General features: G+C 46.2%; 2 protein-coding genes and 1 long non-coding RNA gene across 8 annotated transcripts; 2 read left to right on the top strand and 1 right to left on the bottom strand.

The window, feature by feature from the left end:
- Positions 1–16,923: 16,923 nt before the first annotated feature.
- On the top strand, positions 16,924–70,471 carry BMAL1 (basic helix-loop-helix ARNT like 1). 2 transcript variants are annotated; one of them, XM_073658253.1, is made up of 19 exons: positions 16,924–17,079; positions 48,280–48,404; positions 48,653–48,797; positions 52,486–52,506; positions 54,268–54,312; positions 54,849–54,884; positions 55,202–55,359; positions 55,589–55,668; positions 58,756–58,848; positions 59,579–59,696; positions 60,752–60,901; positions 62,294–62,540; positions 62,697–62,803; positions 63,389–63,539; positions 64,533–64,621; positions 64,838–64,946; positions 66,037–66,130; positions 66,432–66,534; positions 69,889–70,471. In XM_073658253.1, the coding sequence occupies exons 3-19, from the start codon at positions 48,661–48,663 to the stop codon at positions 70,047–70,049; spliced, it is 1,899 nt and encodes a 632-aa protein (XP_073514354.1). In that variant the 5' UTR covers positions 16,924–17,079; positions 48,280–48,404; positions 48,653–48,660; the 3' UTR covers positions 70,050–70,471. The 2 variants fall into 2 exon arrangements, with proteins under 2 accessions (XP_073514354.1, XP_073514355.1); XM_073658254.1 differs by lacking the exon at positions 48,280–48,404 and having other exon boundaries at positions 16,969–17,079.
- Positions 70,472–78,513: 8,042 nt separating this feature from the next.
- On the bottom strand, positions 78,514–102,487 carry BTBD10 (BTB domain containing 10). 4 transcript variants are annotated; one of them, XM_073658250.1, is made up of 9 exons: positions 102,331–102,487; positions 96,548–96,694; positions 90,110–90,306; positions 86,024–86,309; positions 83,925–84,027; positions 81,462–81,582; positions 80,998–81,195; positions 80,273–80,383; positions 78,514–79,657 (listed from the first exon to the last, which is right to left on the bottom strand). In XM_073658250.1, the coding sequence occupies exons 2-9, from the start codon at positions 96,646–96,648 to the stop codon at positions 79,347–79,349; spliced, it is 1,428 nt and encodes a 475-aa protein (XP_073514351.1). In that variant the 5' UTR covers positions 96,649–96,694; positions 102,331–102,487; the 3' UTR covers positions 78,514–79,346. The 4 variants fall into 4 exon arrangements, with proteins under 4 accessions (XP_073514351.1, XP_073514352.1, XP_073514353.1 ...); XM_073658251.1 differs by having other exon boundaries at positions 102,326–102,468; XM_073658252.1 differs by lacking the exon at positions 96,548–96,694 and having other exon boundaries at positions 102,331–102,471.
- Positions 97,853–274,885, top strand: LOC141173816 (uncharacterized). 2 transcript variants are annotated; one of them, XR_012252679.1, is made up of 5 exons: positions 97,853–97,939; positions 205,848–205,943; positions 230,363–230,416; positions 233,367–233,468; positions 274,776–274,885. It is a non-coding gene; the product is annotated as an uncharacterized lncRNA (long non-coding RNA). The 2 variants fall into 2 exon arrangements; XR_012252680.1 differs by lacking the exon at positions 233,367–233,468 and having other exon boundaries at positions 274,776–274,881.
- Positions 274,886–288,358: the final 13,473 nt, after the last annotated feature.

The raw sequence follows: 288,358 nt of genomic DNA, 5'->3' as shown, positions 1-288,358 counted from the left end.
AGAGACGCCGTCCCTCTCACCACTGCGCTCCCCGCCCGGCGTCCACCAGCGCTCCTCTTCCTGCTGCTGCCGGCTCGCGCAGCTTCCCGGGCACTGTGCTTAGGGTGCGCGCTCCCTCCCTCTTAAAGGGGCCGCGCGCGCCGTCCTAAGGAGTCCCCGGCCAATTGCCGGAGGTCCTCCCATATATAAGGCACCTCCTCCAAAATGGAGGTGCCCGAGCAATAGTTGTTGCACAGTGTACTTACCTCTGCTTCAGCCCTCAGGTCCCGCTGCTAGCCTGACTACTAGTCCTGCCCGCCAGCCTGACTACCAGTCCAGTCCGCCAGCCTGACTACTCACCAGCCCGACAGTCTGTCTTCCGTTCAGTCCGCCAGTCTGCCTATGGGCTTTGCCCGCCTGCTTACCTGGAAGCACCTGCCCGCTACCTACCGTGCCTACCTGGAGGCTCCTGCTTGTTACCTGCCGTGCCTACCTGGAGGCTCCTGCTTGTTACCTGCCGTGCCTACCTGTAGGCTCCTGCTTGCTACCTGCCGTGCCTACCTCCTGCTGTCACTTGCTGTGACCACCTGTCAGCCTACCTGGAGGCTCCTGCCCGTCACTTGCCGTGACCACCTGACAGCCTACCTAGAGGCTCCTGCCTGTCACCTGCCGTGACCACCTGTCAGCCTACCGGGAGGCTCCTGCCTGTCACTTGCCGTGACCACCTGACAGCCTACCTAGAGGCTCCTGCCTGTCACCGGCCGTGACCACCTGACAGCCTACCTAGAGGCTCCCGCCTGTCGCCTGCCGTGTCTGCCAGTCCATCCACCCGGATCACTCGTCAGCCTGCCTGCTGTGCCCATCTGCTATACCCGTCAGTCCCTGCCGTCTGTACCGTGGGAGTCACCTGCTCCCTTACAAGGTCGTCCCCAGAGTAGCACCTGGTCCCTTTGCTTGGACCCTTCCTGGTCACGGAGTCGATTGAGCCGCCTAGGTCGCTCCGAGTTGATACCTAGTTACGCCCCTCTGGGTCTCTCCTTGCACCGCAGCACAGAGGTTCCACCACCCGGATCCGTAACAGTTTGCTCGGGCCATGGAACCCGGTGGCCCCCAAGCTCCTTCGCTCTCTGACCTGTACCAGGAGGTTTCTCGTCAGAGATCCCAACAGGAAACCATCCTGAACTTCCTGCGGAATGTCAATTCCCGCCTGGACACGCTGTCTATCCCACCTGTGTCCGCCCCGAGTTGTGCGACTCCCGCTCCGGCAGCGCCGCTGCCCACCAATACCACGGCATCCAACCCAGGTCCCCGGCTTTCTGCACCTCCTCGTTTTGGAGGTGACCCCATCTCATGTCGGGGCTTTCTGAACCAGTGCACGCTGCACTTTGAACTTTTGGCACATCAGTTTCCCTCCGACCGGGCCAAGGTGGCGTTCATCATGTCTCACCTCACTGGAGAAGCACTGGCATGGCTACGTCTCCGCCAAGGGAGTCTCACCGTGGGCCAATATGCCATACGGTTCCATACCCTCGCTTCTGAGCTTGCCTGGGACAACGAGGCTCTGGTGTCCATCTTCTGGGAGGGTCTTTCCGGTCGGATTAAGGACGAGTTAGCCGGTCGGGACATTCCTACCACCCTGGATGACCTGGTGTCACTAGCTACCCGGATTGACATCCGTTTCCAAGAACGTACCAAGGAGGTTGCCCGGGAGAGAAGATTTCCTCGTCTTGCTCCTGTTTTTCAGAAACTGGCTTCACAACCAGCAATTCCCCGGGCACACTTGCCCGAACCAATGCAGATTGACCAGACCAAGATGGTCAAGTCTCGCCTAGAAACTCGCCGAACCGAGGGAGGCTGTTTCTACTGTGGCAGTAAGGAGCACTTCATCCGTTCCTGCCCGGTGAAGCCGGGAAACTCCAGTGTCTAGGTCCGCTCGGAGAGGTCGTCCTAGGCAAAAGTAAATCCTCTCCATCCCTGACTTTGTCTGTCTCTATCTCTTGGGAGAGAACCGCTACTTTGAAATTGCACATCTGGATTCCGGAGCTGCTGGGAACCTCATTTCCCAGTCCCTGGTAGAGAGATATCAGATTCCCACCAAACCCTTGGCTGAACCATTGGCAGTCGCCTCCGTGGATGGAAGACTCCTTCCGGTGACCATCCTGCTCGTCACAGAACCTATTACCCTGCAGGTGGGAATGCTGCACTCTGAGAGGATCTCTTTCCATGTGCTTTCCGGACTCTCTCATTCCCTATTGCTAGGTCTACCCTGGCTTCAGAGACATGAACCCGTGCTGAATTGGCTATCCGGTGATGTACTCCATTGGGGGCAGGATTGCCATAAGACCTGCCTGGTCCCGGTCCGCCCGGTTCGTCCTCCACCCACCCCCGGCTAATCTACCCAGTTTACCAGCACCTTAATGGTCCTATGCAGATGTCTTCGACAAAACGGAAGCAGAGACACTGCCACCTCATAGGCCATATGATTGCCCGATCAACCTGGTACCCGGTGCCACTCCACCCCGTGGGCGTATTTACCCGTTGTCGTCAGCCGAAACCCGGGCCATGTCGGAGTACATTGAGGAGAATCTGGCTAGGGGATTCATCCGGAAATCTACCTCCCCGGCTGGAGCCGGATTCTTCTTCGTCAAGAAGAAGGATGGTTCACTACGCCCCTGTATTGACTATAGAGGATTCAACCAAATCACGGTCAAAAACAAATACCCCCTGCCGTTCATTTCCGAGTTGTTTGACCGCCTTAAGGGCGCTAGGATCTTTTCCAAGCTGGATCTACGTGGGGCGTATAACCTGGTCCGGATCCGTCAAGGAGACGAGTGGAAGACGGCATTCAATACCCGGGACGGTCACTATGAATCTATGAATACCGTGTGATGCCCTTCGGTCTCTGCAATGCTCCCGCCGTCTTCCAAGAATTAGTCAATGACATCTTCTGTGACCTTCTATATTCCTGCGTGGTGGTGTACCTGGACGACATCTTGGTCTTCTCTCCGGACCTTCCCACACACCGGAGGGATGTTCGTCAGGTCCTGCTTAGGCTTAGGCAGAATCACCTCTATGCCAAATTTGAGAAGTGCCTCTTCGAGCAGACCTCCCTTCCGTTCCTGGGCTATATTATCTCCCAGACAGGTCTACAAATGGACCCCGAGAAGCTCTCTGCTGTCTTAAAGTGGCCCCGTCTGGAGGGGTTGAAGGCGATTCAGCGATTCCTGGGCTTCGCCAACTACTACCGTCTCTTCATCCCGCACTTCTCTTCCCGGACTGCTCCCATCTCTGCGCTCACCCGTAAGGGAGCAAATCCCAAGGAATGGCCGCCCGAAGCCGAGGAGGCCTTCCTTTCCTTAAAGCAAGCCTTCTCCTTTGCCCCAGTGCTGCACCGTCCAGACTGCAACAAACAGTTCTTCCTGGAGGTTGATGCTTCCTCCTCCGGAGCCGGAGCGGTGCTCACCCAAAAATCTTTATCCAGGAGAATGGTAACCCGCGGCTTCTACTCCAGACTCTTCTCCTTGTCTGAGCGCAACTACTCCATAGGAGACCGAGAACTACTAGCCATCAAATTGGCGCTGGAGGAGTGGCGTTACCTGCTTGAAGGGGCTCTATACCGGGTGATCATCTATACTGATCACAAAAACCTAGCTTATCTCCAGAATGCCCAAAGACTCAATCCGCGTCAAGTCCGGTGGTCTTTGTTCTTCTCTCGCTTCGACTTTATCCTACATTACCACCCGGCGGACAAGAACGTTAAAGCTGATGCCTTGTCCCGATCCTTCCTGTCCTCCGATCAAGAGGAGGACCCTATGCACATCATTGACCCCTCCAAAGTGATGAGTATGGCCCCCTTGGCTCTGACTCGTCTCCCACCCGGTAAGACGTTTGTAGCGGTTCCAGATCGGGAGAAGATTCTTCACTGGGGTCATTCATCTAAACTAGCCGGCCATGCCAGTCAGAAGAAGACTTTCCTGCTCATTGCCCGGCATTACTGGTGGCCTACCCTGCGCAAGGATGTGGTAGACTTCGTCTCGGCCTGTTCGTCCTGTGCCCGCAACAAAGTTCCCAGACATCTTCCAGCCGGTCACCTCCTGCCTCTTCCCGTACCTGCTGCCCCGTGGCAGTACATTGCTATGGACTTTATTACAGATCTCCCTGTTTCTGCCGGTTGTACAGTCATTTGGGTGGTCGCCGACGGCTTTTCTAAAATGGCCCACTTCATCCCTCTGCCTGGTCTCCCGTCTGCATCAGAGCTGGCTAAGGACTTCATCCTTCACATCTTCCGTCTCCATGGCCTACCCCTCCACATTGTGTCAGATCAAGGGGTTCAGTTCACCTCACGCTTCTGGAGAGCTACGTGTAAGCTGTTAGATGTCACCCTGGATTTCTCCTCCGCTTACCATCCACAGTCCAATGGCCAAGTGGAGCGTATCAACCAGATCCTTACCAGCTACCTCCGGCACTTTGTTAACGCTCACCATACCGATTGGGTGGAGCTCCTACCATGGGCCGAGTTCTCCTACAACAACCATGAGAGCGAATCTACTTCCAAGTCCCCTTTCTTTGTAGTCTACGGTGTACATCCCCGGATTCCGTTTCCCGTCTCCACTTCTGTGGACAACCCTGCCGCGGAGTCTCTGGTCAGCGAATTTTCCACCATTTGGGAAAATACTAGGTCCGCACTTCTTCAGTCCTCCGAGAGGGTGAAGAAACATGCTGACAAGAGACGTCTGGATCCGCCTCAATTCCGTCCGGGAGACAAGGTTTGGCTCTCCTCCAAACATGTTCGGCTCAAAATACTCTCCTATAAGTTGGGTCCTCGGTTCATCGGTCCATTTGAAGTCCTCAAACAAATCAACCCAGTGGCCTACAAGTTAAAACTCACGACCACCTTGAGGATTCCCAACTCCTTCCACGTATCTCTCCTCAAACCAGTTGTGTTTAATTATTTTTCCAACAATCCAGGTACTCCCCTTGCTCCGGTTTCCGCTGAAGACGTTTTTGAGGTAGAGAACATTCTGGCCACTAAGAAGGTAAGAGGAAAAAACTTTTTTTCTGGTGGATTGGAAGTGGTTTGGCCCAGAGGAGAGAACTTGGGAACCCAGGGAGAGCATTCTTGTCCCGCTTCTCCTTAAAAAAAAAATTTCTGGCCTAAAAAAGAGGGGGCGTAAAGGGGGGGGGGTACTGTAGCATCGGCGTCTCTGCCTCCTGCAAGGCAGAGACGCCGTCCCTCTCACCACTGCGCTCCCCGCCAGGCGTCCTCCAGCGCTCCTCTTCCTGCTGCTGCCGGCACGGTCAGCTTCCCGGGCACTGTGCTTAGGGCACACGTGCGCTCCCTCCCTCTTAAAGGGGCCTCGCGCGCCGTCCTAAGGAGTCCCCGGCCAATTGCCGGAGGTCCTCCCATATATAAGGCACCTCCTCCAAAGTGGAGGTGCCCGAGCAATAGTTGTTGCACAGTGTACTTACCTCTGCTTCAGCCCTCAGGTCCCGTTGCTAGCCTGACTACTAATCCTGCCCGCCAGCCTGGCTTCCAGTCCAGTCCGCCAGCCTGACTACTCTCCAGCCCGACAGTCTGTCTTCCGTTCAGTCCGCCAGTCTGTCTATGGGCTTTGCCCACCTGCTTACCTGGAAGCACCTGCCCGCTACCTACCGTGCCTACCTGGAGGCTCCTGCTTGTTACCTGCTGTGCCTACCTGGAGGCTCCTGCTTGTTACCTGCCGTGCCTACCTGGAGGCTCCTGCTTGCTACCTGCCATGCCTACCTGGAGGCTCCTGCTGTCACTTGCTGTGACCACCTGTCAGCCTCCCTGGAGGCTCCTGCCCGTCACTTGCCGTGACCACCTGACAGCCTACCTAGAGGCTCCTGCCTGTCACCTGCCGTGACCACCTGTCAGCCTACCGGGAGGCTCCTGCCCATCACTTGCCGTGACCACCTGACAGCCTACCTAGAGGCTCCTGCCTGTCACCGGCCGTGACCACCTGACAGCCTACCTAGAGGCTCCCGCCTGTCACCTGCCGTGTCTGCCAGTCCATCCACCCGGATCACTCGTCAGCCTGCCTGCTGTGCCCATCTGCTATACCGGTGAGTCCCTGCCGTCTGTACCGTGGGAGTCACCTGCTCCCTTACAAGGTCGTCGCCAGAGTAGCACCTGGTCCCTCTGCTCGGACCCTCCCTGGTCACGGAGTCGATTGAGCCACCATACGACCTAGGTCGCTCCGAGTTGATACCTAGTTACGCCCCTCTGGGTCCCTCTTTGCACCGCAGCACAGAGGTTCCACCACCCGGATCCGTAACACCATCCCTGGCCACATTCACTTGTCCACGTGTTTGTGGTTAGGCTGTCCTTCCCACTAAATGCACTGGGGAGGTCACAGGTAATGTTTTGGTATGCGCACTTGTGTATAAGGCGCACCGGGACAAATAGGGGCGGCTGGGGACCGTTTATGGACACCCGGCCGCGGGGCGGCTGGGGACCGAGTATGGACACCTGGCTGCCCCCTGGCGGCTGGGGACCAAGCGTGGACACCCGGCCGCCGGGCGGCTGGGGACAGAGTATGGATACCAGGCCGCCGACGCAGCCATGACGTGGTGGCCAGATTCCGCCTCCACATGCCTAAAAGGCCCAATTTCAAGTGCAAGCAAGCAAGCAGTATGGTATTGCAGCCTGCGGGTGGGTGGGTGGCAGGCTGCATACTTGCGCTTGCATTGCAAGGAATGGGGGAGGTACAATTGAACACTGCCCTGGGACAAGGACTTGCACGGGGATAGTTGCAAGTCTGCATCTTCTGATGCGGCAAGGATCACTTCTGATGGGCACACTTTTAGGCAGTGACCTGGGTGTCAGAGATGCGTCCAGGGGTCTTCCCCATGCTGTTCCCATGTCTTTTCAGCACTGTATGCATGTGTCACACAGCACATGGCCAGATAAGGTTGTAAAATGTTAAAATGACATTTCCCGGTGAATGCATTTGTCACGGTTGAAAGCAATACAAAAGTGCAAAAACGCATAAAAAATGCTACTTGTGAACATGACCCAAGGTGTGGAGGAGTATTTTTGTTTTTGGTTATTTATTTTACCTTATACCCAAGTGTTTACCCTGGAAAGGATGTTCCTTAGCATATTTCACAGGAAAATCGTTTCAGTTTCGTTTTTGAACGTTTTATTGTGAGCCCGTAAAAGTGGCTTAATACCTCTGACCACGTTGTTGACAGCAGTGACCTGGGGGTCAGAAATGCTTCCTAGGGCGATCCCCATGCTGTCCCCATGTCATTTGAGCACTGTCACTATCGTTTTGGGCACTTTTTAGGCTTTCTACAGACAGCCGGGGGTGCCACCGCAAAAATGCTCGAGTCTCCCATAGACTAACATTGTGCTCGTTGCTCGGGTCGAGCACCCGAGTATCACGGCGAGCTCGGCCCGAGCTTCGAGCACCCGAGCATTTTAGTGCTCGCTCAAAACTAATCTTAATGAAAACCAAAAACATCCAAATGACCCTGTCATTAAGATTTAAAAAGAGAAAACACAGTAGTTTGACAATAAATGGCTTCACCCAACCAATAACCATGAGTGGAGAAAAAGTTTTTTTTTGTTATCATTGATATTCTCTGAAACAAGGCAAAGAAAGGAAAAATTCTGCCGGGGTATGTGAACTTTTGAGAACAACTGTAACCCCCTCAGCCCCATGGACATCAAAACACCATATGGGCAGCAAGGATTCAGGTACCTCCAGTGACTGTTTACATCTGATGGTGCACTTCTGTTGCCTCTGCTTTATCAGGACCTACGGATAGACATTTCTGCTTTACCCAGCAGTTATTTTAATAATTTATACGGACTTGATTATTTTACCAGTGTTCCGAACTTGGACTTAACTTGCCATCTATTGTTTCTTATGTGAATTGCTCTGCAAACATTATTTTTTGCATATATTTTATAAATGTAATTATTAAATATTACTTATGACTAAACTAATATGCAAAGTCACCTTATTCGCATAGAGCAAGTTGTACCTTACTTCATACTGTGCATAGTGTCCACCCAGCAATCAAAAGACTCCTTTCTCAGGATTTTCAATTAGAATTATTTTTGGTTTCTATCCCAATATATATTACTGGAAACATTGTTCTTTTATACAGTGGTAATTGCAAGTGCGGTAGTGATACACAATTATTTAGCTATTTATTTCTAACGATCAGCGCACAAATCTCTTGAGGACTAAGAGGAGAAGTGTTTATACCTTATAGACTGTTATAACCTGACATCTCAAAGTGTTGGCAGTCCTTCTTGTCTTGAGCAAAGCAGATTTGAGCCTTTTTTTCAGAGTGAATGATAAATTCAGGAAGTAAGAGGAAGAAGTGGCTCATAAGTGAAGAAAGAAGCAGATTTCTTTGATAAGATGTATTAGTTACTTATATTTGCCTGTACTATTGATTTATGCAGTTTATTCAGTTTCTATTCAAAGTCCTGTATTTATTTAGCTGCTTTGGGCATTGTATGCGTTAATTGGATCTGGTATGTGTTCTGTATTTATTTTGGGATGTACTAAATGGGGTAATATGTGCTATTAGTGATTAAAATTCCTTATGTTGGGGGATGTTCCAAATAAACAGAGGGGCATAAATCCCAAAAATGTTTTCTGTTCCTTTCTTTGGATTGTCCCTGATGCTCCTTCTCATACTTGGCACCTCTGACTATATATTCGACCCATAGATCAGACAATGCACAGGTCAGACGTAAAAGTGGTGTGCCAAACGTTCCGATTCTGCTCCTCTTTCTTTTCCAATTAATGTACTTTTTACGAAAATGTGCCCTAGTATTTTATAACTATATGATTTATACAGCTGTTGTTTTCTGAGAAACTACCGTAAGACTGTGGATGTGTCTTGTGGTGGTTTAATATTTCTCACTGGTCCAGACAAGCAGACAATAATTTATGTTTTACCTTTCTAATAAGCATACAAATATATAATTTTTTTTATTATTCCGTTGTTTAGTTATGCTTGGGTTCTTTAGCTCTGGAGAGAACACAGATTAGATGGTATAAATAAAGCAAATGCTTTCATATCTACATTCCTCAACATTGAAATTGTAACATCAAGAAGGAAAAGTTGCAGACTGGTGAAAATTACAGGATGGAGACATGTTAGTGATCTACAAATGATGAAAAAATGGAAACAAATTTTTTAGAACATCTTGATTTATTCAGTCTGGAGTATGAGCCACGTGCAGAAATCCTGGCACTTTCAGCCTCTGCCGATATCACTGAGGTTATTAATGGTCGTCTGAGGAAGGTTCTACCAATGAATGCACTTGGGCAAATCATCAAGATCCTCTGCTGGCAGCTCCTGTGTAATCACTGACCAATGGCATGTCTATTATGCTCGATGGGAGACAAGTCTGGAGATGCGGCAAATATCAGCACGTCTACGAAGGGCTGCCACCAGGCATTTCAAGGCCCCATACTGACAAAATTTTTGGGCCCCCTTGAGACTTCACCCAGGCTCCACTCCAGCTTCGCCTCCATCCCTTGAACCTTCCACAGTCCTACCGCCCGCTCTTGGAAAAGCTCTACTTTCTGCACCACGTCTTCACCAATCATACATTAACAGTTACAATCGAAAACCAGATCACATACATAGCCAGCAGCTTTTGTTTTGGCCAAAAGATTTTTTAAGCCCCCACCACAAAAAGGAGACTCTTCTGGCTGGGCTCTACTCTACTCTAACCTATTAAACATTTCTTATAATACCTAATATTCTTTTTAGGTATATTTAAATTTAAGGGAATGTATCACATACATTTTTTAAAATGACTAATAATAACACATACAAGGGACAAATACCGTCACACCGTGACCAGATCACATATTACCACCACATAGTGACCGAATAATATCACATATAAGGGACAAATACCGCCACAACATGACCAGACCACATATTACCACCACGTAATGACTGAATAATACCACATACAAGGGACAAATACTGCCACACCGTGACCAGATCACAAATTACGACCTTATAGTGACTGAATAATACCACATACAAGGGACAAATACTACCATTCCGTGACCAGATCATATATTACCACTGAATACTACAATACCGATCATTAATAAAAAAAACAGAATACCAATATTACCATAAGTGCCATTATGCACAGGAGCTCTATACAGTGTACATATAACACACTAACTCACCGGTGACGTCTCTAGTTGAAGTCCTTCATCTTTGCTTTTCTTCTTCAGCCAGCGCAGACCGACATCACTTCTTCCAGCCAGGATTTATCTCTGCATAAAATAACACAGTTATGTAGAGCAGCTTACAAGGCACATTCCCCAACTTCTACACTGCACCAGATGAAGAAACAAAAGTGACATAGTGTCGCCCTGCACAGTAACAGGACCCGTCTCAATGAAAACAGTATGCTCAAAAATAAAATACATCACAGCAGTAATAATATCCTTTAATTAGCCCCTACAGTAATAATGTCCTACATCCTGCCCCCATGTCTCCATCCTGCCCCCATTGTCTCTATCCTGCCCCCAATATCTCCATCCCGCCCCCATTGTCTCCATCCTGCCCCATTGTCTCCATTGCGCCCCCATTGCCTCCATCCCGTCCCCATAGGCTCCATCCCGCCCCCACTGTCTCTATTCCGCCCCCACTGTCTCTATTCCGCCCCCACTGTCTCCATCCTGTCCCCATTGTCTCCATCCTGCCCCCTGTCTCTCCATCCTCCTCTCATGTTTCCATTCTGCCTCCAATGTCTCCCATTCTGCCTCCATATTGCCATTCTGCCCCCATGTCTCCATTCTGCCCCCAATGTCTCCATGCTGCCCCTATTCTGCATGGAATGTCTCCATTCTTCCTCCAGTGTCTCCATCCTGCCCCCATGTCTGTATTCCGCCTCCAATGTCTCCATCCTGCCCCCAATGTCTTCATCCTGCCCCCATGTCTCCATTTTGCCCCATGTTCCCATTCTGCCCTCCATGATTCCAGTCTGCCCCAATGTCTCCCATTCTGCCTCCATGTTTCCATTCCGCCCCCAATGTCTCCCATTCTGCCTCCATGTTTCCCATTCTGCCCCATGTTTCTATTCTGCCCCCAATGTCTCACATTCTGCCCCCAATGTCTCCATTCTGCCTCCAATGTATACATTCTGCTCCCAATGTCTCCAGTCTGCCCCATGTTTCTATTCTGCCTCCAATATCTCCCATTCTGCCCCCAATGTATCCCATTCTGCCCCCAATGTCTCCATTCTTCCCCCAATGTCTCCATTCTGCCCCATGTTTCCATTCTGCCCCATGTCTCTCGATCCTGCCCCCATGTCTCCATTCTGCCCTCCATGATTCCAGTCTGCCCCCAATATCTCCCATTCTGCCTCCATGTTGCAATCTGCCCCCAATGTCTCCATTCTGCCCTCCATGATTCCAGTCTGCCCCAATGTCTCCCATTCTGCCTCCATGTTTCCATTCTGCCCCCAATATCTCCCATTCTGCCTCCATGTTGCAATCTGCCCCCAATGTCTCCATTCTGCCCCCATGTTTCTATTCTGTCCCCAATGTCTCCCATTCTGCCCCCAATGTCTCCCATTCTGCCTGCAATGTCTTCATTTGGCCCCCAATGTCTCCATTCTGCCCCATTTTTCCATTCTGCCCCCATGTCTCTCGATCCTGTCCCCATGTTTTCATTCTGCCTTCATGTTTCCATTCTGCCCCCATGTTTCCATTCTGTCTTCATGTTTCCATTCTGCCCCCATGTTTCCATTCTGTCCCCATGTCTCCATTCTGCCCCCATGTTTCCATTTTGCCCCAAATGTCTCCCATTTTGCCTCCATGTTTCCCATTCTGCCCCCATGTTTCCATATTTAAGACCTCTTTAGATTGAAACGCGTAGGTTTCGCTACTTGCTGGTGTGTACTGCTGCTATTTTTAACTTGATACAATAAAGGTTTGTTTTTTTTATTCACTGGATTCTTCTACTATTATATTTATCTTCAGCCAAGTTTCAGGCTCTCCCTGCGGACATCCAGACTGCATCGCAAATCACAGAACTGGTGAGCTGACCTCTCCCCTCCCCCTGTTTTCCATGTTTCCATTCTGCCCCAATGTTTCCATTCTGCCCCCATGTTTCCATTCACCCCCAATGTCTCTCATTCTGCCCCAATATCTCCCATTCTGCCCCCAATATCTCATACTCTGCCCCCAATATCTCACATTCTGTCCCATGTTTCCATTCTGCCCCATGTTTCCATTCTACCCCCAATGTCTCACATTCTGCCCCCATGTTTCCATTCTGCCCTCAATGTCTCACATTCTGCCCCCATGTTTCCATTCTGCCCCCATTTTTCCATTCTGCCCCCCAATGTCTCACAATCTGCCCCCATGTTTCCATTTTGCCCCGATGTCTCCCATTCTGCCCACATGTCTCGACATCCTGCCCCTACGGTGCAGCTTTAAAAAAAAAGTTCCTTCTTACGTTGCAGCGCTCCAGCGGCGCCCAGCTCTCCCATCACCAGAAGCACGATCGCTGGCAGGTGAAAGTAGCAATAGCAGTAATGCTATTCAAATTAAATAGATTTCATGTACGCAAACTTAGCGTTGCAGTCTGCTGCTTTGTTTGTTATTATTGCCTATTTGGCCATTTTCTTTACAGCAAAATCACAGCTGTAAAATAGGTGGGGGGACAGCAAGTTTTGGTCAGGCACCTTGTGTAAGAATTGCTGTCATGCGACACATGTCGCTTTGTAGACCAAAAAGATCTGTACAACTTGTGCGTGATTTGCTATCACATGACTATTTTGAAGCTTTGATTTTGCTATAAAAAATGGCCAGATAGCAGATAAGTTGCACACAAGTCACATGCAACTTGCATTGAAGTATATGACAAGTGTGTTGCATGCGACTTGCAAAGAGCAACTGAAAATCAAACACTAGGAAATCATTAGATGGAATGTAGTGTTACATGAATGAAAATCAAAGGAACAACACGATTCAGAGTTCTAAGAAAAGATTCTCCATAATTTTATTTTATAGTGAATTTTTTTTACTAAAACACAGATGTCAGGAGTCGGAGAGATAACAGAATCTCCAGGAGATTTTTGTTCTTGCTGGTGACATGAGAACGTTTTTACAAACTACAGAACATCTGACAATATTATTATATAAGGAATTGCAATGAAAGCAAATATCTAATAAATATTCCATGAAATGATTGCTCTTACAATGAGGTGTATAGTAAATCCTGGCAGTTCAGGTTTGTAATTAAAAGAAAAAAAGGGGGTTGGTACCGTGTTAGCCAGCTGAAAAAAAATTGCACTCAGTGGGAAAAACAAGATAATCTTATGATACCTTTTAATGGCTAACAAAAATAAAATAAATGATATTACAAGGCAAGCTTTTGAGACATCTTAGGTCTCTTCCTCAGGTGTGGTATAAGAAAATATATGAAGAAACACATATATGCACACAAAAAAAAAGGAGAGAAAAAAAATAAGCAGAGGCATGCTATATTATGTCATGCCTCTGCTTTTTTTATATGTGTGTTTCTTCATATATTTTGTTATCTTAGGTATTTTCCTCATGCATGGTATGTCTCGAAAGCTTGCTTTGTAACATCATTTATTTTATTTTTGTTAGCCATTAAAAAGGTATCATAACTACAAGATTATCTTGTTTTTCCCACTGAGAGCAAGGTTTGTAAATGGCATGTTTGTAGTTTCCTAAATGTGCCACATGGTGGCACATCTGAGTCATTAAATTCAGACTGTATGAGAAGACATTTCACAGGGTGCAGGGTATATAGATGTATATACAGTATATGAGTCATGCCAAAAGGCAGCCTTGTGCATGGCATCAGCTTTAGAAATAGCTTTCAATAAAGAATGCCTTAATCGCGGAGTAGATGTGTCATCATGCACTTAAGGGTTGGAATAAAGATATTTAGCATGAAAACTTGGTGCTGTCTTCCTGTAGGAATAGGTTGTTATCTCCTTCCGGTAGGAAAGGTTTACAATGATGTTCACCCATCATACCCTCTATGGCTCCTGCTATGACCTTGTATTACATGGATGGCCCTAAAATAAAAGGTGGCTATCTGTGGGAACAGGGCTGGGTCCCAACAACACACGAGTTTGGGCAAGTGCCAGGACCTACAGTGCCCAGATAGCCCACTCTGCCCAGGTTTCGATTTGCAACATCCACCGTACATGAAACCTAACCTGCTCCATACAGGAAAGATGCTGATCGTGTTATACAGCCAACAGCAGAGTTTAACATGACAGCAGCATTTAAGAGGATGGAAATGGGACATCTTTGACGCCCATCATAACATGATTGCGGGATGCTGATGGCATTATCATGGCAGTTGGGGTCCTACTGAAGGTTGCGTGTCTGCCATGTTTGTACACCTATGACACCCAGTCTTTGGATGAACTTTATAGAAGGACGGTAATTTTACTATACACTGCACTATTATAAGCATATACAATATGTGAAAAATGTAAATATATATATATATATATATATATTTAATTTTTTTTATGTATTTATATATTTTTTTTACTTTTTTATATGCTTAGAAATACATATATAAATTGTCACGTACACAATTCTCATCGCTACGTGAGGTGCGATTAAAATGGTCAATTTATTTCCTCTAACTCAATCTTGCACTCAACCTCCTTAATAGGCTGCAAAATGAGCATAAATTATACACAGTCCCCACACCCTGGCTACACAACACGCTGCTACCACTCAAACACACGGGGTGATGAGTCCCCGAACTATATACTACTGTCCCACACTCTCTGAAAGGCTTTGGATTCTTTAGAGCATATAAGGACCAAACTTATTAAAGTTATAAGCTTTATTATAAAAAAGCACAGTGGTTACAAGAAAAGGTATAAAAAGATAAAAAATAAAGCGACACTCAAAATAAGCAAAACAGTTCTGAAATAAAAATGGAGAAAGAACAGAAATGCCTAAAATTTCCTTCTAAAGTTATTCTTCTGTTTCCTTGAGGGAAGGAGAAATGGTAATGGATCACACTTAGCTCGGCTGAGCCGAACATGCAAGCACCTTCCGTTGAGTTCCCCATATTTTATATACCTGGTCCTGGGCTCAAGTTTCCAGGACGGCCTAGCTTTTATTATTGAAATTGCAGGTCTGTAGCTGGACTGTAGGCTAATTAGGGACGAGCACTTTGCATATTAAATACCATGTTTATTCCAACAACCCCTTCTCTATAGTAAATAGATGTCCAGCCTGGACATAAGGGACCATCTGCACAAGCTTTGAAGCTCTGTAGTCTCATCGATATTCCCTTTGGCTCTGAGTTCCTGTAATAAGAACACATTGTGTCAGTCAGTGCGAAAAATTGGGAAAACTTTGAAAGTGTCCCCAAGTGCAGTTGCAAAAACCATCAAGCGCTACAAAGAAACTGGCTCACATGAGGACCGCCCCAGGAAAGGAAGACCAAGAGTCACCTCTGCTTCTGAGGATAAGTTTATCCGAGTCATCAGCCTCAGAAATCGCAGGTTAACAGCAGCTCAGATTAGAGACCAGTTCAATGCCACACAGAGTTCTAGCAACAGACACATCTCTACAACAACTGTTAAGAGGAGACTTTGTGCAGCAGGCCTTCATGGTAAAATAGCTGCTAGGAAAACACTGCTAAGGACAGGCAACAAGCAGAAGAGACTTGTTTGGGCTAAAGAACACAAGGAATGGACATTAGACCAGTGGAAATCTGAAAGGCATACTGAACCAGCATGGCTACCACAGCATCTTGCAGCAGCATGCTATTCCATCCGGTTTGCGTTTAGTTGAACCATCATTTATTTTTCAACAGGACAATGACCCCAAACACACCTCCAGGCTGTGTAAGGGCTATTTGACCAAGAAGGAGAATGATGGGGTGCTACGCCAGATGACCTGGCCTCCACAGTCACCAGACCTGAACCCAATTGAGATGGTTTGGGGTGAGCTGGACCGCAGCGTGAAGGCAAAAGGGCCAACAAGTGCTAAGCATCTCTGGGAACTCCTTCAAGATTGTTGGAAGACCATTTCCGGTGACTACCTCTTGAAGCTCATCAAGAGAATGCCAAGAGTGTGCAAAGCAGTCATCAAAGCAAAAGGTGGCTACTTTGAAGAACCTAGAATATAAGACATGTTTTCAGTTGTTTCACACTTTTTTGTTAAGTATATAATTCCACATGTGTTAATTCATAGTTTTGATGTCTTCAGTGTGAATGTACAATTTTCATAGTCATGAAAATACAGAAAAATCTTTTAATGAAAAGGTGTGTCCAAACTTTTGGTCTGTACTGTATATGATGAATATATATATATATATATATATATATATATATATATATGATCTATATTATAATATTCACTCCATATGGTGAATGCAGCATTGCTGTTTTTTTATTTCTTATTAATTTTCATCCCAAAATGAAAGAGAAAAAAATCAATGAGTTGAATTAACCCCAATAAAAACGACATAAAAAGTTCTGATACAACTCATATTGACTGGAAACTAAGAAAAAATATAGGTCTTGGAAAACGAGGAATAAAAATTGAACGGTAACAAGAGGGCATTGAGACTCCATATAAACTGCCCCAGAGTAATAGCGGGAGGTATGTGGAGAAACCTCACTAATGGACATTGCATGGCAGACTGGTTACTAATCAGAGCCAGTACAATGCCACTGTCGCTCTGTGAGACCTCCCTGCAGTCTGAACACACCGAAAATACAATAAACAGCTGCCACAACTAACATGGCGACAAAGTCTTGCCACCAGCAATATGGCCACCTCGACTCTCCACATTTTCCCACCCACTATTCAGAGCTGGCTTCTGATTGGACGACGCGTCCAGTGGCGCAGGAGGGAGAAACGTCTCTCATGCGAGGGCGACCATTGGCCGGCTGGTGACAGGGATTGGTCTGATTGGTTGGCATGGACACCCGGGGAGCCGGTGAACGTCATTGGTTGAAAAGTAGGTTAGTGGTGCGACATTTAGTGAGGGCAGAAAGTAGGTCACGGACGCGGCTGTTTGTGTGAGGAGCTCGGTGCGTGCGGCTGACGGGTGAGTGACGGCCACTGTTCCTGGCTCTGTACCGGCCCGGGCCAGCTCTCCTGGCTACCAGAGGGGGAGGGGCCTGGTCCTAGAGTGCAAGCTCTTGGGGACAGAGGGTCTCCCCTGCTTTACAGCAGCTTTCTTCTCACGTGCACTTGTGTCATGCTGATTCCTGGGCTCCGGTGTTATTAATCCACACAGAGTCCTGGCTGGAGCAAATTCTATCTGCAAGTTTGATGTCCATGGGCCCCTGGGGGCCCCCATTGTGCCTGACAGCTGTTTGTGCAGGGTTTTATTATCTGTGGCCCCTCAGGGAGGGTAGAGGGGGAGAAATCTGCAATAATTAGAACCTATTACTGAGTAACTGTTTATTATAGAAATGATCAGCGGCTCCTGAGCCTCAACTGTTACATGTTCGCACCCTGGTGATGGCGACTGGCGCGATTACTGGCAATGCCGGTGTTCAGCTTTGTCTCTTTATTGTTTATCAGATCTATTGCAGGAAACGCTCCGGATTCTGTCAGATTTGGTTACATATTTAGCCTTTGGAGCTTTTTTGTTGTCGCCGCTGATCACTTTCCTATTGCGCCAGTTTTGGCCCAAATCAATTATTTATTACTGAAGATACATTTATATTGTGTGTTTGTTTTTTTTTTTGTTCGTTCCTCTGTAGCGCGCAATCCGGTTTATCTTCTGCTGTCTTATCTTTTATTTATTATAATCGCTTTTTGTGAAATCATTTTATTCTAACCTTTGCTTCGGCAGCACCTGATTAATGTTTGCAGCCATTACTTTTTGTTCAGCTCAATTATGAGATTTTTGCAGCCAGTTTAAATGCTTTTTGGGGGGGGGAAGCTGCCAGTGGCGGAACTTTAAAGCCCCATTGTGATATTACTAACAGAGCCAACAATTATCACGGGTCTTTAATAGTATTGGTCTTCTCCACCTTAGGCCACATTCACACGTTCAGTAGTTTACATCCGCATTTATTTGTAAGCCACAACCAAGAGTGGGTCAAAAATGCAGAAGTAGTGATGTGTTTCTGTTATACTTTTTCTGATTGTTCCACTCCTGATTTTTAGCTTACAAATACCGATGTAAAATACTGAATGTGGCCTTATGCTCCAGGGCTTGGGTGGAACTGAAACCCCTGCACTTATTGTAGTTGTGCATAAACCATAAGGGCCTGTGCACACTTCCAGATTTGCCTCTTTTTTTTTTTTTTGCTCAGATTTGTTACAAAACCTGAAGGGTTTCCTGATGCCAGCAAAGTGAATGATAATCCTGACGTCTCATACACATGTTGCTTCTTTTCGATTTACAGACTTGCAGCCGATAAGCATGTCATCTCTTTCAGCATTTTTGCTGCAGATTTCACTCATACTAACAAGTGGGGAAAAATCTGCACAAGAAACACATGTAAGAAAAACACAACAAAAACGTGTCTATTTTACACTGCATTTTTTCCGGCTATGAGATGCAGAAATTTCTGCACCAAATACTTAAAGGGAATCTGTCACCCCCTGGCACTTATCTGACCTCTAATATGGGCATACAGGTGATAGAAATGTAAATCTATTCATACCTGTATGCCTCATATTAGAGGTCTTGTTGCTGTGAAATGTCTTTTTATTCCTACAAGTTTCTGATGTGTTCCTGTCCCGGGGCTTGCAAGAAATCCCACCTCCTTTGTGAATTATAATGTTCTTGTATAACTTATAAAAGTTTGAGATCTTTCCTGAGGGTTTGTTACAATGTATCAGTCTAGGTTTCCTCTATCAGCATTGTTCATGATAGGAGAGTTCTGTGCTGTGGGTGGACTAAGTGCAAAGAAGATAAACTGGCTATATTTAATTGATACCTTAGCTGTTTGAGCAGGACTAGGTCCCAGTTTTGGCCTTTCATAATGCCTTTATTCTCTGCATGCAAGCAGAGGTAATGAAAACTGTACTTTAATTGACATGATGGATGTTTGAAAGCTGCAGAACGTTTCATTATGAAACAGATAAAGTTAATGCACAAGTTTATTTTATAATTTCTTTTTTTTATATAAAGATCGTAGTTCTTTTGCATGATTCAAAACTCCCATGTTCTCTGCTTTCCTTCACCCAGATAAATGATGACATGATACTTCTAGCTGCCTACAGTCACCACTAGAAGGTGCTTACTGCATACAGTTATTGAATGCAGTGGCTACAGGCAACTGTACTGTGATTTGAGCCCCCTAAATCATCACTTTTGCATTAAGCTATAAAGATACCCCTTTTAAATTGTCAGTTTCAGCATTGCATAGAATATTGATGTCTAATATACTGTGCACTATATGCTTATTACGGTTGAGTAGTCTTGGGTGGCATAACCTGAATTAGTGCCAGCCTTCAAACACTCTCATCTAGCCCATGGCTATTTAAACTGAAATTGGTCCACTGTACATTGTATGTAATGCTTGAAATAGTTTATTCATGGTGTTTCGTTATAAAGCTATATTGCAATGGAGGGGGGAGTAGGGGGTCTCGAGTTATTTGGCAGGTTGCATGGAGGTCTGAGTATTGTATATTAAGAAGCTCCGTTTTGTTTTTTTTTATCTTAGAGAGGACCAATCACCAGGTCAAATGTGGCCAGTTTTGCCCTTATTTTATTCTCGTTTATTCCCATAACATATAGCTATATTATATATATTTTTTAAGAAATTTACCATATTGTTCTAGATATAAAGACTTTGTTAATTTAGTACTAATTTTTATTGTCTTAACAAAGGTGGTATGGTGCACAGGATCCTCAGGGGAGTGTTTTTAGGTTGTTCTGCATCATTAGCCTGTGAGCAACGCCCCCTTGTAAAGACCACAAATATTGGCTCCAGATAGAAAGGCTGATGTCACTAGAACCGTATGCGGGATTACGAAAAAAAAAAGGCAAATGCTGACCACTTTTGACTTGGTGACAGGTCCTCTTTTAAATACTATATTCCTCAGGTGTAACATAAGAAATGACAGATACTTGCCTTTCACACTGGTGTCATTCCAACCATATTGGTGCCATGTCCCCTGGAGCTCACGTGACATTGTTATGCCACATCAGCTGCTTTGTGCACTCTTCCCTCGGGCATCCAAGCGAAGAGTGAGAACTGCAGCTCATTAATGGCCGCTGATTGTCTGCAGCGCCCATGTGGCATAACAATGTCACGTGAGACTCCGATGTGTGGAGATGAGTTTCTGTTGTATTTTTCTTTTATCATGGGGACTAAAATTTATAAGAGGTTGTCTGAACAGTGGACAACTCCTTAAATTTCTATAACTCTTAATCATTGTTGTCTATCTCTTAAACCATATCTGTTAAATACTGATCCCACATGTGCGATGTTGAGTTGTTTTTACATTTCCACAAAATCTTTGATGTTGTTTTTTTATTACTTGTCTTTTACTGCCTAAATTTGGTAGATTAGCTAGAAGTAGGAGATGTAGTAGAGATTGTGACTGTAGGACCAGATTACATGATTGTTTGTGGACTGTAACCATGAAACACATAGGTCTGACAGTGAGCTTTCAACCAAACCTAAGTCTATTTTCAAAGTTGCCTTTTTTTCATTTATAGCTGAAATGATTAAAATATCAATATTTTTTTTTTAAAATGGTTTAGTAAAAAATGGAAAACGAGGTGTGGAAATCTGTGGCTTTTGATCTTGTTTACTGACTTCTTTCCGAACCCATTTGTCATGCTAGGTATGGGAAGAACCCAGCGTACAATGAATGGCAAAGGGAGAAAGCCCAGCAACTACGGAAAGGGGGAGTGGAGACCCATAAGCAGATCTGACAACACTCAGGGGAGTCAATCGTCCCTAAATAGGTTCCGGACCTATCGCCGAGCAGGATACCTTAGCCCTGGCTGTCCCTAGAGCTAGGCCCTAGGTAGGGAGGGGGAGGGGAGATCACTAGTTGGCCCCACTGCAACTAAAGACAAACCAGGGAAACAGACAAGGGGATACACATAGCCTTGAGAAGACACCAGAGAGATCACAACTACAATCCACAAAGGAACTCCAAGGAGAATCTAGCCGACTGCTAGAATTCCAGACATGAACAGAGGAATTAGCGCTATCCCCAGCAACTCTCTGGAGAAACTGAGTGTATTTAAAGATCCAGCAAGGGTGTGTCAATTAGCAGAAGGCGGAGATCACCGCTGGGTCCTAGAGAGGGAGGGATGATGAAAGGATCAAGAAGGTGTCTACAAGGCCAAGCGCAGTGACCTTCTACAGCCGGATCCAGAATGACTGTTTGTGAAACCTGAGACACCCGTGACACTATTATAATATGTGCAGTTCAGCTCTCACATGGTAACATATACATATAAATAGTACAGAACAAATACCCATCCTGTACAGTATATGATAATAAACAGTATCTTTGACTTTTTTTTTTTCCCAATTTGCTCAAAAATGGTTCCAAATCTTCATAGTGTAGGAACTGTTTTTAAGACTGGTGCAGCAAAATACAGAACTGTAGAGCACATTGGGTACTATTTCTCACAAGTTTACTGCTTTCTATCTATCTAATATTTTTTATGCTTCTATCCTTTTGTGTGCTTTATAATTAAAGAAAGTGCTGTATTTAAATTGGCACCACAATAGTTGGGTTGAAAGGTAGAACACCGCTCACTTCTTGGCACCTTCATCGGGTGCAGTGGCATTCACTGGCTTGTAAATACAACTTTGGCTCGCTTCACATTTGCGTTGTAATTTTTGCTATAAACAGTAAATTCGTCACGATGCACTCCAATAGCGCGTGATGGACCTCATCCTATTCTCGCGTTCAAATATAATATATTCTGACGCAAATGTGAGCATCGCATCAAGCAGGGGCCAGCATATCATTGGTGCAACCACAGGGGCCCCAGATGTGAGGGGCCCATTTTTACCTCCAAAGCAACTGGAGTTGTGCATTATGATTATCTCTTGGGCTGCAAAGGGCCCATATATTGTTCATGCACAGGGGCCCTTTTCTAAGTATTATATACTTAAAAGTTTTTCAACTTTTGTAATGTTCTTTCTTACATTTCCTTAACTTTTCAGTATTTCTGCCTGATTGAAACGTTCATTGTTTGCATGTAGGGGGCCGAAAACCTATTTTCACCTGTCACTAATGTAAGGGCGCTTTACACTTTAGCAGAACTAACAAGTCATGCAATTCTCATAATGAATCGCGAGAATATGGTTCAATTTACTGACAGCTAGCAGAGATCTTGAAATTGAAGAATTGAGTTGCAGAATAGATAAATAAATGTTACATTGCTTTGGGGTCCCAATGGTAGGATCCTGATTGATCACTTGTAGGAAGTTGAAAGATCCTTCTCAGCCGTGTGTCAGCAATTCGGTGGTTTCCTTAAGAAATGGCAGCTGAGCGTGCACGCTACCACTCCACCGAAACCCTGTGGGATCAGCCGAGCTATGCACTCTGTAATCTCTTAGCATTTGTATACAGTGACTGAAAAATAACAGAAATTCCTCTTCAATACGGGGTATATTGGGAATAGTAGTTTCACAACAGCAGCGAGTTGGTCGACTACTGGCACAGGTTAACGTTTTTTCCTCCAGTATTTTCATCTGATCAGCCTTGAGATCTGTGTGCCGCCTCTTACGTATTGCCAGTGTCTCTCCTTCTCTCTCTCTCTCTGAAACATTTAGGTCAGTAGGTTAATGTGAGACCGTGGGCGAGGCGCTGTCATCCGCCTTACGTAAAAGTCTCCTTCTTCACATTCTGTGCTCAGAGGCGATGCAGAGGGTGAATTGATATTTCGTGTGCACTCGCCTATCTCTGAATTAAGAGGGCGACTGCACAATCTGACTGCGGTCTCAGTTGCTGTTTAATTCGGTGCATGAACCCGCATAGTTATTAACGAGAAGGTGACTCACCGCAGCTTTATTTTTTTTCCCTCACCCTTTTTTTGGGCTTATAAAAGGCTTCTGTGAGTAGGAGACATTTGTCGTCGATGTCACACTTGAAACAATATCACAATGAAGGATAAGTGAAGGAAAAAAAAAAAATCTGATCTACTTCAACCCACTCCCTGTTTGTGTCATTGCTCGTACTGGAAACAATGCGTCTCTATTATACGGAGTATGTGGGTTTTATTCTTAAATCTTTCTCTTTTGTAGATGTCGTTAAGTGGTGGCGGCGTAGCTGCATCAATTATAATTTACATAGAGATAAATATAGTTACAGGAATGATTACCTTTGTATTAAAGAGTGATGCAATCGGTAAAAGAGGTCATCTGGTTTTATGTAATTAAAGGTTAAAAGGGTTTTCCCCTTTCTACACGCGATTGACATGCTGGTGTGTAAAATTGTAGAACGAGTTGGTACCCGCCCTCCCCGGTGTGGTGCCACTTCTCTGCCACTGTATCGGTGGTTGTTTACCGGCTGCAGCTATGACTGCACAGAAGTAAAGCAAATCCCGGAGCTCATTGTTGTCGGCATCAGCAGAACCGCTGATCCCAGTGATTGGTCACAGCGCTTATTGATGTGACGTCACCGCTGGAGATGCAGGACACGGGGAGGATGAATACCGTATGTTTCTATTAACTTTCACACTGGTACATCAATGGCGAGCAGAATGCTGCGTTATGTAAAGTTCTGCGACTTTTAAGTAATTGATTTATATCAGAAATTTGGTGATTCAACTGATTGAAATCTCGCAAACCTTGCGCAACTCCTAGTTAAAAAAAAAACAAAACGTAACTTTTTGGATTCTTACTCCTGCTCCAATTAACTTTTTGAAAAGATGAAAAGTTTTCAGGGAAAGGACACGGTCGAGTGCGGCCGACAAAATTCATCATGATGTACACACAAGTGCCAAAAATTACAATAGAAATGTACTCCAGCCCCTCACTGGAGTACAGAAGCTGAAAAATGCTCTGTTTATTAAGAGGCAAGCCTTTTAATGAATTTGGTGTATTTTTCCCTTGTTCACCCTTCCTCAAGACTGGAGTGCTAAATGCAAGTCTTGATGGATTGGGGCCTTTTTGTAATTTCTTGTAATTTTTTCTAAATTTCTTGGTGGGGGGGGGGGGGGATAAAAAAAAAAAAAAACTTTCATTTGACTCCAGAGGCAGAAAACCTGTAGAGACCTAATACTTTATTGCTGCTGAGTTTGCTACAGTTGTATCATGTCAAAGCAATCCTTTTGTGAACAAAGTACATCAGATGCGTAGTGAAAATTTCACACACAGCAATTTTTATTTTTTTTCACGCCAAAGTCAGAAATAAAACCATTAGGAACCGGAAGGAGAAGTATAAGACTATGTTCACATGTTGCCTTTTTGCTGCTTTTCTTTTTTCCTGCAGGCAAAACTTGCTCTTGGCAGTAAAGAAGCTGCTCACAAAAAGCAGGTTTTGCTGCATTATTTGCTGCATTTTTATGGTCTCTTGTGCATGCTGATAAACTTTAGTACCCCCCCCCCCACCCCACAACAACAAAAAAAAAAACATTATGCAACTTCCTAAAATTTACACCAAAAACGCAGCAAAACCTGATACCTGCATTTTTGCACTTTCTTTGGGTGAAAGAAGTGACCTGCTGCAGTTGGCAAAAAACGCTGCAGTGTTCCAGATCAGTCATGAAAAAAAAAAGTGTGTGCATGAGATTTCTGAAATCTCATCTTTTGCTGGTACTGTAAAGAAGACAGATATTTGAAGAAAGATATTTGAAACGTACGTCGGGGCGATAGACGGGCTTTAGCGTTAATACACAGATTCAGGTAATTTCATTTAGTATTACCCTGTTTGCGCGACCTAGTCATTGTGATGCTCAGTTCTCTACAATTGTTGTCTATGCTTTGATGCTTATGGGCTCTTCTTGCACTTTTTGCATAATACTTAATAATACACTTTCTGTAAGCGACAATTGCTTTACAAAGATAGATATTTTTAGTGGCACTACTATATTTAACTTCACTTGTATTTTCCTTTGAAATAAGCCATATAGTCGCACTTGTGAGCAGCACATTGCAAATCAGCAAGTCTATAGCTGCAGCAACAGTGGTTGTATATTCATAAGCCCGCTCTCATGTGTGAAGCACTGTGATTTGTTTTATCATGTTTTTTAATATAGTCTTAATAAAATATTGACTTTTTAAGGTTTAAATACTCGTTTGATGTCTTTTCTTGAGGGACTTGTGTCCCATTTGAGAAGAGTAGATGTGTTCATGTGAATTGAGTTAAATAACCAATAATAATCCTCAGGATTCCAAGTGTGGAACTTTGTTGTTGGTACTGTAAAATGCAGCTTAAAATTTGCATGCAAAAATGCAGCGTGTGAACATATCCTAAGGCTGGGTTCAAACCAGATCTGTTCCACCTGTTTATGACTTTGTCGGACCTGAATCCCACTTTTAGGTGTCCCCAACTGAGCCATTTATTTCAAATTGCAATAGATGAAGAATACGGTGGTTCAGAGTCCGCGCTGCTGAAGGTCCAAAAGTATGATCGCACACAAAGATGAAGCGCAAATGTGATTTATTTAGTCAACACGTTTCAAGGTATTCAAACCTCGTCATCAAGAGGATGAAAAGGTTTGAAAACCTTAGAACGCGTTGACTGAATAAATCACATTATGTTTCACCTTTGTGTGCGATCATACTTTTGGACCTTCAGCAGTGCGGACTCTGAAGTACCGTGTTTCTCATCTATTGCATCTTATGTCATTGGTGGTTCTGCAGCAGCTTTTATATACTTCTAGAGGGGTTGTGACTGTCACAACCCTATCAGGTGAGCGTACCTTTAATATTCTATACTGCTTGGTTACCAGATAAGACCCTATTTTGTGCTTTTTTTTATTTATTTTTGTCTTGTTATTCTATCTGATTTATTTCAAATTGCTACCCAAGGTAAAAAAAAAAAATTGTGCTTTTTAGTAAATTTAAATTATTGCAGTGGACAACCCCTTTGACCCAGTTTCAGTGCATTTAAACTGTCCTTTAGGACATGTCTAAGTGATACTTCACCTATAAATAATTTTTCCTGGTAGTCTAAGTATACACAATTTTTGTTACAAACTTGATTGGATGTCTGTTATCCTTTGTCATGGATGCCTGCATAAAAATATCCATGAAAAGATCTGTCAACCGCAGCCAATCTGTTTGATTTATGGCTCCCAGGCTGCAACCTCTTCCCTATGCTTTGGCTTCCAGTATTTACTATTAAATCAGCTCTTCCTTCTCCTCCTGCTCCTGTTCCCTGTCCTCATGTTTGTCTAATAGTGTTGCAAGTAAATGCAAATATGTAGGCATTTTAGAGCAAGCAGAGATTCGGATACTAAAGCAGCAATTTTCTGAATGCAGATAGACTAATGCAGTAATGACATCTCTTCCTATTTAAACCCTTATCGTATTAAACCGCATTAAAATGTATGGTAAAGGCCCCATACACATTAGACTGATATCTGTGAGCTTGGCTAATAGTCTGTGTTTGGAGGGCTTCCTGACTCTTCCCCCAAACATATGGTGTCGCAGGAGGTAAGGATCTGGCATATGATTTCGGACTGCCGATCCTTTTTGGTCTTTGCTAGATAAGTCACTGCCATGGGAGTTTTGGCAGTGACTCTCTCATAAGGATCACAGAACTGCTCAGCAGAGCAATCGCTCGTGTATGGGGGAATCGGAAGAGAAAAGATGTTAACTTAAACAATGGTTCTTTCTGCACTTATATATTGTATATGATGCCCCAAAGGCCGTATCCAACCCAAATTATTTCAGGTCTGGTGCCACTCTGTGATCAACAGCATTCCCTAATTAGTTTCTTCTGCTAGCCCATCAGACTGCATTATCATAGTGGACTTTATTTGGTTTGACTTTAACTACTTTTTATTGGAGTCCACCTTTTGTTTTTTCTTTGTTGCAAGATTTAGTTTTGGAATTATTCAATGCCCATACTATGTTAAAGGAGTTCTTGAGTACTTAAAAATCAAGTTGTAGCAGAAAAAACAGTGAAGGAGAGGTTTTGGGGGTTTTGCTTGATTTCACGATAATCTTTCCGTCTAGATGGGCTGAGGAACAAGCGAAACACTTGTTTGTCGGGTGAAGTGATCTTTTGCGCTGCACAAAAGATCATCGTCCTCCGAGCGCTTTATGCTGTGTAAACAGAACTTGCGCTGCCGAGAACAATATTAGCCAATGTGCACTGATCGATGTATTTCAGATCATTCAATGTGCATGTGAGAAGAGGCGATCAAACAACCACCGATTAGAAAATAACTGATCGCCCGTCTAAAAATGAATAAAGATTGCAAAATGATAGTGCAATTTTCTCTTCTATAAAGTTAATATGTAAAAATCATTTTTTTTCATGTCAAAGGTGTCCATAGCCAAAGTCTAACATGATGTCCATTAGTCTGGTGGTAAAGTCTTATGACTATGGAAACTTGGCTAAATTACTGTAGGTGCACCCGTATTTGTGTACATGGGCGGTTTGCTTGGCCATGCATCCTAAACCCCTGAGGCTTTTTTATGTCGGTGAAACTTTTTCTTGCTTGGCTACTAAAGTTAACAAAAAAAAAAAAAATTGTCTCCTGTAGTAGTCTAACTGGTTCTATAAATTTTCTTCTTACAAGATAAGTCACTGTGGTCTGACATTTGGCATTTAAGAAATTCTCCAAGCAAAATTATATGGAGCACAATGCTAAAGAGGGCAAAGTATGGCAGAGGGAATCGGTGAAAACCGGAGACTCCCTGAGCCATACTCTGCCATCTTTGACTCTGCAATGTGCAGAACTCATGGTTTGACTACAAGCACACTATCACATGACCTTATTTTTGGTCCGAGTGCTGTCTGTGGGGGAAAAAAAACCTCCAGCAGTTGGACAAAAAAAACTGAAAAAATCAGTTTGTGCACTTGTTTCCTTCATATTTCGGATGAGACTCTCCTATTCAAGTATTTGGTTGCACAAAAAACATCAGATCCTGTGCGGATCAATAATATAGCATTAGCACCCGATTTTTACAAAGACATTACCATTATTGATTTTGTAAATTTTCTTCACTGCTGCTATAAAATGCTTGCAGTATAGATGACAATACATATAAAAATTGTCTTGTTTTTTTATACACTTTTGTGTACTTGGTTTATCTGTGTTTTTCCTTTTTAAATGTTTTTTTTTTCTTTTCATAAAACCACTTTTTTATTAAACAATTGGGCTTTGCTCATCCTTCCCTGGTTCCAGAGCGAAGTCTCCCCCGCTGCTTCCAGTGTGCGTAAGACTACGTTCCCATGTTGAGCTTTTGGTGAGGCTTTTGATGTCGCAGATTTTCTGCACCCATTAAGTAAAATGGGTTACTTTTTTTTTTTTCAACAATATGCAGTTTAAAAAAAAAAAACACCAAAAACTGATCGTCAGAACTTTAGTCTTATTGTCTGCAGCGTTGACGTCATGGCGTTAAAAGGCTCTGGCTCTGAGCAGCTTGTGCCATGAACGATAGCAGAGCCGCTGAGCTCGCTGGCTGCAGGGCTGTTGAAATGACGTCAACGCTGCCGACTATCACAGAAATCCGGAGCAGCTGTGGAGACTCATCACTGGACCTGGGGAGGGTAAGTAAAGAAATTGTGTTTTTCAAAACAAACTGTATCAGAGGGACTGGGATTTTCCTTTATTATAAAATAATTTCTAAAGCTAGTTAAACCAAAGAGTGCATTACCGAGTTCTTTGACCCAGGGATAAGTTGGGATCTCAATTCTAAGTACTCAGACACAATGTTCTCTTCTGAGAGGGGATAACTAAACTTGGTAAATCCCATTAGGCACAATACATTTGCATTCTCTACATTTAATGATAGTCAGTACTGGGAATTTGTGCAGCAATTACACTGAGGGATTTCGAGTGATACAAATATTGCTATATTAGCAGCTCTGCTTCCTGATAAGTTACAGTTTTAATAAGAAATATCCTTTTTCTTTCTAGCAGATGTGACTCTCACAGACTGTATCTGAATCCTGTTTTTTCGGGAGGCTTTTTCATGGATAAATCCAGGGCTTAGGCTGGCTATAATGGCATCCGGTGATTCTCTGGAAAAACACTTGTGTACCAAAATTAATATTACTGTATTTAGTAGTTACCTGGCAACGAGCAGCAATAGCGTATCATGAATAGTGATTAAATGTTCCATCTCCTGACAGTCTGGAATTGATTACCCAGACGTAAACCTGGAGCTGTTGGAATAGGCAATTTAATTTTTTTCAGAGCATTGCAGACCATTTTTGCTCTGAAACCAGGGGACTGTATGGAGATTAGTCACTCTGCCAGCACCATTGTAACTATAAGCTGCTGAGTAATAAGCCCCCATACACGTTAGATGGCAGTTAGCCGACATCTATCTTTTACGACTCTCTTGTACCCAAGAACGCTCTCGTGTTCTTAAATATGGAGCAGTCAACAACCTCCACTCTGTACCTCTTTCTGCCAATGTCCAATTGGAGAATAGGGTATATACTTGGTGTGACCCTCTTGGGAGCAAAAGATAATTGCACCTGTTGTATGTATCAGTAAATGTTGGTGACCGCCAGATCTACACAAGGCTAAAAAGATCTGAATATGTCACCTATGAATTGCCAGAGGACCTAGTCATTTTAAATTATTTCATTAGATTTGGGAGCGGCTCTTGGTTTCCTGCTCTTTTATCTAACTGCATACAGACATAGAGATGCAGATTTTCAGTTTGGGCAAGATAATGGAAAGTGCAGCACATGCTGGGAAGTGAGATAAAGATAGTTCCCACACCTATAGTGCTGGATAAATACACAATAGTGCATGGCAAGTTGCGGTCCAGGAGATGTGGGATAGTTCTTTGCCATATCAGAGGGGTATGTGCTCCAAAAGTAGACGTAACTTGTGGAGGATAAAGAAATATAAGCCTGTTCTATAGAATTTTTTGTGTGTGAATAGGTGCACTGGATCAAACTGTTAAGTGATAATGAACTGCATAATTGTGAAAGTAATTTTTTTTCCTTTTTTGTGCCTATATGCTAATGTTTTCAGGATTCTGTCACTGACCAAGTGATGCTGCCCTCTGAGCTTTTTCTGTTTTCCCATGACATCCCGTCTGCCCCAGCTCACGTTCTGATCATAATAGCAGGCATCGCTGGACATAAATGCTGATACTTGGCGTAGATGACTGACCAGTATGCCGGCCCTATACAGTGTGGAAATTATGGGAAACTAGATGGTGGCCCGATTCTAACGCATCGGGTATTCTAGAATACGTATGCGGCCGACGGGGCGCAATCAGCAGAGCGGTATTTAAATTTGGTGCCAAAATCGCTGATTGGTCGCGGCCGGCAACTGCGACCAATCAGCAAAGCGTTGTTTAAATTTGGCGGCAATATCGGTGATTGGTCGCAGGCGGCCGCGACCAATCAGCGAACCGTGTTAGTGAGGACTGGAGAGCATGTTTAAATTTGGCGCCAAAATCGCTGATTGGTCACGGCCGCCAATAATGCTGATTAGTCGCAGAGCGGTGTTTTAAATTTGGCACTAAAATCGCTGATTGGTCGCGACTGAAGGCCACGACCAATCAGCAGAGCGGGGTTTAAATTTGGCGCCAATACTGCTGATTGGTCGCGGCCGGTGGCTACGGCCAATCAGCGACCGGTGTTACTGAGAACGGGGAGTGGCGTTGATGTGCGGGTACTTTCGGTGTGAGTAGCCAGGAGATGAACGGCTAGCGCCGGTCATCTCCCGGCTGCATCGCCGCTGACTTCCATGCGGCTACCGTCGGGAGATCAGCGGCTAGTGCCGCTGATCTCCCGACGGTGGCCTGCGTGTTTAAAATCCGGCGCCAATCCGCGGACGTGCTGCAGCAGTCGCTGATTGATCGTGGTCGGCTGGGCGCAACCAATCACAGAGGCGGGTTTTAAATTTCGCAGCAACATTGGTGATTGGTCGCGGCCGCGACCAATCAGCGAACCGTGTTACTGAGTACTGGAGAGTGAGTTTAAATTTGGCGCCTAAACCGCTGATTGGTCGCGGGCGGCGCCCGCGACTAATCAGCAGAGCGGCCTTTAAATTTGCCGCCCATATAGCTGATTGGTCGCAGCCGTCAGCCGCGACCAATCAGCGACCCGTGTTACTGAGAACGGGGAGTGGCGTTGATGTGCGGGTACTTTCGGTGTGAGCAGACGGGAGATGAACGGCTAGCGCCGGTCATCTCCCGGCTACATCGCTGCTGACTTCCATGCGGCTACCGTCGGGAGATCAGCGGTGTTTAAATTTGGCGCCAAAATCGCTGATTGGTCGCGGCCGCGACCAATCAGCGTCTTATTAGTGAGGACCGGGGAGCGGCGCTGCCTGTGCGGGTACTTCCGCTGCGAGCAGCTGTTAGATGAGCGGCTGCTCGCAGCAGAAGCATCCCGACCGGCGGCGCTGCTCCCCGGTCCTCCGTTCACACTTGCCATCGGGAGATCAGCGGGCCAAGCCGCTGATCTCCCGACGTTAGCCGCATGGAGGTCAGCGTCGCCGCCGGTCGGGGTAGTTCTGCTGCTAGCGCCGCTCATCTCCCGGCTTCATTGCCGCTGACCTCCCTACGGCAGATGAGCCGCTAACGGCCACCATCTTTTTTTCTGAAATCCCATGTCGCTGATTGGCCGCTCCCGGACCAATGAGCGACGCGGGATTTCCTAGACAGACACCGGATAAGATATATATAGATATAGATATAGATATATATTATAGATGAAGACCAAAAACTGCTGCTGACCAGAAGTGCTCCATGAAATTAAATAGACGTGTGGAAGGGAACTTGCAATTTTCTTTAAGAGGACCCAAAATTGAAAGAAAAAATTATTAAAAGGGGCTTTATTTGATAAGAATGTGGCCAGATCTTTTTTAATAATGTGCAGAAGTAGTGGAAAACCCCTTTAAAGCCAAAAAAAAACTTTGACAACTTTTTCTAGTTATGTAAATGGATACATGATATAGATGGGAAGTGTGTGGCTCTAGGTGACTTTCCATCCAAAGGCACAGAACGGTGTATCCTTTTTATCCTGCTTTTGGAAAATAATGTTGACACCTACTCTACATGTAATAGTGTGAAAGTTAGGCTATGTGCCCACGTTGCGGAAATGAAGCTGAAAATTTCTGCTTCATTTCCGCATGTCCTCTCCCGGAAAAACGCATGCGGAATTCCGCACGCGTTTATTGCGCGCTTATCGCGCGTTTACCACATGCGGAATTGCCTTGCGTTTTTAATGAATTGCACAAGGCAATTCCGCTTGCGGAAACGCAAAATTAATGAACATGCTGCGGATTTTTGAACGCAGCATAAACGCTGCGGAAAAATCCGCAGCGTGGGCATAGAACTTGCGGAATCCCCTTGGGGACCATGGGGAGCGGATTACCTAGCGTTTAACAAGCGTTTACGCTGCGGAAATTCTGCAGCGTAAACGCTTGAAAAACGCTACGTGGGCACGCAGCCTCAGAGTTTATATATACTGCTTCAATGGAAAGCTGAATGAAGGTCTACATGTACATCAAATAGGAGTCTGTTAGTTGATGCTCAGGATTTGTTGCCTTCCTAGAGGGTTTTGTATATTGGTGGCAGAGAAATTCCCTAGACTAGTGGTTTCTAGTTGCCTGCTCATTATTTAGGAGAACTTTGTAATATGTTTGTCTGTACATGTCCCTGCTTAATTGTAAAGTGCTGCAGAATATGCTGGCGCTATATAAATAAAATGTATTTATTATAGGAGTAATGCGATGAGGCTTTGGAGCTGCTCTTTGTACATTTGATGTTCACTTCTTGCTCTGCAGAACTGTCGTTTTCTTGCAGCGCATAGTTCAGACTGCAGATGATGACTCACGGAGGACAATGTGCAGCAAACGTCAGAATGATTATTATAATCAGCGTTTGGCTCGACAACGATCTAGCACTGGTTCTGCCAATTAGCTGCTGTGATGATTGTTAGCCATTGAATGCATGGCAGGGAAAACTGAGCAGCAGGCCCAACTTCCTCAACGTTTTTTTGTTTTTTGTTTTTTTTCTTGTAACAAAGGGTAAGGAAAATCTTGTCTTATCTGAAATGCAGTGCAAAAAGCTACTAAATTGGAGAATTTTATTTTATTTTGCATCGGGTAGGGATACCACAAAGTGTGCAGTTTTGGAAAAGTCTTTAATACTGTATTATTCTAAAACTAGTGGGAAAATATATTGAGATGTGACCCTTTAATTAAAAATCAGTTTTGTGTATGCAGCTCCAATGCAGACCTACCTGTCTCTATGGTTACAGACTGCAAATAATGTGTGGTCTCTGATGCATTGGAGTAATGGGGGGGGGGAATGTTGTGTTCCCTTTAAAATTTAAGTATAGGTGAGGCTTCTCATTACCGTTTAGATGCAGTGATCACTACTTGGCACTGAAATGAATCAATTTTTCTTGTGGTGCTTAATCTCTCGGTAATTGCTGCGTGGTATCAACGCAAGTCCTTTCTCTCTGAGAAGTTTCACAGGCATTATCGTGTATCTGACCATTGTGCAATATCTAAACTCTGAGCCAAACCTGTACACAGATGCTTTGTTTTCATTGTTTGTCAGAATAGAATTTGTTTACCTTTCGTGGCTCCTTTCCCATGTTGGGCTCTGTTCACATCTCCTTTTGGGGAAGTGTTGGTTCAGCAGTTCTTCTCTGAAGATAAAGCAATAGATACTGTGCTGCTTTTTTATTTTATCTTTTTTTTTTTGATGCCATTAACCTAATAATGGGCCAAATTAGGGTTAAACATACCACCTTAATGCAGCTGCCACATAGGAATCCAAGAGTTAAGAGCCCCCTTCTACCTGAGTCCTTAAAGGTTGCTGATGATGAGCTAATGGACTGCAAAAGGCCCTTGTGCTGTTCTTACACAGGGTCCTCTTCTGTTTGTGAATATCCTTGTGCCAAACATATTTGGGCAAAAGCTTGGCAAATGGCCTTGAATTCTGTTGCTTGAATGTAAGGATCAATGTTGCTGCAGCCTTTTGCTTGCAAATAGTTTTTTCAATGTTGGTGCACAAATGTAGAAGCTTCACTTTGCAGGAATAAACTGAAGGTTTCTTGGTCCCTTTAGGCTATGTTCACACTAGGCATTTTTCAACTTTTTTTTTTTTTCCGCCGCAGTAAAGTTTCTGCCTCCAAAAAGCAGATTTTCTTGTTTTTTTTTTCACTGCTCTATGCATGCTGATAAAGTTCAGTGACAAAAAAAATTACCTATTCAACTTCATCAGGTTTTGGCACAAAAAAACACAGCAAAACCTGATTCCTGCATTTTTTTCAGTGTTTTTGTCACTGCCCGTTACTTTCAGTTGGTGAAAAGCGCTGCAAAACTGCTGAAAAAACGGTGAAAGTGACATGCTCTATTATGCAAAAAAAAAAAATGCAAAGCACAAAATACTGATGTCACGAAAACCAAGTTAGTTGTGCATGAGATTACTGAAATATCATAGACTTTGCTGGTACTGTAAAATGCAGCTGAAAATTTGTATCAAAGCCTAGTGTGAACAGAACTGGCCAATTTCACACGTTCGGATATTTCCGATACTGGAGATATCCGCGTCACACGTGTGGCAACCGTGTGCCCCATCATGATCACACAGACAGTGCCTGGGAATCAGCGCTACAGTTAGGCTATGTGCCCATGATGCAGAAATGCTGCATATTTTTTCCTCTTCTCCCTGGCAGGAAAAAACGCATGCGGATTTTACATGCGTTTTTCCCGCCAGGTAGAAGCGTTTCTCACATGCGATTTCCACATGCGGGTTATCAAGCGCTTTTCCAAGCGATTTTAGCATCACTTGGAAAAGTGCTTGACAACTTGGTCACACTATATAAATACATGCAACCGGCATGGATTTATATAGTGTGACCAAGTAATCATTAAAAAAAAGAATAAGAATGGTAAAAAATAAAGATTATACTTGCCTTCCGATGGCCCCCGGTCTCCTCAGCGATGCGTCCGGTGTGTTGTATCGGTCGCGGTGGTGTGAAGGACCTGCGATGACGTCATTGAGTCATGTGACAGGTCACGCGACCGCCGACGTCAACCTGTCACATGACTAAATGACGTCATGGCAGGTCCTCACACCACCGCAAGCCGTACAAGAGACCGGACGCATCGCTGAGGAGGCCGGGGGCCATCAGAAGGGGAGTATAATCTTTTATTTTCAATTCTTCTTTTTTAACAGGTTCTACGGTACCCAGGTCTGGAGGAGAGTCTCCTCTTCTCCTGACCTGGGTACCATCCGCACATAGAATCGCTTAATATCTGTGTGTGCAAATGTGCTGACACGGATATTAAGTTTTTCAATGCAAGTCAATGGCAGCAATTATGCTGCGTGTCTGCAAAATTAATGGACATGCTGCGTATTTTTCCGCAATGATAATCCGCAGCGGAAATTTCCGCAGCATGTGCAGAGCACATGCGGATTGTCATTGGGGACCATGGGGCGCGGATTATTATTGGGGACCATTGGCCACGTATTACCAAGCATTTTCGCTGTGGAAATTCCACAGCAAAAAACGCTTTAAAAACGCAGAGTGGGCACGCAGCCTTAGTGCTGTTCCCGGGTGCTGAACGCTGCCCTCCTCATGGTTCCCTACCGGCGCTGCGATCAGCACCAGCAGAGACCGTGATGAGGGTAGTAGTGTCTGCTCCCGCAGTGTCCACCTGTGTAAAAATAAGAATAAAATAATAAAATCCATATAGTCACATCTCCTAGGTGTCCCCAACTGTAATCCACGGGACCGCTGAAGCTGGGGAGAATGAGCGGCTCGAGCTGTGTCCTGTCACTCACAGAGCGCAGCTCCGGAGCGACTCATTCGCCCCGGCTTCAGCGGTCGCATGGATTACCGCAGTGGACACCTAGGAGAGGTGGGTATAAGGATTTTATTTTATTTTTACAGAGGTGGGTACACCGCGGTAGCAGACACTACAGCCATCATCATAGTCCCTGCTGGTGCTGATCGCAGCGCCGGCAGGGAACCATGATGAGGGCAGTGTTCAGCACCTGGCACTTGGGAACAACGCTAACTGTAGAGCTGATTCCAAGGCGCGGGTACGTGACATACTGATGACACACAGATTTCATCTGTGTGTGTTCAGTGTGAGACAGTTTTGCGGACCGTGGATCCGCAAAAAAACGGACATGTCAGCGTGTGGAGCACACGGTCCGTGGAAACACACTTACTTGTGTTCAGACCCATAGATTTCAATAGATCTGCGTGTGTCAGTGTCTCCGGTACGTGTGGAAGCTGTCACCACTCGACCCGGAAACAAGGACGTGTGAAAGAGGTCTAAGGCTATCAAGAATGAGCTTTAGTAAACGGGAAATTTGCTGCCGAGAACAATGATATTCTATTAACGCAGAGCGATCATGTTGGTGATTATTCTGTGCGCATGAGTGCGTTCAGCCTATCTATGCTATTAACCGACCATCGATCAACTTTATGTAGCCGATTGGCGGCGATTTAATGCCCGGTGGTCACAGTGTAGATGTAATTAATGACTTGGTGACTCATGACAGTCCCAGTAATTGGATAGAATAGTCTTATGCAATCGGATATTGTGGTGAAAAAACAACTTTAAACTTTGACAAATCAAAAAGTGTGTTTTTGGGTCTTTTTTTTTTTTTTTTTTTTTTTTTTAAGACCTGCCAGAATTGTCAATTTGTGGGGTTCCAGGTGCTGATAATCCTTCTCCAACCCACTGACAAGGACAAACGGCAGGCAGCTGCATTTGGGTCTTTCACACTCATGACCCAGAAGTTTCAGAGAATTTTTAGCATGTCCCTCTTCTTACTGAGGGATTAGGAGCAGAGAAGGTGTTTGGCTGCCGCAGGGTATTCTATATTTTATTATCATGGGCAAGTGCAGTGCTCCTATTTTCAGCAGACCCTTCAAAATTGGATGTAGCAGCAGCAGTGCACATGCTCGACCCCCTCCCCGCAATTTAGTCAGTGTCATGGAAATTGAGGAGTCGGAGGTTTGGCTTACAGACTCCACAGCCCTGCCCCCCCCTCCCCAGTAATTTGGTTGTTCTTACTGGAATACCCCATTAATGCTGCCCTTGGTCTTCCTTATCTTGATCACTGGGTTTTGCATTTTTAGAACTTCACATAGCTAATTGTGAGATTCGAATCATCCGCTGGTGTCCCTGCTATACTAGGTTACTTTAGCTATGCTGCCCATGTAATCTGGTAATTGACACTTGTGCTGTCTGTGGTGTAACCTCACCTGTCCTTGATACCTTTTACACCTGTCTTTCATGTACAGAACTAGAAGTTTCAAATATTGCTGTAATTCACACCCCTCTTGTTGAATATGCGCTTCTCTAGACTGTATTAAAGGGATATTTAAAGGTCCAGTAAGCCCAAAAGAAGGGTTGTAAGTGGAGCTTAGTCTGTGTGGCTGTTCACAAGTCTGCAGACTGAATGGTCCACCCCCTTTTAAAAAAAAAAAAAAAAAAAAAGAACAGATCAAAACCAGACAAGTCCTATTTTGTTTTTTTTATGGAAATCTATGGGTCCATGAAAATCACAGACAGCACACAGATGCAATTAGTGTGTCGTCCGTTTTTAATCTTATTGCATTTTATTAACTCTTGTGAGAAAATCAATGATCTAAACTGACACATTGAATATCTGATCCAAAAACCAGTAACATCACTGTCGAAATGAGGCGTCATGCATATGGGTGTGAATGAGTCTAGTAGTGTTCAGCTCATGGAAGGTTTCTGCTCCAATCGGTCATTGCTTTTTTTTTTTTTTTCCTTTTGTTCTTATATTGGTAACATTCATTTTTTAAATTTCCTGGTTGTTTTTTATTTTTTCATAGAAAAAAGTTGCCCTAGTTAAAACATGCTGCGTTTTGAAGGAAACGCCATAGAAGCAAAAAAAAAAGGCCCCCCTGATCCTAATGTAGAAGGAATCTGTTCCAATCATACCCATCCATTTTATTTTTTATTTAAAAGGTGGCAAAAATGTCAGTGATTGATACTATTTATAATAGATCGAGCTGTAATAAAACACTTTGTCTTTCCAGAAATGATTAAAGATTTAGTCGTGATAACATTAAAGGTTACTTCTCCTCTATCCTGGGTGCTGCATTGATTCTGGATTTGCTGGTGGTCACTAGATGGAGGCGTTATGTGGGTGCTGGTGGAGGGGGCTGTTGTATAACGTGAGGACAGAGGCTGCTTCCTGTGTATCTAGGTCCTGATTGTGCCCGGTGTCTTAGCTGAGTCAGTTGACCTACTTTTTGCTGTGACCTTGATTCGCTCAGATAGGTGTTAGTGTGCACATGATTGCCTTAATCATGCAGTTAGGCCAGTCATGTGACCAGCAGCAGCAAAAGGCGCAGGTTCACAATCTGTACACCCTACTGCTCCCCTGGTCTTTACCCTCTGATGCCTTTTGCAGTTTTGGCATTGCATAAATATCTTATTTATTGCTCTGTCATCAGCCACTTCAGCCTTGAAGCGAAGCAAACTCTCTACTTTGTATTGTGCCAAGGCTACAAACCTTCTTAAAGAGTGCCTATTTCCATGATGGATTCCTTTTTAGAAGTAAATGCATTAGTAGAAGTACTCATGAACTGCTTTTTGAAATAATTTTCCATTTGATAAGGTATGAATTAGCCAGTGCTCCCAACTCCCTCAATTTCCCCTTGGAAATCATATTGCAAGTCCCTCTTTTGATGTACCATAATTGCAATTAATCGGGGTGTGGAGCTCCTAAATCCATTACTGCTTTTGGAAATGCAGGATGATTATACCAGAATACATTGTTGCCAATTTTCTGAATTTTCGTTGGCCACTTTTTGGTTCGACAGCACAAGAACCTTTTTTCTTTTTTACCCCCTTAGAAGACCTTTTTTCCTGATGACCATATTGGGAAAAGTGTTTGTTGTGTTTTTTTTTTTTTTCCCCCATCTTATCCTGTAACTAAATGAAAGAACATGTAAAAAGATAATCGGGAAACTTTGCGAACAATTTTTTTTTTTTTTCTTTAATGGTTAAATTGTATCCTTTTGGGTACAAGTACCAAAACAATTCCCTTTTTTCCGACTAGAATAAAGAGCCCGAAGTCGTATCAAATTCATTTACAAATGTAGGTGATGGTAGCCCTCATTCACATGTCTGTTTTTGGTGCTCATTATTTTATTTATTTATTTGTAGCTTGAGAATCTTTCATCAGCTTTTCTTTTTTTTTCCTCCTTCACCCTCTTTTGTTTATGCACTGATAGGATGTAAAATGGAAAGGCCCAAAGGAGTATTCCAGTCTTTGGTTGGACGCTTTCACGATTGTCCGAACAAGGGACTTGTGTCCCCCATTTTTCCCTGGCTGCACAACTGCAACCATGAGGAGTTTATTACTGTGGCCATTCGCCCTCCACACTATTCAGTATCTACTTGCCGCTGTCTTGCGTCTTAATTTGGAAGCCTGGAATACCCCTCAAATGCATAACTGTGGATGTGATCATTCCAAAAATAATGGTCCTATAGTGTCCTTAAGGGTTCGCTCACACTGGCATATAAATCGGACTAGTGCAAACCGATAAAAAAAATCAGATTGCGCTCGGACCAATGTTATTCAATGAGTCAGTGCAGATCTGCATGTTTTTTCTCCGTTGTATTCTGCATGAAAAAAAATAATTAATCACAGCATGCTGCTATTTCACTCTGAAATTGAACAGTGCGGGAAAAAAAAGAAAAAAATCACATGCCATACGGACCAACAGTATAACATCCACAGGTTACAGTGCTCAGGTCTGATTATTATTAATATATATATATATATTTTTTTTAGCTAAATAATTGTCTTTTAGTTACAAGATGTTTCCCCCCCCCCCCCTTTTTTTTTTCATTACGCAATATTTTACTAATTTGTGCAGCTAAGTCTGTCCTGTACACACAATCCCGTCATGTCTCCTCATACTGACGGCCAAGTAATTTGCTTACGATCGCATCTTATGACTCAGACCTCATTTTCCCTCTATGTGACATTTAGCATTTACAGATTTTTTTTTTCTCTTTATGTGCAGCTTTTTGAGAAATGAGAAGACTAATGTAAAACAGACATCATCTACATCCCTGTGCCAACACTGTAACCAGGCCAACAGGAGAAAGAAATGGCCTTGTGTTTACTGAGCGGAGGGAGTATAAAAATTGGGGGTTGAGAAATCTTACCTATTTCTGCTAGGTGCAGGAGGTATGGAGCTGTGCAGGATACAGAGCTATTGGTGTGAATTTGGTCATATCCAGCCTCTTTAGGTCATACTGTTAAAGGGTTATTCACAGAATAACATTATTTTTCATGAAGCAGAGTAAATGCATACTTGTTCCTTCCTATACAGACTAATACCGGCGCGCGAATTTTGGAGCGTTTTTCACTTTTTTCATAACATATCAACAATAAGAACATGGAAGAGTCCAGGAGCCATTTGGTGAGCTGCATATCCTGCTACATGTTGACAGACTTGCCAGTGGAAAAGCCAAACTTCACATGTCAGAAATGCAAGCTTGTGTCCCTGTTGGAGGAAAAGTTGCGAAATCTAGAAGAGAGGTTAACTACCTTGAAAATCATTAAGGAAGGTGAAGAGTTCTTAGACAGAGCAGAATTATCTCTTCATGATACAGAAGGAGAAGAAATTTGAACTGCACCTGACGAAACAGAGGAATGGAAGCATGTGACCCAGAGAAGCAGGAGGATCGAGAGGCAGTCAGCACCCATACTGCTCAGGAACCAGTACCAGGCTCTCACGCAGGAGAACCACGAAGAAATACAGCAAGATAAGACTTTACCCACAATGAATAACCTTGTAAGCCCTCAGAATCCTCCTGGATGGAGAAAGAAAAAACGGAGAGTGGTGGTCATGGGGGATTCCCTGTTGAGAGGAACAGAGGCCGCTATCTGCAGACCAGACATAACCTCAAGAGAAATGTGCTGTTTTCCCGGTGCAAAAAATTAAAGATGTGTCTGACAGGATATCAAGACTCTTCAGACCTACAGATCACTACCCATTCCTGCTAATACATGTGGGGACAAATGACACCACAAGAGAGGACCTGGAAACCATCTGCAGTGACTTTGAAGACTTAGGCAAGAAAGTGAAAGAATTGGGAGCGCAGGTGGTCTTCTCATCCATCCTCCCAGTGGATGGCCATGGAACAATGAGGTGGAATAAGATTCTACAGGTGAACAACTGGCTACGTCGATGGTGCCGTCAACAAGAATTTGGATTTCTGGATCACGGAATGAATTACCTATACGATGGACTACTTGCTAGAGATGGGGTGCACCTTACGAAGACTGGAAAACATGTATTTGGAAGTCTTCTTGCTACACTCATCAGAAGAGCTTTAAACTAGAACAATGTGGGAAGGGAAGCAAAAGGCCAGAAAAAGCCATACAGCTGACAAATACTATTGAGATCTCTGCTACTGGAAGTGGAAAGTAAGAACAAAGACAAAAAAATTTAAATAATAAAAATCACAAACTAAAATGTTTTTATACAAATGCACAAAGCATGGGCTACAAACAATGAGAATTGGAACTACTAACGCAGGAAAAGAAATATGATGTCATTGGAATCATTGAAACTTGGTGGGACGATACACATGATTGGAATAAAAGGCTAAAAGGATACAACTTATTTGCAAGAAACAGACTTGATAAACGAGGAGGAGGTGTCGCATTGTATGTTAGAAAAGCGAATATCTGCACAGAGATTGAAGCTTCAGAGACTGGGAGTTCTGTGGAAACTGTTTGGGTAAGAATACAAGGAGAGAACAACGGAAAGGACACCATTGTAGGCATTTACTACAGGCCACCTGGGCAAGCTGAAGATATGGATGAACTCTTTATGTATCAAATGACCAAGTTCTCCAAAAAATATGACTTGGTGGTCATGGGAGATTTCAACTATCCAGACATTTGTTGGGAATCTCTCTCAAGTAAAACTAACAGGTCAAGCAAATTCTTATCCTCTCTTGCTGACAACTTTATCTTCCAAAAGGTAGGAGAGAAAACAAGGGGATCTAATCCTTATAAACAGGGAGGAAATGGTTGAGGAGGTAAAAGTGGCAGCGATCATGCTATTATAGAATTTTGGATAACTAGAGGAGGAAGACATGTGAAGACTCAAACTGCACGGTTAGATTTCAGAAAGGCTGATTTTAAGCGACTCAGAAAGAGAATAGGAGGGATCCAATGGCTGGATGTCCTTAAGGACAAAAATGTCCAGGAAGGATGGGAAATGTTTAAAAATGAGATTCTCAAAGCACAATCATTAACAATCCCGAAAAGTAGGAAGAATGGGAAGCATTTAAGGAAACCAGGATGGATGAACACAGAACTTAAACACATGCTAAAAAGAAATAAAGAAATGTTTATCAAATGGAAAGAGGGAGGCATATCTAAAGAAGATTATAATGCAGTCTGCTGAACCTGTAGGGCACGTACCAGGTTAGCTAAAGCTGACAATGAATTAAGGCTTGCAAGAGATGTCAAAAGCAATAAAAAAGGATTTTAGGGGTATGTAAAAAGTAAAAGAAAAGTCAAAGATGCTATAGGATTTTTACAGGATGAAAATGGTGAAATGGTAAGAGAATGATGAGAAGGCCGAACTTTTTAATTCCTATTTTGCATCTGATTTCTCTCAGAAAGAAAATGTTACATCAACTGATCTTCACTGTCCTATTAACCCATTACTTGCCAAATTAGCAATTTTCATTTTTTTTTTTTTACCTAATTGGACCTAATTAGAAAATCTTAGTTGCTAGAAGCAAAAAATTAGGCGTCCCAAAAAAAGGACATTGGTAGATAACTTGGATTCTTCTATTCCTTTAATAACCCATTATCTGTAAACAGAGAGATTGTGAGGGAATATTTAGCTAACATAAATGAGTTCAAGTCTTCAGGTCCAGATGAATTACACCCCAGAGTACTGAAGGAGATCGTAGAAGAAATTTTAGAACCACTCTCTATAATCTTTGAAAATTCTTGGAGAACAGGAGAAGTCCCAGAAGACTGGAGAAGAGCAAATGTTGTTCCTATCTTCAAAAAGGGGAAGAAGGTGGACCCAGGGAACTATAGGCCGGTGAGTCTGACTTCTATACCAGGAAAGATCTTTGAACAAATTATTAAACAACATGTATGTAAGTACCTGGATAAGAATGAAGTGATTAACCAGAGTCAGCATGGGTTTGTAACTAACAAGTCATGTCAGACTAACTTAATTTCCTTCTATGACAGAATCGCTGACTGGGTGGATCAGGGAAATGCTGTAGATATAGTATATCTTGACTTCAGCAAAGCATTTGACAAAGTATCTCACACCATCCTTATTGAAAAAATTACCAAGTATGGAATGGACAAGGCAACTGTTAGGTGGATTCAGAACTGGCTTAGTGATCGGACTCAAAGAGTGGTCGTAAATGGCTTCACATCCAGTCGGATGAATGTCTCAAGTGGGGTACCACAGGGCTCTGTCCTGGGACCTGTATTGTTCAACATCTTTATCAATGATTTAGATGAAGGAATTGAGGGTAAACTGATTACATTTGCTGATGACACAAAGCTAGGAGGGATAGCTAATACTAGAGAAGAGAGAGAGAGGATTCAAAAAGACCTAAATAAACTGGAGCAGTGGGCAGCAACCAACAGAATAGTTTTTAACAGGGAAAAATGCAAAGTATTATATCTGGGCAATAAAAATGAAAAAAGCGTATACAAAATGGGAGGAATAGAGCTAAGCAACAGTACATGTGAAAAAGTCTTGGGTATACTAATAGATCATAGACTGAACATGAGTCAACAGTGTGATGCAGCAGCAAAAAAGGCAAATACAATTCTGGGATGTATTAACAGAAGCATACAGTCTAGATCACGTGAAGTCATTATCGGACTTTACTCCTCTTTGGTCAGACCTCATCTGGAATACTGCGTCCAGTTTTGGGCACCGCATTTTTAAAAAGACATCGACAAACTGGAGCAAGTTCAGAGAAGAGCGACCAGAATGGTGACCGGTCTGCAAACCATGTCCTATGAGGAACGGTTACAAGATTTGGGAATGTTTTAGCTTGCAAAAAAGACGACTGAGAGGAGACTTAATAGCTGTCTACAAATATCTCAAGGGCTGTCACATTGTAGAAGGATCATCTTTATTCTCATTTGCACAAGGAAAGACTAGAAGCAATGGGATGAAACTGAATGGGAGGAGACAGATTAGATATTAGAAAAAACTTTTTGACAGTTAGGGTGATCAATGAGTGGAACAGGCTGCCACGAGAGGTGGTGAGTTGCCCTTCAATGGACGTCTTCAAACAGAGGCTGGACAGACATCTGTCTGAGATGATTTAGTGAATCCTGCTTTGAGCAGGGGGTTGGACCAGATTACCCAGGAGGTCCCCTCCAACTCTACCATTCTATGATTTAAAGACAAAGTTTCTTCTTGTATCTATTTATTTACTTTTTTCCAATCTCTATCTGCCCCTCTGTGCATCCACCATCATAGTAGAATGGTTTGTCCTACTCTTATCTGCTAAAATTACACTTCCCAGCAACACTTGCTCCTCCCCAGTGTTGCACGTCCCACCCTCCCTCTCCTCTGGGCTCTTGCTGGCAACCCTATTTCACTTGAGTTTTCATCAAGATAATATAAGTGTAGAGTCCACCTTATGCTTCTGTTCACTCTCTGCTTCAGTATAAAAGGATAATCAGCCGCACTCGTCAGTGCAATGTCTGTTTCTTTATTATTGCATTATACATAATAATCCACCACAGTGCAAAACATGGAATATTGGACGTAAATGATTTTATTTATTTTTTTTCCCCCCAACATTTCAACCCAAGCCTGGGTCTTTTTCAAGAGTCGCTATTTCATGCTTCACAAACTTATACGAAATGATGGTAGGGATGTACGGCGTCCCCAATCCGGCATTGGTGCCAGTGGAATCTCCTGCGGAGCACAGTCTCTGTGGTGGTTCACTCTCTGCTGTTCAGTGCCCTGCCCAACCCATTTTTGTTTTGTTTTGTTTGTTTTTCTACCATCTACATCAGCCCCTTTGTGGTTTTACATCATTTAAGTGGTTCTATCAGAAGTCAGCTCTTCTACCCTCCTCCACAATGGCAGTGTACAGTCATGGCCAAAAGTTTTGAGAATGACACCAAAATTATATTTTCACATGATCTGCTGGCCTCTGGTTTTTATTAGTGTTTGTCTGATGTTTATATCACATACAGAAATATAATTGCAATCATATTATGAGTACCAATAGGTTATATTGACAGTTAGAATGAGTTAATGCAGCAAGTCAATATTTGCAGTGTTGCCCCTTCTTCTTCAAGACCTCTGTAATTCTCCCTGGCATGCTCTCAATCAACTTTTGGACCAAATCCTGACTGATAGCAGTCCATTCTTGCATAATCAATGCCAGAATTTGTTGCTTTTTGTTTGTCCACCCGTCTCTTGATGATTGACCACAAGTTCTCAATGGGATTAAGATCTGGGGAGTTTCCAGGCCATGGACCCAAAATCTCTATGTTTTGTTCCATGAGCCATTTAGTTATTACCTTTGCTTTATGGCAAGGTGCTCCATCATGCTGGAAAAGGCATTGTTGGGCACCAAACTGCTCTTGGACGGTTGGGAGAAGTTGCTCTTGGAGGACATTCTGGTACCATTCTTTATTCATGGCTGTGTTTTTAGGCAAGACTGTGAGTGAGCCAATTCCCTTGGCTGAGAAGCAACCCCACACATGAATGGTTTCAGGATGCTTTACAGTTGGCATGAGACAAGACTGGTGGTAGCGCTCACCTCTTCTTCTCCGAATAAGCTGTTTTCCAGATGTCCCAAACAATCGAAAAGGGGATTCATCAGAGAAAATGACTTTGCCCCAGTCCTCAGCAGTCCACTCCCTGAACCTTTTGCAGAATATCAGTCGGTCCCTCATGTTTTTTCTGGAGAGAAGTGGCTTATTTGCTGCCCTCCTTGAAACCTGCCCTTGCTCAAAGAGTCTCCGCCTCACAGTGCGTGCAGAAGCACTCACACCAGCCTGCTGCCATTCCTGAGCATGCTCGGCACTGCTGGTAGTCCGATCCCGCAGCTGAAACAGTTTTAAGATACGGTCCTGGCGCTTGCTGGTCTTTCTTGGGCGCCCTGGAGCCTTTTTGACAACAATGGAAGCTAAATCCTTGAAGTTCTTGATGATGCGATAGATTGTTGACTGAGGTGCAATCTTTGTAACTGCGATACTCTTCCCTGTTAGGTCATTTTTGTGCAGTGCAATGATGGCTGCACGTGTTTCTTTAGAGATAACCATGGTTAACTCAAGAGAAACAATGATACCAAGAACCAGCCTCCTTTTAAAGTGTCCAGTGATGTCATTCTTACTTAATCATGACTGATTGATCGCCAGCCCTGTCCTCATCAACACCCACACCTGTGTTAATGGATCAATCACTAAAACGATGTTAGCGGCTCCTTTTAAGGCAGGACTGCAATCATGTTGAAATGTGTTTTGGGGGTTAAAGTTCATATTCTGGGCAAATATTGACTTTGCAAGTACAGTAAATGCTGTTAAGCTGATCACTCTTTGATATTCAGGAGTATATGCAAATTGCCATTACAAAAAATGAAGAAGTAAACTTTGGAAAAATTACTATTTGTCTCATTCTCAATACTTTTGGCCATGACTGTAGAGCTGTGTTGTTTTCCTGTTGCTGTCAGATTAGTGATGTGAAACTGCAAATTCTGCTCGGTTGATGCATATGGCAGAAGATAATCTTCTGCAATCTGCATCCATGATGCCTATGCATCACTGGTCTCTCGGTAGCAGGCAACAAACTGAGCTCAATCCTTGTACACACAGCCCCATCTTGCAGAAAATCTTTTTTTTTTTTTGACTCCTATAGACAGCCCCATCTTCCTTATATTACTCTTCTCAGCCCCCTTTATATACCGCTCCATCCTGCAGTAAATCTCACATTTTTGGCAGTCTATATACAGTCATTAGTATAGCGTGTCTCTCCTTTCTGTCACCTATATGAACAGCCCAATCCTGGAGTTGGTTATCAGCACACCGACACTGCTGCTTCCTGGTATGAGTTTGTGCAGGGTACTGAAGGAGGCTTCACCCCTTTCATTGATATCATCCCTCGGAATATAAGCTCCTTTCTAGACAGAGCACAGCTATGCTGGCAGAATTGACTGGGGATTGTAGAACTAGAAGATATTTGGGAGCCTGGAGGAGCCTCCTTGGGGTGCTGATGTGTGCCAAATGGGACAGGTTTAGAAACGGCTTATATTGACGAGAAATTAATAAGTGGGAGTACATTGTTATAAGGCTACATTGTGACATAGGATTTAAAGGCGTATTCCTAATTGGCTTCTGTGTTATCCAGCATCCTAAGTAACTGAAGGAAAAAAATAAATCTTGCAGTTTACAAGTCATCCAGGAGAAACAGAGTAGGGGGCAGAGTACACGTCCATCTGTGAATCTCAATAGAAAACAGTGTTACAAATGGCATATATTCTTTATAAATTCATTTTAGAGCTGTTATATTGTGATATTTTATGTATTGCTCTTAAAGTGTTTTTTTTTTTTTGTTTGTTTGTTTTTTCTTTTACTCCGTAAGTGTCCATTGTTGTCGCCTCTAATGTTCATAGTTAGACCCCCACCTATCAGACATGTATAGATGGAATACCCCCTGTATGAGCAATGAACAATAGATGAGACGCTTTCCCAACGATACAAAAAAAAGGAGGTTATTTTGGGGAGATATTTCACGATCTGCTTTTAAAGCTGACATATTTCTTTGCCTTCGATGTCTTGTTTTGATGTGACTAGAAAATCTTTCTGCGCCATGACTTACAAGTTTAGGTCAATGTGCTGCAAATATGTATCTAGGCTTGCATCCTGTTCACGTGATACTCAACACATGGCATTCCTAAAGCATCCCCTTCTTGTTCAGTGTCTGTACAGACTTTGCTTCGGTAATCTTATTTTTTTTTTTTCCAGAAAGGGATTTATTTGCACCAGGCACTGTAAAGTCTTATGCAATCGAGAAAACTGTACTCCCTGTATTATGGGGAAGGCAACAATATTTCAAGTAGAAACCCCAAAAACACTGTGAATGCACTTTCCATGGACATGCATAAGTGCGCCAGATTTATAACCTTTCCCCCACCCTCCCATTATTTCAGTGATTAACAGACGACAGGACCATGATCAGCAGGTGACCAACTTTCAAGTCTCCCCAAAATAAAAAAGAAAAATCTTCAATTTCTTACGGCTTCTCTTTCACCACAACAGTTTACTTTTTTTTTAGGTGAGTGTTTTTGTTTTTAATAGCCTTGTCTTGCATGGTGTCCCATCATTATGTAACCTGCTGTTTACATATCGTGTAACATGGAAGATGTCCTGAAATCGAGAGATAAAGAGGATAATATGTAATGCCATACCCCAACCTCTGACTGTTGTATAAGGGAAGCTGCGCTCCCTGCCCGCACGCCCTTCCCAGCTCCTGATTCTGCTTCTTTCTGCACATTTACGCTTTTGTGTGTCTCTCTCCTTCAGATGTTCCAATGGCTGACCAAAGAATGGATATCACTTCAACTATTGATTTCATCTCCTCGGGTCCGACTGACCTCATATCTAGCTCGCTCAGCACAGGCGGAATGGAGTGCAACCGAAAAAGGAAAGGCAGTCTGACAGATTATCAGTAAGTGGCGTCCTAGCGGGCGAGAGTTTACGGTTAGCTGCTGTATGGATTGTGCATAACATGGGGAAACATGGCATCAAGTACATGCTTTTAGCGATATATGCTAGACTTTTTTACCGCTGCATTACTAGGCAGGTTTGCTATACTTGAGCGACAGCATGCATGCTCTGTGGAGAGTCGGCTGTACGTGTCAGAAGTGATCTGCCATTGTCCTCTTATATTCAGTTGACTAAATGTGCATATAATATGGGACAGCTTGGAAAATGGTCCAATCCTAGCTTTTGTCAAGACCTATAAAAAAATCATGATGACCTCATGGATAGCTTCCATCAAAATCTATGGGATTCACCATTAAGTCTTAAGTCTGTCTTTGATCAGCTGATAAATAGAACTAGGTGGTAAATCGTATATAAATCGTGAAGTCCTAACACTTGGTAAATGGGAGAAAAAATATACATATATTTTTTGCAACTCTACCAAACCATAACTTTTTTTTTTTTTTTTTTTTTTTTAAACTTTTATACATTCTATTTCTTTGCACCTTTTTCACTATTTAAAATTCAGTAAGAATAACTAATTAAATATTAGATTGCTACAATGGTGGGGTTACCAAATATGTATTTTTCTTATTTTAACGGGGATATTCAGTATTTTTGTTTAAAAAATAATGCTTAGGCACACTATCAGGCAGGTAGTTGCTAACTACCTGTTTGTTGTGCTCGGAGCCGTTCTCTGCTGCAAAGGTTTTTTTTTTTGTTTGTTTTTTCTATTTATTTTAAAGGGAACCTGTCATGTCTTATCTGCTATATAAACTGCCCCCATAGCGTTGTTAGTGATGCAATGTGCATCACTAACAAACTTTTTTTTATTAAACTTAGTGGTAATATAATGAGGATATAACATTTTATGTACTTATACTCATAACCTGCTCGTTCATTTATATGGGTGTGATTCTCACATTCAGTCAGGGCTGGCACCGTTCACGTATTTGAATTTTGCTCCCGGTGAGCGCTGAAGTCAGTGTGGGGCGCTTGAGCAGTATGATACGACCGGCAGTAAAGCTTCCAGCGCTGGGAGCAGCACATGCGCTATGATGAGCGACTCCCTGCGCAGTGAGGCTGTGTACTTTCCAGCTTCACTGCGCATGCGCTATGATGAGCTGGTGCATGTGCAGCTGGAAGCTCTTTACTCTTTTTGTGCTGAAGACTTTTACATGCAGTTGTTGTTTTTTAGTTTTGTTTTTTGTTTTTTTGTTTTTTTTCTTCTGTTTTTAGCACTTTTCCATCCAGCCTTTTAATTTCTCTCTGCAGCAGGTTCTATAAGACCCTTGCACTCTTTATGTAACTACTGCACATATAAAGATTAAAGGTGTTATCTCAGTGAAGGTCACTATGAAGTTCTATAATCCCTTACTGGCCAGCTTGTCCAGGAAAAACTAATTACTAGTCCCGTTATATGCAGGCAGCAGGGAAAGGGAATGCAAGGGAATATTTTAATGTATATAGGATCTATATTGCAGATACTGTAGATACAGTCTAGTGGTAATTTGTGTGAAGGGACCTGATCACTTTTGCACTGTTGTCCCATGTCATCCAAGCTATTCGTCTATTTTGGTTACTGTATGAATGAGCCAGCTGCACGACCCTGTGCTGCACGACCCTGTGCTGCACGACCCTGTGCTGCACGACCCTGTGCTGCACGACCCTGTGCTGCACGACCCTGTGCTGCACGACCCTGTGCTGCACGACCCTGTGCTGCACGACCCTGTGCTGCACGACCCTGTGCGTGATGGGTCTTATTCCAGATCAGGAGCTCATCCGGCCAATATCCCGGTTATCTATGGTTGTACATGCTATTAAGTTGCATCTCATCCCAATTCTAATCATCCCCCCTCTAAATACTGGCTGTAGTTCTACGTTATCTCGGTGCATTTGTGTGTGTTGTTTTTTTTTCATCTTTAATGTAGCAGCTGACAAAAGTCGTGACAACTTTCTGATCGACAGAAAAAAAAAATTGTGTTCATTATGTTTTCCCTAGAAAGATACAGCTGATTGACAATTATGTCCCATTTTATGGACTGCGGCATATGAATTTTCATCAGTGTGTTTTTTCCTTTTTTTTGTTTTTTTATTATTCTTGTTTCCATAGCAGCTACAGTAAAAGGTGTGTATATGAACTATACATACAAAAAAAATGTGAATAGAGCCTTAGGAAGTACCGATTAAATGACTAGATTGGCCTTCAATTCTAATGTCCATGGGCGCCATGAAACTAATACACAAAATGGTTCCCAGGAGAATAAGATCCGTGGGAGAATGTAGACTTTACATTTCCTGCTAAAAGGAAATGGCTATTGTTTCCCCTGATCTAAGCCTTCATTTACACTTTCTGACTGCGGTTATTTTATAATAATCTTTTTATTTATATAGCATCAACATATTCTGCTGCGCTTTACAGTTCAGACAATTTACAGACTTTATGGGCACTGTCCCCATTGGGGCTGACAATCTACATTCCCTATCAGTATGTCTTTGGAGTGTTGTCATCATCATTCAGATCAACGATATACTAATGATACAACCTTTTTTACCCCTTACAAGTCTATTAACACCACCTGCAAAAGACATCAATCATTTGTGGTTTTGGCCAGTACAAAACTAATCCATGACTATAGTGCCCACCATTGCCTGCCTAAACTATTGCAACATTCTACTTCATGGTCTTCAATCGTACACCAATTGTACCTGCTGCCCAGTAAATTCACTTTTCCCCTTAAGAGTCCCCTATATACATCAGATGAAAATTGGCACAAACTGAAGTTTTCAGCAAGAGGAGCCGACCATCTGAGAGTCCTCCCGACTCTTCCTCCAAGAAGTGTCAGGGGAGAGACGGATCGAACCATTGAAATTTCAACGCCCGATCCTTTTTGTTTTCATTGGTGATTTTATTCGGTTTCTCCCCCGTGGAAAAAAAAAAAAAAAGAACATTAAGCTGAGCCGAGCACCCATATATTGACTCGGGAGAGATTGCTGATTGCACAGTGAACGTTTGTCCGACCGCTATCTACTGGGTATTGTCAGCTCCTACCTCTCCAATCTGCCAGTCTCTACTGGTTATGTATTGCTTAGAGAATTCAGTGCAATATATAAAAAAAAAATATTGCATGTAAATCTGTCCACATTCTGCCCGTCCATAAATCTTTAATCTGCCAATAGGTCTCCACTTTTAACCTCCAGTCCATAACCTGTCGTCTCCGTGCAGCTCTGACCTAATCTGCCAATAATCCCGCAGGTAATCTCAAGTCCTCCTGAGACCTTGTCTGCTCCTCACAACTTTTCCAAGATTTCTCCTGTGCTTCCCTTAAACTCTGGATCTCGCTACCTCCAAAACTATCTCTCAAGGTTGAAATCTCCTAAAAACACCCTGAAAATTTAGTTGTTTAGAAAAGTCAGCCACATACCCTTGTGGTCTTCTTGCCTCTTTCCTTGTGGACAGGGTCTTCTCTCCTTTTTTACCAGTTTGTGGGTTATCCAGGACTTGTTTTTATTTTGGGGCTAAGAACTTACCGGCAGGTAGTTGGAAGTTACATTCTTAATCCTAGGTTTACATTAGTGACCTGCTATTTTAAGATGTATGGTTGTATTCTCAAAATATCAAGTAATTAATTCAGTGTCTTCCTTTCTTTTAGGCTGGACAGCTTTTCTTTTGAGTAAGTATTTTGTTTAATTTTTCCTTTTTTTATTTTCTTTTTTTTATACTTGACCCTGAATGCATGCATTGCTATTCTATCTGTCATAGTTGACAGTACAGCACATTGACCAGTGGACCCAACATAAGTAAATAGCGTCTTTTGTGCACCAGTGATATGTGACTGACAGATCCTTCACAGCGTCTAGGCACAATGGTGGTGTGAACACAATTTGGGATATTTCAAGTTTTGGTGTGCTGATCCTTCTGTGCACCTAGAACATCATTGTATCGGCAGCATATCTCCTTTTTTGCACAGGACGATGTGCTGCAGAGAGCGATGACTTCTAAGCAAATTTAAAAAAAAATCCTCTTGCTCAACGAACGAGTGTTTTGCTCATTTGCCGGGCGATTACTGGCATGTTTTTAGAGCTTTCCTCATACCCAATTATCAGACTGTCCTAAATGGGCCTCTAGTCTGTTACGAAGATTCCTTTTTGATGATGAAAGGTTCTCTCCACCCAAAAAAAAACCTGGCGTGCCTGAATTTTGATGAGTAATCGAATGAAAATGACATATTGCTCTGTTTCTCCTGTGTTCTAATGGCTCTTCTGTAAAATAATTTTCAAAATGATGAGAGTTCTAGAATTAGAAAAACATGGCTAATTTCTTACAAAAATCGGCTGCACACCTGCGAATGGGTTCAATCTGGTATCGCAGATCTACACAATCTGGCTACACTTACAGGTGGCCGATATCCTGTGACTCTTCAATTTGATGCAGACTTTCACAATGGATTAATTTGCGATCTATAGGCGGCATTCCATGAAAAAAGCTACGCGTAACACAATCGTATGTTGCAGATTGCTGCAAAATCCACAGCAGAGAACTTGCACTTACAATGTAGGTTTATAAGTGAATAGGTCTTGAGCTGAGATGTGCTGCTGTGTGGTTTTTTTTTTTTTTTTTTTTTTTTTTTTTATATAAGAAAGCCCTTTTTTGTTCATCTGAGCACTGAAATAAATGAGCACAAGGAATATAGACTTTTAAAAAGAAATGTAAAAGTACCGTATTTTTCGGACTATAAGATTCACCTAGGTTTTAAAAGGAGGAAAATGGGGGGGGAAAAAAAAAAAATGTAAGCAAAAAATGTGGTCATGATGCCCTGTTATGGGGGAGGAGGTCTGCTGCTGACACTGGTATTGGGGTAATGTCCCCCAATTCTGTTAATATCCTCCATCCTGGTATGTATGGCCTCTCCTTCCTGGTATAATTGCCCACATCCCATTCTGGTATGCATGATACCCCTCTGAGCCCCCATCCTGGTATGAATAGCACCCTCTGATCCCCCATCACACTACCTACAAAAAAAATAAAATAAACAATCATACTCTCCTCCAGCGCTGTCCCGCGTCCCTGCCATGCGCCCTCACACAGTGTGAGACGCTGTGCTGGAATAGTCACTGCTCCACACGCCAGGACTCTTTGAGTTTTCTTGTGCAGTAATGGGCTGCCAAACCCAAAAATTAGGGACAGGCTCTATATATTATATTATATTTGGACTTGCATGCAAGCTCCAAATCCTTTCCTCTGTGTAAACCGGTTGAAACCCTTATGGTACAAGCTTCAGGCATTACAATGTATCTTCCATTTGTGCATTAGGTGTAGACTTCAGAGTGTGTGTCTTTCTTATTTTTAACACTAATCTTGTACAGGGTAAAGAGCAGGACATTGACCTATAGTTGCCGATTGGTCATTTTGCTTTTGTTTTTCCTTGTCCTAGTCATGGAGAAGGCATGGATACCGATAAGGATGATCCACACGGGATGTGAGTATAAGACTTTATTATATGAAATCATTGGAAGGCGGCTGATGCTTTTCACTGGTTTCCACTTCATGAAGGGGCTGTAAGCCTTTTATTTATTTATTTTTTTTCTTCCCCAGCACCTTACCCTTATCTGAAAAAGTTACTCTGTAGCACAAACTTTATTTTTCTTGTACATTGTGGCTGTAATATCAGCCGCTGAAATAAAAACATTGTGTACTTAGAAGAAGCGTATATACATATAGGCAAAAATGAAACACTAGCTCTGGGTTTTAATCTGCATGGCGTTTGGATATTCTTCATGGTTAAGTTTGTTTTCCATAAGTGATGCATGTGGCAATCGTGTACAAAATGTAATACTCAGTAAAATAGAGACATGTATTTTTTTTTTTTTTTTTTTTTTGCGCCCTTGTACCAAACTTTTTTGGTTTTGTTGATCAAGAATTCACAATTGGGTAATAAGATGAAAATGAACATACTGTATGTGTTATTTAAAGAGAACACTGTTCCTGCGTTCACCCTTCTTTTTTTTTTTTTAGGCTTGAATATGCAGAAGGTCGGATAAAAAATGCACGGTAAGGTGTTTTGTGTTTTTTTTTTTTTTTTTTTTTTTTTTTTTTTTTTTTTTTGTTTGTTTTGTTTTTTTAGAATTTCTCACAACCTAGCCATGCACATTGGATGAGTGTCAGCCGGATCTCCAGATTGTGCATGCAAGGGCAACCAGTTGTGTATTTTGGGTTGATGCAAGTGATCGGGCGTACTGATATCTTGCCTGATCCTTTGTATTCCTGGAAGATGAGCTGTGCCAGTTTGTTTAAAAAAATTTTAAAAAAATTCTGTCTTGAAGTCTGAAAACTTCTTGTCTAACAATCTATGTGTTTGTGATTTACAGAGAGGCTCACAGTCAGATCGAGAAGAGGCGCAGAGACAAAATGAACAGTTTCATCGATGAGTTGGCGTCTCTTGTGCCCACGTGTAATGCCATGTCTCGGAAGTTGGACAAGCTGACTGTGCTGAGAATGGCTGTACAGCATATGAAGACTCTGCGAGGTGAGGAGGCGACTTCAGGGGGTCACATTCTTTGTGGTTCAGTTTGACGCATTGCTCCCTGTTATCGGCCATTGTAGGGTGTGAGAGAGGCTGACTGTAATGTTTAACGATTGAATGAGTGCAGAATCTCCCTACCCTTCATCGTCTCATTTGTCGTATGTTATAAACTGTGAGATTTAGACTCAGTGGCCTTATTAACGGATCAGCTTATAATATTGTCCTTTTTCAGGTGCTACAAATCCATACACAGAAGCAAACTACAAACCCTCATTCCTATCGGACGATGAAGTGAAGCAATTGATTCTCAGGGTAAGTAATGAGTGCTGGCAGCTCATTTACTACAGTCACAATTCTGCTGGTTTCATTGCTAAACTTTCCCAGCATCTCCTGCTCTGGATTATAATACAGGATGTAACTCCTTATCAGTACTGTAACGTATGTACACAGTGACCGCACCAGCAGAATAGTGAGTGCAGCTCTGGAGTATAATACAGGATGTTACTCAGGATCAGTACAGGATATGTAATGTATGTACACAGTGACTGCATCAGCAGAATAGGGAGAGCAGCTCTGGAGTATAATACAGGATGTAACTCAGGATCAGTAATGTAATATATGTACACAGTGACTACCAGCAGAATAGTGAGTGCAGCTCTGGAGTATAATACAGGATGTTACTCAGAATCAGTACAGGATATGTAATGTATGTACACAGTGACTGCATCAGCAGAATAGTGAGAGCAGCTCTGGAGTATAATACAGGATGTAACTCAGGATCAGTACAGGATCAGTAATGTAATGTATGTACACAGTGACTGCATCAGCAGAATAGTGAGTGCAGCTCTGGAGTATAATACAGGATGTAACTCAGGATCAGTAATGTAATATATGTACACAGTGACTGTACCAGCAGAATAGTGAGTGCAGCTCTGGCGTATAATACAGGATGTTACTCAGAATCAGTACAGGATTTGTAATGTATGTACACAGTGACTGCATCAGCAGAATAGTGACAGCAGCTCTGGAGTATAGAATCCATTTAAAATATAAAACTTTTCCTGACACATTGGCTAAACCTGAAAAGAAAAATCCTAGCTGTAGACTGGGCAAAAGTGAAGTAATGTAGTTGCAAAATGTGACTCCACTTCAGTGAGCATAGAGCGCCTCACTGAAGGATTTCCCCATTGTGGTATAACCAGATACAAGACGTCAGCGCTCGCCGTCTCCTCTGCTACAGAATGAGCCTGAACATGTTGCCTTAGAGGACAAAAATGTCGCCCAGTAAAACATGTTGGCAGCGAGGTGTGGGTCTGTATGACGTCTTGCACTCCAGCACTGACGTCTCGCATCAGACGCAGGGGTAAAGGCCTCCACCTGTGTGATCTCAGGTCCCGGCCGCAGAGCTGGGACACAGAGGTTATTTGCTTTGTGCGTGGCATTTCCATCATGGAAAGGAAATGATATAACATTGGGCAGCTGGCAACAGTGAGTCACTGGGTGTAACCAGCGCTAACCTCAGCATTGGTGCACCCGTCTGCCTCATTGGTACAGACATCTACATGCATTTTATCTGAATTAAAGGTGATTTATGTCAAAAACGTCAATGAAACAGTTCAGCAAAACTCTTAACATAATGATACAAATTCTTTATTTTCAACATCTCTCCTTGCTGTCCATGAATACTAACATTCAGGTTTACACTTGGTGTTTTAATACACTGTAATGCTAGATGTAACCAGGCTATCACACCTTTCTTGGACAGAGATTTGTGTCACTGATGTGTTCAGGGGGTTTTCTGGTTTCAGAAATTCTCATTTTTAGCAAACACCTCTGACCTGGGAGGGCGAAAAAAGCGCAGAGTCTCAGCGGCAGCTTCCGGAATCTGTTGGTCTGCAGTGTTGATAGCGCTGCAGCCAATTAATGTGCTTGAGTTCTCTGTCCGAGTTGACGTCAGCGTTGCACCCTATAGCAGTCAAAAGTAGCAGCGTTAGAGACTCGGCACTGGACCTGGGGAGGGTGAATAAAGTTGTACCTGAGGTTCACTTGGACCTAATACAATTGTAACACACCCTCACATATGAGAAGTATGAAATTACCATTCGCTGACAGCAAGCTGAGATTTTGAGAAGGATTCAGAATTGAGAAGATCTACTGGAAAGATGCAGAACGTATCAATATATGATGAGGGCTTGAGCGAGAAAATCTGGCTGAGGCTATGTGCCCACGATGCTGAAATGCTGCATATTTTTTCCGCTTCTCCCTGGCTGGAAAAAACGCATGCGGATTTTACATGCCTTTTTCCTGCCAGGTAGAAGCGTTTGTCAAGCATTTCTGCATGCGGGTTATCAAGCGCTTTTCCAAGCGATTTTAGTATCACTTGGAAAGTGCTTGACAACTTGGTCACACTATATAAATCCATGCAACCGGCATGGATTTATATAGTGTGACCAAGTAATAGTTAAAATAAATAAATAATTAAATAAAGATTATACTTGCCTTCCGATGGCCCCCGGTATTTTCTCCGCACCGTCTGATCTGTTGCATCGGTCGCGGTGGTGTGAAGGACCTGCGATGACGTCATTTACTCATTTGACGGGTCACTCGACCGCCGACGTCAGCGGTCGCGTAACCTGTCACATGACTACATGACGTCATCGCAGGTCCTTCACACCACCGCAAGCCGTACAAGAGACCGGACGCGTCGCTGAGGAGGCCAGGGGACATCGGAAGGTAAGTATAATCTTTATTTATTTTTTTTTTTTTTTTTTACAGGTACCATGGTACCTGGGTCTGGAGGAGAGTCTCCTCTTCTCCAGACCCGGGTACCATCCGCACATTGAAACGCTTAATATCCGTGTGTGCAAATGTGCTGACACAGATATTAAGCGATTCAATGCAAGTCAATGGCGGCACTTACGCTGCGTGTCCGCAAAATTAATTATCATTGGGGACCATGGAGCACGTAGTACCAAGCATTTTTAAGCGTTTTCACTGTGGAAATTCCGCTGCAAAAATGCTTGAAAAACGCATAGTGGGCACGCAGCCTTAAACCGCTGCAATGCCCAGCCGGTCTTTTAAGTCCTGTAAACATTTGTCTGCAGCAGTCAAATCAATGGGCTCAGACCATGGATGTCAGTGACTGGCTGCAGCGATCACAGGGTGTCAACAGGGTCCTTTGCAGCAGCCAAGTGATTGGATGTTCTTATTTTATGCATCCACTTGACTCTCGTGAACCATTTTCTCGTAATCATGGAAATCCACTTTAAGTTTTATTTAAATTAAACCCTTTAAGTCGGCTCATCACACAGTGGGATGATGCCGTATGACCGAAGCATTGGTTGTATATGTTCAGTGGGTTTGATTGTGTGTATTAATACTTGTCATCCTCTCTCACAGGCAGCAGACGGATTCCTCTTTGTGGTGGGCTGCGACCGCGGGAAGATCCTGTTTGTATCAGAATCCGTCTTTAAAATCCTTAATTACAGTCAGGTAAGGGCAGATCATCGGCCTCTGTAACGTGTACCACCTCTGTCCACCCCTACTACAGACGTGCAGCTCTTCTCTTTACATTGCAATCTCCAGGCTTTCCATATCCATATGGTTGGGTTGGTTCCTGCCCATTACATGGGGTCTGAGATTGCGTTCTTGTTACTCGGAGTAAGGAAATCGGCTGTGCAGTAATCTGTAGACCACTTGGTTAGGAGATGTGCTCATGTGCAGCAACTCATTTCAAAGAAATTCCCTTCCAAAACCACTATAGGGATCACTCTTTACAATGGCTTGGTTGCCAATGGATCTCAAGTAAATTGCAGGTGCAAATGGAGAAAACCTTCACATGCAATTACTGCAGATTTTCCACAATGTTGCTTATGCTAATGCATTTTTGCAGTACTTTAAAGGGTTAGATCACATGGAAAAAAAAGCAAAAAAAATTAGTGGCCAAAGTGCCATAGATGGACATGTGCAGGCCAGTGTAAGGGCTCATGCCAAGTGTAGTCAGAAGGGAGCAGGGAATCCTGAAGAGGGAATGATGGCTGTTAATAGCCACGAAGCAGAAAGGCATAAAACATGAAAAAGTACACAGGCTTCTCTAGAGGTATTATTCTTGGGCATTTATGGCAAAAACAGTAACTGAGTTAGGGTAGTGGAGAAACCCTTTAATGTTGCCAGGAAGGAAGAGCTCTGTACAGTGACTGATGTGAATCTTTTCCATTTATAGAATGATCTGATTGGACAAAGCCTATTTGATTACCTTCATCCAAAAGACATCGCCAAAGTAAAGGAGCAGTTGTCATCCTCTGACACGGCCCCACGAGAGAGGCTCATCGATGCAAAGAGTAGGTTTCAGCTTGGTTGAAAACATGTATTTTCACTTTTTGGTTCCCAAATAGTGATGAGCGAGCGTGCTCAGAAATCGTGTTATCTGAGCATGCTCGGGTGTTATCCGGGTATCTTTGGTGTGCTCAAGTAATCTGTTCAAGTCCCTTCAGCTGTATGATTTGTAGCTGTTAGACAGCCACTACACATGCGGGGATTTCCAAACAAACAATACCTGCATCTGTGGCCGCTGTCTGATTGTTCAGAGTCTCTCGTGGCTTATTCCTCGAGCACGCCCAAGATACCTGGATAACACCCGAGCATGCTCTGATAACACGATTTACGAGCACGCTCGCTCATCACTATTCCCAAACTTTTGCATGCTCTTCATGGGAACCGAGGTGGATTAATCCATGATTGACAAGGGAAGAGTCTGCTGTTAAGGCCACAGTGGTGGTCTTTTATGGCATGGAGACCATTGGGCCTCCCAACCACCCCCCCAATCCCTGAAGACTAAGGGAGGATTCATCACTTGTAATTTTATTTTTTTTTTCCCGCTTTTCTTCTTTTTGCTTTGTGGTATTCGTTGGTGTTTTCTCACCAAATTTATTTTAATGAAACACACTGTTCATAAATTTTATGCAAAGTCAAATATGCTCCTTATTTTTGTTTTTAATCCGTTATGGGTCTTTTTGTGCTGGATGTCCCATGTTAATATTTAAAATGGTGTAAAAATTGCTTTCAAACTTCAGGCGTACATAAAATCACACCAGGAATGGACTGTTTGGTTTTTTTTTTTTGAACTTTTCCAAAGTCTTTAATGATGAATCAGGCAAAAACTTCTGTAAACCCTAACATAAAAAAACAGGTGCAAATTGGGCCATACGTCTTTTGCACACTCAGCTACAAAACTTTGTTTTTTGTGGCAGGCAAAACTTCCAAATTAACTAAAGACCTAACCCTCACACCCTAAAGGATCTGGCAATCCATGCATGTGATACTTACTATCTGTGCTATGTTTATTACTCCTGAATCAGCTCTCATATATACTTCTTATGTCTTTGATCTCATTTAGCCGGTCTACCGGTCAAGACTGACATTACCCCCGAACCATCGCGGCTGTGCTCTGGAGCAAGGCGCTCATTTTTCTGCAGGATGAAGTGTAACAGACCCTCTGTGAAAGTAGAAGATAAAGATTTCCCATCTAACTGCTCGAAGAAAAAAGGTGAGTGCCTCCGGGATGAGTAGGTAGCATGTACCACAATTGGCAACTTGACTCTTGTGATAATCATTAATTAATTAATTAATTTTTTTTTTTTTTTTTTTGAAGGGTGGGTGTTGGAATATAATGCTGTCCTCCTCACCTTGTTGGTCCAGCATGGCTGCTATGTAAACGAAAGCCGCCCTGTATTAATAGATTGTCAGTGAGCATGTGTGACTACCACTCCTATAGACAGTGATTGCAGCAGTGGTCGCACATGCTCAGTACTGCTCCCCGCTCCATTAACACCGGGGATTTTGCGGCCTCCATTCTCATGATAGATGGGAGTTCTTGTGGTTGGTCCCATCACACATTTATCATTTATTCTAAGTCCTCTATATTTGAGTTGACAATTTTGCCCTTTCAGAGACTTCAGACTAAAGGCCCCGTCACACACAACGAGATCGCTAGCGAGATCGCTGCTGAGTCACGGTTTTTGTGACGCAACAGCGACCTCACCAGCGATGTCGCCATGTGTGACACTTTGCAGCGATCAGGCCCCTGCTGTGAGGTCGCTGATCGCTGCAAAGTGTCCTGGACCATTTTTTGGTCGTTGCCCTCCCGCTGATCAGCACACATCGCTGTGTGTGACCAGCGAGAGCAGCGATCAGGCTGGTAACCATGATAAACAGCGGGTTACTAGGGGCACACGCGCACCTAGTAACCCGCTGTTTATCATGGTTACCACTCTGCTACCGTGACCGGTAACCTCCTGCCCACCGTAGCAGAGTGGTAACCATGATAAACAACGGGTTACTAGGTGCGCGTGTGCCCCTAGTAACCCGCTGTTTATCATGGTTACCAGCCTGCTCCTGCTTCAGCAGGCTGCTAACCAGGAGCAGGACATCGTGGAAAGATTCTTTCCACGATGTCGCTGCTCCCCTGATCGTTGGTGAGCCTGCCTGTTTGACAGCTCACCAGCGACCACATAGCGACGCAGCAACGATCCCTGACAGGTTGTATCGTTGTCTGGATCGTTGTAGCGTCGCTATGTGTGACGGGGCCATTAGTCTTGGGACACTGTCAGCAAGTTGGGAAATCTTTTAATTTCGTGAATATAATAGAAGAATGGTGCAATCCTTGGTCTGATGACTAAATCAGGCCAAAAAAAATGCACCATGTGGGGCTGGCTTTGAAAGAGGATATGCTTTTCTATTATATCTTATTAATCCTACAACAAGATCTATTATAAATATTCACCTCGTCTTTGGATATGGGGCTTCTGGCTAGTAGCAGTTGCCCATCCCCAATGCTGATTGCAGTAATAGATCAGATTTGCTCCCACCCCCCACCTCAGCCTTCAGGACCATTTTAGCCCCTGCATTGATTCTCACTAGGACTGTTTTTGGTTTGCAGGAGACCGGAAAAGTTTTTGCACTATTCATAGCACTGGATATTTAAAGAGCTGGCCACCAACAAAAATGGGCCTCGATGAGGACAACGAGCCTGACAACGAGGGCTGTAATCTTAGCTGCCTTGTTGCCATTGGACGCTTACACCCGCACATAGTACCGCAGCCTGCAAACGGCGAGATCCGAGTCAAATCCACGGAGTATGTCTCGCGGCACGCCATTGACGGCAAATTCGTTTTTGTAGACCAGAGGTAAGAATTACACTGGATAATTGTGGCGGAGGAGGAGTGTTAGCTCAAAACTTCTTTTTTTTTTTTTTTGCGGAACCTCGCAAAGCCAGAGAAGACACAAGATGTATAATAATTCTGCGGTTCAGCATTTTAATAACCGTTCTTTTTGCATTGCAGAGCCACCGCCATTTTAGGGTACCTACCACAAGAACTTTTAGGGACGTCGTGTTACGAGTATTTCCATCAAGACGACATTGGAAATCTTGCAGAGTGCCATAGACAAGGTAGGCCAGGGTTACAATACAGGATTAGGAAAACATGACTACATTTGCAGGTTTTTTGTTTTTTTTTTCTCCCCATAACTGTCAAACTTTTGCACAGGTCTGTATATACATATATGTATATATTTTATATTTTGTGTGCACACATGTATGTAATATGTGTGTGTACCTATAAAATACAGAATGCCTGGTTCCTCTTTTTGGGTTGAAAATGGAAAAAAACATTGTGAGGGTAAATTGTTAAAGGGGTCTTGTGACCTTTATGGTATTGATGACCTATCGATTAAATAGGAGCTGATCTGCAGTACCCGGCAATAGCCGTGGCTAGAGGTAATAACAACTGATCGTCGGTGGTGCAGATGTAAGACCCCCCACAGATATGATGCTGATCCTAAGGTTATCACTATATTAAGACCCAGGATTTTTTTTCTCATATTTGTAGTTTTATTTAGATGATTATTGTGCCCTCTAGTGGTGGAGACTGCAATTGTTACCAGACCCAGTCTCACAATGTGACGTCACTGGTGTATTTCTTTCTCACAGCAGAGATTCAGCAATTATTCACAATATTTTTTCCTTTCCTTCCAGTATTACAGAATAGAGAAAAAATTACAACAAATTGTTATAAGTTTAAAATCAAAGATGGCTCCTTCATCACCCTGAAGAGTCGTTGGTTCAGTTTCATGAACCCTTGGACCAAAGAAGTGGAATATATTGTTTCTACCAACACCGTTGTATCGTAAGTTATTCTAAACTCTGAGTCATACATCAGTTTTGAACCATGTCTTACCGTACAGAATAAATCTTATTTTGGTTGATTGGACTTTTTGCAGATGTGAAAATTAAATATTTAATTTAAATTTTGCTTTTTTTTTTTTTTTTTTTTTTTTTTTTTTTTTTATTCTTAATATTTTTGTATTGGGAAAAGGGAGGGGTTTAAAGTTCTATATTTTTTATGTAATCTTTTTAAAGACTCTCCATTTTTGTTTTTACTTTATAATTTGATCTCTTGACTATAATATTGAAATACATGAAATTATATTAAGAGTCTCCACTGAAGCCCAGCCACAGCTTGTGGATGGCTTCATAGGTGTACAACGATGGCAGCCGTGGGGGGGCCTTCAGTAGTTCCCTCACAAACCAAAATTTTATCGAAGAGACTGATAGGCCTCCTAACGGACTCCTGATCCAGATCACACCGCTTATATGCTGCTGTCAGATTGACACCAGCATATAAGTGGTTGACCACAGTCCACAACTGCTGTCTATGCCCTATGCATCCGCACCTGACACAGGATCTACCACCAAGTCCAAATGAGCTAAAAATTGTAATAGTTTCATGTCTTCCAAATAGACAGTTGTAAATAAGCCAAGTATATATGCTGAGAAATAAATTTCCTGTAGCTATAAGCATAGGGAATGAAGGAAGGGGAGGGGGGATAAAGTATTGCAAAAAAAAACAGCACCCACAAAAATATGCTGCTTTTCTATTACTCAAAAAGAAAAAAAAGTGGAGTATAGGCCTCAACAAATTCCCCTCACTTTCTTTATACATCTGCTCCAACGTCTGTGACTTGTTACCTGGGAGTTTTTTTTTTTATAAATAAACCTAATGGATTCCTTGTTATTATGTAACATTATGGGGAGATGAACAGATGGGAGCTGGTTACTGTGTGGAGCTCGGCTATGATGCATGTATGTGAGTTTATGAACGGTGTTTGTTTTCTTGCAGAGCAAACATCTTAGAGAGTGGAGACTCGGCCTTTTCACATTTGGCATCCTCTCCGCCCAGCATGGACAGCGTCCTGCAGTCTGGAGAAGGTCAGTCTAGAACACGTCTCTTCTGGCCCCTATAAATATCTTCTCCTCCCCATCTAAGATTTCTGGTCAGTGACCTAAAATGACATCAATCTGGTGCAAATCGAACCCTGCGCTATTCAAACAGTACTGTGGCAAAATCCACATTTTATTCCTGGTAGGTGGCCAAAAAAATGGTTGGAGTAATTTGTGAGGTTTATATCCTTTTTATATTATCAGGTGGTGCAAAGAGAACCCATCCAACAGTGCCTGGCATTCCTGGTGGGACCAGAGCTGGAGCCGGGAAGATTGGCAGAATGATTGCTGAAGAAATCATGGAGATTCACAGGTGAGTGGCCATTAGTGACAGAGTGTGTGTGTGTTTACATATTTTTACATCTTTGTCAATGTAATTAGTCCCCAGTATATATTATTCAACTAGTCTGACCGTATTTAGTTGTTCCTATTTTTCTGAAAATTATAGAATTTTTTTTTTTCCTTCTTTCTTCTCCTGGGATAGTCAGTGCACATGAAAACCTGATTAACAGTCCCCACCCTGAGAGTTGCATGCCTTCATGTTATTTTCAGGAGGAGGTCACCATACAATGCACCAAAACTGCCTGTATGATGAAATTGCATGGACATTACCACTGAAATTCTCCTCTACGGGGTTGGACAGAAATTACTATCATAGTCACTGATTATGACTGCACAGCTCCTGTCACGAAGTTATAATCCTATCTTGTTTAAGGGAACATAGCAGATATTCAGGAGAATGAACTGTGATCTTTATAATCACAGTGTTACATTAACAGGCAGAGAAGATACTGCCTCTCACTGCCCATATGATATATCATGGGATTTAAAGCAGAACCTAGAAGAATAAAAAACGGTAAAATCTGGAAAACAAGATGGAGGCTGAAGAGAAGCAAAGGGAACGCTAAACTGCAGGAAAGCAAATGCACCACATAGAAAGGAAGTACAGATTGTGATGCAGGGATGGGGAGAAAAAATGTGGACCACATAGACAAAGGGCTTATGCCTTCTCCATGTGTGTGTGTGTGTTAGAAACTTTGGCCCTGATTCATCGAACTTTTACGGCCACACAGTGGTGTAAAAACTCAGTTGGGGCAAAATTTTGTGACTTTTGGCATTGTCATGCCAGTTTTTCACAGCTCCAGAGATGTGCGAGACAGGCACGATGCCATATCTTGTCTAATTCATGATTAGACCTGGCATTCCTTATGCCAGAAACCTCATTCCAGTCTCAGCCTGGAGTAATATTTCTAGCATGGGGCACAATGCTCCAGATTAATGAAGTCGTGTGTGTGTGTGTAATAATAGTATTGAGCCACATACAATGTCTTGTATTGACCACTGTGCATGGCATATACCAAAGTTGTCTCATTTGGTGATAATTTTTTGTTTTTTTTGCACAGAATAAGAGGGTCTTCACCATCGAGCTGTGGGTCAAGTCCACTTAACATCACCAGCACTCCCCCTCCTGACGCATCATCCCCTGGGGGTAAAAAGGTAACTTTACCAGGTGGTCTGTGTGGCACTGGCGTGGTATACCTTTGTAGCTTTTCATATAGATTCTCACCAAAAAATGGCAGCATCTGCAACAAAGTAATTGGGGACTCCATGAAAAAATATTGCACTATTCATACCATAAAAAAAAATTGTGCCCCGATTCCACAACTCCTTACTTGCAGGCACCTTAGACTCATTTCCACTGAGCATTATGTTGTATGTGTATATATTATATTACAATAAATAAATATATTATATATCTCTATCTCTCTAAACATTTTATATATTTTTTCTTCTATAGATTATGAATGGTGGCACCATGGACCTGCCAATCTCTGGATTAGGCACAGGACAGCTGCAAGATAACTCTGGCTTCCCATACTCTGACAATTCCTCAATGCTCGGTAAGGGAGTGGGATGATATAGGGGGTGGGGGTGGGGGGGAATATATATTTTCTGCAGGAGAAGTTGTGTGGGAGTGTAACTTACCACAATATCCAGACTTTACTTCTCCTTCACACTGGCACCGATTTGGTCTGTGCCAAATTCTAGTTCATGCCAGGATCTACATTCTGACTTGAGGCCAGTGTTAGCGAAGTATATTAACTAGATAATGTTGATGGATGTCAACATTTTCTGACTGTACCAAGAAGTTAAAGGCTATATATTAACGCTTTTTTTTCCGATAATCGGACAATTACTCGACAAACGAGCAAAATGCTCATTCGTTTTAAATTATTTTTGAGCTGGCTTAAAATTTATCGTTCATGGCAGCGTATTGTCCATTGTAAACATGTGCTACTGAGAACAATGACAACCTCCTATGCGTATCTAATGTGCCCCTCCAATCAGCGGTTGTTTAAAGGGTGTCAGCACAAAGTGACTGTTCAAACCAAGCACCTGTGCCCTTTGTACCTTTTGAGAGGCCAAGCAGTTTGGTGCACTTTCCCACCTACTTGTTCCATCTTTTTTTTTTTTTTTTTTTTGATTGACAGCTCTAGCTGTACAGGAACCAGAGAAGGAAAACAAGCAGGTTTAAAGGTGCACTGAACTGTTTGGTCACGCCAAGGGTGCACTAAGCGCCTGTGCTTGGTTTGAACTGTCATTTTTTGCTGACAAAGGGAGAATAACAGCCAGAATTGTGTAGTGTAAATTCAACCTTGTGTACATGATTTTGTGGCTCCATGTGAAGCCGTTTTAATAACAGAGTAAAGCTGCACCAACAAGCGCAGGAGCAGAACCTATAATACTTATACATTAGTGCCATTAAGACATCCTCAACATATTAAAACGGTAGACGACCTCTTTAAAATAAAAAGTGAGAAGTATAAAGCCATGTGCACACAGAGGAGATGTGTTCAGCAGCAGGTAATGAATTAATGTTTCTATACAGTAATGGCCAGTGTAAAATCCTTGTGTTGGGCCATGTTCACATAACACTTACGGCGTCCATTTAACATCCTGGACTACAGTATTCAGTAAAACCATATTTCTCAACTACAGTTTTTAAAGGGGTTCTCCAGCACTGCTTACTTTCGCATCTGGAGGTGATCGGTGCTGATGTTGCACCGCAACACACGCTAGATCGGCAGGTAATGTGCACTTCTCAAACGTCATTTGAATAGGACAGAAACCTGATCTTGCGTGTGTTGTGGTTGGTATTTGTAGATGATCCGTTCACCTTCCAGATGTGGGAGTGAACTGTGCTAGACAATAAAATTTTAAGGGAATTTGTCATTGTTTTGCTATCCCATCTGAGTAGCATGATGTAGTGTTGTAGCAGTGTTCTTGATGTAGCAGTGTTCTTGATTCCAGTGATGTCACTTACTGGGTTACTTGGTTTAGTTTTGAGAAAATCCGTTTTCTCTGCTGTAGATCTAGCAGAGCTCTGAATGCGGTGCGGTGTATAACTCCGCCCCCACCACTAATAGGCAGAAAGCTGCCAATCAGTGTTGGCGGGGCAGGGTTGGACAACATGGCAACTGGTTTACTAGTCCTGTAGTGATTACTGTATTTTTCGGACTATAAGACACACTTTTTTCCTCAAATTTTGGAGGAAAATGGGGGGGGGGGTGCTTGTTGTAGTCCAAATGTTGGGGGGGGGGGGTGTATATAGATAGTGTGGAGGAGCGGGACACAGGAGGCAGCAGCCGCCCGCTGCAGCCTACACTGTCCCCGCTGCTAGCACTGAATATTCATGCTCCTTAATAGCAGCAGTGTAGCTGCGCTGCGGCTCCTGCTGCTGCCGGAATCTCCTGTGCCCGCTGTTAAAGGGTATGAATATTCAACCTCTCTCCATGCCCATGGGCGTGGGGAGGGGGTGAATATTCATGCCCTTTAATGAGCGGGCACACGCGATAGCCGGCAGCAGCAGGAGCCGCAGCGCGGCTCCGCTGTGTGCCGGCTATGAAGGAGAGTGAAGTCACTGGTCCCCGTGCACACAGTCCCGGCATGGGGAGCAGTGACTTCCGGCAGCTGATCTCTTCTTGTGAGCCGCGCATGGCAGTGACGTCATGCGCGGCTCACATGGAGAGATCAGTGCAGGCAGACCGGACGCAGCGCTGGAGGAGAGAAGAGAGGTGAGTAGGAGTGTTTATTTTTTTTATGTGCAGCATGATGGGGATTAGGGGGACCATGCATACTAGGATAGGGATTAGGGGGACCATACATACCAGGATGGGGATGAGGGGTGCCATGCATACCAGGATGGGGATGAGGGGTGCTATGCATACCAGGATAGGGGTGAGGGGTGCCATGCATACCAGGATGGGGATGGGGACAACGTATAAAAGGAAGGGGGGGGGGCATATATACCAGGATGAGGGATATTGTCAGAATTGGGGGACATTACCCCTATACCAGTGTCAGCAGAAGACCCCCCCCCCCCCTCCCCCTTAAGTGCATCATGACCACATTTTTTGCTTACATTTTTTTTTCCTCCTCTAAAACCTAGGTGCGTCTTATAGTCCGAAAAATACGGTATCTATTACCAATAAAAGTGATTTATCAAAACTACAGCAAGCAGCCCTGTAAAAGACACATTGCTGGAATCAGGGTCTCAATCTCTACAGTATGCTGCTCTCAGGTTAGGTGGCAAAAACCTTCTGCCCCATTTACTTTAAAAAAAAAAAAACAAATAGTTAATGATTGCCCTGCATGTCCAAGATCCTATCCCAATATGTAGTAGGTGTATTAATATTAGCAAATACCTCCAATTAGAAATGTAGTATAGTTCTCCTGATTCGCTATATTACTTACCCCAGGAGCAGGTATTGCAGTAGCTTAGTTGTTAACTGTCACTATTAGTGGTGGTCATAACTATGGATACCTAAGCTACTGCAATGCCCTGCACAATAGGGTAAAGCAACACAGTGAATCAGGAGAACCATACTAATTTCTAATTGAAGGTATTTGCTAATATTATTAATGCTCCTACTACATATTGGGATAGGATTTTGGAGATGGGAATACCACTTTTTCTCTTTCCGCCACCTCCCTGAAATTGTGAGTGCTTTAGCTATAACTTACAGCCATTTTACCCTGTAACTAACAAATGCCAAACCCAGCAGCAATTATGTGATAATACACAGGGCTGTGAATACAGTGAAGAAAAATGGTAAAAATACATGGTTTCTTCTGTTGTGGTGGCCTGGTTCTTTGACACCTAAGCCCCATCTCTTGCTCCTCATGGGAAGTTTACTGGATGTGGAAGATAAAGGTTTGGTCACATTTTCTTTACCTCTTTCTACTCTTTGCAGGTGAAAACTCCCAAATGGGGATCGATATGATAGAAACGGACCATGGATCGAGCAGTCCCTCCAATGACGAAGCCGCCATGGCAGTCATCATGAGTCTCCTGGAAGCAGATGCAGGTCTCGGGGGTCCAGTAGACTTCAGTGACTTACCCTGGCCATTGTGAATAGGACTAGATCTCCTCCACTCCCACAGCATCAAAGTGCATTTATGGGGGGATTCAAATACTGCAGCCCATGTCTGGCAGTAAGAGGTAAACCGGACCCCCAAGATCACTTGTATGTTATCAAGCCATATCAGCTCGCTGTCCACTGTGTTAGATCCCGCTCCAGTGATCCAGCTCGTGCTGTATAAGCTTCGCATTAATTGTATATTTTGAAAATTTATATATATATCTTTTTTTGTAAAATCATTGTCAGCAAATCACGTCATTTCAGATGTATGGTGTACACACTGCAGAGCTCCCCTGTATGGATATTTCTTATATTTACTTGTATAAAAGATGTTTTATTGTAAGAATCCTTTGCTATACATGGTACAGTGTAATAGTTAAATATTTTTTAAATAAATTGTTTAATTGTTCTATAACCGATGTCAACATTTGCTTCAGAGGATTTACAGGGAGAGGGGGGGGGGGGGGGTTTAATACTGATTGCAGGGGATCCTGGAATATACAGGTGCTTCTCACTAAATTTAGAATATCATCAAAAAGTTCACTTATTTCAGTTCTTCAATACAAAAAGTGAAACTCATATTATATAGAGTCATTACAAACAGTGATCTAATATATATTTCAAGTGTTTATTTCTGTTAATCATCAACATTAAGGCTTACAGCTGATAAAAAACACAAGTCATTATCTCAGTAAATTAGAATACTTTATAACAGCATGAAAAAATGTTTTTAAAATCCATATTGTTGGCCTACTGAGATGTATGCTCCTTCTGCATCAATGCGGCAATGTGGCATGGAGGCATGGAGGCGATCAGCCTGTGGCACTGCTGAGGAGTTATAGAAGCCCAAGTGGCTTTGATATTAGCCGTCAGATCGTCTGCATTGTTGGGTCCGGTGTCTCATCTTCCTCCTGACAAGGCCAGGCGAGTTTTCTGGCCAATCAAGCACAGTGATACTGTTGTGTAAACCAGGTATTGGTACTTTTGGCAGTGTGGACAGGGGCCAAGTCCTGCTGGAGAATGACATTTCCATCTCCAAAAAGCTTGTCAGTAGAGGGAAGCATGAAGTGCTCTAAAATCTCCTGGTAGACGGCTGCGCTGACTTTGGTCTTGATAAAACACAGTGGACCTACACCAGCAGATGACATGGCTCCCCAAACCATCACTGATTGTGTAAACTTCACACTAGACCTCAAGCATTTGGATTGTGGCCTCTCCACTCTTCCTCCAGACTCTGGGACCTTGTGGAATGTGTCAATGACTCCCTTCTGGACACCTGTCAAGTCAGCAGTCTTCCCCATGATTGTGGAACCTACTGAAACAGACGAAGGGACCTTTCTAAATGCTTAGGAAGCCTTTGCAGGGGTTTGTTAATTATTTTAATTTACTGAGATAATGGCTTTTGTGTTTTCATTGGCTGTAAGCCATAATCATTAACATTAACCGAAATAAACACTTGAAATGGATCACTCTGTAATGACTCTATATAATGAGTTTCACTTTTTGTATCGAACTAAAATAAATTTAACTTTTTGATGATCTTCTAATTTAGTGAGACGCACCTGTACCTCAGCACCACGCCATCCATATAGTTGTGGTTGTGCCTGGAACTACAGTTCAATCCTTTTCACTAGTTGCAGCAGTGTGTGATACTCACTCATGACATTTCTGCATCGTACTCATTAATTTTTAGGACTCGTACAAATCGACAGTCATGCCTACAGTGCCACCGCTTCACTTACAGGAGTGCACAATGGAGACTAAACATACACATGTAGATATGCCAAATGTAGAAGATAAACCCTCCCCCACCTCACTTTTTAAATATCAGAAAACGATTAAAGGGAAGTATACAAATATGAATTGGAGCTGAAGGTAACTGAATACTTACTGTAAACAATGTTTTGTTTTCACTCACCCCTATAATTTTTCATTTTTTACAATCCAGCCCCCCCCCCCAATCCCTAGTGAATTGATAATCTCCCCTCCTCCTCAGAACTGTTCCTCAACATACCATCCTGTGTCTCCAAACACAGCCACCTTATGCTCTCTCCTGCTCTGACCTAATAATACTTTCTCTGCTCTTACCCACTGCCAGCAATATCTCTCCAAATCCTGGTCCTCACCAGTCACTTCTACCTCTCATCTATGGTCTATCACAATTTTACACAACCTCGCTATCCTTATAAACCATGCGCCAAGTCCCCGCTTTCCCAAACCTACTAACAGGAGCTCTATGGAACGCTTGCTCCGTCTGCAACAATCTTTCCTACATCCATGATCTTTACAGTAGTAACAAACTTTCCTTCCTCTGCATCACTGAAAGCTAGCTCAACCCCTCCAACACAGCCTCTCCAGCTGCCCTTTCTTATGGCAGATTCAATCTCACATCCCCACCCCACCCCAGCAGCAAGCATGGCGTAGAAGTTTGTTTTCTCCTGTCAGATAACTGCTCCATTCACCCCAATTCCACTACCACCCTCCCTTCTTTTGAGGTGCACTGTGTGCATATCTACTGCCCCCCAGCCACCACCTGACTTCATTTCCTTTCCACTGACATCCCCACTATCATGGTTGATTTCAACATTCCCCATCGACACTTCCCTCTAAGCTTCTATCTCTCACTTCCTCCTTCGGCCTTGCTCAATGATCTGCCGCAGCCACTCAAAGATGGCCACACGCTGGACCTAATCTTCAATCATCTGTTCCCTATCTAACCTTTCCCTCTTTCTGATCGCAACTTACTTCCATTCTTTTCCCTCTCCTCAATCCCCACTCCACAAACCTGCACACCCTCACAGAAATCTTAAACACTTCAATCTACACTCACTCTGAATCCCTTCTCCCTCTTACAGACAAGTTCCTTTCACGATGCAGATGCTGCTTTATACAACACCACAATAGCTGCAGCTCTCAAATCAGTCGCCTTCTCAAACATACCAAAGCTCACACAATCAATAGGCAAGCCTGGCACACCAACCTAAAGAACTGTGAGGGGCCTCCAGGGTTGGTGAGCGGAGATGGAAAAGGTCCCACTCCAACAAACACTTCATCACATTCAAATAGTCCCTCACCACTTTCAAGTCCACACTCACTGCAGTAAAGCAGATACACTTAGCTCTCATATCCTCCCTGTCTTACAACCCTAATTCTAAATCAAACCAGCTGAAGACTTTTGCCCCATTCTTCAAGCAGAAATCGATAAAGATTTGGCCTACAACTCCCACAGCCCCTCCTCATTACTCAGCCCTCCTCCAAAACCAACTTCTCCATTTCAGATGATCAACTTTCCATTCTACTCTTTCACTTGTGCACTCGACCAAACCAATCCAGTCCTACCTCATCCCAAACCTCAGTCTTTACCCCAACCTCGCTAACAACTGGTGTCTTCCGCTCATGCTTTAAAATGCCTCAATCACACCCATTTTTAAAAAGCCTTCCCTTGACCCATCCTCTGTATCTAGCTATCGCCCCATATAATTTCTCCCCTATGCCTCAAAACTAATGGAACACATCCATCTTGAACTAACCTCCCACCTCTCCTTCCTCTTGGATAGCTTACAATCTGGCTTCTGACCATATCAGGGTCACTGACACTGCCCTGCCTAAATTCACCAATGCCCTTCTAACTGCCAAATCCAAGCAACACTGTCTTCCTCCTCCTGGACCTGCATGTGCTTTTGACCCAGTGGACCATTCCCTCTTACTACAGACTCCTCTCTTGGCATCACTCTCACACCTCCTCATATCGCCCTCGGTCGGTCGGTGTCCTGCAAGGCTCAGTCCTAGGACCCCTGCTCTTCTCCATTTACACCTTTGGCCTAGGACAGCTTAGTCCCATGACTTCCAGTATTACCTCTATACTGAAGACACACAGATCTACCTCTGGACCCGATATCGCCTCCTTACTAACCAGAATCCCACAATGTCTGACAGCTATTTCATCCTTCGTCTCTGCTAGATTTCTAAAACTTAACATGAACAAAACAGAAGTCATCTGTATCGCTGTAATTGAACCGACCCGAAGAATAAAGTAGTCTAATCACTTATACCGCACGAGGAACGGCGTAAAAAATAAACTCTAGGGTTAAGGTTGTGATGGGGTTGTTTTTTTTTTTCAAAAGTAAAAAAAAAAAAAAAAAACACGACATGGCGACTAGTGTTGAGCACAAGTGCTCGCTACTTGAGTTTGCATTGGGCACTCAGGAATGCGGAGTATCGCGGGTGCTCAAGTGACATGCTAGAGTCTCCGCCCCATAGGCTTCGTGGCCCAAAAAAACTTGCGGGGATTGCCTGCCATGCACGAGCGATCCCCGCATGTTTTTTTTTGGGTGTCTAATAACCATGAAATATGCAGGCGGGGACTAGAGCATGTCACGCGAGCACCCGTGATACATGGTGCATAACTGAGTACCCGATGCAAACTCAAGTAGCGAGCACTTGTGCTCAAGACTAATGACAACTTATTCAATATGATGACCTAATGTTATCAAATTCTGTGTAATACCCTCTGGATTCAAAATGTTCACTATACCCCTTGATAAAATCCTTGAGGGGTGGTTTCCAAAATGGGGTCACTTGTGTGTGTGTGTGGGGGGGGGGGTTCCACTGTTTAGGCACATCAGGGGCTCTCCAAACGCGACATAGCGTCGGCTCTCAATTCCAGCCAATTTTGCGTTCAAAGTCACACAGTGCTCCTTCCCTTCTGAACTCTGCCGTGCGCCCAAACACTATTTTCCCCACATATGGGGTACTCAGAAATGGCACAACAGTTTTTGGGGTCCATTTTCTCCTCTTACCCTTGTGAAAATAAAAATTGGGGCTAAAACATTTTTTGTGGAAAGAGTTTGATTTTTTTTTTTATTTTCACGGCTCCATGTTTATAAACTTCTGCAAAGCACTTGGGGGTTCAGGGTGCTCAACACACATCTAGATAAGTTCCCTGAGGAGCCTAGTTTCCAAAATGGTGTCACTTGTGGGGTTTAGGCACATCCGCTAAGTATTCAAGTAAATTTTTACATTCAAAAAGTCAAATGGCGCTCCTTCCCTTCCGAACCCTGCCGTACGCCCAAACGGTGGTTTTCCCCCACATATGGGGTATCTGCTTATTCAGGAGAAATTGCACAACAAACTGCATGGTGCAATTTCTTCTGTTACCCTTATGAAAATGTGAAAATGTTATTTTTAAGGTTCAATGTTCTAAACTCCTGTGAAGCACCTGGGGGTTCAAGGTGCTCACCGCACATCTAGATAAGTTCCCTGAGGGGTCTAGTTTCCAAAATGGTGTCACTTGTGGGGTTTTTCCACTGTTTAGGCACATCCGCTAAGTATTCAAGCAAATTTTACATTCAAAAGTCAAATGGCGCTCCTTCTCTTCCGAGCTCTGCCATGCGCCCAAACAGTGGTTTTCCCCCACATATGGGGTATCTGTGTGCTCAGGGGAAATTGCACAACAAATTTTGGGGTCCATTTTTTCCGGTTACCCCTGAGAAAATAAAATTGGGTCTAAACATGTGAAAAAAGTTAAATGTTAATTTTTTCCTTTCACGTTCAATTAATTGGTGTGAAGCACCTGAAGGGTTAATAAAGTTCTTGAATGTGGTTTTGAGCACCTTGAGGGGTGCACTTTTTAGAATGGTGTCACTTTTGGGTATTTTCTGTCATAAAGACCCCTCAAAGTGGCTTCAAATGTGATGTGGTCCCTAAAAAATGGTTTTGTAGGAAAAATGATAAATTGCTGGTCATCTCTTAACCCTTATAGCTCCCTACTAAAAAAAAAATTTGGTTCCAAAATTGTGCGGATATAAAGTAGACATTTGGAAAATGTTAACTATTGTGTGACATATCTCTGATTTAAGGACATAAAAATTAAAATTTTGAAAATTGCGAAACTTTCAAGATTTTCGCCAAATTTCTATTTTTTTTCACAAACGCAAGCGATATCGAAGAAATTTTACCACTATCATGAAGTAAAATATGTCACGAAAAAACAATCTCAGAATCAGGGGCATCCGTTGAAGCGTTCCAGAGTAATTACCTCAAAGTGACAGTGGTCAGAATTGTAAAAATTGGCCCGGTCATTAACGTGCAAACCACCCCGGGGATAAAGGGGCTAAAGTTTTACAATTAATTTTTTTTCACTTTGACAGTTTTTCACTTTGTCCTTTCATTTTTTTGCAGGCTGATAGCTTGCATAAGCATAGAGATGCAGCAGCAGCATCTCGTGTCTGCAGGGCTGACAGGCTGCATAGCAAAGTTAGGTCAATCGTGCGCAATGCACAATCTAACTTCTTGATGCCTGGTGACCCGAATGTCGTCATGACGACATCAGGACTCCATGCACACAGCGTGGGGTCTCAGATTCAAGGTAAGAGGTGCGCTTCTACCTCTGCCTGCCCCATAAATGCTGTGATTGACTTAGACTGCAGCATTTCAGGGGTTAATGTGCCGGTAGCGGTGTGGGACCGCTCCTGGCACATAGTACCCGGTGTCAGCTGTGAGAATCAGCTGACACCCGGCGGCAATCACCTTGTGTAATAGTACATCCCTGGTCTATAAGGCCCAGGGTACAGAGATGTACTATTACTGACAGTGTCAGAAAGGGGTTAAAATCAAGAATCTGCAAAAACCCTAGTTCATGCCCTCATCTCCCATCTCAACTACTGCAACCTCCTGCTCTGTGGCCTCCCTTCTAACACCCCTCCAATCTGTCCCCCCGCTGCTCCCCATTGCCCAGAGACTCCAGTTCAAAACCCTAACCATGGCATACAAAGCCATCCACAACCTGTCTCCTCCATACATCTGTGACCTAGTCTCCCGGTACATACCCGCACGCAACCTCCGATCCTCACAAGATCTTCTTCTCTACTCCCCTCTTATCTCTACCCTATCAGTCTCTCGCCTACCGTGGAAACCTTCAAAAGGAACCTGAAGACCAACCTCTTCCGACAAGCCTACAACCTACAGTAACAATCGTTCCACCATACGATGTATGACCAGCTCTACCCATCCCTTGTAGACTGTGAGCCCTCTTGGGCAGGGTCCTCTCATCCTGTTCCAGTTTGTCTATTATTGTACTTGTTTTTATGTATACCCCTTTTCACATGTAAAATGCCATGGAATAAATGGCATTAAAAATTATTAATCACCCATAAATAGCTGGTGATATGATCGCTCAAATGCAGTGGTGGTCGAGCATCCTCTGCTCCATCCGTTTGCAATTTCTGCCAGTGCCACAGCAGAGGATTGCACTGTTCTCAGGAGCCATGCTCCCCAGATAAAACCCCTATGATCCACTATTTCATTAGTCAAACCATTGCAGCTCATGACTGTGGAAAGCAGTTCACAGCACCACTAATACGAATGTAATCAAAGTGCCGCAATTCATTATTTGCTTCAATCACCATTTTGGATATTTAGATATAAAGGAAACTTGGCATTGTATCTTACAGTACTGAATACTTTTCATACACAGACTATTTTCTATGCCATAAATTCTATACATGGCAGACACTTGCCATGCATATTCTGCAACAATCTCCTGTTCAAGTGAATGAAGTGTTAAAATCCTCCCATTCACTTAACAATAGTATTTAAAAAAAAAAAAAAAAATACACTGATTTGCAAGTCTGGAAAAGCCAAAAAATGTCACCCTCTGCAGTGCACAGGGTGTAATCTGCAGCAATTGACAATTCAACCAAATATCTTCTGCTGCTAATCTGCATGCGCCATTTCATTGTTTTAAGGTGGGTTTGTGGGTTTTTTTTAAACTAAGAAATTAATGCACACTGACCACTCACTAGGGGGCAGCATTTCCAAAGAAGTCTCCTAGGGGAGGTGGGGGGGAGCACGCAGCAATGTCTCAAAAGTTTTATGACATTAATATACAGTCGCAAAAACTAAAGCTGCATTTACGCTGCACAATAATGGTGATTTTCATCCCATGGAAACAGGCAAAACGCTTGTTCAATCGGGTAAAATGATCTTTTGTGCAGAACAAGACCATCGTTCTTGGTGCATCGTCCTCTGTAATCAAGCAGACAAGTGATGAGCAAACAGACATTACCAATCTGCAATCTTATCGTGCCAATGGTTGGTAAATACCCGTTTCTTTGTGTGCATCATTTACACAGAGTTATCTTTACAAGGGACGATGCAGACAAGGATTATCCTTTGATGCACACACTATGAAGGAGCGTTTCTCATTCATGGAGTGATCGGGGGCCCATTTACCCATAGATTGTGAAGTGAGCGTTTAAGAACACTCGTGCACTATTCTTCCAGTGTAAATGCAGCCTGACTTGCCTTACAAGCTTTGTGACAATCTAATGTAATCACAGGTTATTTATAGGCATCAAACAATGCATCTACTATGGGATTAAAATGAGCTTTACACATCAGGATGACAGAGGCAGGGTTAAGCCCTCTCTGGCTTTAATAGACGACTACTCCACAGCATCCCAGAAAACATAAAATAATGACTTTATTTAAATGCAAAACATACAATCATTTATTGTAATAAACAATTCTATTGGTAAACCTGGCCCAGCAAAGATTGTGGTGTAAGGCATCGCTTGCTTCAAGCCGCACTGACCGACATCCCGGCTGCTCCGGACACTGCCGTTACATGATGATATACTGTGATCGAGGGGGACGATTTTCTCTAAATGAAACCCTCCAGTGCAGGAGGAGACGTCCCCCACTTGTGCTCAGAGAATATATTTAAAGGAGGGGGGGGGGGGGGGGGGGATTAATAAGCTCACTATATAGCCAAACAAACTTTTTCTATATAGATGCACTTTTCGTAAAGATAGTACTAATATACTATAAAATAACTTTACAAACACCATCTGAAACCATCCATAAAGTGCCACTACGAAAGACTGGGTGTATTTAATGGAGGGGGGACCCTGTGATAACTCCCAACTTCCACTGGATAGCAGAGAGAAGGGATCCTTACAATGTGAGGGGAAGAAGTGAAGAGACAGCCAACATCACAAGCCCATCAGAAACATAAGACAGCAGGAACCTCTGCTCGTTCCTTTGGTCTTTATAAAGAAAAGTACACTGCACAACCAAAACAGTTCATTGGTATAGTACACATCCCACATGTGGCAGTGACAACAGATCGCCGTTTAGGCCTCCTTTTTCTTTGTACTGATTGTAGAGGAAAAAGAAAAAAAAAAGAACTGGTGACTGGTGGGATTCACCCCCTGAAACGGCCGATTACACATTGCCTCTGCATGTCAAACACTTTGCACACTTTCCCAGCAGCTGTAGTGAAGCCTGTATTATAAGGTGGAGTTCTGCCCATCTGGTTCTGTGTCATTGTTGCCTGGGGTGGGGTGATTAGGTAAGATATCGAGCTCGTCTACTTGAGGCGTTGGGTGCATAACCACCAGTTGGTCCTGTGGGATGTCGGCAGCGGCTGCAGCCAGGTTTGTGATGGATTTGCTTTTTACACACTGGAAGTCCACATGTCGGCTTTTCCCCTCTTCCTTCTCCCAGGACATCCTGATGAAGGGCCGCTGCACGTAGTTGTAGATCACCTCTGGTCGCCCACCTGGCCTCTTCTTGACTTTCTCCTTGTATGTTGGGTAACCTAGGAGTGAGAAACAGAGGTAAGATGCTGCTTGTGCATCACCGATGGCACAAATGGACTTGGCATTTCTTAGAACTGATAATTGAGGGGGTGGGAAGCAAACTAAATACACCATAATGTTACTACTGGTCTGTAGGAATGTAAACATTTTATCACAATTTACACTGTCTCATCTGTTAAAAGGATTGAATGCTTGCTATGATCAGCTCTTTCAATATAACCAATGTGCAGCTTTGAAAGGATTTCTTACTCAGTTTATAGGGTTTGTTCCATCTTCAGGAGAACACTGCTTCATTGCCAAGGAGGGAGGGGGGGCGGTACTTCTCCTAAAGAGTGACAGTTCGCTCCAAACTGAGCGCTCTCCCGTGCCGCTAGCAGATGCAGACTTGCGTATAGCCTACAAGTTGTGCATGCTCTTTGCCTAGGTAATGGGTCACTCCGACTGCAAAGTGACTGGTAGCCTAGGCAAAGAGCTGAACACCATAGAATTAAAGATCCCTACATTCTTGAGCACAGGAAACTTAAGTAAAATTTTACTCGTTATGTTTATAACATGGGCTGTTAAAGTAGTTTTTCTTTAATCTTTGTTAGACAGGTAGTGGGGGAGGTGCTCACCTTCAATGCCAAGCCGGATCTTTTTAAGGCCTCTCTCCTTCAGTACGGACTTTGCTACATCTCTGTTTTCGATATATTTAAAGAACCTGTACAATTTCGTGCTGTAAATAACTGGAGAAAGGGAAAAAAAAATCATAACCCATTTTATGATTCTGAGTTACAGGAGAACTCCTCCTTATAAAATGCAGTGGGAAATCTAACCTAGTCATACATCAAAGACTGTCTGCCGGGAAGCTGCTACTTTATCTCATAAAAAAAAATAGGCTAGATACTTTTCCATTGCTTAGATATTTCTAAAATTTAGTTCACCTTGAGAGATCTTCTTTTAATTATACCAAGCAAGCACCTAAGAGCTCTGCCTTACATGGCTGGTTAATTGCCTGGGAAGAAATTAGCCGTAGCATTGTCAGATGCATGTATAGTGGATATGAAGACTACACATCCCAGGGTCCAACCTCTGTACAGACACTGAACAAGCAGGAGATGCTTTGAAAGGATAACCCTGCAACTTGCAAAAGTGTGGATGGGAATCAGTACCAAAGTTTAAAGTTTGTCGCTGTCATAAATGGAGTTATTATTGTACAAATCAAAGGCTGGGGGGCTCGGATCACTGCCTGCAACAACAGAGTTCCTCAAAAATTGTTAACATTTTATGCAGGTTTACACAAGAACTCTATAATTCTGGGACCTAAATCTGCTAGACTTCAAGAACAAAAACATCTTACTTTGCGAATATTCTTCTCCCATCTGTGGCGGGTACTCTTCATCCCAATCCACGACATCGTCATCAGTCAGCACCACTATATGACATTCTCGCTCTCCACTCTGAGCGCTGGCAACCATCAAGGGCAGGATCATCTCCTCCAAGTAAAACTCAAACTGTCTCCGGGCTCCATCGTTGGACAGTTCATGCATCAGCGCACCTGAAATATGCAAGCGACGGTAAGAAATTAATGCATAGACTATACTTCTGATAAACATCTGCTCTTCCAAGAAATAGTCAATAAGTAACAAAGGCACAGGAGGTCAGACAGAAATAAAAAGGCACAAGACGCAGAAAAGTGAATACCAAAAGGAGAAAGAAGCCACGGGGATGGTGACTGCATCATTTATCTGTGCTGCCACACAAGAGAAAGTGTGAAATGGAAAGAGCTGGACAGACGCAGAGAAGTTTCTACCAGATACTTACTGAGGTCTCTGCATTTGATAGTGCTATATTCAAATGAGATACATAGATAGTCACACGCTTCTCTTAGCTCAGGGATAGATATTCCATCTGGACAGCGAATTATCCCGGTCTTGTAGTAATCCTTATAAAACAAAAAAATTAATTACATAAAAAAAAATAAGGGGTGAGGGAAAAAAAAAGGTCTGAAAAAGTTTTATAGCTGCAGACACAACTTTATAGAACTCCTAAGATTCTCCCAGAATTCCATTCCCCAAATCATAAATGCTATGAATCTGTGGAGATGCTACTGACCAATCTATGCTCATACTCCATCCTAATAGAGATGTTTTGAAAACTGTGTTTCTAAGTTTTCATATCACGAACGTCTATCCATAATGTGATTTTCACATTTCCATTACTTTTCCTTGCAATTTCAATGTTGAAGGTAGAAAAGTGCTGTTCACACTTGAACTACGAGACTCCCTACAAACATTCTAAAATTAAATAAAAAATTATGGCAAAAATGATGCAATCGGCAGATTCTTCCCACCAAAAATACCGTAGTCCAATTAAAGTCAAGTCCGGATCTGTAAACTGATCTGTCCCAGAAGTCCTGACTCGCTTATAAGCAGAAGCCCGGACGCCGGCGTTAGCACAACCCATAAGTGGAAGGGGAAATCTTTGTCTCGCTTCTAAATATGTGCACAGGTCCCCATGTAACACTGTACTGCCTTGTCGCAGCAATTACTTGAATTTTACATAATGTGTAGATCTGTATGAAAACCTAAGAGCGCAGGAGACCCCAAGCAAGCAATACAAGTAAACAGTCTACATGCAGCGGGTCGCTAATTCCTGGCTAAGTCAAAGTGACAAGTGAGAACACAGACATTTAGCGGTAGATGACAATTGTATTTTGGTGGGAAAAGGAAAAAAAAAAAAACTAAAAGTGAAAAGTATGTGCCAAATCCCCACTGTACACAGTTAAAGGGCCAGAGCCAACTGTTTCCACTGATCCCATATTCCATAAACTTTTAAAAGTTTAACGTATCGGCCCCCTCCCCAATGTGAACACAATGCAGCTATGGAAAAGACCAGAATACAGACCACTTAATGCAGGGATGAAGCTGCCGCGGCCTGGTATTGATCATCATCTACACTGCAGCTGAGAAAGCGGCATCACAGGAGATGAGGAATCGACGTCTCGGTCTGGAATGTAAAGTCTTAAGTGCAGAGATGATATAAACAGCTGCTCCGCCACAGCGTTATAATCCACTCTCCAAAAATCTCATATGGGTTAAGTGCACCGCAACATACTTCAAGTAAGTAGAAGTACATGGTGCAGCCCAATAATAAACCCTAAAATAGACTTGTTATGTGAGGGACAGGAATAGCTGCAGGGTTTGTTATGAAGAATGAGGATTTCAGCGGAACGTCTCAGTGTAATCCACGTCAGCCACAAAATGCAACTGTCGGGGTCGGTTAGCAGGAATGGCTGCGTCCCATCAGAGATACTGATGAGGTCCTCGTATGGACCCTCTAAATTGTTGGACATGGCCATCAGATCTTTCCATTTTCGAATAGGGAAGTGACAAAATGTCGGACCATTCTGCACTTCTATTACATGGTGGGCCAATGGGTCGTGAGTCATCTGTCTGCTCCAATCTGTCACTAGAAATAAACATTCATACACCATCTATAATGGCTCTTCCCCTACTCTGCACCCCTCTATTAGCCACTTGTAGAAGGTCACTTGCCCCTACTCTGAGTCGCAGCATCAGCCACTTCCCTTACTCTACGCTCCTCTCTAACCCCAAAGTAATGGAAGCCCTAATAAATCCATCTGGTCACCCTTTCCACAGCGATTTCCCCACAAGTCAAAAAGCATTAAAAGGAAACCTGTCGCCACTACAGCAGATCTGATTTATTAAATACTTATACCTTTCCAATGTAATAGCAATTCTGAAGCATGTTTTCTTATACCTCTGCATTGTGCAGCCCCTCTGTTAAACCTCCTGGAAGTGGACGATTAAATGACAAGAAGGTACTTGCGTTGTGTCAGTGTACAACGGTTCAGCAAGGAAAATGTTAAATATCCCTATCCAGTTGTCCCTCTATATATATTTCTAGGAGGAATAAGCAAATACCCAGAAACATTATCTTATGGGAAATACAAGATTTCAGCAAAGCGGCCGTATCCGGAGAGAGGCGAGGTTCTCTCTAAAGAGAATAATTCATTGGTAACACAGCTTCTGGAATCTAAAGAACATTTCTCATATCGAGCAGAAATGAGCATAGAACGTTATAAAGAGAATATAAGACAGAAGAAATATGCACAGAGGAAAAAGGAAGATGCGAGACCACCACAAAGCATAAAGCATGAAGGAAAACTGCAGGACTGAGCAACGGACACATAGAAAAACCTCAGAGCAAAGAAGTCAGAGAGGAGAAAAGCAACAAATGTCAATAGGCAGCACAAATTCTCACCAAAATGGCCCGAAACACAGTGGAGCTGATTCCCTCTGCCACTTCAAACTCTCCTTTGTCATTAGGACGCGTGAAATTATGTTCTCTGCCAGATCCAAACATCCTGCACAACGAGATCGGCACGAGTGAGAAAGAGAAGACGGGTCACAGAGACAACTCTGCAAATGGCAGAGAATAAAAAAAAAATCTGCCACCACTTTATGTACACAGCTCCTGCGCAGACCCATGTGTAGCCTGACCCTGCAGTCATGAAACCCTTTCATCCCTCTATTACAAGTTGGAAGGGAGTAAGGGTCCTTTTACAGGGCTGATGAATTACCCTAAATAAACGCTGATATAGGAAGTAGATCATTGCTTGTTTCCTTCCATTCACAATGATGGTGATGGGCTTCCTACGACTGATTGGCCATTCGTTAGTTTATTGGCGCTACTTCCCGGACGAGCTGCCAACTAATGAGAATTTTTCTATCTGCATAAAAGATGCGATCGACAAGAGTTTTCTCATTTGATTACTGGGCAATAATGGGAAAGTTTGTCTGGGTGATCATTGCCCTGGCAAAAAGACCCTTGAGGCGCAGTCAGACGGCCATATAAATCCAACTGAGATCGCACCACAATGCACGGACTGGCCAGCGGCTCTCCCGGTACAAGAGTACCAGCTTCATGTATTTCTATGCAGCCATCACGTCGGGTCAAGAATGGCACCCGGCCAGTCCGATTTATATGACCGTTTTCAAGAGGTTGTGCAGTCTTATGATACTGGTGACCTATCCTATGGATGGGTCATCAACGTCAGATAGGTGGGAGTCCATCACGCCCACGAATCAAATGCTTTCATCTCCAGCCAGAATTAAGCTGAAAATATAGTACTGAATAGGAGCAGAGCTGCAGTTTTCAGCCTTGCCGTTTCAGGTCCGTTTGCAGTTTACATCCTGCTGGTGTCCAGAAAAACAGCCGATTGGTGGGAGTGCCGGACCCTCAGCAATCTAACACTAATGATTGGTCATTATCATCATAATGCTGGACAACCCCTTTAACAAATGCGCCCATAATGTTAATATGGAACCATAAGAGAGACAGGTCTAAGAGGGGAGCAAGAACATTTGCAAAGTTGTGTATTTTTCAATTGTTTTAGATGCTTCGATTGCAAAAAAAAAAAAAAAAAAAAAATATAAGAGGACAAAGCTGTTAAAAGGGGAATCTGTCCACAGGTTTTTGATACCCATCTGAGAGCAGCATGATATAGGGGCAGAGACCCCGATTCCAATGTGTCACTTACTTGCTGCAGTTTTGATAAAAATCTTTTTTCTCTGCTACAGATCTAGCAGTTCTCTGAATACTGAGCACTGTATAAGCCCGCCCACATCACTGATTGGCTGCTTGTTTACATTGCGTCAGTGGTGGGGCATGGCTGGACCAGGAGACACAAGATACCTAGTCATGTAGTGATAAAATTGCTGTGTTATCAGTTGGAGATTATCAAAATGACAGCAAGCAGCCCAGTAAGTGAAATATGGCTGGAATCAGAGTTTCAGCCCCTACATTATGCTGCTCTCAGATTAGGTGGCAAAAAACAAACAAAAAAAACCTGGTGACAGATTCCCTTAAAATGGCAGTTCAATAATATTCAGCAATCAGAACAATTCCTATTCGCTGCAGGACCAATCAACATATATATGCCCTCAAACTACAGCCTTCCAGCCTGTGAGGGGTGAATTCGAGAGACTACAGACTGATAAAACTGTTGCCTAAAGTCATCTAGATCGGGCTTTGAAATTACAACGGCCCAATTCTTCTCTCTCCCCAACATCATCCGTTAAGTCGAGGGTTCCCCCCCAATGCAAGGCAGATGGTCAGCCAGACTCCTCTGATTCATCTAATGTGAACAGGGGACTTAACAAAAGCTTTACATTAAGGAAATGGAAATAGGACAATAGCATTATAAATGGGCTCGAGACTAGACTTTTGCTCAATATTACAAGGACACAGCCAGCACAAAGACGACATAATGCCATTATCTGCCGCGAAAATCATAGACTGAGCCAAGAAGACTTAGCAACAGTCTCAGAGCGAGTGGACCATGAATGCAGAATACCAACCTGCCCAACATGGTGTTTGGCTGCGCTGTGAAAATGGCCGGGTCTACAACAAATCTGGTGTTGTCCACTATCAAAGTGACCCTCTCGGAGGTGCGGATGCTCCGCGCGCCTTCCTTTACATTCTCATATACATACACCATCTCTCCCGCTGTCTTACAGTTCCCTTCCGAACTCGACTGGCTACTGTTCCGGCTACTGAGCCCAACGCTACTACTGGAACCGTTGGGGGAGATTTTCTGAGGGCGGGGGCTGCTCGGCCGGGATGAACAGTATTCCTTCTCTCGATCTATAAAAGAAAATCAAGTCTTTCTTTAAGCATGTGGACGGCAGGCGAGACATTTTTCAGGTATAGACTTACACAGAGAGCCACAATTGTGTGTATGTAGAGAGTAATTGAGTTTCCAAGCACTTAAGACTTCCAGCAAGTAACCCTGCCAGTTACAGTAACGCAGCGACAGATAATGCTATGTATAATCCATTAAGGTGCCCACAATTAATTTATCCAAATGCACTGCACATTTGGGAAGTAAAATTCATGGACGTTAATGCTGTAAATCTGAAAAATAAAAATGTAAGTTTCTACTCTAAGTTTACTTCTGCACATGGGAAGCCATCAGAAAATTACCCCTTATAAAATGAAAAAAAAAAATATTTCTTTCTAGTTTAATGTTTTTTTTAAAGGATTGCAATATGGAATATATTTTTTATATAAATTTAATAAGTTCAGATGAAAGATTTAAGAAAAATATATATATTTTTATCATATTGCAATCTTAAAAAAATAAAATTCGTAATATACAGTATTTTTTTATAAAAAAATTGTACTCAAGATTTTTTATATCAGTCATTTTGCAGTTTTTACACTGACCACTGGGGCTCATACTTCCTGTCCTTTCAAGCAGCACTCAGCAGGCTCACTATCATCAGAAACAGGATTACAATGACTGATAACCTCTGCACACACTCATTAGAAGCTTCAATACAAAAGATAGAGGCAGAGTGTTCATTGCTGCTAATGTACATGTGCATTTACTTAAGCAACAAGACGTTAGGAGTCTAAAAAAGCCTAAGTGGCCAATGAGAAAACGGCGAGATTTCAAATTTTTAAGAGACTGATCAGGTAGAAAAAAAAAAAAAAGTGATTTTAACAAGAATCATCTTTAGGATGTGTTCACATATGTCAGGTCTGTTGTAGAAATCTCTGCAATTGACAACTCATTCATACAAGAGGGTTATTTCTGAAGCATGTGAAGGGATAGTTTACAACGCTATTCGGATGTATGGAACAGTCATAAATATCACATGCTGCTCCAGAAGAGGAAGAAGTCAGCCAATGGATGGGTGGAGACAGCAGACCTGGCCCACAGCCCACCAGGACTCGAGAGAGCTGCAGCGTTTACATGAGACACCAGACAGCATTCATGCGAGTTCAGATCCTCAGAAGTCTGTCTTCATAACGCACGAGGCTTTATTCTTTTGGCTTCCTTACTGCTGGCATTAACTGATTCAATTGTTATTGATTGCGGATATTATGTCATCTAGGATTTGATTACGGAGGGTCACCTCAGGACCTGGTGCAGAGATTTACTTACAGAGGATCCATAATCATCTAAATTTAAAGGCTCCTGAATGACGAAGGAATAATAAAGACTTAATAAATAAAATTGTGGTAAACAAATTAATTTTAAAACCTCAGAAGAACATCCGCCCCCACATGGCCTAATGTATCAGAGAATCCGTGCCAACTTTTAAGGCCCTCGTGACATTAAAGTCAGTCGTCTTATGTGTATGGAGGCCTCCAGAATAAGGATGAGGAGGCTAAGGATTGGGTGGTCTTATTGTAAATGCCTGAGCTTTTTATTTCTGCATTAGGCAAGTCTCCCCTCTCCCCATTAAAAATACATGAACGCTCTGCCGAGATCAGCGTTCACATGGGGAGGGAGAGTTGAAAGATATTTATTGGCTTTACGACTATTTGACCAACAACTATGTAAGCCATGCCTGTATCCCTAAATCATGGCTCCCCTTCAGTCTGTTCTTGGCTTTTTCCATCAGCCTCATGGAGTGGTTGTTTTCAGCAGACAACACACTTTTATTCTCTAAAAAAAAGCTGTAAGAATAAAAAATGCCAGAATTTAGCTTTTTAGTCAGCACAACGTCACTAAAAAAAGAAAACACAACAAAAGATCAAATCATAAATGATACCGATAAAAAATAGTCAGCTTGCCACGCAAAAAAAAAAAAAACAAGGTCATCGACTAAGATATGTTACACGTCTCAAGACAGTGACAAACCAAAATGTATTTTTAAACAAATTTCTGAATATTTTTTGGGGCCACAAAATGAAAAAAAAAAAAAAAAGTTCTGGCGCTTGGAGGATTAGATGAAGGCTGGACACCTTGAGATGAAGATAAATCATTCAATACAGTTGACTTACTTAAAAGGGAAGCCATTAAAAAATGGATTTATTTAAAATCTGATGTTTGCTTTTTGATTTTTTTTTAATAAATAAAAATATGTAGTACATACACAAATATGTATGCAAGATAAAAAAAACTTGGCATTCTCACACTGGCCGCTGGGGCTTTTTTAAACTTGTTTTTTTGAGGAAATCCACCGGTACATTAGCCACAATGGTCAGACTCCGACCCTATCTTTTGTAAAGGTTACTGTGAAGGGAGGGGGATAAGGTCTGCTGTGATATCGCCTATTAGAGTGATGGATTATGTGTCATCACCTGTGTATAGAGGTGTCGTTTGTGACTTGTAGGATTGCCGATTCCAATCGGTGGCGCTAGAGAGTTCAAGTCCTCTTTCTCTCTGAAGCAGCAATTTACATATAGAGATGTTAGACATTGGTATCCTGCCTCTGATGATAATGAACTTGCTGAAAACTCTTCCCGAAAGGACAGGAAGTACGAGTCTAAAAAGAGTCCCATAATATGAAAACACTGTTGATAGTTTGCCAAACAATTGGCCCCAGGTGCTGTTCAGTGAAATATAAACATGCTGTGCTTTACTTTCCCGCCCCAGGTCTAGCACTATATCTCTACCACTACCCCGATCTGTGTTTGGCTGCAGCACTGATGATGTGATGTCGGTGCTGCAGCTAATGACTGAGCTCAACAGCTGTTGCCATGACTACACCGCTACTGACAAACAACTAATACCTGGGCAACGGCGGAGACAGAGAGCTGGACCTGGGGCAGGTAAGTAAAGCACAGTTAGGGCTTCAGTGTTTCACACGGAACAGTTTACTGAAAATTCTTTTAAGTTATCTACAACGGAAGATTCTTGCAATGCGACAAACAGTTTTAAAACTATTTTTCTGTATATTGTGTAGCCACCGCGGACTGACGTTAACTTGTCCGACCACTTGTTGCCTCCTTAAAACAAAGATTTAAAATGAAATTTCCTTCATTTCCCTTTCTGGATTCAAAATTGTAAAAAAAAAAAAAAAAAAAAAAAAAATCTGCTTTACAATGCTGCCCATTGCGAAGATATGGAATCAAGTTTTCTTATTGTGGTGGTCGTTACTGCTGTCGATTTTTATTTATTTTTTTTAATTTTCCACCCCAAAAAAACTAAGGAGAATTCATGCAAAGTTTGTTGTTCCTAAATGAAAATAGATCCATGTAACTATTGCTCTGATAATTGTGTGATCCAGCCACATAATGATGCAGTTACCATGCACTATACTGGCAGGGGACAGGGGATCATTACAGCGCAGCATGCAGACGGTAACACACTTGCTCAATACATAATAGTAGAAAATTTGCCAAAATTGTTCCCCTTTTCCATTTGTATATGTAATTAGATCATAGGAGTGACTGAACGCAAAAATACCATCTGTGTGATTCTTGTAATCCAGGCTGAATACAGAGTATATAGCAAGCAATGATCAAAATCAGAGGACATGTACCAATAGCAGACGATGAGCTGTGTGTGCAATTTCAGAGTAACTCTTACGACAGGATGTGTGAGGGTTTGCAGGCAGAGAAATGAGCACATGTGATATTCTGCACTCCGACCCTAACAATGTGTGATCAATGGAGATAGTCTCCGAACCGTCATCTTGGAGACTTACCGCTTTGATGCTGCCGTGTAGGGGAGGTAACGTTTCGGATGCAGGGAGTCAGCTGGCTCTCTCCTCTTTCGTGGGACGAGTCTCGAGATCTGTCACTTGATCGACGTCTATCTCTTGATCGTTCATGACCCCCACTGGCACCATGGAGACTCATCTTTGTGTGGCCAGTGCCTGTTTTAGCTCCTCGAGAAGGAGTGCTGGAAAAAAAGAATGCGGGTTCATATAAAAATTAGAGTGAGGGAGACAAAACAAAAACTTTGTACAGACACAAAAACAACAAACCATACATAAAAAGAGAAAAGGCACATGCAAAAAGGATAGGAGAAGACTGGTGCAAAAACATCCAGAATCAGTTAACATGGAGATCCCCTGCAGGCAGGATAATCGGGGCACCCCTAAAAAGAAGCCCTCCCTGTAGGAGACGGGACAAATACACATGTATTAGGTCTGAAAAATATACAGGTGACAATGAAGACAGACAAGCGCTCTGCAAACAAGGGCAGCACATTGATGTGAGCAGGAACCTTTAAGACTAAAAGGAAGGAAAAGCTACAGCTTGTACATTTGGATGCAGTTTACAATATCTGGGATTTTTATTCTTTTATTTAGGGGGGGAGGCGGTGGGTGGACTATAAACTTAGATCTAGATATTTTCTGGCACAGATGCCAAGAAGGAGGCAGATGAAAGACAGCGACGTATGAGAGGAGGCCGGCCAGATGTCTGCTGCACGCTTTATGGAAAGCAGGATTAAAAGCAGAGCCTTGATGGGAAAGTAGACACAAAGGATTTTTAACAAACAGTTTATTACAGGACCGGTGAAAAGAAGGCAATTCCTCTACCCCCTGGGCAAAACCTCACACATACACAGAAATGGTCCTGTGAAGTGCATCCAAAAAAAATAAATAAAATATCCAATACCCTAGGAGACCTTCCTTTTACAAATTTACAAGTAAACATCCTTGGAATATTAACATCTTCTATACCGCTGGGTATATCTGATCTTATTTATGGGGCATTTAATCATCACTACGGAGTACGAACCCACCAAGAGCGCACTGCAAAGCTGGACCAAAGCCATTACCATTGGTACCGAGCGTCGGCTCGGTAAAAGTAAAGCCGAACAAAGGAGCGATCACTATCACATGCACACAAAGAAGTGCCTGAGATGAAAGACAAGACCTGCAACTCTCCTATAATTGCGTCGGATCCCCCAGGGAGACATACACACCTTGCACTTGGACCACTCATGCACAGGAAAACCTTGGGTACAAGAGCACAAAGGAATTGTGCAGCATCAAGTAATGACTGTCCAAAAGCCGGGTCAGCATCCTTGTACATTCCTTGCAAAGTTCAGCATATTGCAGCATTTAGTCCAGCGTCTGGGTGTCCTTTAGCCTTTCCTTACCCTCGTGCCTCAATGGCAGCTCTTTGGGAGATGCCACCTCCTCCCAGATATTAATACAAATCATTTTCACACAATCAGTGATTCAGACTGGCGTAGTGATCGGGGGCTGACGTCTCCAGCCGCACCACCCCATTAGTGCTGCTTTGTGAGAGCCGTTTTTACCAGCTGGCTGCTATTGGATGTCCCACGGTGACAGGCAGAATACAGGCAGGAGGGGGGGGGGGGGGGGGGGGGGAGACGTTTCTAAGCTATTTCGAGGCTAACAAGATTTTCTAATAGAACTCGTCAGATCTGATGCCGCGGCTGCTGCAAATTACTCGAAAGAATGACTTAAACCTCTGTCATTTAGGCAACAGCTATTTCATTGACAGAAGCAGCGGATTTCAGTGACAGAAAACCAGATGAATGAGCGCTCGCTGGAAAGACCCCTCAAAAGGAGGAGGAGGAAAAAAATGCTGCAATCTGACACATGAAATAAGCCAGAAAGCTGCAAACTATGGGGAGAGAAGGAAGATACAGGGTACAATGCTAGGTCTGTCACTAGATAACTGCAGTCTTTTTTTTTTTCAGGAAAAACACATCAATAATGTAGTATTGCCGGAATGAGAAAGTAAATTGAACATTATGGATGACAAAGCAGGAAGAAACATTGCGACTGCCTGCAAAAGTGTCAGCTATCACTGTAACAGACAGAAAGGTTAAAGGGAACATTCACATGTGATGGATGCACTGCAGATTATCCACCCGAAAAACGGGCAGCCAAAAAGGCTGGTGTCACAAGTCGGACATAGGTACCGTACATATGTGGTTGTTGCGCTCAGGTCAGGAGATGCCCGACCGGTCCGGACGGACGGGACATAGCCGTGAGCGATCCACGACCGGTCCGGACGGGACACAGCCGTGTGCCTCTTAAGGTAGAGGAAGCCAACAAGTAAAAAATAAATAAAATCTGGACAACTCCTTTAAATGTTTCTACCATTATAGGGTCTAGTGAACAACCCCTTTGAAATGTCAAATGAGTATATTTGGCACTGGCAAAACGTGTTATTTTGCCAATACTACGCTCGTCTGAATGAGGCCTTAAAGCTGTGCATTTTCACCTTTGCATTGCAGCACCAATTTAGGCTGCAGATCTTCTCCGCAGCATGCACAGCGCTGGTACAGTAAAACAGAATTTTTCCATCCAGAGGCTGCATTTCCAGTGGGAATATAAAATTTCCCATATAGCATATTACAAGACCCAGTTTTGTTTTGTTTTTTTATAATGGGTTAAATCAGCAGCGCTTTATTGAAATAACCAAAAACAAAGGCTACTAACCGCTTTCTAGACATTTACTAAAAAGGAAGAAAATAAAAAGAAGAACACCTGAGAATTGCACAGCTGACTCATGTCAAGTGCTTGATAGCTGATCCTGACCCAGGAGCCAAGTGTCAGCGATACGGCTCTTAACCTGGTATCAACTGCCAGTCATACGGTTCAGACCCCGATCCTAAGTTTCAGTAATTCAAGGCCATCCCTGAGGTCAGTGGTGCAAAATAGTATCTGTATCAGCAGCTGGGGAGCCAGGAGAACAGGTCACCGCTAGGGGAATAATGCTCAAAACCAGTAGTGGCCAACCAAAAACATTACTGGGGTCTGAAATACAGGCACTAATACACAACAGAGACCAAATTGGGGACATGCATAGATGCATCCAAATATGGGCCTCAATTATAGTCTGTCAGATGTCACAGTGCCCTTTTCCAGCAGTCCTTCTATTTTCAGTGTTTGGGTTAAGCCACCCAATAGGACATCATGTTTTACATATGTAGGTAAAGCTATAGCTATATGTCCCATAATAAATAGGATACCTTTATCGTGGAGATCTGATGTGTCAGTCATGAGAAATCTAGTATAGAAGCCATAAGCAAATCAGGCAGGAAATGAAGTTCCTTGGGGTCATGTCAAGTACTTTGTCCCACCCCCAAGGAACTGCACTTGTCCCATTTTGCATACAACTAAATTTTTCATGACTGGCACATCGGATCTCTACAATATAGGTATCATTTTTATTGGGGGGACAAGACCCTACACAGCCATGGCATTACTTGCATATGTAAAAAGTGTGCCATCAGGTTTGTGGAAGGCTATATGAGATAGTATGGCACCCAAATACAGACTAGACTTTGCTTTTTCAACACAATCCTGTTGGTGGTGGTGTTGAGATTAAATTTGCAATATGCAAATTAAAATGCATATTTATGAAAGTTTCACATTTTAGAAAAGAATATTTGCATCTAATTTCGCTCGTGTAGAATTCTACACGTACGTGCTATCACTGACAGCTCAAAGGCGTTTTTTTGCGCAACAGGAACTTTGAAATGCAAAACTAAAAGTGTTCGGTATAAATTATAGGCAATTCTTACTACAATACATATTTAATGCGAGTGCCCTGTTCACAGTAAGAGCTTGATGGGTGAAGCGTTGAGTCGAGTCAGAATCTGGTCACGGGGTAATTAAGAGAAACATAATAACATGACTGTGAAATATCAGACTTGGGACTAGAACGTGTGTCAAAAAGGAAAGATAGAGGTGCAACCTAAACAGTCTGCATTAGTTAGGGGCAAAACCCATCCAGAATGAAGACACAACACTGCAAAATAGAAATGTCAGTGCAGACGGTAACGGACTACCTATTCTGCCCTCGAGGACCGCTTTATACGCCCACTGTTGTGCTTGCTTACATAAAGCAGTCCGCAATTTGTAAAAAGGGAAGTGACAATGTTTTCTCTCAATTCCACAAACTGCCAACATAAATATGGATGGGAACAAAATCCGCCAGAATATGATGAATAGGCCGCCTGAAACTGAAGGATGAAGCTGCCCCATCATGATTTACCATTTAAAAAGGGACTCGTCTCAGAAATGGTTGTTAACTATGAGGCTTCTAGTTAAAGGCGAATTGAAGCCAGAATGAAAAGCGCCCTCCTGGGACACGGGACGATGAATGCCCCTCAGTATTTTCTCAGCATGACGAGCAGCCTGGTCCTTCCCTGGGCAGCTCTAGAATAGCAGTGACCATGACCAGCTTGTGGCTTATTAAAATGCCAATTGGTTTATAATGCTAATTATAGTCATTACCTGGGTGAAATGTTTTGCATTTTCCAATTCTTTGCAATTGACAATTTCCCGGCCATAATGTAGGGATCATTGGAAAAAATAGAGGCAAAAGCACAAACCCTTCTATCAGCTCTCCATCTCCTAGCACTGCCACCTCTGCCCCCTACATGGTTAATTCTCAAAGATGTTAGGAACAACCTCCCTGCTGAGTTCATTTACAAATGGTGAGCAAGTACCCAGAAAGATTGATGAAGGCAGAGGAAGGTCACACCTAAAATAGATTTGATATTGCCTTCTGTTTTGTTCATTTGCTTTGCATTTACTTAAATGGGTTGCCCTGTGTTCTGATAAAAGTCTGCAGTCACTATGACTGCAGACTTCTGAATCCTGACACCGTGCGGTCATGTCACCACGAATTCCACTTTCATACATGCGGTCACTGGCCAACTAGACGTGCTCTCAATTCACTTGTATTAAGAAAAGCCAGGCACGTCTAGTCTGATTGTGACCAGAAGTATGCGGCCTGCTTGAATCCTGACATCGTGCAGACCGTAAGCTGGCAGGATTCAGAAGTCTACAGTCACAGAGTAATGGTAGACTTTTCAGGAGACCAGGTAAACCCTTTAACTGATAAAAATAATCTATTAAAGGGAATCTGTCAACAGGTTTTTGCTACCCCCATCTGAGAGCCGCACTATGTAGGGGTAGAGATTCTGATACCAGCAATTTGTCACTTACTGAACTGCTTGCTGTCATTTTGATAAAACCACAGTTTTCTCTGCTGCAGATCTAGCAGTTCTCCGACTGCTGAGCCCTGTATAACCCCACCCACACCGCTGATTGTCAGCCTTCTGTGTACACGGGGAGAAAGCTGTCAGTGGTGGGGGGCATGGTTGGCAGTGAATCTCCTGCTGTTAAAATAGTGATGTTATCAAAAGTACAGCAAGCAGCCCAGTAAGTGACTCGCCGCTGGAATCAGGGTCTCTACCTCAAAATTATGATGCTCTCCGAGTAAAAATCTGGTGATACATTCTTTTTTAGACTTCTATTTTTGAAAGCATTCTTACTGTGCAACATTTTTTTAACACCTGTGCAAAGCCTTTGCACAGTAATAAATATACAATAGATTATATGTAATATATACACATTCTCCACATGGTAATACATGGTGCTAGTGATATTTGCATTACTTTATGTACTCCAATGGAGCCCATACACCTCAGATCTCTCCCATCTCCCCATGGGGTGAGCAGGGTAAGTCGCCCACAGACTCATTATCGAGCTGAAGAACAAAAGGATTGGGATTTTGTGTTCCTCCTCAATCTCATCTGACCAGTGGGGTGAGAACTGGATGATCCCATCAAAATTGTTGGGCTCAGCTGACTATTATGTATGGGGGCTTTAACACAGTTGGAAGAGTAACACTGGAGGGTAATTAGCCATCCCTGTACAACCAGTTACCAAATGGTCTAAAACAACCCTGTCGAATCCCAACACTGGGTTGACTTCTATCTTACCACTGTTTTTTTGCAGTGTCAGGAACATTAAAATTTTGTCCACAATTTAAAAAAAGCAAACCAAAAATTAAACCACTTTTTCCCCAATCCTGGACAGACCCACAGTCATAGGTTTATTTGCTACCTGGATCTGTTCTGACCTATGCCGGTGAATGTTGAATATACCAGTATTAGTTTTACAACACCTAAAATGCAAAAGCAATGTCTGTACCAAGTAGATAATTAACCTAAAGCCATGAGAAAGATTAAAAACCATGACGATTTGCAAAAGCAAGGAAATAAAGCAGAGATGAGGACAGAGTTCACAAATAACCAGTGACGGGGGGAATGATCATCATGAACCCACGCACCATGGACCTGGGAGGAAATGACGTGAACGGTGTACGTGACGAGCCATTGGCTTTTGAGTACCTACCTTGAGTGTTTGTACAGTTTACGTGGTCTATTACACAATTTCCGATCCCAGTTCTCTGGATCACTGGAGTTACTGTCATAAGGATGGGGACGTCCAGCCATGCCACTCCCAGCGTCCTCACACTACTCTTCCGCAAGCACACATGACCTATATAACACAGCAGTATTGATCATCACACAAGAGGCCAAGCAGAGAGAAAGCAATCCCACTTTCCGTAACCATCCTCCAAACCTCCCCCTTCCCTTATATACAAGGCATAAATCCTGCGTCCCCTCATCAGGACCAGCATTAGGCATAATACAATTGGGAGCAATTTACCAAGACTGTCAGGAACTAAAAGTAAGGACCATTTCACACATCCATGTTTAGTGGTGCTTGCAGGTCTCCTGACCTAAGGACAACAGCTTTGTATATTGGTTATGAGGCTATCAAGTTTAGATCAGGAGACCCCCGGCCAGTCCACGGATCACAGTCTGGGGACGCGCCAAAAAAGCAAGGATGTGAGAAATCAGCCTAAGGGGAGCCAAAGTTATTTAAGTCTACATTCCCACGATGAGCATTTGACGTGTCAGATTAACTGCAAATATTAGGTAAAATTAAGCTACCGTACTTGTATTTTCTTCATTCCATTTGAGTATTTTTTTACGTATATGTTTTTGTCTCTTATGATAAAAAAAAAAGTTGCTTTGTTTTTGATACTTCCAGATATTTGGCTTTGACAAAACAGTATTGTGGATTGCATGAGCTTTTACTGAGTTTCCACAACGAAAAACGCACTAAAAGACGCTATATTTTTGGCACAGAAGATATGCAGCATCAAAAATATTCACTGTGGGAACATAACCTAAGAGACAGACACACGTCTCTTAAGTTTGATGCATCTAATGCACCAGAAAATGAAATCCACCTTTTAGAAAAAAAAGTGGCATGGTTGAGGCAAAATAACAAAAACTTGCAAAAATAGCCAAACTTTGTCCTTTCTTCCACGCCAGAAAACTTGAGTAGAAGTATAACTTGCCCCTAATGTGTACATTTTTACTGTAGCGTTTTGGACTCCGTTATTTGCTCCCATTTTAAAATAGTTGCCCCACTGTGACTGACCCGCTATTGAAATTTTTCTTTACAGCACAAAATGAGACTTTTTTTTTATATTAATCTACTGAGGACATTGACTTCATCAAGTCCTGATGAAGGGAGGCAGAGCCTACCTCATTGCTCAGCCTTGTAAACATGTCTATTGTGTGTTCATATTTCACAATTCCGGGCTGATAACCCAGCAATCATTAACCCAACTTTTATATTGAAATAATTCAGGGCTAATTCCAGTCACACCCAAAAGGAGACAAATCCCACCATTGATAAAACAAGCAGCAGAGGTTCCGAATGTAGCAGGTATTTAGAATTCTGCCGATACATTGTAAACATCGTGTTATGAAAATGTAGCAGCGTATGAGCCAGTACTGGTAATAGGGTTATTTTTGGAACTTGCGTTTGCAGAACTTCTGCTAAAAAACTCCCCCTCTCTGAACCTCTTCAAAAAAAGCTCAAAAAGCTAGACCATCTTTCCCTATGAGCAGCCAGATCTAAGTGTGGGAGGATTAGGATATATTTTGATCACGCAAGCACAAGCCCCTCTTAAATTGACAAATACCAAAAAGATTTATTTCTGGCCTCAGTCGGGCTTGTAACTGTTTTATACCTTTTAGATTTTTTATTCCTCCCCTTCTTTCAAGGGCCATAAAGTTCTTATTTTTCACTCAACATCCAAATGAGGGCTTGTTTTATTTTTGTCTATTTTTTGCAGTACGAGTTGTAGCTTTGAATAACCCCATAATGGGAAAATGCAATTCCGCCATTTTCATTTCGTTCTTAAAGGGAACCGGACAGCTGATACATGCTGCTTTTGAATCGGGCAACGTGCATCAGCAGCATTCCCGCCATATAGGTTTAATGTTGCAGAATTTCAAGTAAAATATTGTTTAATAGCCTGCCGCCCTGGATTGACAGGTCTCTGCTTATACATGCACGCAGGGAGAGACCTGTCACTTCAGGGCAGTGGCCGGGGACCCGTCTGTCTGACTAGTCTCCAGCGCTGCACAGTCCGGTCCCAGTACAAGCAAGAACACAGCCTTAAAGGGTTATTCCTTACACTGAAAATGTAACACCTAGTCACAGGTCTGACCACTCGGACTGCTATGATCCCTTGAACAGGGCATGGAAATGTGCCTTCAGAATGGAGCAGAGTGTTTCATCCACCACTGTCCCCCTGTATATGAACACACATGCTGCATCTGTACAACCAAATGTCTATGGACCCTGGTGAGAAATCCCAAGCTTCCTCGGCCTCTGAACTATACTCCATCTATATAGGTCACAGCTTTATAAGCTTACACTGGTCTGTGCACCAGTCTGACCCTGTCTGAGACCCATCCTGACCAGATTAATGATCCAATCCTCCTAGAGCTCAGCCCAGCAAGTAATTCTGACGAGCCCCAGAGTAGCTAACCTTAAATCCAAGTACTAAACTGAAAAATGGGAAAGAAATAATGGGGTCCAGTTATGAAGCTAATAGGAAGGAGGGACACATAATTGGGATTTATTCACATGTACATGATTTCCACTGTGGATTGTTATGTACAGACTTGACACTGAGGTGGTTTCAAATTTTGCACAGATTTCAACTTCTGCACCAAAATGCACTGAAAATATGCTGCCTTCACACATGGCGTTTTTTCAATTCACGGCAAAAAATGCATCATTTTCCCTCTAATTTGCCAAAATTGCAACTAAAAAGTTGAGATATGGCCACAATGCATGAGCCATAAAACCAAAACCGCAGGTCAATTATCACTACAGATTTTTTTCTTTGCAGCACGTGGATCAGATTTGGTAATATCCCACTTACTTCCATTATGTAAACAGTTGTGCATGTTCTGTCCACAAGTCTAGGTTCTTCAAAGTAGCCACCTTTTTCTTTGATGACTGCTTTGCACACTCTTGGCATTCTCTTGATGAGCTTCAAGAGGTAGTCACCGGAAATGGTCTTCACTTCACAGGTGTGCCCTGTCAGGTTTAATAAGTGGGATTTCTTGCCTTATAAATGGGGTTGGGACCATCAGTTGTGTTGTGGAGAAATCAGGTGGATACACAGCTGATAGTCCTACTGAATAGACTGTTAGAATTTGTATTATGGCAAGAAAAAAGCAGCTAAGTAAAGAAAAACGAGTGGCCATCATTACTTTAAGAAATGAAGGTCAGTCAGTGCGAAAAACTGGGAAAACTTTGAAAGTGTCCCCAAGTGCAGTTGCAAAAACCATCAAGCGCTACAAAGAAACTGGCTCACATGAGGACCGCCCCTGGAAAGGAAGCCCAAGAGTCACCTCTGCTTCTGAGGATAAGTTTATCCAAGTCACCAGCCTCAGAAATCACAGGTTAACAGCAGCTCAGATTAGAGACTAGGTCAATGCCACACAGAGTTCTAGCAGCAGAAACATCTCTTCAACAACTGTTAAGAGGAGACTTTGTGCAGCAGGCCTTCATGGTAAAATAGCTGCTAGGAAACCACTGCTAAGGACAGGCAACAAGCAGAAGAGACTTGTTTGGGCTAAAGAACACAAGGAATGGACATTAGACCAGTGGAAATCTGTGCTTTGGTCTGATGAGTCCAAATTTGAGATCTTTGGTTCCAGCCAACGTGTCTTTGTGCGAAGCAGAAAAGGTGACCGGATAGACTCTACATGCATGGTTCCCACAGTGAAGCATGGAGGAGGTGTGATGGTGTGGGGGTGCTTTGCTGGCGACACTGTTGGGGATTTATTCAAAATTGAAGGCATACTGAACCAGCATGGCTACCACAGCATCTTGCAGCAGCATGCTATTCCATCTGGTTTGGGGACAATGACCCCAAACACACCTCCAGGCTGTGTAAGGGCTATTTGACCAAGAAGGAGAGTGATGGGGTGCTACGCCAGATGACCTGGCCTCCAGTGTCACCAGACCTGAACCCAATCGAGATGGTTTGGGGTGAGCTGGACCGCAGAGTGAAGGCAAAAGGGTCAACAAGAGCTAAGCATCTCTGGGAACTCCTTCAAGATTGTTGGAAGACCATTTCCGGTGACTACCTCTTGAAGCTCATCAAGAGAATGCCAAGAGTGTGCAAAGCAGTCATCAAAGCAAAAGGTGGCTACTTTGAAGAACCTAGAATATAAGACATATTTTCAGTTGTTTCACGTACGTACGTATGTATGTAGTGACCTTAAAAATGCTGGCTGCAGCCATATCACCGTAGCCTAAATGTTAAATCATTCTCTTTATGTCAGTTTGTTAAAATTACTGAAATAGTTTATGTCAGCATGCCATGCCAACAGCTCCAGCACAAGCATAGGCTCATTCAGCCGATCACCATCCTGTTGGACTCCCTCATGAACATGTATGTTGACATTCCAAATTTGCTGCCATAAGGGATAAGTAGCAGACAGGGCAGCTTATAACCAATGGAAACAAGTTTGAATATGAAGACTCATTTTTCCTCAACAGCATACAGCGAGGGTCTGCAACCTCACACATTAGATATCACTGGGATAGAATGGCTGTTCTCTAACATGTATGGCGTCCTCCAAGGCTATGGTGACATTACAATAGCCGGGAAATCCAATAAAAAATGAAGTTCCTTCAAAACTGTACAATGGAACTACAGGGCTGCACAATAAAGCAGATAAGGCAGATCAAATAGGACCAAAACAATCTGCAACAAAGTATCTGGCGCTTCCTGCTTTATTGTGTGCACCATCTGTCACTTCCTTATAAAGTCACAAGACTAGAAATCACGTTGTGCCGAGGCGCTCAGACCACAAAGCCCATTATGTCCACAAGATCTGAAATGAGACCTCAAACCACGGCCAGAGGACACAACAGTGGCACCAAAGAATATTTGTCATCGAACTGGGAGACAGAGCAACACTACTCTTGTCATGAGTAAGCCCCAAGCAGAGGAACAAGCTCGCAAAATGACCTGTGTGTGGCCCAGTCTGTAATGCGCGGTTGCCTGACCAGAGACCGGCCAATCCTTTCCTACCTACCGACATGCCCGGCGCCTCTTCTGACATCAAGTGTGACAACATCACCATGGTCCTACTAATCAGAAGAGGCGCCAGAGAAGGAGGTTCACAGGGCGCTGGTCAGGTGCCCACAGACTGCTAATGTGTCCACTGGTTCGGGATCCTGCAAGTCATTCGGAGCCACCCAAAGTTATATTCTCCCCCAAATTCTACATTTTCGGAGATATCCCAGCCTCCTGCTTCTCTGAAACACGGCTCCCATATAATTTACATAATTGTACGACGCAGAGCTACGCAGGGGGAAGGGCGCACACGCACGACGCAGAGCTACGCAGGGGGAAGGGCGCACACGCACGACGCAGAGCTACGCAGGGGGAAGGGCGCACACGCACGACGCAGAGCTACGCAGGGGAAGGGGCACACACACCCTGCATGTACTGCAATAAACACTCCCAAACTGTCGTTGCCCCTCACTCCTGTGTCACCTCACATAATTAAGTCCCGCAGTGACCTCACACCCCACATACAAAACCCGCACATTCGGTCACCCCGCAGCCACTGCACCCCTAATCCTGTCAGTGGTGCCCACTCGGCAATAATCACCCCCATATCCGGTCTCCCAACATCGCCGCCTCCCGCTCCAGTCAATCCTCATATATACACAGCTCCGCCCGGACACCGGGGGCTGACCGCCGGCTCCAGAGCACTGCCTGCTACCAACCTCACCTTCCGTCCGCCCTACACCGCCATCAGGGCCGCTCTCCCCGGACAATGCGATACGGACACCGTTGAGCAGCCTCCCTGCGTCAGCCCAAACACAGGATACCAAATCTCGCGACAAGAGGCTAAATGCCCGGCTTAGCCAGAAAATCCCGCGAGAACACCGGAGCTGCTGCATGAGACTGCGGTAAAGTCCCGCGAGAACCTTACGAGATTATAGTCTGTGGCCGTGTGGCATCCTAGGTGTGAGCGAGAGCGAGAACACACGTAGCATCTGTAGTCACTAACACCTATGTGTATGATAGAAAGGCTGGTTATTTTATTACATAAGGGGCAGTATTATAGTACTTATATTGTACATAGGAACAGTATTATAGTAGTTATCTTCTTGTACATAGGGGGCAGTATTATAGCAGTTATATTCTTGTACACAGGAGCAGTATTATAGTAGTTATATTCTTGTACATATGAGCAGTATTATAGTAGTTATATTCTTGTACATAGGGGGCAGTATTATAGTAGTTATCTTCTTGTACATAGGAGCAGTATTATAGTAGTTACATAGTTACATAGTTAGTAAAGCCGAATAAAGACTTGCGTCCATCAAGTACGACCTGTTAGTTCTGTAATTGCTAAAGTTGATCCAGAGGAGGGCAAAAACCCCAAATGATTTGACCAATCTTCACCTGAGGAAAAATTCCCTCCCGACTCTGAAACCAGCAGTCAGAATAAATCCCTGTATCAACCTACTATTTTATTCTATTTTTAAGTATATGCAGAAATCTGCCTGGTATCTAGAAATGCATCCAGTCCCCGCTTGAACTGGTTTAGTGAATCCGACATTACCGTCTCCTCACTCAGTGAATTCCATATTCTCACTGCTCTTACCGTAAAGAACCCCTTCCTATGCTGGTGCTGAAACCTTTTCTCTTCCAGTCTTAGTGAGTGCCCTCTTGTTACCGTAATATCCCTCCTTTTGAACAAATCCCGGGCAAGATCTCTATACTGTCCCCTAACATATTTGTACACATTTATTATGTTCCCCCTCAACCTTCTCTTTTCCAGGCTGAATAGTCCTAGTTTTGCCAACCTCTCTGGGTATTGCAGTCCCTCCATTCCCCTTATTAATTTTGTTGCCCTCCTTTGTACCTTTTCAAGCTCATTTATATCCTTTCTATATATTGGGGCCCATAACTGAGCACAGTATTCCAAGTGTGGTCTGACCAGTGCTTTGTACAGTGGAAGAACAATGTTCTCATCCTTTGCAGCTATACCTCTTCTGATACATCCCATTACCCTGTTTGCCCTTACAGCAGCCGCCTGACTTTGGGCACTCCAATTTAGTTTGCTATCAATCAAGATGCCCAAGTCCTTCTCCATCTCTGAATTCCCCAATGATTTCCCATTCAGTGAGTACTGGTGACTTCCATTTTTCCTTCCCATATGTATGACCTTACATTTCTCCTCCTTAAACCTCATTTGCCATTTAATGCTCCACCTACCCAGCTTATCCAAATCCCTCTGTAGGTCTGCACTGTCCTCTTTTGTATTAATTGTTTTACATAACTTTGTGTCATCTGCAAATATTGATATTTTACTATTTATCCCGTTGACTATGTCGTTAATAAAGATATTAAATAACATTGGGCCTAGTACAGACCCCTGTGGTACCCCACTAGTGACGCTTACCCAATCTGAGTATATTCCATTTATAACCACCCTCTGCCTTCTATCCTTTAGCCAGTTAGCTACCCACTTGCAGACATTTTCCCCCAGCCCCATCATTCTCATTTTGTATACCAACCTATTATGTGGCACGCTATCGAACGCTTTTGAGAAGTCGAGATACACGACATCCACTGGTTCCCCCTGATCTACTCGAGAGCTAACCTCCTCGTAGAAGTCAATCAGGTTTGTTTGGCAGGAGCGATTCCTCATGAATCCATGTTGGTTCGGGGTTAATAGATTATTAGCATCAAGATGCTCCATGATTGCCTCATTAATAAAGCCTTCAAAAATTTTGCCCACAAAAGTAGTTTGTGGGCAAATATATATATATTTTATATATATTAGTTATATAGTTATATACTTGTACATAGGAGCAGTATTATAGTAGTTACATTCTTGTACATAGGGGGCAGTATTATAGTAGTTACATTCTTGTACATAGGGGGCAGTATTATAGTAGTTATATTCTTGTACATAGGGGGCAGTATTATGGTAGTTATATTCTTGTACATAGGGGGCAGTATTATAGTAGTTATATTCTTGTACATAGGGGGCAGTATTATAGTAGTTATATTCTTGTACATAGGGGGCAGTATTATAGTAGTTATAGTCTTGTACATAGGGGGCAGTATTATAGTAGTTATATTCTTGTACATAGGGGGAAGTATTATAGTAGTTATATTCTTTTACATAGGGGAAGTATTATAGTAGTTATATTCTTGTACATAGGAGTAGTATTATAGTAATTATATTCTTGTACATAGGGGGCAGTATTATAGTAGTTATATTCTTGTACATAGGGGCAGTATTATAGTATTTATATTCTTGTACATAGGGGGAAGTATTATAGTAGTTATATTCTTGTACATAGGGGCAGTATTATAGTAGTTATATTCTTGTACATAGGAGTAGTATTATAGTAATTATATTCTTGTACATAGGGGGCAGTATTATAGTAGTTATATTCTTGTACATAGGGGCAGTATTATAGTAGTTATATTCTTGTACATAGGTGGCAGTATTATAGTAGTTATATTCTTGTACATAGGGGCAGTATTATAGTAGTTATATTCTTGTACATAGGAGTAGTATTATAGTAAATATATTCTTGTACATAGGAGCAGTATTATAGTAGTTATATTCTTGTACTTAGGGGGCAGTATTGTAGTAGTTATATTCTTGTACATAGGAGCAGTATTATAGTAGTTATATTCTTGTACATAGGGAAAAGTATTATAGTAGTTATAATCTTGCACATAAGGGGCAGTATTATAGTAGTCAGGGGCATACCATCCATAGCGGCAGCCCACGCAGCTGCTATGGGGCCCATGAGACAGGGGGGCCCGATGTGAAACAGCATCGGACCCCTCCATCCCGCATCACAATCTCAACAGTATCTGCATCGTCAGGATGCAGATACAGTTGAAAACAACCGGGCTCCGTCAGAACCTCCAGAGGATTCGGTGGCCCGGAGTCAGAAGGACCCACCTCTTCACCTCTGGCTGCACTATGTCCCGCGCAGACGATGGCAATGTCAGCTCTGTAAGTGCAGGTGATGAGGCTCCGCCCACCAGCTCCGGCCTCCAGCTCCAGTGGAGGGGATGCTTACAGCATGGCCCCTGCTCTCTCTGCATCCCCTGCTCAGTTCTCCCCCTCCTGCCTTCAGCCTTTCAGTTTGGAAGAAAGCTCTGCAGTCGGGCCCTGGGAGGTGGGAGGCTGCACCAGAGTGACATGCATCATGTGGAATCATCTGCAGAGAGGGTAAGTCCATGTGTAATGTGTGCGTGTATATATGTATATGCATATGTGTGTATATATATATATATATATATATATATATATACAGTACAGACCAAAAGTTTGGACACACCTTCTCATTTAAAGATTTTTCTGTATTTTCATGACAATACAAATTGTACATTCACACTGAAGGCATCAAAACTATGAATCAACACATGTGGAATTATATACTTAACAAAAAAGTGTGAAACAACTGAAAATATGTCTTATATTCTAGGTTCTTCAAAGTAGCCACCTTTTTCTTCGATGACTGCTTTGCACACTCTTGGCATTCTCTTGATGAGCTTCAAGAGGTAGTCACCGGAAATGGTCTTCACTTCACAGGTGTGCCCTGTCAGGTTTAATAAGTGGGATTTCTTGCCTTATAAATGGGGTTGGGACCGTCAGTTGTGTTGTGCAGAAGTCTGGTGGATACACAGCTGATAGTCCTACTGAATAGACTGTTAGAATTTGTATTATGGCAAGAAAAAAGCAGCTAAGTAAAGAAAAACGAGTGGCCATCATTACTTAAAGAAATGAAGGTCAGTCAGTCCGAAAAATTGGGAAAAGTTTGAAAGTGTCCCCAAGTGCAGTTGCAAAAACCATCAAGCGCTACAAAGAAACTGGCTCACATGAGGACCGCCTCAGGAAAGGAAGACCAAGAGTCACCTCTGCTTCTGAGGATAAGTTTATCCGAGTCACCAGCCTCAGAAATCGCAGGTTAACAGCAGCTCAGATTAGAGACCAGGTCAATGCCACACAGAGTTCTAGCAGCAGACACATCTCTACAACAACTGTTAAGAGGAGACTTTGTGCAGCAGGCCTTCATGGTAAAATAGCTGCTAGGAAACCACTGCTAAGGACAGGCAACAAGCAGAAGAGACTTGTTTGGGCTAAAGAACACAAGGAATGGACATTAGACCAGTGGAAATCTGTGCTTTGGTCTGATGAGTCCAAATTTGAGATCTTTGGTTCCAACCACCGTGTCTTTGTGCAAAGCAGAAAAGGTGAACGGATGGACTCTACATGCCTGGTTCCCACCGTGAAGCATGGAGGAGGAGGTGTGATGGTGTGGGGGTGCTTTGCTGGTGACACTGTTGGGGATTTATTCAAAATTGAAGGCGTACTGAACCAACATGGCTACCACAGCATCTTGCAGCGGCATGCTATTCCATCCGGTTTGCGTTTAGTTGGACCATCATTTATTTTTCAACAGGACAATGACCCCAAACACACCTCCAGGCTGTGTAAGGGCTATTTGACCAAGAAGGAGAGTGATGGGGGGCTACGCCAGATGACCTGGCCTCCACAGTCCCCAGACCTGAACCCAATCAAGATAGTTTGGGGTGAGCTGGACCACAGAGTGAAGGCAAAAGGGCCAACAAATGCTAAGCATCTCTGGGAACTCCTTCAAGATTGTTGGAAGACCATTTCCGGTGACTACCCCTTGAAGCTCATCAAGAGAATGCCAAGAGTGTGCAAAGCAGTCATCAAAGCAAAAGGTGGCTACTTTGAAGAACCTAGAATATAAGACATATTTTCAGTTGTTTCACACTTTTTTGTTAAGTATATAATTCCACATGTGTTAATTCATAGTTTTGATGCCTTCAGTGTGAATGTACAATTTTCATAGTCATGAAAATACAGAAAAATCTTTAAATGAGAAGGTGTGTCCAAACTTTTGGTCTGTACTGTATATATATATAATGTGTGTGTGTGCACATATGTATGTGTGTGCATATATGTGTACTAGCTATTGAACCCGTTCTACGCCCTGGTGGCGAGCATTTTTATTGGTATATGGTCTCCCATGCTGGTATGTGCTGCCCCCCTCCTGGTATTTGCGCTGCCCCCATCCTGTCTCCACCATCCTATCCTGGTATGCATGGCACCCCTCACCCCCAATCCTGGTATGCATGGCATCCCTCATCCCAAATCCTGGAATGCGTGGCACCCCTCATACCAAATCCTGGTATGTGTGGCACCCCTCATCCCTGATCCTGGTATGCGTGGCACCCCTCATCCCCAATCCTGGTATGCGTGGTACTTCTCATCCCTATCCCGGTATGCATGGCACCCCTCACCCCCAATCCTGGTATGCGTGGTACTCCTCACACCTATCCCCCGGTATGCGTGGCACCCCTCACCCCCAATCCCGGTATGCATGGCACCCCTCACCCCCAATCCCAGTATGCATGGCACCCCTCACCCCCAATCCCGGTATGCATGGCACCCCTCATTCCCAATCCCGGTATGCATGGCACCCCTCACCCCCAATCTCCGTATGCATGGCACCCTTCACCTCCAATCCCGGTATGCATGGCACCCCCCACCCCCAATCCCGGTATGCATGGCACCCCTCACCCCCAATCCCGGTATGCATGGCACCCCCCACCCCCAATCCCGGTATGCATGGCACTCCTCATCCCCAATCCCGGTATGCATGGCCCCCTCATCCCCAATCCCGGTATGCATGGCACCCCTTATCCTTATCCTCGTATGCATGGCACCGCTCATCCTTATCCTGGTATGCATGGCATCCCTCATCCTTATCCTGGTATGCATGGCACTCCTCAGCCCCAATCCCGGTATGCATGGCACCCCTCATCCTTATTCTGGTATGCATGGTACCCCTCATCCTGGTATGCATGGTGCCCCACATTCCTATCCTGGTATGTGTGGTAACCCTCATCCCTATTCTGGTATGCATGGCACCCCTCACCCCCCAATCCTGGTATGCATGGTTCCCTCACCCCCCATCCTGGTATGCATGGTACCCCTCATCCTGGTATGTATGGTCCCCTCACCCCCCAATCCTGGTATGTGTGATACCTCTCACCCCCCAATCCTGGTATGTATGGTCCCCTCACCCCCCAATCCTGGTATGCATGGTCCCCTCACCCCCCCAATCCTGGTATGTGGGTACCCCTCACCCCCCCAATCCTGGTATGCATGGTCCCCTCACGCCCCCAATCCTGATATGCATGGTCCCCTCACCCCACAATCCTGCTATATGTGGCACTCCTCATCCCTTTCACGCTGTACACACATACAAAAAAATAAACGCTCCTCCCGGTCAGGTAAGTATTTAACTATGGCGCGGTATGCGTTCAATGTCTACGTATACCGCGATCTCCGGCGCCATACACACTCCTCTTACCTATAACGGCTGGATGCGTGCTTCTGTCTGGAGCCAGACTGCACGTCACGCATGAGCAGTCTATAAAGGCTTCAGACAGAGACATGCATCCCCCGTTATATTATAGATGTATATGTGTGTGCATATATGCAGTGGTTTACCGCCAATGGCAGCAGGCCATGCCACTACTATGGACCCGTGAGCTGGGGGCGCCCGCAGGGGGCCCTCAGCGCAGCGGGCCCCTCCTTCGCCCGTTAGCACCCGCACTGCCCGGCCGCTCGCCCACGCAGAATGATGGGAATGGAAACTTCTTCTGACGCTTCCTCCTCCATCATCATTGCTCACGCTGATGGCCGGAGAGGGAGCCCATTGCGAGCAATGATGATGGAGGAGGGAGCGACAGAAGACGTTTCCACACCTGTCGTTCTTCCTCGACTTATGATGTCATTACAGGGCGCTCGCTGCTCTGAGATGTCCGGCGCTTCACACCGCACGCTGAAGGGACTGGAGCATCAGTTGGAACCAGGAGATGTGAGTATTGTATTTATTTTTTTAAATCAGTGACCGGTGGCCATAATACAGTATTAGGGGTGCATTATACTGTGTGCAGGACCATGGGGGGTGCATTATACTGTGTGCAGGACCATGGGGGGTACATTATACTGTGTGGAGGATCATGGGGATGCATTATACTGTATGCAGGACCATGGGGGGTGCATTATACTGTGTGGAGGACCATGGTGGTGCATTATACTGTATGGAGGACCATGGCGGTGCATTATGCTGTATGGAGGACCATGGGGTGCATTATACTTTGTGGAGGACCATGGGGTGCATTATACTGCGTAGAGGACCACGGGGGTACATTATGCTGTGTGGAGGATCATGGGGGTGCATTATGCTGCATGGAGGACCATGGGGGGTGCATTATACTCTATGGAGGACCATGGGGATGCATTATACTGTGTGGAGGACCATGGGGGTGCATTATGCTGTATGGAGGACCATGGGGGGTGCATTATACTGTATGGAGGACCATGGAAGTGCATTATACTGTGTGTAGAACCATGAGGGTGCATTATACTGTATGGAGGACCATGGGGGTGCATTGTACTGTATGGAGGACCATTGTGGGCGCATTATATTATGTGGAGGACCATGGGGGTGCATTATACTTGTATAGAGGACCATGGGGATGCATTATACTGCATAGAGGACCATGGGGGTGCATTATACTGCATGGAGGACCATGGGGGTGCATTATACTGTATGGAGGATCATGGTGGGCGCATTATATTGTGTAGAGGACCATGGGCGTGCATTATACTGTGTGGAGGACCATGGAAGTGCATTATACTGTGTGGAGGACTATGGGAGGTGCATTATACTGTGTGGAGGACCATGAGGGTGCATTATTATGTCTGGAGAACCATGGGGGTGCATTATACTGTGTTGAGGACCATGGGAGAGTGCATTATACTGTATGGAGGATCATGGTGGGTGCAATATACTATATGGAGGATCATGGTGAGCGCATTATATTGTGTGGAGGACCATGGGGGGTGCATTATTCTTGTATAGAGGACCATTGGGGTGTATATTATATTGCGTGGAGGACCATGCGTCGTGCATTATATTCTATGGAGGACCATGGCGAGTGCATTATTTTATATGGAAGGCTATGTGGGGCCATTATAATATGTGGGGGTCCATTATAGTGTATGCAAGCAATTATACCGTGTGAAGGTTCGTGTGGGGTCCATCATACTGTGTGGGGGCCATTATACTGTTTGGAGGGCTAGTGCAAGCCGTTATACACTGTGGAGAGGTTGGGGGCCATCATACTGTATGTAGGCCCATTATACTGCATGGAGGGCTGTGTGGGGGTCACAGTTGGGGGATCATACTGTGTTGGGGTCACCAAACTTTGCCTTGGGAGTTGAGGTGGGTGCAGTAGGATCATTATACTGTGCATGTGGAGGAATTCACCATGAGGGTATCATACTGTGTTTGGGGGGCACTTTTGTTTGCATAATACTTTATGGAGGCAATGATAAGACTTCAGCAGGAGGAAAATGACTATGTAAAGGCTGGAAAGTTGTGATATACTGTATACTGTTCTGTGACCCCAACAATTTTATTTTTTGGGGGGGGAGGGGGGTGGTCCAATTAGAACTTCTGCTATGGGGCCCCATGATTCCTATGTACGACCCTGATAGTAGTTATATTCTTATACACAGGAGAACTATTGTAGTAGTTATATTCTTGTACATAGAGGCAGTATTATAGTAGTTATATTCTTGTACACAGGAGTACTATTGTAGTAGTTATATTCTTGTACATAGAGGCAGTATTATAGTAGTTATATTCTTGTATGTAGGGGGCAGTATTATAGTAGTTATATTCTTTTATATAGGAGCAGTATTATAGTAGAGAAAAGGAAGGTACATACAGCACTGGGTCCTCATAAAAAATTCTTCTTTATTGCAAATCCATAAAAACTCCAGACATAGAGTAATCGCATATGCGTTTCAGTGCTGGATGTACCTTCCTTTTCTCTTCATTGTTCCTTGCTATACTACAAGACCGTCCGTGCAGAGGAGATCCTTGGTCCATGGGTGAGCTGAATACTAGGTTACCGCAAGGTTTCCTATGACTTTCACAGTATTATAGTAGTTATATTCTTGTACATAGGAGCAGTATTATAGTAGTTATATTCTTGTACATAGAAGCAGTATTGTAGTAGTTATATTCTTGTACACAGGAGCAGTATTATAGTAGTTATATTCTTGTACATAGAAGCAGTATTATAGTAGTTATATTCTTGTACATAGTAGGCAGTATTATAGTAGTTATATTCTTGTACATAGGAGCAGTATTATAGTAGTTATATTCTTGTACATAGGGGCAGTATTATAGCAGTTATATTCTTATACATAGGGGCAGTATTATAGTAGTTATATTCTTGTACATAGGAGCAGTATTATAGTAGTTATATTCTTGTACATAGGGGGCAGTATTATAGTAGTTATATTCTTGTACATAGAAGCAGTATTATAGTAGTTATATTCTTGTTCATAGGCGGCAATATTATAGTAGTTATATTCTTGTACATAGGGCCAGTATTATAGTAGCTATATTCTTGTACATAGGGGCAGCATTATAGTAGTTATATTCTTGTACATAGGAACAGTATTATAGTAGTTATATTCTTGTACATAGGAGCAGTATTATAGTAGTTATATTCTTGTACATAGGAGCAGTATTATAGTAGCTATATTCTTGTACACAGAGGGCAGTATTATAGTAGTTATATTCCTGTACATAGGAGCAGTATTATAGGAGTTATATTCTTGTATATAGGAGCAGTATTATAGTAGTTATATTCTTGTACATAGGGCCAGTATTATAGTAGTTATATTCTTGTACATAGGGGGCAGTATTATAGTAGTTATATTCTTGTACATAGGAGCAGTATTATAGTAGTTATATTCTTGTACATAGGCGCAGTATTATAGTAGTTATATTCTTGTACATAGGAGGTAGTATTATGGTAGTTATATTCTTGTACATAGGGGCAGTATTATAGTAGTTATTTTCTTGTACATAGCGGGAAGTATTATGCTAGTTATTATATTCTTGTACCTAGGGGGCAGTATTATAGTAGTTATATTCTTGTACATTGTAGACTGTGATCCCTCGCGGGCAGGGTCCTCTCTCCTGTACTAGTCAGTGACTTCTATTGTCTAAGATTATTATACTTGTTTTATCTATACCCCTTTTCACACGTAAATCGCCATGGAATAAATGGCGCTATAATAATAAATAATAATAATAGGGAGCAATATCATAGTAGTTACAGGTGCATGTCACTAAATTAGAATATCATCAAAAAGTTAATTTATTTCCGTTCTTCAATACAAAAAGTGAAACTCGTATATTATATAGAGTAATTACAAACAGGGTGATCTATTTCAAGCGTTTATTTCTGTTAATGTTGATGATTATGGCTTACATCCAATGAAAACACAAAAGTCATTATCTCAGTAAATTAGAATACTTTATAATACCAGCATGACAAATGTTTTTAAAATCCGTAATGTTGGCCTACTGAAATGTATGTTCAGTAAATGCCCTCAATACTTGGTCGGGGCTCCTTTGGCATCAATTACTGCATCAATGCGGCGTGGCATGTATATTCTTGCACATAGAGGCAGTATATAGTACACGTAAAATGTATCTCTCGTTGGAGGGGGATCCCCACCTCCATAGAACTTTATAAGCACCAAGTGTCATCTCCTATCTCAGTAATGTGAAAGTCTGTATTCACTGAAGACAAATGTAACCCGCGAATTGAGATTATTGAGAATGAAAATCCGAGAAAGAAGTAGATTTCTCTGATATATTATTTCACATGTTCTATTGATTTTTGAAGAAAAAAAAAAAGGTTATTCTATAAATATGCTTAATAAGGATCTTGTATTTTCCATGTTGGGGATTTATTTTTTTTCTGAACATGCACAATGGGGTTGAAATTACTGTGCACAACTTATTGCTTTATGTATTGCTAAACCCCTTTAAGATGTGAATAATGAAAAATGATCTACAGATGAATTATTAAATTTATAGTAACAATTGATGCTTCTTCTTTTGCCACTTTTGCCTTTTGATAACCAAAAACTGGCAAAAATGTGCTTAAACAAGTGCTGCCCCCTAATGGAGAAAGCTGTTCATTCTTTTTTTTTAACTACAGTTCCAATGGGAAACTGTTTTTTTACTTTTTTGGGGGGGAGGGGGTTTGTCTTTTAAGAAAGATATGGGGTCAATTCATCATTGCATTTTAGCCAGTTTTTCTTTGCATGAATAACTCTCAATTAGAACGCTTTTGACTTGCGACAAATTTATCACAGGATTTGAACCGTATTTAATGTCTTTTGCTGTTTAGTTCATTTTCTGATTTTTACGTCAATATGGCTTTTCTAGATCTTTTAGACTGATTCATCAAATGTGACCTTGAAAAAGTCGCAAAGCTTCGGCATGACAATTTTTTGCGCAAACTTTGCAGAATATGCCACCTTTTGCTCTAAAAACAAGAGTAAAAAAGATTAACAAAAATAAAGATCATTTTCAATTTTGCATACAATTTATAGACCCCGTGCGCCATTTTGAAGAGCCCCATATCACTTCTCCCCTATGCCTCAAAACTACTGGAACAACCTGTTCTCCCACCTCTACTCTTGCTCCCTCTTTGACCACCTCCAATCTGGCTTCCGACCGCACCATTCTACTGAAACTGCCCTAACTAAAGTCACCAACGACGTACTAACCGCCAAGTCCAAGCGACACTACTCTGTCCTCCTCCTCCTAGACTTGTCATCTGCCTTTGACATGTCACGCCCCTGGGGCCGTGGGGTACTCGGCAGCCGGGCCCTCAGATGCTTGGGGGTTATCACGGTGGCTGGCCCGGTCCGTGGCCCAGGGCGGACAACTGAAAAGAGGGGAATGTATATTGGAATAATAGGTTTGTAAATGTTCGTGACGCCACCTGTGGTGTCTGGTGAGGATCACCAGCGCTGCGGCAGCCCACTGAGGCCGGTGTTAAGGCAGCTTGCGTGGTATAGCTCCCCACAGGTGGAGCTAGGCCTCAGGGCAGCGTAGATGAAAGGATGCAGGGACAGATGGGACCCAGCCGGGTCAGAGCAAGAATAGGAGCACACACGAAAGTCACTTCAGTACCTTTTACTGATGGAAATTCAGGCACATCCCGGAGCACTGTAGGGTGAGGGGTGCACGTCCGGATTCTCCCCAGTGAGCGGGTGTAGGGCCTCCTGTTTCTTTTCTCTCTGTAGTAAGTTTCTGACCTGCCTGGAGCTAGGCCTAACTTGGTTTCTGTTCTGTACCTGCTGACTTGGTGATAGGGCCTTCTGTTGGAGATCACTCTCCCTATTCTCTGGGGTCTCCGTGATTCCTGACCCTGGTACGTATCAGCTTTTGGTGATCCTGGGACATGTAGTTCGCCAGGGGTTCCGGTTGTTTTCTACTGGTCATGAAGATCCACGTAAACTCGGACCCCGTGTCCGGTATATGCTTCTGGGGTGAGCTTGTAAAGCTCCTTTGCCCCCTATGTTACTCTCTTCCACTTGCCTTCGGCCCCGCTCGGGCCCTCATTAGGCTACACACACTGCAGCCGGGACGCTGCTCTTCTTCGCCCCTCTGAGAGTGTCGGCACACTCCTAGCTCTCTATCCTGAGCTCTGTGAGTTCTAGTCTGGACTCACTCTACAGACTATACTGAACTCTTTCTACAGGAACTGCTAGGCTCTGGCTCGACTGCACTGACTCCCTCTGTGTCTGAGCAGGAACTGCTGAATCACTCAGCTGCCTAGCTCCACCTTCCCTATTTATATCCCTATCGGGCTCCCTCTGGTGGTCTGAGGTGGAAGGTGGAGGTGTGTGTATGCTGTGGGGGCCTCTTGTGGAAAAATCCGGTAATGCACCCCTCTAGGATCTGTGGTACCAAGCGCAGCTGGGCGCCACATTCCCCCCTAGCAAAGCTCAGCACTCCCGGGCTGAAGTACATTTTATAAAACAATAAACATTAACAATCTTCCCTTTATGGGAGGCACATTTCTTAAACATTGCATAACAAAAACATTATAAACATATAAAACATTATCAGCAGTTCAATAATGGTGCTCCTTCCGGGGAAGCACCTGTCCATGATAGGCTGGCCCAGCCAGTTCATCAGCCGTAGATGGCGGGGGTTTGCTCTCCTTCCCCACCTTGTGGACATTCAGGGCCATGGGTATGACAGGGGTTACCGGTCCTGCTAACTTGGCGGCCGCTTCGGCCTGCTCGGGGCTGAGCTCAGGTTGAACATCAGGGCGGTGAACCGGTGCTCCGGCACTGTGCTGTTCCTCGGACATTCTGGCACCCCCCGAGCGAACCGTGGCCTACCTTCCTTTCCTTCCGGTAGGCCGCAGCTCCGCAGGTGACGGTCTTCTTCAGGACCTTGCGTCGCTTGCGTCCTACGTCATAGCGTTCAGCGATGCTCCTTCCAGGACCTGGCGCTTCCTGGTTTGACGTTGAGGCGTGGGGCGTGTCCGGGGCTTCACGTGCTTTTGCAGGTACGCCCCTCAGTTTCCCGCGGTTACGCCCTTCTTCCCGCTCGGCGGCCCAACAATGCCGGCAATCTTCGCCACAGTTAAATACACAGTTCAGAATAAAGGCGCACAGTACCCGGTGGCAACGGGCATAACACTCCATCGTTGCAGCGGGCACTGAATCCTGTTCGTGATGCCAGAAGTTGTCTCTTCTTCGCCGCTCTCAGAGTGTCGGCACACTCCTAGCTCTCTATCCTGTGATCTGTGAGTTCTAGTCTGGACTCACTCTACAGACTATACTGAACTCTTTCTACAGGAACTGCTAGGCTCTGGATCGACTGCACTGACTCCTTCTGTGTCTGAGCAGAAACTGCTGAATGACTCAGCTGTCTAGCTCCACCTTCCCTATTTATATCCCTATCGGGCTCCCTCTGGAGGTCTGAGGTGGAAGGTGGAGGTGTGTGTATGCTGTGCGGGCCTCTTGTGGAGAAATCCGGTAATGCACCCCTCTAGGATCTGTGGTACCAAGCGCAGCTGGGCGCCACAGACACAGTAGACCATTCCCTCTTCCTACAGACTCTCTCATCTCTCGACATCACAGACTTGGCCCTATCTTGGATCTCTTCATACCTAACAGACAGGACATTCAGTGTCTCCCACTCACACACTACCTCCTCATCTCGCCCCTATCTGTCGGTGTCCCCCAAAGTTCAGTTCTAGGACCTCTGCTCTACTCCATCTACACCTTTGGCTTGAGACAGCTCAGAGTCTCACGGCTTTCAGTATCACCTCTATGCAGACGACACACGGCTCTACCTCTCTAGACCCGATATCACCTCCTTACTAACCAAAATCCCACAATGTCTGTCTGCTATTTCATCCTTCTTCTCTGACAGATTTCTAAAACTTAACATGGACAAAACAGAATTCATCATCTTTCCACCATCTCATTCATTCCCCTCACCCGACCTACAGTATAGACCAAAAGTTTGGACACACCTTCTCATTTAAAGATTTTTCTGTATTTTCTTGACTATGGAAATTGTACATTCACACTGAAGGCATCAAAACTATGAATTAACACATGTGGGAATTATATACTTAACAAAAAAGTGTGAAACAACTGAAAATATGTCTTATATTCTAGGTTCTTCAAAGTAGCCACCTTTTGCTTTGATGACTGCTTTGCACACTCTTGGCATTCTCTTGATGAGTTCAAGAGGTAGTCACCGGAAATGGTCTTCCAACAATCTTGAAGCAGTTCCCAGAGATGCTTAGCACTTGTTGGCTCTTTTGCCTTCACTCTGCGGTCCAGCTCACCCCAAACCATCTCGATTGGGTTCAGGTCTTGTGACTGTGGAGGCCAGGTCATCTGGCATAGCACCCCATCACTCTCCTTCTTGGTCAAATAGCCCTTACACAGCCTGGAGGTGTGTTTGGGGTCATTGTCCTGTTGAAAAAGAAATGATGGTCCAACTATATGCAAACCGGATGGAATAGCATGCCGCTGCAAGATGCTGTGGTAGCCATGCTGGTACAGTATGCCTTCAATTTTGAATAAATCCCCAACAGTGTCACCAGCAAAGCACCCCCACACCATCACACCTCCTCCTCCATGCTTTACGGTGGGAACCAGGCATGTAGAGCCCATCCGTTCACCTTTTCTGCGTCGCACAAAGACACGGTGGTTGGAACCAAAGATCTCAAATTTGGACTCATCAGACCAAAGCACAGATTTCCACTGGTCTAATGTCCATTCCTTCTGTTCTTTAGCCCAAACAAGTCTCTTCTGCTTGTTGCCTGTCCTTAGCAGTGGTTTCCTAGCAGCTATTTTACCATGAAGGCTCCTCTTAACAGTTGTTGAAGAGATGTGTCTGCTGCTAGAACTCTGTGTGGCATTGACCTGGTCTCTAATCTGAGTTGCTGTTAACCTGCGATTTCTGAGGCTGGTGACTCGGATAAACTTATCCTCAGAAGCAGAGGTGACTCTTGGTCTTCCTTTCCTGGGGCGGTCCTCATGTGAGCCAGTTTCTTTGTAGCGCTTGATGGTTTTTGCAACTGCACTTGGGGACACTTTCAAAGTTTTCCCAATTTTTCGGACTGACTGACCTTCATTTCTTAAAGTAATGATGGCCACTCATTTTTCTTTACTTAGCTGCTTTTTTCTTGCCATAATACAAATTCTAACAGTCTATTCAGTAGGACTATCAGCTGTGTATCCACCAGACTTCTGCACAACATAACTGATGGTCCCAACCCCATTTATAAGGCAAGAAATCCCACTTATTAAACCTGACAGGGCACACCTGTGAAGTGAAGACCATTTCCGGTGACTACCTCTTGAAGCTCATCAAGAGAATGCCAAGAGTGTGCAAAGCAGTCATCAAAGCAAAAGGTGGCTACTTTGAAGAACCTAAAATATAAGACATATTTTCAGTTGTTTCACACTTTTTTGTTAAGTATATAATTCCACATGTGTTAATTCATAGTTTTGTTGCCTTCAGTGTGAATGTACAATTTTCATAGTCATGAAAATACAGAAAAATCTTTAAATAAGAAGGTGTGTCCAAACTTTTGGTCTGTACTGTATCTATCAACGTCAATGGCTGCCCACTCTCCCCAGTTTCACAAGCTCGCTGCCTCGGGGTAAACCTGGACTCTGATCTCTCCTTCAGACCACATAACCAAGCCCTGTCCTCGTCCTGCCGACTCCAACTCAAAAATATCTCCCGGATCCGCACATTCCTCAAAGACGAATCTGCAAAAACTCTAGTGCAAGCCCTCATCATCTCCCACCTCGACTACTGCAACCTCCTGCTCTGTGACCTCCTCTCTAACACTCTCGCATTCCTCCAATCTGTCCTAAACTGTGGTGCCCGACTAATCCACCTGTCCCCCCGCTATTCCCTGGCCTCTCCTCTCTGTCAATCCCTTCACTGGCTCCCCATTGCCCAGAGACTCCAGTTCAAAACCCTAACCATGGCATTCAAAGCCATCCACAACCTGTCTCCTCCATACATCTATGACCTAGTCTCCCAATACACACCTGCACGCAACCTCAAATCCTCACAAGATCTCCTTCTCTACTCCCCTCTTATCTCCTCTTCCCACAATCGCATACAAGATTTCTCCCGTGCTTCCCCCCTACTCTGGAACTCTCTACCCCAACACATCAGACTCTCGCCTACCATGGAAACCTTTTAAAGGAACCTGAAGACCCACCTCTTCCGACAAGCCTACAACCTGCAGTAACCCTCGCTCCACCATACCGCTGCACGACCAGCTCTACCATCACCTACTGTATCCTCACCCATTCCTTGTAGACTGTCAGCCCTCGCGGGCAGGGTCCTGGCTCCTCCTGTACCAGTTGCCGTCACATTTTGTTCAAGATTATTGCAATTGTTCTTGTATGTATACCCCTTTTTCACATGCGAAGCGCCATGGAATAAATGGTGCCATAATAATAAATAATAATAACATAACAAATACCAGAACATGAAAAAAGAAAAACCGCAAACAATAAATCTGAACCTAGGATTTCATTGTAGATTTTTTTTTATATATACAGTTGAAACCAGAAGTTTACATACACTATATAAAAAGAAACATCTGCATGTTTTTCTCAATATCTGACATGAAATCAGAATAAACCTTTCCCATTTTAGGTCAATTAGGATTACCATAATTTTTAATATCTGCCAAATGCCAGAATAATGAGAGAGAGAACATTTAAGGCATTTTTATTACTTACTGCAAAGTCAAAAGTTTACATACACTAAGATTACTTTGCCTTTAAGCAATTCTGGACTGCCCATATGATGATGGTGCCATGTGTTTGGAAGCTTCTGATAGGATTTATGGCAACATCTGAGTTAATTAGAGGCACACTTGTGGATGTATCTTAATGCACACTTGAAACACACTGCTTCTTTGTGTAGCATCATGGGAAAGTCTAAAGAAATCAGCCAATATATCAGGAAGAGAATTGTGGACTTGCACAAGTCTGGCTCATCCTTTGGTACAATTTCAAGATACCTGAATGTGCCTTGTTCATCTGTACAAACAATTATGCGCAAGTACAAACAAGATGGGAATGTCCAGCCATTATGCCGCTCAGGAAGGAGACGGGTTCTGTGTCCCAGAGATGAACGTGACATGTGCATATCAACCCAAGGACAAAAGCAAAAGACATTGTGAAGATTATGGCAGGAGCTGGTAAGATTGTGTCAATATCCACAGTGAAACGAGTACTGTATCAACATGGGCTGAAAGGCCACTCTGCCAGGAAGAAGCCATTACTACAAAAGAAACACAGAAAAGCCAGATTAATGCTTGCAAATGCACACAGGAACAAAGACTTTAATATTTGGAGACATGTCCTGTGGTCTGATGAAACTAAAATTGAACTTTTTGGCCATAATGACCATTGTTACATTTGGAGGAAAAAGGGAGAAGCTTGGAAGCCAAGAACACCATCCCAACTGTGAAATACTGTTGTGGCAGCATCATGTTGTGGGGTTGTTTTGCTGCAGGAGGGACTGGTGCATTTCACAAAATAGATGGCATCATGAGAAAAGAAGATTATGTGGCAATACTGAAGCAACATCTCAAGACATCAGCCAGGAAGTTAACGCTTGGGCGGAAATAGGTCTTCCCAATGGACAATGACCCGAAGCATACTGACAAAGTGGCTCAAGGATGACAAAGTCAATGTTTTGGAGTGGCCATCACAAAGCCCTGATCTCAATCCTATTGAAAATTTATGGGCAAAGTTGAAAAGGCAGGTGCGAGCAAGGCGACCTCCAAACCTGGATCAGTTACACCAGTTTTGTCAGGCTTAATGGGCCCAAATTCTGACCAACTATTGTGAGAAGCTTGTGGAAGGATATCCCAAACATTTCACGTATTGAAGGCATTTACTGAACATTTCAGTAGACCAACATTTTGGATTTTAAAATAATTTTTCAAGCTGTTGTTATAAAGTATTCTAATTTAATGAGATAATGACTTTTGTGTTTTCATTGGCTGTAAGCCATAATCATCAACAGATCACTCTGTTTGTAATGACTCTATATGTGTTTCACTTTTTGTATCGAAGAACTGAAATAAATTAACTTTTTGATGATATTCTAATTTAGTGAGATGCACCTGTATCTACCCCAAAATGGCATCATGAGCACGCCATGCAAAAAACAAGGCCTCACACAGCCTCATCAATGGAAAAACAAAAACATTATGGGTCTTGGAAAATGATGGCAGAAAACAAATTTTTTTTTTTTTTTTTTTTACAAACCCCTGAAAAAAAAGCTAATCATGCTTCCAGGTCAACTTTACAATCATCACCGTAAAAAAAAAAACAAACAAACAACTATGGCGAAATTTTATGTGTTTCTCACCATTTCATCCCACTTGAAAAAAAATTTCATTCTTCAGTACATTCTATGGTAAAATGAATGGTGTCACGCAAAACTACAACTTGTACCCCAAAAAACAAGACCTTATATAGCTGGAGAGGAAAAAGAAAGGTAGAAATAAATTAAAGCACAAAAATTTAAAATTGCCCGGGCATTAAGGGGTTGCTGTATAATTACATAAAACTGCGTGTGTATTCAGTGTGTAAATTAACTACGTTACTTATTACAAGTGATGATTTTTCTGTGATTGCGGTGTACTAACCAGCTAGGATTGGACGTTATGCAACCCTCCTCTTGATGCACTTGCCTTGTTCTATTTTCGGGAACATGTATCATGTTATTTTTATTGCCTAATGTTAAAGCACTGCAGGTATGCGCCTAATATATCTGTATGCCGATACATTTGGATACATCCCGAACACTGAAAAGTATAATTTTATGCTATTTTATATTGAAACATTTACAACCATATAATGGGAAGTGGGTTATAAGGATGATTTACAGATTTGATGCAGAATAGGAACACTTGAGAGGCCGTGCCCCAGCCACAGTCCCTCCACTGACAGCGCCCCCGGTGTAACCACTTTGTTAGTGCCATCAGTGACCACATGAAAGTGTTTTCCCATTATTTAAAACATAATGGCTTATCCTTAGGATACAGCATCAATACTAGATTGATGTGGGTAACACTCTTGGACAGCCACATCTCCGTACTTTTATTAGCAGCTGTCTCCGGCATTACAGTGATATCCTATTTTAAAGGATATGGACATGTTTTTTTTAACATAAATACATTTATTTTTACTTTAAAAATAATTTTTGCAATTGTGTTTCAGTAAAAATTTGGCACCTTACGGCTTCTCCAGCCTCTGTGTTGCATTTTCTATTGGCGGCAAAACTTAGCCCGACCTCGTTCTGATGGTAGAGTTTATAAAGCCGGTTTTAAACATTGTTTTTTTTCTCATATGCAAAAAATTCTCCCAATTTCTTTTTGGAGTGTACTTGGCCTATTTTTGGTTCATGTGTCTGTTTTTACAATCCTTGTTGCATTTGTTTTTCTCATATAGAAAAAAAAAATCGTAGCTTCTTTTACCCATTATTATTATTATTTAGCGGCCTTCATCTCGATCTCAAGCCATGGCGACTTGATGGATGATCGATCTGTAGGAAGATCGATCTTGTGCAAGCCTAGATAGGTCTAACAGGGTCTTCACTGTTATCTTAATAGTATTAAACCATTGGGTTGCTGGTCTTCCTCTTCGCCTTCTCCATCTGTGCTATCCATTATTTTATTTTTTTTAATTGCACTGACGAGTTTGATCTGCAACTCGGATCAAAGTAGGACATGTCTCCATTTTTATTTTTTTGCAGACAGTTGGTCCACAAAAACAAAAGACATGTGAAATGGCACATTCACTGTAAGGCGTCTCTGATGTGTCCACAAAAAATAATGGATAGCACACGTACCCAAACAACTGGTGTGTGAAATCGGCTTTACTCTTATCTTTCTTCTTCTTCTGAGCTCTTCTCAGACAATTTATGAACACAATTTTTAAGCTCAACTTTTATGTGGTTATAAATCAGCTGATAGGCGCTCAAAAGAAGGAAGATAATAGTTATGAAGACTCCCGTAAGAATGAGCTCGCTAACAGAGGTGACAGGTGTCAGACTCCACCGGATCTAATATTCATGACCTATCTGTTAGAACCCTCCTGTTTGTTTTTTTCCATCTTGTGTTTTGCGGTCACATGACCATCTGCCTTTATATTCCTGCTCCGCCCTTTTCGCTGTGCTGGACTTCAGTGTTTGACTGTTTCTTTAGCCAGGTGCTTTGGGGCCTTTCTCTATCAGTTCGCTTGGTCCTTCTGGGACCTCTAGTACCTTTTTGTCAGTTTGTCTTTTTGTGTTCTGCAACAACTTCTCTGTTTACGAGGTGTCCCATTTTTGTCCCAGTCCTTAGTTCTTTTAGGGACCCCTCCCCTTATGCTATAGGTCTTCCTTCAGACTAGCCGAGGACAAAGGCGGGTCTGTTCGCTAGGAACAGGCAGCCCGCTACATCATAGGGATTCAGCTTAGTCTTACTGTAGGGACAGCTTTCCCCTATCTTTCCTTAGTACTTGTTGCAGATCATAACAGTAAGTCCAGCCCAAAAAACTAAAAGGAAAGAAATTCGGGGATCAGTATGGTTTCCATCCAGAATTTGGCTCAACGCTTGCAGGGATTGTGTCTGGAGGTGGCCGAGCTACAGCAACACGTGAGTAGCTGTTCTGGAGCGCATTTTGTGGAACCCAAGGTAGGACTGCCTGATGTTTTCTATGGTAAACAGCGAGATTTTTTTGCCTTTAAAAATGATTGTTTGTTATATTTTCGTTTGAGACCAAGGTCCTCTGGGAATGAATCACAGCACATTGGTTTTACTATGTCACTTTTGCTCAATGAACCACAGGGGTGGGCCTTTTCTCTCCAACCTAATGATCCATGCTTAAGGTCTGTAGAAGAATTTTTTTCTGCTATGGGTCTATTATATGACGATCCTGATAGAATCTCATCTGCTGAGGCAGAACTCAGGCTTTTGAATCAGGGGTCAGGTGATGTTGAAAACTATTGCACACACTGCAGAAGATGGGCTTCAGAAGTCTTATGTAATGATCCTACTCTGAAATGTTTATTTCTTGCTGATCTGAGTGAAAGGGTTAAGGATCTGCTAATTGCATTCCCTGCACCGGAGACTCTGCAGGATGTCATGCAATTAGCTGTTCGTGTGGCCAGGAGGCTGAGGTTCAGGCTGAATGAGGTAAAGACTCCAGTAATGTCAGGTCCTAGTCCCCAGAAAATCTGCTCAGACGGCGGAGAACCGATGGAGGTTGAGGCGATGTCACTCCGCTCTCAGGAAAGAGACCGGAGGTTCGCTGAGGGATTGTGTCTTTATTGTGGTAAAGCTGACCATTTAATTAAGTATTGTGAGCTTTGTTTAAGTAAAGAAACAAAAAAGGTCAGGTACGCCCGTATTGCTTGTTTACGCTCTGCAGGAGTATTTCTTTCTGGGAGTACTACTTTGCAGGGAGATTTGATTGAATTTAAGGTATTTGTGGATTGTGGTTCAACAGTTAATGTGATTGATAAAGGGTTTTTGGAAAAATTTAACTTGAAATCCAAACCTTTGTCATCACCTATTTCTGTGATTGCAATTGATAACACTCCCTTGAAATGTATTACTCACAGGGTTGCTGCATTTCCCCTCATTATCAATGGAGTTCACCAAGAAATTTTGGACTTGGTTGTATTAGATAATTTACCCTCTCCGGTTGTTCTAGGATTGCCTTGGTTAAAACTGCACAATCCTTTACTGGACTGGTCTACTAATGTGATTAAGTCTTGGAGTCCGAAGTGCTATGATAAATGTTGTAATGGTCGCATTGCGGCTGTGGAAAAAGGGGAATTACCGGTACCTATTCAAGATTTTTGGAGGGTTTTTTCGGAGGAGGAGTCTCAAGTTTTACCTCCTCATAGGGATTATGTGTTACGGATCCGGGTGGTGGAACCTCTGTGCTGCTGTGCAAGGAGGGACCAGAGGGGCGTAACTAAGTATCAACTCGGACTGACCAAGGTCGCACGGCGGCTCAATTGACTCCGTGAACCAGGGAAGGACCGAGCTGAGGGACCAGGTGCTACTCTGGACCAGTCCTTGTATGAGAGCAGGTGACTCCCATGGGTCAGAAGGCAGGGACTGACCGGTACAGCAGATGAGCATGGCAGGCAGGCTGACGGGTGATCCGGGAAGACGGACTGGCAGACACCAGGGGTAACTGGCAGGAGCCTCCAGGTAGGCTGGCTGGTAGGCACAACAGGTAACTGGTACGTTCCCCGGGTAGGCAGGCAAACCTGGCCCATAGACAGACTGGCGGGTTTGAACCGTAGGCAGACCGTCGGGCTGGAGAGTGTACTTAGCTGGTGGAGACAGGTAGTCAGGCTGGCGGACTGGACTGGTAGTCAGGCTGGCGGACTAGACTGGTAGTCAGGCTGGCGGGCTGGACTGGTAGTCAGGCTGGCGGGCTGGACTGGTAGTCAGGCTGGTGGACTGGACTGGTAGTCAGGCTGGTGGACTGGACTGGTAGGCTGGCGGACTGGACTGGTAGTCAGGCTGGCGGACTGGACTGATAGGCTGGCGGACTGGACTGGTAGTCAGGCTGGCGGACTGGACTGGTAGTCAGACTACAAAGAAAAAACCTGAAGGTCTGAACTGAAGCGTAAGTTGATGTGCATGCAAAATGTAAATGCATATTCACACAAGGCCATTAAACAGAGAGAAACCAAAGACAAGAAAAATACCCAAATAACTGAAAGTAAATGTATAAATCGCACAGTGGAAAAATAATAAATAATAACGGGTATTTAGTTAACAAAATTTTGATCAAAATAATGTGAAAGCCATCCCGCCACTTCACGGCAACCCTTATGGGACAGTCCTAACTCTAATATTAAAAACCTTACCATTTGTCAAGTGACATACATATGGACAAGGGCAGAGAGACTGGATCCCTGGTGTAAGCATAAAGACGAAGCAGAATGAGCGTCTCAGCCCAGACAAAGGGCGGCCACACCCTTTTATATGCACTAAAGCATACCGACTGCAAAGGTCTTTATGCTTACACCAGGGATCCAGTCTCTCTGCCCTTGTCCATATGTATGTCACTTGACAAATGGTAAGGTTTTTAATATTAGAGTTAGGACTGTCCCATAAGGGTTGCCGTGAAGTGGCGTGATGGCTTTCACATTATTTTGATCAAAATTATATTAACTAAATACCCTTTATTATTTATTATTTTTGCACTGTGCGATTTATACATTTACTTTCAGTTATTTGGGTATTTTTCTTGTCTTTGGTTTCTCTCTGGTAGTCAGACTAGCAGCAGGACCTGAGGGCTGAAGCAGAGTTAGAACACAGAGCTACAACCTTGCATGGGCACCTCCATTTTGGAGGAGGTGCCTTTTATTTGAGAGGTCCTCCAGCCATTGGCCGGGGACTCCTTAGGACGGCGCGCGCAGCCCCTTTAAGAGGGAGGGAGCGCGCGCGCCCTAAGCACAGTGCTCGGGAAGCTGCGCGCGCCGGCAGCAGGAGGGCCGGAAGACACCGGGCCAGGAGCGCGGCGGTAAGGGGGACGGCGTCTCTGCCTGTCAGGGGGCAGAGACGCCGATGCTACAGTACCCCCCCTTTATGCCCCCTCTTTTTTAGGCCAGAAAAAAAAGTTTTAAGAAGAAGCGGGGCGTGGATATTCTACCTGGGTTCCCAAGTTCTTTCCTCTGGGCCAAACCCCTTCCAATCCATCAGAAAAAAGGTTTTTCCTCTTACCCTCTTGGTGGCCAGAATGTTCTCTACCTCATAGACATCCTCAGCGGAGACCAGAGCTGGGGAGGTACCTGGATCGTCGGAAAAAGAATTAAGAACAACCGGTTTGAGGAGAGATACGTGGAAGGAGTTGGGAATCCGTAAGGTGGCCGGGAGTTTTAACTTGTAGGCCACTGGGTTGATTTGCTTGAGGACTTCAAATGGACCGATGAACCGTGGACCCAACTTATAGGAGAGTATCCCGGACGGAATTGAGGCGGATCTAGACGTCTCTTATCAGCATGTCTCTTCATCCGCTCGGAGGATTGAAGAAGTGCGGATCTAGTGTCCTCCCAAATGGTGGAAAATTCGCTGACCAGAGACTCTGCGGCAGGATTGTCCACTGAAGAGGAGACGGGAAACGGAATCCGGGGGTGTTGACCGTAGACCACAAAGAAAGGGGACTTGGAAGAAGATTCGCTCTCATGGTTATTATAGGAGAACTCGGCCCATGGTAGGAGCTCTACCCAATCAGTATGGTGAGCGTTGACGAAGTGCCGGAGGAAGCTAGTAAGGATCTGGTTGATACGTTCCACTTAGCCATTGGACTGAGGATGATAAGCAGAGGAGAAATCCAGGGTGACATCCAACAGCTTACACGTAGCTCTCCAGAAGCACGAAGTGAACTGGACCCCTCGATCAGACACAATGTGAAGGGGTAGGCCATGGAGACGAAAGATGTGATGGATGAAGTCCTTAGCCAGCACAGATGCAGACGGGAGACCAGGCAGAGGGATAAAGTGGGCTATTTTAGAAAAGCAGTCAGCGACCACGCAAATGACAGTACAACCGGCAGAAACAGGGAGATCAGTAATAAAGTCCATAGCAATGTGTTGCTACGGGGCAGCAGGTACGGGAAGAGGCAGGAGGCGACCGGCTGGAAGTTGACCATAGACCACGAAGAATGGGGATTTAGAAGTAGATTCGCCCTCATGGTTGTTGTAGGAGAATTCAGCCCATGGTAGGAGCTCCACCGAATCGGTATTGTGAGCGTTAACAAAGTGCCGGAGGTAGCTGGTAAGGATTTGGTTGATACGTTCCACTTGGCCATTGGACTGTGGATGGTAAGCAGAGGAGAAATCCAGGGTGACATCCAGTAGCTTACAGGTAGCTCTCCAGAAACGTGAGGTGAACTGAACCCCTCGATCCGACACAATGTGGAGGGGTAGGCCATGGAGACGGAAGATATGACGGAAGAAATCCTTGGCCAGCTCCGATACAGACGGGAGACCAGGCAGAGGGATGAAATGGGCCATCTTAGAGAAGCGGTCGGCGACCACCCAAATGACTGAACAACCGGCAGAAACAGGGAGATCAGTAATAAAGTCCATGGCAATGTGCTGCCACGGGGCAGCAGGTATGGGAAGAGGCAGGAGGCGACCGGCTGGAAGATGTCTGAGAACTTTGTTGCGGGCATAGGACGAACAGGCCGAGACGAAGTCTACCACATCCTTGCGCAGGGTAGGCCACCAGTAATGCCGGGTAATGAGTAGGAAGGTCTTCTTTTGGCCAGCATGGCCGGCTAGTTTAGATGAATGACCCCAGTGAAGAACCTTCTCACGATCTGGTACCGCTACAAACGTCTTACCGGGTGGAAGACGAGTCAGAACCAAGGGGGCCACATTCATCACTTTGGAGGGGTCGATGATGTGCATAGGCTCCTCCTCTTGATCGGAGGACAGGAAGGATCAGGACAAGGCATCGGCTTTGACATTTTTGTCCGCCGGGCGGAAATGTAGGACGAAGTCGAAGCGGGCGAAGAACAAAGACCACCGGGCCTGACGCGGATTGAGTCTTTGAGCATTCTGGAGATATGCCAGGTTTTTGTGATCCGTATAGATGATCACCAGGTATAGAGCCCCTTCAAGCAGGTAACGCCACTCCTCCAGCGCCAATTTAATGGCTAACAGTTCTCGGTCTCCTATGGAGTAGTTGCGCTCAGACGAGGAGAAGAGTTTGGAGAAGAAGCCGTAGGTTACCATTCTCCCGGATGAAGACTTTTGGGTGAGCACCGCTCCGGCTCCAGAGGAGGAAGCATCAACCTCCAGGTAGAACTGTTTGTTGCAGTCCGGACGGTGCAGCACTGGGGCAGAGGAGAAGGCTTGTTTTAAGGAAAGGAAGGCCTCCTCAGCTTCGGGCGACCATTCCTTGGGATTTGCTCCCTTATGGGTGAGCGCAGATATGGGAGCAGTCCGGGAAGAGAAGTGCGGGATGAAGAGACGATAGTAGTTGGCAAAGCCCAGGAATTGCTGAATCGCCTTCAACCCCTCCGGACGGGGCCACTTTAGGACAGCAGAGAGCTTCTCGGGATCCATTCGTAGGCCTGTCTGGGAGATAACATAGCCCAGGAATGGAAGAGAGGTCTGCTCGAAGAGGCACTTCTCGAATTTTGCACAGAGGTGATTCTGCTTGAGCCTAAGCAGGACCTGACGAACATCCCTCCGGTGTGTGGGAAGATCCGGAGAGAAGACCAAGATATCGTCCAGGTACACCACCACGCAAGAGTAAAGAAGATCATGGAAGATGTCGTTGACCAATTCTTGGAAGAAGGCAGGAGCATTGCAGAGACCGAAGGGCATCACACGGTATTCATAGTGACCGTCCTGGGTATTGAATGCCGTCTTCCACTCGCCTCCTTGACGGATTCGGACCAGGTTATACGCCCCACGTAAATCTAGCTTGGTAAAGATCCTAGCTCCTTAAGATGGTCAAACAACTCGGAGATGAGCGACAAGGGGTATTTGTTTTTTACCGTGATTTGGTTGAGTCCTCTATAGTCAATACAGGGGCGTAATGAACCATCTTTCTTCTTGACGAAGAAGAATCCGGCTCCAGCCGGGGAGGTAGATTTCCGGATGAATCCCCTGGCCAGATTCTCCTCGATGTACTCCGACATGGCCCAGGTTTCGGCCGACGACAACGGGTAAATACGCCCACAGGGTGGAGTGGCTCCGGGTACCAGGTCGATCGGGCAATCATATGGCCTATGAGGTGGCAGTGTCTCTGCTTCCTTTTTACCGAAGACATCTGCATAGGACCAGTAAGGTGCCAGTAGACCGGGTAAATTAGCCGGGGTAGGTGGAGGACGAGCCGGGCGAACCGGAACCAGGCAGGTCCTATGGCAATCCTGCCCCCACCGGAGTACTTCACCGGATTGCCAGTTCAGCACGGGTTCATGTGTCTGGAGCCAGGGTAGACCTAGCAATAGGGAGTGAGAGAGTCTGGACAGCACATGGAAGGAGAACTTCTCAGAGTGCAGCATTCCCACCTGCAGGTTTATGGGTTCAGTGACGAGCAGGATGGTCACCGGAAGGAGTCTTCCATCCACAGAGGCGACTGACAATGGTTCAGCCAGAGGTTTGGTGGGAATCCGGTATCTCTCTACCAGGGACTGGGAAATGAGGTTTCCAGCAGCTCCAGAATCCAGGTGAGCAATTTCAAAGTGACGGTTCTCTCCCCAGGAGATAGAGACAGACAAATTTAGGGACAGAGAGGGCTTACTTTTACCTAGGACGACCTCTCCGAGCGGTCCTAGACACTGGAGTTTCCCGGCTTCTCCGGGCAGGAATGAAGTGCTCCTTACTGCCACAATACAAAACAGCTCCCCTCGACTCGGCGTGACTCTTGGCGAGATTTGATCATCTTGGTCTGGTCGATCTGCATAGGTTCAGGCGAGTGCACCCAGGGAGTGACTGGTTGAGAGGCAGGTGTCTGGAAAGTAGGAGCAAGGCGAGGAAACTTTCTCTCCTGGGTAGTCTCTTTGGTACGTTCTTGGAAACGGATGTCAATCCGGGTAGCTAGTGACACCAGGTCATCCAGGGTGGTAGGAATGTCCCGACCGGTTAAATCGTCCTTAATCCGACCGGAAAGACCATCCCAGAAGACGGACACCAGAGCCTCGTTGTCCCAGGCAAGCTCAGAAGCGAGGTTACGGAACCGTATGGCATATTGGCCCACGGTGAGACTCTCTTGGCGGAGACGTACCAGAGAGGAGGCTGAAGAGGATTTTCGTCCTGGTTCATCGAAGACTTTCCGGAAAGCAGCGAGGAAAGACGATAGGTCGGACACCAGGGGATCCCCTCTCTCCCACAGGGGATTTAGCCATGCCAGTGCTTCCCCAGTGAGATGGGACATGATGAATGCCACTTTGGCCCGGTCAGAGATGAACTGATGTGCCAAGAGTTCAAAGTGCAGGGTGCACTGGTTTATGAAACCTCGAGCTAAAGCGGGGTCGCCAGCAAAACGTGGAGGTGCCGAGAGCCGGGGTCCATAGCCGGACGCCATAATAGGACTAGGTTGTGGTGCCGCGGAAGCAGGCGCTGCTTGACCAGAGACGGACACAGACGGATCGGACAATGCGCCTAGGCGAGATTTAACAGACCGCAGGAAGGACAGGACCGACTCCTGTTGAGCCCTCTGACGTAAGACCTCCTGGTGCAGGTCGGAGATTGTGGGGGTCTGGGGGCCACCGGGTTCCATGGCCCGAGCAAACTGTTACGGGTCCGGGAGGTGGAACCTCTGTGCTACGGTGCAAGGAGGGACCCAGAGGGGCGTTACCAAGTATCAACTCGGACCGACCCTGGTCGTACGGCGGCTAACGACTCCTTGACCAGGGAGGGACCGAGCAGAGGGACCAGGTGCTACTCTGGGGACGACCTTGTAAGGGAGCAGGTGACTCCCACGGTACAGATGGCAGGGACTGACCGGATTAGCAGGTAGCCACAGCAGGCAGGCTGGCAAGCAGAAGCCTCCAGGTAGGCTATCAGGTAGACACAGCAAGTGACGGCAGGAGTCACTAGGTGGGCTGGTAGGTGGTCACGGCAAGTGACGGCAGGAGTCTCTAGGTGGGCTGGCAGGTGGTCACGGCAAGTGACCGCAGGAGCCTCCGGGTAGGCACGGCAGGTAACAAGCGGGTAACAGGCAGGTCACAGGCAAGTACTCCCAGGTGAGCGGGCTGGCAGGCACGGCAGGTAACAGGCAGGCAACAGGCAAGTGCTCCCAGGTGAGCGGACTGGCAGGCATGGCAGGTAACAGGCAGGCTACAGGCAAGTGCTCCCAAGTGAGCTTGCTGGCAGGCACAGCAGGTAACAGGCAGGAAACAGGCTGGCAGGCAGGACTGGTAGTCAGGCTAGCAGTGGGACCTGAGGGCTGAAGCAGAGGTAAGAAACACTGTGCAACAACTTTTGCTCGGGCACCTCCATTTTGGAGGAGGTGCCTTATATATGGGAGGACCCTCGGCTATTTGCCGGGGACTCCTTAGGACGGCGCGCGCGGCCCCTTTAAGAGGGAGTGAGCGCGTGCGCGCCCTAAGCACAGTGCCCGGGGAGCTGCGCACGCCGGCAGCAGGAAGAGGAGCGCTAGAGAACGCAGAGCAGGGAGCGCGGGAAGCGAGGAGGTGAGTGGGATGGCGTCTCTGCCTGGCAGGGGGCAGAGACGCCGATGCTAAATAGAGACGGATAAAGTCAAGAACGGAGAGGATTTACTCTTGCCTAGGACGACCTCTCCGAGCCGTCCTACACACTGGAGTTTCCGGGCTGGAACGGATAAGGTGCTCCTTACTACCACAGTAGAAACAGCTCCCCTCGGCTCGGCGTGTTTCTTGGCAAGATTTGACCATCTTGGTTTGGTCGATCTGCATAGGTTCGGGCGAGTGTCCCCGGGGAGTTGCTGGTTGGGAAGCAGGTTTCTGGAAAACAGGAGCAAGACGAGAAAATCTTCTCTCCCGGGTAGTCTCCTTAGCACGTTCTAGAAAACGGATGTCAATCCGGGTAGCTAGAGACACCAGGTCATCCAGGGTGGTAGGAATGTCCTGGCCGGCTAACTCGTCCTTAATCCGACCGGAAAGACCCTCCCAGAAGGTGGACACCAGGGCCTCGTCCCAGGCAAGCTCAGAAGTGAGGGTACGGAACTGTATGGCATACTGGCATACTGGCCCACGGTGAGACTCCCTTGGCGGAGACAGAGCAATGAGGAGGCAGTAGAAATCCTTCGTCCGGGTTCATCGGAGACCTTCCAGAAGGCAGTGAGGAAAGCTGGAAGATCGGACACCAGGGAATCCCCTCTCTCCCATAGAGGGTTTAGCCATGCCAATGCTTCCCCGTTGAGGTGAGACATGATGAGCGCCACCTTGGCCCGGTCGGAGGGAAACTGATGTGCCAGAAGTTCAAAGTGCAGCGTGCACTGGTTCAGAAAACCCCGACATAAGACAAGGTCAACTCCAAAACGAGGAGGCGCAGAAAGCCGGGGTCCTAGGCTGGATGCCGTGGTATTGGTAGGCAGCGGCGCCGCCAGAGTGGGTGTTGCTCGGCTCGAGGCGGACACAGGTGGGACAGACAGCGTGTCCAGGCGAGAGTTGACAGACCGCAGGTAGGTCAGGATGGTTTCCTGTTGGGATCTCTGACGAGAAACCTCCTGGTACAGGTCAGCAAGCGAAGAGGCCTGGGGGCCACCGGGTTCCATGGCCCGTGCAAACTGTTACCGATCCGGGTGGTGGAACCTCTGTGCTGCGGTGCAAGGAGGGACCAGAGGGGCGTAACTAGGTATCAACTTGGACTGACCAAGGTCGCACGGCGGCTCAATCGACTCCGTGAATCAGGGAGGGACCGAGCAAAGGGACCAGGTGCTACTCTGGGCCTGTCCTTGTATGAGAGCAGGTGACTCCCATGGGTAACTGGCAGGAGCCTCCCGGTAGGCACGGCAGGTAACTGGCAGGAGCCTCCAGGTAGGCTGACAGATAGGCACGACTGGTAACTGGCAGGAGCCTCCAGGTAGGCTGCAAGCCAGGCCCATAAACACACTGGCAGGTTTGGATCGTAGGCAGACCGTCGGGCTGGAGAGTACTCTTGGCTGGCAGAGACAGGTAGTCAGGCTGGCGGACAGGACTGGTAGTCAGGCTGGTGGACTGGACTCGTAGTCAGACTGGCGGACTGGACTGGTAGTCAGGCTGGCGGACTGGACTGGTAGTCAGGCTGGCGGACTGGACTGATAGTCAGACTAGCAGCGGGACCTGAGGGCTGAAGCAGAGTTTAGGACACAAAGCTACAACCTTGCACGGGCACCTCCATTTTGGAGGAAGTGCCTTTTATATGAGATGTCCTCCGGCGATTGGCCGGGGACTCCTTAGGATGGCGCGCACGGCCCCTTTAAGAGGGAGGGAGCGTGCGCTCCCTAAGCTCAGTGCCCGGGAAGCTGCGCGCGCCCGCAGCTGCAGGAGCGCCGGGGGACGCCGGGCGGGGAGCGCGACGGTAAGAGGGACGGCGTCTCTGCCTGTCAGGGGGCAGAGACGCCGATACTACAGTTTGAAATGTAATTAAGAAATATCAGTTACCAGGAACAGTGGAGGTCAAGATAAGGTCTGGAAGACAAAGCAAAATTTCAGTGAGAGCTGCTCGTAGGATTGCTAGACAGGCAAATCAGAACCCCCGCTTGACTGCAAAAGACCTTCAGAAAGATATAGCAGACTCTGGAGTTGTGGTACATTGTTCTACTGTTCAGAGCCACTTGCACAAATATGGCCTTCATGGAAGAGTCATAAGAAGAAAACCTCTCCTGCGTCCTCACCATCAAATTCAGCATCAGAAGTATGCAAAAAAAATCTAAACAACAAGCCTGATAGATTTTGGAAACAAGTCCTATGGACCGATGAGGTAAAATAGAAATCTTTGGCCACAATGAGCAAAGGTATGTGTAGAGAAAAAAGGACACAGAATTTCAGGAAAAGAACATCTCGCCAACCATTAAGCATGGGGGTGGATCAATCATGCTTTGGGGTTGTGTTACAGCCCATGGCACGGGAAACATTTCACAGGTAGAGGGAAGAATGGATTCAATCACATTTCAACAAATTCTTGATGCAAACATAACACCATCTGTAAAAAAGTTAAAGTTGAAAAGAGGATGGCTTCTACAAATGGATAATGATCCTATACACACGTCGTCAAATTCCACAATAAATGAGCTCAAAAGGAGCAAGCTGAAGGTTTTACAATGGCCCTCACAGTCCCCTGATCTGAACACCATTGAAAATCTATGGCTAGAGCTCAAAATAGCAGTGGATGCAAGACGCCCCAGGAATCTCACAGAACTGGAAGAATGGGTGAAAATCCCTCAAACAAGAATTGAAAGACTCTTGTCTGGCTGCAAAAAGCGATTACAGCCTGTGATACTTGCAAAAGAGGGTACTACTAGGTATTAACCATGCAGGGTGCCCAAAGTTTTTCATCTGCCCATTTTCCGTTTTGTAATTTTTAAAATGTAAAATATGAAAATATATATATTTTTTTGCCTAAAATACAAAGGAAATGTGTCATTTTTAACTTTAGGCCTTTTAGTGATCATTTCATCTTCAACTTGCTTAACTGTTCACAATAAGGCTGTGTGCCCACGATGCATTTTTTAAGCGTTTCTGCAGCGGCAATTCTGCTGCAGAAACGCTTAAAAAACGCTTGGTAGAAGGCCTGCCATGTTCACCAATGATAATCCGCATGTGCTGTTCACATGCTGCGGAAATTTCCGCTGCGGATTATCATTGCGGAAAAAACGCAGCACTACCAATTATTTTGCGGAAGCGCTGCGTTTTCGCCGCCATTGACTTGCATTGGAACGCATGTAATCCGCATCACTGGATTTGTACATGCGGATTACAAGCGTTTCAATGTGCAGATGGTACCCGGGTCTGGAGAAGAGGAGATTCTCCTCCGGACCCGGGTACCATAGAGCCAGTAAAAAAAAAGAATAAAATAAAAAATAAACATTATACTTACCTTCTGAGGGCCCCCGGTGTCTTTGTCCTGGCTTGCTGGCAGATCGCGGTGAACTCAAGGATCTGCCATGACGTCATTTAGACATGTCACGCGACCGCTGACGTCGGCAGGTCCTTTCAGTGTACCGCGAGCTGCAGGCAAGCCGAGACTCATCGAATAAAGACTGCGGGGGCCATCAGAAGGTAAGTATATATTTATTTTTTATTTTTTAACATTCTTTCGGTCACACTATATAAATCCATGCCGTTTGCATGGATTTATATAGTGTGACCAAGTTGTCAAGCACTTTCCAAGTGAGGCTAAAATCGCTTGGAAAGCGCTTGTCAACCCGCATGCGGAAATGCAAGTGAAGAACGCTTCACATCCGCATGTCCCTGGCAGGAAAACGCATGTACAATCCGCATGTACAATCCGCATGTACAAACCGCATGCGTTTTTTCTGCCAGGGAGATGCAGAAACGCTCAGGAAAAAATCCAGAGCATTTCTGCATCGTGGCCACATAGCCTAACAGTAATTTTGACCAGGGGTCCCCAAACTTTTACATGCCATTGTAAATAGATTTGCAGCTGGCTCCCCTTAGGGATGGATGTCACTAGTCTTTGCTGCCTGCTCCGTCGGAACTGCCGGAGACGTATACGCACCTCTGCTTCATTCAGAGCAAGACTGCAGAGCCTCATTTTCAGGGCTCAGGATCGCTGGGGGTTCAAGTGGTCGGACCCCTAATGATAAAGTTGTTTCCTATCCCATGAATAGGGGATAACTTGACTTTTGAGGGAATATCCCTTTAAAACTATTCATGTTCATGACAAAAATCTCATTCCCGTTATTCAGACTATTTATACATTATTCAGCTCAGTGTAATGTACAGGTTTCTTGGATATGCACAATATTGCAATTATTACGCAGGTAACATATTTCCCATACAAATATCTATTTTATTAATTACAGAATAGAAAAATATGAAACAATAAGTTATGCCCAGTACTTTACATTATAAAAAATAAATACAATTAAAGTGCTTTTTACATATACAGAAATGACCACAAAAAAAATACATTTTGTCTTGTTTCAGTGGAAAATGAAGATGACTCGAACACCAAAAATGTGATGACATAGATGTGACTAGAATAGTCCGAGACGCTGGTGCAAACACTAAAAACCCACTACGTCTAAAGGAATGTAAATCTTATACAAATAAAAGGGTTACTGGAGATTATAAAATATGAGGAAACTTGAAAGTAAAACATCCTATTAAGTAAATGTCATAAGAAGTGTTGTATCGCCCATTTGTAACCATTATGAAATTAAAGAACCTTGGTAAATATCTCTGGAAAGGATTTTATTCAAGTTCAGAGCCTTGAATTCATTCCGTTTCATACCACATTTTTTCACATTACACTCACAAACTTAAATGTATTTTATTGGGATTTTATGTGATTTACCAACACAAAGTAGCAAGTATTTGTGAAGTGTAAAGAAAATGATACATTTGTTTTCTAATTATTTTAAACATACAAATCTGAAAATTGTGACATGCATTTGTATTCAACCCCTTGACTCAATTCTTTGTAGGACCACCTTTCGCTTCAAATACTGCTGCCAGTCTTTTGGGGTCTGTCTGTACCAGCTTTGTACATCTAGAGGCTTAAATGTTTGCCCATTTCTCATTGCAAGCTAGCTTCCCTGTCCCTGCTGAAGAAAAGCATCCCAACAGCAGGATGCTGCCACCACCATGTGTGACAGTGGGGGTGGTGTTTTCAGGGTAATGTGCAATGTTAGTTTTCTGCTACACATAGCGTTTTGAATTTAGCCCAAAAAGTTCTATTTTGGTTTTTATCTGACCAGAGCACCTTCTTCCACATGCCATGTATGGGACACAGCGAGCATGTGCAAGAAGATGCTCTGGTCAGAGGAGACCAAAGTAGAACTTTGGGGGGCTAAATGCAAGACACTTTGTGTGGTGGAAAACCAACACTGCACATTACCCTGAAAACACCATACCCACTGTCAAACAAGGTGGTGGTGGCAGCATAATGCTCTAGGAAGGCTTTTCTTCAGCAGGGACAGGGAAGCTGGTCAGAGTTGATGCAGCTAAATACAGGGCAATCCTAGATGAAAACCTGTTAGAGGCTGCAAAAGACTTGAGACTGTGGTGTAGGTTTACCTTCCAGCAGGACAATGAACTGCCAGAGCTACAATGGATGGTTTAGATCAAAGTATATTCATGTGTGAACTGCGCAATCTCAGTCCAGACCGAAATCCCATTGAAAATCTGTGGCAAGACATGAAAATTGCTGTTCACAGACATCTCCATCCAATCTCACTGAGCGAGAGTGCAAACAGAAAGGGGAAAATATTTCAGCCTCTAAATGTGCAAAGCTGGTAGAGACAGACCCCAAAAGACTTGCAGCAGTAATTGCAACGAAAGGTGGTACTACAAAGTATTGACTCCGGGGCTGAATACAAATGCACCTGACAATTTTTAGATTTATAGTTTTAAAATATTTAGAAAACCAATGTATCATTTCCTTTACACAAATACTTGCTGCTTTGTGTTGGTATCACATAAAATGTGGGTGTAACGTGGGAAAGTTCACGGGGTATGAATACTTTTTCAAGGCACTGTAAATAAACCATTTTCTATTATATTAAAACCTGAACACCAGTTTACTGTTTATATAGATATAGTACTCAGAAACAGATGAGTAAAGGTGCAAAATAAGTAACGTATGTACATCATGACTCCGCCAGCAGAACAGTGAATTCCGCTCCGGAGTATAATACAGGATATAACTCAGGATCAGTAATGTAACGTATGTACACAGTGACTGCACCAGGAAAATAGTGAGTGCAGCTCTGGAGTATAATACAGGATGTAACTCAGGATCAGTACAGGATCAGTAATGTAATGTATGTACACAGTGACTGCACCAGCAGAATAGTGAGTGCAGCTCTGGAGTATAATACAGAATGTAACTCAGGATCAGTAATGTATGTACACAGTGACTGCACCAGCAGAATAGTGAGTGCAGCTCTGGAGTATAATACAGGATATAACTCAGGATCAGTACAGGATACGTAATGTATGTACACAGTGACTACACCAGCAGAATAGTGAGTGCAGCTCTGGAGTATAATACAGGATGTAACTCAGGATCAGTACAGGATCAGTAATGTAATGTATATACACAGTGACTGCACCAGCAGAATAGTGAGTGCTGCTCTGGAGTATAATACAGTAACTCAGGATAAATAATGTAATCTATGTACACAGTGACTCCACCAGGATAATAGTGAGTGCAGCTCTGGAGTATAATACAGGAGGTAACTCAGGATCAGTACAGGATACGTAATGTATGTACACAGTGACTGCACCAGCTGAATAGTGAGTGCAGCTCTGGAGTATAATTCAGGATCTGCACAGGATAAATAATCTAGATACACAGTTACTCAATGTAGATTATATCTAAATGTAAACAGTAAAATAGTGTTAAATTGGTAAAGGGTGTACACAGTCAGGTCAACCTTGCGTTGGTCATCTATGGCAATTCGGCTACTATATCCGCCAGTGGGGAGAATCGGATGGAAATTTCAGTTTGACAAGACGCAAGGGGATCATTTATGAAAACTGAACAATTGGCCACGCGGCCAGTACTAACCAATCAGTGCTGAGTTTTAACTCATTAAAGCTCAGGAAAGATTATAGTTGTTCTTTGCCCAAACGCGTTTGTCCTAGTTCTGACTACAAGGAATGCAGGAAAGATAAAAACTAAATGAACATACAGGATATAGGCACATACTTAAGTTTCAATGCACTATGTCTTGGCCACAAAGGGGCAGGGTTTATTTACATTTTGCATTAAAAGAAGTATTTCTGTCAGTTTTGGGGGGCAACTAAGGGTGTGTATTACAAATATCCCAAGATTTGGGTTTCAAATATTGGCAAGTATATAAACAATATGATAGAGGTGTGAGATTTGGTCTTTACTATTCTTTCTCTTTGCTATAGTGAGCAGTATATTTAGGCATGTTCTCTACTGAGCGTGGGGGGGATATCACTGAATGTCGGGCTTTAAGTAGTTCTCTATATTGGGTTTCATGCCGTGTCGGTGAGATTTTTTCCCGCTTGTTCTCTGGTTCTGGTGGGCAGGCTGCTTGGTCCGGTTGTCCACTGATTTGTCTTTCTTGTGAGGTTTCTGCGGTTTGCTTTCAGCCACCTTGGCAGTGGCTTCCTGGGTGGTGCTGACAGATGCTGGGTACAGGTTCTGTAACTTCAGCTGCAACCACTCCTGTCTCTGCAGCGTGTGCCTGAAATCTCCATAATTGTGCATCAGCTGCATCTCACTTACTGCTCGCCTCCTGGAAAAAATGCACACAAATTAGGGTTTTATTTTAAGAGCAGCACTTTACCTATATAGTTGGTTTTACAAGTTGCATTTTTTCTGGCAATGTTCCTAATATTTGCAGCAAAATTCATTGCAGTCAGAATTATCAAATGCAATATATATATATATATATATATATATATATATATATATATATATATATATAAGGAACCTATTTGTGTAATGCTTTAATTATGCAGACAGCAGAAGAAAGCCTCGACCCTCCAGCTGTTATAAAACGACATCAGTGTTCTGATTGCGTTATCCATTTTATTACTTTTTTTCGTTTGGATAGGTGATAATTTGCTGAGGGGGTTTTCACTGATCCCGAGAACGGGGCTATGAAGTGCTTCATTTAAATCGAGAGATGACCACACATCCATGCCCCCTGCTTGACTGAGAGCTCCTTTCCCTAAAGTCATACAGCATAGAGACTGTCAGTTCAGCAGGAAGAGGTGGTGCTGGGCTGGGAATAGAGCTGGAGTGACATAGGCTTCAGTTTTACCATAGTCGTTTCCATATCAATTAAAACACTGATATCGGGGCGTGGCCAGGACCTCAATGTGAGAGGAAGTGTGTGTGAGGAGCTCCTGCTGAGCTGAACACAATAGAGGCATAGAAGAGGCAGAGTGCCGGCATTTTCACCTCAATTACAGCACACATGGGGCCACGACGTGCTAGGACACCGGCATCCACTCCAGGGCCAGTGATAGCGACCGCACTGGACACCATTCTTCAGAAGGACTCAGCACCTCATGGCTTGGCTGGAACAGACCGGGCTGCAGCGGCCTCAGACAGAGCACAGAGGTGAGGGGAGTGGGAACCAATCTCAGCTTGCGGCCCCTGCTGATGTGGATTTGCAGGGGCACCTAACAGCAAAAAGCCGAGGCAGAGCTGTGAGAGTCGTCTCCTCTGCAAATAAGACTGTTACAGCTCACAGGAGGTGCACATCAGAGCCCCCCTTCCCCTCCTCCCCACAGACAATTGCACAGATAACAGCATGTGCTGCTGATCATCCCCAGCCCCCATCAGAAGACGGAGAGGCAGCCGGGGAGACTGAGGGAGAGGGGAATATTTTCACTGTCCATGGTAAAGGGGGTGGAGACTTGTCCTCTTCCCCTGGCTGTACTGAGGATAAATGGGGGGTTGGGAGCCTGCATCCCTGTGCCCCTGCATGGCAGAGTTACCTAGAGCATTTACCCTCCAAGACAGACTTCAAAAACCTTATAAAGGAAGTCAAGGATACCTGCAGGTCAGAGATTGCTTGTGTGAGACAAGACCTGAGGCACTTGGCAAATCGTATAGAAATACTGGAGGATGATCATAATACTACTAGAGCTCATGTAACCAAACTACAACAGGTGACCACCCAGCAAAAATCAGTGATGCAGGATATGCATGCCCACATTGAAGATCTTGATAATAGGGGAAGAAGGAGCAATATACGGGTGAGGGGTCTCCCCGAGTCGGAGGGGGTGGAGGATCTCAGAGCTATACTTCAGGAGATCTTTAACTCTATCCAGGGTGATAGTCAGCCTGCCTCAATCAAATTTGATAGAGCTCACAGAGCCTTGAAGCCAAAAGGTACTACAGCATTTCCCAGGGATGTAATATGCTGCTTGCATGACTTTGAGCTGAAAAAAAGATAATGGCCAAGGCACGGGCCCAGAAAGCCATAAAGTATAGGGGGGCAGACATCCAGCTCTTCCCGGACCTGTCTAGAATTACCCTGCAGAAGAGAAAGCATCTTAAACCTCTGCTCAGCATGCTCCTGGATAAGAAGATTCCCTATAGGTGGGGCTTCCCCTTTGCTTTAATGGCTCGCAGGGATGGGGTGTCGGCAGTGCTCCGCTCTATGGGGGATTTGGCCAAGTTTTGTGGGGACCTCCAACTAACAGCACCGAACATTCCGGAATGGGACTATCTTCTCCCCCCCCGGAGGCTCTACCTCCCGTATGGCAAAAGGTGGGGAGGCAAAGAGGGAACGACACCTCGCAGGCCTGGAGAGCAGGGCCCGCCCTCTGGAGTGCATAAGAATAACTATGGTTGACTGTAAAACCCGGAGCATAAGCGGTTTCACTTGAGGGTTTACTTTTTGTCTTTATCGCTCTTTTTCACTTACAAGCCGGTGCTCGACGTCAAGTTCTGAAATACTTATGTTTGATATTTTTCTATGCCTTAAATGAATGAAAATTTTAAAGTGTCACTTTGACAACCTGTTTATAAATGCTCAGTGGGGTTCCTTGGGTTTTGGGACAAGGATTTTGGTTATTGTTTCTCTTCTTACAGGAAGGTTTTTTTTTTTCACTTTTTCTGGACTCCCTCCAATATATTTTTCCAAAGGGTTGTTGGACAGCAAGGACATTGTGATTTCCCTTAACTGCATAGTACATTTTTGAAACTTAGTGGGCTCACCTTGTGCCACGATAACAACCCTTCTCCAAGAGTTACTCTTGGGAAAATTGTTCTGATCTGTTTTGATATTTGTACATGTTTTCTCTTAATGTTGGTTTGCTTCAGTCTGTGTCTCCCCTACATCCCACTGTCTTTCCCCTCCCTCCTTTTTACCTTTTCTTTTCCTTATCAAGAGAGCAGGGGTCATTCATGAAGCTCCATGGCAGGTCATTATGGGGCGGGAGGCTGCAACGATTGTCAGTGAGTATGATTATAAGCAGTAGTTCACCTTTTCTCACTAGCAATGGTTAAGTTGATCACTTTGAATGTAAAGGGACTTAATTCCCCTAGAAAAAGAAGGCTCACACAGCAGGAGTTGAAGGCTCAGAGAGCGGACATTGCCTTTTTACAGGAGACCCATTATGACCGGAGTGGGACGTTTAGATTTGCGGCCTATCATTACCCTTCTGCCTACTCTGCCTATAATAATAATAAAAAGGGTGGAGTGGCCATACTTATATCATCTTTATGTCCAATTCAAATCTCTAAATCTCATGAGGACCCGGCAGGTAGATTCTTGATACTGGAGGGCTTTTTTCAGGGCAAAGCAATAATATTGTACAACATTTACGCCCCAAATTCGGGCCAAATACCCTTTATTCGCAAGGTTCTAACTGCAGCCTGGGGCATTGTTGGTGGGGGAGGGACTTTAATATCCCGTTCTCAGAAATAAATGATAAGCTTGCTTTGAGGGGGAACCCGCCATCTGCTGGTTTGTCCCGATTATCATTGGAATTTAGAAAATTGATCCGGGCAAATTCCCTTTTTGATATGTGGAGAATAGATCATCCCAAAGAAAAAGCTTACACTTTTTATTCAAATCCGCATCAGACTCATACCAGAATCGATTACTTTTTTGCTAATATTGTCACACTTAGAATGCTAGAGAATGTGGAGGTGGGGTCCATAACATGGTTGGATCATGCGCCGGTAATATTAAATTTAAAGTTGGGTCTCAGTTCCTCCAGAGCCTGTCACTGGCGACTGAATGAATTTCTGGTAAAGGATCCCTGTATTCAAAAATCTTTATCAAATCATTTAACCCAGTATTTTGAACTAAATTTGGGATCTGTGCCCTCCCTTCCTATTTTGTGGGAAGCGCATAAGGCGGTAATAAGAGGGTGTTGTATTGCAGAGGGAGCGAGGCTTAAAAAAAATTCAAGGCAACTTTTCTCGAATCTTAATTCTCAGATTCGCCTTCTGGAACGTAGATTTGCCTCTTCTCCGTCGACTGGGACTCTGAGGAAGCTGTTGGCCACTAGGGACAAATTGAAGGATCTCTCCATCCGTAAAGTGGAGAAGATGCTTGTATTTTCAAAACAGAGATATTATGAAAAAGGGAACAAGGCCCATACCCTGTTGGCTAGGCAATTGCAGGATCGCTCTGTGGCCGCGGCTCCTCAGGCTCTTAGAGACGATGAGGGAACTACCCACTATGACCCGGGGGAATTGTCAAATATCTTTTATAAATTTTATAAGAAATTATATAATCTTCAGGACCCACTGGCAGGCAATCCAGAATATAGGCGATCAGAGATAGACAGCTTTTTTCGGAGGATTAGTCTGCCAGTTCTTTCAACGGAGGCACAAGATTCCCTTAACAAACAGATCACTCTTGAGGAATTAACTGACATTTTGAAAGATTTGCCCCTGGGTAAGTCACCAGGCCCGGACGGTTTGACCTATCTATATTATAAAACTTTTGTGGATATACTACTCCCCTATATGGTTGACCTTTTTAACTCCTTCCTGACGGGAACCCCGATTCCTAGCTCGCTGTCTCATTCATATTTGGTGTTAATTCACAAGGCTGGTAGAGATCCCCTTGACTGCGCCAACTATAGGCCCATAGCCCTCTTGAACTCAGATTTAAAAATATTTACCCGTCTCCTTGCAAATAGACTGAATTTCTGGCTTCCGCACATGATTCATAAGGATCAGGTGGGGTTTGTGCCCTTCAGGCAGGGAGGAGACAACACAAGGAGGGCTGTGGACCTGGTGGATGTGGTCAATAGGAATAAGTCTCGGGCGCTTCTCCTTAGTCTTGATGCGGAAAAGGCTTTTGATCGCCTTAATTGGCCCTTTATGTTTGAGACAGTGAAGACTTTTGGGATATCGGGTGCTTTTCTAACCGCACTAAAGGCCCTTTATTCTTCTCCCACGGCGTCCATTAAACTTCCCCATTGTGTATCACCCAGTTTCTCTATAGCAAATGGTACAAGGCAAGGCTGTCCTTTATCCCCGCTCTTGTTTGCCATGTGTATCGAGCCTCTAGCGGCAGCAATAAGAGTTAATCCTGACATATCGGGGGTGGAGGTAAGGGGTAAAGTATTTAAAATTTCCCTATTTGCAGACGATGTGCTACTGACCCTCACAAATCTGCATATCACCCTCCCTAATCTTAAAGTGACACTTCGGGAATATGGCATGATCTCAGGATATAAGATTAATTCTAAAAAAACAGAGGCACTTCCACTAAACCTTCCCCATGAAGAATTAGATCATCTTAAGCTGAATTACAAATTCCGGTGGAAGTCAGAGAGTATCAAATATCTGGGGATTAACATAACGTCAGACTATGGGACCCTGTTTGCTCATAATTTTCCGCCCCTTTTTAAAGAATTGAAGGGTCTTATGGTCAAGTGCGCCAATCTTCATATCTCATTTTTGGGGCCGATATCGGCGGTGAAAATGTCCCTTATTCCTAAACTCAACTACTATTTTGAAACTCTGCCAGTTGGGGTCCCTATGGGGGAGTTGAGGGCTCTCCAATCCTGTATAATGAAGTTTATATGGAATAATGGGAGGCATAGAATCTCCAAGCAGGTACTGATCTCGGGGAGGGAGCAGGGGGGGTTATCGGTCCCGGATGTGGTGAAATACTATTGGGCGGCTCACTTGAGAAGGATTCCCTCGTGGTCATCCCTTTGGGCATATAATAAGTGGACAGAAATTGAAAAATTATGGATAGCCCCAGTGCATCCGAATTCACTACTGTGGTCTGAGAAATCTGTTAAACTCCAAACCACTTTACTGGGCCCTATGAAATTCACTAGAGACATATGGGACACCTGTACGAGGAGATTTCCTCTTTCTTCTAAACACTCCCCGATGATATCGTTTGTCTTTCAGCCTTTGCTCCCTCAGAGCCAAAAATCATCGATGGCTCATCCCTGGATCAACGCGGGATTGTTTAGATTTGCGGATATAGTGGACAGAAACACCTTAGTAATACATCATTTTGATTATTTAAAAGAAAGTTTTAACATCACTAACCGGGAATTCTATCAGCACATACAGATTCAGTATTTTACAAGATCCTTGTTTGGCTCATATAAAGTGTCCACCCGCACGGAGTTTGAGAGACTGTGCAGGAGAGGTCCCTCTACCAAGGGGTTGATCTCGGATATATATAAAATAATCAATTCACCGGTGGGTGGACCCATCTTCCTGCACCCTTATATGTCTAAGTGGGAGGGATTCTTGGGAAGGAGGCTTTCCCCTCAGACATGGCAGACAATATGGTCTAAAGCAGCTAAGACATCAATCTGTACCCTATACAAGGAGAACCAATATAAAATTTGAATGCATTGGTACCACACGCCGGATGTCCTGAATAAAATGAACCCGCAGGTCCCGAGTATATGCTGGAGATGTGGATCATCTGTCGGCACTTTGACACATGTTTTCTGGACCTGCAGCAAAATATATATATATCTCAGGATATAAGATTAATTCTAAAAAAACAGAGGCACTTCCACTAAACCTTCCCCATGAAGAATTAGATCATCTTAAGCTGAATTACAAATTCCGGTGGAAGTCAGAGAGTATCAAATATCTGGGGATTAACATAACGTCAGACTATGGGACCCTGTTTGCTCATAATTTTCCGCCCCTTTTTAAAGAATTGAAGGGTCTTATGGTCAAGTGGGCCAATCTTCATATCTCATTTTTGGGGCCGATATCGGCGGTGAAAATGTCCCTTATTCCTAAACTCAACTACTATTTTGAAACTCTGCCAGTTGGGGTCCCTGTGGGGGAGTTGAGGGCTCTCCAATCCTGTATAATGAAGTTTATATGGAATAATGGGAGGCATAGAATCTCCAAGCAGGTACTGATCTCGGGGAGGGAGCAGGGGGGGTTATCGGTCCCGGATGTGGTGAAATACTATTGGGCGGCTCACTTGAGAAGGATTCCCTCGTGGTCATCCCTTTGGGCATATAATAAGTGGACAGAAATTGAAAAATTATGGATAGCCCCAGTGCATCCGAATTCACTACTGTGGTCTGAGAAATCTGTTAAACTCCAAACCACTTTACTGGGCCCTATGCAATTCACTAGAGACATATGGGACACCTGTACGAGGAGATTTCCTCTTTCTTCTAAACACTCCCCGATGATATCGTTTGTCTTTCAGCCTTTGCTCCCTCAGAGCCAGGAATCATCGATGGCTCATCCCTGGATCAACGCGGGATTGTTTAGATTTGCGGATATAGTGGACAGAAACACCTTAGTAATACATCATTTTGATTATTTAAAAGAAAGTTTTAACATCACTAACCGGGAATTCTATCAGCACATACAGATTCAGTATTTTGCAAGATCCCTGTTTGGCTCATATAAAGTGTCCATCCCCACGGAGTTTGAGAGACTGTGCAGGAGAGGTCCCTCTACCAAGGGGTTGATCTCGGATATATATAAAATAATCAATTCACCGGTGGGTGGACCCATCTTCCAGCACCCTTATATGTCTAGGTGGGAGGGATTTTTGGGAAGGAGGCTTTCCCCTCAGACATGGCAGACAATATGGTCTAAAGCAGCTAAGACATCAATCTGTACCCTATACAAGGAGAACCAATATAAAATTTTAATGCATTGGTACCACACGCCGGATGTCCTGAATAAAATGAACCCGCAGGTCCCGAGTATATGCTGGAGATGTGGATCATCTGTCGGCACTTTGACACATGTTTTCTGGACCTGCAGCAAAATAGTTCCCTTTTTTGAAACAATAAGAAAACTGGTTCAGGAGGTGCTATTTACAAAGATTTCTCTGGAGCCCTCTGTTTTCCTTCTCAATGTGACCCCTGAGGGAATGGGTAGACATTCTTCCAAATTGCTCCTCCACTTGTTGACAGCAGCGAGATGCATGATTGCTCTTTGCTGGAAAAGGGACTCACCACCCTCTAGACAAGAGTACTACGCTAGGGTCTGTGATGTGAGGCGGATGGAGTCCTTGACCGCAAGTCTTAATGCAAAGATGGACCTGTTTGAGACAGTATGGGCCCCATGGGACTACTATTGGGCTCAGCATAGTGAATGACCAACTGTTTCTTGATCTTTTGTCTAAATCGTTCTTCCTTTCCCTTCCTTCTCTCTATGTTGTCTTTTTTTTTTTTTTTTTTTCTTTGTGTTTCATGGACTGTTATTTAAAATGGATGTCATATCAGATATTTGAATTTGAAAGCTTTAAAGTGATCTCCTGTTGGAGGCCTAAGTGTTTTCTCTGATATGAAAATGTGAAAGACTTTTCTGTGTTCTATGTTTGCTAAAATATGTGAAAAATTTTAATAAAAATTATAGTTATAAAAAAAAAACACTGATATCTTAGTAATGAGGGAACAGACTGGCCTTGTAAATGTATTGCTGGATTTGTCTTTGAAATAATGACATGCACATAAAAATTGTTTGGGGGTGTTAAATCCTTCCGGCCAATTACCTTTAAACAACAATCACATAAAACTTGACACCAAAACCTAGTAAGAAATCACTTCACTATGACAAACCAAAAGTTGATCAATTTTTATTGATCATGCTTCTAAAAAAAGAACACAATAATATTAAGTAAAAAGGAAATAGATCCAATTTTAGCCACCACGGAATAGCCTCAGTAACCAAGATGCAAAGTAATAGTCAATAAATGCTGGACAAAACTCAGTTTTGGGTATTTGCACACCTTCAAACTTGGGCGAACCTGATGAGTTTTTCAAGAGGAAGATGCATCAGGACACGTCGACGTTTTTTGTCCTGAAGCACTTTTTTTGTCATTTCCTGAACGCTTGCTTCGTCATTTTTATTCGACAGCTGTTTTTTTAGTGTTTATTGTTTTTGATTCAACTTTTTTTTTTACTGGTAGTTTCCGGTTGTTTTTTTTATTCTCCATTCAACAATGAAGAAACGGTTAGTAGTTTCTGAAGCAAAAGCCAGGGCTGTGGAGTTGGAGTCGGAGTTAAGAGTCGGTATAAAATGGACCGACTCCTAAAATATATAATAAATTGGGTACAGTAGTTCAATGCAGGATGTGCTGGAAAGGTTTTCAAAGAATTTGGGAAAGTTATGAAATGTCCTATAAATGTCTGTCCTATTCCTGATCTAAGGGTCTAGACTTTTAGTGGCGATGAATCTGCTGCACTTTATGTACATGCTCAGTAGTGAGGCAGTGCTGCGGAGTCGTGGAGTCGGAGTCAGTAGACAGAGAAATTGCGGAGTCGAACACCACGGCCCTGCCGAAAATGCTGGGTAACGGCTCAAAGGGACGACTTGAGCCTCCACATTGACTTGTATATTAAAGTACAGAGCGTTTTCCCAAGTGGAAGCTGACTGAAACCTGGTCAGCTAACTTGGCATCTTTTAAAATCTGAAGTGGTGAGAAGACGCTCAAAAACCTGAACATATGCACAGCAAGTCATTTTCACATAGCAATGTATATGTTCATTCTTTTTGAGCATTTTCTAAGCTCTTTTTCAGGCGGGATCTGTCTAAAAAATATGTTGTTTGCACATATCCTTATTGTTCGTACTTAGTCCTACACAAAAATCCTTCCTAATCCCAGAAATAGGTGTGACGCTAGTGTAGCACCCTGAGGATTCGGCTGCTACAGGGGTATTGCACCTCAACCCAGAGGTGTGATATTCCACTCCCGGGTAAGGAAGGAGTGTGAAACTGAGCTCGGTAGGCTGCATGCACTACACACATCCCATTTCCGAGGAGCAGACCGACGGTACTCCCACTTAGAAATGTGCAGGTACGACCGAGTCTGTTCCTGGCTGGAGTGGGAGGGGGGTGGTACATCCCAAGTAGTGTAGGGGCAGATAGGGGGAGCAGCCTGGGTAAAGATAGGAGCTCATTGGGTGCTGGTCACCTGAGCTCACACATAGAGGGTGTATATAAGGTGGGCACCAACTAAGAACAGGGTCAGTTGCAGAGAGAAAGTCAGCGAGCAGAGGAGAAGAGAGACCCAGAGTGAGAGAGGAGAAGAGAGAGAGACCCAGAGGGGGAAACAGAAGAGAGGACTCTGAGACCCCAAATCCAATCCACGGGTGAAGAGCCGGCACAGGGTACCGGAACCCAAGCTGGTGGGGGCAACAACACACCCCAGCCAGAGACCGGAGACCGTGGGCAGCGTTTGCCACGGTCACCCACCACATCCACCACGAAGGCATACCACGTGGAGGGTCAGGGAACCCAAGGCCAAGGGTCTCCCAACAGAAGGCCCGAGGGAGCTGGACCTGGGTGGATCAATAGTGGGGACGGCCAGAGAAAGGACAGAAGGAGAGCTCAGGGTCACGCTCCGGACTTATTTGGGGGTTGGCTGGATCCAGAACCTGGTGGACGCAGCACGGCTCAGGAGGTCACTCGAAGCTGGAGTGACCAGAACATCAGCAGTGAGTAAACATCCTAAACTGCATAACCCGACTCTGTCTCTGATTGCCGTCTACACTGCATCACCACAACTCCCATCCTCTGCACCTGATCCCCCTGAGGCTATACCCCACCCGTTGGGGGTTATATCACCAAAGCTGCACCTACACCATCAGCCTCAGCGGACCCTGCTGCAGCGGCGGCCACAGTGACCGCAACACAACGGGTGGCGTAGTCGACATTAAGAACTTAGCAACATCTGTAGGACTGCCACATACAACTCAGTTTGACACCCTGGGCACGGACCGGGTCACAGCCACTCGGAAGACTACAACTCCCATCTGATCCGGCTCCGGATATTCCCCCTAAAGAATATGGCCCAGGGGGCGCGTCAACTTTGGCGTAGTCGGCAGGATTACGTGCCCGCAACACCCGGGTACTGCGTGCCTGAAGGAAAGTGCAAGTTTACCTCAAAAAGAAGTCTCCTGCCGGTTCCGGAGGGTCCCCGCCATCGGACCCCATCACCAGTCGATTCCTGCCGGTTGTCCGCCATTAACAGCTTTTTCCCGCCATCTGCAGAGTTTCCCGCCACTGGGAAGCGATTCCCGCCATTTCCAAAGGTTTCCCGCCTTGGAAGAGCGGACGCCATTATGGGCGTGCCAGAGGGTGGTGAGAGGCCGCCTCCCATCGTGGGCCAGGACCGAAAATGGCGCCAAAAGTGGAAACCGCCCCCACCAACAGAGACTGTGATGCTAGAGGTGTCTGTCAGCGTGAAAGAACCGCCCCTGGAGCTGACAGTCACCCAGTGGCCCCGGGACCGCCCTCGAAGTGGGAGGAGACGAAAGAAAAGAACGAAGATGGGTGCCGCCTGGAGCAGTCTGGAGCGAGAGCACCCGGAGGCAGGAAGCCTGGAGAAGAGTAGCAGAGAAGCTCACCCGGAGATGGCGAGAGAGCAGAGCAGCACCGGCCCGCTGGCCAGGAGCCTGCTGGAAGAAGAGCAGAGCAGCACCGACCCGTTGGTCAGGAGCCTGCTGGAAACCACGACCCCACTAGGCCTAGTGGAGGTCCTTGCACAGCTCCCCCGAGACCGGGAGTGTGCACAGACTGCCCTGGAGGGCCTCGCACGGAGGATGGCCCGGGTACAGCGAGAGACATTGGCGGAGTGGAGCCGAGAGATGGCCCAGCAAACCAAGACCCGGAGCACGCCAGCCAAGATGAGGAGACAGACCGCCTCTGAGGATGGCGCGGGAGGACCCAAGGCCGGAGACGGCGCCGAGAAGGGAGCCGAACGCATGGAGGCAGGTAAAGGGGACGTCTATACCCCAAACCGGGACACCGCTTACCTGCCCCAGCTCCCCGTCGCAGAGCCCGAAAGTCCCCCTGCTGTGCCCGAAAACGCCATGTCACCGACGCAGACTAGGCCCCAACCGGAAGCCGCCGCCGCGACCCCTGTGACGCCATGCGCAACGACCCCGAGCGTGGCAAAACAGGAAGCAACACCAGCCTGGTCGCAGGGCCTTGAATTTCCGGGCGTCGCATCACCAACAGCGCCCCCTACCTCCGCGGAGCCTCCGGCCTGGCCGCAAGGCCAGGTAGCCCAGGGCGCCGCCGTCCTAACGGTGCCCTTAACCTTCCAGGTGCCCCAGGCCTGGCCGCAAGGCCTGGGCAACCCGGGCGCCACCACCACCGCGCCCGCACCCGTAAAACCAAGGGTGCCGCGTCTGGGAGAGGACTTGTTTGCCCAGCACACGTGGCCGGACGGGCAGCCTTTCATCTGGCCCCAGAAATATTATGAACTGGAGCACCAGAGGAGGGTTGGGGCCATATGTGCACCCCTGATTCCGGCTCCGAAGCCCGTGATAAGGATCTCGCCCCCGCTTGAAGAGACCCAATTTGAGTGGGACCCCACCGGAGAAGACCTAATGGGGTTCACTCAAGAAACCAGGGCAGCTGCAGCGGAGCGTGCTGAGTGCTGCCGACAGCAGCTCGAGGAGTTTGCGAGGGAGCGGAGAGAGAGGCGGGTCCGGGAACAACAGGCCCAAATAAGGAGTGCCGAGCAGAAGAGCCGAACCAGGAGGGACCCCCGTGCAGCGCACAGTCCCCGCACCACCGGGACTGTAATTAAGTTCAACATGCAGCATGGGTGGGGCTTCATCAGAGACCACAACACCCCCGGCGACGTCTTTGTCACGCGCAGAGATGTGGAGTCCCATCTGCCGGAGGGGCACAGAGGTCGTGACCTTTATATCGGGGACGAGGTCACCTTTACCCGGCACAAGTGTGCCAAAGGACCTTACGCCCTCCATGTGCATCGCCTGACAGAGGAGGAGCTGCGATGTGAGGAGGAAGAGCAAGAGGATCCGGACGGGTCTGAAGCTGAGATCCCCAAAGAAGGAGCAGGAGGAAGACGTTGTTGAGTACAGCGGAGTAGGAGCTGTAAATAGTTACCCGATCGGGGTACAAAGAAACTGTTATTGCTAATATAGTCCCCGTTGGGACCAGCTGAGTGAACTGTTTACCCGTTTACCTTAATCCCACAGGCTGAGGACTGTGAGCAGCCATTCCCTTTCCCTCCTTAACTGGCCGAGGACTGAGAGCGGCCATATCCCTGTATATAGTTGCGCGTCCTAAAGCGCCCCCTACCGGTTTTATAGGAAAACCATTTTTCTAGAAAGACTGTCGCACTTTGCCCGGTCAACAGTTGCCCAGTGACCAAAGGAGGAACAAGAGACGACGAGAATGTTTATTATAAAAAGTTTTATTGATGCTGCTAATTTATATAATGTTTTATATGTTTTATATGTTTATGAAAAATTTTGTATGTTTTGTGATGTTTTTGTCTTACAGCCCGAGGACGTGCTGTGATTTACCAGGGGGGAATGTAGCACCCTGAGGATTCGGCTGCTACAGGGGTATTGCACCTCAACCCAGAGGTGTGATATTCCACTCCCGGGTAAGGAAGGAGTATGAAACTGAGCTCGGTAGGCTGCATGCACTACACACATCCCATTTCCGAGGAGCAGACCGACGGTACTCCCACTTAGAAATGTTCAGGTACGACCGAGTCTGTTCCTGGCTGGAGTGGGAGGGGGGTGGTACATCCCAAGTAGTGTAGGGGCAGATAGGGGGAGCAGCCTGGGTAAAGATAGGAGCTTATTGGGTGCTGGTCACCTGAGCTCACACATAGAGGGTGTATATAAGGTGGGCACCAACTAAGAACAGGGTCAGTTGCAGAGAGAAAGTCAGCGAGCAGAGGAGAAGAGAGACCCAGAGTGAGAGAGGAGAAGAGAGAGAGACCCAGAGGGGGAAACAGAAGAGAGGACTCTGAGACCCCAAATCCAATCCACGGGTGAAGAGCCGGCACAGGGTACCGGAACCCAAGCTGGTGGGGGCAACAACACACCCCAGCCAGAGACCGGAGACCGTGGGCAGCGTTTGCCACGGTCACCCACCACATCCACCACGAAGGCATACCACGTGGAGGGTCAGGGAACCCAAGGCCAAGGGTCTCCCAACAGAAGGCCCGAGGGAGCTGGACCTGGGTGGATCAATAGTGGGGACGGCCAGAGAAAGGACAGAAGGAGAGCTCAGGGTCACGCTCCGGACTTATTTGGGGGTTGGCTGGATCCAGAACCTGGTGGACGCAGCACGGCTCGGGAGGTCACTCGAAGCTGGAGTGACCAGAACATCAGCAGTGAGTAAACATCCTAAACTGCATAACCCGACTCTGTCTCTGATTGCCGTCTACACTGCATCACCACAACTCCCATCCTCTGCACCTGATCCCCCTGAGGCTATACCCCACCCGTTGGGGGTTATATCACCAAAGCTGCACCTACACCATCAGCCTCAGCGGACCCTGCTGCAGCGGCGGCCACAGTGACCGCAACACAACGGGTGGCGTAGTCGACATTAAGAACTTAGCAACATCTGTAGGACTGCCACATACAACTCAGTTTGACACCCTGGGCACGGACCGGGTCACAGCCACTCGGAAGACTACAACTCCCATCTGATCCGGCTCCGGATATTCCCCCTAAAGAATATGGCCCAGGGGGCGCGTCACTAGTCACTACTCACATACAAGCAGTGAAGCTTGGATAGTCAAGAGGTCAGATACGTCGTCATATACAAAGGGGTAAGGCAAAGGCGTAGTCAGGTCACAGTCCGAGGTTAGAATTCCGGGAAGGTAGCAGATCAAGACAAAAGGGGTAGGCAAAAGGGTGGTCAAAAGCAAGGTCCAAAGTCGAGCAACAAAGATCAACTACAGGAACACAAAGAACAGAGCATGTGCACACTTTTGCACAAAGCTACAACTAGCACTAATTGGAGGCAGAGAGCCGCCAGCTAAATGGCCAGGTAATCACTCGAATAGCAGACACATGGAGGATGCCCCAGTACTCCCTGGCCCTGATTGGATAGCTGAACTGTCACTCAACACTCTGACAGCTCAGCATATCCTAGCCTCCGATTGGACGGCTGAGTTATCCATCATCATACTGACAGCTCAGCACACCCCTGTCCTAGATTGGACAGCTGAACTGTCTCTCACTGCTTCCAGACACACTGATAGGCAGAATAATGACAGTTGGCACCCGGAAACATCGGCTGAATATCTTATCAGTTATATACGTTATGAGTTATATTAATTGGATGATTTTTTTTAGCAATATTGCTGTGGTATGTTGTATAAAAAATAATGTTTCCATGCATCTCACACCAGTCACCTCTCACTGAAGAAAGGATTCTGGAGCAGTTTCAATTTGGCGTGTTTTTTTTTTTGCAACTTTTGATTCTAAAAAGTTTCAAATACTGGCAGACACTAAATACAAAAATAAAGAGCGTTTTTGCAATAAATTCATTAACTACATGAGCCATTTTTGATGAATTTTGCATAAAAAAACAACAGCAAAATCTGCAAGTCAAAAAAACAAGAAAAGTGACTTCAGTAATTCGCAAATGTCCCAAAATGTTTTTAGAAGGGTAAGTTACTTAGTTTAGTTGGTTTCGTACTTACATCAAGTAATGTTATTACTTCTGTTGTGTCTAAGGTGATGGATCTATTTCCTATACAAAAAAAACCCCATAAAACCAGAACTCCGAAAGCTAATGTGAACCTAGCCTCCTAGCCTGTCCCTGATCCCCCGTCTCTGGTCCCAGGCGTGTAGGTATTACCTACATAGTAAAACTTGCTGTTAATAAGAATCTTCCAACCCTAATACCCAGTCATTAATTTATTCATCTATTTCCAGGAGGTATATCAAAGGGGAAAACAACAACACAATAAGTCTAAGAATAAGATTACTTGTTCCAGTGCTATTATGTAGCATTTACAGTAAATGATAGGGTGCGGATATAAAATATTCTTTAGGATAAAGTAGTAAAGCTCGTCATGTCTGGTGCACATCTTCTATTACTTTCATTAAACAGATGCAAAGATTTTAAGGAAACCGCAGAACACTCACGTCACAGGTTTCCCTTCATATCCAGAGAAGAGCGACACTCCGCACAGTATGAGTCCAATTTTGGTGAGGTCTGTTATAAAATTCATGGCGGCTGCAAAAAAAAATAAAAAATCACATCATTTATGTTTATGTCTCATTATTCCAAGAGGAAAGAAAGTCAGCACTGACTGTGAAGACAAAATGAATATACATCGAATCCCTATGGTTTATTCAGCACCAATATATATAATATATGTAATATATGAGGAATAATAAGACTAAAGGGAGAGACACTTGTAGAAACATTGGGGGCGGGGAGAGAAGAAGTTATTATTAGAGGACTTTTTAAAGCAACGTTTCCTTGTGGTTGCGTGATGTTTGATAAATTTCGCATATCATAAGATATTACACTTCTGTCTAGAAATGTTACTCCACTTTTGACGCCAACCCCAATTGGAGTGAGTTTACAGCTTGTTAAACAGAGAGCGGAATTAAATTGCTAAAAGTTTTGCACAAAAATGGTGTGTGACAAAATTTGCGACTTTTTGACGCAAAAAAAGGTTGCAAAAGCCTTGATAAAGGTCTCCCATATTATGACATTTATCCCTATGGGAAAACATAATTATCTATTTAATATCTATCTATATATTTCTATCTCATATCTATATATCTAGTATCTATTTTATAAGTTTCTACAATATATATTAATGTAGCTATATCATATTTATCTAATATCTATTTTATCTGTTTCTATCTAATAGAAAGGGGTGGTAGGCGGTCTACCGATAAATAATCAATAAATAGCAGCAGGTAGAGCATATAATGGCGTATATAAAAAAAAACATAACTTTTATTATGTCACTATATAAAATAAGGGGGCTCACAAATACAATACCAAAACACATAAAGGTAAATGAGATTACATGGGTTGCTTTTCCTGAGTTTTTTAACTTAATGTGTTTTGGTATTGTATTTGTGAGCCCACTTATTTTATATAGTGACATAATAAAAGTTATGTTTTAATATACTCCATTATATGCTCTACCTGCTGCTATTTACTGTTTCTATCTAATATCGCTTTCATTATCTTCAATATCAATTTCATATTTTTCTATATATTAATCTAGCTACCTTCCATCATATGTCTACTGTCATATCTATCTATTATGCATCTGTCTATGGTCTCGTGCTGGCACCTGTATTTTCGGTCCGAGTGTGATCCAACAACACATTGAATTGCACTCGGACCAATGTTATCCTATGGTCCGAGCACATGTGTGATTTTTTTTTCCTCGGACCAGGTCTCTCCGAAGGGATAAAAAAATTGCAGCATGCACAATTTGCATCTGTAAATGGATCAGTCAAAAAATATTGGACTGCACTCGGATGAAATCTGAGTGCAGTCTGATTTTCATGGACTGACAAAATGGAGAAGATGGACACATTTTTTTTACATCCGAGAAAATCATGCTGATCAAACTTTAATCAGTGTGTGATTAGCATAGTTGGACAGATTTTCTCGGATGAGAGAAAATATGGTTGTGTGCCTTTCTATGTCTAATATGTATCTCTTAATATTTATCTATAATATCTATTTCATACTTATTTTTTTTATGGAATATATTAATCAAAGATACCTCATATCTATATATCCATCCATAGTCTATCTACTGTCATATCTATCTGTCTGACTGTCTATCTGATCAGTCAGGAAATCCATGTCTTAATCATGCCCAACACTACCTGTCATTCTAAGTGTAATCCCATGTTCTATATTGTATTCTATTCTGATTGTTTTCCTACATTTATTGTACTGTGGCAAGTGTGGTGGGAACGTATTGCTCAGTGTATCCAGATCTTGGTTTAAAAATAAACTCTCAGAAGTGCAGTGATATAGATAGTGCAGTAGGAAAGAAGAACTTTGGAAGGGAAGGTTAAAGAAGTATTCCCAGAATTCAAAATTATCCTCTATCCCTACTGACCTCCACGATCCCAAGAAAGGAGCTTTGGAAACTGAGAATGGGATCCCTTGAATGGAGCAGAGATGCACATGCTCGACCTCTTCTCCACTCATTGCCTATGGGACTATCAGAAATAGCCAAACTTTCTCCTGCAGGCCCATAGGCAATGAATGCAGTGGAAGTGAAGGATGCGCACCTCCTCTCCATTCAAGACAGAGCCATGTTCTAAGGATCCGATGCCTCGTTCTAAGGATCGCTAGAGGTCAATAGGGATAGAGGATAACTGTCACGCAGGGTGTGGGAAAGACTTGGTGCAACACAGAGGGAAAGGGACCCCAGACACTAGGGAAAGGGGGGAGTGGAGACCTCCTAGTCTGGTCTAGTGTCACCCTGTCTCAACTACCGTCCCTATATTGGCTCTTCACCTTTCGCCGCACGCGTGCCTCGCCCTGACTTTCCCTGGCGTAAGGCTAGGGAAGGGAGGAGATGAGCACTAGTCGATCTCCAATAAACTCTACAGGCAAGGGTAGACAAACAGGGGGGATTGCTTAGCTTTAGATGACTCCAGCCAAATGCGCACACGGCCTCAAGCTCCAGAGAGGATGAAGTACTGCTCTTGTTAAAGCCTCACAAGTAGTAATGAATATCGCCGGCATCTCTCTCTCAGACACACCAGGTATTTATACACTCAGGCCAGGGAGCTAATTAGCCAGAGGGAGGTAGCCGCTGGGTCCTAGAGACAGCCAGCCTCTAAGAAGTCTGTAATGCCAAACGTAGAGCTGCAACTGCACCGGGGCCCCGCGGTGCAGGGTGGATAATTTTGAGGGCAATCTGGCCAGTTTCTCGGAGCCTGAGGCTCCTGGGGGCCCATGGCCAGATTGCCCTCATCCTGTGCGACGGGCAGGAAGCGATCCCTGCAGCTCCGCTGCCTATAGGAGAGAATGGCAGCGGAGCTGCCGGGATCTGTCCTCTGCTTCCTGCCCGCCCGCACTTTGTGTGTGACACAGACACGCTGCTTGATGACGTCAGCGCGCCTGTGTCAGGGAGAAAGTTCCTGGTGAGGACGATGCTGCAAGGGAGCGGGCCGAGAGGTAAGTTGTTGTTTTTTTAAATTTTATCCAATACACTGGGGCAATGATGGGAGACAGCAATGATGAGTATGTTGGGGGGAGAGCAATAATGATGGTGATGGGGGACAGCAATGATGGGGAGAGAGCAATTATGGGGGACAGTAATGATGGGGGGAGAGCAATGATGAGGGTAATGGGGACAGCAATGATGGGGACAGCAATGATGACGATGAGGGGGAGAGCAATGATGTGGTTAATGGGGGAGAGCAGTGATGAAGAGCAATTATGAGGATGATGGGGGACGTAATGATGAGGATAATGGGGGAGAGCAATGAGGAGGATGATGGGGGAGAGCAATGATGGGGGTAATGGAGGGAGAGCGGTGATGGGCGGAGAGAAATGATAAGGGTGATGGGGGAGAGTAATGATGAGGGTGATCGGGGGAGAGCAATGATGAGGGTGATGGGGGAGAGCAATGAAGGGGGAATGGAGGGAGAGCAATGATAGGGGTGATGGGGGAAGAGGGGTGATGGGGGAGAGCAATGATGAGGGTGATGGGGGGAACAATGATGAGGGTGATGGGGGAGAGCAATGATGGGGGTGATGGGGGGAGAGCAATGATGGGGAGAGCATTGATGGGGGGAGCAATGATGAGGGTGATGGGGGACAGCAATGATGGGAGTGGTGTGGGACAGCAATGATGGCGGGTGGTGTGCGACAGCAATGATGGGGGGTGGTGTGCGACAGCAATGATGGGGGGTGGTGTGCGACAGCAACGATGGGGGGTGGTGTGCGACAGCAACGATGGGGGTGGTGTGCGACAGCAATGATGGTGGGGTGTGGGACAAAAATGATGGTGGGGTGTGGGACAGCAATGATGGAGGTGGTGTGGGACAGCAATGATGAGGGTGAGGGAGAGGACACTGAGGTGTGGTGTGGAAGAACAAGGATGGGAGGAGAGCAATGATGGGGGTAAGATGCATAGGACACTTTATAATTAATTTAAAGGTGGGAGAAGACGCTGTCAGAGACTTGTAATGAATTGGGATGTGGCAGAGGATGCTAAGTACCTGATATCATCTTCTCCCACCTCCAAAGAGTGGGGGAGACACATGTATGTATACAATAAATGTGACCTTGTTATTTTCTAGGCTGGAGATCATCGTGACAAGATCAGTTGTGGCTGGGAGATGTCGAAATGAAGGTCTGACCAAATGGAGAAAAAACAGCAGAAACCGACTGTTCAGATGAGACTTCAGCGGTAAGTGCCTGGATGTAAATATTATTCTGTATCTGGACTGTGTGACTTGGAGTGATAATGTTATCTGTAAAATCCCTCAGGCTGCATTCTCACATTTGTGTGAAATGTCCGTGTGCTGCCAGATTTTTTTATTAGACAGCAAAAGGACTTGTAGAGTTTTATAGATTCATTCACACATCCATGAATATCATGGATCTGAGAATGAGATCTGTGAGGGTCAGAGAATGTCCTGTTCTTATCCGATTTTGAGGATCAGAATAGGACATGCTCAATGCGTCTGTAAAAGCGGGCAGCACACAGACCCTGCACACAGATACAAGAATGTAGTCTTATTATCTATAGCACAGTCCCTTAGTATGTATATATGTGGCTATCTATATATATATATATGTAGCTTTGTTGCAATAAAAGGAAGGGACCCATACACATTTCTTGCACAGGGGCCCCAAGCTGTCAGTGTCTGCCCCTGAGTCAGACGGCCGTATGAATCGGACCACAATGCTCAGATTGGCCGCGGCTCTCCTGACCTGAGCGTGGCAGCCGCATAGAAATGTATGAAGCTGTCAAGCTCTGGTCGGGAGAGCCGCGGCAAATCTGAATATTGTGGTCCGATCTTGGTCCAATTCATACCAAATGACTGCACCCTTAGGGTATGCTCATACATAGCAGCTTTATTACATTTATTCATCAGGGATTCTAGCCTTAAAAATGCAAAAAAACAATATTTCGTGTAAGTGCATTAATTAATTCTAACATTGCATTTTTGTCCTTCCCAATGCCTTTATCATGTGGTTTATTTATTATCTCATTGAGACATGAATGGAGAAAATCACAACCTCATAGAAACCACAGAAAAACTGCATTACATTACTGGGTTTTATCATGCTTTTTAGCCATCACATATGAATGTGCCCTAATGTAACTGCATAACAATTTGGATATTCCTCAGAGAATCAGGGAATTTCTTGATGTAATTACTAATTTGAGAGGCAGCTCTCTGTGCTGTAGACCCCCAGACGGGGAATGCTCTGTGTCAGATGCTTCTCTCATCACGTAAAAATGAGCAGATAATATTTCATTTGTTTTTGCTACCACACTGACCAGACAGGATCTAAAACTTCTGAAGAATGTTAAGCACTTTTCAAGGGACCATTTGCAAATAAATCAATCTGATTCCGGAACAGCAACCTATCTGAAATGCAATGTCCATTGCATTGTACTATTGATATCACTGAATTCCTTTACACCCCAATCCACAATCCAAGTGCCCTATTCACGGTTTTACCAGAACTAGATCTGCACCTTGCAGACGTCCTGAGCTCTGCTGTAATGACTGGTCTCCCTAGTAGACAAATCTTTTGCATAAATCACAGTCCCATTCTCATCTCTATTTTTTCCTTTCTCTGATCATTAAGATCAATGCAGGGAAGAAGGAGGATGTTAAATGCAGTCATGTCAAGGACCAACACTGAGGTCTGCTCAGGTGCATAAAAGCCCATTTACAACTGGACGATTTTTTGCCTATAAATGAGCACTGATCACATAGCTACAAGACGATTTTTATGGACCTGTTCACACGAAAAGCTGGAAAAGCTGTATGTGGACACAATGGTTAATATGATCAGCCTGTCCCCATGCAGCATGGATGTTGTCGGCAGCACATCGCCTATTTCCGTGGGAAGACGTGCTGCTGCCAATGATGCAATCAGCCAAAGAATGAGTATTTTGATAATTTGTTGGCTGATTGACGCTATGTTTACATGAGCCCATGATCTAGAATACCACAGGATACCAGCAATTAAATATTAAAGGGATTGTCCAGTGAAAATAAGTTATCACCTATCCATTCAATAGGTATTAACTTACTGATCGGTGAGTGTCCGACTGCTGGGACCCGCAGCAATTGGTAGAATGAGCATTTTTTGTCCCCAATGGGGCACCTTTATCCTCATTAGAAAATGGAGTGGCAGGTCCAACCACCAATCTATTTACTCTGTATGGGACTAGTGGAAACGATGAGCCCAGCGCTCATCAGCCCCATAGGGAATGAATGGTGCGCATGGCTGCTCCATTCCAAAGAGAATAACATTTTCCTGTTTTGACGATTGGTGCAGGTCCCAGTGGTCGGACCCCTACCAAGCAACAAATTATTGCCTATGTTGATCACTAACTTCAAAGGCTACACAACATTGTTCCTATACCTCTGATCTAATATACATTTCTAATGCTTGAAACATATTTCAATATTGCAACACTGCAAATGTTTGCCCTGGAAACATATTTGTCAGTGATCTATAGGACTGGTGATAGTCCTGATGTACACTTGACACCAGAAGTTTACATACGTTATATAAAAAGACACATCTGCATGTTTTTCTCAATATCTGACATGAAATCAGAATAAACCTTTCCCGTTTTAGATCAAATTACCATAATGTTTAATATTTGCCAAATGCCAGAATAATGAGAGAGAATGTTTTAAGGCATTTTTATTACTTACTGCAAAGTCAAAAGTTTACATACATTTCATTAGTATTTGGTACTATTGCCCTTAAACTGAACGACTTGGGTGAAACGTTTGGGATATCCTTCCACAAGCTTCTCACAATAGTTTGTCAAAATTTGGGCCCATTCCTCCTGACCAAACTGGTGTAACTGATCCAGGTCTGAAGGTGGCCTTGCTCGCACCTGCCTTTTCAGCTTTGCTCATACATTTTCAATAGGATTAAGATCAAGGCTTTGTGATGGCCACTCCAAAACATTGACTTTGTTATCCTTAAGCCACTTTGTTACCATTTTGGCAGTATGCTTCGGGTCATTGTCCATTTGGAAGACCCATTTCCGCCCAAGCTTTAACTTCCTGGCTGATTTCTTGAGATGTTGCTTCAGTGTAACATCCCTGGCAGCATGCTGGCATGGCTTACCATCTCCCACCATGCAAGACCGCCAACTTGCCTATCAGTCCAGGCTGCACACTTTGCTCCATTACTTGCTGTGTGCATGTCTCTTGTCTGATTGCTTAGGGCGGCGGCCCTGTTACTTCCTGATTCTTAAAGTTACAGTGTGCGCAGTCCTAATGCGTCCCCAGCCTATTGCTGTGAGTCACTAGATACTTAAACCCTCTCCACCCAGTAAGAGTTGCCTGAGCAACACTTTCTTTCAGTGTGTTCTGTGCAACTGAGTTGCCAGGTCCTGTCCTGTATCTTGTCTGTTTCCGCCACCCTTGGGGCTGAGTACCCAGGCCCGTTACCTGTATCTGTGACTTCTAGTCTGTTTCCGCTACCCTGGAGGCTGAGTGCCCAGGCTCATTCCTGTATCTTGTTCCAGGTTCAGTTACTGTCTGAACTGTGTCCTAGCCCATTACCAGTTTGTCTCTATGTCCGATCCTTTCCTTTTCCTGCAGTGTCTGAACCTGCACCTAACTTCAAGTCGTTGTCTCTGTACTTCTGTTTGTGAGTTTTGTGTCCACTCGCTACTTTATTGCAAGTACCTTGTGTGTATCTGGTTCTGCTTGTCCCGTTTCCCTGCCCCCATATCTACCTCCTGTGTTCTAGCTATCTTCCTGTGTTTCCTAGTCTGTTCCATGTGAACAGAGTCCTGTCCTGTCCTCTGCACCTGCGGCTCTGCTCCGCTCTGCTCCTCTTGCCCTCTGCACCTGCAGCTTAACTCTGCTCTGCTCCGCTTGTCCTCCGCGCCTGCAGTTCCGCTCTGCTCTGCTCCGCTTGTCCTCCGCATCTGTGGTTCTGCTCTGCTCTACTCCGCTTGTCCTCTGCATCTGCGGTTCTGCTGTGCTCTGCTCCGCTTGTCCTCTGCGTCTGTGGTTCTGCTCTGCTCCGCTTGTCCTCCGCGTCTGCGGTTGTGCTCTGCTCCGCTTGTCCTCCGCGTCTGCGGTTGTGCTCTGCTCCGCTTGTCCTCCGCTTCTGCGGTTCTGCTCTGCTCTGCTTGTCCCCCGCATCTGCGGTTCTGCTCTGCTCCGCTTGTCCCCCGCATCTGCGGTTCTGCTCTGCTCCGCTTGTCCTCCGCATCTGCGGTTCTGCTCTGCTCCGCTTGTCCTCCGCATCTGCGGTTCTGCTCTGCTTCGCTTGTCCTCCGCATCTGCGGTTCTGCTCTGCTCCGCTTGTCCTCCACGTCTGCGGTTCTGCTCTTCTCCACTTGTCCTCCGCGTCTGCGGTTCTGCTCTGCTCTGTTCTGCTCTGCTTGTCCTCTGCGCCTGTGGTTCTGCTCTGCTTGTTCTCCGCGCCTGCGGCTCTGCTCTGCTTGTTCTCCGCGCCTGCGGCTCTGCTCTGCTTGTCCACCGCACCTGCGGCTCTGTTCCTGTATCCCAGTCTGTACTGGTCCCTATCCAGCCTTTTTCCCTACCTGCCAGTAACCGCCTGTCTGCATTATCGACCTGTCTGCATACCAGCCGTGCCTGCCAGTTCCCACGTGCATGCATACCAGCCATTCCTGCCGGTACCCACCTGCCTGCCGGTACCCACCTGCCTGCATACCAGCCGTGCCTGCCGGTACCCACCTGCCTGAATACCAGCCGTGCCTGCCAGGTACCCACCTGTCTGCATACCAGTCGTGCCTGCCAGTACCCACCTGTCTGCATACCAGCCAAACCTGCCCATTCCTGCATTCCCCAGTGTGGGTCAACAGCTGTGACCAGAGTCTGACCTGGAGTAGCACCTGGGCCACCTCCCATGTCCCTCCCCGGACCACGGAGTCGATTAAGCCACCGTGTGTTTGTGGTCGGATCTGGAGAGGCCCCTAGTCACGCCCTTCCAGGCACTCTTCGGTTCGTGGCCCAGTGGGACCACTAACCACGCTCACGCCAGTCAGTCCGGGCGTGAGCGTAACATTCAGTATTGCCACATAGATGGCATTATGAGAAAAAAAGACTATTTTGTCAAGTGCACCAGTCCCTCCTGCAGCAAAATAACCCCACAACATGATGCTGCCACCCCCGTGTTTCACAGTTGAGATAGTGTTCTTAGGCTTCCAACCTCCTCCCTTTTCCTCCAAACGTAACGATGGTCATTATGCCCAAAAAGTTAAATTTTAGTTTCATCAGACCACAGGACATGTCTCAAAAAATTAAGGTCTTTGTTCCTGTGTACATTTGCAAACTGTTAGAACCCTCCTGTTTGTTTTTTCCATCTTGTGTTTTGTGGTCACGTGACCATCTGCCTTTATATTCTAGCTCCGCCCTTTTGACTGTGCTGGACTTCAGTGTTTGACTGTTTCTCTAGCCAGGTGCTTCTGTGCCTTTCTCTGTCATTTTGTTTGGTCCTTCTGGGACTTCTGGTACCTTTTTGTCTTTTTGTGTTCTGTGACAACTTCTCTGTTTAGGAGGTGTCCCATTTTTTGTTCCAGTCCTTAGTTCTTTTAGGGACCCCTCCCCTAATGCTATAGGTCTTTGTTCAGACTAGTCGAGGACTAAGGCGGGGCTGTTCACTAGGAACAGGCAGCCAGCTACATCGTAGGGATTCAGCTTAGTTTTACTGTAGGGTCAGTTTTCCCTTATCTTTCCTTAGTTCATGTTGCAGATCATAACAGTAAGTCCAGCCCAAAAAACTAAAAGGAAAGAAAGTCGGTTATCAGTATGGTTTCCATCCAGGATTTGGCTCAACGCTTGCAGGGATTGTCTCTGGAGGTGGCCAAGCTCCAGCAACACATGAGTAGCTGTTCTGAAGCGCATTTTGTGGAATCCAAGGTAGGACTGCCTGATGTTTTTTATGGTAAACAGCAATATTTTTTTTCCTTTAAAAATGCTTGTTTGTTATATTTTCGTTTGAGACCAAGGTCCTCTGGGAATAAATCACAGCACATTGGTTTTATTATGTCACTTTTGCGCAAAGAACCACAGGGGTGGGCCTTTTCTCTCCAACCTAATGATCCATGTTTAAGGTCTGTAGATTAATTTTTTTTCTGCTATGGGGCTATTATATGATAATCCTGATCGAATCTCATCTGCTGAGGCAGAACTCAGGTGTTTGAATCAGGGGTCAGGTGATGTTGAAAATTATTGCACACACTTCAGGAGATGGGCCTCAGACATTAAATGGAATGATCCAGCTCTGAAATGTCTATTTCTTGCTGGTCTGAGTGAAAGGGTTAAGGATTTGCTAATTGCATTCCCCGGACCTGAGACTCTGCAGGATGCCATGCAATTAGCTGTTAATGTGGATAGGAGACTGAGATTTAGACAGAATGAGGTAAAGACTCCTGTAATGCCAGGTCCTAGTCCCCAGAAAATCTGCTCAGATGGTGGAGAACCGATGGAGGTTGGGGCGAAGTCGCGCCCGTCTCAGGAAAGAGACCGGAGGTTCGCCGAGGGATTGTGTCTTTATTGTGGTAAAGCTGACCATTTGATTAAGTACTGTGAGCTTCGTTTAAGTAAAGAAAAAAAAAGGTCAGTTACACCCGTATAGCTTGTTTACGCTCTGCAGGAGTGTTTCTTTCTGGGAGTACTACTTTGCAGGAAAATTTGATTGAATTTCAGGTATTTGTGGATTGTGGTTCAACACTTAATGTGATTGATAAAGGGTTTTTGGAAAACCTTAAATTGAAATCCAAACCTTTGTCATCACCTATTTCTGTGATTGCAATTGATAACACTCCCTTGAAATGTATTACTCACAAGGTTGCTGCATTTCCCATCATTATCAATGGAGTTCACCAAGAAATTTTGGACTTGGTTGTATTAGATAATTTACCCTCTCCGGTCGTTCTAGGATTGCCTTGGTTAAAACTGCACAATCCTTTACTGGACTGGTCTACTAATGTGATTAAGTCTTGGAGTCCGAAGTGCTATGATAAATGTTGTAATGGTCGCATTGCGGCTGTGGAAAAAAGGGAATTACCGGTACCTATTCAAGATTTTTGTTGGGGTTTTTCAGAGGAGGAGTCGCAAGTTTTACCTCCTCATAGGGATTATGATTGCGCCATTGAGTTTGTTCCTGGAGCTACTCTTCCCAAGAGTCGCTTGTTTAATCTGACTATCCCTGAAAGAAAGGTCTTGGAGGAGTACATCCAGACTAGCCTGGCTGCTTGTCACATTAGACCTTCTAAGTCGCCTGTGTCAGTTGGATTTTTCTTTGTTAAAAAAAGGATGGGGGTTTACGTCCATGTCTGGATTTTCGTGAAATGAATAAGATTACTGTACGCAATTCCTACCCATTGCCGTTAATTCCTGACTTGTTTAACCAGTTGGTGGGGGCCAAGTGGTTCTCTAAAACTGATCTCCGGGGGGCATACAATTTGTTACGAGTGAAGGAGGGTGATGAATGGAAAACTGCATTTAACACTCCGGTAGGTCATTTTGAGAATCTGGTGATGCCTTTTGATCTTACCAATGCACATGCATTTTTTCAGAACCTTATTAATGACATCCTGAGACCTTTGATTGGTAAGAATGTGGTTGTGTATTTGGATGACATTTTGATTTATTCACCAGATCTAGAGTCCCATTGGCAGAGTGTACGTGAAGTTTTGCAGTTGTTGAGTGATAATTCACTCTTTGCTAAGCTGGAGAAATGTGAGTTCGCTGTGCAGAGAATTCGTTTTTTGGGCTACATTGTCTCCAGCGAGGGCTTTGAGATGGACCCTGTGAAGGTTCAGACTGTGCAGGAATGGCCTAGGCCTATTGGTTTGAAATCTATACAGAGATTTTTGGGTTTTGCCAATTATTACAGGAAATTCATTAAGAATTTTTCTGTAATTGTTAAGCCTCTGACCGATCTCACCAGGAAAGGTGCGAATACGGTCCAGTGGACTACTGAGGCCATTGAAGCGTTTAAGTATCTCAAATAGAGGTTACGTTCTGCCCCTATCCTTATGCAGCCTGATGAGACCAAGCCTTTTTTGGTCGAGGTCGATGCTTCATCGGTGGGGGTCGGAACAGTTTTGTCTCAGGAGAACAAGGATGGAGTACATCCTTGTGCCTTCTTTTCGAAAAAAAATTCGGAAACCGAACTGAATTATGATGTTGGAAATCGGGAGTTGCTGGCTATTAAACTCGCGTTTGAACATTGGCGTCATTTTTTGGAAGGCGCTAGCTTTCCTATTCAGGTTTTCACAGATCATAAGAATTTGATCTATCTGGATGCTGCCAAGCGCTTGAATGCCCGTCAAGCTAGGTGGGCACTTTTTTTTTCCTCAGTTTTATTTTTCTGTTACCGATATCCCTGGTACTAAGAATGTTAAAGCCGATGCTTTATCTCGCAGCTTCTCTCCTACGATCGGTGCCGAGGAGGATGAGAGCATTTTACAGTAAGGAGTTGTGGTGGCGGCATTGGACTCCGTTTTGGAGAATGGGATTCTGAAAGCTCAAGATGATGCCCCATCTAACACTCCCCATGGGAGGTTGGTTGTGCCTAGAGCCTTTAGGAGAGATTTGTTTGTGGAGTGTCATGAGTCTCTGTTGGCAGGTCATCCAGGAGTTTCGGAGACCAAGAGACTTATCAGTCGCAGTTTTTGGTGGCCTGGATGGCAGAAGGAAGTCATCAAGTGGGTGCGTCAGTGTACTGTGTGTGCTAGGTCGAAGGCTTCACATACTCCTGCTGCGGGGTTGCTTTGCCCTCTGGAGGTTCCTAGTGCGCCTTGGACGCATCTCACAATGGATTTTATTACTGATCTTCCTGTGTCCGAGGGTTTTACTGTCATCTGGGTGGTCGTGGACCGTTTTAGTAAGATGTGTCATTTGGTTCCATTCATTAAGTTGCCCTGCGCCAAGACACTCACTAAGACGTTTGTTAAGGAGATTGTCAAGCTCCATGGCGTTCCCACAGATATTGTTTCTGATAGAGGACCTCAGTTAAGACGTTTGTTAAGGAGATTGTCAAGCTCCATGGCGTTCCCACAGATATTGTTTCTGATAGAGGACCTCAGTTTGTGGCTCGTTTTTGGCATGCTTTTTGTGACAGGTTGGGAGTCCATTTGTCATTTTCGTCTGGTTATCATCCTGAGTCTAATGGACAGACTGAAAGAAAGAACCAGGATGTTGAACAGTTTTTGCGTTGTTTTGTGGCGGACAATCAAGAGGTGTGGTCTGAGTTTCTGCCTCTCGCAGAATTTGCTGTTAACAATCATACATCCTCCTCTGCTGGATGTTCTCTTTTTTTTTGTTGTACTGGGAGACATCCATCTTTTTGTTCGTTCTCCAAATTGGGGTCGGCGGTGCCGGAGGAGGAGAATTTTTCTGGTGATTTGGAGAGAGTTTGGACTAATGTACATTGCAACTTTCAAGAGGCTAACAAGAAGTCCAAGAAGTATTTTAACAGGAAATGTAAAGAGGTTTTGTCTACTGTGGGTGACATGGTTTGGTTGTCCTCAAAGAACATGCGGTTGAGGATTCCCTCTAAAAAACTGGGTCCTAAGTTTGTGGGTCCATTTAAAGCGCTTCAGGTTGTTAACCCGTCTGCTGTTAGGTTGGATGTCCCTACTTCCTGGAAGATTAATCCGGTGTTTCATGCTTCCTTGTTGAAAAAGGCTGATGTATCAGAGATGCCATTGTCACAGTTCCTCCTGTGGTGGAAGACAGCGAATATGAAATTTCACGTATCTTGAATTCTAGATGGCATAGAGGGAGATTACAGTATCTTGTCTCCTGGAAGGGTTTCGGTCCCGAAGACAACTCCTGGGTAAGAACGGATGATGTCTCTGCTACTAGGCTTGTTAAAGCTTTCCACAAGAGGTTTCCGGATAGTCCTGGGCCTGGAGGATCCGGAGGATCCTCATAAAAGAAGGGGTACTGTTAGAACCCTCCTGTTTGTTTTTTCCATCTTGTGTTTTGTGGTCACGTGACCATCTGCCTTTATATTCCAGCTCCGCCCTTTTGGCTGTGCTGGACTTCAGTGTTTGACTGTTTCTCTAGCCAGGTGCTTCTGTGCCTTTCTCTGTCAGTTTGTTTGGTCCTTCTGGGATTTCTGGTACCTTTTTGTCTGTTTGTCTTTTTGTGTTCTGCGACAACTTCTCTGTTTAGGAGGTGTCCCATTTTTTGTTCCAGTCCTTAGTTCTTTTAGGGACCCCTCCCCTAAAGCTATAGGTCTTCGTTCAGACTAGCCGAGGACTAAGGTGGGTCTGTTCGCTAGGAACACGCAGCCCGCTACATCGTAGGGATTCAGCTTAGTTTTACTGTAGGGACAGTTTTCCCTTATCTTTCCTTAGTTCATGTTGCAGATCATAACACAAACATTAATCTGGCTTTATGTTTCGTTTGGAGTAATGGCTTCTTCCTGGTAGAGTGGCCATTCAGCCCATGTTGATACAGTTCTCGTTTCACTGTGGATATTGACACAATCTTACCAGCTTCTGTCATCATCTTCACAAGGTCTTTTGCTTTTGTCCTTGGTTGATATGCACATGTCGGACCAAAGCACGTTAATCTCTGGGACACAGAACCCGTCTCCTTCCTGAGCGGTATGATGGCTGGACATTCCCATCTTGTTTGTACTTGCGTATAATTGTTTGTACAGATGAATGAGAAACCTTCAGGTATCTTAAAATTGTACCCAAGGATGAGCCAGACTTGTGCAAGTCCACAGTTCTCTTCCTGATATCTTGGCTGATTTCATTAGACTTTCCCATGATGCTACACAAAGAAGCAGTGTGTTTCAGGTGTGCATTAAAATACATCCACAGGTGTGTCTCTAATTAACTCAGATGTTGCCAAAAAAACTATCAGAAGCTTCCAAACACATGACATCATCATATGGGCAGTCCAGAATTGTTTAAAGGCATAGTAATCTAACTGTATGTAAACTTTTGACTTTTCAGTAAGTAATAAAAATGCCTTAAAATATTCTCACTCTCTCTCTCTCATTATTCTGGCATTTGGCAAATATTACAAATTAAGGTAATCCTAATTGACCTAAAACAGGAAAGGTATATTCTGATTTCATGTCAGATATTGAGAAAAACATGCATATGTGTCTTTTTTATATAGTGTATGTAAACTTCTGGTTTCATCTGTATGTACCCAACAGCACTAATGGCTAATGTTCTGCTAACTTGTTTTTGGATATTTTTTAATATAAAAAAACAATAAGTGCCTCTTCTATAGGTTACTCAGAATTGGAATAATTGAACCTAGAAGTAGAGCTTCAAACTCTTTCGCCATAAAGGGGAACTTTCATCTCATTCATACTGACAGAACCACAGACAGCATGAATCAGAGATTGGCTGCGTCATTACATCTGCTTATGTTTTACTCTGAAACGCTGTCATACTGAAAATCCATCCGAGGATTATACGACTGGGATGACTAGTCCGAGGCCGATCTCCAGTCACTTCTCCCCACCCCAATCTCCTTGACTGAAAGGTTTCTTTCTATGCGTGGGCATAGGGAGTGACCTGTCAGTCAAGGGGATCAGGGCAGATAGAGGCCACATTGGACCTGCCTTGGACTAGCCCCAAGGCAGATTTTCAAAGTATGTGTCTCTGAAATGTTGCAGTGTTTTGTAGTCTAAGGGTTGAGGTTTCTTCTTGTGGAGAGTGACAAGCCAGGTCTGTTATGGCAGTATGAGGAGACTTAAACACCGTGCATGCTCCTCTGGGAAATTAAATATGCAAATTGTCTCTTCAGAGAGGAAGAGGACTTGAACTCTAAGGGTATGTGCACACGATGCAGAAATGAAGCAGAAAATTTCTGCATCATTTCTGCATCTCCCTGGCAGAAAAAACGCATGCAGATTGTGCATGCTGTAACATACCTGGCGGCGTCCTTGCATGGTGGTCCATCTCCCACTGTGCAAGAGGGCGCACTTGATCTCCTGTCCAGAATGTCTCTCTGGCTTCCCTCCATGCTGTCTGTTTGTGTCTGTTTCTGCTGCTTAAGGGCGGCGCCCGATCACTTCCTGCCTTTTGTACCTGCTGTGGGTCACACCCCTTGTGCGTCCTCAGCCTATTGCTGTCTGTCACTTGGTATATAGCTCAGCAGCTCCCTTCTATCCCTGCCTGAGCATAGTGTTTCCTTCAGTGTGTGCTTGCACTCTGAAGGTGCCAGGTCCCGTCTCTTGTCTCCTGCTTTTTGTATCAGTTCCCGTGTCTGAACTGAGTCCTGTATGTCTCCTGCTTTTTGTATCAGTTCCCGTGTCTGAACTGAGTCCTGTATGTCTCCTGCCTTGCGGTATCAGCTCCCGTGTCTGAACTGAGTCCTTTCTGTGTTCTCTTGTCTGTCCTGTCTGAACACGCTCCTAGCCTGTTCCTCTCGCCTTCTAGTGGCCGATTTCCTAGACCCGCTCCTGTGTCTGGTCTGTCCTGTCTGAACACGCTCCTTGCCTGTTCGTTCCGCCTCTCTGGGGGCCGTATTCCCAGACCCGCTCCTGTATCCCTCTGCAGTGTCGGTCTCCTCCGTACACTCAGTTCCAGTCTGAACTCTCTCCTGTCCTTTACCTGTTTTGCCTCTATGTCCGTTCCCTTCCTTTTTCTGCAGAGTCTGAACTCGTACCTAACTCCTGCTTGTTGTCTCTGCAAGTACTGTGTGAGTATCTGGCTCTGTCTTTCCCTTCCTGTCTGTTCCGTGTGAACAGAGCCCTGTCCTCCCTGCTCAGCCTTGTCTGCACTCTAGCTGTGCTTGCCTGTAACCCTCTGCCTGTATTGTTCCTGAGTCCCGGTGTGTACTGGGTCCTATCCCGCCTGTGTTCCTACCTGCTAGTGCTTCCCTGTCTGCACTCTAGCTGTGCTTGCCTTTACCTCCCTGCCTGCATACCCGCCTGCCTGCATACCAGTCGTGCCTGCCTATACCCTCCAGTCTGTGTGCCAGCCTACCAGCCTGTTCCTGTATTCCCCTGTGTGGGTCAACAGCCGTGTCCGGGGTCTGTCCTGGAGTAGCACCTGGTCCCTCTGCTCGGTTCCTCCTTGGTGCACTGGCGTCGTATGCCGTCGTGCGACCCTGGTCGGATCGGGTGAATACTTAGTCACGCCCCTCCAGGCATTCACTCTCCGGCACGGTCCAGTGGAATCACTACCAATCACACGCACACGCCGCTTAGCCCGGGCGTGTGCATAACAGCATGCTCAGGCCATGGTTCCCGTTGAGCCCCACGGCCTTCGCTCTTTGAGAAGTTTTTCCAGCGAATACATGCATTAAAATAAATAAATAAATTTTTTTCCCCCCTTTAGCTGAGTTCCAGGCGAATTATGCACCCGTCCAGATGGATCTATCAGCTCTCGTTCCTGCGGATCCGCCACGTTACTATGGGGATCCAAGACAGTGTCGTGCATTTGTGGAGCAATGCATGCTACACTTTAAGGCCTACCCTCTCTATTTTCCTTCCGATTGGGCTAAAGTGGCCTTTATGATTGACTACCTAGCGGGTGATGCCTTGAAATGGGTCACCCCCCTATGGGAAGCATGGGATCCTGTCATCCTTGACCTGCAGGCCTTCCTGGTGGCCTTTCGTATGGTCTTCGAGGACCCTAACTCTGAAGCCCCTGCTGAAGCTTCACTTCCCAATATCCCGGAGCAGCCCCGACGGGTAATGTGTGTGGGTAGCGCAATAGTCCTCCAGCCCAATGAGACTACTGCCCACCCAGAATCCTCACAGGGTGACTACGCTTTCCGGAATACTTCTCTCAACCTCAAGAGGCAGCCCAGACGTGCTAGACTTAGAGGCAAGCCGTCACGCCAGGGTCTGTCCTCCCTGAGACCTCCTGACCCCAACCTTGAAGTCCCTACTGAAGCTTCATCTCCCTGTATCCCGGAGAAACCCCAATGGGTAATGTGCGTGGGTAGTGCACCAGTTCTCCTGGCCGAAGAGACTTCTGCCCATCCAGACTCCACACAGGAGAACTTCCTGCACCCGGCATCAGATGCTTCTTTCTCTTTAACCGGTGTGCATGTCCAAGGATGCTCCAAAGCTGTGGTTACCTCAGAGTCTGTGCACCTCTACTACCTGGCGGAGGATCCCCTGTTGCCTCCTGAACCCTCCGGGATACCACTCGATGACAAATGGAGAGAGACTTCTCTACACCCGGTACTCAATACTTTGTCCGCTTCGTCCTGTGAGCCTGACAATGGGTACCCCAAAGTGGTAGTTACCTCCGAGTCTCTACACCCCTCCGACCAGGCGGAGGACCTCCAGTTGTCTCCTGAACCCTTCGGGGTGCTACCTGGTAGCGAAAGGACAGAGACTCTCCTATACTCTGTACCTGATACCTCGCTCGCTTCGTCCAGTGAGTCCAACTTAGTGTACTCCGAAGCAGAGGTTACTCCTGAGTCTCTACACCCCTCCGACCAGGCGGAGGACCTCCAGTTGTGTTCAGAATCCTTCGGGGTGCCACCTGGTGGTGAATGGACAGAGACTTTCCTATATCCTGGATCTGATACCTCGCCTGCTTCCTCCAGTGAGTCCGACCTAGTGTACTCTGAAGCAGAGGTTACCCGTGAGTCTCTACACCCCTCTGACCAGGCGGAGGTCCGCCAGCTGTCTCCAGAACCCTTCGGGGTGCCACCTGGTGGTGAATGGACAGAGACTTTCCTATACTCGGTACCCGATACCTCGCCTGCTTCCTCCAGTGAGTCCGACCTAGTGTACTCTGAAGCAGTTGTTTTCTCTGAGCCTCTGCACTCTTCTGACCCGGCGGAGGACCTCCAGTTGTTTCCTGGATCCTCCGGGATATCACCAGATAACAAAGAGACAGTGACTTTTCCTCATTATGTACCTGATAACCCGTCTATTTCTTCCTGTGAGCTTGACAAGATGTACCTCAAAGCAGAGATTACCCTTAAGTCTCTGTCCCCCTCCAACCCAGTGAACGACTGGCCCTCGAATTCCCTGCGGAAGATTCTGGCAGGCCTGAAGAAGAGGGGGCGTAAGGGGGGAGGTACTGTAACATACCTGGCGGCGTCCTTGCATGGTGGTCCATCTCCCACTGTGCAAGAGGGCGCACTTGATCTCCTGTCCAGAATGTCTCTCTGGCTTCCCTCCATGCTGTCTGTTTGTGTCTGTTTCTGCTGCTTAAGGGCGGCGCCCGATCACTTCCTGCCTTTTGTACCTGCTGTGGGTCACACCCCTTGTGCGTCCTCAGCCTATTGCTGTCTGTCACTTGGTATATAGCTCAGCAGCTCCCTTCTATCCCTGCCTGAGCATAGTGTTTCCTTCAGTGTGTGCTTGCACTCTGAAGGTGCCAGGTCCCGTCTCTTGTCTCCTGCTTTTTGTATCAGTTCCCGTGTCTGAACTGAGTCCTGTATGTCTCCTGCTTTTTGTATCAGTTCCCGTGTCTGAACTGAGTCCTGTATGTCTCCTGCCTTGCGGTATCAGCTCCCGTGTCTGAACTGAGTCCTTTCTGTGTTCTCTTGTCTGTCCTGTCTGAACACGCTCCTAGCCTGTTCCTCTCGCCTTCTAGTGGCCGATTTCCTAGACCCGCTCCTGTGTCTGGTCTGTCCTGTCTGAACACGCTCCTTGCCTGTTCGTTCCGCCTCTCTGGGGGCCGTATTCCCAGACCCGCTCCTGTATCCCTCTGCAGTGTCGGTCTCCTCCGTACACTCAGTTCCAGTCTGAACTCTCTCCTGTCCTTTACCTGTTTTGCCTCTATGTCCGTTCCCTTCCTTTTTCTGCAGAGTCTGAACTCGTACCTAACTCCTGCTTGTTGTCTCTGCAAGTACTGTGTGAGTATCTGGCTCTGTCTTTCCCTTCCTGTCTGTTCCGTGTGAACAGAGCCCTGTCCTCCCTGCTCAGCCTTGTCTGCACTCTAGCTGTGCTTGCCTGTAACCCTCTGCCTGTATTGTTCCTGAGTCCCGGTGTGTACTGGGTCCTATCCCGCCTGTGTTCCTACCTGCTAGTGCTTCCCTGTCTGCACTCTAGCTGTGCTTGCCTTTACCTCCCTGCCTGCATACCCGCCTGCCTGCATACCAGTCGTGCCTGCCTATACCCTCCAGTCTGTGTGCCAGCCTACCAGCCTGTTCCTGTATTCCCCTGTGTGGGTCAACAGCCGTGTCCGGGGTCTGTCCTGGAGTAGCACCTGGTCCCTCTGCTCGGTTCCTCCTTGGTGCACTGGCGTCGTATGCCGTCGTGCGACCCTGGTCGGATCGGGTGAATACTTAGTCACGCCCCTCCAGGCATTCACTCTCCGGCACGGTCCAGTGGAATCACTACCAATCACACGCACACGCCGCTTAGCCCGGGCGTGTGCATAACACATGCGTTTTTCCTGCAGAATACATGCGGATCCACATGCAGATTCACATGCGTTTCCGCATGCAGATTGACAAGCGCTTTCCAGGCGATGTTAGCATCACCTGGAAAGTGCTTGATAACTAGGTCACACTATATAAATCCATGCAAACAGCATGGATTTATACAGTGTGAACCGAGAGAGTGTATATACTTACCTCCGATGGCCCGCGCTGTCCTGCTTTACACTCCGTTCTCCTGGCTGCCGGCAACTTTGAATTGAAAGACCTGCCGACGTCAGCGTCACGTGACCCGTCACATGACTCTGACGTCACCGCAGGTCCTACAACTCACTGCAAGTGCCGGGAACCAAGCGGGAGCGCTGCGCGGGCCGACAGAAGGTAAGAATACATTTATTTTTTATTTTATTCTTCTTTTACAGCTTTTTTAATGGTACCTGGGTGTGGATGAGACTCTCCTCTCCTCCACACCCGGGTACCATCCGCATATTAGAACGCACCAATTACGCAAGTACAAATGCTGTCTTGCGGAATTGGCGCGTTCTAATGCAAGTCAATGGCGGCGAAATCGCCGCGTTTCCGCAAAATTAATTGACATGCTGCGGATTTTTGACCGCAGCGTTAACGCTGCGGAAAAATCCGCATCATGGGCACAGCACATGCGGATTTCCATTGGGGAACATTGCTTCCCTTCTACCATGCGTTTTTCATGCGTTTCCGCGGCGTTTACGCAACTGCAAAAACGCCGCGGAAACGCATGAAATACGCATCGTGTGAACACAGCCTAATACTTCTTATAGGTGGCACTAGAGTTGTCTGAAGAGACAATTTGCATATTTAGTGTTTCGGAGTATAATATATAAGGCTGCAATAATGCAGCCAGCAGTTAGTGCAGCATGAATGAGATGACTGGTTCCCTTTAATGCAAGAACTATGTATGAGCCCTGCACTTACCAGACAGCAGCTTTATACTGTGCTGTACTTAATTATATTATCACACCACATATATCACAACAATCAATAAGTCATTGCATTTATATACTGTGCACATACAGTGCCACTGCTCTCTTATTTACCTGCAGAAGGAGTAGAGGTTCAGTTGTTGCTATATCTGCATCCTCTTTACCTACTGCTATTGATTTAACATATATATTATATATATATATATATATATATATATATATATATATATATATATATATATATATATATATATATACTGTGGTCCTACAATTTACAATTTGTATAGCTACTTTCAATGAAGTATAGCAGAGGCTGGTATAGAGCAAATTATGTTTTTTTTATACATAACTTATGTTTTCACTAGATACATATGAGGCACATAGATAGATAGATAGATAGATAAATATATTTAGAAAAATAGAGCAGCACCTTTAAGAAATGAGGGTGCAAAGCCTCCTTGGTACCGAACCATCTAGATAAAAAAGAAAAACTGAAGGCAGCACACCAAAAGAGTGTACAACCTTTTTCAAGCCCAAATATATCTATCTAATGTGTGTGTGTGTGTATATATATATATATATATATATATATATATATATATATATATATATATATATATTTTATACTTTTGAGAAACTTTCAGCGTATTATTGATCATTTAGAGAAACTTTATATCTCTTAACACTTTATTTCTAGTTCCAAAAACATGGCACCTCCTATTTCAGTGCAGATTGTATAATAGATGATGTACTAAAAGAGGAACCTGTTCCTATTTGTATCTATAAATTGCAGCGAAGTCTAAACTTAACTGAGAACACGTGGTTGTTGGAATGTAAACTTGCTTTCTGAAGCTTGCACATATTGTAATGTAACCTTGCTGCTTTCATGGTGTAATATGTAAACCTATACCTAGAGAGGATGCAGCTTATGTCATGCCCTTTCCTGATTCTTTACTTCATCTCTTTGCCATTCATTAGACATCACTCCTCTCTTAGGGAAGATTTATAACTGCAGCCCACCAGCTTCCACTAAGAGGCATTTCAAGGAGTCATGTTGCTACAAAAACATCCATTTACTATCATTTACTTTGCATGTGTCGCTGTTAATAGACCGCCCATTACATTGTCCGATATGTTTGATACATTTTAGTTATTTGTTACATGTGTCAAATTGGGATTCCAGATTTAATGGAAATTGGGATACAAAGTGCCAGTATGTGATCTGCAATTAATTATGTGTTCCGAATATTTACTACAATATTGTTGAGGAGGGAGGTATCAGACAGACTAATCAGGCGATACTGTTGCAGACTAGACTCAGAGTATGTTTTCTGATGGACACCCAAATCTGTAGCAATGATAACCTATTTATTAATGTTCTTGAATCATCTGACTTTGGGTCTGTTGTCCTTTTGATCTTTGCAATGGTAAATTTCATCATCAACCTTTTACCTTATGCAATTGAATTTTCATTTACAATGGTTTATGGTAAGCTTGCCTTACTGTTAATGCTGAAAAATTATATTTTATAGATGACCCAATGAAGGGCTTGGACACTTGTGTATTTACATTTGACATCTTCATTTTCCTTTACTTTTATTTTCTCCAGAAATGGGTTGTAGCTAATGAGAAATCAAATACTTTCTCAATTTGTAAAAACCTGTTACCAGTTTTTATTAAAAAAAAAAAAACACAAAATCCATATATACTCTAAATACTCTCAATGGTACAATCTATAAACAGTGCTAACCCATTATAATTAAAGACATCTATTTTGGAGAGTATGGTCAATTATGCAAAGTTTACAGGGGTTTCCCAACTCTCTCCCAACAGATGATGCCAGGGAAGAGAAAGATCAGGCATGTTGAATTTTAATGCCCAATCCTTTTGTTCCCCTACAAATTAGCAGCCACCAGAAAAGTTTGTCAACAACTGAAGCCCCTCTCGCCATAAACACACACATGCGTGCGTGGAATAACATAATGTGCATGGTTATGGGGGAAGCAGGTCTGAAGGAAAAGTTTATGGTCAAATGAGCATTCATCTGACAGCTATTAACAATACATGAAATTGAATTAAAGACAAAAATCAAACCAAAAACACCCCTTATACCTGTATTAAACATTGTAACTATTAATTAACATTTATAAAATTAATTTTAAAAATCATAGGCAGAAAAAAAAGCAAATGCAGAAATGTTTCTGCTGTTTTACTCACTGAGTGGAGATGAAATGTTGGACTTGGCAGAATCCAGCTGTGTAAAATTAAGTGCTGAGGTTATCCAACTATTTGATGAACTGGCTTTGTGAAACTTGTGTGAGTAATTTTATGGCCCATGTGAGCCAATATACCCAGCTTTATATCTTCTCAGTGTCTGTCACACCCATCTGCCAAGCCAACCTCTACCTTATAGGGCTCACTCCTTACACCCACTGGAGTCCAAAGACCACCCCTGCAATGATGAGGTTATGTCACTACAGTCTTTTTCAGCTCTCCCTTATGTCCAACTCTGCCTCAAGATGTATTGGGTGAGTCAGACACCATGGGTGCGAGTGCTGATCAATGTCGCTGCTTGTCCAAAATGAGGGTTCTGCAAAATTTGTGGCTGGAGAATAGGAACAGTGTTCTGCACCCTGAGAATAGCACCGAACATAAATGACTCAGTAATTGATAATGCAGTATGGTCATCACAACCCAAAGTAATAACAGCCTCATTATATAGCATATTATCTGTATGGTAATTATACATAGGGGGGATTTTTGAAGTTGGGGTCACACCATGTTTGATACATTTGGTACATCTTTAGTTACAAAACTTCTGCATGCAGCTGTTTTTTTCACTTTGTACACCAAACCTCCACTGGAGTAATAATTGCAACTTTTTGACAACTTATTCAGAAGTGCATTGTATCTTTCTCTAGGTTTTTGTTTACTTACATTTTAAGAGGCAACTACTTAGCTGTTGTAAACTGCTACAATGAGGCTTTATACACAAGGATGTATTACAACAATGTACATGTATGGATTGATACAAATTGATGACGCAATCACCATAGACTGCTACTATGGATCCATAATGAACCTTTACTCGTAAAGGCAATTACTGCACCTCACTGAGGCGCCATATGATGGCATAAGGAACCTACAATCCATGGGGACTTCAAGTTATGTGCCATATAGGTATTAAATGTATACATTAACTAGTATTATAATCTTATAATCTTATAATTAAAATGCTATAATAAGACATTAAAGTTTGGTTTTGCCATAGTTTTGTTTTTGTCCCCTACTAGTGTCTACATGGAGACAGATGGATAGTCTAAGGCCACGATCACACGTTCAGTATTTGGTCAGTATTTTACATCAGTATTTGTAAGCCAAAACTAGGAGTGGGTGAAAAATGCAGAAGTGGTGATGTGCTTCTATCATACTTTTCCTCTGGTTGTTTCACTCACTCTTTTGGTTTACAAATACTGATGTAAAATACTGACCAAATACTGAACGTGTGATCCTGGCCTAAAATGGACATCTGCTTCAATTAAATATTGTGTGTTCTGTTGAACAAATAACAAAGGTTGTCAAGTTCTAAAATGTTAATAAAAATAAATAAATTAATAAATAAATAAAGAACAGAGGCGTTACATAAAGCTCCTGAGACACCAGTGCAAAATCTGTTACATGCCCCTGGGACATTTATAATAATGGTGACTACTTAGGTGGCAACCTAAGTTGTGTGAGTGATGATGAATTTGTCAACCAAACTCCCTCCCCTCGAAGCTCCATCCACTGTTTAAAAAGTTGGCAGAGCTAGCCAGGACTGGAGTCAAAAAAACAAAACAAAGGACACAACGAACTGAACAGACTACCACTGAAAAAAAGTACAAACAGATGATCGCTGAGGTCCCACCTTCTGGAACTCCGATTGATCATGATTAGTGTGGTCCCAAATTCCCCTTGTGTGAATGGATCTATCTATAAGAGTGATAGTCGTACATGGTCATTACCGCTCCATTCACAGGAGGGGACTTTCAGCCTCCCATTTCTTGGGATTTTGAGGAACCCAGAAGCCGGATCACCAGCGATCATACATACATTTATCATCAATCCTATGGATAGGTAATAAATATTGTTTATGGAAAAATCCATTTAATTACAGTGTAATAAAAAGTTCTGCAACTAATAGACTTGCCATTCAATTTCTCACTGAATTTTATGAAGCTGAAACAAACGTTCTGATCATGTCCAGCAGAAACAGGTGTATGTTACAGAATAAGAGCGCTTCTTGCCCCTGTGTGGGTTGGATACAATCAGGGGTGTTTTTTTAAATTCTGGATGTAAAAATAAAAATTTCCATTCACTGACAGAAAGCAAAAGTCATAAAAGTAGTGAAGAATTGAAACCTTAATTGTAGAACGTTGCTTAACTTTTCAGTTATGAACAAAAAGGATTTGCTTAGATAAAAGTTAAAAACTCCTTTAAGAAGACGCATTACACAGATAATTTCCCTGATCATATCACATTATTCACCTTACGCATGGAAAGTTTTGTACAGATCAACCTAGATAAAAATTCTAATGAATGTTAAAAAGAAAGGAATTAGGAAGCGTGCATTGTCATTGTTCAGTGACCATCTTACTTTGGCATGAACTTGCAGAAATATGCAGGAATCTCAAATGTCTCACAAAAAGTTTTGAAGAAGAACTTGTAAATTCTTGTTATGCATAATTGCTTATACCGCTTAGTAGATTTTCCTCACATTTTTTTCTTGTCTCTGTTCTCTTCTTCTTTGTAATGTGATCTATGGTCCATGAAGTTAGAATTCTGGCACAAAACGTCTTGAAATGTCACAAAATTTTGCGCAACTTTGATTTCGCCATTTTTACAACAGTCCTGGCTGAGTCTATAAAATTTTTGAAACGTGTGCGGAGCTTGGAAGGGATGGACTCGACAAATTCATAACAAATTACACCACAAAAAGTGTTATCTAAATTACTGTGGTGCACAGCAGCTCCAAGATGGTCCTAATTCATTAAGAGGCAGCTGCCTCTTAATAAATTCGGCAGCATTTTGCTCCAGTGCACTATTCATCGGGACTGATGTACAAAAATGTAAGTCTTAATTAATTGAGTCACAGATCATCCTAAAAAAATGCCTTTTTATGAACCACAATCAGAATTCAAACCCCTGAATTGTATGCTGCGACACAATCACTGAAGGTGTAGTACAAGATTTATAGGACAAACGTGGGGGAGGGTATACAAGGATTATACGACACTTGTCTTTTCTATGCATCTAAAGCATCACTCAAACTGTATGTAGCAATCAGATATTCTAATGAAAAAAAAATGGTACAGATCTGATTTTCCGCTTATAATAAAAAAGGGTTATAAAAATAGTTCGAGAAAAATCAGACTATTAGGCCACGTTCACACGTTCAGTATTTTACATCAGTATTTCTAAGCCAAAACCAGGAGTGGGAGAAGAATGCAGAAGTGGTGACGTGTTTCTATGAGGCCATGTGCCCACATAGCGTTTTTGTAGCGTTTTTGCAGCGTTTTGCCAGCCGCGAAAACGCTTGTAAAACCGTCTTCCATGCAAAGCAATGTGAATTCGGATGTGCTGTGCACATAATGCGCTAATTAGCGCGCCAAATTCGCATTGCGTTGCAAAACACAGCATGACCATTTCTACCGCGATTACACTGCAATTTCGCGGCCATTGAGTAACATTAAAACGCAGCAAACCCGCAGGTATATGTGAATTTGCTGCGTTTCAATTTAATTCAATAGCCGCGAATTTGCAACGTAATCGCGGTGCATGTGATACCCAGGATGAAGAGGAGACTACAACTCCTCTTTATCCCGGCTACCACGTGGTGAAAAAAAGAAATAAAAAAGTTATATTCACCTCTGGGGCGGCCCCCGGTCTGCTCCTGGCAGCGTCCTCTCTCGTCGGCGTCCCGCTGTGTACTTGCAGGACCTGCGGTGACGTCATGTAGTCAGCTGATGGTCGCACGACCGCTGACATCAGTGGTCAGGTCATGGTCGCGTGACCATCAGCTGACTATATTACGTCACCGCAGGTCCTGCCAGTACACCGCGGGACGCCGAAGAGAGACTACGACGCCGGGAGCAGACCGGGGGCCGCCGGAGAGGTGAATATACTGTTTTTTGTTTTTTTTTTACTTTTTTATTCTTTTTTTTTTTTTTTTACTATAGATGCAGCATTTAAAGTATCTAAGTTGGTCGCACAATATAAATCCATGCCGGTTGCATGGATTTATATTGTGTGACCAACTTGTCAAGCACTTTTCCAAGTGATGCTCAAAATCGCTTGGAAAAGTGCTTGAAAAAACGCATTGAAAAACGCATGTAAAAACGATGAAAAAACACTTCTCTATGGCCGAAAAAACGCATGTAAATCTGCATGCGTTTTTTTCTGCCAGAGAGAGGCAAAAATGCTCTGCATCAAATCTGCTACGTGGGCACATAGTCTTATACTTTTCCTCTGATTGTTCCACTCCTGATTTTGGCTTACAAATACTGATGTAAAATACTGACCAAATACTTAACGTGTGAACGTGGCCTTAGACCTATCTTACAGCCAGAAATGGGGAATGGTGTGGTTTGATTATTGGTAAGTTACTTTTTCTTTTTGACAAAGCAGACAGACAGTCTAATTGCTAGGGATACCCCGCCTGCACTTGTTATGTTCCTAATCGGTCTTTGAATTCTCAGATCTTTAGCTTAAAATATAATGCATCTGAACTGAAGTCTAAGATGAGACAATGAGACATAGCAGGACTTAAAGGCATTGTCCTATTTTGGACATTTTTGGCATATGTAATGTCCCAGCCCTGGCACCTGCATCTATTCAGGAAATGGAACCCCATCCTATGGTATCATAAGTTGAAAAAGTAGCCTTTTATGTGTGGTTCTTTTCATTAATCTTTTTTTTTAATTCCAAAAATTGTAGAGGACACTTGCTCAGGAATTTTTTGGAAATCACATACAAATAAATGGAGAGAGCCATGCATATGTGGCAACATCTCTATGTCCGATCGTGTAAGACAGGGTCCCATTCTGTACAAGGGTCTCAGTGGGGCGTGGGGTCCACATCTATCGGACATTTATTGCACAAAACCATCGGATATGCCAGAAGTGACCAAAATGCGAATAAACCTTACTCTATTTAGATTGTGAGCTCCAAAGGGGGACAGTGATGATGATGTCTACAAAGCGCTGTGGAAATCAATGGCACTATATACGAGAGTAAAATAAATAAATAAATCCTTTAAACCTGGCTTTTTTATGTAACTTTTTGTTTCTTAGGGGCATAACCATTTGAATCCCTTTACTAAATACAATGCAATTCCATGTATGCATATTCTAATCAGGGTTTACTTTATGCAACATTAATTATTATGTCAATGACACTGAAGTGCTCAGTTCCACTAAAAAAATCATTTGGACTGAATTTGGAAATAATAACTTAACACTATATGGCGTAATTATTTGGGCTGGAATAACTATCTAAAAATGGCAACAGGGTGGTGGCGACAACCCAGTCCTGCTCATTGCCCCATTTTCTTTCAAATCGGTTTTGAGGTCAGTTTCATTTAATAAAGGGGTTATCCCACTACTCATTAAAAGTCTAAAAAATTACACATTGAAGCCGTCTGTCAAATAAGTAACCACCTGCCTGTCTCCTCTTCCAGTTTTTCTGACGTATTCCCATATTTCTTAAGGACATTAATTTTGGCCCTTCCAAAAACTTGTTCAAGACAAAAGTGAACTTTTCCCAGCTAGACCAAGAAGGTAACTTTAACAAAGTGACATGAAGACTATATACAAGATTTTACAATGTAAAGACAACAGACTCTTCTGATCTCCATCATTCTCCCATCACGCCAAGCGATGCAAGACACTACTAAATCTTGTCATAAACCCTGGCTGAATATACAGCGTCCCCTTCATTAGTTGTACCCTACGCCATACCATTGTTTGTAAACCTAGAGCACCTACACAGCGCAGGAATATCCCATCAGTAAGTGCATTCTGACCTGTGACTCACTCACTGCTTATTCCTGAGGCTGTGAACACAGCTGTCTTGTCATTGTTCATGTTTCAATTAACCTGTAAGTATAGCCATGTGTTAAATGCAAACAAATGTTTTGTAGGAGCTTTTTTTTTATGGAATACGCAGAGGTGATGTCATTGGTGTTAGATACCAGACAACTTCAGAATTAGCAATGGCTTTAAATAAAATGCTAATTAAGCTACAGTCTCCCCTTCTTTTCCAAGCAATGACGCAGGGGGAAATCAAATGGTTATTTGTAATGGAATCGTCCTGGTAAATGGAGGCAGCATATCATGGTCACGCCAAAAATGGACAAAATTATAACTATTCCGATACTGCTCCTTATGTGCAAGTATACAATTTCTATAAATATTACCCCTATATGCAAGAATATAACTATTATAATTCTGCCCCCTATGTACAAGAATATAACTACTATAATACTGCCCCCTATGTACAAGAATATAACTACTATAATACTGCTCCTATGTACAAGAATATAACTACTATAATACTGCCCCCTATGTACAAGAATATAACTACTATAATACTGCTCCTATATACAAGAATATAACTACTATAATACTGCCCCCTATGTACAAGAATATAACTACTATAATACTGCCCCTATGTACAAGAATATAACTACTATAATACTGCCCCTATGTACAAGAATATAACTGCTATAATACTGCAACTATGTACAAGAATATAACTACTATAATACTGCCTCCCATGTACAAGAATATAACTATTATAATACTGCCCCCTATGTACAAGAATATAACTACTATAATACTGCCTCTATGTACAACAATATAACTACTATAATACTGCCCCTATGTACAAGAATATAACTACTATAATACTGCTCCTACGTACAAGAATATAACTACTATAATACTGCCCCTATGTACAAGAATATAACTGCTATAATACTGTCCCTATGTACAAGAATATAACCACTATAATACTGCTCCTATCTACAAGAATATAACTACTATAATACTGCCCCCTGTGTACAAGAATATAACTACTATAATACTGCCCCCTGTGTACAAGAATATAACTACTATAATACTGCCCCCTATGTACAAGAATATAACTGCTATAATACTGCCCACTATGTACAAGAATACAACTACTATAATACTGCCCATATGTACAAGAATATAGCTGCTATAACACTGCAACTATGTACAAGAATATAACTGCTATAATACTGCTCCCTGTGTACAAGAATATAACTACTATAATACTGCCCCTATGTACAAGAATATAACTACTATAATACTGCCCCTATGTATAAGAATATAACTACTATAATACTGCCCCTATATACAAGAATATAACTACTATAATACTGCTCCTATGTGCAAGAATATAACTACTATAATACTGCCCCCTATGTAGAAGAATATAACTACTATAATACTGCCGCTATGTATAAGAATAGAGCTACTATAATACTGCCCCTATGTATAAGAATATAACTACTGTAATACTGCTCCTATGTTCAAGAATATAACTACTATAATACTGCCCCTATGTACAATAATATAACTACTATAATACTGCCCCTATGTACAAGAATATAACTACTATAATACTGCCCCTATGTACAAGAATATAACTACTATAATACTACTCCTATGTACAAGAATATAACTACTATAATACTGCTCCTATGTACAATAATATAACTGCTATAATACTGCCCCCTATATACAAGAATATAACTACTATAATACTGCTCCTATGTACAAGAATAGAACTACTATAATACTGCCCCCTATGTAGAAGAATATAACTACTATAATACTGCTCCTATGTATAAGAATATAACTACTATAATACTGCCCCTATGTATAAGAATATAACTACTGTAATACTGCTCCTATGTTCAAGAATATAACTACTATAATACTGCCCCTATGTACAAGAATATAACTACTATAATACTGCCCCTATGTACAAGAATATAACTACTATAATACTACTCCTATGTACAAGAATATAACTATTATAATACTGCTCCCATGTACAAGAATATAACTACTATAATACTGCCTCCTATGTACAAGAATATAACTACTATAATACTGGCCCTTTGTACAAGAATATAACTACTATAATACTGACACCTATGTACAAGAATATAATTACTATAATACTGCTCCTATATATAAGAATATAACTACTATAATACTGCTCCTATGTACAAGAATATAACTACTATAATACTGCCCCTATGTACAAGAATATAACTACTATAATACTGCCCCCTATGTGCAAGAATATAACTACTATAATACTGCCCTCTATGTACAAGAATATAACTACTATAATACTGCCCCTATGTATAAGAATACAACCATGTATAGTACTCACCCAGATGGCAATGTGATGAATGCGTAGGTATTATAATTTTTTGGGATAATTTATGTAAATGACTTTGCCCTTATGATATTAATACTGAACGTAGAATTAAGACCTTATCTTCACAGTTCATTTCGGCTTCATGCTTTGCCCTCCCCGTGAATTGAAGGTGCATTCTTTCTTCTGATATCCTCCTTACAGTTCTGTGTCCCATATGTGCCAAATTGCAAGCGACTTAAACGGGCAAGGGGTTAATACTCTGTGTCACATTACTGGGATAATTACACAAGTACTCCATGGCCCTAAAAGTGTTTTGAAATCTTTTCAAGTAGGATAAATGGTTGTCACCGTGTCAGGAGAGCATTCCTGCACCGCTTTTAGAAAGGTTACATCACTGACAAGTCAGGCATCGCACTTCGCCATCCGCCAAAAGACTGAACTGTAATAAATATTAGGATTGGCCCTATTTCAGCAACACTTGCACTATGTAGTAATTCAAAATGAACATATTTCAGATTACACTTGGTTCAGGTTACTACAAGGGTAACAGGGTTTTCATGTGAAAAAAAAATTCCAAATAATTCACAGTAAATACAATGATATTTGTTTGGTGCAACAAATCTATAGAACTGCTGTTACAGTAACAGATCCATGACCGCCAGTGATAATCAGGGGTGGACACTGACAGGTAAGGACCCTGTGCAGAATGTGTTCCCCTTTGTTTTGCACTTCCCACAAAGCAGTGTATGAATATATGAAATCCACACATACATGTATATACTGTACATACTACACAGATATACCATATAAAATAGCATTAGTGTGTTCTCCACTAAGGAAGGTAAAAAAAAACCTACACACTCACCATGTGTGAACACACCCTAAAAAAACGAAGCCGTTTAACACAAAGATTGTAAGGCCTCATTCAGACGCAAGGTTTTTTTGATATGTGAAAAATAGACCGAGGTTTGTCAGATATTTATCAGTTGTTTTCACTGATGAGAAGGAGAAAAAAAATTGTCTCTACCTTCTCCTATCAGGGCTCATTCAGATGTCCATTTTTTTTGGGTACGAGTGTTATCCGTGATAGCACTGGTACCTGTGATAGTCTATAGTGCCATTCACATGTTCGTGATTTTTCGGTCTCAATCAGCAGAAAATCACGGAGACATGTCCGATTTTGATCCAAGGGTCGGATCAAAATTGGCAATGCAAGTCTATGGGTCTATGAAAAAAAAATCTGGCTGCACTCAAATGACATCCGAGTGTGGTGCAATTTTCACGGACTGTCAGAAAGGAGAAGGTGGAGAAATGTTTTTGTTTTAAATTTCTCCACGTATGAGAAAATCAGGTGACAATCGGACCACACTGATCAAAATAATCAGTTTGTTTTACTCGCATGTGGAAAAATCGGATGTCTGAATGAGGCCTAAGTCAGTGAAAAACGAAAAGCACACAGATGGCATCCGTGTGCTGTCTGATTTTTTTTCACGGACCCATAGACTTTCATTGCTGAGTTTGATCTGAAATTCGGATCAAGGTCAGACAAGTCTCCGCAATTTTGCAAAGATCTGAACAGCGTCATAGACTATCACAGGTATGAGTGCTATCCGTGAAAAACACATATAGCATTCGTACGTGGAATACTGACATGTAAATGAGGCTTTAGGCTATGTGCCCACGATGCAGAAATGCTCAGGATTTTTCCCTGAGTGTTTCTGCATCTGCCTGGCAGAAAAAACGCATGCGGATTGTACATGCGGATTGTACATGCGGATTGTACATGCGTTTTCCTGCCAGGGACATGCGGATGTGAAGCGTTCTTCACTTGCATTTCCACATGCGGGTTGTCAAGCGCTTTCCAAGCGATTTTAGCATCACTTGGAAAGTGCTTGACAACTCGGTCACACTATATAAATCCATGCAAACGGCATGGATTTATATAGTGTGACCGAAAGAATGGTAAAAAATAAAAAAAATAAATATATACTTACCTTCCGATGGCCCCTGCTGTCTTGCTGCGCTCCTGTGCTGGCTGCCGGCAGATCGCGGTACGCTGTACTGAAAGACCTGCCGTCACATGACTGTGATGTCACCGCAGGTCCTTCAGTCCTGCGCGATCTGTCGGCAGCCAGCACAGGGAAGGAGTCCGGGGGCCGTCGGAAGGTGAATATAATCTTTATTTTTTATTTTATTCTTTTTTTACAGCTTTTTAATGGTACCTGGGTGTGGAGGAGAGTCTCCTGTCCTCCACACCCGGGTACCATCCACACATTAGAACGCGCCAATTACGCAAGTACAGATGCAGTCTTGCGGAATTGGCGCATTCTAATGCAAGACAATGGCGGCGAAAACACAGCACTTCCGCAAAATAATTGGTAGTGCTGCTTTTTTTTCCGCAATGATAATCCGCAGCGGAAATTTCCGCAGCATGTGCACAGCACATGCGGATTATCATTGGGGAACATGGCAGGCCTTCTACCATGCGTTTTTTAAGCGTTTCTGCAGCGTTTTTGCCGCTGCAGAAACGCTTAAAATGCGCATCGTGGGCACACAGCCTTTGGTTGTTCCAAAAAACTTGAAGAACTAACTACAGATCTGCTGTGGATATTGGGATCCACATTGATGTGCATTGCGAATTGTTGGGGTCTAAAGACCAAAGGTGCTCCAACTCACTCAAAAGGAGTAGGACTGATCACTGGACATACACACTGATACTCACTATAATGTACAAAACTATTGGATCCCACATCTTAATCATTGAATTCAGGTCTATTATTCAGTCTTCAGGCTCCTTGCCATGCCATCTGCATTTACTAATATTTGTGATAGAACAGGTCGTTGTAAAGAGCTCACTGATATCAGCCAGTTCTGTAATAGGACGACACTGTTCTGACAAGACAGTTCCTAACATTTTTTTTCATCCTATATACACCACAATCAACTTCAAGTGCTATTGCTGAAAAGTGGAAACATTTAGGAACTGCAGCAACTCGGACACGAAGTGGGGACCACATAAATTTGCAGAGTAGGGTCGCCGATTGCAGAAAATTCACCAACGCTCTACTGACTCTATAACTGCAGAGTCCAGACCTCCTCTGATATGAACATCAGCACAAAAACTGCACTGGAGCTTGATGGCCGAGCAGCTGCGTGCAAACCTTAAATCACCAAGCAAGATGCAAGGCGTCAGATAGAGGAAGGGGGGACCCCCGCCACTGGCTTCTGGTGCAGTCGAAACGTGTCTGTGGAGCCAGGGATTGCACTTCTCTATCTGCCATTTGATGAACAAGTCCAGGTTTGGTGACTACCAGGAGAACGTTACTTGCCTGACTGCATTGTCAGCTGTAAAGTTTGGTGTAGGAGGGATAATGCCATAGCAGTGATATTTAGGGGTAGCCTGGGCTCCTTATTTCCAGCTAAGAGGAATCTAACGTGAACCTGTCTGGTGATTCATGCTTCCCAAATCGTGGGCAACATGTATCGCAGCCTGGCAGTTAGGTATGTCATTCTCTGAAACACTTTTGCATTTCAGAGAAAAAATATGTTGAAGATCTGCTAGAGGTGATTGACAAGGCTCTCCCTCACGTGTACATAGGAAAAGACCTATCAATCATCTCTAACAGCGCTGGGAATAGCCGGCCGGGGACCATAGCCAGAGACCAGACCAGCCCAGCTCAGCCCCTGGCCGGATCTTCAAAGTATATATTCTAAGAAATGCTGGCGGATCTCAGAGAACAATCCACATGACTGCCAGGCTACAATTCATGCTGACTGAGGTTTGGGCAGCATGAATCACCTAACAGATTTCCTTCAATGCTCCAGCAAACCAACAATTGTAACTTTCAACCTGGTGCAAATGGTTTGGGGATGACCCTATTCTGTTCCAGCATGCCTGTGCCCCAATACACAAAGCAGGGTCCATAAAGGGAAAATTTGATGTAGAAGACCTTAACTGGCCACACAGATCCCGGTTGTAGATTGCCGATCAGGATCTCTCATCCTATATCAGTGAATGATGTAAAAAATGCTATACTGGGTGAATGGGCAAAAATGGACACAAAATCTTGTAGAAATCCTTCTGAAAAGAGTGGCAGCTGTTATAGTTGCAAAATGAGACCAACTCCATATTACTGTCTATGAATGTAGTATGTAAATGTTCCTGTAGGTGTAATGTATAGGTCTCCCAATATTTTTGTCCATATAGTGTAAATTTCTTTTTCTGTCTCTTTTTATCTTAGTTTTAGATTCTCGTTATACTGATCTCATCCTATCCCTAATGTAACCAGATAATTCTGGTTTAAATGCTGCTTCTAACAATAGATCCCATTAGATAATACGCCTGTATGGCCGTAATCTGGAGGGGGACATTGTTTATGTGATGTGTTTCGTTGCTATATTCAAATTTAATTACCCTGCTGTGCATTGATGTCACAATTGCCATGCAAATGAAGTGAGGATTATCAGACCAATTAACTGTACAAAGTAAAAGGGTTTTCCATGTACTAATATTGTAGGCATATTGGAATACCCCATCTGGAGGCAAACGAAGATCTCTGTATTAATTGTTGATTTGCATGTGCTCACGTTCCAGGCATATGGTTAGAATTGCATTTTATATGTTCTTACTCATCTTGTGAACATTTATCATCCTTGACTTTACATATAAATGTGCTTTAATCATTCTGCTACCAAGGAAGAAGAAGATGTGTTTATGGTGGAAACGAAAATATTTGGAGAGGCCGGGAGAGTGTCGTCTGTATGGGTCCCCTCTCCTGCGTGTCATAGGCTTATAGAAGGGAATCTCCAAACAGATGAGCTTGGAATCCCCATATGCCATCAAAGCTCCGGATGGGACATAATAATCACCTTGTCAGAGATTAGACTAATGGTTTACATATTAAACGTGCTTCCCTTGGATGAGTCAGACAGCTGACCCTCCATCCTGTGCAAACCCTCTTTAATTACATAAAGGTGACCTGTACACACAGTAGCACAGCCATCTCTCTACAGACCAGCACTAGTGACGGGCGAGTGTGCTCGGCACTGCTCAATACTCGATCGAGCATCAGGGTGCTCGATCGAGTATCGAGCAGTGCCGAGTATCGCGTGGTGCTCAAGCAGTGGCGAGTATCGCGTGGTGCTCAAGCAGTGGCGAGTATCGCGTGGTGCTTGAGTGCTCGGGTCCTCGTAAGAAGATCATTTGAATCATCTGAGCCTCCCAAGGCACTGAAGCGGGGTATTCCCTTGCAGGGAGCGCAGGGACTCCTCTGTTAGCTGGACTCTTTGTGAACTGTAGAACTCCAAGGAGGGAAAAAGAAGAGAGGGAGAGGATAGAGAGATGAGGGAGAGGCGAGAGTGAGGGGAGAGAGAGAGGAGATAGAGGGGAGAGACAGAAGAGAGAGAGGGGAGAGACAGAAGAGAGAGAGGGGAAAGAGGAGAGAGAGAAGAGAGGCGATAGAGAGATGGGGAGAGAGAGGAGAGAGAGAGGGGAGAGACAGAAGAGAGAGAGGGGAGAGACAAGAGAGAGAGCGGAAAGAGGAGAGAGAGGAGAGGCGAGAGAGAGGAGAGGATATAGAGCGATGGCGAGAGTGAGGGGAGAGAGAGAGGAGATAGAGAGGGGAGAGACAGAAGAGAGAGAGAGACGGGAGAGACAGAAGAGAGAGAGGGGAAAGAGGAGAGCGAGAAGAGAGGCGATAGAGAGATGGGGAGAGAGAGGAGAGAGTGAGGGGAGAGAGAGAGGGGAGAGACAGAAGAGAGAGGGGAGAGACAGAAGAGAGAGAGAGGGGAAAGAGGAGAGAGAGAGGAGAGGCGATAGAGAGATGGGGAGAGAGAGGAGAGAGAGGGGAGAGACAGAAGAGAGGAGAGGCGAGAGAGAGAGGAGAGAGGCAAGAGGGGAGAGAGAGAGGAGATAGAGAGGGGAGAGAGAGAGGAGATAGAGAGGGGAGAGACAGAAGAGAGAGAGGGGAAAGAGGACAGAGAGAGGAGAGGCGAGAGAGATGAGAGGATAGAGAGATGGGGGAGAGGGGAGAGAGAGGAGAGAGTGAGGGGAGAGATAGAGAAGGGAGAGACAGAAGAGAGAGGGGAAAGAGGAGAGAGAGAGAGGAGAGACCTGGATTTTAAAGCAGGATTTTCTTCACAACCCAAATCAAACACCTCTTTAGGCACTTTGAATATTCTTTAATGTGGATTTTAAAGTGGATCCGCTTCTAAATTCACATAAAAAACTGTGTGAACAAATCCAGGAAATACAAGTGATTGTCCATACAGAACAACTAATGATAATGATCACATCAAGCGTTTACAATGTAGCAACAACCTAAGTTTTGGCTGCAAACCCTGTATCAATGAAATCATCCCATCATATATATGAAGTGATGGTCTGGTCTTGGTGTCTTTGACTCTGTACCAGCAGCTCTGTATGATTAGCTATGACTGAAATAACTGGGGCAGTACATTACAGATAGAAGAGAACTCTTCATTTGATGCTCATATATTGTTCATAGTGAATGTGTTCACGTTCATTTACAGCAATCAGATCAGTTGTCTCCTCTATTTAAAGTGTTAGTGTACAACGTGTACATCCTGTATTCTATCTATAGAAGAGCCTCTTGCACTTACAATAGATCATTTCACTCCCATTTTGCCACATTCTGACATCTCACCTTGACCACAACACAAGAACACAAGCACATTTAAAAAAAGAAAAAACAAGATAAAGGTGTTATCTGTTTATATATACATAGATCTTAATTACTGTATAAGGAAAAGTTCTGCAAAATTGTAATATACTTTTGTGTTTCAATTCCTCCCTATTTCCTGTCAGCAAATGTATCATTTTAAAGGCTAAACCTAGCACAGATTTCTCAAAGTTGATAGTTTGCTACAATTGTATATTAATAATAATGAATCTAGTAAGGATAACTTCACCTTTCTTTTTTTGTTTTTTTTTTGTAAGAAATTGTTGTCTCTCCTTTTAATATTCAAGATCTTAGTTACATTACAATTTTTATTTTTGTATTTTATACAATTGTTGTTCCCTAACCAATTCCCTATTAACTAAATAACCTGAACATCAATTTAATATATTTTATCTGCACCAATACATTGCAGCAAACTATCATTGTGGAATATGAGCTGTTTTTATTGTGTTAACCCCCAAAAGCATTTCTAAATTTGATATAATTGTAACTAACGTGCACCTGCTACAGGGATTAGGTTTGTACAGGTTTCAACTTCTGGATGAAAATAATAATTTATTCTTATTAAACTAAAAAAAATGCTAAAGAGTGAGTAAACCTTTATAAAAAAAAAATGTTTTTTCATATTTCAGTGAACGAAGCTGCACTCACTATTCTGCTGGTGCAGTCACTGTGTACATACATTACATTACTGATCCTCTACTGATCCTGAGTTATATCCTGTGTTATACTCCAGAGCTGCACTCACTATTCTGCTGGTGCAGTCACTGTGTATATACATTACATTACTGATCCTCTACTGATCCTGAGTTACATCCTGTAGTATACTCCAGAGCTGCACTCACTATTCTGCTTGTGCAGTCACTGTGTACATACATTACATTACTGATCCTCTACTGATTTTGAGTTACATCCTGTATTATACTCCAGAACTGTGCTCACTATTCTGCTGGTGCAGTCACTGTGTACATACATTACATTACTGATCCTCTACTGATCCTGAGTTACATCCTGTATTATACTCCAGAGCTGCGCTCACTATTCTGCTGGTGCAGTCAATGTGTACCTACATTGCATTACTTATCCTGTACTGATCCTGAGTTACATCCTGTATTATACTCCAGAGCTGCACTCACTATTCTGCTGGTGCAGTCACTGTGTACATACATTACATTACTGATCCTGAGTTACATCCTGTATTATATTCCAGAGCTGCACTCACTATTCTGCTTGTGCAGTCACTGTGTACATACATTACATTACTGATCCTGTACTGATCCTGAGTTACATGCAGTATTATACTCCAGAGCTGCACTCACTATTCTGCTGGTGCAGTCACTGTGTACATACATTACATTACTGATCCTGAGTTACATCCTGTATTATATTCCAGAGCTGCACTCACTATTCTGCTTGTGCAGTCACTGTGTACATACATTACATTACTGATCCTGTACTGATCCTGAGTTACATGCAGTATTATACTCCAGAGCTGCACTCACTATTCTGCTGGTGCAGTCACTGTGTACATACATTACATTACTGATCCTGAGTTACATCCTGTATTATATTCCAGAGCTGCACTCACTATTCTGCTGGTGCAGTCACTGTGTACATACATTACATTACTGATCCTGAGTTACATCCTGTATTATATTCCAGAGCTGCACTCACTATTCTGCTTGTGCAGTCACTGTGTACATACATTACATTACTTATCCTGTACTGATCCTGAGTTACATCCAGTATTACACTCCAGAACTGCACTCACAGATATACATACATTAATATTGGCACAGTACAGATAGAAATATCAAACCATCAAGACATCTATGTACTTATGTTTCTAGAATAGATAAAAGTGTTTCCCCTGTGACAAGCTGAAGCCCTTTGTCTACATACTAGGATCATTTGATCCCAAACAAATCTAATTATGTCCATAGATTTATTAATGCTACAATGTAACGTTCTCAAGTGGATACAGTAGCTGCCATATTCACTATGTATAAATGCTGCCCTAGTAACCTCTCTGTATATATGTGGTAGGCTATAAAGCAAATACGGTGAATACCGTGAGTTTGTGAAGCATCTCGCCCATGTACTTCCTTCCATCCTTTGGTATCCGGATAAGTATAGTTGCAGACTGTGGATTCTGATCATTCCTGCTCCCTGTTCACGCACTGTGATGGACACTTACATGTCATCTGTATTTTAAGGAAATGGGTCCCACGCACATTCCTCCTGTATACACATGATTTATCCCTTTCTAGACACTAGGAGATGTCACTTTCTATTTGCTTGTGCTTCTGCCACTATGTCATACATACATGGTAGCAAAACCACGTTAGCTCTTGGGATGTGATACTAGGAATGACTGAGGAAGGGCCTGGAGTCACAGGCTCCTATTCTGATAGCATGTAAATAGCTTGTTGCCTTCTTACTTTAACAGCTTCTGAAGGGTTAGCCACATCAGTTAAGATATCACAATTTCATTGTTCTTGATTAGATACAAATCTATGGGGTATTAGTTATATAAAGGGTAATAATACTTTAAAGTAACTTTTCAGTATAAGCTGTTCTGTCTGCACATAATAACCATTATACTGGCCATAATATGACCTGTTTCCTACATTTTCACCAGTTTTCCCCACTGCAGACTCTATTTTTTAATTTACGATTGACTCTGAGCTGGTGGGAGGACACAAGCTGCTGTGATCTTTCCCATACAGTGCACAGCACACAAAGAGGGATCCCTATTCTTCATTTTTTTAGTTAGCTTACAGAAAGAAGCAGCTACAGCATGGAGTATAATATACAGTACTGAGCAGGGCAGATATGAAACCAGCTCTGGGGAGGGGTAAAAGACTTGTTAGAACGCTCAGAAGTATCTTTCTGAGTCTCGCTCTTCTTTTCTCACTCTGCTTCTTACTCTACCTCCCCTTTCCATAGAGAACATAGAGTATAATAGGAGTTAAAATACAACACCTCACTGTGCTAGAGCCTGTCTTGTCTTGAGAAACATGGAGTTAAGCTGTCTTTTTCAGAGCAGAGAAGTGGCTTATAAATGGAGAAAGAAGCAGGTTTCTTTGATAAAATATATAACAAAGTTTCCTATATTCGCCTGTATGATAAAAATACAGTTCCTATTTTGGCTTTCTATAAAAAAAGTGCAGTCTACAGAAAAATCTGAATTCTAACCAAATACAGCTATCAATTTTTATTACTGAAGTCAATGGATAATGAATATACATGTGTGAAAAATGATTTGCCCCCTTCCTGATTTCTTATTCTTTTGCATGTTTGTCACACTTAAATGTTTCAGATCACAAAACAAATGTAAATATTAGACAAAGATAACATAAGTAAACACATAATGCAGTTTTTAAATGAAGGTCTTTATTATTAAGGGAAAAAGAAATCCAAACCTACAGGGCCCTGTGTGAAAAAGTGATTGCCCCCTAAACCTAATAACTGGTTGGGCCACCCTTAGCAGCAACAACTGCAATCAAGTGTTTGAGATAACTGGCAATGAGTCTTTTACAATGCTCTGAAGGAATTTTGGCCACTCATCTTTGCAGAATTGTTGTTATTCAGCGACATTGGAGAGTTTTCGAGCATGAACCGCCTTTTTAAGGTTACGCCACAGCATCTCAATTGGATTAAGGTCAGGACTTTGACTAGGCCACTCCAAAGTCTTAATTTTGTTTTTCTTAAGCCGTTCAAAGGTGGACTTGGTGGTGTGTTTTGGATCATTATCCTGCTGTATAACCCAAGTGCGCTTCAGCTTGAGGTCACGAACAGATGGCCGGACATTGTCCTTCAGGATTTTTTGATAGCAGATTTCATGGTTCCATTTACCACAGCAAGTCTTCCAGGTCCTGAAGCAGCAAACAGCCCCAGACCATCACACTACCACCACCATATTTTACTGTTGGTATGATGTTCCTTTTCTGAAATGTTGTGTTACTTCTACGCCAGATGTAATGGGACCTACACTTTCCAAAAAGTTAAACTTTTGTCTCATCAGTCCACAGAGTATTCTCCAAAAAGTCTTAGTGATCATCAAGATGTTTTCTGGCAAAATTGAGACAAGCCTTTATGTTCCTTTTGCTCAGCAGTTGTTTTCATCTTGGAACTCTGCCATGCATACCATTTTTGCCCAGTCTCTTTCTTACAGTGGAGTCATGACCACTGACCTTAACTGAGGCAAGTGAGGCCTGCAGTTCTTTGGATGTTGTTGTGGGGTCTTTTGTGACCTCTTGGATGAATCGTCGCTGCGCTCTTAGGGTAATTTTGGTCGACCGGCCACTCCTGGGAAGGTTCACCACTGTTCCATGTTTTTGGCATTTGTGGATAATGGCTCTCACTGTGGTTCACTGGAGTCTCAAAGCTTTAGAAATGGCTTTACAACCTTTTCTAGACTGATAGATCTCAATTACTTTGCTTCTTATTTGTTCCTGAATTTCTTTGGATCGCAGCATGATGTCTAGTTTTTGAGGATCTTTTGGTCTACTTCACTTTGTCATACAGGTCCTATTTAAGTGATTTCTTGATTGAGAACAGGTGTGGCAGTAATCAGGCCTGTGTGTGGCTAGGGAAATTGAACTCAGCTTCCCAAAGATGTGAACTACAGTTAATTTATGCTTTAAGGTGGGGAGGGCAAACACTTTTTCACACAGGTGCCTGTAGGTTTGGATTTATTTTCCCTTAATAACAAAGACCTTCATTTAAAAACTGCATTTTGTGCTTACTTGTGTTATCTTTGTCTATTAGTTAAATTTGTTTTGTGATCCGAAACATTTAAGTGTAACAAACACTTTTTCACACCACTGTAAATGGAAAGTTTTCTGTTTGCCTTAGTTACATAACAGATTCATTCTCCATATGAACTTCACTTCTATATTGGAAAAGAGAAACAGAATTAAATAATGCCGGTGTGAACAGTGCCTTATATGCTTCAGTAGACCAACACCAGACAGTGGCGTACCGCCAACAGCAGCAGGCCGTGCAACTGCTATGGGGCCCGTGAGTTGGGGGGGGCCCCATAGCAGTCCAGGTGCGGAAATACTGCCGCCAGTGCAGCTTCTCCCTGCTCGCAGCGGGCAGGGAGCAATCCGTGCAGCTCCACTGTTGACAGGAGAGGATGGCAGCGGAGCTACAGAGATCTGTCCTCTGCTTCCTGCCCGCCGCTTCTTCTCTCACACAGGCACGCGCTGCTTGATGTCGTCATCATGAAGCGCGGGCCTGTGTGACGGGGGAGGAAGTTGCAGACAACAAGGATGCTGCGGCCTATGGGGGAATGGGCAGAGAGGTAAGTGTTGCTTTTTTTAATTTTTACTGAAACACTGAGGAGGGGAGGTGGGTGAGAGCCATGATGGGGATGGTGAGGCTGGGGAGAGCAATAATGGGGCTGATGGGGCTGGGGAGAGCAATGATGGGGCTGGGGAGAGCAATAATGGGGCTGGGAAGAACAATGGTGGGGCTGATGGGGCTGGGGAGAGCAATGATGGGGCTGGGGAGAGCAATGGTGGGGCTGGGGAGAGCAATGATGGGGCTGGAGAGAACAATCATGGGGCTGGGGAGAGCAATAATGGGACTGATGGGGCTGGGGAGAGCAATGATGGCGTTGGGGAGAGCAATGGTGGGGCTGGGGAGAGCAATGATGGGGCTGATGGGGCTGGGGAGAGAAAAGGTGGGGCTGGGGAGAGCAATGATAGGTAGGGCTGGGGAGAGAAATGGTGGGGCTGGGGAGAGAAATGGTGGGGCTGATATGGCTGGGGAGAGCAATGATGGGGCTGGGGAGAGCAATGATGGGGCTGGGGAGAGCAATGATGGGGCTGGGGAGAGCAATGGTGGGGCTGGGGAGAGCAATGATGGGGCTGGAGAGAACAATGATGGGGCTGGGGAGAGCAATAATGGGACTGATGGGGCTGGGGAGAGCAATGATGGGGCTGGGGAGAGCAATGGTGGGGCTGGGGAGAGCAATGATGGGGATGGTGGGGCTGGGGAGAGCAATGGTGGGGCTGGGGAGAGCAATGATGGGGCTGATGGGGCTGGGGAGAGCAAAGGTGGGGCTGGGGAGAGCAATGATAGGTAGGGCTGGGGAGAGAAATGGTGGGGCTGGGGAGAGAAATGGTGGGACTGATATGGCTGGGGAGAGCAATGATGGGGCTGGGGAGAGCAATGATGGGGCTGGGGAGAGCAATGGTGGGGCTGGGGAGAGCAATGATAGGGCTGGAGAGAACAATGATGGGGCTGAGGAGAGCAATAATGGGACTGATTGGGCTGGGGAGAGCAAAGGTGGGTCTGATGGGGCTGGGGAGAGCAATGATTGGGCTGGGGAGAGCAATAATAGGGCTGGAGAGAGCAATGATGATGGGCTGGGGAGAGCAAAGGTGGGGCTGGGGAGAGCAATGATGGGGCTGGGGAGAGCAATGGTGGGGCTGGGGAGAGCAATGGTGGGGCTGATATGGCTGGGGAAAGCAATAATAGGGCTGGGGAGAGCAATGATGGGGCTGGGGAGAGCAATGGTGGGGCTGAGGAGAGCAATGATGGGGCTGGGTAGAGCAATGATGGGGCTGGAGAGAACATTGATGGGGCTGGGGAGAGCAATAAATGGACTGATGGGGCTGGAGAGAGCAATGATCAGGCTGATGGGGCTAGGGAGAACAATGGTGAGGCTGGCGAGAGCAATGATGGGGATGATGGGGCTGGGGAGAGCAATGATGGGGCTGGGGAGAGCAATGATGGGGATGGTGGGACTGGGGAGAGCAATGATGGGGCTGATGGGGCTGGGGAGAGCAATAATGGGGCTGATGGGGCTGGGGAGAGCAATGATGGGGCTGATGGGGCTGGGGAGAGCAATGATGGGGCTGATATGGCTGGGGAAAGCAATGATGGGGCTGGGGAGATCAATAATAGGGCTGGGGAGAGCAATGGTGGGGCTGGGGAGAGCAATGGTGGGGCTGGGGAGAGCAATGATGGTGCTGGAGAGAACAATGATGGGGCTGGGGAGAGCAATAATGGGACTGATGGGGCTGGGGAGAGCAATGCTGGGGCTGGGGAGAGCAATGCTGGGGCTAGGGAGAGCAATGATGGGGATGATGGGGCTAGGGAGAGCAATGATGGGGATGGTGGGGCTGGGGAGAGAAGTGATGGGGCTGGGGAGAGCAATGATGGGGATGGTGGGGCTGTGGAGATCAATGATGGGGATGGGGAGAGCAATGACGGGTTACTGGGAGAGAGCAATGATGGGGGTGCTGGGAGAGAGAAATTATGGAATTGCCAGGAGAGAGCGATGATGGGGATGCTGGGAGAGCAATGATGGGGGTTGCTGGGAGACAGCGATGATGGAGGTGCTGGGACAGAGCAATGATGGGGGTGCTGGGAGAGCAATGATGGGGGTGCTGAGAGGCAGCGATGATGGAGGTGCTGGGACAGAGCAATGATGGGGGTGCTGGGAGAGCAATGATAGGGGTGCTGGGAGAGAGCAATGACAGGAGGTGCTGGGAGAGAGCAATGACAGGAGATGCTGGGAGAGAGCAATGACGGGGGGTGTTGGGAGAGAGCAATGATGGGGGTGCTGGGAGAGAGCAATGATGAGGGTGCTGGGACAGAGCAATGATGGGGGTGCTTGTATATTTTCCGTGTGCACATAGCCTTACAGTTAATTGGGGAGAGTAACAGAGACTGAATAATTTCTATTATTGGCCGGTGGAGATTATAGTTAATGGGGGGCACAGTACTGCTTATCACTTTATATTTTGATTACTAAGTGGCTAACAGTATATTAATGGGGGGGGGGACATATCTGTATTCAGGGGCACAGTGCGGGGGAGACACATGTATATATACAATATATATGTGACCTTGTTATTTTCTAGGCTGGAGATCATCATGACAAGACAAGTCGTGGCTGGGAGATATCGACATGAAGGTCTGACCAGATGGAGAAGAAGCAGCAGAAACCGACTCTGATGAGATGAGACGTCAGTGGTAATGCCTGGATGTAAATAATATTCTGTATCTGCACTGTGTGACTTGGAGTGATAATGTTATCTGTAAAATCCGTTAGGCTGCATTCTCACATTTGTGTGAAATGTCCGTGTGCTGCCAGATTTTTTTACAGGATGGTCCACAGACTCGTAGAGTATTATAGTTCCATTCACACATCCATGAAAATCACGGATCTGAGAATGAGATCTGTGAGGGTCAGAGAATGTCTTGTTCTGATCCGATTTTGAGGATCAGAATAGGACATGCTCAATGCGTCTGTAAAACAGGGCAGCACACCGACACTGCACACAAATGCAGGAATGTAGCCATATTATTTATAGCATACTCCCTTAGTATATAGTGTACTCGCTTATTATGTATAGCGCCATCCTTAGTTATATAGTTTCATCTTTTATTATGTATAACACCCTCCCTTATTACCTACCATCCTCTCTAGCTCTAGGGGGTCACAGTTGGGGGATCATACTGTATTGGGGTCACCATACTTTGCCTTAGGAGTTGCGCTGGGGTACAGTAGGGTCATTATACTGCACAAGTGGAGGAATTCACCATGGGGGTATTATACTTTGTTTGGCGGCACTTTTGTTGGCATCATACTTTATGGGGGCAATGAATGAGGAATCTAGGACTTCAGCAGGAGGAAGATTGCTATGTAAAGGCTGAAAAGTTGTGAGATTTGCTCTTTCGTGACCCCGACAATTATTTTCATTTTTTTTTGGGGGGGGGGGGCAATTAGAACTTCTGCTATGGGGCCCCATGATTCCTATGTACGCCCCTGACACCAGACAAAAGTATCAGCACCTTCTCCATCATTGCAGATTTGGATCCATCACCAAATACCACTCCAATCATCCACACTCCATCAATGCTTTTCTATAGTCCACTACAACCTCATTTCTATCCTTTTAGGTTTTAGTGCTTTTTTATATGTAAATCCCATTTTATTCAACCAATGTTTTACTGCTTTGTCACAAACATGGACTATTGTTTCCGCCCATTAATTTTCTTGTGGTTTTTCAAGACATATCGCTTTGAGTTTTTTATCGCTCGTGATACTTATTTTTCTTCCATGGTCTTTTCATTTGTTCTCCTATAAGTTCCCATATTTTTCCATCAAGAACTTTTTTCATTTATTCATTGGAAGCCACTTATTAAGCTAGACGCTAAAGTGAACAGTAGCATAACCTTTTACATTTCTCCCCCTATTCTGAGTCTCTCATAAAAAAAGGAAACTAAAAGAAGAAAATTACAATGATGTACAGAAATAGTGTTAAGAATCCTGAGCACAGACTTAACGTTCACCATCTGCTTCGGTTAAATTGCTGTCCACATCTTAGCGAAAGGTCAGACTGATGCATCAAGCAGACCTCTAACATCTATTTGTCTGCAGACAATCGCATATCTTCCTGTCTTTGTGTTCATCCCGCACACAGTCTCTACACTTTGGCTGATTCTGAGGCACCTGCATTGTTACCTCACACAAAGAGGAAGAAAAATGACTGCCTGCAGCACAATCACTAAATACCATTTTATGTGTTTATCAGCCCGGGTCCCAGCTGACTCATTCTGCTGACCACACAGAGAATTGAGCGGCTGGCACAACCATCAGCCCTGTCTAGCATCTACAAACTCCATGTTCCACAGTAAAAAATATTTCAAAAGTAGAAGTCTTTGCAGTCTTACTAATTGCTTCTAGCATGTCCAAAAGATACAGATACAAGTAAAACTGTTACACTAGTGCTAGCTACTTAGCAACAGATTGTAAAAACGTGAGAATTTGTATGCACTTATTTACTTAATGATGATTAATTATGATGCTCATCATGGGACTTTATATAATAATTGGTAACAGAGTGTTTGTGCCACACAATGTATATAAATAATATAAATAAAATTATTTACAATACGGAGTTGCTTAATGGTTGGGAAATCCAGAGTGTTCAGTGAATGTACCCCTGACTAATATTGTAATATTGTCAGAATTCCTGTTGTCCTTCTACAGGTTGACCACTAGTGGCTGCTATTGTTCACCTTAATAATTGTGCTGCATTCCTACGCCTTACCACTGGAGGCTGCTGATGTGTTCTGTAATTGCCCTTTACTAAGATGGAAGATTCTGAACCTGTGGGATTCATCTTGTTTCTTGTTTGGGCCTACTTAAAGCCGCATGGATCTCTCACTCATTGCTTGAGTATTGTGTCTAGCTGTTAGCCTAGTTCCAGTCTCCAGCTCCTGAACATTCTTACCCAGACTGTTCTCACCTATCTACGGGTTGTTTCCTACAACTCCTTTGCTAAACTCCAAGAACTTCTACTACTGCTTGCTGTTCCTGCTCATGCTCCTTCGACCACTGGTTTCCAGCAGTACTACGCTAGTATAGTAACAAATATGTCCTTACTTCGATTAGCACTCTGTATTTCTACAACAGAACTCCAAATCCCAGATGTCCATATTCAGAAACTTCCAAGACTAAGGGAAGAGTCAGACGGCCGTGTAACTCGGACAGGGATCGCAACGCAATGCTCAGACTGGCCGCCGGTTATGCCGACCCGAGAGTGACATTATGTATTTCTATGCAGCTTTCATGCTTGGTTCGAGAGAGTTGATGGCAAGTCTGTGCATAGCTTTCCGATCCCCGTCCAAGTTATATGGCCGTCTAAGTCTTCCCTAAAGGTGCCCATACAAACATAAATAAATGCAGCCAAACATGGTAATTTCAGCAAAACTCTCTATTTTATTCCCGTGGGAGTGACTCAACTTTTCCAACACAGATAATATTAGGGAGGGAAAAATAATGATTGGACTTGTTGAATTTCAACATGTCCAATCCTTTGCTTTAATAGGAGATAAACCTAGCATGAACAGGTGTGTTCAAACTTTTGATCGGTACTGTATGTGTAATTTATAGATCTGTAGAAAGATTTGGGTCTAATCATTTATTATATTTTACCATCTGATGAACTTAAATGGGTTTTCTGTGATCATATTAAAGGTTCCAAAAAGCATGATATGGTTAAAAAAAAAATAGCTTTACCTACCACCATGCCACTTGGCTTCTCACCTTCGGTCTTTGCTGATATGGCTGTAGTGGTGACATCGCATCTGCAGCACGTGACTGCTGCTGCTAATTACTGGTCTCAGGGGTCTCATACCATCCACCTAGGCATGATTGATGAGTTGAGTGATTGGCTGCAGCAGTCACATGCTCTAGACATGATATCACCACTATAGTCATGTCAACAATGGCCAGCAAACAGCAGTGTAGAGGCCATGCTTGGGTGGAATTTGGTAACTAAGGTTGATTTTCTTATTTTAATACTTTGGTAGATTTTACTAGGAAAGCAGACAACCCATTTAATTAAGTTTGGTCATTAAGATGGAAACTTCAACCTGATCCTGCAATATCACGCACATGCACTGTATGCCTGTACTACGAATGCAACTATTATAGATAAATATTGAGAGAATAAGATTCCTACATTGGTTACTGGATATACTGTCCCCTTATTGAACTGCTAAACACCAAAGGTTCCTATATCAACCCAGATTGAACTGCTAGAGTCCCCATACAGGTCGAGTGTGCATGTGCCAACTAGAGATAGATAAGAGAGAATACTAAGGGGGTGTAAAGCTGTCATCAGAGTAAAAGGGGGGTAGTTAAGGAATCTAAAATTTAACACTTATTCTTGTTTGTTCTACACGTGTTTCTTTACTGCTTTTTTCCATTTGTGTCTTTTAGTGGTTTTGCTGCCTTCAGTCTGAATCCACATGGTGCATATTCTAATAGGAACAAGGAATTTCATTACATGAACAGGTGTATCCAAACTTTTTTCTGGTACAGTATATGCAATGTGTGCCACTGGACACCACAAAGCCTGTCAGGGTTACTAAATTATCATAAATGTTGTGTCAAAATCACTGGCAAAGTATTGGAGGGGAGCTATGTAGAGCTGAGATTGTTAGCTCCAGAAATTAAACATAGGAAAAGGGTTCCAGCACACAAAGGAATGAGGGGTGTAATGCACACGCCCGGGCTGAGCGGCGTGTGCGTGTGATTCCACTGGACCGTGCCGGAGAGTGAATGGCTGCAGGGGAGTAACTAGGTATTCACCCGATCCGACCAGGGTCGCACGACGGCATACGACGCCAGTGCACCAAGGAGGAACCGAGCAGAGGGACCAGGTGCTACTCCAGGACAGACCCCGGACACGGCTGTTGACCCACACAGGGGAATACAGGAACAGACAGGTTAGGCTGGCACACAGACTGGTGGGTATAGGCAGGCACGACTGGTATGCAGGCAGGCGGGTATGCAGGCAGGGGGGTACAGGCAAGCACGGCTAGAGTGCAGACAGGGAGGCAGTAGCAGGTAGGAACACAGGCGGGATAGGACCCAGTACACACTGGGACTCAGGAACAGAACCACAGATGTGGCGGACAAACACAGCAGAGTGAGGCCGCCCAGAGAGGTGAGCGAGAGCAGGGCAGGACGAGACCGCCTGGAGCGGTGAGCAAAGGAGTCAGAGCAGAGCAAGACTGCCGAAGCAGTGAGCAAAGGAGTCACAGCAGAGCGAGACTGCCGGAGCAGTGAGCAAAGGAGTCAGAGCAGAGCGAGACTGCCGGAGCAGTGAGCAAAGGAGTCAGAGCAGAGCGAGACTGTCGGAGCAGTGAGCAAAGGAGTCAGAGCAGAGCGAGACTGCCGGAGCAGTGAGCAAAGGAGTCAGAGCAGAGCGAGACTGCCGGAGCAGTGAGCAAAGGAGTCAGAGCAGAGCGAGACTGCCGGAGCAGTGAGCAAAGGAGTCAGAGCAGAGCGAGACTGCCGGAGCAGTGAGCAAAGGAGTCAGAGCAGAGCGAGACTGCCGGAGCAGTGAGCAAAGGAGTCAGAGCAGAGCGAGACTGCCGGAGCAGTGAGCAAAGGAGTCAGAGCAGAGCGAGACTGCCGGAGCAGTGAGCAAAGGAGTCAGAGCAGAGCGAGACTGCCGGAGCAGTGAGCAAAGGAGTCAGAGCAGAGCGAGACTGCCGGAGCAGTGAGCAAGAGTAGAGCAGGACAATGCCGCCTGGTGCAGTGAGCAAGAGTAGAGCAGGACAAGGCCGCTTGGAGCGGTGAGCAAAGGGTCAGAGCAGAGCGAGACTGCCGGAGAGGTGAGCAAAGGGTCAGAGTAGAGCGAGACTGCCGGAGCAGTGAGCAAAGGAGTCAGAGCAGAGCGAGACTGCCGGAGCGGTGAGCAAAGGCAGAGCAGGCTAGAACCGCCAGAGCGGTGAGCAAAGGCAGAGCAGGCTAGAACCGCCGGAGCGGTGAGCAAAGGCAGAGCAGGCTAGAACCGCCGGAGCGGTGAGCAAAGGCAGAGCAGGCTAGAACCGCCGGAGCGGTGAGCAAAGGCAGAGCAGGCTAGAACCGCCGGAGCGGTGAGCAAAGGCAGAGCAGGCTAGAACCGCCGGAGCGGTGAGCAAAGGCAGAGCAGGCTAGAACCGCCGGAGCGGTGAGCAAAGGCAGAGCAGGCTAGAACCGCCGGAGCGGTGAGCAAAGGCAGAGCAGGCTAGAACCGCCGGAGCGGTGAGCAAAGGCAGAGCAGGCTAGAACCGCCGGAGCGGTGAGCAAAGGCAGAGCAGGCTAGAACCGCCGGAGCGGTGAGCAAAGGCAGAGCAGGCTAGAACCGCCGGAGCGGTGAGCAAAGGCAGAGCAGGCTAGAACCGCCGGAGCGGTGAGCAAAGGCAGAGCAGGCTAGAACCGCCGGAGCGGTGAGCAAAGGCAGAGCAGGCTAGAACCGCCGGAGCGGTGAGCAAAGGCAGAGCAGGCTAGAACCGCCGGAGCGGTGAGCATAGGCAGAGCAGGCTAGAACCGCCGGAGCGGTGAGCAAAGGCAGAGCAGGGGGGACAGGGCTCTGTTCACACGGAACAGACAGGAAGGGAAAGGCAGAACCAGATACCCACAGGATACTTGCAGTGAAGTAGCGAGTGGACCACAAACTCACAAACGGGAGTACAGTGACAACGAGCAGGAGTTAGGTACGAGTTCAGACTCTGCAGAAAAAGGAAAGGTACGGACATAGAGAAACACGGGAAACAGGCTAGAAGAGTATACAGACAAGAACAGACACAGTAGCAAGATACAGGAGCGGGTCTAGGAAAGCAGCCCCTAGAAGGCGGGTGGAACAGGCCAGGAGCGTGTTCAGACAGGACAGACAAGATACAGGAGCGGGTCTAGGTATGCGGCCCCTAGAAGTCAAGACGAACAGGCAAGGAGCGTGTTCAGACAGGCCTGGAAATACAGCCTCCAGGATAGGCAGACAAGAGAACACAGAAGGGGACCTGGCACATTCAGAGTGAAAGACCACACTGAATGAAACACAATGCTCAGGCAGGGATTGAGTGGAGCAGCTGGGTTAAATACAAGGTGACAGACAGCAATAGGCTGAGGACGCACAAGGGGTGTGCCTGCAGCAGGTACAAAAAGCAGGAAGTGATCGGGCGCCGCCCTTAAGCAGCAGAAACAAACACAAACAGACAGCATGGAGGGAAGCCAGAGAGACATTCTGGACTGGAGATCAAGTGCGCGCTCTTGCACAGTGGGAGATGGACCACTATGCAAGGACGCCGCCAGGTATGTTACAAGGGGTTAATCAGCCATGTTTAGTGCTACGATGATTAAACACCTGTAGAAATGGAGGTGGTCAGAAGATAAATTCCAAGCCTTTTAGAGCATTTGGTGTGGGGTGGGCCTGGAGGTCAAAGCTCTGGAGCTGTTTTTGTCTTGTGAAGGAAAGCTAAAGTTTGGGTTGGTTGTTCCTGAAGCGTGCGGTTATCCCTAGCAACAAGGACTGTGCCATATATTATGTTTTGTTTTTCCTGTTAGGCCGGGAAGGCGGTGTTTGTTTTGCTAAAGATGCCATGGTTTATGCAGTTCCCTTAATAAACCACAGAAGATTTAAAGAGACAATGTTCCTGTGTCTACCTCTATGTGCAACCAAGTGAGCTGATCTACCACAATGTCCACAAGTGTAAGCACTGGCAAAGTATAACTTTGCTTCCATTCCAGTCCAATGTTCACACTTTACATATTAGATCAAACATGTAGACAGGTGATTAATCTTGTTGTATCACTGAGATACACATTACCTCTCCTCTGACTCTAAAACAGACAAAGGGAAGAAGCATCCTCCAATAGTGAACAATTTATTCCCTGATGACGCTGCACATGTGGTGAAACATGTTGGGGGGACATGTGCTATAAATTGTTTGTCCTATTCAGCTAGATAGTGATGACACCCTGGGGTGCCATCAATTGAATGAATATAGGTAGTTATCTTTAAAATCAATAAACTGAAGGCAGATTATGAACATCATTGTAACATTACCACGTATGCATTTTAGATTTAGTAATAAAAGCTTAATTTTATGGCTTGCTAGAGAGGGATTTAAACATAAGGTTCTCCCCTTCTTGCCAATTCATAAATATATCCCTCCCAAGTCATTTCTTTCCATTTGTTCTATTAAATAGTTTATTGTACTTACAAAATCAGTAAAATAAAATCACTCATATGAAAATCATATTAAAGGTCATCCTTACGACTCTGAGTTTCGCATTTGGGCTTTGTCACATGCTCCCTGATGAAGCCAATAGGCTGGATGACCTTTGGTGTGATTTTATATATGTGATTTTATTTTACTTATTTTCTTATTTTATAAGTACAATAAACTGTTGTGCAGAAAATTGTTAGTGGGGCTTCACCATTGGAAGATGCGTTCTCTCTTTGTCTGTTTTAGTGTTGGTGTAGAAGCGGCAATGTGTATCTCAGTGACACACCAGTGCCTTGGTAATTTAAGAAGATTAATCACCTGTCTACAGGTTTGGTCAAAAACGTGAAGTGTAAACATTGCACTGTTTCCAGAGATCTGGAATGGAAGCAAGGTTATACTTTGCAATTACTCAGACCTGTGGACATTTAAAGGGGTATTCTCATCTCCAAGATCCTATCCCAATATGTAGTAGGTGTAATAATATTAATATTAGCAAATCCCTCCAATTAGAAATGTAGTATAGTTCTTCTTATTCGCTATGTCTCTTTCCTCATGTGCAGGCATTGCAGGAACTTAGGTATCCATGGTTACGACAACTGATATAGTGACAGTTAGTAAGTTGCTAGTGGTCGTAACCATGAATACCTAAGGTCCTGCAATGCCTGCCTGCACATGAGGATAGAGACATAGCGAATCAGAAGAACTATACTACATTTCTAATTGGAGGTATTTGCCAATATTATTATTATTACACCTACTATATATTTGGGTAGGATCTTGGAGATGGGAATACCCCTTTAAGATGGTAAAACATACTATAAGTATTTCAACTTTTAGGTGCAGTGTGTCGTCTGCAAATCCACGTTATATTACCATCATGGGCAGAGTTGTATCTAGGTTTTCTGGCACCCGGGGCAAGAATTCAGTTTGGTGGCCCCCACCCCAAGCACACATGTGATTTGCACTTAGGCCACGGCCCCACTCTCAGTATTTGGTCAGTATTCGGTCAGTATTTTTTCTCAGGAGTGGGAGCCAAAACCAGGTGAGGAACAATCAGAGAAAAGGTATAATAGAAACAAGTCACCAATTCTGCATTTATCACCCACTCCTGGTTTTGGCTCCCACTCCTGAGAAAAAATACTGACCGAATACTGAACAAATACTGATAGTGGGGCTATGGCCTACGTCATGTGCCAACAAGCTGCTCTCCCTAATTCAATGTTCAGTGAAAAACAGAGAAGCTCTAAGAAAAGCTCGCTGTCACGTGACCGTAAGTATGAAAATCGCATGAGTGAAGTGGCCATGTGATGACTGCTGGAACCTGCAAGTAGAGCTGAATCCTGACAGACATTACATGCTGTTAGGATTAGCATGCTACATGGCTTCATTTTATAATTAAAGGGCTTGTCCAGGTTTGAGATTAACCCCTTCGCAACCTTGGGTTTTGTCGTTTTTGCTTTTTCGTTTTTTGCTCCCCTTGTTCCCAGAGCCATAGCGTCTTTATTTTTTGGACAATATGGCCTTGTGAGGGCTTATTTTTTGCGGGACAAGTTGTACTTTTCAACGCCATTACTAGTTTTACCATATCGTGTACGGGAAAACGGGAAAAAAATTCCAAGTGCGGTAAAATTGCAAAAAAAGTGCAATACCACAGTTGTTTTTTATTTTTTTTTTTTACCACGTTCACTGAATGCTAAAACTGACCTGCCATTCTTATTCTCCAGGTCATTACGAGTTTGTAGACACCAAACATGTATAGGTTATTTTATATTTAAGTGGTGAAAAAAAATTCCAAAATTTGGTAAAAAAAACTAAAAAAAAATAGCGCCATTTTCCGAGACCTGTAGCGTCTCCATTTTTCGGTATCTGGGGCTGGGTGAGGGCTTATGTTTTGCGCGCCGGGCTGACGTTTTTATTGATAACATTTTGGGGTAGATCCGATGTTTTGATCGCCCGTTATTGCATTTTATTGCAATTTTGCGGCGACCAAAAAACGTAATTCTGGCGTTAAGAATTTTTTTCTCGTTACACCGTTTACCGATCGGATTAATTCTTTTTTTATATTGATAGATGGGGCGATTCTGAACGCGGCGATACCAAATATGTGTATGTGGGGGTTTTTTTTTATATTTTATTTTGAATGGGGCGAAAGGGGGGTGATTTAAACTTTTATATATATATATATTTTTTTATATTTTTAAAAACATTTTTTTTTCACTTACTGCATGCTTCAATAGTCTCCATAGGAGACTAGAAGCAGCAGTTGTCTGATCGTCTCTGCTACATACAGGGGACGAGCAGATCCCCTGCATATAGCAGAAATGGTCCTGTGCTATGAGCGCCGACCACTAGGTGGCGCTCATAGCGACGAGATCATGACAACCACAGGCGTCTGCTGCAGACCCTGGGTTGTCATGCACGCCCCATCGGCGACCCGCGATCACGTGACGGGGTCGCCGGTGGGCGGGGCTTATGACGCGCAACCCGGAAGCTCGCGTTAAATTTCGCTGTCGGAGATTGACAGCGGCATTTAACATGTTAACAGCCGCGGGTGGATCGCGATTCCACCCGCGGCTGTTGCGGGCACATGTCAGCTGTAATAATCAGCTGACATGTGCTCGGTTCAGTGAGGGCTCAGCGCAGCAGCCCTCACTGAACGGGGGGTATGCAAATGTGCGTACTAATACGGCATGGGCTCTAAAGGGGTTAAAATCTGCAGTATAAAGTCTATGTGACTGCAGGCTTCTGAATTTTCACAGCACATTACTGCACACTTTTAGGATTCTCCCTTGCACAAGTATGCGATTTGTATACTTCTGGCCACATTACGACTAAACGTGTCTCCCTCAATTCATTTTCATTGAGTGAGGCCACACATGTCTAGTAGGCATGTGACGGTATGTATGCAAATCGACAGCACAAGAGAATCCTGACAGCGTGCAGTGCGCACTGTGAGAATTCAGAAGTCTGCAGTCACATAGAATGACATCAGACTCATCACAAGCTTGTACAAACCCTTTAATGCTCCTAACATAAGTACAAAAAACATTTACAGCCAGGTACCTTATAGATGACGTTGTCTCTGAAGTCTTTCTCTTCCTTTTCTTCCTCTTGTCCAGACTCCATGATGACTTTTCTCATCCACAGCTTGTCCCTGCAGACCTCCATCTTCTCCGGTCTTCTGAAGCACATCCCAACACGATGCCCTTAAAGATAACATTGTCATTATAATTCTCCTGAATAAAAATATCTGCCCTACGCAGAGCCCTTGAATAAATAATTGCCTTCACTATATTCCCTGCACAAAATATGACCCCCACACTATCCCTCTTATGGTACATGCTCTCCACATTGCCCTCTCCTTTCCATACTGGGCCCTCTCTTCACACTGTCCTCTCACACTGGGTCCCCTTATAGGGCCCAGTCTCTCTACTATGCCACCCCACCACACTCTCCCTCCTTGGCATACTGTCCCCTCCTCGCTGTGCCCTTACACTGTCCCCAATGCTTCACCCTCCCACTCACACACACACACACACACACACACACACTACTCAGTCTTTATTCTGTGCCCACTCACACTTTTCTCCCCCCATACTGTCTCCTCACACTATTCCCCTCAATAGCCTCCTCACACGTTTCCCCCACCCTCCTCATATATTTACCCTCTCACTCTATTGTGTCTTCACCTGTCCCTTCCTTGCTCCCCACACTTGTGTCCTGAAATCATCTCCCCATTACACTAAATCTCCCCCAGCCCCGTTACACTAAATCTCCCGCACTACAGTAAATCTCCCCCACCAACACCACAGTAAATCTCCCCCCACACAGTAAATACCCCCACACACAGTAAATTTTACCCACAGTAAACACGCCCCCCCACAGTAAATACCCCAACATACAGTAAATACTCCCCCCACAGTAAATACCTCCACACACATTAAATACCCCCACACACAATAAATCTCCCCCAACTCTGTTACACTAAATCTCCCCCACCCTAAATAAACCCCCCCGGTTACATTTATTCTTTGGTGTCTTCAGTTCCACTAATGTGGAGCACTTACCACCAACATATGCCTCTGTCTGCTGCGCCGGCGAGTGACGTCAGCAGCATGATCACATGACTTGATCACGCTGCTGATGTCGCTCTGACCTGGCGGTCAGAGCTTCAATTGTACTCGTGTCTGAAAGACGCAAGTACAGTTGAACACTGGGAGCCGGCGCGCTGCATATTCTGTGAGCCGGCTGTCAGCTTGACAGCCAGCTCAGAGAACTGCAGACTCCCAGTCCAGGGGGCAGCAAAATGCAGCCGCCAGGGAAGACACTTCGGACCTCTGCATTAGGCGGCCCGACTGCGCCCCCCTGCCGGCTGCACCCGGGGCACATGCCCTGGTTGCCCCCCTTCCCCTAGATATGCCTCTGAATAGGCCTTGTTATAGCTCAGCCCTATTATCAAATTTGTCCCTGGACCTACTAAGGAATCCCAATAGGCTAGTCTAAAATTGATACAAAAAAATGTATATAAAATACCATATTAAGTATATATAAAGTATAATTTATTTGCTCAATCTGAAATACCCTTTTAAGTTTCATTCTGTTTTCTATGCAGGGCTTTACGGGTCAGCATTGTGCCGCTATTTTTAGATTTGCCATTTTCTCAGGTATTACTCATAACAAGCTGCACAAACCAGTTCTTTATGCATTTAATAATAAAATAAAATAAAAAAAATACAGGAAACCCAAATATAGAATTTGTGAGTGACCTTTGGGGGTGACCCAATAAAAAATGTATTTATTGCCTTGTTTAATACTCATCTAAAAAAAAAAAGAATAAAAATTCCAGACAGTTGTGTGATTTTTTTTTGCATGACTTTGCATAGTGGTATGTTTTTATGTCAACCTTGGCTTTCTTTTATGTGTTTTTTTTTCTCTGCTTGTCTATGCGCTTTACAGATCCACAAACCTTAAAGGGGTTGTCTGGGCTTAGGCTACAAGTCTGCAGTCCCTCTATGTGACATCAACTATTGTGACCGATAAACCAAATACTAACAGCTGTATTTAGAGGTGTTACCTATCATTATCATCCTGCCTCTGATGATAATGAGCCTGCTGAAAACTCTTCCTGAAAGGAATGGAAGTATGAGTGTAAGACAGTAATATTGCAGTTTTCACACTAGTCACTGAGACTAATTTTGGTGTTTGTTTTTTTAAAGATTAAGAAAAAAAACATTGCCAAACTTAACTCTGGGGGATCTGTATTCCTCCGTAATCAGTGCTGGGTCTATTGGATTCGCCATGGAGCAAGAAAGGATTCATTATGTGGTTAAACTGGCTGACACAGACAGAAAAGGGCCCCTGTGCCAGAATAATATATGGGCCCTTTGCAGCCCAAAAGCTCCTAAAAAGGCAAAATTGATATGTCCACCCCTGTGTGGTTAAACCCCTTAGGATATTCAATACAGTGGGCCCCAAATTGGAATGTTACCTACTAAATGTGGTGATTGTGTGGCTTGTAGTAATATTATTACAGCCACTATGTTTGAATCTGCTAATGGCAAGAAACAATTTAGAGTCACCAACTATATTACTTGCACTGCCACCTGTGTTTTCTACTATGCTACATGGCATGCTCATGCTCTAAAATATATGTCGGTTTGGCATCTCGTGGCTTGCAAGTACAATCTAGGGAAGACATCAGGGACATTCTGTTTGCTAGGGAAATTGAAGATTTCACATTTTTCTCTGCTGCAGATCTAGCAGAGCTCAGAAGCCTGTGCTGTGCATAACCCCACCCACACCACTGATTGGCAGTGTTCTGTGTACATTGTGCATAGGCAGAAAGCTGCCAATTAGTGCTGGGTGCGGGGTTGGACCAGGAGGCACGAGTCACCTAGTCCTGTAGTGATAATCTCCTGCTGATATAACATTGATTTTATTGAAGCAGCAAAACACAGCCCAGAAAGTAACACATCACTGGAATAAGGGTCTCTGCCTCTACATCATGCTGCTCTCAGATTACACAGCGAAATCCTGCTGGCAGATTCCCTTCAAGATCTTTCAAGGCTGTGACCACAAAGACGTCAAGGTGGGAGGAATAGACAAAATCCAGTCTGGCATCAAAGGTAATGTATATATGCCCCCAGCCCCTCCTGTGATTTATATATGCCCCCAGCCCCACCTATAATGTATTTATGCCCCCAGCTCCTCCTGTGATGTATTTATGCCCCCATCCCCTACTGTGATGTATATTTGCCCCCAGTCGCTCCTTTGATGTATATATGCCCCAGCCCTTCCTGTGACGTATATATGCCTCCTGCGCCTCCTGTGATGTATATATGACCCCAGCCCCTCCTGTGTATATATGCCCCAGCCCCTCCTGTAATGTGTATATGCCCCCAACTCCTCCTGTAATGTATATATGCCCCCAACTCCTCCTGTGATGTATATATGCCCCCAGCATCTCGTGTTATGTATATGCCCCGAACATCTCCTGTGATGTATATGCTCTAGTGTGTCCTGTGATGTATATGCCCCAGTCCCTACTGTGATGTACTGTATATGCCCCCAGATCCTTCTGTGATGTATGTGCCTCTAACCCTTCCTGTGATGTATGTTCCTCCAGACCCTCATGGGATATAAATTCCCCAGCCCCAACTGTGATGTATATCCCCCCAGACCCACCTGTGATGTTTGTACCCCAGCGTCTCATGTAATGTATGTGCCCCATCGTCTCCTGTGAAGAATGTGCCTCCAGCCCCTCCTGTGATGTATATGCCCCCAGAGTCTCCTTTTATGTATATGCCCCAGCTCCTCCTGTGATATATATGCTTCCAGACGCTTCTGTGGTGTATGTGCCCCGGCGTCTCATGTGAAGTATATGCCCCGACCCTCCTGTGATGTATGTACCCGAGCCCCTCATGTGATGTATGTGCCCCATTGTCTCCTATGATGTATGTGTCCCAGCCCCTCCTGTGATGTATATGCCCGTAATATCTCCTGTGATGTTTGTGCTTTAGCGTTTCATGTGATATATATAGGCCACCAGCTCCTCCTGTGATGTATATATGCCCCTAGCGCCTCCTGTGGTGTACATGCCCCTAGCGTCTCATGTGATATATTTGCCCTGGTGTCTCCTGTGATGTATATGCCCCGGCCTCTCCTGTAATATATATGCCCCAGCCCTCATGTGATGTATGTGCCCCAGCGTCTCCTGTGACATATGTGCCTCCAGCCCCTCCTGTGATGTATATGCTCCAGGGTCTCCTGTGATATATATGCCCTCAGACCCTCCTGTGATGTATGTGCCCCATCATCTCATGTGATGTATATGCCCCAGCCCCTCCTGTGATGTATGTGCCCCAAACGTCTCCTGTGATGTCTGTGCCTCAGCCCCTCTTGTGATATATATGCCCCCAGCATCTCGAGTGATGCGTATGTTCCCCAGTGTCTTATGTGATGTATGTGCCCCAGCATCTCATGTGATGTATGTTCTTTCAACCCCTCCTGTGATGTATATGCCCCCAGCCCCTCCTGTGATGTATATGTCCCCAGACCCTCCTGTGATGTCTGTGCCCTGGTGTCCTATGTGATGTATGTGCCCCAGTGTCTCATATGATGTATGTGTGTCACCCTGGCCTGGATGCCACAAATGTATTATAAACCTGTGTCTGAGAGCAAGGGGGAGGTTCTATGGTCAGGGACCATTAGCATGCAGCACCTCCTGTCCCAGGCCAGTAGGGGGAGCAGGCTGCCCCTATAAAAGCTGGAACTAGGGGCAGGGTTGGAGAGAACTGGACAACCTGTCTCTGAAGTGAGAGGTGTCCCAGAGCAGGGACAGACAGTTGTGTTGCAGCCTAAGAGGCCGTGTGGCAGTAGGAGAGCCACGAGCCAGGAGCAAGAGGCGAAGCGAGCCTGTCCTGGCAGATAGAGAAACTAATCTACCAGACTTTGGTGTCTGAGGCTGTGAGGATTCCAAGTCCTACAGCAAATAACCAGTCCGCAGGGGATTGTATGTTCCTTGGCCTAAGAAGCCTGGAGGTTCCACCACAGCAGAAGGGACCAGCAAAGCCGTACCAGGCCGGGAGTAGAAAGGGACCCAAGTTGCAAGCCATACGGGCGAGAAGACACGGCGAGCTCAGGAACGTGGGCTATTACACCACGAGGAGGGAAATAGCCAGAAAGAGCGCAGAGAGCACGGTAGGCCTACACCCTCACCCTGACCAGGGCCAGCTTCCCACTTGTTCTCAGACATCCAGGCCCCCCCTCCTAGCCGGGACTGTTTTTGGGTCGTCTCACCTGTTCTAATAAAGACCCTGAACTGTTTAAGAGGCCTCCGTTTCCCGGCTATTGCGTTCGGAATCATCCCCTCCATCATCCATCTATATACTGCCCTGGGGCCATACTCCTCCCTTGGGGAGTTGTACTATTCAGTGCTGCACATTTACATCTGCCCCAGCGGTCTGCACTGCAGCGGCGGTTAGCCCTGACCACAATCCATGGGTGGCGTAGTCGGACATTGCAAAACATATAGTAGACTGCCACTGGTCTGACCACCCTGAGCCACGGACCGGGTTGCCACTACTACCCCCATTATTGCCCTGTTGCCCGGATCCGAGTGCCCCACGGCCCAGGGGGCGAATCAGCTTTGGCGTAGTCGGCAGGATTGTGACCAACCCGCCACAAACGGGTATTGCGTGCCTGAAAAAAGACTTCATACTTACCTGAAAAAGAGGTTTCCCGCCATCCGGAGCCGTTTCCCGCCATCCGAAGCCGTTTCCCGCCATCTTCAGCCGTTTCCCGCCATCTTCAGCCGTTTCCCGCCATCCTCAGCCGTGTTCCCGCCATCGGAGGCCATCTTCAGGACGCCGCGCGGGAAGAAGAGGGGCGTGGACGTCCAAACCGCGCGAGACCCGAAGCCCCGCCCTACGCACCGACGCTGCGCAAGGTCCTGGAAGGAGTGAGGCGACGCTGACGTCACCAGGACGCGACGCAAGGTCCTCGCCCGGATCAGCACCAGCGGAGCGCGGCCTACGGAAGAGGATCAACGGAAGGTAGGCCACGGTTGACTAGGGGGGAAGAAGATGTCGGACGCGGAGGTGCCCACTACCACCAGCGCAGCTGCAGCAGCGGTGATGCCATTCTCCCTGCCTTACATCCCTGGAGCGGCCTGGCTGCCCAAGTATTCAGGGGAGCCCCATGCACTAACTGACTTTAAGGAAAGGCTGTACAGTTTATTCCAAGTTTACCCCGACAGAGGAACAGAAGATCAGCATACTGACAGGGCAGTTAACTGGCGCAGCCCAGCGGGAAGTAAAGTCATGGCCCGCTGAGGAGAAAAGGACTGTAAAGGACATTCTGGCCCGGCTGCGGGGTACCTTTGATACACGTACCTCCGCTGAAATTAAAATGCGGTTCTACGGATGTAAGCAGCGGGCACAGGACAGCATCAGAGACTATGCCCTAAATTTGCAGGAAGCCTTGAGAGCCATCAAACAAGCTGACCCTGGCAGCGTGCAGGATACGGATAAGCTATTAACAGAACAGTTCATAGAAGGTCTGCTATCTAGCGCCCACAGGACCCAGCTGCGCCTCATGTTCTTTCAGAACCCTGATCTGACCTTTGCCCAATTCAAGGACAGGGCCATAAGGGTGCTCTGTGAACCCGCAACAAGTGGCGCTATAAACCCCCGGCGCCCTGCTCTCACCTACCACCAGGAGGCGGCGCCCTCCTCTATGGACTCTGTGGGGGCCGATGCACAGGCCCTGAACCAAGCCCCATCGAAAGATCTGCACCACCAAGTCCAGGAGCTGACCAGGAGCGTCGCGGTGTTGACCAGGACCGTCCTGGCGTTACAAGTGGACCCATCGAGTTGGCTTCAAGTCCGGAGGATGTCCCGTGGCGTCGACAGAGGAGGACCCCGTCGTTCCGAGGGAGGCCCACAGACCGCTACGCGGAGGATGGACAGCCCATTTGCCGTCGATGCAACCAGCCCGGACACATTTCCAGGTACTGTAATTTAAACGGGTCCAACCTGGGGCAGAGGGCCAACCCCCAGGCATAAGATCATTAGGCCCTTATAATTGGCGTGATAAGTACGTTGGGGGGCGCCCGGTTTTACCCGTGGTGCTGGACGGTATCCCCATGAGCGCCTTGCTGGATACCGGGTCGCAAGTAACTACTATCCCTTATGTACTTTTTAAGCAGTATTGGACTGATGCCGATATAACACGGTATCCAGAGCATCATCGCCAGTAATGGCTTGCCCGTGCCGCAGATGGGGTTCAAGGAGATGACCATTAAAGTTGAACTGCCGGCACAGGGAGTGATTATTGTGGACATTGACCGTCGTGAAAGTCACCCTAAAATAACTGTGGGTACTAACGTGATTGAAAATTGTCTTTCAGAGGTAATTGTAATTCTACAACAGGTGGCAGTGAATGCTAGTTCCAGCCAACAGAGAGTCCTCAACAAAGAGATAAAAGCCCTGATGAGACGGCAGCAGGTAGAACTGTCTGGTGGTGAGATCGGTAGCGTAAGACTGAGTGATCCGTTCCCCATTTCCATGCCTCCCAAAAGTGAAATGATGATCTGGTGTCGGACTGCAATCGGGTTGAGAGGTAGAGACTACCAAGCCATGGTAGAACCCGTGTACTCAGACAGCAGGCCCACCATTTTGACAGCCTGGGGGGTGGTTGATGTCCGTCATGGGAGGGTGCCCGTCCGCATTCTCAACATTGGGGAGAGGGAGGTACACTTACCCAGGTACGCTACACTTGCCAAACTGTTTGCTGTCGAACACAAAGCTATCAGGGCCGTGGAGCCTTTGCCTCCATCTCCACAGGCGCAGGGTAATGGCTCCCAGAAACAAAAGGAGGACTGGTGCCAGAAACTCCATGTGGGTGCTGACTCCACTCCCTTGCACAAAAAACAAGGAGTCTACCGGGTGGTTCAGGAGTACGAGAGAATCTTTAGTAAGCACCCGCTGGACTTCGGCAGAGTGAAAGGGGTAGAACACCACATCCCCACGGGGAGCCACCCACCAATAAAAGAAAGACACAGGCCTGTACCCCCTGCACACTATCAGAACGCAAAGGGCATGCTGAGAGAAATTAAAGAAGCCGGGGTCATTAGAGATAGCTGTAGCCCCTGGGCAGCCCCCTTGGTTCTGGTAAAAAAGAAAGACGGCACCATGAGAATGTGCGTGGACTATAGACAAATCAACCGTATCACCCACAAAGACGCATATCCGCTGCCTAGAATAGAGGAGTCTTTAGCCGCACTAAAATCACCTAACTTCTTTTCTACTTTGGACCTTACTAGCAGGTACTGGCAGGTTCCTGTGGCAGAGGCTGACAAGGAGAAGACCGCCTTCACCACCCCGATGGGATTAAGTGAATTTAACTGCATGCCCTTCGGGCTCTGCAACGCACCAGGGACCTTCCAGAGGCTGATGGAATGCTGTCTAGGGCACCGAAACTTCGAGACGGTCCTACTTTACCTGGACGACGTGATCGTCTATTCGAAGACCTACGAGGACCATCTAAAACACCTGGCAGAGGTGTTCGAAGCCCTGGCAGGCTATGGCCTGAAGGTGAAACTATCAAAGTGTCACTTGTTGAAACCGAAGGTCCAGTACCTAGGGCACGTGGTAAGTGCAGAAGGAGTAGCCCCCGACCCTGACAAGGTCACAGTAATCAAGAGCTGGCCAAGCCCCTCAAACATCAAAGAAGTGAGGCAGTTCCTCGGGTTGGTAGGCTACTACCGAAGGTTCATACCCGGGTTCACTAAGATGGCAGCTCAGATGCAGGACCTCCTGATAGGTCAATCCAAATCCAGAAGTTAAACGCCACCCTTCAAGTGGGGCAAGCCGGAAGAGGATTCCTTCCGCCAGTTGAAGATGGCCCTCACGGGGGATGAGATCCTGGCCTACCCCGATTATGGCCAGCCTTTTATCCTCCACACAGACGCCAGTAATGTGGGGCTGGGAGCCGTACTGTCACAAAACCAACAGGGCAGAGAAAGGGTGATCGCGTATGCCAGCCGGAAGCTGAGGCCCACTGAGAGAAACCCGGAGAATTACCGCTCCTTCAAGCTAGAATTCTTGGCAGTGGTGTGGGCCGTCACAGAACGGTTTAAGCATTACCTGGCCTCCGCAAAGTTCACCATGTACACGGACAACAACCCGTTGACACACCTGGACAATGCAAGATTAGGTGCCCTAGAGCAGCGGTGGATGGCGCGACTCTCGAATTATGACTTCACGATCAAGTACCGGGCAGGCAGAACCAATGCCAACGCTGACGCCCTATCAAGAATGCCTCACTTACCTGACGGAGGCGAAGACCCAGAAGAGCTGGAGGAGGTAGAACTCCCTGCGTTTCACCGGTATGGAGCCACTCAATACTCCCACCGCGTGAAGGAGGAAGACTTAATAACCATCATGATCAATCCGCTACCTCACCACAGCTGGGTCGAGACCCAAGATAGTGACCCTGCAATCTGCATGGTGAAAGACCTGTTGACCCGAGAAGACGCCCGTCTAGATCCGGATGCTCCAGAGGAAGCCAAGCAGCTATGGAAAGAGAAGAGCAGGCTGTTCCTCTATGAAGGTAAGCTGTGCAGAAGACTCGTCAACCACCGGACGCACGAGCTGACCTGGCAAGTCGTGGTCCCAAGGCGAGATGCAGCTATGGTCCTGGAGGCTTACCATGACAGAGCGGGGCACTTCGGCTGGAAGAAACTGGAGTTCCTGCTAAGAGGACGGTTCTTCTGGATCGGCATGAGAGGGGCTGTAGAGAAGTGGTACAGAGACTGTGGCCCTTGTAATCTAAGGAGGAAGGACCGCACCAGCCAGAAGACACCCTTGAGGCCCAGCGTCACCCAGCAGCCTCTTGAGCTGGTAGCTCTGGACCACGTCAAATTATCTCCAAGCCGGTCAGGATACGTTTATGCCCTGACAATCGTGGACCACTATTCCCGATTTCTAGTGGTGGTCCCTGTAAAAGACTTGACAGCTGAAACGGCGGCCAGAGCCTTCCAGAGCCGCCCACACGGGTATCCGGAACAAGTCCTGACAGACCAGGGTCCAGTGTTCGAGGCTGAAATCTTCCAAGAGTTCTGCAACCTCTATGGCTGTAAGAAGATTCGGACAACGCCTTACCACCCACAAACCAACGGGATGTGTGAGAAAATGAACAATATAGTCATTGATCTCCTGAAGACGTTGCCCCTGGAGGAACACAGCCTGTGGCCAGAAAAACTGCCGGACCTGATAGACTTATACAACCATATCCCGGTGAATGCTACAAACTGCACCCCGGCTTACCTGATGCGAGCCAGACCAGGTAAGCTGCCCATAGACCTGGAGATGGGGGTCCTAACACCCGAGGACACCTCCCCAGATGCGGACTGGGATACGGAAAGGCGACTGCAGTACAAGAAGGTACAGGAGAGTGTGGAGAAGAGCCTGGCCCAGGTGAGAGAGAAAGGCAAGAGAGACTCTTCAACCAACACGCCCCTGCTGGTCCCCTAGAACCTGGTGAGCAGGTCCTGAAGTGAAAGAGAAGGCTACACAAGCTGGACGACCAGTGGGAAAGGGAACCCTACACAGTACTGCAGTCTGATCATGACAACCCGAAGGTGTGCGTGATCACCAAGGATGGAGGAGGAACCACTAGTACCGTCTCCAGAGACCACCTAAAAAGGTGCCCCGAGCAACTACGGAATGCAGAAGAGGATCAAAGAGACCTTGAACCCGCAGAGGACAAGGAAGAAATGATCAGCACCGTTCTCGGAGAGTTCCCCCGGACCTGGACTCGGATAAACGATGCCATAGTGGTACCCGTCCTGCATTTCCTGCAACCAACTCAGCAGCAACCTACACCAGAGCGGGAAAGTGGAGAGGAACAAGCAGTTCCAGAGGCAGAAGAGCCTGTACCAGCAGCCCAGGAGAATCAACCCTCTGCTGACAGTGAGCCTGCCATGCCTGCGGTAAGCCAGAGGACCCGCAGACAGCTGCCTGCCCTGCCTGTAAGTCTAGCCAGTGACTGCACCCCGAGCGCTAGTGAGAAAAGCCAGGTTAGACCACCACCAGACAGTGGGTTACGTAGGTCAACCCGGAGCACTAAGGGGCTAATACCAGTTCGCTGGTGTAGCATCGGCGTCCCTGCCTCCTACTAGGCAGGGACGCCGTTCCCCTCACCTTTCCGCTCTGTGCCCGGTGTCTTCCTCCCGCTCTGCTGGCAGCGCGCGCTGCTTCCCGGCCTCTGTGCTTAGGGCGAGCGCCCGCTCTCCCTCTCTTAAAGGGGCCGCGCGCGCGGTCCTAAGGAGTCCCCGGCCAATGGCCGGAGGACCTCACCATATATAAGGCACCTCCTCCAAAATGGAGGTGCCCGAGCAATGTTGTTGCAAAGCCTTTCAACTCTGCTTCAGCCCTCAGGTCCCGTTACCAGTTACCTGCCAGATTCCTGCTTGATACCTGCCTGATACCTGCCTGATATCTGCTTACCTGCTTGCTATCCTGTAGTCCGACAGTCTGCCTACCAGCACCTGCCAGTCTGTCTATGGATCAGTCCGCCTGCGGACCAGGAAGTACCTGCCAGATACCTGCCTGATACCTGCCTGCCTGTCCAGAGACTCTTACTCGCTCACCTGGGAGCGCTCACCTGCTACCTACCTGCTAGCCTACCTGGAGGCTTTGCCGTCACTTGCTGTGACCACCTGCCTGTCCAGAGACTCTTGCCCGCTCACCTGGGAGCGCTCACCTGCTACCTACCTGCTAGCCTACCTGGAGGCTCTGCCGTCACTTGCCGTGACCACCTGCCTGTCCAGAGACTCTTGCCCGCTCACCTGGGAGCGCTCACCTGCTACCTGCCTGCTAGCCTACCTGGAGGCTCTGCCGTCACTTGCCGTGACCACCTGCCTGTCCAGAGACTCTTGCCCGCTCACCTGGGAGCGCTCACCTGCTACCTGCCTGCTAGCCTATCTAGAGACTCTTTCCCTGCTGTCATTTGCCGTGACCACCTGCCCGTCTAGAGACTCTTTCCCTGCTGTCACTTGCTGTGACCACCTGCCCGTCTAGGGACTCTTACCCTGCTGTCACTTGCCGTGACCATCCGCCTGTCAAGAGACTGTCCCCGTCACTTGCCGTGACCTCCTGCCCTTCTACCCAGAGACTGTCCCTGTCACTTGCCGTGACTACCTGCCCACCTTCCCTGGGAGCCACACGCTTTCTTACAAGGACTGCCCCTTTGTATAGTTGCTCTGAGGTTCCACCTCCCAGACCCGTTACAGCTGGAAAGCGTAGAGTGTAATAGCAAATGTAACTATCCTGTAAAATGTTGAATTATTTGAAATGTAATTGCATGACTAGTAACTACGCGTTTTCTCAGTTTCTTTCAGTTAATACATGGACTAACAGGTTATGAACTGTGAGTAACCGAGACTTTCCTGTACATATGTTTGGAGCTTAACCAGCGGAATGAACAAGGACTGTCAAGGACTTGGGGCTACGGCAGACCCCCACCTGGTTAAGGCTCCCCGTTGTTGTTGGTGAAATGGACACCCGGTCACAGGCCACACTGTGACCTTAAGAACTCAACCTGTGCGTCGTTTGTCTTTACTTGCCTTGTAATGTTTTAATGGTCATGCATAAGTATTCTTGTTTTAAGCTTAGTTCCGGAGTACTAAGTTTTACTAGGGGGGAATGTGTCACCCTGGCCTGGATGCCACAAATGTATAATAAAGCTGTGTCTGAGAGCAAGGGGGAGGTTCTATGGTCAGGGACCATTAGCATGCAGCACCTCCTGTCCCAGGCCAGTAGGGGGAGCAGGCTGCCCCTATAAAAGCTGGAACTGGGGGCAGGGTTAGAGAGAACTGGACAACCTGTCTCTGAACTGAGAGGTGTCCCAGAGCAGGGACAGACAGTTGTGTTGCAGCCTAAGAGGCCGTGTGGCAGTAGGAGAGCCACGAGCCAGGAGCAAGAGGCGAATCGAGCCTGTCCTGGCAGATAGAGAAACTAATCTACCAGACTTTGGTGTCTGAGGCTGTGAGGATTCAAAGTCCTACAGCAAATAACCAGTCCGCAGGGGATTGTATGTTCCTTGGCCTAAGAAGCCCGGAGTTTCCGCCACAGCAGAAGGGACCAGCAAAGCCGTACCAGGCCGGGAGTAGAAAGGGACCCAAGTTGCTAGCCATACAGGCGAGAAGACACGGCGAGCTCAGGAACGTGGGCTATTACACCACGAGGAGGGAAATAGCCAGAAAGAGCGCAGAGAGCACGGTAGGCCTACACCCTCACCCTGACCAGGGCTAGCTTCCCACTTGTTCTCAGACATCCAGGCCCCCCTCCTAGCCGGGACTGCTTTTGGATCGTCTCACCTGTTCTAATAAAGACCCTGAACTGTTTAAGAGGCCTCCGTTTCCTGGCTATTGCGGTCGGAAGCATCCCCTCCATCATCCATCTATATACTGCCCTGGGGCCATACTCCTCCCTTGGGGAGTTGTACTATTCAGTGCTGCACATTTACATCTGCCCCAGCGGTCTGCACTGCAGCGGCGGTTAGCCCTGACCGCAATCCATGGGTGGCGTAGTCGGACATTGCAAAACATATAGTAGACTGCCACTGGTCTGACCACCCTGAGCCATGGACCGGGTTGCCACTACTACCCCCATTATTGCCCTGTTGCCCGGATCCGAGTGCCCCACGGCCCAGGGGGCGAGTCATATGTGCCCCCAGCATCTCCTGTGATGTATATGCCCCCAGCATCTCGAGTGATGTATGTGCCCCAGTGTCTCATGTGATGTATGTGCCCCAGCATCTCATGTGATGTATGTTCTTTCAACCCCTCCTGTGATGTATATGCCCCCAGCCCCTCCTGTGATGTATATGTCCCCAGACTCTCCTGTGATGTCTGTGCCCTGGTGTCCTATGTGATGTATGTGCCCCAGTGTCTCATATGATGTATGTGCCCCCAGCATCTCATGTGATGTATGTGCCCCAGCCCCTCCTGTGATGTATATGCCTCCAGCATCTCGAGTGATGTATGTGCCCCAGAGTCTCATGTGATGTATGTTCTTTCAACCCCTCCTGTGATGTATATGCCCCTGTGTCTCCTGTGATGTATATGCCCCAGCCCCTTCTGTGATGTATATCCCCCCAGACGCTCCTGTGATGTCTGTGCCCTGGTGTCCTATGTGATGTATGTGCCCACAGCAACTCCTGTGATGTATGTGCGCCAGCCCCCCCTGTGATGTACACTACCGTTCAAAAGTTTGGGGTCATTTAGAAATTTCATTATTTTTGAAAGAAAAGCACATTTTTTTTCAATGAAGCTAAGATTAAATGAATCAGAAATACACTCTATACATTGTTAATGTGGTAAATGACTATTCTAGCTGCAAACGTCTTGTTTTTATTGCAATATCTACATAGGTGTATAGAGGCCCATTTCCAACAACCACCACTCCAGTGTTTTAATGGTACATTGTTTTTGCTAACTGTGTAAGAAGGCTAATGAATGTTTAGAAAACCCTAGAAAACTCTTGTACAAGTATGTTAGCCCAGCTGAAAACGGTTTGGCTGATTTGAGAAGCTATAAAATTGACTTTCCTTTGAGCTAGTTGAGAATCTGGAGCATTACATTTGTTTGTTCTATGAAACTCTCAAAGTGGCCAGAAAAAGAGAACTTTCATGTGAAACTCGACAGTCTATTCTTGTTCTTAGAAATGAAGGCTATTCCATGCGAGAGATTGCCAAGAAACTGATGATTTCCTACAACGGTGTGTACTACTCCCTTCAGAGGAGAGCACAAACAGGCTCTAACCAGAGTAGAAAGAGAAGTGGGAGGCCCCGCTGCACAACTGAGCAACAAGACAAGTACATTAGAGTCTCTAGTTTGAGAAATCGACGCCTCACAGCTCCTCAACTGGCAGCTTCATTAAATAGTACACGCAAAACGCCAGTGTCAACGTCTACAGTGAAGAGGCGACTCCGGGATGCTGGCCTTCAGGGCAAAGTGGCAAATAAAAAGCCATATCTGAGACTGGCTAATAAAAGGAAAAGATTAATATGGGCAAAAGAACACAAACATTTCACAGAGGAAGATTGGAAAAAAGTTTTAAGGACAGACGAATCAAAGTTTGAGGTGTTTGGATCACACAGAAGAACATTTGTGAGAAGCAGAACAACTGAAAAGATGCTGGAAGAGTGCCTGACGCCATCTGTCAAGCATGGTGGAGGTAATGTGATGGTCTGGGGTTGCTTTGGTGCTGGTAAAGTGGGAGATTTGTACAAGGTAAATGGGATTTTGAATAAGGAAGGCTATCACTCCATTTTGCAACGCCATGCCATACCCTGTGGACAGCGCTTGATTGGAGCCAGTTTCATCCTACAACAGGACAATGACCCAAAGCACACCTCCAAATTATGCATGAACTATTTAGGGAAGAAGCAGGCAGCTGGTATTCTATCTGTAATGGAGTGGCCAGCGCAGTCACCAGATCTCAACCCCATTGAGCTGTTGTGGGAGCAGCTTGACCATATGGTACGCAAAAAGTGCCCATCAAGCCAATCCAACTTGTGGGAGGGGCTTCAGGGAGCATGGGGTGAAATCGCTCAAGATTACCTGAGCAAATTAACAGCTAGAATGCCAAAGGTCTGCAATGCTGTAATTGCTGCAAAGGAAGCATTCTGTGACGAAAGCAAAGTTTGAAGGAGAAAATTATTCTTTCAAATAAAAATCATTATTTCTAACCTTGTCAATGTCTGGACTATATTTTCTATTCATTTTGCAACTCATTTGATAAATAAAAGTATAAGTTTTCATGGAAAATACAAAATTGTCTGGGTGACCCCAAACTTTTGAACGGTAGTGTATGTGCCCCAGCCCCTCCTGTGAGGTATGTGCCCCAATGTCTCTTGTGATGTGTGTATGCGTCTCAAGCCCTTCCTAGTATGTATATGTCCCCAGCATCTACTGTGATGTATGTGCCCCAACGTAGCATCTGATGTATGTGCCCCAGCTTCTCATGTGATATATGTGCCTCCAGCCCCTCCTGTGATGTACATGCCCCAGTGTCTCCTATGATATATGTGCCCCAGTGTATCCTATGTGATGTATATGCTGCAGCTCCAGTGTATCCTATGTTATGTATATACAGTAGTTTGTGTCTCCTATGTGATGTATATACAGTAGTTTATGTCTCCTATGTGATGTGTATGCTGCAGCCCCAGTGTATCCTATGTGATGTGTATGCTGCAGCCCCAGTGTCTCCTATGTTATGTATATACAGTTGTCTGTGTCAGCTGTGTGATGTATATGCTGCAGCTCCAGTGTCTCCTTTGTGATGTATATACAGTAGTCTGTGTCTTCTATGTGATGTCCCCAACTGCTTGAGTTCTATAAATGTAACATGAGCAGTGATTTCCGCCTGTGTGGAGACCTGCAGTGTAATATGCATCTGTGTTCAGAACTTACTGCTACAACTTCTTTTCAAAATTCATCGCAAAGAGTTGACTGCACTCCAGACCAATGCAAATCTGGAAAACCAGTTGCAACATCATCAATACAACCTAACATCACAGCAGCACCAAAGAGAAGCTGTTCCATCAATCACATTAGGAGGGGTTAATTAAATGTTTGACCAAATATAGTAGGATAAATTTCAAGTTGATAACTTTGTACGGTCCCCAAGTGATGGTATGAAAATCCAAATGGCCCATAGCAGAAAAAAGATTACCCACCCCTAATCTAGAGGAAGATCACCCTTCTCCCTTTTTTAAAGGCACAATAATGCAATTCATGTATTTGTATACTTTACCTTCATATTATCGAGTAATTTTTTTTTCCACTTTATATTTCTCTTTACATACACATTTATTAATGATGGACATGTGTTATGTTATAATAGTCAAATGATGTATTTTTTATGTTGGGTTTGTGTTAGCACAGTTATTATTATAATTATATATGTGGCTATAATTTACCATAATTACTAATATTAACTTGTGATTAATTGTTGCTCTTTAAAAAATTTTATTGATTCCACTTTATACACCTCTTCTTACTTTAATCATTATAAAACATGTCTTTTTAGTTCAGTATATTTTTTTAATGAATTAATAAAAGTGTCATATTTTTTTATCATTCTGTTAGGTGGTTTATGACTCTATATTTTTCATATATATGTGCTAATTTATTTGGCATTTTCACTGTCTTTCATACTTAGTAAAATTTAGGGAGGACCATATATTTTTTAAATGTTCCTAGCCCAGGTATATAAGCGGTGCCTTGTGAATATTCTTATAGCTCATAGTAACTATTTTGTTCAATAAGTGTTCTTGCCGATCTATGGTGGATGTAGTAATTAGTATTGTCTAGACCAGTCTTATATAATAATAACAATAATAAGAATTAATTACAAATGTTATGTTTTTGGGGGCATTTAAAAATGTAATGCTCCTGCAAAAAAAAAAAAAAAATTACACTTGGATTTAGATTCAGTTACACTCAGTTTTTACGGTTTTATAACCAATCAGTGGCTCTGTTAGCGCCATCTAGTGGAAAAAGTGTGTATGAATTGTAGCTTGATTCTATATTTGCGAGTATGGAACCATAATGAACATAGTAATATGTATCTGTACAACTTGGGTTAAAATGGTCATGTGCTGAGTTGTTATTGCTTTTTTCAACATATTGGGACACATCCATAAATGATCTAATTTTGTCACCAGGTTATTGGGGAAAAAATTACAAGATGTATGCCAGATTCTCGGAGTTTGACAAACGTAAGTAAGAGGATTTGAAGATTGTTTTATATGTTGGGAGAATGGTCGCTAAAACTGGAAATGCTAAAAAAAAAGATAAATTGCAAAAATAAAATGTTTTATCTACAATGTACACTTGGTCAGATGGAGGATATTTTGCTTCGTCACACTACATTAATATGGCACACAGTTGGAGCACATTCAATTATGAAACACCACCACACCCACCACCACCCAAACTTAAAATTGGCAGCAACAAGGAATACACACAAAAGATGGTAACTGGATGCTTTATTAATATATTTACATAACCCAGCACTAAACTACAAATTTGCGCAATTATGAAATTAAATATAGAAGAAAGAGGACAAGCACAGGAAAATTGAACACATCAATGAGAAGCCTGGTGTGGAAACAGGTTGTGGTAAAGACATAGGGGTCATAAATTCACTAATAGGCTAGGCATAAAGCAGCCACATTCTTACTATTACCACTAGATGTCAGCCACAAGCTTCTTTTTATACATTTAATACATACGGTATATTTGTAAGTGATAATGATGTCTGCTTTAGCAGCTTGTGTTTGCTTAACCTTGAATATCACAATGTTTGCACATGGAGTCATTGAACTTTTGATCAAGGTAAGAGCCAATACCACTTTATGTCACTGTTTTAATAGAGGAAGACAAGTTTCAGACAGGGTTAACACAGGCAAATTCCCTACATCCATTTCATGGATACAGGGATTTTATGAAAAATAAAATAAAAATGCTGCCAATTTGGAATATCAGATCCATTGTCGGGTCAAGACCTGCATGCTTGTCTGAAACTGGCCCTAAAAAGGTTGTCCTCTACTATGAAAATAAATCTTAAAATGTTCTCCTTAAAAATAGTAATTTATCCCCTATCTCAGATATCCATAGAACCAGAGAGCCCCAACTTGCAGATGGGCACATACTCGATCTTCGCATCATTGAATATCTATGGAACTGCTGAAAATAGCCAAGCACTGTACTTGGCTTTCTCTGAAACTAGGGGTCCTATGGTCGGAACCCCACAATCAGGAAGTTATCACCTATCATATGTATGACAGATAACTTACTATTTTAGGAATTATCCTTTAATGGGCCCAGGGCACTTTTGCAATAACTTACAACAGTACCAATAGAAATGAAGGAGGACTAAAGGCTGGTTTCACATGTCCATATATTTCCAGAACCGGAGAAAACTGTACCGGAGGTATCTGTGTCCTGTGTGTCCGTGTGTGTTTTACGTGTTGTGTCCATGTGCGGCCCGTGCGCCGCATCAGGATCACACATACCGGCGCCTGGGAATCAGCGCTACAGGTAGCGCTGTTCCCAAGCGCCGGATGCTGAACACTGCACTCATCATGGTTCCCTGCCGCGCTGCGATCAGCACCAGCAGGGACAATGATGAGGGTAGTGGTAGTCTGCTCCCGCAGTGTCCCTGTGTAAAAATAAGAATAAATAATAAAATCCTTATATTCACCTGTTCCGAGATGTCCCCTGCTGTAATCCATGTGACCGATCAGCAGAGGAGCCGGGGAGAATGAGCCGCTCCGGAGCTGTGCTCAGGAGCAGTGTCCTGTCACTCACTGAGCACAACTCCGCCTCATTCTCCCCGGCTCCTCGGCGTCAACAGTCAGAGGATTATAGCGGGGGACATCTTCAGACAGGTGAGTATGTGGATTTTATTATTTTAATCTTATTTTTACACAGGGACACTGCGGGATCAGACACTACTACCCTCATCATTGTCCCTGCTGGTGCTGATCACAGCGCCGGCAGGGAATCATGATGAGGGCAGCGTTCAGCACCGGCACTTGGGAACAGCGCTAACTGTAGCGCTGATTCCCAGGCGCCGGTACATGACACACGGATGTCATCCGTGTGGTACATTTTGCGGACCTTGTATTCTTAAAAAAGACGGACATGTGCGCAGACCCATAGATTTGAATAGATCTGTGTGTGTCAGTGTCTTCGGTACGTGTGGAAACTGTCACCGCTTGTACCGGAGATACTGACGTGTGAAAGAGCCCTAAGGCAATGGTGCAACTTTTAGTATTAAATTTTATGGCCGGGTTATTGATGCAGAGAAAGAATTAATTGTGCAGCACCAGTCTTCAAAGGGGCCGACACACCATTGGTGCTACCTGTGGAACCAAGAGGTACAGGGGCCACTACCACTTCCAGAGCATTATGCATTATGAAGAGCTTTTGGATGGCAAACGGCCCATATACTGTTCTTGCGCATCTGCCGACTTCTGCCTGTGTTTGCCTCTGAATCCCCATATATTTTTAGTGTATGTGCACACAGAGTTATTTTGAGGCTGTGAAAAATGACAAGATTTCTAGTGGAAACTGCTTAAAAAAAGTGCTCCTTCTTTGGGGAGGTTTTGGAGCTTTTCATTTCCTGAAGCTGCTTTGAGAATGTTTTCAAGCATTTCTGGAAAGTGCTTTTTGCAGACTTTTGATTGTACAGTACCTAGTTTGGACCGTTTTCATTCAAGAGATTCTTCAAAGAAGTGATGTGCAGTTTCTTTTTTTCTCCCACCAGGCGTTTTTCAAAACATAGAGCAGAAGAAAAATGCTCGAAAGATTGCACACCTGAGTCTTTCAAGTGTTTTTTTGAGGGATTATGGAGCTCCAAAATTTTCCTAAAAAATCCTGTGTTCACAAATTCGGAGAGATTTTTCTGTTTTCTGTTAGTGTTTTATAAAAAAATTCTACAACTTTGTGATATTCTTTGGGACAATTTATTAACAGCTTTGCAACAGTTTTCTGGCCAAAAAAAGTCATAAGTTTTGCTGTGTAATGTATTTGTGACAATATTTGTTCCTCTTTTCCTTATTGACACTTTTCAAAAGAAAATTGGACTGGAATAATTGGCGTCACATGGCCAGAAATATTTTCACAAATGTATCTTCTTTTTTTCTCCAAATATGCTGCCAGTCCGCAGGAAGTTCAGCTGCAAGATTTTGGGTGGATCGGTCACTGCTGACCTGTGAATGTTTGTGGATTTGATGCAGCAAGTGTCCACAGCAAATCTGCAAGGTGTAAACTTATTGTAACAACTGAACTACAAGCTTTAGGCATCATCGTAACTTCTAGTATGCATACGAAGTGTTGTCAATCTATAGAGGGTATAGCCACTATCCAGGACAATTAGATTAACCATACAAACATAACCAGTCAAGTCAGTAGCAGCAGTGAATCACAAACACAATCCAGAATATATGATTGTTCATAAAGCCATTCGAGTTGACATACCTGATTTTATTAATGTAATCACACTTCAATTATCATCTATAAATAAATGGTTATCAGGACAAATATAAAAAAAAACTACAGAGTAATATTATAATAAGATAGATGACATCTTATTCATTTTCAGTTTTGGGCCAGTCTTTCACATAGTAGAATTACTTAAAGGGAAACTGTCACCTCCAAAAATGCTATGTACCTGCAGACATAGAGTTAAACTGCAGGTAAATAGTGTGTAAATTATGTCTGGAGTGGTGGCTACAAGGAGAAAATGAAGTTTTATTCTCCCTGCAGCCGCTTGCTTCCAGCCATCAGGGCGGTGCAGGGAGCGGTTACATTAATACAGTGATCATGGCGGTAATCTCTCCCTCTGCACATTGATTGACAGCCGGCTCTGCAGCATGTGTGCAGTATGTAACTGTTTGCAGAGTGGGCTGTCAGTCAATGTGTAGGAGGAGTGTTCGCAGTGTGCTAACTGTGTAAATAGAGGTGACTGTAATGTCTCTCTACACCGCTATAAGGGTTCATTCAGGTGCTCTTACTTATCCTGTTATTATATCAATGGTAGCCTGTAAATTGTGAGACTGTTTATACTATATAGCTGCTTGCCCTGAGAAGGAAGCCTAAAAGCTGCACAATATTTAAAATGTATTGCAGTGTCGAGTCTAAGGCCGCGGCCCCACTATCAGTATTTGGTCAGTAATTTTTCTCAGGTGTAGGAGACAAAACCAGGAGTGGGTGATAAATGCGGAATTGGTGACTTGTTTCTATTATACCTTTTCTCTGATTGTTTCTCACCTGGTTTTGGCTCCCACTCCTGAGAAAAAATACTGACTGAATACTGATCAAATATTGATAGTGGGGCCGTGGTCTAAATGTGATAAATGTAAAGATTGGTAAATAAAAAATAATGGACACATATTAGACTTTAACTGGGGCGGACACTGACTGCTTGGGGCCCCTGTGCAAGAAATATGTCTGGGCCCCCCACCTTTTATGGCGACAAAGCTACAGGTGCATGTATATACACTGTGTGCAGAATTATTAGGCAAGTTGTATTTTAGAGGATTATTTTTATTATTGATCAACAACTATGTTCTCAGTCAACCAAAAAGACTCATAAATATCCAAGCTTAATATTTTTGGAAGTTGGAGTGGGTTTTTTTTAGATTTGGCTATCTTAGGAGGATATCTGTTTGTGCAGGTAACTATTACTGTGCGGAATTATTAGGCAACTTAATAAAAACCAAAAATAATCCCATCTCACTTGTTTATTTTCACCAGGTAAACTAATATCAGTGCACAAAATTTAGAAATAAACATTTCTGACATGCAAAAACGAAAACCAAAAAAATGATCAATATAGCCATCTTTCTTTAGGATAACACTCAACAGTCTTCCATCCATAGATTCTGTCAGTTGCTTGATCTGTTTTCGATCAACATTGCGTGCAGCAGCCACCACAGCCTCCCAGACACTGTTCCCAGAGGTGTACTGTTTTCCCTCCCTGTAGATCTCACATTTTATGATGGACCACAGGTTCTCTATGGGGTTCAGATCAGGTGAACAAGGGGGCCATGTCATTATTTTTTCTTCTTTTAGACCTTTACTGGCCAGCCACGCTGTGGAGTAGTTGGATGCATGTGATGGAGCATTGTCCTGCATGAAAATCATGTTTTTCTTGAACGATACTGACTTCTTCCTGTACCACTGCTTGAAGAAGTTCTCTTCTAGAAACTGGCAGTAGGTCTGGGAGTTGAGCTTCACTCCATCCTCAACCCGAAAAGGTCCCACAAGTTCATCTTTGATGATACCAGCCCATACCAGTACCCCACCTCCACCTTGCTGGCGTCTGAGTCGGAGTGGAGCTCTCTGCCCTTTATTGATCCAGCCTCTGGCCCATCCATCTGGCCCATCAAGAGTCACACTCATTTCATCAGTCCATAAAACCTTTGAAAAATCAGTCTTAAGATATTTCTTAACTTATTCTTGACATTTTATCTTATGTTTCTTGTTCAAAGGTGGTCATTTTTCAGCCTTCCTTACCTTGGCCATGTCCCTGAGTATCACACACCTTGTGCTTTTTGATACTCCAATAACGTTGCAGCTCTGAAATATGGCAAAACTGGTGGCGAATGGCATCTTGGCAGCTTCACGCTTGATTTTCCTCAATTCATGGACAGTTATTTTGCGCCTTTTTTGGCCAACACGCTTCTTGCGACCCTGTTGGCTATTTGCCATAAAACGCTTGATTGTTCGGTGATCACGCTTCAAAAGTTTGGAAATTTCAAGACTGCTGCATCCCTTTGCAAGACTTCTCACAATTTTGGACCTTTCAGAGCTCGTCAAATTTCTCTTCTGACCCATTTTGCCAAAGGAAAGGAAGTTGCCTAATAATTAAGCACACCTTATATAGGGTGTTGATGTCATTAGTCAACACCCCTCCTCATTACAGAGATGCACATCACCAGATTTACTTAATTGGTAGTTGGCTCTCAAGCCTATGCAGCTTGGAGTAGGACAACATAGATAAAAAGTATCAAAGTGATCAAAATACGCATTTGCCTAATAATTCTGCACGCGGTGTATAGCCACACACACATATATACCTCTTACATAGCCTCCTTTATTATGTATATTGCCGTCACTTATTACACAGTGCCCTCTCTTGTTATGTACAGCACCGTATTGGATAATGTAGCACGCTGTTTTTTATTACATACCGTCTTCTCTTGTTAGATATATAATGCATTGATGGCTGATGGAGCATGGGAAAGCTTCTTTTCTAATGGAAGAGCTGATGGACTGGTCTTCTGGTCACCGGCTGCTCCATCAGCAGTCATTTTAGATCTAACAAGAGAGGACTATGTAATAAAGAGAGGGCGCTGTGACTGACAAAAATAACAAGAATACGCTATGTAGGGGACAGCACTGACAGCTATATAATAAGAGACGGCACCATATATAACGAGAGGATGGTACGTAATAAGGGAGGGTATTATACATAATAAAAGAGTTAACTATATAACTAAGGATGGCGCTATACATAATAAGTGAGTACACTGTATACTAAGGGACTGTGCTATACATAATAAGGCTATATTTCTGTATCTGTGTGCAGTGTCGGTGTGCTGCCCACTTTTATAGACACATTGAGCATATTCTCAAAATCAGATCAGAACAGGACATTCTCTGACCCTCACAGATCTCATTCTCAGATCCGTGATTTTCATGGATGTGTGAATGGATCTATAAAACTCTACGAGTCTGTGGACCATCCCATAAAAAAATCTGGCAGCACACGGACATTTCACACAAATGTGAGAATGTGACCTAAGGGATTTTACAGATAACATTATCACTCCAAGTCACACAGTGCAGATACAGAATAATATTTATATCCAGGCACTTACCACTGACGTCTCATCTGATCAGAGTCGGTTTCTGCTGTTTCTTCTCCATCTGTTCAGACCTTCATGTCAACATCTCCCAGCCACGACTCATCTTGTCACGATGATCTCCAACCTAGAAAATCACAAGGTCACATACAGTGCTGGCCAAAAGTATTGGCACCCTTGCAATTCTGTCAGATAATACTCAGTTTCTTCCTGAAAATGATTGCAATCACAAATTCTTTGGTCTTATTATCTTCATTTAATTTGTATTCAATGACAAAAAACACAAAAAGAATTGTCCTAAAGCCAAATTGGATATAATTCCACACCAAACCTAAAAAAGGGGGTGGACAAAAGTATTGGCACCCTTTGAAAAATCATGTGATGCTTCTCTAATTCGTGTAATTAACAGCACTTGTAACTTACCTGTGGCACCTAACAGGTGTTGGCAATAACTAAATCACACTTGCAGCCAGTTAACATGGATTAAAGTTGACTCAACCTCTGTCCTGTGTCCTTGTGTGTACCACATTGAGCATGGAGAAAAGAAAGAAGACCAAAGAACTGTCTGAGGACTTGAGAAACCAAATTGTGAGGAAGCATGAGCAATCTCAAGGCTACAAGTCCATCTCCAAAGATCTGAATGTTCCTGTGTCTTCCGTGCGCAGTGTCATCAAGAAGTTTAAAGCCCATGGCACTGTGGCTAACCTCCCTAGATGTGGACGGAAAATAAAAGTTGCCGAGAGATTTCAACGCAAGATTGTGCGGATGGTGGATAAAGAACCTCAACTAACATCCAAACAAGTTCAAGCTGCCCTGCAGTCCGAGGGTACAACAGTGTCAACCCGTACTATCCGTCGGCGTCTGAATGAAAAGGGACTGTATGGTAGGATACCCACAAAGGCCCCACTTCTTACCGAGACATAAAAAAAACAGGCTGGAGTTTGCCAAAACTTACCTGAGAAAGCCTAAAACGTTTTGGAAGAATGTTCTCTGGTCAGATGAGACAAAAGTAGAGCATTTTGGGAAAAAGCATCAACATAGAGTGTACAGGGAAAAAAAAGAGGCATTCAAAGAAAAGAACACGGTCCTTACAGTCAAACATGGCGGAGGTTCCCTGATGTTTTGGGGTTGCTTTGCTGCCTCTGGCACTGGACTGCTTCACCGTGTGCATGTCATTATGAAGTCTGAAGACTACCAACAAATTTTGCAGCATAATGTAGGGCCCAGTGTGAGAAAACTGGGTCTCCCTCAGAGGTCATGCGTCTTCCAGCAGGACAATGACCCAAAACACACTTCCAAAAGCACTATAAAATGGTTTTCGAGAACGCACTGGAGACTTCTAAGGTGGCCAGCAATGAGTCCAGACCTGAATCCCATAGAACACCTGTGGAGAGATCTCAAAATGGCAGTTTGGAGAAGGCACCCTTCAAATATCAGGGACCTGGAGCAGTTTGCCAAAGAAGAATGGTCTACAATTCCAGCAGAGCATTGTAAGAAACTCATTGATGGTTACCGGAAGCGGTTGTTCGCAGTTATTTTGGCTAAAGGTTGTGCAACCAAGTATTAGGCTGAGGGTGCCAATACTTTTGTCCAGCCCTTTTTTGGAGTTTTGTGTGAAATGATCAATGATTTGATTTTTGCTTCATTCTCTTTTGTGTTTTTTCCTTGTAAGCAAATTAAATGAAGATAATAATACCAAAGAATTTGTGATTGCAATCATTTTCAGGAAGAAACCGAGTATTATCTGACAGAATTGCAAAGGTGCCAATACTTTTGGCCAGCACTGTATATATTGTATACATACATGTGTCTCCCCCGCACTGTGCCCCTGAATACAGATATGTACCCCCCATTAACATACTATTAGCCACTTAGTAATCAAAATATAAAGTGATCAGCAGCACTGTGCCCCCCCCCCCCATTAACTATAATCTCCACTGGCCAATAATATAAATTATTCAGTCTCTGTGACTCTCCTTACTTAACTGTAAGGCCATGTACACACGGAAAATATACAAGGCTTTACAGTACAAGGAAAGTGAAACCCCCATCATTGCGCTCTCCCAGCACCCCCATCATTGCTCTCTCAGAGCACCCGAGTCATCGCTCCCTCCCAGCACCTCCATCATCGCTCTCTCCCAGCACTCCCGTCATTGCTCTCTCCCTGTACCCCCGTCATTGCTCTTTCCAAGCACCTCCATCATTGTTCTCTCCCAGCACCCCATCATTGCTCTCTCCCAGCACCCCAGTCATTGCTCTCTTCCAGCACCCCCATCTTTGCTCTCTCCCAGCACCTCCATCATTGCTCTCTCCCAACACTTCCGTCATTGCTCTCCCCATCCCCACCATCCTCATCATTGCTCTCCCATTCCCCACCATCCCATCATTGCTCTCCCCATCCACATCCTCATCATTGCTTTCGTCATCATTTCTCTCCCCAGCATTGCTCTCCCTAGCCTCCCCTCATTGCTCTCCCCAGCCTCATCATTGCTCTCCCCAGCCTCCCCTCATTGCTCTCCCCAGCCCCATCATTGCTCTCCCCAGCCTCTCCTCATTGCTCTCCCCAGCCCCATCATTGCTTTCGCCAGCCCCCCCACATTGCTTCCCCCAGCCTCCCCTAATTGCTCTCCCCAGTGTTAGAACCTTGCTCTTAGGTTTTTTCCTTTGCTGGTCCCATGACCTTGTTGGCCTATTTAATCCTGCTCCGCCCTTCTGGCTTTGCTGGACTTCATTGTATAACTACTTTCTAGCTAGCCTGTGCTCTGTATCTAACTCTGTTAGTTTGCTTGGTCTACGGACCTCAGTGTTCTATATATTTTGTTTGTTTGTCTGTCTGCTACTATTTCTGTTAGGAGGTGTCCCATTTTCCTCCCAGTCCTTAGTACTTGTAGGGATTCCTTCCCCACATCTATAGGTCTCCGTACAGACTAGCTTAGGACTTTAGCAGGTCTGATCGCAGGATCAGGTCCCCTGTTACATCGTAGGGATAAAGCTGAGTTCTATCGTAGGGACAGATCTCCTCTCTTTCCTTAGCTCTGGTAGCAGAACATAACAGTAAGTCCAGCCTGCAAATTCTCTAAGGAAAGATTTTTCTGTTCCATCATGGTGTCGGTTCAGGATTTGGCTCATCGCCTGCAGGGACTCTCTCTGGAGGTGGCCGAGCTCCGTCAGCACGTGAGTAACTGTCCTGGAGCACATTTCTTGGAGCCTAAGGTATGTTTGCCGGATTTATTTTTTGGTGAACACCGAGAATGTTTTTCATTTAAAAATGCTTGCTTATTGTATTTTCGTTTGAGACCCAAGTCCTCTGGGGATGAATCCCAGCGCATAGGGTTCATAATGTCACTTTTGCACAAAGAGCCTCAGGAGTGGGCCTTTTCTTTGCAACCTAGTGATACATGCTTCAGATCAGTGGATAGTTTTTTTACTGCTTTGGGGCTATTATATGATGATCCTGACCGTGTCGCATCAGCTGAGACTGAGTTAAGATGTTTGAGACAGGGATCAGGTAATGTGGAAAAATATTGTACTCATTTCCGTCGATGGTCTACTCAAACAGGGTGGAACGATTCTGCTCTGAAAAGTCTATTTCTTGCTGGGCTCAATGAAAGGGTTAAAGACCTGCTAATTGCTTATCCTACACCTGAAGATTTGCAACAGGCTATGCAATTAGCTAGAAAAATGAAGGTTTTTGTTATGTACTGCTACCAAAGCTAAGGAAAGAGAGGAGATCTGTCCCTACTATAAGACTCAGCTGAATCCCTACGATGTAACAGGGAACCTGATCCTGCGATCAGACCTGCTAAAGTCCTAATCTAGTCTGTACGGAGACCTATAGATTTGGGGAGGGAATCCCTACAAGTACTAAGGACTGGGAGGAATATGGGACACCTCCTAACAGAAATAGTAGCAGACAGACGAACAAACAAAATAGATAGAACATAGAGGTCCGTAGACCAAGCAAACTAACAGAGTTAGATACAGAGCACAGGCTAGCTAGAAAGTAGATATACAATGAAGTCCAGCAGAGCCAGAAGGGCGGAGCAGGATTAAATAGGCCAACAAGGTCATGTGACCAGCAAAGGAAAAAAAACCTAACAGCAAGGTTCTAACAGTACCCCCCCTTCTAAGAGGATCCTCCGGATCCCCTAGGACCAGGCTTATCAGGAAATCTCCTGTGAAACGCTCTGATAAGTCTGGACGCGGAAACATCATCTGACCTCACCCAAGAGTTATCCTCGGGTCCGAAACCTTTCCAGGCCACAAGATACTGCAAACTACCTCTATACCGTCTAGAGTCAAGGATGCGAGAAATTTCATATTCCCCGTCCTCCACCACCGGAGGAACAGAGGCAGAGGCGTCACCATCCGACACAACAGCTTTTTTTAACAGAGAGACATGAAATACCGGATTAATTCTCCAGGAGGTAGGAACCTCCAACCTAACAGCAGATTGGTTGACAACCTGAAGCACCTTAAAGGGCCCTACAAACTTGGGACCCAATTTCTTAGAAGGAATCCTCAACCGCAGATTCCTAGAGGACAACCAAACCATGTCACCAACAGCGAACAAAACCTCCTGTCGTTTCCTATCAAAGTAGTCTTTAGATTTTCTGTTGGCCTCCTGAAGATTACCACGCACATCCGTCCAAACTCTTTCCAAATCACCGGAAAAATTCTCCTCCTCAGGCACGGCAGATCCCAACTTGGAGAACGACCCAAACGACGGATGTCTCCCAGAACAAAAAAAAGGCGAACAACCAGCAGAAGAAGATGTATGATTGTTCAGAGCAAATTCGGCAAGTGGCAGAAACTCAGACCACCCCTCTTGATTGTCTGCCACAAAACAACGCAAGAACTGCTCAACATCCTGGTTTTTCCTTTCTGTCTGGCCATTAGATTCAGGATGATATCCGGACGAAAACGACAAATGAATTCCCAACCTGTCACAAAAGGCACGCCAAAAACGAGCCACGAACTGAGGACCCCTATCAGAAACAATGTCAGTAGGAACGCCATGAAGTCTGACAATTTCCTTGACAAAGGCCTTAGCGAGAGTTTTAGCGCAGGGCAGTTTGACGAAGGGAACCAAGTGACACATCTTGCTAAAACGGTCCACGACCACCCAGATGACAGTAAAACCCTCAGAGGGGGGAAGGTCAGTTATAAAGTCCATAGCCAAATGTGTCCAAGGAGCACTGGGGACCTCCAAAGGACAAAGCAACCCCGCAGCAGGAGTATGTGAGGACTTAGATCTAGCACATATAGTACATTGGCGCACCCACTTAATGACTTCCTTCTGCCATCCAGGCCACCAAAAACTGCGACCCACCAGTCTCTTGGTCTCAGAGATTCCGGGATGACCTGCCAACCGAGATTCGTGACACTCAACAAACAAATCTCTCCTAAAGGTCCCAGGCACAAACAACCTCCCATGAGGAGTGTTAGATGGGGCATTCTCCTGAGCTTTAAGAATCTCATCTTCCAAAACGGAGTCTAAAGCAGCTATCACAACACCTTCTTGTAAAATGTTTTCCTCTTTCTCAGCACCGACTATGGGAGAAAAACTGCGAGACAAGGCATCCGCCTTAACATTCTTAGTACCAGGGATGTAAGTAACGGAGAAATTAAACCGCGAGAAAAACAGTGCCCACCTAGCCTGACGGGCATTCAGGCGCTTGGCAGCGTCAAGATATATCAGATTTTTATGATCCGTAAGAACCTGAACGGGAAATTCCGCACCTTCCAAGAAGTGGCGCCAGTGTTCAAATGCGAGTTTAATAGCCAATAATTCCCGATTACCAATATCGTAATTCAATTCAGTCTCCGAAAAAATTTTTGAAAAAAATGCACAGGGATGTAATCCATCCCCGTTATCCTGAGACAATACTGCGCCAACCCCCACAGAGGAAGCATCAACCTCAACCAAAAACGGCCTAGTAACATCAGGCTGCATAAGGATGGGAGCAGAGGTGAACCTCTCCTTGAGATACACAAAAGCTTCAATGGCCTCAGAAGACCACTGAACCGCATCAGCACCTTTCCTGGTGAGATCAGTCAGAGGTTTGACAATACTAGAAAAATTTTTTATGAATTTTCTATAGTAATTGGCGAAACCCAAAAACCTCTGTATCGATTTCAAACCAATAGGCCTAGGCCATTCCTGCACAGCCTGAACCTTAACCGGATCCATCTCAAAACCTTTGCTGGAGATAATGTAGCCCAAAAAACTAATTCTCTGTACAGCGAACTCACATTTCTCCAGCTTAGCAAAAAGCGAATTGTCCATTAATAACTGTAATACCTCACGCACGCTCCGCCAATGAGACTCCAGATCTGGCGAATAAATCAAAATGTCATCCAAATACACAACCACATTTTTACCGATCAAAGGTCTAAGGATGTCATTAATCAGATTCTGAAAAAATGCAGGAGCATTAGTAAGACCAAAAGGCATAACCAGATTCTCAAAATGACCAACAGGAGTGTTAAAAGCAGTCTTCCATTCATCACCCTCCTTCATGCGCAACAGATTGTATGCCCCCTTAAGGTCAATTTTAGAGAACCACTTGGCCCCCAATAACTGGTTAAACAGATCAGGAATCAATGGCAGTGGGTAAGGATTGCGTACCGTAATTTTGTTAATCTCACGAAAATCCAGACAAGGACGTAAACCGCCGTCCTTTTTTTTTACAAAAAAAAAATCCAACCGCCACAGGAGACTTAGAGGGCCTAATGTGACCGGCGGCCAAACTTGTCTGTATGTATTCCTCCAAAGCCTTCCTCTCAGGAATAGTAAGGTTAAATAAACGACTTTTAGGAAGAGTCGCTCCAGGGACAAATTCAATAGAACAATCATAGTCTCTATGGGGAGGCAAAACCTGCGATTCTTTCTCAGAAAAAACTCTCCAAAAATCCTGAATAGGAACAGGCAATTCTCCCCTATCCAAAGCTGCAATACGCCCGTTACAACACTTGTCATAACATTTATGGCTCCAGGATTTAATTTCACTGGTAGACCAATCCAGTACAGGATTGTGCAATTTTAACCAGGGCAAACCCAATATTACTGGAGAAGGCAAGTTATTCAACACTACCAAATCCAATTTCTCATGGTGAACACCATTAATAGTGAGAGGAAATTCACTGACCTTGAGAGTAATATTCTTCAAAGGGGAGCCATCCACAGAAACCACAGCAATGGGGGATGATAAAGGTTCAGGTTTTAAATTGAGTCTTTCCACGAATCCCCCATCAATTACATTCAGTGTAGACCCGCAATCAACAAACACCCGAAATTCCATTAATTTTTCCTGAGCAATCGTGGAAGCAGCTAAAAATATACCCTTGGAATTTAAACAGGCAATACGGGCGTGACTGACCATTTTTTTTTCTTTCTTCATACGAAGCTCACAGCCTTTAATCAAATGACCAGATTTCCCGCAATAGAAACACAAGCCTTCTGAAAAACGACGGTGTTTTTCTTGAGAGCGAGGTGCCACCGATCCAATCTCCATCGGTTCACCACTGTTAGTACACACATTATCATAACCAGAAACTGACATAGCAGAGGATTTGCTCTCATTAACCCTAGCACGCAGTCTTCTATCCACCCGTATAGCTAATTGCATAGCCTGTTGCAAATCCTCAGGTGTAGGATAAGCAATTAGCAGGTCTTTAACCTTTTCACTGAGCCCAGCAAGAAACAGACTTTTCAGAGCAGAATCGTTCCACCCTGTTTGAGTGGACCAACGACGAAAATGTGTACAATATTTTTCCATATTACCTGATCCTTGTTTTAAACGTCTCAACTCAGTCTCAGCTGATGCCACACGGTCAGGATCATCATATAATAGTCCTAAAGCAGAAAAAAAACTATCCACTGATCTGAAGCATGTATCACTAGGTTGCAAAGAAAAGGCCCACTCCTGAGGCTCTTTGCGCAAAAGTGACATTATGAACCCTACGCGCTGGGATTCATCCCCAGAGGACTTGGGTCTCAAACGAAAATACAATAAGCAAGCATTTTTAAATGAAAAAAATTCTCGATGTTCACCAAAAAATAAATCCGGCAAACATACCTTAGGCTCCAAGAAATATGCTCCAGGACAGTTACTCACGTGCTGACGGAGCTCGGCCACTTCCAGAGAGAGTCCCTGCAGGTGTTTAGCCAAATCCTGAACCGACACCATAATGGAACAAAAAAAAAAAAAAATCTTTCCTTAGAGAATTTACAGGCTGGACTTACTGTTATGTACTGCTCCAAAGCTAAGGAAAGAGAGGAGATCTGTCCCTACTATAAGACTCAGCTGAATCCCTACGATGTAACAGGGAACCTGATCCTGCGATCAGACCTGCTAAAGTCCTAATCTAGTCTGTACGGAGACCTATAGATTTGGGGAGGGAATCCCTACAAGTACTAAGGACTGGGAGGAATATGGGACACCTCCTAACAGAAATAGTAGCAGACAGACGAACAAACAAAATAGATAGAACATAGAGGTCCGTAGACCAAGCAAACTAACAGAGTTAGATACAGAGCACAGGCTAGCTAGAAAGTAGATATACAATGAAGTCCAGCAAAGCCAGAAGGGCGGAGCAGGATTAAATAGGCCAACAAGGTCATGTGACCAGCAAAGGAAAAAAAACCTAACAGCAAGGTTCTAACAGTTTTTTGCGCATAATTTGGCCAATTTATGTGTGCCCATCAACCACGACAAGGTCACCTTCGTATGATGGGAAACTACGCTACACTACCACTGGATATGCCACTCTTGGGCTGTAAGCCTGTATGGACAATATGTCTCTGCTTGGGCTTTTAACCTACAATGTATGGGCTGGTAGAGCTAGTTAAAACCACCTGTGACTGAATGGGAGGGACACATGGTCAAAAAAAAGGCTGTCAAACTTCTAATAGTGTGAACACGTACCTGCTGCAATGCTCCAGGAGCGGGATCCCAAAAATGATTAATAGAAAAAAGAGAGGGGTCGCTCACTGGTCTATTCGGGTGCTCTGAAGAAAAAAGTAATCTCAATTGCAAAAAGAACTTCGGCACTCCATACATGAAAATATAAGAAATATTGTATCTGGACTAATGTCACTTAGAAAAATGAAGGTTTTTTGCGCATAATTTGGCCAATTTATGTGTGCCCATCAACCATGACAAGGTCACCTTCGTAGGATGGGAAACTACGCTACACTACCACTGGATATGCCACTCTTGGGCTGTAAGCCTGTATGGACAATATGTCTCTGCTTGGGCTTTTAACCTACAATGTATGGGCTGGTAGAGCTAGTTAAAACCACCTGTGACTGAATGGGAGGGACACATGGTCAAAAAAAAGGCTGTCAAACTTCTAATAGTGTGAACACGTACCTGCTGCAATGCTCCAGGAACGGGATCCCAAAAATGATTAATAGAAAAAAGAGAGGGGTCGCTCACTGGTCTATTCGGGTGCTCTGAAGAAAAAAGTAATCTCAATTGCAAAAAGAACTTCGGCACTCCATACATGAAAATATAAGAAATATTGTATCTGGACTAATGTCACTTAGAAAAATGAAGGTTTTTTGCGCATAATTTGGCTAATTTATGTGTGCCCATCAACCACGACAAGGTCACCTTCGTATGATGGGAAACTACGCTACACTACCACTGGATATGCCACTCTTGGGCTGTAAGCCTGTATGGACAATATGTCTCTGCTTGGGCTTTTAACCTACAATGTATGGGCTGGTAGAGCTAGTTAAAACCACCTGTGACTGAATGGGAGGGACACATGGTCAAAAAAAAGGCTGTCAAACTTCTAATAGTGTGAACACGTACCTGCTGCAATGCTCCAGGAGCGGGATCCCAAAAATGATTAATAGAAAAAAGAGAGGGGTCGCTCACTGGTCTATTCGGGTGCTCTGAAGAAAAAAGTAATCTCAATTGCAAAAAGAACTTCGGCACTCCATACATGAAAATATAAGAAATATTGTATCTGGACTAATGTCACTTAGAAAAATGAAGGTTTTTTGCGCATAATTTGGCCAATTTATGTGTGCCCATCAACCACGACAAGGTCACCTTCGTATGATGGGAAACTACGCTACACTACCACTGGATATGCCACTCTTGGGCTGTAAGCCTGTATGGACAATCCCCTCTCTTTTTTCTATTAATCATTTTTGGGATCCCGCTCCTGGAGCATTGCAGCAGGTACGTGTTCACACTATTAGAAGTTTGACAGCCTTTTTTTTGACCATGTGTCCCTCCCATTCAGTCACAGGTGGTTTTAACTAGCTCTACCAGCCCATACATTGTAGGTTAAAAGCCCAAGCAGAGACATATTGTCCATACAGGCTTACAGCCCAAGAGTGGCATATCCAGTGGTAGTGTAGCGTAGTTTCCCATCATACGAAGGTGACCTTGTCGTGGTTGATGGGCACACATAAATTGGCCAAATTATGCGCAAAAAACCTTCATTTTTCTAAGTGACATTAGTCCAGATACAATATTTCTTATATTTTCATGTATGGAGTGCCGAAGTTCTTTTTGCAATTGAGATTACTTTTTTCTTCAGAGCACCCGAATAGACCAGTGAGCGACCCCTCTCTTTTTTCTATTAATCATTTTTGGGATCCCGCTCCTGGAGCATTGCAGCAGGTACGTGTTCACACTATTAGAAGTTTGACAGCCTTTTTTTTGACCATGTGTCCCTCCCATTCAGTCACAGGTGGTTTTAACTAGCTCTACCAGCCCATACATTGTAGGTTAAAAGCCCAAGCAGAGACATATTGTCCATACAGGCTTACAGCCCAAGAGTGGCATATCCAGTGGTAGTGTAGCGTAGTTTCCCATCATACGAAGGTGACCTTGTCGTGGTTGATGGGCACACATAAATTGGCCAAATTATGCGCAAAAAACCTTCATTTTTCTAAGTGACATTAGTCCAGATACAATATTTCTTATATTTTCATGTATGGAGTGCCGAAGTTCTTTTTGCAAATATGCAATTAGCTATACGGGTGGATAGGAGACTGCGTGCAAGGGTTAATGAGAGCAAATCCTCTGCTATGTCAGTTTCTGGTTATGAGAATGTGTGTACTAACAGTGGTGAACCGATGGAGATTGGATCGGTGGCACCTCGCTCTCAAGAAAAAGACCGTAGATTTTTTGAAGGCTTGTGTTTCTATTGCGGAAAATCTGGTCATTTGATTAAAGGCTGTGAGCTTCGTATGAAGAAAGAAAAAAAAATGGTCAGTCATGCCCGTATTGCCTGTTTAAATTCCAAGGGTGTATTTTTAGCTGCTTCCACGATTGCTCAGGAAAAATTAATGGAATTTCGGGTGTTTGTCGATTGTGGGTCTACTCTGAATGTAATTGATGGGGTATTCTTGGAAAGACTCAATTTAAAACCCGAACCTTTATCATCCCCCATTGCTGTGGTTTCTGTGGATGGTTCCCCTTTGAAGAATATTACTCTCAAGGTCTGTGAATTTCCTCTCACTATTAATGGTGTTCACCATGAGAAATTGGATTTGGTAGTGTTGAATAACTTGCCTTCTCCAGTAATATTGGGTTTTCCCTGGTTAAAATTTCACAATCCTGTACTGGATTGGTCTACCAGTGAAATTAAATCCTGGAGCCATAAATGTTATGACAAGTGTTGTAACGGGCGTATTGCAGCTTTGGATAGGGGAGAATTGCCTGTTCCTATTCAAGATTTTTGGAGAGTTTTTTCTGAGAAGGAATCGCAGGTTTTGCCTCCCCATAGAGACTATGATTGTTCTATTGAATTTGTCCCTGGAGCGACTCTTCCTAAAAGTCGTTTATTTAACCTTACTATTCCTGAGAGGAAGGCTTTGGAGGAATACATACAGACAAGTTTGGCCGCCGGTCACATTAGGCCTTCTAAGTCTCCTGTGGCGGTTGGATTTTTTTTTGTAAAAAAAAGGACGGCGGTTTACGTCCTTGTCTGGATTTTCGTGAGATTAACAAAATTACTGTACGCAATCCTTACCCACTGCCATTGATTCCTGATTTATTTAACCAGTTAATGGGGGCCAAGTGGTTCTCTAAAATTGACCTTAAGGGGGCATACAATCTGTTGCGCATGAAGGAGGGTGATGAATGGAAGACTGCTTTTAACACTCCTGTGGGTCATTTTGAGAATCTGGTTATGCCTTTTGGTCTTACTAATGCTCCTGCATTTTTTCAGAATCTTATTAATGACATCCTTAGACCTTTGATCGGCAAAAATGTGGTTGTGTATTTGGATGACATTTTGATTTATTCGCCGGATCTGGAGTCTCATTGGCGGAGCGTACGTGAGGTATTACAGTTGTTAATGGACAATTCGCTTTTTGCTAAGCTGGAGAAATGTGAGTTCGCTGTACAGAGAATTAGTTTTTTGGGTTACATTATCTCCAGCGAAGGTTTTGAGATGGACCCGGTTAAAGTTCAAGCTGTACAGGAATGGCCTAGGCCTATTGGTTTGAAATCGATACAGAGGTTTTTAGGTTTCGCCAATTATTACAGAAAATTCATAAAAAAATTTTCTAGTATTGTCAAACCTCTGACCGATCTCACCAGGAAAGGTGCTGATGCGGTTCAGTGGTCTTCTGAGGCTATTGAAGCTTTTGTGTATCTCAAGGAGAGGTTCACCTCTGCTCCCATCCTTATGCAGCCTGATGTGACTAAGCCGTTTTTGGTTGAGGTTGATGCTTCCTCTGTGGGGGTTGGCGCAGTATTGTCTCAGGATAACGGGGATGGATTACATCCCTGTGCCTTTTTTTCAAAAAAATTTTCGGAGACTGAACTGAATTACGATATTGGTAATCGGGAATTATTGGCTATTAAACTCGCATTTGAACATTGGCGCCACTTCTTGGAAGGTGCGGAATTTCCTGTTCAGGTTCTTACGGATCATAAAAATCTGATATATCTTGATGCTGCCAAGCGCCTGAATGCCCGTCAGGCTAGGTGGGCACTGTTTTTCTCGCGGTTTAATTTCTCCGTTACTTACATCCCTGGTACTAAGAATGTTAAGGCGGATGCCTTGTCTCGCAGTTTTTCTCCCATAGTCGGTGCTGAGAAAGAGGAGAACATTTTACAAGAAGGTGTTGTGATAGCTGCTTTGGACTCCGTTTTGGAAGATGAGATTCTTAAAGCACAGGAGAATGCCCCATCTAACACTCCTCATGGGAGGTTGTTTGTGCCTGGGACCTTTAGGAGAGATTTGTTTGTTGAGTGTCACGAATCTCGGTTGGCAGGTCATCCCGGAATCTCTGAGACCAAGAGACTGGTGGGTCGCAGTTTTTGTTGGCCTGGATGGCAGAAGGAAGTCATTAAGTGGGTGCATCAATGTACTATATGTGCTAGATCTAAGTCCTTTGGAGGTTCCCAGTGCTCCTTGGACACATTTGGCTATGGACTTTATAACTGACCTTCCCCCCTCTGAGGGTTTTACTGTCATCTGGGTGGTCGTGGACCGTTTTAGCAAGATGTGTCACTTGGTTCCCTTCGTCAAACTGCCCTGCGCTAAAACTCTCGCTAAGGCCTTTGTCAAGGAAATTGTCAGACTTCATGGCGTTCCTACTGACATTGTTTCTGATAGGGGTCCTCAGTTCGTGGCTCGTTTTTGGCGTGCCTTTTGTGACAGGTTGGGAGTTCATTTATCGTTCTCGTCCGGATATCATCCTGAATCTAATGGCCAGACAGAAAGGAAAAACCAGGATGTTGAGCAGTTCTTGCGTTGTTTTGTGGCAGACAATCAAGAGGGGTGGTCTGAGTTTCTGCCACTTGCTGAATTTGCTCTGAACAATCATACATCTTCTTCTGCTGGTTGTTCGCCTTTTTTTTGTTGTTCTGGGAGACATCCGTCGTTTGGGTCGTTCTCCAAGTTGGGATCTGCCGTGCCTGAGGAGGAGAATTTTTCCGGTGATTTGGAGAGAGTTTGGACGGATGTGCGTGGTAATCTTCAGGAGGCCAACAGAAAATCTAAAGACTACTTTGATAGGAAACGACAGGAGGTTTTGTTCGCTGTTGGTGACATGGTTTGGTTGTCCTCTAGGAATCTGCGGTTGAGGATTCCTTCTAAGAAATTGGGTCCCAAGTTTGTAGGGCCCTTTAAGGTGCTTCAGGTTGTCAACCAATCTGCTGTTAGGTTGGAGGTTCCTACCTCCTGGAGAATTAATCCGGTATTTCATGTCTCTCTGTTAAAAAAAGCTGTTGTGTCGGATGGTGACGCCTCTGCCTCTGTTCCTCCGGTGGTGGAGGACGGGGAATATGAAATTTCTCGCATCCTTAACTCTAGACGGTATAGAGGTAGTTTGCAGTATCTTGTGGCCTGGAAAGGTTTCGGACCCGAGGATAACTCTTGGGTGAGGTCAGATGATGTTTCCGCGTCCAGACTTATCAGAGCATTTCACAGGAGATTTCCTGATAAGCCTGGTCCTAGGGGATCCGGAGGATCCTCTTAGAAGGGGGGGTACTGTTAGAACCTTGCTCTTAGGTTTTTTCCTTTGCTGGTCCCATGACCTTGTTGGCCTATTTAATCCTGCTCCGCCCTTCTGGCTTTGCTGGACTTCATTGTATAACTACTTTCTAGCTAGCCTGTGCTCTGTATCTAACTCTGTTAGTTTGCTTGGTCTACGGACCTCAGTGTTCTATATATTTTGTTTGTTTGTCTGTCTGCTACTATTTCTGTTAGGAGGTGTCCCGTTTTCCTCCCAGTCCTTAGTACTTGTAGGGATTCCTTCCCCACATCTATAGGTCTCCGTACAGACTAGCTTAGGACTTTAGCAGGTCTGATCGCAGGATCAGGCCCCCTGTTACATCGTAGGGATAAAGCTGAGTCCTATCGTAGGGACAGATCTCCTCTCTTTCCTTAGCTCTGGTAGCAGAACATAACACCCAGCCCCTCATTGCTCTCCCCAGCCTCCCCTCATTGCTCTCCCCAGCCTCCCCTCATTGCTCTCCCCAGCCCCTCATTGCTCTCCCCAGCCTCCTCTCATTGCCCTCCCTAGCCTCCGCTCATTTCTCTCCCCAGCCTCCTCTCATTTCTCTCCCCAGCCTCCTCTCATTTCTCTCCCCAGCCTCCTCTCATTTCTCTCCCCAGCCTCCTCTCATTGCTCTCCCCAGCCTCCTCTCATTGCTCTCCCCAGCCTCCTCTCATTGCTCTCCCCAGCCTCCTCTCATTGCTCTCCCCAGCCTCCTCTCATTGCTCTCCCCAGCCTTCTCTCATTGCTCTCCCCAGCCTTCTGTCATTGCTCTCCCCAGCCCCTCATTGCTCTCGCCAGCCCCCCTTCATTCTCCTGTTCCTCTCCCTAGCTTCCCCAGTTTCAGTTAAAAAAAAACAAAAAAAACACAACTTACCTCAGCTCGCTCCCCTGCAGCATCCTCCTCATCTATGGTAACTTTCTCCCTGACACACAGACCCGCACTGCATGATGACATCATCAAGTAGCACAGGCCTGTGTCAGGGAGGAAGCGCCAGGCAGCCAGGAAGAAGAGGTGAGGATGGATCCCTGCAGCTCCGCTGCCATTTTCCTCCTGTCAGCAGCAGAGCTGCAGGGATCGCTCCATGCCCGCCGCATATGATGAGGGCAATCTGGCCATGGGCCCCCCAGAGCCTGGGGCTCCGAGAAGGAGGCCAGATTGCCCCGTCAAGGGCCCCCCTGCACCGCCGGGCCCCGGTGCAGTTGCACCGGCTGCATCGGCGGTAGGTCCGCCCCTGGACCTTAACTGAATGCCTCAAGAGCTCTATTGGAAATATATTCTCATGCAATAAAACAATTCACCCAGCTACCACTAGAACGGCCTCTGCATATTGGTTTATACAATCACCGCTAGGTGGAGCTCACTGCATATTGGTTATACAGTCACCACTAAGTGGAGCTCACTGCATATTGGCTTATACAGTCACCACTAGGTGGAGCTCACTGAATATTGGTTTATATAATCACCACTAGATGGAACCCACTGCATATTGGTTTATACAGTCACCACTAGATGGAACCCACTGTATATTGATTTATACAGTCACCACTAGGTGAAGCTCACTGCATATTGGTCTATACAGTCACCGCTAGGTGGAGCTCACTGCATATTGGTTTATACAGTCACCACTAGATGGAGCCCTCTGCATATTGGTTTATACTGCCACCGCTAAATGGAGCTCACTGCATATTGGTTTATACAATCACCACTAGATGGTACCCACTGCATATTGGTTTATACAGTCATCACTAGGTGGATCTCACTGCATTGTATACCCAAGATCCCTATCAGCCAGTCAATCAGCTGAAGGATGAAAGAGATTCCAGCTTAATATAAAATACTAGATGGTGGCCCGATTCTAATGCATCGGGTATTCTAGAATATGTATGCGTCCGACCGGACGCGACTAATCAGCGAAGCAGTGTTTAAATGGGTTGTGCACTACTTTAAATTAATCCCCCAATGTATCCCCCGGGGCCCCTAATGAATTTTGGAGGACCGGGGAGCGAGGCCGCCGGTCGGGGTACTTCTGCTGCAAGCAGCCGGGAGATGACCGGCTAGCACAGGGTGAGCGTGTGAGGGAGATGACTGGCTTGTGCAAGCGTGTGCGCGTGAGGATGAGCGTGGGAGCGTGTGAGGGTGAGCGTGGGAGCAGGTGAGCGTGGGAGGGTGAGAATGTGAGGGTGTGAGGGTGAGCGTGGGAGCGGGTGAGCGTGGGAGCGTGTGAGGGTGAGCATGGGAGCGTGTGAGGGTGAGCGTGGGAGCGTGTGAGGGTGAGCGTGGGAGCGTGTGAGGGTGAGCGTGGGAGCGTGTGAGGGTGAGCGTGTGAGGGTGAGCGTGTGAGGGTGAGCGTGTGAGCGTGAGAATGTGAGCGTGAGAATGTGAGCGTGAGAATGTGAGCGTGAGAATGTGAGCGTGAGAATGTGAGCGTGAGAATGTGAGCATGTGATGGTGAACGTGTGAGCATGTGAGGGTGAGCGTGTGAGGGTGAGAATGTGAGGGTGAGCGTCCGAGCGTGAGCGTCAAAGCGTGAGCATGAGCGTCAGAGAGTGAGCATCCGAGCGTGAGCGTGTGAGCTTGTGAGCGTCAGAGCGTGAGCGTCTGAGCGTGTGAGCTTGTGAGCGTGTGAGCTTGTGAGCGTCTGAGCGTGAGCGTCTGAGCGTGAGCGTGTGAGCTTGTGAGCGTCCGAGCGTGAGCGTCAGAGCGTGAGCATCAGAGCGTGAGTGTGAGCGTCAGAGCGTGAGCGTCAAAGCGTGAGCGTGAGCATCAGAGCGTGAGCGTCCGAGCGTGAACGTGTGAGCGTCTGAGCGTGAGCGTCTGAGCGGGAGCGTCAGAGTGTGAGCGTGAGCGTCCGAGCGTGAGCGTGTGAGCGTCCGAGCCTGAGCGTCCGAGCGTGAGCATCAGAGCGTGAGCATCAGAGCGTGAGCGTCCGAGCGTGAGCGTGTGAGCGTCCGAGCCTGAGCGTCCGAGCGTGAGCATCAGAGCGTGAGCATCAGAGCGTGAACGTCAGAGCGTGAGCGTCCGAGCGTGAGCGTGAGCATCAGAGCGTGAGCGTGCGCGTCCGAGCGTGAGCGTGAGCGTCCGAGCGTGAGCATCAGTGCGTGAGCGTCCGAGCGTGAGCGTGAGCGTCCGAGCGTGAGCGTCCGAGCGTGAGCGTCCGAGCGTGAGCGAGAGCGTGAGCGTCAGTGCGTGAGCGTGAGCATCAGAGCGTGAGCGTGAGCATCAGAGCGTGAGCGTCCGAGCGTGAGCGTCCGAGCGTCCGAGCGTCTGAGCGTGAGCGTCTGAGCGTCAGAGCGTGAGCGTCCGAGCGTCTGAGCGTGAGCGTCCGAGCGTGATCATCAGAGCGCGTGAGCGTCCGAGCGTGTGAGCGTCTGAGCGTGAGCGTCTGAGCGTGAGCGTCAGCGTCTGAGCATGAGCGTCCGAGCGTGTGAGCGTCTGAGCGTGAGCATCCGAGCGTGTGAGCGTCTGAGCGTGAGCGTCCGAGCATGAGCATCAGAGCGTGAGCGTGAGCATCAGAGCGTGAGCGTCCGAGCGTCTGAGCGTCTGAGCGTGAGCGTCTGAGCGTGAGCGTCCGAGCGTGAGCGTGTGAGCGTCTGAGCCTGAGCGTCCGAGCATGAGCATCAGAGCGTGAGCGTGAGCATCAGAGCGTGAGCGTCCGAGCGTCTGAGCGTCTGAGCGTGAGCGTCTGAGCGTGAGCGTCCGAGCGTGAGCGTCCGAGCGTGAGCGTCTGAGCGTGAGCGTCCGAGCGTGAGCGTGTGAGCGTCTGAGCCTGAGCGTCCGAGCGTGAGCATCAGAGCGTGAGCATCAGAGCGTGAGCGTGAACGTCAGAGCGTGAGCGTGAGCGTCCGAGCGTGAGCGTGAGCATCAGAGCGTCCGAGCGTGAGCGTCCGAGCGTGAGCGAGAGCGTGAGCGTCAGTGCGTGAGCGTGAGCGTCTGAGCGTGAGCGTCCGAGCGTCTGAGCGTGAGCGTCCGAGCGTGAGCGTCTGAGCGTGAGCGTCCGAGCGTGAGCGTGAGCGTCTGAGCGTGAGCGTCCGAGCGTGTGAGCGTCTGAGCGTGAGCGTCCGAGCGTCTGAGCGTGAGCGTCAGAGCGTGAGCGTCCGAGCGTGAGCGTCAGAGCGTGAGCGTGAGCGTCCGAGGGTGAGCGTCAGAGCGTGAGCGTCTGAGCGTGAGCGTCCGAGCGTCCGAGCGTGAGCGTCCGAGCGTGAGCGTCTGAGCGTCCAAGCGTGAGCGTCAGAGCGTGAGCGTGAGTGTCAGAGCGTGAGCGTCCGAGCGTGAGCGTCCGAGGGTGAGCGTCAGAGCGTGAGCGTCCGAGCGTGAGCGTCCGAGGGTGAGCGTCAGAGCGTGAGCGTCCGAGCGTGAGCGTCCGAGCGTGAGCGTCAGAGCGTGAGCGTCTGAGCGTCCGAGCGTGAGCGTGAGTGTCAGAGCGTGAGTGTCAGAGCGTGAGTGTCAGAGCGTGAGTGTCAGAGCGTGAGCGTCCGAGCTTGAGCGTCCGAGCGTGAGCGTCCGAGCGTGAGCGTCCGAGCGTGAGCGTCAGAGCGTGAGCGTCCGAGCATGAGCATCAGAGCGTGAGCGTGAGCATCAGAGCGTGAGCGTCCGAGCGTCCGAGCGTCTGAGCGTGAGCGTGAGCGTCTGAGCGTGAGCATCAGAGCGTGAGCGTCCGAGCGTCTGAGCGTCCGAGCGTCTGAGCGTCTGAGCGTGAGCGTCTGAGCGTGAGCGTCCGAGCGTGTGAGCGTCAGAGCCTGAGCGTCAGAGCGTGAGCATCAGAGCGTGAGCATCAGAGCGTGAGCGTGAACGTCAGAGCGTGAGCGTCCGAGCGTGAGCGTCCGAGCGTGAGCGTGAGCATCAGAGCGTCCGAGCGTGAGCGTCCGAGCGTGAGCGTCTGAGCGTCTGAGCGTGAGCGTCAGAGCGTGAGCGTCAGAGCGTGAGCGTCCGAGCGTGTGAGCGTCCGAGCGTGAGCGTCAGAGCGTGAGCGTCAGAGCGTGAGCGTCCGAGCGTGAGCGTCCGAGCGTGTGAGCGTCCGAGCGTGAGCGTCAGAGCGTGAGCGTCCGAGCTTGAGCGTCCGAGCTTGAGCGTCAGAGCGTGAGCGTGAGCGTCCGAGGGTGAGCGTCTGAGCGTGAGCGTCTGAGCGTGAGCGTCCGAGCGTGAGCGTCCGAGCGTGAGCGTGAGCATCAGAGCGTCCGAGCGTGAGCGTCCGAGCGTGAGCGTCTGAGCGTCCGAGAGTGAGCATCCGAGCGTGAGCGTCAGAGCGTGAGCGTCAGAGCGTGAGCGTGAGCGTCTGAGCGTCCGAGCGTGAGCGTGAGCGTCTGAGCGTCCGAGCGTGAGCGTCAGAGCGTGAGCGTGAAGGTCAGAGCGTGAGCGTCCGAGCTTGAGCGTCCGAGCGTGAGCGTCCGAGCGTGAGCGTCCGAGGGTGAGCGTCAGAGCGTGAGCGTCCGAGCGTGAGCGTCCGAGGGTGAGCGTCCGAGCGTGAGCGTCCGAGCGTGAGCGTCCGAGCGTGAGCGTGAGCGTCTGAGCGTCCGAGCGTGAGCGTCAGAGCGTGAGCGTGAGTGTCAGAGCGTGAGTGTCAGAGCGTGAGCGTCCGAGCTTGAGCGTCCGAGCGTGAGCGTCCGAGCGTGAGCGTCAGAGCGTGAGCGTGAGCGTCCGAGCGTGAGCGTCCGAGCGTGAGCGAGAGCGTGAGCGTCAGTGCGTGAGCGTGAGCGTCAGAGCGTCAGCGTCCGAGCGTGAGCGTCAGAGCGTGATCGTCCGAGTGTCCGAGCGTGAGCGTCCGAGCGTGAGCGTCAGAGCGTGAGCGTCAGAGCGTGAGCGTCCGAGCTTGAGCGTGTGAGCGTCCGAGCGTGAGCGTCCGAGCGTGAGCGTCTGAGCGTGAGCGTCCGAGCGTCCGAGCGTGAGCGTCAGAGCGTGAGCGTGAGTGTCAGAGCGTGAGCGTCCGAGCTTGAGCGTCCGAGCGTGAGCGTCCGAGGGTGAGCGTCCGAGCGTGAGCGTCCGAGCGTGAGCGTCCGAGGGTGAGCGTCCGAGCGTGAGCGTCCGAGCGTGAGCGTGAGCGTCTGAGCGTCCGAGCGTGAGCGTCAGAGCGTGAGCGTGAGTGTCAGAGCGTGAGTGTCAGAGCGTGAGTGTCAGAGCGTGAGCGTCCGAGCTTGAGCGTCCGAGCGTGAGCGTCCGAGCGTGAGCGTCAGAGCGTGAGCGTGAGCGTCCGAGCGTGAGCGTCCGAGCGTGAGCGTGAGCGTCAGAGCGTCAGCGTCCGAGCGTGAGCGTCAGAGCGTGATCGTCCGAGTGTCCGAGCGTGAGCGTCCGAGCGTGAGCGTCAGAGCGTGAGCGTCCGAGCTTGAGCGTGTGAGCGTCCGAGCGTGAGCGTCCGAGCGTGAGCGTCTGAGCGTGAGCGTCCGAGCGTGAGCGAGAGCGTGAGCGTCAGTGCGTGAGCGTGAGCGTCAGAGCGTCAGCGTCCGAGCGTGAGCGTCAGAGCGTGATCGTCCGAGTGTCCGAGCGTGAGCGTCCGAGCGTGAGCGTCAGAGCGTGAGCGTCCGAGCTTGAGCGTGTGAGCGTCCGAGCGTGAGCGTCCGAGCGTGAGCGTCTGAGCGTGAGCGTCTGAGCGTGAGCGTCCGAGCATCAGAGCGTGAGCGTCAGAGCGTGAGCGTGAGCGTCAGAGCGTGAGCGTCCGAGCATGAGCGTCAGAGCGTGAGCGTCCGAGCTTGAGCGTCCGAGCGTCAGAGCGTGAGTGTCAGAGCGTGAGCGTCTGAGCTTGAGCGTCCGAGCGTGAGCGTGAGCGTCCGAGCGTGAGCGAGAGCGTGAGCGTCAGTGCGTGAGCGTGAGCGTCAGAGCGTGAGCGTGAGCGTCAGAGCGTCAGCGTCCGAGCGTGAGCGTCAGAGCGTGATCGTCCGAGTGTCCGAGCGTGAGCGTCCGAGCGTGAGCGTCTGAGCGTGAGCGTCTGAGCGAGAGCGTCCGAGCGTCAGAGCGTGAGCGTGAGCGTCAGAGCGTGAGCGTCAGAGCGTGAGCGTGAGCGTCAGAGCGTGAGCGTCCGAGCGTGAGCGTCCGAGCGACCGAGCGTGAGCGTCCGAGCTTGAGCGTCAGAGCGTGAGCGTCCGAGCGTCCGAGCGTGAGCGTCCGAGCGTGAGCATCAGAGCGTGAGCGTCAGAGCGTGAGCGTCCGAGCTTGAGCGTCAGAGCGTGAGCGTGAGCGTCCGAGGGTGAGCGTCCGAGCGTGAGCGTCTGAGCGTGAGCGTCCGAGCGTCAGAGCGTGAGCGTCCGAGCATGAGCGTCCGAGCGTGAGCGTCCGAGCGTGAGCGTCAGAGCGTGAGCGTCAGAGCGTGAGCGTGAGCGTCTGAGCGTCCGAGCGTGAGCGTCAGAGCGTGAGCGTGAGTGTCAGAGCGTGAGCGTCCGAGCTTGAGTGTCAGAGCGTGAGCGTCCGAGCGTGAGCGTCCGAGCGTGAGCGTAAGCGTGAGCGTCCGAGCGTGAGCGTGAACGTCCGAGCGTGAGCGTCCGAGCGTGAGCGTCAGTGCGTGAGCGTCAGAGCGTGAGCGTCCGAGCGTGAGTGAGAGCGTGAGCGTCAGTGCGTGAGCGTCAGTGCGTGAGCGTCTGAGCGTGAGCGTCCGAGCGTCCGAGCGTGAGCGTCAGAGCGTGAGCGTGAGCGTCAGAGCGTGAGCGTCCGAGCATGAGCGTCAGAGCGTGAGCGTCCGAGCGTCAGAGCGTGAGCGTCAGAGCGTGAGCGTGAGCGTCTGAGCGTGAGCGTCCGAGCGTCAGAGCGTGAGCGTCAGAGCGTGAGCGTGAGCGTCAGAGCGTGAGCGTCCGAGCATGAGCGTCAGAGCGTGAGCGTCCGAGCGTCAGAGCGTGAGCGTCAGAGCGTGAGCGTGAGCGTCAGAGCGTGAGCGTCAGTGCGTGAGCGTCCGAGCGTCCGAGCGTGAGCGTCAGAGCGTGAGCGTGAGTGTCAGAGCGTGAGCGTCCGAGCGTGAGCGTCCGAGGGTGAGCGTCAGAGCGTGAGCGTCCGAGGGTGAGCGTCAGAGCGTGAGCGTCAGAGCGTGAGCGTCTGAGCGTGAGCGTCCGAGCGTCCGAGCGTGAGCGTCCGAGCGTGAACGTCCGAGCGTGAGCGTCCGAGCGTGAGCGTCAGAGCGTGAGCGTCAGAGCGTGAGCGTGAGCGTCTGAGCGTCCGAGCGTGAGCGTGTGAGCGTCCGAGCGTGAGCGTCCGAGCGTGAGCGTCTGAGCGTGAGCGTCCGAGCGTGAGCGAGAGCGTGAGCGTCAGTGCGTGAGCGTGAGCGTCAGAGCGTCAGCGTCCGAGCGTGAGCGTCAGAGCGTGATCGTCCGAGTGTCCGAGCGTGAGCGTCCGAGCGTGAGCGTCAGAGCGTGAGCGTCCGAGCTTGAGCGTGTGAGCGTCCGAGCGTGAGCGTCCGAGCGTGAGCGTCTGAGCGTGAGCGTCTGAGCGTGAGCGTCCGAGCATCAGAGCGTGAGCGTCAGAGCATGAGCGTGAGCGTCAGAGCGTGAGCGTCCGAGCATGAGCGTCAGAACGTGAGCGTCCGAGCGTCAGAGCGTGAGCGTCAGAGCGTGAGCGTGAGCGTCAGAGCGTGAGCGTCAGAGCGTGAGCGTCCGAGCGTGAGCGTCCGAGGGTGAGCGTCAGAGCGTGAGCGTCCGAGGGTGAGCGTCAGAGCGTGAGCGTCTGAGCGTGAGCGTCCGAGCGTCCGAGCGTGAGCGTCAGAGCGTGAGCGTGAGCGTCCGAGCGTCCGAGCGTGAGCGTCCGAGCGTGAGCGTCAGAGCGTGAGCGTCTGAGCGTCCGAGCGTGAGCGTGAGCGTCCGAGCGTGAGCGTGAGTGTCAGAGCGTGAGTGTCAGAGCATGAGCGTCCGAGCTTGAGCGTCCGAGCGTCAGAGCGTGAGTGTCAGAGCGTGAGCGTCCGAGCTTGAGCGTCCGAGCGTGAGCGTGAGCGTCCGAGCGTGAGCGAGAGCGTGAGCGTCAGTGCGTGAGCGTGAGCGTCAGAGCGTGAGCGTGAGCGTCAGAGCGTCAGCGTCCGAGCGTGAGCGTCAGAGCGTGATCGTCCGAGTGTCCGAGCGTGAGCGTCCGAGCGTGAGCGTCTGAGCGTGAGCGTCTGAGCGAGAGCGTCCGAGCGTCAGAGCGTGAGCGTGAGCGTCAGAGCGTGAGCGTCAGAGCGTGAGCGTGAGCGTCAGAGCGTGAGCGTCCGAGCGTGAGCGTCCGAGCGACCGAGCGTGAGCGTCCGAGCTTGAGCGTCAGAGCGTGAGCGTCCGAGCGTCCGAGCGTGAGCGTCCGAGCGTGAGCATCAGAGCGTGAGCGTCAGAGCGTGAGCGTCCGAGCTTGAGCGTCAGAGCGTGAGCGTGAGCGTCCGAGGGTGAGCGTCCGAGCGTGAGCGTCTGAGCGTGAGCGTCCGAGCGTCAGAGCGTGAGCGTCCGAGCATGAGCGTCCGAGCGTGAGCGTCAGAGCGTGAGCGTCAGAGCGTGAGCGTGAGCGTCTGAGCGTCCGAGCGTGAGCGTCAGAGCGTGAGCGTGAGTGTCAGAGCGTGAGCGTCCGAGCTTGAGTGTCAGAGCGTGAGCGTCCGAGCGTGAGCGTCCGAGCGTGAGCGTAAGCGTGAGCGTCCGAGCGTGAGCGTGAACGTCCGAGCGTGAGCGTCCGAGCGTGAGCGTCAGTGCGTGAGCGTCAGAGCGTGAGCGTCCGAGCGTGAGTGAGAGCGTGAGCGTCAGTGCGTGAGCGTCAGTGCGTGAGCGTCTGAGCGTGAGCGTCCGAGCGTCCGAGCGTGAGCGTCAGAGCGTGAGCGTCCGAGCGTCCGAGCGTGAGCGTCAGAGCGTGAGCGTGAGCGTCAGAGCGTGAGCGTCCGAGCATGAGCGTCAGAGCGTGAGCGTCCGAGCGTGAGCGTGAGCGTCTGAGCGTGAGCGTCCGAGCGTCAGAGCGTGAGCGTCAGAGCGTGAGCGTGAGCGTCAGAGCGTGAGCGTCCGAGCATGAGCGTCAGAGCGTGAGCGTCCGAGCGTCAGAGCGTGAGCGTCAGAGCGTGAGCGTCCGAGCGTCCGAGCGTGAGCGTCAGAGCGTGAGCGTGAGCGTCCGAGCGTCAGAGCGTGAGCGTCAGAGCGTGAGCGTGAGCGTCAGAGCGTGAGCGTCCGAGCATGAGCGTCAGAGCGTGAGCGTCCGAGCGTCCGAGCGTGAGCGTCAGAGCGTGAGCGTCCGAGCGTCCGAGCGTGAGCGTCAGAGCGTGAGCGTGAGCGTCAGAGCGTGAGCGTCCGAGCATGAGCGTCAGAGCGTGAGCGTCAGAGCGTGAGCGTGAGCGTCTGAGCGTGAGCGTCCGAGCGTCAGAGCGTGAGCGTCAGAGCGTGAGCGTGAGCGTCAGAGCGTGAGCGTCCGAGCATGAGCGTCAGAGCGTGAGCGTCCGAGCGTCAGAGCGTGAGCGTCAGAGCGTGAGCGTGAGCGTCAGAGCGTGAGCGTCAGTGCGTGAGCGTCCGAGCGTGAGCGTCAGAGCGTGAGCGTGAGTGTCAGAGCGTGAGCGTCCGAGCGTGAGCGTCCGAGGGTGAGCGTCAGAGCGTGAGCGTCCGAGGGTGAGCGTCAGAGCGTGAGCGTCAGAGCGTGAGCGTCTGAGCGTGAGCGTCCGAGCGTCCGAGCGTGAACGTCCGAGCGTGAGCGTCCGAGCGTGAGCGTCCGAGCGTGAGCGTCAGAGCGTGAGCGTGAGCGTCTGAGCGTCCGAGCGTGAGCGTGAGCGTCCGAGCGTGAGCGTCAGAGCGTGAGCGTGAGTGTCAGAGCGTGAGCGTCCGAGCTTGAGCGTCCGAGCGTCAGAGCGTGAGTGTCAGAGCGTAAGCGTCCGAGCTTGAGCGTCCGAGCGTGAGCGTCCGAGCGTGAGCGTGAGCGTCCGAGCGTGAGCGTGAGCGTGAGCGTCAGTGCGTGAGCGTGAGCGTCAGAGCGTGAGCGTGAGCGTCAGAGCGTCAGCGTCCGAGCGTGAGCGTCAGAGCGTGATCGTCCGAGTGTCCGAGCGTGAGCGTCCGAGCGTGAGCGTCTGAGCGTGAGCGTCTGAGCGAGAGCGTCCGAGCGTCAGAGCGTGAGCGTCAGAGCGTGAGCGTGAGCGTCAGAGCGTGAGCGTGAGCGTCAGAGCGTGAGCGTCCGAGCGTGAGCGTCCGAGCGTGAGCGTCCGAGCTTGAGCGTCAGAGCGTGAGCGTCCGAGCGTCCGAGCGTGAGCGTCAGAGCGTGAGCGTCAGAGCGTGAGCGTCCGAGCTTGAGCGTGAGCGTCCGAGGGTGAGCGTCCGAGCGTGAGCGTGAGCGTCAGAGCGTGAGCGTCCGAGCATGAGCGTCCGAGCGTGAGCGTCCGAGCGTGAGCGTCAGAGCGTGAGCGTCAGAGCGTGAGCGTCTGAGCGTCCGAGCGTGAGCGTCAGAGCGTGAGCGTGAGTGTCAGAGCGTGAGCGTCCGAGCTTGAGTGTCAGAGCGTGAGCGTCCGAGCGTGAGCGTCCGAGCGTGAGCGTAAGCGTGAGCGTCCGAGCGTGAGCGTGAACGTCCGAGCGTGAGCGTCCGAGCGTGAGCGTCAGTGCGTGAGCGTCAGAGCGTGAGCGTCCGAGCGTGAGTGAGAGCGTGAGCGTCAGTGCGTGAGCGTCAGTGCGTGAGCGTCTGAGCGTGAGCGTCCGAGCGTCCGAGCGTGAGCGTCAGAGCGTGAGCGTCAGAGCGTGAGCGTCTGAGCGTCCGAGCGTGAGCGTCTGAGCGTCCGAGCGTGAGCGTCAGAGCGTGAGCGTGAGTGTCAGAGTGTGAGCGTCCGAGCTTGAGCGTCCGAGCGTCAGAGCGTGAGTGTCAGAGCGTGAGCGTCCGAGCTTGAGCGTCTGAGCGTGAGCGTCCGAGCGTGAGCGTGAGCGTCCAAGCGTGAGCGTGAGCGTCAGAGCGTGAGCGTGAGCGTCAGAGCGTCAGCGTCCGAGCGTGAGCGTCAGAGCGTGATCGTCCGAGTGTCCGAGCGTGAGCGTCCGAGCGTGAGCGTCTGAGCGTGAGCGTCTGAGCGTGAGCGTCCGAGCGTCAGAGCGTGAGCGTCAGAGCGTGAGCGTGAGCGTCAGAGCGTGAGCGTCCGAGCGTGAGCGTCCGAGCGTCCGAGCGTGAGCGTCCGAGCTTGAGCGTCAGAGCGTGAGCGTCCGAGCGTCCGAGCGTGAGTGTCCGAGCGTGAGCATCAGAGCGTGAGCGTCAGAGCGTGAGCGTCAGAGCGTGAGCGTCCGAGCTTGAGCGTCAGAGCGTGAGCGTGAGCGTCCGAGGGTGAGCGTCCGAGCGTGAGCGTCTGAGCGTGAGCGTCCGAGCGTCAGAGCGTGAGCGTCCGAGCATGAGCGTCCGAGCGTGAGCGTCCGAGCGTGAGCGTGAGCGTCTGAGCGTCCGAGCGTGAGCGACAGAGCGTGAGCGTGAGTGTCAGAGCGTGAGCGTCCGAGCTTGAGTGTCAGAGCGTGAGCGTCCGAGCGTGAGCGTCCGAGCGTGAGCGTAAGCGTGAGCGTCCGAGCGTGAGCGTGAGCGTCCGAGCGTGAGCGTCCGAGCGTGAGCGTCAGAGCGTGAGCGTGAGAGCGTGAGCGTCAGAGCGTGAGCGTGAGCGTGAACGTCCGAGCGTGAGCGTGAGCGTCCGAGCGTGAACGGCCGAGCGTGAGCGTCCGAGCGTGAGCGTCAGAGCGTGAGCGTCAGTGCGTGAGCATGAGCGTCAGAGCGTGAGCGTCCGAGCGTGAGTGAGAGCGTGAGCGTCAGTGCGTGAGCGTCAGTGCGTGAGCGTCAGAGCGTGAGCGTGAGCGTCCGAGTGTCAGCGTCCGAGCGTGAGCGTCAGAGCGTGAGCGTCCGAGCGTGAGCGTCCGAGCGTGATCGTCCGAGTGTCTGAGCGTGAGCGTCCGAGCGTGAGCGTCCGAGCGTGAGCGTCAGAGCGTGAGCGTCCGAGCGTGAGCGTGAGCGTCCGAGCGTGAGCGTGAGCGTCAGAGCGTGAGCGTGAGCGTCAGAGCGTCAGCGTCCGAGCGTGAGCGTCAGAGCGTCAGCGTCCGAGCGTGAGCGTCAGAGCGTGATCGTCCGAGTGTCCGAGCGTGAGCGTCAGAGCGTGAGCGTCCGAGCTTGAGCGTGTGAGCGTCTGAGCGTGAGCGTCTGAGCGTGAGCGTCCGAGCGTGAGCGTCAGAGCGTGAGCGTGAGCGTCCGAGCATGAGCGTCAGAGCGTGAGCGTCCGAGCGTCCGAGCGTGAGCGTCAGAGCGTGAGCGTCCGAGCGTGAGCGTCAGTGCGTGAGCATGAGCGTCAGAGCGTGAGCGTCCGAGCGTGAGTGAGAGCGTGAGCGTCAGTGCGTGAGCGTCAGTGCGTGAGCGTCAGCGTCCGAGCGTCAGCGTCCGAGCGTGAGCGTCAGAGCGTGAGCGTCAGAGCGTGATCGTCCGAGTGTCTGAGCGTGAGCGTCCGAGCGTGAGCGTCCGAGCGTGAGCGTCTGAGCATGAGCGTCTGAGCGTCCGAGCGTGAGCGTCCGAGCATGAGCGTCTGAGCGTGAGCGTCCGAGCGTCTGAGCGTGAGCGTCCGAGCGTCTGAGCGTCCGAGCGTGAGCGTCTGAGCGGGAGCGTCCGAGCGGGAGCGTCCGAGCGTGAGCGTGTGAGCGTCCGAGCGTGAGCGTCCGAGCGTGAGCGTCTGAGCGGGAGCGTCCGAGCGTGAGCGTCCGAGCGTGAGCGTGAGCGTCAGAGCGTGAGCGTGTGAGCGTCAGAGCGTGAGCGTCCGAGCGTGAGCGTGAGCGTCCGAGCGTGAGCGTCCGAGCGTGAGCGTCAGAGCGTGAGCGTCCGAGCGTGAGCGTGTGAGCGTCCGAGCGTGAGCGTCCGAGCGTGAGCGTGTGAGCGTGAGCGTCAGAGCGTGATCGTCCGAGTGTCTGAGTGTGATCGTCCGAGCGTGAGCGTCAGAGCGTGAGCGTCCGAGCGTGAGCGTCAGAGCGTGATCGTCCGAGTGTCTGAGCGTGAGCGTCCGAGCGTGAGCGTCCGAGCGTGAGCGTCAGAGCGTGAGCGTCTGAGCGTGAGCGTCCGAGCGTCTGAGCGGGAGCGTCCGAGCGTCTGAGCGGGAGCGTCAGAGCGTGAGCGTCCGAGCGTGAGCGTCCGAGCTTGAGCGTCAGAGTGTGAGCGTGAGCGTGAGCGTGTGAGCGTGAGCGTGTGAGCGTGAGCGTCAGAGCGTGAGCGTCAGAGCGTCTGAGCATGAGCGTCAGAGCGTGAGCGTCCGAGCGTGAGCGTGAGCGTCAGAGCGTGAGCGTCAGAGCGTGAGCGTCCGAGCTTGAGCGTGTGAGCGTCTGAGCGTGAGCGTCTGAGCGTGAGCGTCCGAGCGTGAGCGTCAGAGCGTGAGCGTGAGCGTCCGAGCATGAGCGTCAGAGCGTGAGCGTCCGAGCGTCCGAGCGTGAGCGTCAGAGCGTGAGCGTCCGAGCGTGAGCGTCAGTGCGTGAGCATGAGCGTCAGAGCGTGAGCGTCCGAGCGTGAGTGAGAGCGTGAGCGTCAGTGCGTGAGCGTCAGTGCGTGAGCGTCAGCGTCCGAGCGTCAGCGTCCGAGCGTGAGCGTCAGAGCGTGAGCGTCAGAGCGTGATCGTCCGAGTGTCTGAGCGTGAGCGTCCGAGCGTGAGCGTCCGAGCGTGAGCGTCTGAGCATGAGCGTCAGAGCGTCCGAGCGTGAGCGTCCGAGCATGAGCGTCTGAGCGTGAGCGTCCGAGCGTCTGAACGTGAGCGTCCGAGCGTCTGAGCGTCCGAGCGTGAGCGTCTGAGCGGGAGCGTCCGAGCGGGAGCGTCCGAGCGTGAGCGTGTGAGCGTCCGAGCGTGAGCGTCCGAGCGTGAGCGTCTGAGCGGGAGCGTCCGAGCGTGAGCGTCCGAGCGTGAGCGTGAGCGTCAGAGCGTGAGCGTGTGAGCGTCAGAGCGTGAGCGTCCGAGCGTGAGCGTGAGCGTCCGAGCGTGAGCGTCCGAGCGTGAGCGTCAGAGCGTGAGCGTCCGAGCGTGAGCGTGTGAGCGTCCGAGCGTGAGCGTCCGAGCGTGAGCGTGTGAGCGTGAGCGTCAGAGCGTGATCGTCCGAGTGTCTGAGTGTGATCGTCCGAGCGTGAGCGTCAGAGCGTGAGCGTCCGAGCGTGAGCGTCAGAGCGTGATCGTCCGAGTGTCTGAGCGTGAGCGTCCGAGCGTGAGCGTCCGAGCGTGAGCGTCAGAGCGTGAGCGTCTGAGCGTGAGCGTCCGAGCGTCTGAGCGGGAGCGTCCGAGCGTCTGAGCGGGAGCGTCAGAGCGTGAGCGTCCGAGCGTGAGCGTCCGAGCGTGAGCGTCCGAGCTTGAGCGTCAGAGTGTGAGCGTGAGCGTGAGCGTGTGAGCGTGAGCGTGTGAGCGTGAGCGTCAGAGCGTGAGCGTCAGAGCGTCTGAGCATGAGCGTCAGAGCGTGAGCGTCCGAGCGTGAGCGTGAGCGTCAGAGCGTGAGCGTCAGAGCGTGAGCGTCCGAGCGTGAGCGTGAGCGTCAGAGCGTGAGCGTCAGAGCTTGAGCGTCAGAGCGTGAGCGTCAGAGCGTGAGCGTGTGAGCGTGAGAGCGTGAGCGTCAGAGCGTCTGAGCATGAGCGTCAGAGCGTGAGCGTGAGCGTCAGAGCGTGAGCGTCAGAGCGTGAGCGTCCGAGCTTGAGCGTCAGAGCTTGAGCGTCAGAGCGTGAGCGTCAGAGCGTGAGCGTGTGAGCGTGAGCGTCAGAGCGTCTGAGCATGAGCGTCAGAGCGTGAGCGTCCGAGCGTGAGCGTGAGCGTCAGAGCGTGAGCGTGTGAGCGTGAGCGTGTGAGCGTGAGCGTCAGAGCGTGAGCGTGAGCGTCCGAGCGTGAGCGTCAGAGCGTGAGCGTCCGAGCGTGAGCGTCCGAGCGTCAGCGTCCGAGCGTGAGCGTGTGAGCGTCAGAGCGTCTGAGCGTGAGCGTCCGAGCGTGTGCATCCGAGCGTGAGCGTCCGAGCGTGAGCGTCTGAGCGTGAGCGTCCGAGCTTGAGCGTCCGAGCGTGAGCGTCAGAGCGTGAGCGTGTGAGCGTGAGCGTCAGAGCGTGAGCGTCAGAACGTCCGAGCGTGAGCGTCCGAGCGTGAGCGTCCGAGCTTGAGCGTCCGAGCTTGAGCGTCCGAGCGTGAGCGTCCGAGCGTGAGCGTGTGAGCGTGAGCGTCAGAGCGTGAGCGTCAGAACGTCCGAGCGTGAGTGTCCGAGCGTGAGCGTCCGAGCTTGAGCGTCCGAGCGTGAGCGTCAGAGCGTGAGCGTGTGAGCGTGAGCGCGTGAGCGTCAGAGCGTGAGCGTCAGAACGTCCGAGCGTGAGCGTCCGAGCGTGAGCGTCCGAGCTTGAGCGTCCGAGCGTGAGCGTCAGAGCGTGAGCGTCCGAGCTTGAGCGTCAGAGCGTGAGCGTGAGCGTCCGAGCGTCAGCGTCCGAGCGTCAGCGTCCGAGCGTGAGCGTCCGAGCGTGAGCGTCCGAGCGTCTGAGCGTGAGCGTCAGAACGTCCGAGCGTGAGCGTCCGAGCGTGAGCGTCCGAGCTTGAGCGTCCGAGCGTGAGCGTCAGAGCGTGAGCGTGTGAGCGTGAGCGTGTGAGCGTGAGCGTCAGAGCGTGAGCGTCAGAACGTCCGAGCGTGAGCGTCCGAGCGTGAGCGTCAGAGCGTGAGCGTCCGAGCTTGAGCGTCAGAGCGTGAGCGTGAGCGTCCGAGCGTCAGCGTCCGAGCGTCAGCGTCCGAGCGTCAGCGTCAGAGCGTGAGCGTCCGAGCGTCTGAGCGTGAGCGTCCGAGCGTGTGCATCAGAGCGTGAGCGTCCGAGCGTGAGCGTCCGAGCGTCTGAGCGTGAGCGTCAGAGCGTGAGCATCAGAGCGTGAGCGTCAGAGCGTGAGCGTCAGAGCTTGAGCGTCAGAGCGTGAGCGTCAGAGCGTGAGCGTCCGAGCGTGTGCATCAGAGCTTGAGCGTCAGAGCGTGAGCGTCCGAGCGTGAGCGTGAGCGTCCGAGCGTCTGAGCTTGAGCGTCCGAGCTTGAGCGTCCGAGCGTGAGCGTCCGAGCGTGAGCGTCAGAGCGTGAGCGTCCGAGCGTCTGAGCGTGAGCGTCCGAGCGTGAGCGTGAGCATCCGAGCGTGAGCGTCCGAGCCTGAGCGTGAGCGTCCGAGCGTGAGCGTCCGAGCGTCTGAGCGTGAGCGTCCGAGCGTGAGCGTCCGAGCGTCTGAGCGTGAGCGTCCGAGCGTGAGCGTCCGAGCGTGAGCGTCAGAGCGTGAGCGTCCGAGCGTCTGAGCTTGAGCGTCCGAGCGTGAGCGTCAGAGCGTGAGCGTCCGAGCGTGAGCGTCCGAGCGTCTGAGCGTGAGCGTCCGAGCGTGAGCATGAGCGTCCGAGCGTGAGCGTCAGAGCGTGAGCGTCTGAGCGTGAGCGTCCGAGCGTGAGCGTCCGAGCGTGAGCGTCCGAGCGTGAGCGTCTGAGCGTGAGCGTCCGAGCGTGAGAGCGTGAGCGTCAGAGCATCAGAGCGTGAGCGTCCGAGCTTGAGTGTGAGAGCGTGAGCGTCCGAGCGTGAGCGTCAGAGCGTGAGCGTCCGAGCGTGAGCGTCCGAGCGTGAGCGTGAACGTCCGAGCGTGAGCGTCCGAGCGTGAGCGTCAGAGCGTGAGCGTCAGTGCGTGAGCATGAGCGTCAGAGCGTGAGCGTCCGAGCGTGAGTGTGAGCGTCAGAGCGTGAGCGTGAGCATTAGAGCGTGAGCGTCCGAGCATGAGCGTCAGCGCGTGAGCGTCTGAGCGTGAGCGTCAGAGCGTCCTAGTGTGAGCGTCCGAGCGTGAGCTTCAGAGCGTGAGCGTGAGCTTCAGAGCGTGAGCGTCAGAGCGTGAGCGTCCGAGCGTTTGAGCGTGAGCGTCCGAGCGTGAGCGTCCGAGCGTGAGCGTCAGAGCGTGAGCGTCCGAGCGTGAGCGTCTGAGCGTGAGCGTCCGAGCGTGAGAGCGTGAGCGTGAGCGTCAGAGCGTCAGATCATGAGCGTCCGAGCGTGACCGTGAGCGTCAGAGCGTGAGTGTGAGAGTCCGAGTGTGAGAGTCCGAGTGTGAGAGTCCGAGCGTGAGAGTCCGAGCGTGAGCGTCCGAGCGTGAGCGTCTGAGCGTGAGCGTCCGAGCGTGAGAGCGTGAGCGTCCGAGCGTCAGATCATGAGCGTCCGAGCGTGACCGTGAGCGTCAGAGCGTGAGTGTGAGAGTCCGAGTGTGAGAGTCCGAGTGTGAGAGTCCGAGTGTGAGAGTCCGAGCGTGAGCGTCTGAGCGTGAGCGTCCGAGCGTGAGAGCGTGAGCGTCCGAGCGTCAGATCATGAGCGTCCGAGCGTGACCGTGAGCGTCAGAGCGTGAGTGTGAGAGTCCGAGTGTGAGAGTCCGAGTGTGAGAGTCCGAGCGTGAGCGTCTGAGCGTGAGCGTCTGAGCGTGAGCGTCCGAGCGTGAGAGCGTGAGCGTGAGCGTCCGAGCGTCAGATCATGAGCGTCCGAGCGTGACCGTGAGCGTCAGAGCGTGAGTGTGAGAGTCCGAGTGTGAGCGTCCGAGCGTGAGCGTCTGAGCGTGAGCGTCCGAGCGTGAGCGTCCGAGCGTCAGATCATGAGCGTCCGAGCGTGACCGTGAGCGTCAGAGCGTGAGTGTGAGAGTCCGAGTGTGAGAGTCCGAGTGTGAGAGTCCGAGTGTGAGAGTCCGAGCGTGAGCGTCTGAGCGTGAGCGTCCGAGCGTGAGAGCGTGAGCGTGAGCGTCCGAGCGTCAGATCATGAGCGTCCAAGCGTGACCGTGAGCGTCAGAGCGTGAGTGTGAGAGTCCGAGTGTGAGAGTCCGAGTGTGAGAGTCCGAGTGTGAGCGTCTGAGCGTGAGCGTCTGAGCGTGAGCGTCCGAGCGTGAGAGCGTGAGCGTGAGCGTCCGAGCGTCAGATCATGAGCGTCCGAGCGTGACCGTGAGCGTCAGAGCGTGAGTGTGAGAGTCCAAGTGTGAGAGTCCAAGTGTGAGAGTCCGAGTGTGAGAGTCCGAGTGTGAGCGTCTGAGCGTGAGCGTCCGAGCGTGAGCGTCCGAGCGTGAGCGTCCGAGCGTGAGCTTCAGAGCGTGAGCGTGAGCGTCCGAGCGTGAGCGTCCGAACGTGAGCGTCCGAGCGTGAGCGTCCGAGCGTGAGCTTCAGAGCGTGAGCGTGAGCGTCCGAGCGTGAGCGTCCGAACGTGAGCGTCAGATCATGAGCGTCCGAGCGTGAGCGTAAGAGCGTGACCGTGAGCGTCAGAGCGTGAGTGTGAGCGTCCGAGTGTGAGCGTCCGAGCGTGAGAGTCCGAGCGTGAGAGTCCGAGCCGCTAACGGCCGCCATCTTGTTCTCAAATCCCGCGTCGCTGATTGGCTGCGGCCTGACCAATCAGCGACGTGGGATTTCCTGGACAGACAGACGGGATAAGACAATTATATATATTAGATGTTTATTGAGTTAACAAAAAACAAAAACAGAACAAAAACATTAAAAAAACAGGGCAAAAATAACCTCTAACAAAGGGGAGACACAAGCATAGCTAAATCCCAAATAATATGGTGGTATTTTCAAGTCAACTAGATCAGTATGCCGGATAGAGTCTAATTAGTTATCAGGTGGTAGAGACTTAAAGATTATAAAAATCATGGGGTGCTGAAATGGCATACATATATCCAAAATGCGAGTGCAATAATGCTAGTTAGGTGCAGATGCCGCCGTAGTTCAATTGAGGTAACAAAGCCTCACTTTTTTTAAGCCACATACCCTGATAACACAAAAGTATTCAAAGTGTGAATGCAATAGTAATTAGCAAAGTGCATACGCAATATAGTCAGATCAAAAAGTCCAACCTCACTATTTAAATACTATTGACACTTGATTACCACATACTAGACAGGGAAGAAAAATAGCAGCATATCAAAAGTAATCGATGGTGCCAAAAAATATATTACCTAAAGACAGGAGATATTGCACATACAGTGACATTAGTAAAGTGCAAGTGCAATCACAGCCACTCATAGGCCAAATCTCACTTAGGATACAGTGTTAAAGTCATATAATAGGCAATGATAACATCGATAGCAGTATATTGAATATTATATTATAATGAAAACTAGTAAAAGGTATGTTACCTAGGATTTATACAAGCACCAAGAGGGAGGAAAGTGAAGGGCCGTGTTTCCCTACCCAAATGCTGTTTCGCTTTCGCTTCTTCCGGGGCGTGGATGGAGCACACTGCATATTGATTTATACGGTCACCACTAGGTGGAGCTCACTGCATATAGCTTTATACAACAACAACTAGGAGGAGCTTATTGGATACAGATTTCTGCTGCATCCAGGTATATAGAGCCATCACTAGGAGGAGCTTACTACATATTGATTTATACAGCTGCCACTAGGGAGAGCTCACTACATATAGCTTTATACAGATAGCATTTAAGGGAATTCCTTGATTACAGATTTATACAGCCACCACTAGAGGCATCTCCTTGTATACAGATTTATATGCCTATTGCAAAGAGGTGCTCATAAATTTACACAACCACCACTTAAAGGAATTTACTGCATATAGATTCATATAGCCACCACCAAAAAGAGTTTTATGCATACAGGTATACAGCAAACATTAGGAGGAGTTCATTGGATATAGATGTAAACAGACACTACTAGAAAAAATTCACTGTATATAGATTTATACAGCCACCACCAGAGGGAGCTAACTGCATATAGATTTATATAGCCACCACTAGAGGGAGCTAACTGCATATAGATTTATATAGCCACTACTAGGAGTTCACCTCATACAATTTGTACAACCACCTCTAGGGGAAGATTACAGCATATAGGTTTACACAACCATCACTAGGAGGAGCTCAATGTATGCAGGTATAAACAACCATTACTAGGGGGCAGTAGCGTAGCTACCGGGGGTGGCAGAGGGGGCGGCCACCCCGGGCCCCACGCTCTGAGGGGGCCCACCCGGAACTACACTATTGCAACTGTAGCAGCACACTGCTACAGTTACACTCTGTGCGGAGCAGGGAGACTCGATGTCCCTGCACTGCCTGGCGGCCGCTATGGGGCCCTTGAGCGGGAGGGGGGGCCCCCAGTGCCAGCATCGGGCCTCCCCACCATTCACCGCAACCGTGAGCTCAGTGATGGGAGAAGGAGCGACGCTCCCTCTCCCATCAGTCCCCATAGCGTCCTCTGTGTCTGACGTCACTGACGTCATCACTTGGCGCCCGGCCCGGCTCAGAGCAGCGGGGGAACCAGGAGGAGAGAGAGGTGAGTATTGTGCTTATTTATTTATTTTTTCTTATGAGGGGGATTTTGCTACAGACTGCCTATGGGGGTGGGGGGATTATGCTACAGACTGCCTATGGGGGGTGGGCGGATTATGCTACAGACTGCCTGTAGTGGGGTGGGGGGATTATTCTACAGACTGCCTATGGGGGGTGGTGGGATTATGCTACAGACTGCCTATGGGGGGTGGCGGGGGATTATGCTACAGACTGCCTATGGGAGGGCGGGGGGATTATGCTACAGACTGCCTGTGGGGGGGTTATGCTACAGACTACCTATGGGGGTGGGGGGATTATGCTACAGACTGCCTATGGGGGTGAGGGGATTATGCTACAGACTGCCTGTTGGGGGATTATGCTACAGACTGCCTATGGGGGGGGGGGGATTATGCTACAGACTGCCTATGGGGGTGATTATCCTACAGACTCTGCCTATGGGGGGGTGGGGGGATTATGCTACAGACTGCCTATGGGGGGGGATTATCCTACAGACTCTGCCTATGGGGAGTGCATTATACTATATTGAGGACTATCTGGCACATTATACTATATGGAGGTTATTTATACAGTGTGAGGATTACAGTTAGGGTCATACAGTGTGGGAGATTATGTGGTGTCTTTGCACAGTGTTGGGGCCATCATACAGTATAGAAGATAATGTGGGGTCTTTGCACAGTGTGGGGGCCATCATACAGTGTTGGAGACATCAGTTTGGAGGCTACTAAGGGGTCAGTATACTGTGTGTTGGGTACTATACAGTGAGGGGGAATTATACTGTGTATAGGAGAGCATCATACTGTGTATAGGGGAGCTGTACATGGGGGGAGACTCAGGACATTATTAAATGTTAGGGTATGTGCACACGATGCAGAAATGAAGCATGTGCACACGATGCAGAAATGAAGCAGAAAATTTCTGCATCATTTCTGCATCTCCCTGGCAGAAAAAACGCATGCAGATTGTGCATGCGTTTTTCCTGCAGAATACATGCGGATCCACATGCAGATTCACATGCGTTTCCGCATGCAGATTGACAAGCGCTTTCCAGGCGATTTTAGCATCACCTGGAAAGTGCTTGACAACTAGGTCACACTATATAAATCCATGCAAACAGCATGGATTTATACAGTGTGAACCGAGAGAGTATATATACTTACCTCCGATGGCCCGCGCTGTCCTGCTCACTCCGTTCTCCCTCGCCGGCAACTTTGAATTGAAAGACCTGCCGACGTCAGCGTCACGTGACCCGTCACATGACTCTGACGTCACCGCAGGTCCTACAACTCACTGCAAGTGCCGGGAACCAAGCGGGAGCGCTGCGCGGGCCGACAGATGGTAAGAATACATTTATTTTTTATTTTATTCTTTTTTTTACAGCTTTTTTAATGGTACCTGGGTGTGGATGAGACTCTCCTCTCCTCCACACCCGGGTACCATCCGCACATTAGAACGCGCCAATAACGCAAGTACAAATGCTGTCTTGCGGAATTGGCGCGTTCTAATGCAAGTCAATGGCGGCGAAATCGCCGCGTTTCCGCAAAATGAATTGACATGCTGCGGATTTTTGACCGCAGCGTTAACCCTGCGGAAAAATCCGCATCATGGGCACAGCACATGCGGATTTCCATTGGGGAACATTGCTTCCCTTCTACCATGCATTTTTCATGCGTTTCCGCGGCGTTTACGCAACTGCAAAAGCGCCGCGGAAACGCATGAAATACGCATCGTGTGAACTCAGCCTTAAGTGGGTACTTATCGTTATAGGGGAACTCAGGTTATTGTGACTGTCAGAGGAGCACACAGAGGGCATTATTACTTTCTAGGGGGCAAAATGTGGTCACTGTTTTCTAGGGCACTTGCACACGGCATTACTATATTCTAGAGGGTTGTTTTACCATCTTGAGAGCACACAGAAGGTGCAGTAATATGGACACATACAGCAACAGAGGCTCAGCATTGGGGTATCAGCAGGAAGAGGTCTTTGTGCAGGTTGGGAATAGATGAGGATGGTGCCTGAAATGTAAGGAGTCAAATGTGTTTTTGTTGTGATCTCTGCAGGCCTGAGACTCTGAGTCCTGGATGGAGAAGTCGTCGTGTCGGTCTGGGCCAGATGGAAAAAATGGGAAAAGTGAACAATTTAATCAGAAAGAACGTCAGCTGTAAGGTACTATATATAACTGTGCTGTAATCTCTTATATGTTCTGCAGGACTGGTATCTAGAAATATGTCACCATATGGCGGTAATATCAGTGCTGGTCTTAGTATAGAGATTATTTTTAGTAACAGCACGGTCATCTGCTGAGGTTCTCCTACATCCACTATCTGGGTGCACCACTATTTTTGTAATCAGTGTAATGCAGCGGCTTGTGGCATTACTGTAATGGTCTAGGGTGTGTTTTGGCCGACCATGTACCTCCCCCAGGTGACTGGTCACATGACTGTGACATCGCACAGGTCCTGTGCATACAGAAGGTCTGATCACATGACTGTGACATAAGCACAGGTCCTGTGTGTGCACTAGAGGATATATAAACCCTGGTAGATTTGAGACAGGTGTGAAAGGCGTAAGGCCTGTTCCCGTGTGTGGGACACCATTAGCCTGGAGAGGCTCAGTGAGGCCTAGAGAGGCCTGGTGAAGCCTGAAAGGCAGAGGCTGGATGTTAGTGAGAAAACATACCAGTAGCCTTTGAAGGAACAAGGGCTGGAGACCCCCATCTGGGAAGCCGTAAAGCCACAGTGGAGGTCGAACAAAAGTGACTGAAGCAGCTAAACCTGGCAAAGATAAAACACTGCATTATATGGACTTTGCTATAAGTGACTTTGCTGGAGGCTGTAACTGGAGCCAAGTGGGCCTGTCTGCCACTTGAAAGGGTCCTGGACATTATATGTGTATGTCGGCGAGCCACTGAGATGGACTCGGCTATAAGCAGTAGTGAAGTATAATAAACTGCTGGATTGTGAAATACTGGAAAACGTGGCTGGTGTGCTTTAATTGACCCTGTGAAGTGAGTGTCCCCCAGCATGATGACTAGCGCTGCCTTACATGTGGTTGCAGAATGCGGGCAACTGCAGCCCGGTTGCTAGGGGCAACGGCACAGGACGATGAGTGTGGATACAAGCATCTTGCTGAGGCTCGGCGGGGTCACGAAGATTAAAGCATCTTGCTGTAACTCGGCGGGGTTACGAAAATTGTCCTCGCAATCAAACCTGGTTAACTGTGGCTCGGCGTGTCACGAAAATTAAAGCATCAGGCTGTAACTCGGCGGGGTTAAGAAAATTGTCCTCGCACTCAAACCTGGTTTGCTGTGGCTCGGCGGGGCCATGAAAATTTTCTGGGGAGAGCGGTGTGAAGGGTCTAGTGTGAATAGTGTATCGCGATGGCTGTGAACGGAAACTGAAGCTATTGAGCGATTAAAGTGCCGGTTAAAACCGCAGCAGGTATTTGAGAAACGTCTAGAGGACATGGTGCAGGAACGGCAGGAGCTGTGGGCACCGTATAGAATGGTGGCAGTGGACTATTCTGTGAACTGTCCGGGGGCGCCAGTATTGTCCCAGAGTGCCCGGGGAGGTGGTAAGAGATGTTGTGAACTGGGTCCTAAGACTATTGTTTTTTTTTTTTTGTAAAATTCCCCCTATAGGTGTGGGTGTCCAAAAGGGGGTGGAGTCTCAAAAGGGGACGGATTTTCAAAAAAGCATGGACTATAGAAAACCAAAATTGGTTACTGGTTGTGGGTTGGTACCGCCTAAAAATGACAATTTGACTGTTGATAATGGAGTAGCTCCAATATAAGGGGTTGACGTCAAAGTGGGAGCTGACCTGTTAGTCCACAAGACCATGGGGAGTGACACAGACCGCGTAGCTGACGGTGACACTACGAAAGTAGAAGGAGAGTTCAGTCAGGAGGAGCTAGACAAGGAGAGAAAGTCCCCCTCTCGTCGTCAACGGCGCAAGGGCCACAAAAAGGTTGCTCCTGTAGTCTTTGCTGCAAGTGAAGATAAAGAAAATGTAGTACTGTGTGCCTTTGTTTCAAGTGTGGATCCTCCTTTAGAGGCAGAAGAAGAGGTTACGTTGCCAGTAGCAACCTCCGGTACAGTACTGAGACTGAAGGATCAGGATCTGACAGCCCTGAAAGAGGAGGTGGCCAGTCATGACCAAGAGCTGGAGCCTGTCAGGCAGCAGTGTCAGAGTGACGTGCAGCAACTATGGGAAAACCTGGAGAACGTGTCCTCAGACCTGCGGAGCCTGGAGTCTGAAAGGCAGAAAATATACCAGGTTGTGAGGAACTTACAGCGAGACCTGGAGGGAAGCAACGAGGAAATTAACCAATGGAAGGAAATGTTCCAGGAAATTAAGGAGGACCGCCGCAAAACCAAGGGGGAGGTTTTGCAGTTGAAGCATGAGAAGGAGGCGCTGCAGGATGAAGTTTCTGGGCGTGAACAAAACCTAGTACGACTGCGCGAACAGTTCAACCAGGAGCTGTGTGAATCCAAGAAGGAATATGGTGAACGCAGTGGGGAACTGCAACAAATTAAGAGAGACTATGAGGATCTCCTCAGGCTTAAATAAAAATTAGAGGATGATAAGGTGGATGCAGAGCACATGCGCCAAGTGGTTGAGACCACTCTGCAGGACACCCGTGATGAAAATGATGATCTCCGCAGAAAGACCCTAGGTCTGGAAGCTCAGGTGAAGGAGCTGCAGACGTTCTGTGATAATCTCCAGAGGGCAGAGACGTGCCTTAAGGAAAGAATCAGCAAGATGGAAGCTGAGCGGAAAAATATGGAGGAGTCTATCGGAAAAGCCACAGACCAGGGCCAGGAGTTGGCCACTGGAGATGGGAGATGTGAAGCAAATACCTCCTTGAATAATACGAGCTCGGATGATTCGGTGGATGTAAGAGCCGAGATCAAGGAGTCCCTACAAGCCCATTTGAAGCAAGAGAAGCTTGAGAGACTGGCTGTCGGGAGCCGAGTGGGCGCATTGGAGACAGAGAGGTCTGATAGAACCCTACTGTTAAAGGAGCAGTTGAAGCAGGAAGAGCTTCAGAGATGGGCTGCTGAGAGGCGAGTAGCTGAGCTAGAGGAAGAAGTTTTCGAGCTCAAAGGTCGCCTGGCAAAGTATCACTCAGTGAATGAGGCCTCCTTGGAGAAGGAAAAGGGCAAACAAGTTGCACTGACTCCTTTATACCATGAGAAGGTGGACCTGAGGAGAGCTAAGAGTGTGTTAACAGAAGATAAGTGTAACGGGTCTGGGAGGTGGAACCTCTGAGTTACTATACAAAGGGGCAGTCCTTGTAAGGAAGCGGGTGGCTCCCAGGGAAAGCAGGCAGGCAGTCACGTCAACTGACAGGGACAGTCTCTGGGTAGAAGGGCAGGAGGTCACGGCAAGTGACGGGGACAGTCTCTTGACAGGCGGGGGGTCACGGCAAGTGACAGCAGGATAAGAGTTTCTAGACAGGCGGGTGGTCACGGCAAGTGACAGCAGGGTAAGAGTCTCTCTACAGGCAGGTGGTCACGGCAAGTGACAGCTGAGCCTCCAGGTAGGCTAGCAGGTGGGTATCAGGTGAGCGCTCCCAGGTGAGCGGGTAAGAGTCTCTGGACAGACTGGCAGGCAGGCAGGTAACAGGCAGGTATCTGGCAGGAGCTTCCTGGTCTGCGGGCGGACAGATCCATAGGCAGACTGGCAGATGCTGGTAGGCAGACTGTCGGATCGCAGGATTGCAAGCAGGTAGACAGGTATCAGGCAGGTATCAGGCAGGTATCAGGCAGGTATCTGGCAGGTATCTGGCAGGTACTTCCTGCTCCGCAGGCGGACTGATCCATAGACAGACTGGCATATGCTGGTAGGCAGACTGTCGGACCGCAGGATTGCAAGCAGGTAGACAGCACTGGAAAACTAGCTGGCAACGGGACCTGAGGGCTGAAACAGAGTTGAAAGGCTTTGCAACAACATTGCTCGGGCACCTCCATTTTGGAGGAGGTGCCTTATATATGGTGAGATCCTCCGGTCATTGGCCGGGGACTGCTTAGGATGGCGCGCGCGGCCCCTTTAAGAGAGAGGGAGCGCGCGCACGCCCTAAGCACAGTGGCCGGGAAGCAGCGCGCGCTGCCAGCAGAGCGGGAGGAGGACGCCGGGCACGGAGCGGAGAGGTGAGGGGAACGGCGGCCCTGCCTAGCAGGAGACAGGGACGCCGACGCTACAGTACCCCCCCCCCTTTAGGCCCCCCCCCTTTTTAGGCCAGAGAGAAATTTATCAAGGATGAGAGGGGCATGGATGTTCTCCCGGGGCTCCCACGTTCTCTCCTCAGGACCAAACCCCTTCCAATCCACTAGAAAAAAAGGTCTTTCCTCTTACCCTTTTGGTGGCCAGAATGTTCTGTACCTCAAACTCGTTTTCAGCGGAAACCGGAGCAGGAGGCGTACCTGTAGACTTGGAAAAAGAGTTAAGTACAACGGGTTTGAGTAGAGATACATGGAAGGAGTTAGGGATCCGCAAGTTGGCCGGGAGTTTCAATTTATAGGCCACCGGGTTGATTTGTTTGATAACCTCCAGTGGGCCAATGAACCGAGGCCCTAACTTGTAGGAAGGAATCTTGAGCAGGACATATTTGGACGAGAGCCAGACTTTATCTCCAGGACGGAATTGTGGCGGATCCAGACGTCTTTTGTCAGCCTGTTTTTTCATCCGCTCGGATGACGGAAGAAGTGCGGATCTGGTACTTTCCCAAATGGAGGAAAATTCGCTAACAAGAGATTCCGCAGCCGGATTGTCCACCGAGGTGGAGACGGGAAACGGGATCCGAAGATGCTGACCGTAGACTATAAAAAACGGGGATTTGGAGGAAGATTCGCTCCCGTGATTATTGTAGGAAAATTCGGCCCACGGTAAAAGATCCACCCAGTCGGAATGGTGAGCATTAACAAAGTGCCGGAGGTAACTGGTTAAAATTTGGTTGATCCGCTCTACTTGACCATTGGACTGTGGGTGATAAGCAGAAGAGAAGTCCAAGGTGACCCCCAGCAATTTACACATGGCTCGCCAGAAGCGAGAGGTGAACTGAACTCCTCGATCGGATACGATGTGGAGAGGAAGACCATGAAGACGGAAAATCTGATGGATAAAGTCTTTAGCCAATTCAGATGCAGACGGGAGGCCCGGCAGGGGAATGAAGTGAGCCATCTTAGAAAAGCGGTCAGCGACCACCCAAATGACCGTACAACCGGCAGAGACAGGGAGGTCCGTTATAAAGTCCATGGCTATATGCTGCCACGGGGCAGCAGGTACAGGAAGAGGCAGGAGGCGGCCGGCTGGCAGGTGTCTAGGAATCTTGTTGCGGGCGCAGGACGCACAGGCTGAAGCAAAGTCTATTACGTCCTTGTGCAGGGTAGGCCACCAGTAACAGTAATGCCGGGTAATAAGCTGGAGGGTCTTTTTCTGACCAGCATGGCCAGCTAGCTTAGACGAATGTCCCCAGTGTAGGACCTTCTCACGATCAGGTACTGTTACGAACGTCTTACCGGGTGGAAGACGATTTAGATTCACGGGGGCCACCTGCATTACTTTGGCGGGGTCGATGATGTGCTTAGGCTCCTCCTCTAGATCAGAGACCAAAAAGGATCGGGACAAGGCATCAGCTTTGATGTTTTTGTCTGCCAGGCGAAAATGAAGAATGAAATCAAAACGGGCGAAGAACAAGGACCACCGGGCTTGGCGCGGGTTAAGTCTCTGGGCACTCTGGAGGTAAGCCAAGTTCTTGTGGTCCGTGTAAATTATTACCGGGTGCAGAGCCCCCTCGAGCAGGTAACGCCACTCCTCCAGTGCCAGTTTAATGGCTAATAATTCTCGGTCTCCTATAGAATAATTACGCTCAGAAGAGGAGAAGAGTTTGGAGAAGAAGCCGCAGGTTACCATTCTTCCGGAAGACGACTTTTGGGTGAGTACCGCTCCGGCTCCGGAGGAGGAAGCGTCTACTTCTAGGAAGAATTGTTTGTTGCCATCCGGACGATGCAGCACAGGGGCGGAGGAGAAAGCTTGTTTCAAGGAAAGGAAGGCCTCCTCTGCTTTGGGCGGCCATTCTTTGGGATTAGCGCCCTTACGGGTAAGCGCAGAGATAGGGGCTGTCCGGGAAGAGAAGTGCGGAATGAAGAGGCGGTAGTAGTTGGCGAAGACCAGGAACCGCTGAATAGCCTTCAACCCCTCGGGTCGGGGCCACTTCTGGATGGCAGACAGTTTCTCAGGATCCATTCGTAGGCCGGTCTGAGAGATTATGTAGCCCAGAAACGGAAGCGAGGTCTGCTCAAAGAGGCACTTCTCATATTTTGCGTAGAGGTGGTTCTGCCTGAGCCTGAGCAGGACCTGACGAACATCCCTCCGGTGTGTGGGAAGATCCGGAGAGAAGACCAAGATGTCGTCCAGGTACACCACCACGCAGGAGTAGAGAAGGTCACGGAAGATGTCATTGACCAACTCTTGAAAGACGGCAGGAGCATTACAGAGACCGAAGGGCATTACGAGGTATTCATAGTGGCCGTCCCGGGTGTTGAATGCCGTCTTCCATTCATCCCCCTGACGGATACGGACCAGGTTATACGCCCCACGGAGATCCAGCTTGGTGAAGATTCTAGCACCCCTCAGACGGTCAAATAATTCAGGAATGAGCGGAAGGGGGTATTTATTTTTCACCGTGATCTGGTTAAGGCCTCTATAGTCTATACAGGGACGGAGTGCGCCGTCTTTCTTTTTGACGAAGAAGAAGCCTGCTCCCGCCGGGGAGGTAGATTTCCGGATAAATCCCCGGGCCAGATTCTCCTCGATATATTCAGACATGGACCGGGTTTCAGCAGCGGACAAAGGGTAAATACGCCCACGGGGAGGAGTAGCGCCGGGTATCAGGTCGATTGGGCAATCGTATGGTCTATGAGTGGGTAATGTCTCTGCTTCCCTTTTGTAAAAGATGTCCGCATAAGACCAATAGGGAACCGGTAGGCCAGGTAGATTGGCTGGGGTAGGAGAAGGACGGGCAGGACGAACGGGAACTAAACAAGTCTTATGGCAGTCCTGCCCCCAGCGAAGGACTTCTCCGGTCTGCCAATCAAGCACGGGTGCATGTCTCTGGAGCCAAGGTAGGCCTAGCAAGAGGGCGTGAGAGAGTCCAGGCAGAACATGGAAGAAGATGCTCTCAGAGTGCAGCATTCCCACCTGCAGAGTTATGGATTCGGTGATGAGTTGGATGGGATGCGGTAAGAGACCCCCATCTACGGAGGCGACAGATAAGGGTACAGCCAGAGGTTTGGTGGGAATGCGGTATTTCTCTACCAGGGACTGAGAAATTAGATTTCCGGCAGCTCCAGAATCAAGTTGAGCAAGTTCAAAGTAACGGTTCTCCCTGCAGATGATAGAGACCGACAGCATCAGAGAAGGAGAGGATTTATTTTTGTCTAGGACGACCTCTCTGAGCGATCCTAGACACAGGCGTTTCCCGACCTTTCCGGGCAGGAACGGATCCGGTGCTCCTTACTACCGCAGTAGAAACAGCTCCCCTCGGCACGGCGAGACTCTTGATGGGTTTTGACCATCTTGGTTTGGTCAACTTGCATGGGCTCTGGCGAGTGCGCCCGGGGAGTTACAGAGGAAGAGACGGGATTCAGAAAGGTAGGAGCAAGGCGTGGAAACCTCCTCTCACGGGTGACCTCTTTGGTGCGCTCCTGGTCATCGAGAGTGGTAGAAATGTCCCGACCGGCAAGTTCATCTTTAATCCGGCCGGACAGGCCCTCCCAGAAGACGGAAACCAGTGCCTCATTATCCCAGGCAAGCTCGGAAGCAAAGGTACGGAACCGTATGGCATATTGGCCCACGGTGAGACTCCCTTGACGGAGGCGTAGCAGAGATGAGGCGGATGAGGTCTTTCGTCCTGGTTCGTCGAAGACTTTCCGGAAGGCCGTGAGAAAGGCTGGCAGGTTGGATACCAGGGGGTCTCCTCTCTCCCATAGAGGATTTAGCCAAGCCAGTGCCTCCCCAGTGAGATGGGACATGATGAAGGCCACCTTGGCTCGGTCAGTGGTGAACTGGTATGCCAAAAGTTCGAAGTGCAGGGTGCACTGGTTAATGAAGCCCCGTGCCTGACCGGGATCTCCACTAAAACGAGGCGGGGCGGAAAGGCGGGGACCGGGAAGGGATGCCATGGTATTGATGGGCAGCGACACTGCCGGGGTAGGAGTCGTGCGACTGGAAGCAGGTCCCGAAGAGGTAGTCAGTGTGTCCAGGCGGGAGTTAACACTACGCAGGTGGCTCAGGATGGACTCCTGTTGGGACCTCTGACGAGACAGTTCATGGCATAGGTCCGAGAGCGAGGGAGTTTGGGTGCCACCAGGTTCCATGGCCCGAGCAAACTGTAACGGGTCTGGGAGGTGGAACCTCTGAGCTACTATACAAAGGGGCAGTCCTTGTAAGGAAGCGGGTGGCTCCCAGGGAAAGCAGGCAGGCAGTCACGTCAACTGACAGGGACAGTCTCTGGGTAGAAGGGCAGGAGGTCACGGCAAGTGACGGGGACAGTCTCTTGACAGGCGGGGGGTCACGGCAAGTGACAGCAGGATAAGAGTCTCTAGACAGGCGGGTGGTCACGGCAAGTGACAGCAGGGTAAGAGTCTCTCGACAGGCAGGTGGTCACGGCAAGTGACAGCTGAGCCTCCAGGTAGGCTAGCAGGCGGGTAGCAGGTGAGCGCTCCCAGGTGAGCGGGTAAGAGTCTCTGGACAGACTGGCAGGCAGGCAGGTAACAGGCTTGTATCAGGCAGGTATCTGGCAGGCGCTTCCTGGTCCGCGGGCGGACTGATCCATAGACAGACTGGCAGATGCTGGTAGGCAGACTGTCGGACCGCAGGATTGCAAGCAGGTAGACAGGTATCAGGCTGGTATCTGGCAGGAACTTCCTGGTCCGCAGGCGGACTGATCCATAGACAGACTGGCAGATGCTGGTAGGCAGACTGTCGGACCGCAGGATTGCAAGCAGGTAGACAGCACTGGAAAACAAGCTGGCAACGGGACCTGAGGGCTAAAGCAGAGTTGAAAGGCTTTGCAACAACATTGCTCGGGCACCTCCATTTTGGAGGAGGTGCCTTATATATGGTGAGATCCTCCGCCCATTGGCCGGGGACTCCTTAGGACGGGGCGCGCGGCCCCTTTAAGAGAGAGGGAGCGCGCGCGCCCTAAGCACAGTGACCGGGAAGCAGCGCGCGCTGCCAGCAGAGCGGGAGGAGGACGCCGGGCACGGAGCGGAGAGGTGAGGGGAACGGCGTCCCTGCCTAGCAGGAGGCAGGGACGCCGACGCTACAATAAGTATGAGATGGAAGTGGTCAAGATGAAAATTCTTGAATTTGTAGCTGTGAGTCAGCTCAGGGGAAGCATACAGGGTGAAGAAGCTGAAAGTCAGTTGTCCCTGAAACCTGAGCCAGATCGTTTGGAGACCACTGGTGAGACAGAAACCTCTCAGTACCTCATAGATGTACCCGAGAATTTGAGAGAAGAATGCACCAGTGAGTCCGTGAATGAAGAGTTTAAGAAGGCCGTGGGAGCCTGTAAGGTGTACTCGACCTCAGAAGCTAAAAAGCTGCTGGTCCTGTCCACGACCGAAGTCACAGTGAAGAGGGTGGCTATCCTAAGTGACATGCACTGGGGATGTATTCGCACGAAGCGGTTTCTCCGGTTGAAGATGAAACAAGCCGTTAGACAACTGGAGCTTATGAAAAAAGCTCAAAGTCTGCATGAAGAGGTCATCCGGGTGCCTCAGGCTCTGGTAAGAAAGCTCATTGGGAGAAATGGCCAAGTCATGCAGATGATTGTAAAGAAGTCTGGTGTGATGAAAGTAAGCAGTCCACGTGATCGTCAGGACTGGATACCAGATGAAGACGGCATGGTGTCATTCTCTGCTGTAGGAACGGAAGAAAGTCTTGCATATATACGCATGCTGATGGAGTACCGAGTGACCTACCTGCGAGAGGTAGAACAGTTGAATCTCGCTAGACTGCGAGTGGAAAGACAGCATCGTCTGAGCAGCCGAAGATGGCAGCTGTCTAGAAATTGTGAGACCAGACAGAGAAAGGGCCCTTCAAATAACAGAACAGCTACAGCTGAAGTTAGGGACCTTTCAAGATGTCCTGAGAGTAGTGGGCGTGGGTTTAGAGGTAGTGAGACCTCCAGTAACTCAGGTTTGAGAGGCCCATACAAACGACCAAATAGAGTACGGGACAGTACGGAGTCTAACCGGACCTTAGATACAAGGGCGTGTGAGTCACACTGCTGTATGGACCGCTGGGAGCGGGGGAGGTCTGACAAGGTTACGACCCGGAAATGTGACTTGACGAAGTCAGTGACATTGACAAATGGTAGGTCCCTAAGGAATGGGCTAATGTCGATGACTAATGTTCCAGGGGCTGAGCAGCGCAATTGTCAAGTACATGGTCTCGGTGTGAACGGTGGGTTATAAGGTGATTTTGTATATTATGTGTTCAACCCCACAAGTTTGAACAGAGGGGGGGGATATGTAATGCCGACCATGTACCTGACTCTCCCCCTGGGCCGTGGGGCACCCGGAACTGAGCTTCAGTGCAATGTTGGGGGTAGTAGTGGCAACCCGATCCCGTGGCTCAGGGTGGTCAGACCAAATGCTGTGGCAGTCTATTTGTAGGGTTTTGAATGTCCGACTACGCCACCCGTGGATTGCGGTCAGGGATAACCGCCGCTGCAAGGCAGACCGCTGAGGCTGATGTTGGTATGCAGCACAGGGATAGGATAACTCCTGACGGTAAGAGTGTAGCCTCAGGGCAGTGTAATAGGATGCTGGGGGTGATAGTGCAGGCCGCAATAATAAGGGTTCAGAGTCTGCTTCAAACAGTCCAGGGTCTTTATTGTAGTTAGTACTAATGACCCAACAGGAGTACAAGGTAGGAATGGGCCTGGGTGTCTGAGAGCATTCGGGCAAGCCCCACTGGTCAGGGTGAGTGGGTAGGCCTACCGTTCTCTCTCTGCCCTTGCTGACTATCCCCCTTTTCGTGGTGTGATAGCCCACGTCCCTGAGCTGGCCATGTACTACGCCTGTATGGCTTGCGACTCGGGCCTTAGGTACCTGTTGCTTCTCCTTGCTGTACCTTTCCCTCTGTGTGGTGGAGCCTCCAGGCTTCTTAGGCCAAGGAACCTGAAATCCCTTGCGGGTTGGTTTTCTGCTGCAGGGCTTGCAACCCTGACAGCCTCGGACCCCAATGTCCGGTTGTGTAGTTCTCTCTCAGCCAGGACCGGCTCTCGTCGCCTCTGTCCCTAGCTTGCTGTTCCTCCTCTGCCTCCCAGACTCCTCAGCTGCTGCTGACCTGTCCCTTTCCTCTGGGAACCCTTCTGGATGCTTCAGAAGTGGGTCCTGGTCTCTCTAACCCTGCCCTCAGTTCCAGCTTTTATAGGGGCAGCCTGCTCCCCCTACTGGCCTGGGACAGGAGGTGCTGCATGCTAATGGTCGCTGACCAGGGAACCTCCCTCCTGCTCTCAGACACAGCCTTTAATTTTTGTGGCATCCAGGCCTGGGGTGACACATACCTCCCCCAGGTGACTGGTCTCATGATTGTGACATCGCACAGGTCCTGTGTGTGCACTAGAGGATATATAAACCCTGGTAGATTTGAGACAGGTGTGAAAGGCTTGAGGCCTGTTCCCGTGTGTGGGACACCATTACCCTGGAGAGGCTTAGTGAGGCCTAGAGAGGCCTAGAGAGGCCTGGTGAAGCCTGGTGAAGCCTGAAAGGCAGAGGCTGGATGTTAGGGAGAAAACATACCAGTAGCCTTTGAAGGAACGAGGGCTGGAGACCCCCATCTGGGAAGCTGTAAAGCCACAGTGGTGGCAGAACAAAACTGACTGAAGCAGCTAAAACCCGGCAAAGGTAAAACACTGCATTATATGGACGTTGCTATAAGTGACTTTGCTGGAGGCTGTAACTGGAGCCAAGTGGGCCTGTCTGCCACTTGAAAGGCTCCTGGACATTATATGTGTATGTCGGTGAGCCACTGACTTGGACTCGGTGATAAGCAGTAGTGAAGTATAATAAACTGCTGTATTGTGAAATACTGGAAAACGTGGCTGGTGTGCTTTAATTGACCCGGTGCAGTGAATGTCCCCAGCATGATGACTAGCGCTGCCTTACATCAGGGTTACCTTGTTAGGGGCCCACTCAGAAGTTTCGCCCCCCCGAACCAAAACCCTAGCTACTCCTCTGCTAGGGGTAGCTCACTGTGTGTGTATTTATTTATACAGCCACCATTAGGCTAAGTGCCCACGATGCAGAAATGCTGCAGATTTTTTCCGCATCTCCCTGGCAGGAAAAACGCATGCGGATTGTACATGCATTTTTCCTGCCAGGTAGCAGAGTTTGTCAAGCGTTTTTGCATGCATTTCTGCATGTGGGTTATCAAGCGCTTTTCCAAGCGATTTTAGCATCACTTGGAAAAGTGCTTGACAACTTGGTCACACTATATAAATCCATGCAACCGGCATGGATTTATATAGTGTGGCCAAGTTAATACTTAAAAAAAATAATAAAAATGGTAAAAAATAAACATTATACTCACCTTCTGATGGCCCCCGTTTTTTCTCCGCTGCGTCCGGTCTCTTGTACGGCTCGAGGTGGTGTGAAAGGACCTTTCATGCCGTCATTTAGTCATGTGACAGGTCACGCAACCGCCGACGTCAGCGGTCGCGTGACTTGTCACATGACTAAATGAAGTCATGGAAGGTCCTTTTAGACCATCGCGAGCCGTACAAGAGACCGGACACATCGCTGAAGAGACCGGGGGCCATCAGAAGGTGAGTATAATCTTTATTTTTTATTTTAAATTCTTTTTTTTACAGGTACTATGATACCCGGGTTTGGAGGAGAGTCTCCTCTACTTCAGACCCGGGTACCATCCGCATATTGAGTCGCTTAATATCCGCATGTGCACATGTAGTCATGCGGATATTAAGCGATTCAATGCAAGTCAATGGCGGCAATTACGCTGCGTGTCCGCAAAATTAATGGACATGCTGCATATTTTTCTGCAATGATAATCCGCAGCGGAAATTTCCGCAGCATGTGCACAGCACATGCGGATTATCATTGGGGACCATGGGGCACGTATTACCAATTGTTTTTAAGTGTTTTCGCTGTGGAAATTCCGCAGCAAAAACGCTTGAAAAACACATAGTGGCGCGCCCCCATTGATGAAGCATCGGCGAAACTGCGTCGTTGGGGTTTATTCCTATGCTGAATACCTGGTTTACTTGTAAGTACCATCCCTTAACTTGGCCCTGCACCATGCTTTGACACTTTGTCTTTGATATATTATGGTTAATTATGGCTAATTACAAGACCTTGTTTATAATTTGGACATAGTCCGGTCATTTGGGTCTGTATAGACTGATATACTATATGTAATTAATGCTTTTTCTGCAATTCTAGTTACTTTTTGATATTTTTTGATAAGGACTATCCTTGCATTTACTAAAATGGTCTTAAGCCTAATATTAAACCTATATATGACATGGGCCATTCTTTAGGGCATCTATCATTGATACATGTGTGTGTAATCTATACAAAAGGTTTCTGCAACTGGAATTGGAAGGCTTCTG

The sequence above is a fragment of the Phyllobates terribilis genome, unplaced genomic scaffold (genome assembly GCF_046119375.1).
Source record: "Phyllobates terribilis strain yellow unplaced genomic scaffold, ASM4611937v1 Scaffold_13__5_contigs__length_258822181, whole genome shotgun sequence".
Taxonomy (NCBI): Eukaryota; Metazoa; Chordata; class Amphibia; order Anura; family Dendrobatidae; genus Phyllobates; species Phyllobates terribilis.
The sequence above is the reverse complement of the archived record's forward strand: the minus strand, read 5'-3'. Positions and strand labels throughout refer to the sequence as shown.

What these genes read in the sequence shown, in the direction of transcription:
- BMAL1 (XM_073658253.1), top strand. Translation starts at nt 48,661, where the DNA reads ATGGCTGACCAAAGAATGGATATCACTTCAACTATTGATTTCATCTCC. An exon ending in TCTACCAACACCGTTGTATC is followed by an intron (nt 63,540 to 64,532) that starts GTAAGTTATTCT and finishes GTTTTCTTGCAG; the next exon opens with AGCAAACATCTTAGAGAGTG. An exon ending in CGTCCTGCAGTCTGGAGAAG is followed by an intron (nt 64,622 to 64,837) that starts GTCAGTCTAGAA and finishes TTATATTATCAG; the next exon opens with GTGGTGCAAAGAGAACCCAT.
- BTBD10 (XM_073658249.1), bottom strand. Translation starts at nt 91,448, where the DNA reads ATGTACAAGGATGCTGACCCGGCTTTTGGACAGTCATTACTTGATGCT. An exon ending in CCAAACACCATGTTGGGCAG is followed by an intron (nt 84,028 to 86,023) that starts GTTGGTATTCTG and finishes CTCGTTGTGCAG; the next exon opens with GATGTTTGGATCTGGCAGAG. An exon ending in TATCAAATGCAGAGACCTCA is followed by an intron (nt 81,196 to 81,461) that starts GTAAGTATCTGG and finishes TGCATATTTCAG; the next exon opens with GTGCGCTGATGCATGAACTG.